The sequence below is a fragment of the Syngnathus scovelli genome, chromosome 3 (genome assembly GCF_024217435.2).
Source record: "Syngnathus scovelli strain Florida chromosome 3, RoL_Ssco_1.2, whole genome shotgun sequence".
Lineage (NCBI taxonomy): Eukaryota > Metazoa > Chordata > Actinopteri > Syngnathiformes > Syngnathidae > Syngnathus > Syngnathus scovelli.
In genome coordinates, this window is record NC_090849.1 from 14,828,171 (window position 1) to 15,073,932 (window position 245,762).

At 41.1% G+C, this 245,762-nt stretch overlaps 23 protein-coding genes across 39 annotated transcripts; 12 read left to right on the forward strand and 11 right to left on the reverse strand.

The window, feature by feature from the left end:
• Positions 1 to 25,587: 25,587 nt before the first annotated feature.
• aplnra (apelin receptor a) lies at positions 25,588 to 27,558 on the forward strand. The gene has a single exon (XM_049763821.2). It carries the CDS (start codon positions 25,786 to 25,788, stop codon positions 26,863 to 26,865), a length of 1,080 nt encoding a protein of 359 aa, XP_049619778.1. The 5' UTR covers positions 25,588 to 25,785; the 3' UTR covers positions 26,866 to 27,558.
• An 8,057-nt stretch (positions 27,559 to 35,615) lies between these two features.
• hpdb (4-hydroxyphenylpyruvate dioxygenase b) lies at positions 35,616 to 40,431 on the forward strand. The gene is made up of 14 exons (XM_049763647.2): positions 35,616 to 35,892; positions 36,111 to 36,137; positions 36,204 to 36,266; positions 36,816 to 36,920; positions 37,092 to 37,134; positions 37,709 to 37,791; positions 37,857 to 37,946; positions 38,026 to 38,129; positions 38,221 to 38,298; positions 38,780 to 38,942; positions 39,041 to 39,112; positions 39,389 to 39,511; positions 39,588 to 39,704; positions 40,027 to 40,431. The coding sequence occupies exons 1-14, from the start codon at positions 35,890 to 35,892 to the stop codon at positions 40,135 to 40,137; spliced, it is 1,182 nt and encodes a 393-aa protein (XP_049619604.1). The 5' UTR covers positions 35,616 to 35,889; the 3' UTR covers positions 40,138 to 40,431.
• A 123-nt stretch (positions 40,432 to 40,554) lies between these two features.
• LOC125994346 (histone-lysine N-methyltransferase SETD1B-A-like) lies at positions 40,555 to 48,940 on the reverse strand. Its single transcript, XM_049763646.2, has 18 exons — positions 48,773 to 48,940; positions 48,443 to 48,595; positions 48,258 to 48,362; positions 47,910 to 48,180; positions 47,697 to 47,809; positions 46,268 to 47,245; positions 45,654 to 46,166; positions 45,476 to 45,574; positions 45,377 to 45,413; positions 45,107 to 45,303; positions 44,068 to 44,194; positions 43,626 to 43,982; positions 42,608 to 43,546; positions 42,295 to 42,455; positions 42,100 to 42,216; positions 41,756 to 41,875; positions 41,430 to 41,567; positions 40,555 to 41,362 (listed from the first exon to the last, which is right to left on the reverse strand). Exons 2-18 carry the CDS (start codon positions 48,578 to 48,580, stop codon positions 41,189 to 41,191), a joined length of 4,584 nt encoding a protein of 1,527 aa, XP_049619603.1. The 5' UTR covers positions 48,581 to 48,595; positions 48,773 to 48,940; the 3' UTR covers positions 40,555 to 41,188.
• A 990-nt stretch (positions 48,941 to 49,930) lies between these two features.
• On the reverse strand, positions 49,931 to 53,459 carry LOC125994349 (calcium release-activated calcium channel protein 1). The gene is made up of 2 exons (XM_049763648.2): positions 53,145 to 53,459; positions 49,931 to 52,066 (listed from the first exon to the last, which is right to left on the reverse strand). The coding sequence occupies exons 1-2, from the start codon at positions 53,256 to 53,258 to the stop codon at positions 51,518 to 51,520; spliced, it is 663 nt and encodes a 220-aa protein (XP_049619605.1). The 5' UTR covers positions 53,259 to 53,459; the 3' UTR covers positions 49,931 to 51,517.
• Positions 53,460 to 55,449: 1,990 nt separating this feature from the next.
• Positions 55,450 to 64,456, forward strand: kdm2ba (lysine (K)-specific demethylase 2Ba). Of its 4 annotated transcripts, none has more exons than XM_049762092.1 (10): positions 55,450 to 55,615; positions 58,793 to 59,017; positions 59,190 to 59,333; positions 59,988 to 60,074; positions 60,316 to 60,657; positions 60,763 to 61,571; positions 61,794 to 61,957; positions 62,037 to 62,198; positions 62,691 to 62,909; positions 63,294 to 64,456. In XM_049762092.1, exons 1-10 carry the CDS (start codon positions 55,562 to 55,564, stop codon positions 63,473 to 63,475), a joined length of 2,388 nt encoding a protein of 795 aa, XP_049618049.1. In that variant the 5' UTR covers positions 55,450 to 55,561; the 3' UTR covers positions 63,476 to 64,456. The 4 variants fall into 4 exon arrangements, with proteins under 4 accessions (XP_049618049.1, XP_049618052.1, XP_049618051.1 ...); XM_049762095.1 differs by having other exon boundaries at positions 60,316 to 60,603; XM_049762094.1 differs by having other exon boundaries at positions 60,325 to 60,657.
• A 1,266-nt stretch (positions 64,457 to 65,722) lies between these two features.
• rnf34a (ring finger protein 34a) lies at positions 65,723 to 70,227 on the reverse strand. Of its 3 annotated transcripts, XM_049762099.2 has the most exons (8): positions 70,062 to 70,227; positions 69,448 to 69,666; positions 67,498 to 67,893; positions 67,128 to 67,190; positions 66,826 to 67,027; positions 66,694 to 66,723; positions 66,517 to 66,558; positions 65,723 to 65,983 (listed from the first exon to the last, which is right to left on the reverse strand). In XM_049762099.2, exons 1-8 carry the CDS (start codon positions 70,065 to 70,067, stop codon positions 65,796 to 65,798), a joined length of 1,146 nt encoding a protein of 381 aa, XP_049618056.1. In that variant the 5' UTR covers positions 70,068 to 70,227; the 3' UTR covers positions 65,723 to 65,795. The 3 variants fall into 3 exon arrangements, with proteins under 3 accessions (XP_049618056.1, XP_049618058.1, XP_049618057.1); XM_049762101.2 differs by lacking the exon at positions 67,128 to 67,190; XM_049762100.2 differs by lacking the exon at positions 66,517 to 66,558.
• Positions 70,228 to 70,713: 486 nt separating this feature from the next.
• Positions 70,714 to 73,620, forward strand: c3h5orf34 (chromosome 3 C5orf34 homolog). 2 transcript variants are annotated; one of them, XM_049762097.1, is made up of 11 exons: positions 70,714 to 71,009; positions 71,102 to 71,191; positions 71,269 to 71,622; positions 71,714 to 71,973; positions 72,052 to 72,147; positions 72,498 to 72,624; positions 72,730 to 72,821; positions 72,901 to 72,964; positions 73,041 to 73,117; positions 73,209 to 73,255; positions 73,375 to 73,620. In XM_049762097.1, exons 1-11 carry the CDS (start codon positions 70,803 to 70,805, stop codon positions 73,533 to 73,535), a joined length of 1,575 nt encoding a protein of 524 aa, XP_049618054.1. In that variant the 5' UTR covers positions 70,714 to 70,802; the 3' UTR covers positions 73,536 to 73,620. The 2 variants fall into 2 exon arrangements, with proteins under 2 accessions (XP_049618054.1, XP_049618053.1); XM_049762096.1 differs by having other exon boundaries at positions 72,498 to 72,821.
• A 355-nt stretch (positions 73,621 to 73,975) lies between these two features.
• LOC125993512 (rapamycin-insensitive companion of mTOR) lies at positions 73,976 to 94,253 on the forward strand. 2 transcript variants are annotated; one of them, XM_049762090.1, is made up of 38 exons: positions 73,976 to 74,074; positions 74,201 to 74,248; positions 76,102 to 76,199; positions 78,526 to 78,590; positions 78,816 to 78,947; positions 79,024 to 79,087; positions 80,292 to 80,418; positions 80,544 to 80,713; positions 81,089 to 81,156; positions 81,529 to 81,596; positions 81,679 to 81,761; positions 82,082 to 82,169; positions 82,319 to 82,409; positions 82,507 to 82,573; positions 83,062 to 83,142; positions 83,691 to 83,791; positions 83,884 to 84,049; positions 84,269 to 84,370; positions 84,571 to 84,617; positions 84,707 to 84,842; positions 84,934 to 85,133; positions 85,225 to 85,351; positions 86,101 to 86,265; positions 86,523 to 86,599; positions 86,686 to 86,764; positions 86,884 to 86,993; positions 87,073 to 87,160; positions 87,252 to 87,344; positions 87,638 to 87,744; positions 88,065 to 88,294; positions 88,375 to 89,464; positions 89,866 to 89,946; positions 90,741 to 91,000; positions 91,091 to 91,297; positions 91,425 to 91,577; positions 91,686 to 91,809; positions 92,372 to 92,510; positions 92,595 to 94,253. In XM_049762090.1, exons 1-38 carry the CDS (start codon positions 74,026 to 74,028, stop codon positions 92,673 to 92,675), a joined length of 5,262 nt encoding a protein of 1,753 aa, XP_049618047.1. In that variant the 5' UTR covers positions 73,976 to 74,025; the 3' UTR covers positions 92,676 to 94,253. The 2 variants fall into 2 exon arrangements, with proteins under 2 accessions (XP_049618047.1, XP_049618045.1); XM_049762088.1 differs by lacking the exon at positions 89,866 to 89,946.
• Positions 94,248 to 103,528, reverse strand: npc1l1 (NPC1-like 1). The gene is made up of 20 exons (XM_049762091.2): positions 103,275 to 103,528; positions 102,236 to 102,406; positions 101,249 to 102,154; positions 100,856 to 101,149; positions 100,565 to 100,788; positions 100,388 to 100,488; positions 99,976 to 100,148; positions 99,775 to 99,903; positions 99,511 to 99,693; positions 99,310 to 99,424; positions 98,699 to 98,964; positions 98,523 to 98,612; positions 98,242 to 98,432; positions 97,381 to 97,508; positions 97,142 to 97,271; positions 96,767 to 97,057; positions 95,899 to 96,130; positions 95,643 to 95,756; positions 95,403 to 95,565; positions 94,248 to 95,206 (listed from the first exon to the last, which is right to left on the reverse strand). Exons 1-20 carry the CDS (start codon positions 103,314 to 103,316, stop codon positions 94,989 to 94,991), a joined length of 4,161 nt encoding a protein of 1,386 aa, XP_049618048.1. The 5' UTR covers positions 103,317 to 103,528; the 3' UTR covers positions 94,248 to 94,988.
• A 1,879-nt stretch (positions 103,529 to 105,407) lies between these two features.
• nono (non-POU domain containing, octamer-binding) lies at positions 105,408 to 107,801 on the reverse strand. The gene has a single exon (XM_049762640.2). It carries the CDS (start codon positions 107,685 to 107,687, stop codon positions 106,419 to 106,421), a length of 1,269 nt encoding a protein of 422 aa, XP_049618597.1. The 5' UTR covers positions 107,688 to 107,801; the 3' UTR covers positions 105,408 to 106,418.
• A 124-nt stretch (positions 107,802 to 107,925) lies between these two features.
• Positions 107,926 to 113,647, forward strand: pold2 (polymerase (DNA directed), delta 2, regulatory subunit). The gene is made up of 11 exons (XM_049762639.2): positions 107,926 to 108,380; positions 108,491 to 108,723; positions 109,034 to 109,155; positions 109,491 to 109,614; positions 109,690 to 109,804; positions 110,070 to 110,268; positions 110,529 to 110,609; positions 110,699 to 110,856; positions 112,754 to 112,881; positions 112,954 to 113,055; positions 113,294 to 113,647. Exons 2-11 carry the CDS (start codon positions 108,501 to 108,503, stop codon positions 113,452 to 113,454), a joined length of 1,413 nt encoding a protein of 470 aa, XP_049618596.1. The 5' UTR covers positions 107,926 to 108,380; positions 108,491 to 108,500; the 3' UTR covers positions 113,455 to 113,647.
• On the reverse strand, positions 113,588 to 132,451 carry aebp1b (AE binding protein 1b). 2 transcript variants are annotated; one of them, XM_049762637.2, is made up of 22 exons: positions 131,786 to 132,451; positions 129,676 to 129,846; positions 129,534 to 129,602; positions 128,648 to 129,268; positions 127,713 to 127,787; positions 127,164 to 127,229; positions 126,871 to 126,954; positions 118,346 to 118,417; positions 118,131 to 118,240; positions 117,832 to 117,971; positions 117,661 to 117,745; positions 117,429 to 117,573; positions 117,269 to 117,357; positions 116,936 to 117,059; positions 116,600 to 116,796; positions 116,353 to 116,529; positions 116,068 to 116,228; positions 115,501 to 115,994; positions 115,257 to 115,396; positions 114,847 to 114,946; positions 114,599 to 114,765; positions 113,588 to 114,524 (listed from the first exon to the last, which is right to left on the reverse strand). In XM_049762637.2, the coding sequence occupies exons 1-22, from the start codon at positions 131,988 to 131,990 to the stop codon at positions 114,141 to 114,143; spliced, it is 3,876 nt and encodes a 1,291-aa protein (XP_049618594.1). In that variant the 5' UTR covers positions 131,991 to 132,451; the 3' UTR covers positions 113,588 to 114,140. The 2 variants fall into 2 exon arrangements, with proteins under 2 accessions (XP_049618594.1, XP_049618595.1); XM_049762638.2 differs by having other exon boundaries at positions 129,534 to 129,596; positions 131,786 to 132,450.
• A 2,542-nt stretch (positions 132,452 to 134,993) lies between these two features.
• Positions 134,994 to 143,501, reverse strand: elmod3 (ELMO/CED-12 domain containing 3). The gene is made up of 13 exons (XM_049763649.1): positions 143,407 to 143,501; positions 141,699 to 142,379; positions 141,159 to 141,230; positions 141,009 to 141,083; positions 140,714 to 140,783; positions 140,422 to 140,484; positions 140,244 to 140,332; positions 139,605 to 139,728; positions 139,400 to 139,522; positions 139,180 to 139,310; positions 138,964 to 139,040; positions 138,744 to 138,871; positions 134,994 to 138,530 (listed from the first exon to the last, which is right to left on the reverse strand). The coding sequence occupies exons 2-13, from the start codon at positions 141,732 to 141,734 to the stop codon at positions 138,280 to 138,282; spliced, it is 1,239 nt and encodes a 412-aa protein (XP_049619606.1). The 5' UTR covers positions 141,735 to 142,379; positions 143,407 to 143,501; the 3' UTR covers positions 134,994 to 138,279.
• A 737-nt stretch (positions 143,502 to 144,238) lies between these two features.
• On the reverse strand, positions 144,239 to 146,453 carry star (steroidogenic acute regulatory protein). Its single transcript, XM_049763872.2, has 7 exons — positions 146,267 to 146,453; positions 146,033 to 146,140; positions 145,775 to 145,905; positions 145,411 to 145,569; positions 145,148 to 145,332; positions 144,981 to 145,074; positions 144,239 to 144,881 (listed from the first exon to the last, which is right to left on the reverse strand). Exons 1-7 carry the CDS (start codon positions 146,328 to 146,330, stop codon positions 144,762 to 144,764), a joined length of 861 nt encoding a protein of 286 aa, XP_049619829.1. The 5' UTR covers positions 146,331 to 146,453; the 3' UTR covers positions 144,239 to 144,761.
• Positions 146,454 to 148,343: 1,890 nt separating this feature from the next.
• grk5l (G protein-coupled receptor kinase 5 like) lies at positions 148,344 to 170,363 on the reverse strand. Of its 5 annotated transcripts, none has more exons than XM_049764063.2 (16): positions 169,860 to 170,363; positions 159,675 to 159,740; positions 159,430 to 159,542; positions 156,225 to 156,302; positions 155,987 to 156,084; positions 155,727 to 155,819; positions 154,592 to 154,655; positions 154,046 to 154,186; positions 153,776 to 153,966; positions 153,372 to 153,409; positions 153,090 to 153,179; positions 152,805 to 153,013; positions 152,583 to 152,720; positions 151,514 to 151,651; positions 151,185 to 151,316; positions 148,344 to 151,107 (listed from the first exon to the last, which is right to left on the reverse strand). In XM_049764063.2, exons 1-16 carry the CDS (start codon positions 169,909 to 169,911, stop codon positions 151,024 to 151,026), a joined length of 1,725 nt encoding a protein of 574 aa, XP_049620020.1. In that variant the 5' UTR covers positions 169,912 to 170,363; the 3' UTR covers positions 148,344 to 151,023. The 5 variants fall into 5 exon arrangements, 4 of the variants coding, with proteins under 4 accessions (XP_049620020.1, XP_049620021.1, XP_049620019.1 ...); XM_049764064.2 differs by having other exon boundaries at positions 151,189 to 151,316; positions 159,645 to 159,740; XM_049764062.2 differs by having other exon boundaries at positions 159,645 to 159,740; positions 169,860 to 170,362.
• Positions 170,364 to 171,220: 857 nt separating this feature from the next.
• On the reverse strand, positions 171,221 to 173,104 carry lsm1 (LSM1, U6 small nuclear RNA associated). The gene is made up of 4 exons (XM_049764081.1): positions 172,941 to 173,104; positions 172,730 to 172,798; positions 172,498 to 172,613; positions 171,221 to 171,704 (listed from the first exon to the last, which is right to left on the reverse strand). Exons 1-4 carry the CDS (start codon positions 172,984 to 172,986, stop codon positions 171,534 to 171,536), a joined length of 402 nt encoding a protein of 133 aa, XP_049620038.1. The 5' UTR covers positions 172,987 to 173,104; the 3' UTR covers positions 171,221 to 171,533.
• Positions 173,105 to 173,212: 108 nt separating this feature from the next.
• bag4 (BCL2 associated athanogene 4) lies at positions 173,213 to 178,481 on the forward strand. The gene is made up of 5 exons (XM_049764075.2): positions 173,213 to 174,117; positions 174,508 to 174,627; positions 175,190 to 175,414; positions 175,493 to 175,762; positions 176,921 to 178,481. The coding sequence occupies exons 1-5, from the start codon at positions 174,115 to 174,117 to the stop codon at positions 177,383 to 177,385; spliced, it is 1,083 nt and encodes a 360-aa protein (XP_049620032.1). The 5' UTR covers positions 173,213 to 174,114; the 3' UTR covers positions 177,386 to 178,481.
• Positions 178,482 to 178,609: 128 nt separating this feature from the next.
• Positions 178,610 to 181,055, forward strand: LOC125994670 (dual specificity protein phosphatase 26). The gene is made up of 3 exons (XM_049764078.2): positions 178,610 to 179,073; positions 179,979 to 180,190; positions 180,271 to 181,055. Exons 1-3 carry the CDS (start codon positions 178,895 to 178,897, stop codon positions 180,465 to 180,467), a joined length of 588 nt encoding a protein of 195 aa, XP_049620035.1. The 5' UTR covers positions 178,610 to 178,894; the 3' UTR covers positions 180,468 to 181,055.
• Positions 181,056 to 181,202: 147 nt separating this feature from the next.
• On the forward strand, positions 181,203 to 183,501 carry LOC125994667 (alpha-1-antitrypsin-like). The gene is made up of 6 exons (XM_049764074.1): positions 181,203 to 181,331; positions 181,877 to 182,477; positions 182,587 to 182,657; positions 182,736 to 182,929; positions 183,021 to 183,168; positions 183,242 to 183,501. The coding sequence occupies exons 2-6, from the start codon at positions 181,883 to 181,885 to the stop codon at positions 183,434 to 183,436; spliced, it is 1,203 nt and encodes a 400-aa protein (XP_049620031.1). The 5' UTR covers positions 181,203 to 181,331; positions 181,877 to 181,882; the 3' UTR covers positions 183,437 to 183,501.
• A 1,116-nt stretch (positions 183,502 to 184,617) lies between these two features.
• carnmt1 (carnosine N-methyltransferase 1) lies at positions 184,618 to 188,841 on the forward strand. 2 transcript variants are annotated; one of them, XM_049764070.1, is made up of 8 exons: positions 184,618 to 184,786; positions 185,152 to 185,347; positions 185,596 to 185,762; positions 185,930 to 186,070; positions 186,150 to 186,328; positions 186,821 to 186,934; positions 187,292 to 187,395; positions 187,932 to 188,841. In XM_049764070.1, the coding sequence occupies exons 1-8, from the start codon at positions 184,650 to 184,652 to the stop codon at positions 188,124 to 188,126; spliced, it is 1,233 nt and encodes a 410-aa protein (XP_049620027.1). In that variant the 5' UTR covers positions 184,618 to 184,649; the 3' UTR covers positions 188,127 to 188,841. The 2 variants fall into 2 exon arrangements, with proteins under 2 accessions (XP_049620027.1, XP_049620028.1); XM_049764071.2 differs by having other exon boundaries at positions 184,620 to 184,777.
• Positions 188,842 to 189,455: 614 nt separating this feature from the next.
• On the forward strand, positions 189,456 to 190,951 carry wu:fa19b12 (uncharacterized protein LOC560551 homolog). The gene is made up of 2 exons (XM_049764079.2): positions 189,456 to 189,941; positions 190,135 to 190,951. Exons 1-2 carry the CDS (start codon positions 189,570 to 189,572, stop codon positions 190,291 to 190,293), a joined length of 531 nt encoding a protein of 176 aa, XP_049620036.1. The 5' UTR covers positions 189,456 to 189,569; the 3' UTR covers positions 190,294 to 190,951.
• A 735-nt stretch (positions 190,952 to 191,686) lies between these two features.
• On the forward strand, positions 191,687 to 210,440 carry trpm6 (transient receptor potential cation channel, subfamily M, member 6). 3 transcript variants are annotated; one of them, XM_049764060.2, is made up of 41 exons: positions 191,714 to 191,921; positions 192,776 to 192,855; positions 193,171 to 193,209; positions 193,446 to 193,632; positions 194,753 to 194,966; positions 195,508 to 195,632; positions 195,718 to 195,889; positions 196,130 to 196,304; positions 196,404 to 196,527; positions 196,612 to 196,684; positions 196,844 to 196,944; positions 197,276 to 197,410; positions 198,270 to 198,323; positions 198,413 to 198,547; positions 198,652 to 198,777; positions 199,126 to 199,397; positions 199,633 to 199,861; positions 199,989 to 200,138; positions 200,200 to 200,355; positions 200,522 to 200,650; positions 200,722 to 200,973; positions 201,062 to 201,236; positions 201,319 to 201,433; positions 201,522 to 201,718; positions 201,830 to 201,962; positions 202,279 to 202,696; positions 202,765 to 203,070; positions 203,179 to 203,425; positions 203,639 to 203,733; positions 203,893 to 203,995; positions 204,188 to 204,231; positions 204,301 to 204,365; positions 204,450 to 204,475; positions 204,726 to 204,773; positions 204,898 to 204,963; positions 205,095 to 205,393; positions 205,568 to 205,650; positions 205,724 to 205,929; positions 206,397 to 206,448; positions 206,540 to 206,652; positions 207,306 to 210,440. In XM_049764060.2, the coding sequence occupies exons 1-41, from the start codon at positions 191,919 to 191,921 to the stop codon at positions 207,401 to 207,403; spliced, it is 5,820 nt and encodes a 1,939-aa protein (XP_049620017.1). In that variant the 5' UTR covers positions 191,714 to 191,918; the 3' UTR covers positions 207,404 to 210,440. The 3 variants fall into 3 exon arrangements, with proteins under 3 accessions (XP_049620018.1, XP_068506275.1, XP_049620017.1); XM_068650174.1 differs by lacking the exons at positions 203,639 to 203,733; positions 203,893 to 203,995; positions 204,188 to 204,231; ... (8 more) ...; positions 206,540 to 206,652; positions 207,306 to 210,440 and having other exon boundaries at positions 191,711 to 191,921; positions 202,765 to 203,097; positions 203,179 to 203,326; XM_049764061.2 differs by lacking the exons at positions 196,612 to 196,684; positions 196,844 to 196,944; positions 197,276 to 197,410; ... (27 more) ...; positions 206,540 to 206,652; positions 207,306 to 210,440 and having other exon boundaries at positions 191,687 to 191,921; positions 196,408 to 196,520.
• Positions 207,567 to 228,267, reverse strand: rorb (RAR-related orphan receptor B). 2 transcript variants are annotated; one of them, XM_049764067.2, is made up of 10 exons: positions 227,927 to 228,267; positions 215,177 to 215,262; positions 214,928 to 215,069; positions 214,351 to 214,782; positions 214,060 to 214,181; positions 213,703 to 213,835; positions 213,502 to 213,609; positions 213,234 to 213,344; positions 212,264 to 212,376; positions 207,567 to 211,850 (listed from the first exon to the last, which is right to left on the reverse strand). In XM_049764067.2, the coding sequence occupies exons 1-10, from the start codon at positions 227,931 to 227,933 to the stop codon at positions 211,686 to 211,688; spliced, it is 1,419 nt and encodes a 472-aa protein (XP_049620024.1). In that variant the 5' UTR covers positions 227,934 to 228,267; the 3' UTR covers positions 207,567 to 211,685. The 2 variants fall into 2 exon arrangements, with proteins under 2 accessions (XP_049620024.1, XP_049620023.1); XM_049764066.2 differs by lacking the exon at positions 227,927 to 228,267 and adding an exon at positions 215,747 to 216,089.
• Positions 228,268 to 245,762: the final 17,495 nt, after the last annotated feature.

Below are 245,762 nucleotides of genomic sequence, written 5' to 3' on the forward strand. Positions count from 1 at the left end.
TACAAGGTGTTCTTCTCTCCCGTATGAGTTTACCCGTATGAGGCACAGCAACAGTTAACGGTGGAGGTCCCGGAGGAATGCATGCACCGTCACGCTTTGCCTCTTTGCTTGGGACACCTGGCCCTCTTTCAGTGCCACCGTTGCATTTACATGTCAAAGGAGATCGAGCAAGAAGGCTCGCTCTGTGCTCTGCTCCTCACTCCAGAGATGATCTGATTTATCTCTTCTTCAACGGAAATATACGCTTCGAGTGGGCCATCCCGCCTCCCGTCCCCGGCTTAAAGGAGAAGCTTGTAATTCTCTGTGTGATCCCAACGGACCCCCGTCACAATGCTTGATTCATGTGGGGCGGGTGAGGTGAATTTCTCCCAGCTTCTAAGATCAATGTGTTAAAACACTGGGATGGGGGTACAAAGCAAAAGGCGCCCGTGTTCCTCAGGTATCCGATTCCCACGTTTGACGGAGCATAACAGGTTGACTCAGGTTGAGTTAACAGGCCCGAGTAGCAAATGTGAGGGCGGACGAGGTGGCCGCTGTGGTGCGGGTGAGCGTCGGCGAGCTGAGGGAATCAAAAATATTTATTGCTTTACAAGGGAAATCATTTGTCTTTGTGAAAGAGGCATGAAGAGGGATTCCCAGTGCGAGAGCCAAAGTGGATAATTGAATAATACCATTTGTGGTTGTATGGACCTTGTGTTTATTTGCCAAAGGAAACGTCAGAATTTTTATTTTCCTCCTCTGGGTTTTGGAGTTGCTACGATTTTCATGATCGTATAATTGTTGTTATTGTGCACAATTAAACAGCCCTCAGAAAAGTACAAACCTCAAAGCTGCTTAATCATCGAATGTGTAATAGACCACAAGTAACGTGACTAAAAGAATAATAAATCAAGGACAAAGAAGGAAACATTTTTATATCTGTCACAGCTGAATTCGTGTTTGGATCCAGACCAAAATGTATAAAATGTAGTTATATTCCCTGAGCTGCCCTGAAAATACAAACCTTGTCTCACTATATGCCAAAATAAAAGTGATGAAAAGCTTGTTAATCTGTACCTTTATCTAAATCGACATGAAATTCTTCTGTAACCACTAGCATTTATAAAGAATGTCATCATTTTGATTTGTTTTTTCAACACATTTCCTCAAACTTGTGTGGCAATGTGGGCAAATTCACAAAAACACTTCTGTTCTTGAGTTTTGTGAACGTTCAAACATCCCCATCTTTAGACCCAGTTTTCGGTCTAGTAGACCACTACTGCTTTTATAAATGTATTTCCAATGCACCACGAATGCCGTTTCTCACTCTCTACACTTTGGCTGTCATATATGCAAAAGATGGCAGCTGGCCTCATAAATATTCATAGGCTATACCTGTCCATCTTAAGCAGCAATTGTATTGCGACATAGTTTTTTTTCTTTTCGTAATGGTTAATGTTTAAGTCTTGAGCAGCGCTTCCCAATGGAATCTTTGAAATTGTGTTTTAGCACCTGTAATGTTTTCACTGTGTCGCTTCAGTTCCATTTATGGTCCGCAAATGGCTGCACATATGGCTGTTAGATGGTAAATTTAACGTAGGATAACAACCCCAAGAATCTCTTGGGTGCATTTAGCAAAGTACTTAAAATATCATCATGGCTCTCGTTCCACAAATTCCCACGGGCCTGCTTGGATTAGGGAGCGTATGAATGTTGTGTGGTGCCTATCAATGGCGCTTGATTTCTAATCTTTGCTTTTGATTTGTAGCGATAGCAGAACTCTTGAATTTGCCCAATTTGACATTACATCAAGTGAAATGTGTGGATGTTAGTGCACAGTATAAAGTTAAATGAGGCAGAGTAAATGTGTCTGCTAATTAGCCGCTTGACTCAGTGCCCACAGGATATTTTCACCCCAAACGATGGGCGTGTAGGGGTTATGTAGGGGTAAGTACTCCACACCTGTGCTGCACCTTGAGGACTTATAGGCAATTCATTTAATCTCCATCATTGCACTTCTCCCCCACCACGTCTCTTCTTCTCATCCTCCTGACCTCTTAGCTCTCCACACCTCTTGCCTGAGCAGTGCCAGAGGCATACGCAACTCTGACAGGAGGTCTCGTCAAGTAAATGAAGCATGAAAGGGACACCTATTTCCCAACACTTGCGAAGGTTTGTGCTGATTTATCTGACATGTTTTTTTTCCAAAACATGAGGCAATCTGAAGCAGCCAAATTTACCAATTGCGTTGCTCACGGTCAGAAAATCAGTGACGCCGACAAGATCTATACAGCTGCAGTTGTAACTCATTACATCATGGTTTACTTTTTGCAGCTTTACTGCATTGCAAACGTTTATTTATATATCGCAGATTATTTTGATTAGTTTTCCACACTGATTGTATTCCACACGTAGCAATAAACACAGCCAGGACGAAAGAGCCTGGTCCTAAAGCTGCTTCGTATACAAAGTGCCTTATCAGAACTTTTTCCTCATTTGTCTCCATAGCAATTTAACTACAGTATCTACACACACTTCCAGTAGTCGCCTTTCTTATTGACAAGCACTGATACGAGCTTAATAACATGTGTCCAGGTAGAGAATTAGCTTCTAAGTGATTCTCTCAGGGTGTTTGTTTACTCATTTGTGAGCCAGCAGAGGCTCCTGGCCGGCCCGGTAGGTGATGAGTAACAGGCACAGATGGTGGGCATCAGCAGGCAGCCCGGCTGGCGGTAGATTAGCCAGCTCCCGTGTCTTTGCCGTAGCCCCCTTCCACCAAGCCCACTCCTACTGAGCCCCAGAGGAGTAGCTGTTTGTAACTCTATACTCGCTTTGGCAAGCCCCCTGTGTTGATGGAGCACAACCGTGGGCTTATCTCGTCTCATTCCAACACCGCTGGGCCGAATTAACTCAGGAGCAATGTCTTTCAATCTGAAAATGGATTTCTTTAGCGATACTTGTTCTATCATAAATATTTTTAAACTTCCTGTGTGACTTCACGATTCATGATCCTTTAACCCTCAGTGAGTTGGAAATGGTGTGTACCACATCCACGTATGGGGATGTTGGTAATCTCCTCTTCCGATGCATGGAAAATGCTTACATAGCAGATTTGGCCATGATGCCATATCGGTGCCGGCCGCACTGGACAGGAAACATAGTACAAACGGTAGAGGTCATAGGTCATCCAGATGCAATGTGAGGGTTCAGGCAGGAGGGAGACCGGGCAGCATGTAGGTTAGGGGGTGTTCAGGGGGCTGTTTATTTTATAAACATTGGGAGAAGATTAGTAGTGGAGCCAGACTCACCCCCCACCTCCCACCATATGGGGAGGATGTCCTCTGTGTGAGGAGGCGCTTAACTAACCATTGTGTTCATTCACTTGGCATCATCACTAATGATGAGATAATGTACATGTGGACTACGGGATGTGTACGGGTCTCCACTGCTTCCATTGTGGGCATGATTGTGTATTGAATGATTTTGAGAGTGCCTCCTTTTGAGTCATTAGTGGTGCTGGCACACGCAGGCCCTCGTCACCACTCACCCGGGAGGTAAAAACAGGAAATAGAACGGCCCACCACGCTCTCCCCCAACCTCAGCGCCTGTCGAGTGAATTGTACTTGAAGATGTTTGTGTGTGGCTCATCTCCTGAAGACTTACAGTCCCCTTCCTGCCATTGTTTGGGGCTTTTGTGAGATACGTTGGCAGCAAAGTCTCTTTGATGACTCCCGCTGTCGACGCCCGGCTGGACCGACCGGTCTCTCTCCACACATGCGGATTTACGTAAAAACGTGCATGTTTGCTGCTTTTTGTGCTTTCATCCACGGCTCATTGCTGTAGCAGCAATACATATTTTTGGAAGACAGGCTCCAAGCCAACAGTTCCACAAGCATAACCGACAAAATGATGATGCTTCAAGTCATTTATTGTCTCCTGCTAGTATTTTTTTTTTAGACTCATGCTGTTTTTTTAGGTACGCAACAACATGCCAACCTTGTCCCGGTGTACAAAAATTTTGCCTCCTGCAATGTTTGTAGATTGTATTGTTTATTTTTGTCATGGGGTATTTCATGTTGATATATATGACACTGGGGAGCACAATGGTATCGTGGTGAGCACGTCTGCCTCATAATTCTGAGGTTTGATTTTAACCTTGCAGTGTGAAGTTTGCACGTTCTCCCCATGTTTGCTAGAATTTTTCGTCCAAAAACATACAGCATACATTTATTCATGACTCTAAATTTCCTATAAGTCTCCATGTATCTCTAGTTGAATGAGGACAAGCAATACATAATATGGATGGTACCATATTTGTTGAAAAAACTGTGTAACATGTAGCATGTATTGAGTGTGTGATTCATGGAGGTTGAACTGTCACTATAAAACTATATTATTGGGAGTCACACAGTCCTAAAATACATCATGAAGAAGAAAAACACTTGTCACTCAAGAATAAGTATAAGTCACTTTTTGAGGGGGACATTTATTTTATTTTAATGTATATATAATTTATTGTATTTTATTTATTTTTACAAAAATAAAAAAAAACGAGACCAAGAACATTAGAGCTTTGACTCACACACCACATCCCCATCCCTAATCATGGGTGCGTTCAGAAATATGGTCCAACTGCCTTACTCCAACCATTCGGAGACTTCAAATATATCATTCAGTTATTCACAGTTGCTTATTATTCCATATCCCTTACATAACACACAACGTTATGAGTAAACAAATCAAAATATAAACCCAAAATCATTATCTGAAGAGCTTTAACGATTGCTGAAATTTGGTCTTTAGTTACCCTCATACCAAACTGGACTTTAGCTTTCCAAATGAAATAACAATCTAATGTATAAGCACAGAGCCTGTTTGTCTTGATAGCATGAACGAGGACTCTTTATCTCTAGGCTGAGGTGTGAGTCGTGGAGATCAGAATATGTTAAGTCTCCTGTTAAAGCCGCAGGCTAGATTGGGTTTCAAAACATGTCTGATCCAGTCAGGATTATGAGTCACAAGGATTGATTGTTCAATAATTCTAATAATTCCATTAGCTATATGCACACATCGGCACATTTCATTAGCACTCTTTAAATCGTTCCTGCCAAATTTATGAAATAGACTTTGTATGCACTCTAAATGCAAGCAGTGATCCTTTGCGTTGGATCAAGAGTGTTGTGGTTTATAGAAGGATTAGACTGTAGAGCTACAGCTACATTAATGTCGGAGAGTAAATCCCCCAAACTGCCCTTTTTATCAGAATGTTATGAATTCATCACACATTGTGATCTATTGTGTCAACACTACAAACCCCTTAATTCTTACAGGAGACTCCTACGTTGTAGTAAACGCCACATTAAGTTTTTTTGTGAGTAGACTTGGACATTCCAGATGGCTTTTCAATTTTTATAGTTGATGTTTTTGACCTTTTTGGACATGCATTGTGAAAAGAAACAGCTTCCTCATAGGACCTAATAACATAAATCCAGCCAGAGACATACAACCAAAGGACATTATGATGTGTAGAACTCATTTTCCCACATTATAAATCTTACTGAAGACATGATTGCACTGTTTTCACCTAAATGCAACCCTACTCTTACAGCTGCGAGTTTGACAAATGGAAGACTTTTTTCTGAAGTTATATTCAGCCTGACATACGATATGATCGTATCTGACATATGATGCAGTCAGATGCAAATTATTTTGTTGTGCATAGTTTCACTTCTTATATTTCTACACTAGATGGTTCTGATCTGTTTTGCATTTTTCCCCCAATTGAAAATAATGAAAATAGAAATAGCCTTCTCCATGTTCATTTTTTTGCAATCATAAAAGCTTTAATAACAATACAGACAGGCAGCATTTTAAGATTCTGACGGCCCCTTATGTATAAAATCAAATTAATTTCTTGTTATCAAAAAATCCAAACAATCTGTCTTGAAAGGGAACATACAGTGGTGTCTAGATAAGTTAATTTGTTCTGTGAGTACACTCGTAATTAGAAAGACTTGTATCTCAAATCATCTTTCCTTATTGAAATGAATGGAAATGCCATCAATACATTCCAGCCCTCCCCTCCAAACAAAAAATATTTGTAATGTTTTTATAATAAATGAAATAACACACAACATTATTGCACTTTGTTTAAAAAGAAGAGAAATAACGATTATCAGAATGCAAATAGTCAAAATGCCAGAACGAGGCAGTCAGTTTCTTACAGCTGCGAGTTTGACAAATGGAAGACTTTTTTCTGAAGTTATATTCAGCCTGACATACGATATGATCGTATCTGACATATGATGCAGTCAGATGCAAATTATTTTGTTGTGCATAGTTTCACTTCTTATATTTCTACACTAGATGGTTCTGATCTGTTTTGCATTTTTCCCCCAATTGAAAATAATGAAAATAGAAATAGCCTTCTCCATGTTCATTTTTTTGCAATCATAAAAGCTTTAATAACAATACAGACAGGCAGCATTTTAAGATTCTGACGGCCCCTTATGTATAAAATCAAATTAATTTCTTGTTATCAAAAAATCCAAACAATCTGTCTTGAAAGGGAACATACAGTGGTGTCTAGATAAGTTAATTTGTTCTGTGAGTACACTCGTAATTAGAAAGACTTGTATCTCAAATCATCTTTCCTTATTGAAATGAATGGAAATGCCATCAATACATTCCAGCCCTCCCCTCCAAACAAAAAATATTTGTAATGTTTTTATAATAAATGAAATAACACACAACATTATTGCACTTTGTTTAAAAAGAAGAGAAATAACGATTATCAGAATGCAAATAGTCAAAATGCCAGAACGAGGCAGTCAGTTCCTGCCAGAGGCAAGTTATGTTGGGATGGCGTGCTAACGGCGCCGGACATGCAGATTAGAAACGAGAGAAGAGAGCAAGGTGGTGCTGCCAGTGATAACACCGGGAAAGATAATACAGGAGAGGGTTTCTGCTGAGTGTTCTCTCCGGAGAAATTATTTTCTCTTCACGCTTTTGGATTTATTGCAGCCTATGTGCAGGCTTAAAGCTTATTTTCCATCTTGAACTGATTTACCATAAGCTATCAAATCAAACAAAGCATTTGTGATCTTTGCTAATCACAGGAAAGAGATGTATAGTTCCAGAATGGTGTACAGTAAATGCATACAGAGGGATTTACAGTGTTCACTGAGATCCTGTTATTTTTGGTTTCACATCCAGCCAAGACTGACAATGAGTCAATGGGTCCTTGTCCTCATCCTGGCGATATTCACTGTTGTCTTCATGTTCCGCTTCTGAAAGATGAGCTCATGCGTTATTCATCTTCAGCCCATCCAGATGTCACAGGTGCTTCCAAAATGGGATGCACTGAGTTGCCGTGCATAGAAGAAAGTTTGTTTGCCTCTCCTGTGTTGTCAGGCTGTTAGTTCCAGGTGACAGAAAAGGCACAGTCCAGATGACTTTTAATCACACTCACCAAGTCAGTGGTTTGCTCACTTGTTTGGAGGCCTGTAATTAAATGACAATGGGGCCCCCCAGTTGGTGCACATATTGATGGCTTGAAGGGTTAGCATGGAATTATTGATCAAAGAAGCAGAACCAGAGTGTGGTTCAACAGTTTCAGTAGTGAGGGTTGGTGTGTGAACAACAGGTGGCAGACATCCTGAAGGAGCTTCTGTGGGTGATTAAACCATAAAAGGAGAAATACCACCCAAGAAAAGTGCCGTGGGCAGTTAAAGTTGTTTTAGGATTAAATAAAAAAATTATAGCGGGTTCTTTCCCAATAGAAGTGGGGGCACACTGTGAATAAAGATTACAGGAAATAAGATGTTGATAGAAATCATTTAACAAGTATACCCTCAGTAAACCACATTCAGCAGCTTTTGTAGCCAGATGGTGTCCATTTACATTAAAAACAATCTTATAGTCTTTGTGAGTTTCAACTCCCACACAAGCTTTAATAACTGCACGTTCACATACATAGGTTCCCTATACAGCTGTAATGTTTACAGAAAGACCTGGCAACATGATGATTAAAAGTTGGCAAAGTTTTGCAGGAAGAATGTGGGTAGAATCTTATGAACTTGCAAACGCACATAAGTCTTGTTTGATTAATGCAAGCAGCCAGTAAAGATTTGAACCTCCTCTGACAGGGGCACTCAGACAAAAATCAGTGCAACCTCAAAGGTTGAAACACAATTTGCTCTGGAATTTTTTTTTTTTTTTTAATGTGGAAAACAAACACATTTTAAACACTTTTGCTGTTGCAGTTCCTTATTGGGAGATCTTAGTGAGCTACAGAAGCTAATGAAGCAGAGACCAAGCCAAAGGTCATGACATGCTCTCTGTGACTATCAGTGTCACATTTCCCTCTTGCAAAACATTTGTTCGTGACAGACAAAGAGAAGAGGACAAGGCTTCCCTAATGGGATAGAATCATTATTCTAAAGCTGTTCTGTGGATTGGGGGGTTCTTTATCAAAATATTGACTAACATTGTTGGTACATACACAAAACAATTCACTATTATTAAACTGTTTTACTCTAGAATAAACTTGGTATAACTGTAGGGAAAATATTCATCTTCTACCAAGGTTCCATCAGCACTTAATTGACTCAGATGTATAGGTTACAGTGGCTCATTTTAGTAGTGTGACTAATCCAGTGTTGGTTGTATAGATGTGGGCGCATCTGCAGCACTCATGTGAGTGCTTGGCAAGGTGGCCCGGATCTAAATGGTATAGTGACGTATAGTACTCTATTTGAGGTCCTGATTTCTTTAGATATCCCTTGAATCCAACATGAGAAGTCAGGCTGGTACGATCTGTGCTGAGATGTGAAAAGGTCATGAAACAGGTCAAATATTTTAACATTTTTAACTGTTGGTAAAAGCATAAAAATAAATTTAGCTCAGTGACAGCTTTTCTGAGCATTTACACGCTATTTTGGAGAGAATGGCAATACAGTTCAATATGAGTTTGTTACATGTAATGAAATATATGGAAGCTGATACCGCATAACTGGCAGGCAAGCTTCAACTTCTGGTAATTCCGGTTTGCATGACATCACTTTGTTGGCTTGGTTTAGCGCACAACATCCAACAAAGAAAACAGTAGTAACCTCTGTCATAGTTCACATCACTGTTGTGTGATACTCCTGTGATGCTGAAATTGAGCCCCCCGGTCTGCACGCCTCATGCGTGTAGATGAAAGCTTGTAGGTTCTTCATCTCTTGATGCTTTCAAGTGGGTGAGCCATGTGTGCTGAACATCACACATTTGGCTCAAACCTGTGTCACTTTATGACGTCATTTGCTAAGTACAAATGTTGAACAGATTCCTAGCAAGCTCAACACCAATTAAGTCAACAGGAAAATCACATTATTATTTGCAATTATTATTTGCTGGCGATTCAATTACAAAGATTCTCCATGTATTACAATAAGACAAGGTTCCCAAAACGTGTCTCGTGTCGCTGTTCTCACTCTCCCCATTCTCATTTGCTATGAAAATCAGGATTCTCACTGGTCCAGCAAACTAGTCTGTTTTTAGCTGCGATGGACCATCCATTACGACAACCATCCTTCAACAAGGCACCATAAACCACAACAGTTGCCTGAGTCGCTACATACATCATTCTGCTCCAGTTACTAACAATGTGTTCATTGCTGTGAGGGGTTAAATGCAGAGACAACATACTGTCTGCATTATGTTCATGAACTCTAAAAAAAATATTCATTTGGGGATTTTGTATAGACAATTACTTGTGTACTTGTACTCATTGGCCTGTCTTCTCAAAGAGAGAACCATTTTTTTTTTCTAAATCTAAATAAATCCAGCAACCCCAAGATTTGACATATAATTTATTTATTTTAATTTGGTGTCATTTTTAAACTAAGTCGGATTATTTATTTTATTTTATTAATTTACATAAGTATGGGGACTTATTCTACAGTGCGGTCTGAGTACTTTAGCCACCTCTGGTGAGTATAGTTTGGTATTTGTACTTAACTGGTGGAAAATTAGGCAGCAGTCTAGACTTAGCTAAGAGTTGGTCTGCTGCGGTGTGCAAAAATAGTAATTTGCCCGAACAGCTAGTCTCCTTCCTGAGAACTGTCCAATGCCATTGAATCTGACATGACGGCCGTCTGTATGCCTGCCTTTTTCTGAATTGGTTCTTTGTGTAGAGTCATGCGTGCAACACAAGTACGTACTGTATGTATATATTTAGCAATTGGAATTGCTCCCCGCTGGAGTTAAGAACTGCACAAAGTATGATAAAATATTTCTCTTCTCCCAAGAGGCCAAAGCCACCACAGTCCAGGATTGGATGATTATATCTAATAGCATTCCTAAGAATTAAGTGGCCAAACATGCCTAATGCACCTTGCAGTGCTGTGACACCACAGTTTCACCTTCACCCTTTTCTTCTCCATGGCTGCTCCCATTCCCTCCTTGTGAAAACAGGAAGAGGGCGTGTTTGGAGAAGCAGAGCATTAGGAGTCGAGCCGTCCACCATTCACTAACCGTGCGTACGTGTGTGTGTGTATGCGTGTGCGTGCATAACAGTATAATTGCTTTGAGGGCACGCTGCAGCCCTCCAGCAACACTTCTTGCTGTGGGCATTGTGTCCCTTGACAACATTTTGAGCCTAATGGGTTTGACATGCTACCTGCAACATGCTCAGGCATGTGGGCCTTGAACCGATTAACTCACATGCAAGGTGTGTGCGGACCAACCGATTGCCAACATGAAGGTTTTTCTTTTAACTCATTTAGCACACCATCATGTCTTTCGTCGAGTAGCTCCATTGGAGGTCTTCCTCTCGTCTATCAGGCTTGCGAACAGTTGCGGGAATGTGTAGAATTGCAGGCTGCTATCAGCCGGGTGAGGCCAATTCTCCTCCCAGTGGGTGCTGTCATGTCAACTGTGGCATCTTGCAGATGAGCTTGCGTCCCATTGGGTGGCAGTCAGGGGCCAGCGTCAGGTCACGCTGCTGGCTCGCTGCTGCAGTTTACACCAAGCTTGGGCCACAGCCAGTAGACATGCGATACGACAACCCACGCCTGGTCAACAATAGAAGAGACCCGGCTGTAAGATGAGAACATTCTCTATGTTCACCGGTGTTGGATCGTATTAATGAGACTAGATGGTTGTCATTTGTAATTCCAACAGTGTTGAGCAGTCTTTGTTGTCCGCCAATAGAAACGCAGCTCTATTTTATTATGTTTTTATCAATTTTATTTAGTTAGCTTCGAAACACTTGAATACAACTAACAGTCAACATTTTTGTTGATGTCCTATTCATAGATGCATTTTGAATCTGAACTGCGAGAACTCACAGTTGGGTACAATTATTGTAGCATTTAAGATTTCTATAATCACGACATGATAAAGAGGTGAATCAAGTTGACTAAATTTCCACTAAGTCCCAGCTATTAAATGCAGCGTCCATGTGACTTGGCTGCAGATATGCCATCAAAATTGCACACTATTCCCATTAGGATTGGAATGTGCGTAAATGGTTTTATCACAGCAAATTAACTTTGTACTACTGCATTTTTGTGAGTAAATGACCGAGCTTGCAAGCTAATTGCATGCTGTTGGCATTTTGTGTGATAAGATGTTCCTCTGTGAAAACTCAGTGGGCGTACCTCCCTTTCTGCCCCATGGTGCTTGTTAGCTGTGGAATTTGGTGCGACTGTTGGTGCAAAATCCAGGTCAAAGAGAGGTTGAACTGCAATGAGAAACGTGTGGACATTATTTTTTTTTTTGCTGTGGAGTTGTTGTGCACAAATTATATTCCCATGTACCTCCAACACTAGGTGTGACGTGTCAAGCTGTAGAGACAGCTACGTATGGAGCTGATCTGCAGCAACAGCTGCTTGAAACCTCAGCGGCCCTCATAAATGGCAGACAACAGCTGGATGGAAGAAAGGAAATCTCAACATCTGCTTTAGTGGATGAGATCTAAAGGCACGTCTGCCTGCTGGAGCATCCCCTGAACAATACCAGCAGCAGTGGCCAAGCTATTAACAGAACCATCCCACCACCTCCTCCACTATATCCACACTTACCATGACGTGCTGTAATCCTTCCTGTGAAATTTATTATGAAGACAATAAATCTTTCCAAACTTACCTCTTATTTCCCCCCCCTTCTGCTGTGCAGCTGGGAAAAAGGCAGTTCTTATGTCTCTTTGTTAGATAAGACCTTTTTTTTTAATTGACCTCTGACAGTTTTGACACTTAATAGCTCAAGGAGCTTGAGTTGTTTGCTGGGAAACTTTGTCAACTTAATTCTTGTATTCATCACAGGCTTATCTGTGTATAGGATAGGAGTAAGTAGAGGTTGACATTTGTACTATTTTAACAAAAAAGAAATCCTATTATTTACAGTGAATGTAAAGTCAATTGCTATACAGTGAAGTTCTATCTGGTCAAGTTCAGCAATCAGGAATTTGCCTCTTGACAGATTTTTGGGAGGGGGGCTAATCGTCATTATTGCCTAAAAACATTCTTCTACTTGCTGTTTTTTTGCCGAGGCTAGCTCTTGGGATTGCTTTGTCAAGGAATAGTGCTTTGATACCATGTTGTGGCATCTATTGGTCTATTTTCCCCCCAACCAGCAGATCTTCTGTTGATTCAGTCTCAACTCGTGAAGACGACGATGACATCAGCGAAAGCTTGTCAAACCAACATTATTAATCAACTCATTGACTGATAATTTTCCCTATTGTTGATTAAGAGAAGTGAGTCCAATAACATCACTATTCCATACCAACACATGCATTCCAAATGAACTTTAAGATAAAATTGTATGTTAATAACTTTGAGTTTCTTTTCAAAGTTACATTGGCAACGACAGGCTACTTAAGCATGACAGTGTTTTCAGCAGTGTCTTTAGATTTGTGTTAACATGGATTTTAGTGACATCACTGCTGTCTGTACCTGAATGTTGAAAGCTGAAAAGAAAAAAGGAAAAGTTTTCCTGCCTAGATGATATGTAGCCACCCTCAGGGGACCCATTTATAGCCGTATCCCACTTCCCCAATACTCTTTGTCGTGAGACTAATGTTTTGACACTTTTCACCTTTTCTAATTGCCTTACTCAGGCATTCCCTAAAAGGCAAGAGGTCATAACTAAGGAATGGAAACATTGGCCTGTAGTGATTGTGATGACGCCCCCCTGACCTGAGCATTGTCTAAAGTTAGCCTCAGGTTTAATAGGCTGACAGGTTGGGGTAAATGGTCAGCGCTGCTCCATCACTTTGAGCTGCTCCTGGTATGTACATCCATAAGAACATGCCCCGAAGGGACGCTTTAAACACAAGAGTCTATTTTCAACATTAAGCGCCTAGAAATTAATAAATTGATTAGAGGTAATCATGCTTACTAGAGTAACAACATAGACATAATATACATACATCCCTAGGTCGATGTTCAATGTACAATTCATTCATAAGTGTGAAAAGCTATTTAGAAATGATTGCTTCATATTTGCGACAGCTGGGTACTGTATTCAGCTTCAAAATAGCAAGCATAGTGTATTTGTCTACATGACAGCCCAATTCATCAGCTCTGAAGTTTTGGAAGGGAAGCTCCTCTTGTTCTGAGACAAAAGTTAAATTACAATGAGAGCAAGACCGGCTTTGTTATTGAATTAGAATGAGAGTTGCTGTATATCCTGTTTATGTCTTGATGCCGAACTTGATATCCACTGGGGTCTTTTCCTTTTCATTTTTAATGGAACAACACCTGTGCCAGCAGCAGAGGAGCAAAGTTGAATGCTAATGTAGAGTCACGCCCTTTTTAACATCTACTCACAACTAACATCCAAGTGGCACAATAAACCCAGTAGGCCGTGACATACTTTCTCAGAAGGCATCGTTCACAGTTTGGTCTTCCATTTGACACTTGTGAGTTTAGTCTCCAGACATTGTGTGATTTCTGCCGCCAGCTCAAGGAGGATGCCTCGCAACTTCCTGTTTATACTGAATCTCAAATAAAGTTTGGGGCACTGAGGAGAAACTTCGCTAACACAAACTTGAGGTGTCTGTTCTATTCAGTAGTGATTTGGGTCCTGCAACTCTCAAACATTCCATTTTACTACAGCCATGCCTGCAGGTTGGCGATGACAAAGGACCATGACGTGTCTGTTAAAAACCCTCTGACCTCTGTGAGGCTTCTGATGCTTGTAAAAAAAAAATAAAAATCAGTGCACGTCTCGCACATTTCATTTATAACCATATATATGTATGTGTATATATATATATATATATATATATATATATATATATATATATATATATATATATATATAAATGATTATTATAATTAATAATTATAATTATTATATATGTATCCTTTTTTATATTAATTAATTAATGAATTTATTTATTTATTTATGAATACAATTTGGGGGTTCACTTCCCTACTTCCCTTTTAAATTTGCTTTTTGTAAATTTGTAACGCCCCGTGGGAGTTGAAGCCATGTTGTCCATTGCAAAAGGGGCAGGGTGCAGACTTTGTCTCTGCGGGTTGGCTTCTGTGGAGAGGCAGGCAAATTTGACCAATGCTCACCTCTCTGCTCTGAGGAGGTCCGGCTGATGGATTGCCTCTAATCAGCAGCAGACAGACCTGCCACAGGAAGCATCTCCCCATCACGTTTACGGAAACCAGCCCTTCTCTAGAGACATGCTGATAGCTGCGGACGGTCAGGGTGAGTGGGAGCACAAACAGTTGGAGTCTCTCTGATTTTCTATATTGAAAATCAACAAACTCTCATTCCCCCAAATTAAATTGCACCTCTATTCCGAAATAGAGCGTTTAACAATACAGTGGTTGAAAGACAAACTGATAAACAAATGTGCTGTTTTGACGTTCTCCATTTGGGAGGAAAAAAAAATCAACATTTTGCAAAAGATGCACGTTTGCACAGACTATGAGCTTTTATTTAAAGCAAGAACCTTGTTTCCTACAGTACAACTGAGAGAATTAAACAATAAAAATGAGCAAAGAAATCAGGCCACAGTATTAATATAGTAATGTAGTGTCACTAGTTTTTACTCTCTTGTAATTAAAAGGTGGAAAAAAGATTACAGACTTCAACACTACAAATTTTGTTACATTTGACTGCATCAAAAAATGCAATATTTCTGTGTATTGGCAAAAGGCAGAGGTTTTATTACAGCTTATGCTTTATTGGCTGTCAGTAAGTCTTACTCTTACTGTGCAGCATTGATAATCAACTCTCGGCCCCCGGGCCAAATCCAGCCTGCCAAACCATCCAATCCGGCCCCCCACTTGATTCCACAACTCCGAGAATCTGAGAAAATATCTGTTTAAAGAAAAGCCTGACTCATTACGTCTAAAAATGCCTACAGTTTTGTAATGATATGGAAAAAAATATACCAATAATAAACTTCAAATAATAACATGTCAAAAATAGATTTCTATTTGAGGGTCCGGCCCCCAAGGTGACTGTCCGGTAAAATTCTAACCCTAATTCTAAGTATATGGTAAGGTTTTGTTTTTTTATTCCAAGTACAACATTTGCAGCCGTGTATGTACATACATACTATTTGTCATTTTTTGTTCTTTAGCCTCCAAGCTCCACCCTGTCACGAATCTGTCCTTTCAGATTTAGATGCTTCATGTCTGTGCCCTCTGGCTTTTTTAACCTGACAGGTGAGGCTTCTTTTTGGCCCCCCCTCCCTGGCCAAATGTCGGGACAAGCGAGGCGATGAGTCGCCAGTCACTCGGCTTATGAATAGACAAGTCTGCCTGTCATGTTGGAATGCTGAAAGCTGTTTGCCTATTTGGACCCGTGAAAGCATGTCACTCCTTAGTGTGGAAGCTGGAGATTATCTCTGAAAGGAACCAAGGTGTCGTCCTTGCTTCCCCAACATGGTCATCGTCCCCACCCCAGCCAGCCCACCTTGTCAACCTTTGAGGCCTTGATCTTGCTGCTGGTGTCATTTGCACACAAGGTTTCACTTGGATGTATAACGGGACGATATAAGTTAGCGATTACTGAGGTCACATAGTGTCTACACGTGATGAAATAAAATTGTCAAATAACTTTCGCTTCAGATTTGTAGTACTTTCTGCAGCGTTGTGTGTGTATATTAGTGTTGGCTCGTGAGTGAACGATTCGTGCGGCTAGGACTAGAGCTTGACACCTGTGACCTTTGACCATGATATTTCCCTAATAAAGTGGCCTGTTATTAGGTACACTTGAAAATGGCGGTGTACCTAATGGAGTGTCTAAGTGGCGTCACAGATCAAAGAGCCAATCAACTTAGGGGCGGGGCCACCTTATGTCTTTACACATAAATATTTGTATTTGTTTGCAACGAGGCCAATCGTTGAACGATTCGTTTGAACGAATCTTTTGAGTGAACTCATTCTAAAGATTCAGTTTACTTAAAAGAACTGGAATGCACATCACTAGTGCATAAGTCTGTGAGTGCGTCTTTGCAGGCTCATGAACAGGAGCCAAGAGATCAGGTTTAGACTCGCCCCCTAAGCCTGAATTCTAAAAAGCCCTCAGGGTTGTAACCTGTTCAACCTTTTGTTGAGAAAGCTGTCAGTTTCCATGCTACTCAAGAAAATAACCTCTTCCAGGTTCTGTTCAATTTACAATTGAAATGAGCTGATATTACAATGTATTGTAAAAGGCTGAACATTCTGGAGGAACCTGCGAAGCAAGGGTCACGCAGGCGGCCTCCCATGGTTGATGAAGATGTACCACCCTAAACAATGTCCAACAAAGACAGGAAGGGCTGAGCCGCTGAACCTTATATTACCCAGGCCAAAACCTCCCAACCACAGTTAGCTGGTGTCAATAGTGTGCGATGGGCAAAGGAAGATTGTTTTTCCTGTTTGGGAATTTATTCTCGGAGGATTAGCCATGCGAAAGCAGAGGCTCCATGAGAGTCTGCACGGCAACGTAAACACCCTGACTCAACACTCGGGTCAAAATGGACACACAGTTTAATGCTTCTTGGGCAAAGGAGGCCATTCTTAGATGTTTTACTGTTCGTGAGAGATAGCTTGGATAAAATAGGACGGGCGTAGCTTTTAACATGGAAAAGCTTCACTTTTATTGATGTTTGATTTAGTGCCAGCAGCAGGTCAAAGTTTTATGTTGTTGGACACTTCAGTGCATTAGTCTCAGTGGACCTTTGTGGTTTGTGCAGGAAAACTTTTGGCACTGAAAGTAATGTCAAACCATATATGGACAGTCCCAGATTCTGAACTAGAACACATGGGTCAACATTCCTGACAAAGTCAAAGAGATATTTTTTTGTGATGAATTTGGAGTTTGCACGCCTCCACTAACGGAAGGAGTTAGGTTTAATATCTATGAACAATGTTTGCACCACGCATGTAGACCTTAAAGCACTGCAGTTTCTGTCACGTCTCGTCCCCAACCGCTCCATTATGTGTCTGTTGTCTTGGTTTCTGTCTGTGTGCTCGCCCCTCCCCTCCTGTGTGCCCATGATCAGTGTGATTATTCCCACCTGCCTCTCGTTACCTGTCGTGTATATAAGTCCTGTCTGCCCCTCACTCGCTGTAAGATCATTGGTTGTGGTTGTTCGGTGTTGGATTTATGTTGTGCGTTCATGTCATGGTGTCTTTTTGGTTCCTGTTCCTGTCATCGGTAATGTCACCCTGTCTTTTTGTTTCACGTCTTTTTGGTCAGTCTCGTTGTTAGGTTTTGTTAGGTCATGTCAGTTGCCGAGTCTGTTAGTTTGCCTTTTTTGAGTTCACCAGTAAACCCTGGTCCAAGCTGCACTTGGTCGTCCTGCTCCATTTCCAGTCCGATCCTGACAGTTTCTAGTTTCTATTGTTATTCAATCAACAACATTAATTTGTTCTGCAACACATGCAAACGTGAACATATAACCGAAACAAGCTGGCAGGTTGTCCTCTTCATCTTGTGAAAAATTCGTATGTGTGTTCTTTCAAAGCACAGCGAGAATGGCTGAAGGCCATATAGCCCCGACAGACTAAATCCAGGTCTTAGTATTAAGTTCAAACCAAGCACATTTTGTTACAGATAAAAGCAAAAGGTAAAATGGAAGTGTTCAGCTGCAGTGAATGTGCCTCCTCACAGCTGGATTTTGAGATCATCTTTCAAAATAGTTTTTCCAGATCAGCTGAGATCAGCTAGTCTCACTCATACTATACCGGCCATATGGACGGTATAGTATGAGTGAGACATGAGACACAATAATTCATATCTCGGGTAGCCACAGATATTATAGCACAGTATATGCAGTGCAAACAGCAAGTAGGGCATCACACACACACAGTAGATTCAGTAGTGATATTGGACTGGGATCTTTTCCAGCTAAATCACATCTGGATGATTTGAGGTAGGCTTAATAGGAGATGGTGAAAGACAGCCAGCCAGCACATGCTGGTCTGAGGCAAGGCCAACAAACAAGAAGTCATTCAACATTCCAGTAGCTGAAGTATTAGACTAAATTAGTGTGTGGTCATACTCAAATCTTCTCATAAGGTAAAAAATGCTGTCTGTATTTTCTATTAATGTAAGACTTCTTAGCAAACTCCTCAGTTGCCCTCAGTTCCAAAAAGAAAAAGTGCAACAACATATGCCGAGTGCCGATGACGTGGATAAGCCCATTTCAAGGGCCGAAATAGCATAGGGCTTTATGCAAATATTTTCTTAGAGTCCCAGTTTCGTTTTGGAGGCAGCCGGCCTACCCGGCCGAGGCTCACAAGAGTGACACATGGCTTTGACATTGACTCCGAGCCTGTTTTGGGATCGTTAAAAGCCAATTTGTCAGTATTCGCCACATGGGAGACGGTGAGAAGTGGTTCAAGGGGCCTCGTATCTGGACCTTTTTGTGTTTTAACAGTGTCCCGCTTCCTTTTTTTAGAAACCTGAAATACTGCTCTAATGGAAAGGCCACATTCCCCACCCGCTTGCTGTAATTTCATTAACATCCCATGATGGGGGGCCTAGAGGCACTCCTAGCTTGCATGCAAGCTTCATCTTCAGCATCAATTGGTCATATCTTTATCTTTAATGCTCCCCAGGTCTAATGTCAATATCAGCTATCTGATAATGGGGGCCTGTCTTGTAAGCTGCTCAAGATGAGTTGCACTATAAGAAGACCAAAGTCGCATGAAGCAATTATTGTATGGCAATTTATCACTAAAAAGACAGATTGATTCAAGGAAATAGACTACATGGAAACTTTTTTTCTCCGTTTTCAGTCTTGGTTATAGCAACAGCAAAACAACTGCCAAAACAATTAGAGGCACTCAGAGGATGTTTTCACTTCCATACTGCACCACCATCCCACACACACGCACACACGTCTTGTGATTGCACATCAAAGTTGTCAACAGAGTGTAAAAGTTGATTTTATTGTTTGCTCTGTTAATGCAGTCAGCAGAGGCCTGAGTCTTGGAGTCTCTATCGAGGCTTTATACAGTGCCAGTACTGTTGCAATGTATTCTATGTAATAAGTTAACTAACATTTCATGTTTTAGTCCGTGCAAGTATTTGCTATCTAAGATAAAATATGTTATGCAAATGCAGAAATTTGGCTCCACATGTTGCAGCATGGCACCACTTGACAGGTAAAAGCTGGTGAACAACACTGTTGGGAAGAATACACACACACACACACACACACACACACGCACACAATCACACTCGGTTTGTTTGCTCGAGCAAGGAGAGGGCCGGCCGGCCTGGAGTCGGAGGTGGCCGTTTTACAGTTTGTTGGTGTCTGTCAAAGAGCTGACAGATGGGAAACAGTGCAAACTTTGACGCTGCGAGATGCTTTGAGGTTCCCTCACTGGCAACAACACTGAGCTGTTCCTTTTCTAGGGGAGCTGTTGGCTGTGTATCTTTTGGGCCATTTTTCCAATTGAGCAATCTCTGTTTGTTCCAGTTAATGTCAAATTTATTTTATTGCTTGGTTTGGAGCTTTCAAATTCTTCTGCAGCAAACTTATTCAAGCATGACCTTGCTTTATACACTGGGGTCTTTCCCAAACTGTTGTCACATTGTTGAAAGCGTCGAATGGTCCAAAAGATTAATTAATATTCCCGATGGAATATGAGTTTGAACTCTTGTTTTTATTATTGGGTTATGATTTCGTATTCCTGAATGATTAATTTATTAAGATACGTATCTTCATACTTGCATCCATAGAGGTTCTCAAATGTCACCCTGGGACCCACATTTTACCTCTGACACCCATTTTCATAGAAACCAAGCAATAGTTTTTATCAAAAAATAGTCTTCGAAAATATATCTTTTGCATATCTAAATATGTAAAGTGTGTTTCAGAGTTTATATATGAACAAATTCACAAGACAAGTTTACACAATTGAAAAAGAAACAAGGCCACTTGTCTATACTTGGTAATAACGTTAGCAGCATATATACTGTCAGTAAAGTCAATACAGTATAATAAAAAATCAACAACTAGACAAAATAAACAGGGCACAAAATAAAACATTTGACTTTTCTACGTTTCATCATCCTGAGCGCAAACTGAACTCCATGTCACATACCAGGCTTTCTGATCCTTTTTATCATCAGTAAGCAATAATCCAAACTTTACCAATAACTGTCTACAGGTAATGCTTCACAGTTGCATGTTGCTTCAGATTTTTACATACATTATAAACGCACGTATATTTGTTTTAGCTGTATTTTTGACCCAAGACACATCAGATGCAAATCACATCCCTTGAACAAAAACAAGAGGTCCACATCATTCCTTATCTTGGGGGTAATATTAATAGTCCGCAGTATTCCTGGTGGGCCCATATTGAGGGACACAATTTATTCCTCATTTTAGCAGCTTTCAAAAATAATCCTTTGTGTTTTCCTTGGTAGGCGTACAAAAGCCATCTGTGCTTTGTAGTCTGCTGCAATCTTAAAATGGCATTTGTGAGTGAAAGGTTTTCAAGTGTGCTTAAAATTCATATTTGTGGTTTGGCACACTGATTATTTTGTTCAGGTGCTGGCTTCTGGGCTTTCTCGCTGCCAGTCAGCTCGGTGACGGCTCTTCCATTCTCGCACGGGAACAAATTATTGTATTTCCAGAGGAAAAGTGCGGTCAGGCGTTGTGAAAGGAGTTTTTTTTCGGGGGGTTGGAAAGTCTGAACAGCACCTGGTTTTCACATGGCCGACAGTTTCACCTTGACTTCTCTTAACAGGGGACAGGTTTGGGGTGTTAGGGTGCATTTTTACAAAAAGCAGAAAGAATCACACCTGGGGCACTGAGGTTTTAATAATCATGAAAACCAGATGCTTCCTTTGCCAGTAGAATGAGAATCCACCTTTACGCAACATTATGTAGCCCAGTTTTGATTTAGTGTGATATTGAAGCTTTCGAGTAACATTGTTCATGTAAAAGGAGAGCAAATTCCCCCCTAATTGAGCCACAGGGCGTTTGTTTTGTCAAGAGATTTAAGACCAAATGGAGTCAGATTCTGGCAGGTCTCCTGGGGTGGGAGGTCCCGGCCAGAGCGGAGCAGAGCCTTGAGATCCCAGCAGTCCCCGGCCTCTAATCCCTGTCATTAACTGGGCCGCCCTGGCAGCCACTGCCCTCTCATCAACGTCAACACTGTCCCTTTGTCCCTGTATTTCTTCCCCGACATCCTCTGTCATTTGGCTCATCTCCCGCTTCTTTCTTTTCTCCCGTGTTATTGTTTCCTATGCATCTTCTACACCGTTTCCTTCCCGGTCTTCCCCTTGACCCCAGGCGTCTCCTGTGTGGCACCTCAACCAAATGTGTCCTGTTGGCATTACTTTTCTGAATGTGTCATGTGTCTAGTCAGTCGGGAACGGAAATAAAGGAAATGGCCTCGCTGTTTCAATACTTTTGGAGGGGAGTGTCACCCATCACTTTTTTTTTTAACGCATTTGCTCTCATACACGCATGGGCATATAAATTGAGGAAATAATGGTTGCGGGGGTGGTCTGGGCCCCTGAATAGTGAGAAGGGAAACACCTTGTGACCCCCTCGCTCCCGACTGAGCTACTATGGGTGCAGAACAACATAAATGGGAGAATGCTGCAGAGTTGATGCAGCGCATAAGAGAAAGTGCAAAGTTTGACCTGATCCGAGCTGAAAGGTCGCAAGGGGAATGCCACAAACATGAAAGGAACACAGGCGCTGGCAAAACAGTCGAGATTTTTGTTTTGCATAGCAACGAAAACAATCAACAGACAAACTCTGCAGTAGTTTAATTTTGGCTTTATGTGGATTTGAAGGCCAGGTGTCTCCCAGGGTGCATGACGTCTTTTGGATTCTTTCTGTGCTCTGTTTGATACACACTACACTGTCAGCCTACGAGGACTCTTTGAATACTTAAATATTATTTGTTTCTGTTAACAAAAAATGTTCCCATGGAATTTAACCAAGATATTCTCTGGTCCAAAACTACAGTATTTTGTAATCTGATAGAATGATGGAAAGAATGTTTTGTTTGCATTTGTCATTCCCTGCAGGTGGATAATTTGGCTTTGATTTATGAATACAACAAGCACTCAAATAGACATTGACAATTTTATTTGTTAAATGATATGTGCACTTTTATCCTGATTTTAGATGTCGTAATGATTTGTGGCTTTTTTTTTTTTTTTCCTTTCCTCTTGGAGATTGCCCAAATGGGTCGTTGTGTATTTAAGGTTAAATAATTTGGGAAATAGTATTTAATATTGTAATACAACATGCACATCAATGTTTTAATGGCTTCCCCCCCCCCCCCCCACATTATTTAAAGGAAGTAATTTCAATAATATTTCAAACCTCAAAGATTAATCTTTGAACAATAACAACACCTACAACACAGTACTGGAAAAATAAATTTGATATTCAATTGGTATTTACAAAAGATGACATGAATTATGTTTGACCTTGCATAGAAAATGCTATTCAAACACAACATGCATTTCCTAATTAAGGACTTTAGTTAATATAAAAGAACAATGGACAACATGGAGTTCAGTGTTGATGGAGATCAAGAATTGCCAGATGTGAGGAAAATATTTAGTGTCACACCCTCACGTTCAAGAGTTGAATTGGGGGCATTCGTCATAAAAGCTGCTTCAAGTTTACAGAACCAGTTGTGGTTTTGTTAGTAGGTGATGCCTAATTATCAATGCCCTGAATATTGAAGCACACAAGACAGAAACTTAAGATGTTCTGCTAATCAGCAAACTCCTCAGCAGGAGGAGTGCCCTCACACATTTGGGGGTGTGCCACTGGCTCCACGACACAAGTGTGTGACTTTGTCTGACACAGAGGAGCCGGCACTTAACAGGCCTGTGCAAAGGTTCTGGAATCAGAACTAAACTAGGTGGAATCACCCATCAGACGGCGGCATGAATTATTGTTATTTTTGTGCAATATAAAGTGGCCAGCAGGGATGACTCGCCCTTTGTGTCTGACCTTGTTGTTACCAGATTGATTCAAATGACGCTGCACCGTGACCCTTCAGCCCTATGCGACCCTCGACCTTTCTAAATGCCGCTGCCTGATTTGTGGGGTCTTGCTGGCCGCAAATCATGTAAAGGGGAGCACGTGTACCAGCAACAATTTTCACTTCAAACAATCCTGGCAGCTATCTGCTCCTCTGATCACACCGTGGCTGACACGCAGCTATAAAAAACGATTCCCATGTCTCCTTTTGCTTACTTAATATAGTCGAATATCACAGACCTTTTGCCTGCGCACTAAAAATGTCATAACGCCCACAACAGTTGTCAAATTCCATGCAGCTGTAGAAAAGACCTTTCTTTAAACCTTTTAATTTAGAAACAAAAGCGAGTAACTTTTCATTCGGAAAAAAACATCCTCCCACTGCCATAAAACTGACTTGAGGATCAGCATCAGGTCTTTATCTGTCCACTATCACGGCTATGATTAACAAGTAAGGAGGTCTTCAGAAGATATCCAAGCCCACGCTCTAATCCGGCCATCTGTTTCTTATCTTTTCGCTTTTATTTTTTAAATCTATACATTTATTTGTCCAAGAGATGCAAGCGGCAGGGCGCCAATCCTCTCCCTGGGGAGTGAGGTGGAGGTGGGCCCCACCTGGTGTGTGTGTTTGACTGCTTGCGACAGATATTCCATGGTGGGTGAGGATAAAGTATAGGTGGAAGCATTTATTTGTACTAAAATTACTTCAAAGAGAAAAATGCTTTTTTTTTTCTATTTTGCATAATAATGAAAATGAAGGTAGCGAAGGACACTGAAATACCTACTTTAGGCTCCATCCGTCCGTCACTGATACATGAAAAACGGTAAATAAAATACTGTAACTGCAAATACAGTCTGTTGGACTCCACATATGTGGATTTTGAGTGCTGCAAATACAGTGTAGTTTGTGTTAGGGGGGGGGGGGGGGGGCTGGGGGGGGGGTCACATCTGGATCTGCAACTCTTGCAATCATAACTTGTGGATTCTATTTGACGTTCATCCATTTTTAATTCCACTTTTGCTGTTTCGGGTCATAGACTATCCCAGCTGACTTTTGGCAAAAGATAGATGACACCCTGAAATGGTCACTATGCACTGACTCACAGGGCATATCTAGAAACGAACAACTATTTGCATTCACACCCGTATACCGAGTGGGAAGTGAAACAATCCTGTATTTACTGAAGTAAGGCAAATGAACCACTGCACCATCAGTCAAACTAATTTCCCCAAAAGTTATTTTAAAATTGCTCAGATATTTTTTTGATTTTATAATGCTCAAGATACAGAATTGACTGCATGACCTTCTCTATTTGTGACTGTACAAAAATAAAAATTAAAATTAAAAACTTATGCAGTGAAAAGTTGTTTAGATACAGTACCTCACTTCAGTAGTATTAAATGCAGCTCACTTTTACACTTATTACATATCAGAGTAAATAAATTCAACATCAATGAGATTAATTTGTTTGTTTTTAAATGTAAACAAGAAACGCAATGGCAATGTGAAGTTTTCTTTTGTTTTTGTTTTAAAGTGGTGTGTTTGTGTTGCGTTCTCATGGAAATGAATCTCCAGACTTGAGAATTGAATTGTCACTTGCTGCCATTTAATCTAATCTTCAAATGCTTTGACATTCATGAGCCTTACAATCACGGTGACGTGGATTTATATTTGCTATAATTGAGATTTGGTCGATCAAGCGGAGAAGGGGGTTCCGTGTGTGTGTGTGTGTGTGTGTGGGTGACTAAATGTCTGACACTTAACACTTTTAACGAGCATCAAAATGGACTAATTGTAATGTAAAAAACGTGATGACTCAAGTCAAGCTCAAGTCAAGACATGTCCTGTCCAAGTGCAGAATCCTTGTTGGACCCACACAGGTCAAATGTAGAAAATAAAGCTGCCTAAGTCACAATGCCAAATATTTGAGGTTGTTTTAGGTTATTAAAATGCAGATGACCGTTACAGTCATTTGCAACCAAAAACAAATCCAGATCAGGTTTGACCTGTCTGAACAAGAAAAACATATTCTTCAGAAGAGGGGGAGGGCTCAGAGATGTTTGTGGGAGGGGGGAGGAGAGGAGGGGAAAGGTGGGGTCATCCTGGGGGGCTTGGAGGGGCTGAGTTTAAAAAGGCATTCAGCCGGCAAGAGTCACTCACACGCTTGGCGTCCCTCTCCTCCATTTGCCAGCAGCAGGACGTCCAGTTCCCATTGCGTTTGTTTAATCTCAGAGGCCTCTTGGACCACTGCAGGACTTTCATTTTCTCCTTTTTAGTTTGACGCTTTGATTTTCCCGGAGGATTTTTTTTTTTTGTGCCCTGCACCATGGAGCCCAGCACGGTGGATTATATGTACGTGGACTATGACGACAACGAGACGGCATGCGACTTCTCCGAATGGGAGCCCTCCTACTCCCTCATCCCGGTCCTCTACATGCTCATTTTCATCCTCGGCCTGTCTGGTAACGGCGTGGTCATCTTCACCGTCTGGAGGTCCAAATCCAAGCGCCGGGCTGCAGACGTCTACATCGGCAACCTGGCGCTGGCTGACCTCACCTTCGTGGTGACCCTTCCGCTGTGGGCCGTGTACACGGCTCTGGGCTACCACTGGCCCTTTGGCGTGGCTCTGTGCAAGATCAGCAGCTACGTGGTTCTGGTCAACATGTACGCCAGTGTCTTCTGCCTCACCTGCCTCAGCTTTGACCGCTACCTGGCCATCGTCCACTCTCTGTCCAGCAGCAGGTTAAGGTCAAGGGCCACCATGCTGGCGTCCCTCGGTGCCATATGGCTGCTGTCCGGACTGCTGGCTCTCCCCACGCTGCTCTTCCGCACCACGGTCAGCGACCAGAACAGCAACCGGACCACTTGCGCCATGGACTTCAGCCTGGTGACCCTCAACCAGAAGCACGAGTACTTCTGGATCGCCGGGCTCAGTTTGTCCTCCTCGGCTCTGGGCTTCCTCCTTCCTTTCCTGGCCATGACCATCTTCTACTGCTTCATTGGCTGTACCGTCACACGCCACTTCAACAACCTGCGCAAAGAGGACCAGAAGAAGAAAAGGCTGCTGAAGATCATCACCACCCTGGTAGTCGTCTTCGCCATCTGCTGGACTCCCTTCCACGTCTTGAAGAGCATGGATGCCCTGTCCTACCTGAACTTGGCCCCGAACTCCTGCGGCTTCCTGCGCTTCCTGCTTCTGGCTCACCCGTATGCGACTTGCTTGGCCTACGTCAACAGCTGCCTCAACCCGTTCCTGTACGCTTTCTTTGACCTGCGCTTTCGCTCACAGTGCCTGTGCCTGTTCAACCTGAAGAAGGCCATGCACGGCCACATGAGTTCCATGTCATCCACGCTGAGTGCTCAGACTCAGAAGTCCGAGATTCAATCTCTAGCCACCAAAGTGTAGAGAGGATGGCCAAATGTGGAGCAAAGAGGGAGCCGTGGAACAGTCCCAGCTCCAGCTACTGGAACACTTGTAAAAAAAAAAAAAAACAACATAATAATACAGAGTTTACATGTCCGTCTGCTCTGATAAGATGAGAAGATGAACTTTGACGTGCTCCCACTCATTGTTTTCCATCATTTCAAGTGGACTTGGAAGGCAGGAGCCAGCTGGCTGAGCTCCTTTGCTGCTTCATTCTTCCTCCTTTTCTTTGAATTGTGAATCAATTCACGGGGTAAAAAAAAGATGAATGACACTGGATGAATTTTAAAGGTGTACAGTTATTTTCATACCATGACATTGTTTTGTTTTAGAAGCACTTGTACTGAATGTGTATACTGTATATAGCCTCCTTTAAAATGTGTTTTCAAGCTACAGGAGAGATGAGATCATGAGAGAAACGCAAAGGTGTCGCAGCTTAATGATAATAGATTTTGCCGTGGAGACAGGGAGGTGGGAGGTGGTGGGGGGGGTGGCAGATGGCAGATGACAAATGTTGTTGTTGGGGGGGCAGGAATCGGGTGTTGGGCTGGGTGGAAGGGTGCAGCGTGGCCTCAACACTAAAGGGGCTCTATGTAACTGATGAATTTCGATGTGTTATATTTTTGCCATCACTGTTACTAACTACTGTATTAAAGATGTGTTCTATGAAACCAAGATGTCGCCTCTTGATTGCGTGTGAATGCTACCGTTGCACCACAAAAATTTTAAATGAAAAGAAAAGGCAGAACAAAAGACGCCCTTTAAAAGTGTCTTTCAACATGCAGTTAGTTTCATTGCCCCGTCCTGTTTTTTTGGCTGATATATATCTCCAGCTTTGTTATGAATGTCTTGCAGTTGGTTTACACTTTCAGACTAATACGTAGATCTCTAATCTCTATTGATTCACAGTCAGTATCCAGACTGTAACCAAATTATGCAAAGCTGAAAGTGTGTATTCAGTGCTCACCTGTGACTGATGGGCTTTTTTCTTGTGGCGCACGATATTTAAATACATTTACTATATTGTCCATATCCACTTAAATGCAAACTTTCTTTTCCTTTAATGCAAAACGATCTGAATGATTTTAATTAATTAATTGTTGTGTATGCTTCTTTCTTTTTTGAAAATTAATTGAAGAAATCATACAATTTGGAGGAATCTGCTTTTAATTGCACGGTGACAATATGTAAGTGTGCATAAAAATTCAGAGCAAGTCCAATAAAAACCTGATTTCGAAACAATACGTTTTTATCAAGCCTGAGACTCTTCAGAGGAGTGCTTTGATTTGCAGAGACATAATGACTGTTTAGAGATGGTGGAGGGAGGAAATGGGGCTCTAATCCTGGCAGAAGCTGAGCCAGTGAACAAGTCAATATTTGTCTGTGGTGACAAGAGATTGCAGTTAGAGCGCTTGTCGGGCTGCAAAGGGGGGCTGGTGTGGGGATGGGGGGGCAGGTCGAGGAGGATGGAGGTCTTCTCGCATGAGGGAAATATAATGCAGTGCAGAATTTGGAAGAAACTACAGCGTCACACTTGTGTCTTTTGCCTCGCACATGAAAGCAGCAATATGTGTGAAACTCTGAAGGCCGATCATGTAGTATCTGGTCTTTGTTGCGTGACTGCTTGCATGTTACATGTGTGTTCTGTGCAGAGCCTCGCATTGTCCAATCACATGAATGCCTTTTGGTTGGGATTTATGAGTGCACTTCTCTATCCTGAGTTTAAAGGCAAACCGTCTTTTGCGGCATCCTAAAACAATTTTACTATGAGAAAGGCCCAAAGCCCTCATCCACTTCATATTTGCAGACCATTGATAATATCACATCGGAATGAGACGGCGCCAATAATACATGCAGGGCTGTCTGAATGTTATTATTAGTGAGATGAGCTGGGCTCACAACTTGTCTGATGCGGTTAGCGCCACCACTTCAATACTGGATAAGTCAGCCAGAAGACCAGCTGACCCAAGCATCGCATAGGGAAGAGGTGGGAGGCGAGGGAAGGGGGCGGCGTGTCTATAGGAAATGGCTCTGCTCGGAAAAACAACAGTTGTATGCTTCAGAAAACACTTGAACATTGTCCGTGCTTGTGTGTGGCCTGTGAGAACAATTGCAAAATGAGAGTTCATCTGGTGATGATGATTTATTATTATCTATGGAGGTTACTGGAAAAAAAATGACTTTGATCAACTGTTTCACAAATACTGTAGGAATGTATGGAAGGCACATTTTGATTATCAACTCCATCTTAGGTGTTAATGTTTTAATACTGTACATGTTTGTCACTTAGCAAGGTTGTCTTTGGAGCTTAACCTATTTCCGTAAGACATAGAAAAATAACACATCAAATGTACGAACTGATCTGAAAAAAGAAGCATTTTGAAGTTTTAAGTTATTTTCTTATTTGCTGATATAATTTAATAATCAGATGTAAAATTGTTTACACCACATGGTAATCATAATCAAAACGTGTCATCATTCTGAGAATTTACCCCTCAATTACGAACTTGATAACTAATTAAATCCGACAGTAAAAATCAAAGTAGGTTACATTAGTAAAGCATAAAGCCGTGACATGAGCGAAAATTTATTCTTGTACTATCGATTCCAACATTGCTGTAGTTTGAAAACATGCAAAATGAAAAATTATCTGCACTGTACAAACGTATTCAGTGGTGGTCATGTAAAGACATTTCTTAATATATAAATAAATAAATAGATAAATAGATAAATAGATAAATAGATAAATGGATAAATAGATAAATAATTTGTACAAAAACCAAAGAAATTCTTGAACATTCAATTCAATTTTGCATCCTCAAGGTTTAATATATAAAGACTACCATTCTTGAAATTATGACAATGTTTTGGGGGGAATTGAGAGCAGCATAAGTGTTGTTGTCAGTGAGAAGTGGACTAAACAAACCGACACAGGTGTGTGTTATCGGCATGTGAGCTGAGCTGTCATGCCCAAATGGGCCTTGCGAACAGCGCCACCAAAACACAAGTGTTTGCCACTCCTCAGATCTCCCTGCTGTTCTATCCCACCCAAGCAGCACCAAATGTACTGTGTGTGTCTGTGTGTGTGTGTGTGTGTGTGTGTGTGTGCGTACGTGTGCGTGTGTGTGCGTGTGTGTGTGTGTGTTAATATGCACACGGATACACTGTAGACTGTCAACGCTTACCCGACTTTCTCTGTAGCGTTGTCCACCTGTTGCCAAAGGGACCCACTCATACACACACACACACACACACACACACACACACACACACACACACACACACACACACTATATGCCCCTCTTTTCTATGTGATAGGCCCCAGAATTAACATAATTTACCATAACAAAGGTCAAATAACAGAAGTGTCATGAAGTTTCATAAAAGATAACATGAATACAGTACATACGTACAAATGACATGACATTCTGTTTTGTTGTCCTCTTTCTCTAAGGTGCTGTCTTGTCACATTAGAGCATTATAAAGGCCGTTGCTGGTCAGTCAGGGATTGACGCCTTGTGATGAGTAACTGTCCAAAGGATTAAGGATAACAATGTAGCGTTAATAACGTTAATAAGTGTCTCAGTCGGGGGGACTGCGAGGGGGCCCAGTGTCAGTCTAGACAGCATAGCCTCTGATGTGCCAAAACAAGACCCCCACAAAGGCAGGTTTTATTTCTGTTATACCACATCTTCCTTCAATGCTACTATGTTTGCTCGTCTCAGTTTTCTTTCTTCAAGGCAACTCTACGTGATAAAATCATTTTCATCATCTGATGCACGTAAACACACGTATACACACGTGACATTTCATACCTCTTCTAGAAATACATTCCAATCATGTGTTTGCTTTATGAAGCTAATTAATAACCCACTCCTAAGTATTATTCATTGTGCTAACAATAAATATGTAAAAATACTTGAATAAAAGAATACGTAGAAGGGGTATAACAACTCATTCCACTACATTTCAATTTAAGCCAGCTCACAGTACACTGTAATTCAAACAGTGATAGACTGCAAAAGTGGCTTTTGCATGAATTTTCTGCATTAGACACTGTTTGGCCTTTGTTTATTATGAGACCATTTAAATAATAATAACTTCATAAAATGTAAGACCAACTTTAGGCTGATGAAGTACCATGTGCAGCAGAACATGACATCAGGGCAAGTGTGAGTCATGTAACCAAAGGTAGCAACTAGGCAGATTATTACATTACATTTTTTTATGATTTAAACATTGGGGGAAACAACTGACCACAATAGCACCTTGGGCAGCCAGGGATGTCCAATGCCAGTTGAAACGGCAATTTTTGTGACCTTTAAAACAGCCGCAAAAACATAGCCAGCCAGTCGCAGGTCAACATTTAAATATTATTGTAATCGTCATTCAAATCTTTGTTTGAGCCTCAAATTGTTTTCTTTCTTTGACTGTGATGAATTTCCTTTTTCCTGATAGGGTCCAAATAAATGACAAATAAAAAAGGTTAGAGTAAACCATAAACATCAAACATGTGCGAGAAAAAAAACAAAACAGAAAATTCACCAGGGGAAAAAAGAAATGGCACATGAGATGCTGGACAGTGACATTTTGTGTAAGATTTATTTTTGTTACCAAATAAATGTATTTTTTTTCAGACATACTAGCGCTACACACAAGTGACATAACAAGTGACATCTTACTTTTCCTCCCCATTCCAGCAAAAAAAGCTGCATGAATGAGAGCTCTGTTAGAAAACATCCTTTTATAGTACATGTTCAAACATCATAATGAACTTGTAGTTCTTTGATTGTATTGTTACGCTAAGTGATTAGCCATCCATTTGAAGAAGAGACCAGAGAGCCTCTTAATGCATAGTAATGATTAGTGTCGCCGGTTATAATTTAAGCTCGAGATGCTGCTTCCGAAGACAGCGGCGCCTTGGCCAGACCTGAATGTACTGGCCATGCGTCGCCTCCGGATGCGCTTGCTCTGGGCTCATCATCCCTTAGGACACAAAGATCCTCTTCACACGCTTCTCTATCCAGTCCATTGTGAAGCCCTCTTGCTCCAGGCCTAAATGCAGCTTCTGTTACCGCGGCTGGCCGCAGAAGCTACTTCAGCTGCTTGGGGCACTCAGGTGCTCATGTCCCCATTCTAAGTCACCAAAGGTTAATAAGGCTGGATTAACTTTTCTGCAGCTGAACCTTAATGGGGCTTTCATCCATTGTATTTTCTGATAAATGTACACTGGGCACAGCTGTATCCTCACCAGACAGCGTACAAACAGACATCAACAGCTTCAAAATGGCACAATACCATTTTTTTACAATATCTCGACGTGCTTATGAAGTTAAATAAGTAAGAAAGCAACATTTGTGTTTCAATGTCCACGAGCAAAGGGTAAAGCTCACCTCCTTGGATGTTGAATCCATGCCAGTGACCTGCTGCCACCTGTCGGACAAATGGTAAAAGTACAATAACGTCTCCAGGATGCCCTCTACAGGAAAGGGTGAGTGATGCGGTTGTACCAATGTACTGTAGGATTGGAGGCAATAATTTGCTGATACAGGTGAATAAATTTGTGAAAGTCAGGATTAGGAGGTAAGACATTTGTCCGTACACAGAACATTTCATTGAGTACATTTGCCACCAAATGAAAAGACTATATTTGGTCCCAGTCTAAAGAGAGTAAATTTTACATTTATTTTTTACGTAGTCATATTTACTTTCTTCTAATTGAGTTGAATGTAAACAGAGCGGGAGTGAATCAGAGTACATACATGAGGCTCTCATCAGTGTAACATGATCGTAGGAGTTCAGTTAAGTTAAAAAGCTAAGCTAAGTTGTCTGGGGCTTTATGCCCCTGGCAGAGTCACGCATAGACCCCTTATGATGATCACTAGCATTGGCTCACGTTTTCCCTTGCCCGGTGGTGAGTCCCCGCGGCCCCTCTTTGGAGCAAGACCTGAATGTGGGGTTCGATGTGGCCAGGCCTGCACCCATGGGGCCTAGCCCAGCACAGCCCAAAATGACAACGTGGGACCACTTCCCATGGGCTCACCACCTGTACGAGTGGCCAAAGGGTTCGGTTGCCCTGTGAGCTGGTCGGCGGCCAAAGGGACCTGGCAGTCCCATCCTCGGCTACAGAAGCTGGCCCTTGGGACATGAAATGTTACCAATCTTGTAGGGAAGGAGCCTGGGCTTATGTTCTTACTAGATCTAGTCAGATTTGGCCCCACACACAGTTTTGGCTCTGGTACCAGTCCTCTTGAGAGGGGTTGGACTCTCTTCCACTTTAAAGTTGCCCCCTTCAATTTCACTGATAGGCCTTTCCATAAGGAAGAAGATTCTATGCATTCTGAGGTAGGCTCTCATCGCTGAGCTAGAACTCACTGAGATGTTTAAAAAGATCCTTAGTGGGAAAAGCTCCTCGCTAAAGTCTATTCAGGAGTACTGGAGGAGATGGTCACTCGGCTATGGTCATGACGAAAAGAAAAAGATTCCGGATATAAGCAGCTGAAATTAATTTCCTCTGCAGGGTATCTGGCAAAGGTGCTATAAGGTGAGAAGTTTTGTTGGAAGAAGCAGAGGAAGATGAGATCATTTAGCATCACTCTTTAATATCACAACATTGCTGACCACATAATCTACGCACCAATTACAGTTACATGTTTACAACAATATCAGGTCATTGTTTATATTTGTTTTTGTAGTGACCCTAACTTCAATAAATGGTCAGCCAATAGCTTTCAGTTGAATCACTTTCCTACTTTTGATTTTGGCCCAACAGTTTTTTTGCCCTTGTGCAATGGGGGCAAACTGGAGGGAAAGGCTTGCGAATCTGGTAGGACTTGCTGCCCGTTGAAGAGACCCCCGACTGTCTCAGCACAATTCGAGAGTTTTCCACCTTTGAGGAGCTCAGAGTCTCTGATCTTGCACGTGGGCCCACAATGACGGGCGGGGAAGTCTTGGGAATGATGGTGGTCATGGTCCGGGTCAAGGCTCGCCCTCTCTTAGACAAAGTAGGCGCTGAAGGCTTCTGTTTCTTGTCTTGTCCTTTGCTCTCTTGTTGGTCTTTGAGGGGTGCCCTTTGAATCTTAAGTTCCAAGTCTTTTAAGGACTGCTCAGTATAGGCCCGCATCTCAATGCGCACTTGTGAAAGCTGCTCTTCAAACTCATTCCTTAGAGCCTTTTTAGTGTCTTCGAGCTTCTTCTCAAAAACAGCACACAATGCTTCGTCTCTCAGATTTGCGTCACCCTCGCTCTCACCTGTAACGTGTTCTTCCTTCGCCTGACACATGCTCTGCTCCGAAGACTGTTTGTCTTTGAGTTGGTTCACCAATTCAGTTATGCTCCCCTTCGAGGCCTTCACCGCCACTTGTGATCTGATCTGGCTTCGTACCTGCTGGAAAACAGACTGCACCTTTGACTGCGTCGTCTTGTCTGCAGCGTCACCACATTCATCCACGCTTTCACCATCCGGACCATCCATGTTGAGCCACTCCTCGGGTTCTTGGACACTGATCTGTATCTGAGGGTTCATCTTTGCTGATGGTTCACTCATGTCTATCGTTGCCGCTTTGACATGTTCTCTTTTACGACTATGTGAGTAGTGCTGGCAAGGGAGGGGTCTAAGTGTCTCTGTTTTTCCTGAGAGAGGCTAGATACTCTGGGGATTGGCACTGCCGTTTTGTCTAAAACAGTATGATACATTAAAATATCAAGACAAATCAAACGAACAACCACTAAGAATTTGGTTAGCGCTTTCCTTTACTAAAATATAGATCATATGCTATTAAACAAGTGACCCTTTTGGACATGTAATGACTCCATCCATTGTGTAGTGTTTGCATCCCATGACAGCAGATGGCCTCCAGGTAACAATGGGGAAAACAAAGATCCCCGGGGGCGGGGGGTGCTGTAAAGGGAACACTGGGCTCGATTGTGGTGGTTTTATTTGAGGTATATGATATCACATATATGGTGTTTTGTCAGTGGAATCAACAACACAAAAATACTGGTCTCATCGTCACTTGTCACGGTTCTAAATGGACATGCCTGAGTGTATGTTACGTAGAGTGCTAAGTTGAAGTAAATGCCAACAACAGACTTTAAATATAATCATTTTTATGAGGGTAATGCAACAATCAGACTGGAGTTTCTCTGCATTCTTCTAATTTGATGATTACTTTGCAGGATTTAGGTTGGGTTACAGGTAGTAATAGTGCCATGACAACATTAATGGAGAGAAAAGATAAAGATGCGACATAAATCATAGATGGATTGGTATTAATGAGCATTAATGAGATATTATTTACTTAGTAATCACTGCAATAACATACTGAGTGTGAATTATTTTTGCTTTTAATAATTTATGATAACATCTAACCCTAAAAGCTCATCTTATGTCTTAAATTTGAGATGTTTTTTTTTTTTTTTAATCAACAATTATAATTTTTTTGTTGATTTTCAATTTAGATTAGGAGCACAGTGGGCTTTTGAACAGAGGAGTGAGCTCCCAGCGAGCCAATGAGAGCCCTGAACAAGTGAACCTCCTCTTGCCACTAAACACTAACACATGGACATAAGTTTCTAAAAATCTTAGCTGGAACTCTAAACCTGTATGTACATTTTCCTGTTACCTCTGGAGCCAGTTGTTATTATTATAACGAATGTAAATTAATTCAATGTAAATTAATTCCATCGCCACATTTCTGTTTAATCGTTGTAACATTTTTTTCTGACAATTGTTTGTTTGTTTGTTTGATTGATTGTTTATTGTTTGTTTTTTTGTTTGTTTTGTTTACTGGTTTGGATTGAGTGTAGTGTATGTCAACATGATTTTTGTCATCATTGTATAACATAGCGGGTACCCCCAAACATCTGTACTTGGCCTTATCTCCACCTCCTCCTCCTCCCCTTCTTAAACCTCCTCCTCACCGTATGCGAATGTCCTTGGAGCCATTTTTGTCAGTTTTTCAATTCAGAGATTAATTCTGATGTGAAAAGATCAGCAGGGACAACATGGTGAGTTATTTTAGATACCTTATTAAAAAACAAAGTAAAATGCATGAATGAAAAATCTTTCATTTTCACACAAATGGGACCTTTTAATATTCTTAATTTGCTATTGTGTATTATAGTCATTTTCATTTTTTATAATAATTTTCACACAAGTGTGACTTTTTAGTATGACTCAATTTGCTATTGTTTTTATAATAATTTGTTTTTTTTTCTGTTTGCAGACAACATATACCGACAAAGGCGAGAAGGTAGGAAAATGAATTTGACTACGCATTTCAAATTCACTATTTATTCTTCTGTTTTCTTGTCTATAGCATGAGCAAGGACAGTTCCTTTGCTTTGACCACGTGACATTCTGGGTTGGGAATGCAAAACAGGTATGCTATGTCAGAACTTCTTTCACCCAATGTAGCCTAAATAAAAATTAGAAGTAGCAGTGACCAGTAAATGTTTTTTGTAATTTGGTTTCAAATAATTCTTAGATTTTTTGTGTGTGTGTGTTATCGGTCGATAAAATAACAGATGGACAGGAAAACATTTTATTTCGAGAGTGCATGGGTCTCTATCATTTTTATTATAATTATTAAAGTAAAATTAAGATGACATATATTTTCTGGGCAAATAGTAGTACACTATGAATGTGAATATTTATGTTGATGTGAATTTAACAAGGTTTTGAGGATTTTCTTTTGAGTAAACTCAAATTGGGGCCAATTTTTCACACATTTGGTTTTGGTCAATATAGCTTGCAACACGATTGGTTCTCTTAAGGGGTGGGACCCGGGGCACCCCGAAGATAAAGTCACAAATCAAAATGCATTCCTTCACCTAACCTCACCTACTGCCAGCAGATGGCGCAACCTGTCAATTTCGAAACACATTTGTTGCCTTTCCCTCAAATCAACGACAAATGCTCCTTTCAATAGGCTGCGTCATATTACTGCAACAAACTGGGATTCGAACCATTTGCTTACCAAGGCTTGGAGACAGGCCGTCGAGATGTCGTATCCCATGCAGTCAAACAAGGAAAGGTAAGGAGATTTTGAAGTACAAGATACATCATCAGCCCTGAAATAATGACAAGAAATGCAATCAATAAAACAGGATCCACAATAAATTAAAAAGCAATTAATTACACACAATATTAGTCATGGTTGAAAAAGCTTATTTGTGCCCTGATGATTGTTTTGTGTTTCTCACAGATCATATATGTTTTCTCATCTGCTCTCAATCCTGGAAACCAAGGTATATAACCGACAAAAAAAAAAAAAAAAATCACTCCGTCGTACTGAAGTCCACTGAGCAGTGACGATTACCGAAGGTTGCACAGGCCTGAATGTTGATTTTGCATCAGGGTTCGGTCAAGGCCGCTAACAGTCGCAAACACGTTCGCCAGGTATTTGCAAAAGGTTTTAATAGTCGACAACAGTAGATAATGTTCAAAATGTCTTTGCAACAAGAAAAATTGTTTGCAACTGTTTGCAACCTTTTAGCACCCTTGACAAAATTCCAACATTTGCAGCATACACAAACCAGCTCAGTGAGATACTGACGAACAATTGCAAGTGTTTTTGAACGCAGCGAATTTTGCTTTATTTTACTCATTTTCATTAAATTTGCATAAATCACATTTACTCCCTCAAGTGGCACAGATTTTTTATGAGCTAACATGTTTTCATCAAAACAAATATGTGGCTATGAATGCAATGACATTTTATTGTTTTGCACCTTTACACTCAGCAAAAGTTCATTATAACTTGATTCACCAAATTCAAAGTTTAATATTGTCCTTTTGATTTTTATTTGTACTATTTCTCAGAGATTGGAGCTCATTTAGTAAAGCATGGGGATGGTGTGAAAGATGTTGCATTTGCGGTGGAGAACTGTGACTTCTTGGTGCAGGTAACACAACAATCTTACCAGGGAATGGCTTGACTTTAAACTGAATAAAAACTGATATTAAACAGAAAGCCAAAGAGCGAGGAGCTACGATTGTAAAAGAGCCCTACACCCTGGAGGACAAGCATGGTAAAGTCAGACTTGCTGTGCTGCAAACAGTAAGTGAACAAACCATTCTCGAAGTGAAATAATATAAAATCATTAGGTAGCCTAACAAATTTGCTTTTTATGCAACAGTACGGTGACACCACTCACACATTTGTGGAGAGAGCAGGATATAGGGGGCTGTTTCTGCCAGGCTTCCACCCACCTCTATTTAAGGACCCCTTGTTACCCACCTTGTGAGTATTCCTCATTTGTCATGCTGCGTAAAACATTTGTTCAAATGTGTTGAAATATTTAAATGACCTCACTTTTGACCTTCTACTACAGACCAGAGGGAAAACTGAGCTTCATTGATCACGTTGTGGGAAACCAACCAGAAGAGGAGATGGTTTCAGTGGTGGAATGGTGACTATTGTTTATTTTAAAGAATGCTGTGTTTAGAGGTTCTGTCACGGTAGAAGAATTATACCTTGAGAACTATAAGTGTTACCACAGTCTGTCTGAAACTTGCACAACTGGTTCTTTTGGCGCACATGAGGGATCAGCATGACTTAGCATTTTTCTCTCATGGGCCCTCCAATGGATCACCACATCTGGACCGCATTTTAGTCTGTAACGACCAAGGCCGTTCTCTAAATGAAGCTGGTGATTGGTAGACTGCTAGTCGGGGAGGAGAGGCGGCTGCATATTTTGAAGGCATGAACCTCATGACATGACTGCTTGCTGTCATTTGGGTCATCATGGTTGTACGAGGAGAGAATTTTACAGATGATGCATATGCCTAACTGTGCAAATTCTAGGCGGAAAGCAAAACAAACTCGTTAATACATTATGTTGGGGCTGACCTAGCAATGTGCTCTTTTGATACTGATTCATCATCCAAAAGGTACCGAAAGAACCTTCTTTTTCACCGCTTCTGGTCAGTGGACGACAAGCAGTTGCAAACAGAGTTCAGTGCCCTGCGCTCCATTGTGGTGGCCAACTATGAAGAGACTGTAAAGATGCCCATCAATGAGCCTGCCATAGGCAAGAGGAAGTCTCAAATTCAGGTTTGTTGTGTAATCTGAACCAGTCAAATTAATTATTGTATATGATTACATTGACTTCTGTCTATTATATGATTATGTACTATATCTCACCATTACAGGAGTATGTGGAGTACTACGGAGGTGCTGGCGTGCAGCACATTGCCATGAACACATCAGATATTATAACAGCAGTAGGTCTTTGAAAACAAGAGTGGGTGCATTCCAGAATTGGAGAAAAAAAATCTGTCCCCCTCATGAAATTATTATAGTTTATAAATGAATGACTGAATGCATAAATTTATGAATGAATGGCTAAATTAATAAAAGATAAAATTAGCTATACAGAAATCACACAACAGCTACTGTTGCCTACATTTTTCTGTAATTCTAGAATGATCTCAGGCTTTTAGCAATGTTGCATTGTAAAGGGTGCAAAAATAAAACCTAAATGATTTAAATCTTTGCAGATCCGCAACCTAAAACAGCGTGGAGCAGAGTTTATGTCGGTGCCCGACACATACTACAACCAACTGAGGGAAAACTTAAAACACTCCAAGGTGAAAATTGCAGAAGACCTGGATGTCCTGCAGGTAGCTTCACATATTACATTTGCAGGACCATTTTGGAGAATGTGCCAACACAATTGCCACTTAACACACTATGCAGGAGCTGAAGATCCTGGTGGACTATGATGACAATGGCTACTTACTTCAGATCTTTACCAAGCCAGTTCAGGACCGGCCCACTGTCTTCTTGGAAGTCATTCAAAGACATAATCACCAGGTTAGGACACTTATGGGTAGATGACTCGATAGCGCTGGCGTCAGATGGAATCCTCATATTTCCGAAATCATTACGTTTCAGGAGACCCCAAGAATGGCATGATGCGATTAGCATTGCAAAAAGAGCAAGCCATTTTCAGCACTTTAGACTGTACAATAATTTGTAAAAATAATAATAATAACAGTAACACCTATAGTGTGGACCGGTGTACATTTCTGAGAAAATATTAAATTCACCAAAATGTGACTGTTTTGGTCCGACGTCAGCAATGTGTATGAATGACAGTACCATGTACTTAAATTTGTATATGTTCATTCCTCAGGGCTTTGGTGCGGGAAACTTCAAATCTCTTTTTGAAGCCATCGAAGCGGACCAACATGCCAGAGGAAATCTGACCGTTCTCATACCCAATGGTGTGTCCAAGAGTATGTGAGCCTAGATGTATATTTGTGGGCCTTCAAACAATCGAATGTAAAATCTACGACCAATTCTGGCTGTTTAATATATTGTGCAAGTTAGGTAGAGAACCTCAGTACAAACACACATGCAGTTGACTCTTTCAAGCCTATTGTTTGATTACAATTTCGTGTTTACTAATTTGTAATGTTTCATTTTTTAACAAATTTACACGAAGCTCAAGTCAAGGAAAACAAATTTCAATTTGAAGTTCTCATAACTGAAAATGAGTGCTATAATTTGCATAATAAAGCCCTATTGATAATTCATAGTACAAGATGTGATATTTGTATGACTGCAACTGTTAAACAGCAGTTGTCATTTACCAGGGGTTTTCAACTGGTTTTGTCCAAGGGACCACCATAATAACCAAGAAGCAACTCGGGGACCACTGTTTTGGCGGAATATTATTTTATTTTGCAACGAAGTAAGATAGACCTATGCAGGCTATTTATTTGCGTCTGTATGTCTAGTTTGGGAATCTCAGCTACATTTGACATAATTTGAATGGGTAAATAATTCACAAAATTAGCTGTAAAATGAATAAAGTCTAAATAATGAATCCATTTTATTTTAAAAATGTTACAATTATTTTCTATTTTGTGGACCACCTCCAATACCAAGACGAACCACTAGAGGGCCGCGGACCACCGGTTTACAATCCCTGCCATATACTGTCCATGTTACCGTGATGTAAAACCAAAGATAACCTCTCATAACATGCATTTATAAAGTTTTTCCAATGAGACTGTACACCATGTACATTAAATATAAAGGCAGTCAATTTACATTTCCATAAAAGTTTAGCGTTCTCTTCCCTCATACTTCATCATACAATAGCTTACGTGCTGGATAGGAAAGTTCACTTGGTCTGCTTAGTGCATCTCAGGTTATTTTTAACCTTCAAGAGAGCAGCTGGAAATTCCTAATAGTTATTTATGAGGCACATCTTCAGTGTCTGTTTGTACAGTACCTGAGGCAGTGTGGGCTCTTATATAAGCTATAAGACAGGGGCTCTCCAAATGGAATCAGTTCAAAGAGCCTCGACAGCTTTCAGAGCCACACAAACAAGGAATTTTTGTGTCCTCAATGGGAAACTTGTAGTCGTACGTGATTTCTTCATTGATGCTGATTGGCTGCCGCGAGTATATCACTATCTTCTTTTGAGACTCCACAGTGATGATCTTCGCATAACAGTTTGGCTGTAAGACCATCACAATTTGATTTTTAAATGAAATGACAAACCCAGCAGAAGCAAGTCATACTCACACTGCAGCTATGGTTGATGAATCTGGATAAATTCCCGCATTTTGTGGCATCGATGATGGTGTTCTGATCAACCCGGAACAAATAGCTGCTTCCGATGCCTGCTTCCTCATATCTACGCTCTCTCATGTCAGCAATATTCTGAGTGAAACAACATACAAATGAATTCATTTAACAAGAGCAATGTTCACAATCATTCTGTGTTTCCTTCTTAGAGATGCTTTGCCAGTCCTTTACTATAGTAACCTTCATTAAGTTAAAAGCATGCTCTAAATTGCCGTGGTCACAAGAACAGAAAGGGTTGGTTGCACATAATTTTTTTTCCTCACCTGTCTGATAATTTGGCCGACATACTCAATCACCATCTCATCTGCTGCTATGGCCTCCATGGCGAACAGACCCCAATCATGGATGGCACTTGGACTGAAACGAATCCTCTTCTTTCGGAACTGAAGGATGATAATATATTTTTTTTAAATCTGACATAAAATTTGTAATGGTTTATTTGATTAAAACCAAAATCCTAAATCTTGAATTACCATATCGTACTATAATTAACAGATAATGTGTGATGTAAAAATAATGTACAAATATATTTTTTATTAGACTAGTGTGAGCCCCGCTTTATTCAACGTCGTGAGTGGTTAGTGTAACTGTGATTCACTTCACAAACCTTGAGTTGGTTGAACTTGACGAGGTCACTATCGCAGCTAAAAGATGACAGCAGACGGCGCTGTTCTGACCTGAAGTCTGATCCGGCCCGAAGTGCAGTAGGCTGTATCTGAAGTTCCTGCAAAGACACAGTAAGCTTATGTTATACACTGTGATGAACGACATCCAAAGACTCACACTTTACTGTGTTGAATACCTGAGCGCTTGCTGATGAAAGCTCAATGGTTCTTTCTTGTTTGAGGTATTCAAGTTTATCCCTCCAGTTGATTTTGTAGAAACCCTCACTGCGGGCTGAGCCTGTAATGTGCTTCTGTTGCCATGACTGGTGTCCTACATTCTCTTCTATAACTTTAGTCAGTGAGCATCAGTTAAGAACTTGAAACACAAACTGAGCCATGAGTAATTTCATAACGCGGAACCAAATACATACAGCACACGGAAAAGCATACAAAATCTTGACTTGCTATATGACTGCATGCTCACAACAAATTTGGGAGTGAAAAGGATATGAGGATGAGGTATCCAAAGGGCATCACTAAGCCAGCTACACTCATCTTCCTGCTCTTGCAGCCTTTCGTAAGTACACTTGAGCAGTCTCTCATCCTCTTGATCCAGACCGTCCCTCCATATACTGTGAAGTATCCTCCTTTCCTCGCACTCTGAACGCCACTTGGGAGGACTGGGACGAGAGAAGTAGTGGCTCCTCCAACGCCTTTTTGTTCTCTTCCACCATTTACGCCTCATTTTTGTTTCTCTCCTACTTCCCTTGTAGAGGAGACCAGGCATGTTCTCCAGTCTTTGCAGAGGTATCACTCTCACATCTGACCCTGTTCTCACTCCTCCGCCATCAGATGAAGACTCAGAAAGGTCACATGGAGATGACATTCCAAGGAATTTGTCACATTGTGAGATGTTCGCAATGTCAGTCTTTCTTCTGTGGATGAAGGATCTTCGTGGTAGAAAGATATCTCTTCCAGGGGTATTTGGTGGTAATATAAATGGACTACTAAACAGCGATGAATGAGCCGATGGTTTTCTAAAATGCGAGTATGTTTCCCCAGTATCTTCCGGTATAATGCTCCCATACCCTGGACTTGTTGAGACCCTCACGCCACTGTTAGGACTCCAAGCACTTGTGTCTTCTCTACCAGGAGTTTTGGGTGTTTCCTGGAATAACAAAGCCGTGTCTGATGGTGGATGTAACTCACTGATCGTTAGAGAGAGATTGTCATCTTCTGATTCTTCACTTCCTAATTGAGAGGCTATCTCTTTGCCTGGGGTCTGTGGTCGTCCCACCTCCATCACAACTGGAGATGTTGGTTTGCTTCTGATAAAAAGTTCAGGGTCACTGTCCAAAAAGCAGCCAGTAGGAGTGAGAGGCCTCAAGGTGTACTCCGGAGATCCCGAGTTCCATTTACGCCTCTCCATGTCAAGTTCAAGAGCCACTGCTGCACAGACAAGACAAAAGCATCACAGAATTTTATGTTGTCTATTCAGATACTTATTTCAATGTTCGGAGATCATTACCTTGAAGTCCAGTATGTGATGAAGGCTGTAGCGCCATCATTGCATGTTCTTGGTGCATGTACTCATTTTCCTCTGCTTTCTCCCTATTAGATGGATCTGACAAGTCATGGAGTTCTAGCTGAGCACCAGGCGTGAGTGGGGCTGAGGGTGTCACAGGGGGCTCAACCTCCACCGACTCCTCATCTGATGATATTACTACACACTTCAAACCTTCACCATTCTTTTTGTTGTCTTCTAAATCAACATTATCATCATCTTCAGAGCTGAAGTCGCAGTAGGATGAGTTCTCTGAGCTCTCTGAAGTAAAAGAGTCCGGGCAGTCCCAGTCGGTTGAGCAAACCTCCGAGGAGCTGCACTCTGAATATTAGTCAACAAAAGCGTAGTAAAATGTGGTAAGCATTCTGAAAGGTAGCAGTAACACATGCAAAACCTTTTTACATACCACTGCTGAAGGAGAGAACGTCACCAAGAACTGGACAGGTGTCTTCAGCCTCCCTGTGTTTTTCAGACACCTTCTCTTTTTCTTTATGATTGTCATCAACATTGCTGGCATGATCATTTCCGTCACACTGAGATACAGAAATGTTATTCTCCTTAATGTGTGTTACGTTTGTCAAATTTCAATTTAGTAGGGCTATAAGTCAAATCCCTGTAATTTTTGTTTGTGACTTTTTCATAATTGTTGTTTCAAACTGAGAGATGGCTTCGCTTTATAGTATACAAAATCTACTAATTTTATGAGCTGCTTGTGGAAGGCTATTTTTATAAATCAAAAATGCCATATTATTAGTGAAACCTTTTAAATTTATGAAAATCTACATACATGTCAGTTTTCATTTATTTCAACCCCATTGTAGTGGTGCGTAAACAAAATCTTAACATCTCAATATATTATTTTCATTTTTCTTTTATCCCTTTGTATAAAACGTTTCTACAAAATCAATATGTGTTTTACCAGTACATGTGCACCTTTACTGTATGCTTTTGGAAATACACTAGGGAAAAAAAACAATTGAAGGATTCATTAATGATTGCTTTTCTGTCACGTCTCGTCCCCAACCGCTCCACTATGTGTCTGTTGTCTTGGTTTCTGTCTGTGTGCTCGCCCCTCCCCTCCTGTGTGCCCATGATCAGTGTGATTATTCCCACCTGCCTCTCGTTACCTGTCGTATATATAGGTCCTGTCTGCCCCTCACTCCCTGTAGGATCATTGGTTGTGGTTGTTCGGTATTGGATTTATGTTGTGCGGTCATGTCATGATGTCTTTTTGGTTCCTGTTCCTGTCATCGGTAATGTCACCCTGTCTTTTTGTTTCACGTCTTTTTGGTCGGTCTCGTTGTTAGGTTTTGTTAGGTCATGTCAGTTGCCGAGTCTGTTAGTTTGCCTTTTTTGAGTTCACCAATAAACCCTGGTCCAAGCTGCACTTGGTCGTCCTGCTCCATGATCCACCCGACTGTGACATTTTCATGTGACTTATTTACCAAAATGTGTACTTCATCTTCTATAGGCCCAGTCTGTTCCTCTTTGGCTGTTGCAATTTCCCTTTGCGTGGCGGCTTGATCTATCTTGTATTCTTCCGTTCTGTCATCATCATCACTATCAAGATCAAGTGGTCTTGCATGTCTCCGTTTACGTCTTTCAAATGTTGGCTTCAACATATCGTCCTCGTGGGTTCCGTCTAAAAGTAACACATGAAAATGGTACTGCCACTCCAACAGTCGTCGAATTAATTTATTTGAAACCAATCTTACCTTTCAGTGTAGGATTGTCCTCTTTTTTCTTCTTAATCTGCAGTGCAAAACATTTTCTTCAATGTTCAATCTTGGTGTTTTATTACAACACTTGCTTACCTTGAAGGTGGGAAGGGGAGGCTTCTTGTGCTCGCCAGCGATGTGATTCAGAGGATTTATACAATTGGTCTTCTTATCATTTAAGGGCACAACTGATTGCTTTGGTAGATAAAATAGAATATTGAGTTAAAAGAAGTGTACTGTATATGGTGTTACATTCAAACTATGAAACATTTACCTTTTTCTTCTCTTGATTGTCCCACCAGACTTCAAACACCTTGAATGCCACTCCCTCAATCATTCTGCGAGTGAGGTCTCTCTTAATAATCGACTTCAGTTCATCCATGACCACATCTAAAACTTTTTCCACTGTGAGTTTATGAGGGTTTTCCCTCATCAGTGAGTAGTCTGGTGGTGGAACTAGAGGGTTGGTACGAGGAAAAGGTGAAGTGGGCCAGGGTGGTGCAGGAGTCGGCAAAGAAGGTTGGGGTACAGGGAAGTTAGAAGGTGGTGCAATGTGGATGTTGTTGTGATGGCCTGGAGGGAGGCTCCAGCCTGGAGGTGGAACGGGAATGGTGCCATTTGGGAGGCGAGGTGGGACAGGGGGAAATGAAGGAATGGGGAAACACAAAGGGATAAATGGTAGATGATGGCCTGCGGATGTGATGGCAAGTGGATGTTTGGACTGATGAGTAAAGGATGGTGTCAATGTTTCACCGTTTATTTCATCTACATTGGATAAGTGGACCTCCTGAAAGAGACAAGAAGAGATCTAAGCGACCTGATGAATGAAAAGCTCACAAAAATTATAATTTCTTTTATAAATGCTTTTGTGATTAAGAACATAATTACCTTTTGGCTTGGTGCCTTTTCAGCATTTGTCTTAATGTTTCCATCTTGGCTTTCACCAGCTTTTATGAAATCAAATGGAGAGGGACTCTCTTTATCTCTTTGGGATGTAAGAAAAAGAACAGCTTGGGAGGTTTCATCCTCTTCAAGGCATGGCGTAGGATTAACCTCTTCCAAAGTCTTGTTTGGGTCATTTGAGGGTGGGGAGTTCTGCGGTGGATATGGTGAGGTTGGGCTGTCCTGACCGAACACATCAGCTATTGAAGAATTCCCATGAAAAGTATCTGAACTCTGGCTGTTTGTCAGCAAATGTTGTATTCGGGCATCCAATGTCTCTGATTCTGGCTGAGGGTTTCTTGGAATAAAGTTCACCAGTGGTGACTGAGGTAACTCTTCAATGCATGCATGACTGTCAGGTGGGAAAGTCACATCTAAATGCTTGTTGGCTTCCAAGTTGATGCTCAAAGAGGTTATAGGTAACGCTTTTGAGCTAGTTGCGATCACATTCCTTGACTCTGGACCAGGGGATAAGAGTTCGAAAGAATGCTTTGCATGTTTCTGAGCAAATGTGATTTTGGTTTTCCTCCATGGCGCAAGCTTCTGCTTGCTATTCAGGGTAAATGGTCGGAGGGAATTTTGAGGTTGGCCGTTCTTTAAATGTACGTTTCCCTCAGAGACTTCAGTGGTTCCCCAGTGAAACCTTGCCAATTTATGACAGCAAAACTCTCTTCTGAATGGTTTGGGAACACTGTAAGTCGGGTGCTCCCCCTGGAGGATTGGAGTGCCTTGAAGACTGGAGTAGCATGAGTCAAGGGAGAGAGGAGTTGCAGAAAAACAAGGAGTGTGCGGGGTTCCCTGTGAATAAGGAGTCAGCCCAGAGCTACAAGGTGTATCCCGACTAATACTGGAATATGCTGTGTCGAGAGAGACTGGAGTAGTGAGGCTGCTTGGGCTTCCTTCTCCCTGCGGGGCTGAATTGCACTGCAAGAAATAGGTAAAGAAATTTTATCTTGTGTCACAATGCTATAATAATAGCTTAAGTCTTTTTTTTTCTTTTCAGAAAACACTAAAAACCGAAACAAAAACTGAATGTTATATTCATTAGTACAATTAATAATTGTGGGTATAGGCAATTTTAGCAGAGGAGGGCAGCATCATAAGAAAACGACTTAGGCAAAAAAATAAAAATGATTATTATAATTAATTATTAAATTATCATTCTTATAATTATCAGTCAAGAATTTGGGATACATTTTGCATCTGATGTTTTCATTTGACAAAGTTGTCTTTTTTTCGTTGTAGTAGCCACAATACTTTCCCTCATTGGTTAGTTGATTTCAAACCTGTATAGAGCGCTTGCTATTTACTAAAAAAATCAAAAAACAAAAAAAAGTAAAACCAAACACTGGATGTTAGCAAATACTGCACATACCAGTAAATTGTCGATTAAGTTTTGGAGACTTTGGTCACTGCTTCCTACTGGTAAGCTGCATGGTGTGTAGATGCCATTAAAGACCAGTTTGAGGTAGCGCACTCTGTTTTTACCTGTTGAATGACACCCGACATAGTATAAAGCTTTACAATATCTCATATTTATACCCTTTAACATATAGGCAACAACAACAAAGTGAAAAAGCCTTCTTACCTTTTGGATCGATTTCCACGTGGATAATATTACCCATCACTGATGTTTGATTAAGGTGATGAACAGTGTCCTTAGCAGCCCTCACAGTATCAAAAACAACTTTGGCAACCCCTGAATGCTTTTTGTTCTTTGGATTGTAGAAAATTTCCACTTCTTCAGTGTGGCCATATTTCTTACACATATTAGTTAGGAAGGCCTTGTTTACATTGTCATTCAGCCTGCAAAATGTCACTTCTTTGGGAGGAATGGTCCCAATGTAAAACTCATCTATCTGAAAGGACACAAACAACGAATAACACGTGAATAGACTTGTTATTAACACGGTAATTATCGTGCCGTAAAGACTACCTTAAATCTGGGAACCGAAAGGTCACTCTTGACGCATTTGCTCCACATGCGGCAGATGCGTGGATCTTTCACTGAATCCACTGGAAACAAACCTAAGTCATCAACCTGATGTTGGAAAACAATGCACTTGTGATGGGTTTGTTCGTGGCGTGCGAGTACGATGCTGAATATTTTGAAACGCTCACGGGAATGTTGAAGTCGTGCCCATCATAGCGGTACACTTTGTAGAGTCCTTTTGTTAAAGCGGGATCAATCATCAATTTGAAACTTCTCCAGGGTTGACGCGATGATTTTCTCCCTAAAACGTGTTTTTCGCTTTCCATTACATTCGTCCAAACCTGTAATTATGAGAAATAGACATCGGGGATCGTAAAATTGCAACTGTCGTATACTGTACACGCCCCGACAGGTGATGCGGTGATGGAGACAGCATCAGATGCTTGTCTCTACTCACACGAATCGTACTTGAAATAAGCGTTCACATCAAACCCAAATAAATTATATTAACATCTTACCTATGCTTGCAATCTTTGATGGAGCAACATTCTCTGCTTGTGTGTTTTTTTTTTCAACCAGGTGTAGACTGCGTTCAGTGAGTTGTCCAGGTTGGCGTACAGATCCATCCGCCATTAGTAAAATAGGTCCAGGCGGAGGAGCACATTGAGGAACCAACAAGCAAGTGACTGCCTAGACCAGTGATTCCCAACATTGTCTTTTTTTTTCTAGTTTTTCTTTGAGACGTATCAAAACGTCTGTCACTGACACTGTCAAAGTGGTATACAATAATCCTCTGTGTATAACAGTAGTTTGCAGTGATATTTAACTGCACTGCATCATACTGAGCTAATCAATTCAGTATTTATATTACAAATTATATTTGTAGACTGAATATATCCTAAAATAAATTATGTATGGATTATGAATGCAATGTAAATACAACAGACCCTTATATAATAATACTAATAATAATAACAATACAAATAAAAGTATTCTTATACTTATTAATTGGTGTAATGCTGAGTCAGTTGGTGAGATACCAAATTAATTTGTGTTGATCAGATTTGAACACTGCTGGGTCAAAAAATGCACCATGAAAATAAACAACCCAGATATTTTTTAAACAAATTGTTTATGTGACCGCCACCGTCCCCCTTGATGTGGTGAAAAAAATGGCTAAACTTACTGTCACACTTCAAAGTGTCTTTAGTTTTCTGTCTCTCTTTCTCTTTCTCTCTCTCTCTCTGTCTCTCTGAGTTGTTACATAATATACACTGGCAGGATCACTTAAAGCACAGACCAGCGTACCTGTCTTTTCTCAAAACACAAGACAGAAAGAATCTGAAGTTTAAAACACAACACATCAACCAGCAAGTAAACATGAAGGTTGCTTTTGTATGACCAGCCCACTAAACCTAAGGTCTTCAATTGTTTTCCAACATGGCTGACAAAACCTTGTCCAAAAAAGGTAACCTGCTATGGCACTAAAGGTGTTACCACAGTATGGAACTTTCACATCAAATCATAAGGCGTGTGATCGCATCCTCTCCAAAAGGTCATCATGATAATCTGCAAGAATATAATTAATGTTTGGACAGTGCATGATGTGATTCTTAAACACAGTCCTGTTCTTGAATTTTAACACCATATAAGGAATTAGTGGTAGTATAAAGTGGTCAAGTAACATAAAATGCTTTATTTTTAAATTGGCAACAAACCCCACCTTGATACAGCTCACAGGATATGCTGCAGTGTCACCTTACATAGTAAAACACGTTCATGGATACTTTGTATATACAATACCGTCAGTTGAATAAAGAAACCCCAAAAGAGCAGTTATCTATTATAAACAAGGCACAATAGGTGAGCTGCGAGGCTCTTTGATTGTCACATGACCCAGTAAGTGGTATTTATATTTGCATACTCGCATGCATGTAACATATGTCTCATTTTAGCATAACCATTGGCTTTGGGCCCCCACACCCTGCCCCCCAAAAATATTTTGGGGATTCAAAACAAAATGAAAAACACTAACATAATTCAACATGTGCCACAGGACAATAATACTAATAATAAGATTTGCAACATGTGAGCATGCTAAAGCATGTAAACTATCAACATTTCCAACATGCGAGCAAAAGCATGTAAACTATCAACTAAGACGCATTCACCAAATATTTCCAACAACATGCATAACTATATGGAAAAAAAATGAAAAGCATGTTTACAGTTTTTTTGGTTTGTTTTGTTTACAAATGCTGCAACAGATTTTTTTCTCATTTTAGCACATGGGTGGAGGAATTCTATTCCTTTATTCATGTTAATTGCTCCACATCTTTACTTGTGGTGTTAATAGTTAATAGTTTACAGTGCTCAACGTAACAAACCACAAAGGTTCTCAGTTTTGCTATTTAATCTGTTTTGTTGAGGTGCAAAATGCAAATTTTGACTCACAAACTTCTATGCTAAACCGACTATTCTGAGCCTTGATCACATTATGTCGAGTAGATCCATCCACAAGATAGCAACTTGCTACATAATGTAACTGTTCACTCTTTTGGGTTGAAAGTAAATTTTATAATCTGTTTGTAATAAAATTTAAAATATTTGTATTGACAATTGAGTACCAATATCTGATCACAAAAATAACACAAACTCCACAACACCATGGGATACAAAAAGACATATTGCTAAATCATTGACAATAATGCATAAACTTCAACACAAAATAATCTTGCATGCAGTTAAACCCAAAGCTCCAGTGTGGTCAACTAAAAGATGCATCATTATGACAGGTATTTTTTTTTTTCTTCTGTTGCACGTGAGCAGGATTATGCAAACACTTTGTCACAAATGTCCGTTAGGTGATATGTGTGCATATGCGATTTCATGCAACTATGTGAATTCAGAGATTTGCTTTAAACCGTTCTTTTCTAACAGAGATGGCAGCAAATTATAACGGTGAATTTTTGGTAGTATAAAATTGGCAATATTTCCTTTGTATCACAAAAAAATATTATGTTGAACCATATGAATTCCTCCATACGAGTTTGGCATACGTTGGTAGGTGCTAGAGAAATAATGCAACACGAGTCATGTTTTCATGCTGAAAAATAGGCAAGAAAACGTCAACAGGAAATCATTAAACCTTCAGTGCCAGAAAGATAAAAATGACTATATTAGCACTGTCCACAAAAAAATAATTTCACAGCAAAAGCACTGCTGAATGTCCTCAGCTATTGCAAGTAAGCAAAGCAGATGAATCAAGCAAAATGGTCAACAGCCTTCAAGTCCTCATTTTCCATCCTGTGGTCCAGTTGGTTCTGCAGCCGAATAACTTGCTCGAGTTCTCGGATCTGCCGGTCCGTTTTGTGACTGACGAGTGTGCGATAAAAGTGAACGGCGAACACAATAAAAACCAACCCAAAAGGCACCATGATGGAAGTGGAAGCGATGGCTGCAGCTCGGCCAGAACTAATGGTGGTGTCATTTTGTCCCGTGTTCGTCTTCAGGGGTAAAAACTTGACCCAGCAGAGGAGCATCACCTCTGTGAGGAAGAGAAGTGTGCCGATGACAGTGGAAAAAGCCCAAGCCAGTTCAATGTGACGGTGCATGCGCTCATGGGGAGACTCGTTCACCGAATTGAGGTTGTGAACATTGCTGACTGCCTCGAGATTAGGGAGGATGCAGGTGCTAATCATGAGTGCAAAAAGGTGCACTGCAACTAGCACTGTTGTGCACGCACTAAAGGCTATCAGCAACCCTGGAGGATAATCAAAGTCATTTTCCAGCTGCACCTCCACCATGGCAACCTAGGAAAATTGACATATAGCAAATAAATAATCATATTCATCATCATCACAATGCAGTTCACAGATAGCATTCAGGACTATGATTAACCAGTTCAGTAACAGTTTTGGATGTGCATCAATGTGCTTTAAATAAAACGCTACTCAATCAGCTTCCTAAGTCTTGCACATTTTAGATGAGCAAAGTTGAGCGAATAGAGAATGGATGAGCATTTAATACACCAGACAGGTACTATACAATAAACTCAATTGATTGTATTTGTAAACATACATGTTGTTTTGAATACAAAACTATTTTAAAACGATTTAACTCGGCCAGTATAGATTGTTATGACACTATGATGTGACAGAGCAAATTGGTTTTGCGTTAGGGTACTACAGTAAAAGTGTGCTAGTTTTTTCGTGGTCCAAAAAAAAAAAAGGATAAGACCAGAGAAAAACTGCTGACACAAAAACATTCAGACTCAAGCATTGGTATTGAAAATAAAATGGGTAATGGGACAAAGTTCAGATGTTCTCGTCATCCTGATGTTTCTGGTCCACACCACAGAGAGCTTGGTACTAAGCTGGAGAAGGGAGTGTTTGAATTGAAACCATTAATAGCCAACATTAAAAAAACAAAAAAAATGAATTATTTTAGAGCTGCAATAATAATAATAATTCATGGAGGGACAAAGTCTCATTTCATTGTTTACAAGCAACAATTTTGCAGCTTTCAGCATCACAATCCGGCCAAATACCCTATCCATACATCTGTGTTTGTTTTTAACATTTTATGCCATGTTTTCCTTACACCTAACATCTGTTTATTGTCCATTTACTCCGGCGTATATGTGAAACCAAGTTACTTGACGATGCAGGTTGCATGAGTTGTTTTGTTTCCTGCTAGTAATTACAGTCCATACACACAAAGACGAACGAGGTCATTGTGGAAACGTGTTTAGGCAGAGAGCGGGCCTGCACAGGGACAAGACCTTGAAAACACCCGTGCCCGTCTGTCTTGGTGCAGTGGAACCATGTTACTCTTCCAGGAAGCAAAGACGCTATTTAAACAAAACAAACAAACAAATGAAAAACTTACCATTGCAAACCCCGACAAAAGAGCTGAAGTGCGGCTGGCAGCTTTCAGCTTGGCGCGGCTCAGGTACAATTTTCTCCATGAGAGAGCCTGCATGGAATGTTCGTTCAAACTCATTCCGAAGTTCCGAAGTTTAAGTCTGGATCAGAATTAGACTTGACGAGCAGGCTTTCCTGTGCGTTAAAAACTGCAGTAACACAAAAGACGGAAGCAAAGCGAGTGATGTCGCAGAAGAGAGTGCAAGAACAGGAACAGAGAGAGAGCGCTATCCGACCATGGTAAAACTTCCCTTAACAGCTGACTGTCAGAAACATGAGCTACTGTACCCACAATTCAATGCAGTGCAGAGCTGGACAAGAAGGACCCCTAGCGTCCGCACAATGAAAAATTAAAGGCAATGTTTGAAAAGTGACTGCAGGATCAAAACATATTTGCAAATCAATCACTGTTCAATCTGATTGGCACTGCGGAATTAATTTCGAGACATTCATAATTTGTTTGTGGTTGAAATTTAAACCATGTTGATAAGTTTTCTTTGCATTTGATACATTTGCTTTGAATTTAGTGACCAAAATACTGTATCTGCAAACCTTCAATAACACAAAAACACATACTGTAATACCTGTCATAGACAGTAGAAATCAATGTTATCAATCTTCAGGCACAATTTTTGATACAGCGTTTATTAGAACGCATTTTATTTTATAAGTACTTCTAATGAAAATCGAACATATAATCCACACATTAAATTAAAATGTTAGGATAATGTAAACTTGGAAAACAACAGATGCTAAGATTTCACAATTACATTATTCCTCTTCCAAGTTCCCGTTTTTCTGTTTTCTCGTAAAAAGATGACGAAGACATCTGTATTCCTTCTGAAAAAAAAAAGCAACTATAATTTTGAAAGACTCTTTATTGAGATCGCCAAACACACGTAATTATGTTACACTCTGCAATCTTATTATAAAACATCCTAGTGGTCCACATGTCTACCTCACAGTTGAAAGAGTCTGGGCTCACATTTAAGATCACCAAAAAAAGGACTGATCTCTCATCTTGGATAAAACATGCACCTTTGAGTCAAAGTCAAAGTCAAAGTCTCCTTTATTGTCAATTCCTCCGCATGTCAAGACACACAAAGAGATCGAAATTACGTTTCTCACTATCCCAGGGTGACAAGACAGAGTTCACAACGCACATACAAGTAAACAACACAGGAAAAGTAAAACAAGAAGATGAACAATAAGAGTGATAGCACGCTAGCCGCCCCCGATGCACAGCAGAGTCCGGAAAGATGACAGTCAACCAGGCCACTTTGATACTTTATCTTTGTTTTACTCTGATGAACCGAAATGACAACTTGAAGATTTAGCTCAGAAAATGACAAACAGAGTGATTGTTTTGACCTCAGCTGAATCTTGGGCCAGATATACTTCAAAATAGTTCAGGGGCATTCCTGAGACTTTGAAGATTAGCCTATTATCTGGCTGGACAAGCTCCCAAAGAAAAATGTTTTGACCTTAACCTTGGCTACCTAGTTTCAGATATTGCTTAAAATCAACAGGAAACTTTTTATGCCAATCCTTGACGTTTTGGAAGATGATGGTGACCTGAAGAGTTTAATCATCAGGAAACCTATTTATACACAAATGACCTAAAAAAAAATGTCATCAAGTATTTAATCTTAGACACTTTTTATTTGATGAAAACATGTGGTGGAGATTTTCATGACTGAGTCGTTTGGATATCGATGAAAATGTTTACATTTTCAAATGATCAAATAAAAATTCCTAGGTAATCACATAGGCTACCATCAATGGTGAACTATTTATAGAACACTCCGGTTGGTTACTCATGTCCTCTGGGTGCTACCTGGTGCCCGCGGGCAGATCAGTGACGGATCACTGATCAGTGAGTCGTCAAGGGTGGCGGTTGAACAAATGACAGCACATCAAAACTACAAACTGACGTGTTTACGATTAAGTGTCTTTTGTTAATGACATCCTAATTTCCGGGTGCTTTAATGCTACATTCATTAATCCTCGGTAACGAAACTTACCACATGTAGTCGCGGGATTATTTCAGAATTGCTAGCAAGATAGTTTGATTTATGATTATATTTCAACAAGAAATAGACACCCATGCAACACGTGTGATTTTGTTACGTAAGCCGTGGTAATTCAATTTATTTTTCATTTTATTTTTTAAATTCGAGGGTGGACTTGTAAAGAGCGAAAGAGTATTACTATTTCCTACGTCTTTTGGCTACATTGAACTCAACTTTGTGCACTCTGCCAGCTGGCTGCTTGTCGGTGTGATAGGAAGGAGGAGGGGCTGGGGGAGTGCGCTGTGTTCTCTCGAGTCTTGTTCAGCCATGTTAGATTTTTCTGCTTTTCACCAACGATGAGCGCGGAGCCATGGCCTTGTCATTGAGTGGAGACGATGAGGAATATGATTCAGAGTCCGAACAGGTCAGATCTGATTTCTTAATTCCAGTGCGTCCTTAACACGTATCTATGTGATTTAAATGTAAATTTAAGCATTAGATTAAAAGAGTATTGTTCAGAGCTGTTTTTCTCCCAATTACCTGAGCACACTGTTGTACCGTAAGCTTTACCTCGCTGTCCTGGCGAATTGAAAGGACAAATATGTGCTCGAAACCTTTATTCAGGGATGAGATTTATTCGTATATCCAAAAGCCAACATTTACTTTGAGTAATTCTAGCTCAACGAACCCGTTCTGTTGCTCAAGCTTTAAACTCCCAGCGTCAAAACACAGTGTCCTCTCTGGTCACCCTGATCTGCTACCACAACTGACCCATTTTGTACTGTCCACCTCTGAACGCAACCACAAGTTTCACACGGTGGTGACATTTCGACTCGCATGTCACTGGAATTACAACTGCTCGCTGCTCCGTATCTGTAGCTTTTCTTTAAAAAAAAAATGGCTTGCCGCGTTTTCCTCCTGCAAAACCGTACATTTCACCCACTTCCTTAAGTTACACTGCCTTTAAGAAGGCTCCAGGCCAAATGTTCTCAAAGCAGGGGCCATGGAAGGGGGATGGGGAGAGGGAACAATGAAGTGTGTCTCCTTCTGTTGCATGAAGAACACTGGTCCAAATAGAACCAAGTGACCCCTTGGCTTCCCGAACACGTTGTAACGCTGAAGCCCTTTTTTAGACTGGATGGCATAAAGCTGTTGAGGTGTTACCGCTGCAAATGTACTGTCGTGTGAGGGCATAAACCTGTTCTAAAAACGTGACAAAGTACCTAAGCAAGGCTTTTATTTAACTTTTCAACTTCCTCAACCTTAAAGCAGGTGACGTGCGTTTACTGATCTAAATGAGATTTTGTTACAAAATGCATAGTGCACCCTAATGGCAGGGATGGGTATGCTTACATCCGGATTCCATACTACACGTTGCTGTGGTTTGACATAAACAAACAGCGTGCACATCACTCTTCTTATTGAAATATACACTATTGAATAAATCCAAACTTGAACCGATTTATAAACTATTATCTACTCATGCGAGTGGTGGGAACAACTTCAAAGTGCTCAGTGAGTACAAAAAGACAGTTCTTCTAGAAATGTTATTCATGTGGAGGGCATTGTACAAATCCTCAAATATGCGTTTGCTAAAATAAACTAGTTATTGTATCGTAACATATCAGAGTAATAATCTGATTTGAACTCTATGTCCACAGCATAACGCTATCAGTCTGATCGGACTTTTAGTGGTTGACCGTGGAAATGCCATTACATCATATCCACATCATAAAGTCTTTGGTCTAAGAAAAACTAGTTCACATTTTGTTGTTGTAGATTGACATTAAGCATGGATGCTCAACTCAGTAAAAGGCACAGTATTTTTTTTTTTTTTCAAGCATAGTCAGGTATGTTCTGCAATATTTGTGTGAAGCAAATTTCACTCTGTTCCTTTACAGCACCTCTTTACTGTACCATTATACAGCAAATAGGTGAAATAATGTATAGCATACTACTGCTGAACTTTTGTAAAGATAGCTGGATTCCTGCTTTAAGGATCAGAATCTTCAACCTCATCAATTATGATACAACAAATCAGCTGAAATGTGGAAATGTGCACAACCTTTCTAAAGCGTCCATTCATTAAAAGGTGTGCGGTCATCTGAGATTTTCGCAGGTTTAAAGCCGATTCTGATAATAGGTTTAAACATATTGAAGCGTTTTTATATTTGAATACAATGTACGACCCAAACCCAGTGCACACCACACCCACTATGATTTCACCCTCATTAATAAACACAAAAATACAATTACCATAAGTGTGTAAAAACAAATATATCGCAAGAAAAGTTAGCTGTGTTGTGGGAGGGCTTGTTTTATCAGGTGTACATAGTTTTTGTTAAAGATAGAGTAACATATTTTCACTTAATAATCAGGGCAGCGTAATTGCCCTGGTTTAACACCTTTGTTACAGTCAACTGACGTGGCTTTGCGCTTGTTTAAAATTGCCTGCTAAACAATGCTTGGTTGTCTTTAACTAGGAATGTCTTGATGGTCAGCTGATGAGACACCTTTTGGCTTTACGCCAGTTTCTCACTGTTGGGACATTGGCTCATTTTTGTCCATGGATAACATTTTGAAAAGACCCATCTAGGGATAACCTGCTGAAGCAGTTTAACGTCTCGTTTTTTTTTCCCACTAGAGCGTTGATCAACTGGTAGCTTGTGGGGTGAATTGAGCCTGTTGAAACTGTCCAATCCAGCCCGTGACTTGATTCCGTAATTATGAGGATCAAAGAGTAAATACACTAAAGCAACTAAAAATAGCAACGACAGACGAAGGCTAAAAATGCCTTCAGTTTTGTAATGAATTGGAAAAAAAAAAAAAACATCCTATAATAATGAGACGGCAATATTTGATTTTCATTTTTATTTGAGGGACTGGTCCCCAAGTTTGCTAAAAGTCTGCTAAAATTCCATCCCTCTGACAAATATAATTTGTGACCCCTGCAGTAGAGTCTTTAATTAATAAGATTCGCTGAGTGACGGTGATCAGTAAAATACAGTTGTATAGATGACAAGATGGTTTCCCAGGCTTTTAAATGTCACTCCTTTCAAAGAGCTATAATTACATTCGTAAGAGTAATAATAAGGTATGACAATTGAATGCACCACATGAAACATAAATCTCTGCAATATCATTTTTCATGCATCCCCTGCAGTCCTTAAGAATCATATCCACCAGCAGAAAGGCAAGCGTGTTGCCTAGGTAACGTCTCCCGTTGGAAAAGGAGTCTGTGTAATGGCCCGTGATTTGTCTTTTTTCCCCCATTGATTTACCATCTTTCCATAGCAACCCGGGAGGTATTAAAAGCGATGATAGAAATCCACATAGCAATGATATTTGACTAAATGATGCCTGTCACTTGTTTTAGTTACAGCTGTGCCCCTTTTTTTTTTTTTTACTCTTTATTTGTTTTGCTGAGTCACTCAATCTGTATGTAATTCATCCTGCTGAGAGTATAATGACAGGCTCCTATGTTGACTCATTTACAAGTAAAAATCCTGAATAGTGCTAACAATAGTATTGTGTGGTTTTAATTCTAATGTTCAATCAAAATGCGGTATTTATAATCCCACATTGTTTGTCATTTTTGCAGCAGCGTGCAGCCAATCGTCCGAAGCCCAAGATGGCAACACCTTCGGCTGTTAAACTACCATCCAGTCGTAGCTCGTCGGGAGCCAGACGGAGAAGAACACGTTGCCGAAAGTGCGAGGCGTGCATGCGAACAGAGTGTGGAGAGTGTCATTTTTGCAAGGACATGAAGAAGTTTGGTGGTCCAGGCCGCATGAAACAGTCCTGCATTATGAGACAGTGCATAGCAGTGAGTCAGCTCTTTGATTTTTTTTCATTGGAAGTTCCTTTTATTTGGAACCATCATGCGCCTCCACTAATAAGTCACAAAGAACTATGTGAAAATAAGACATACAAAATATCTGAATGACAAATCGGTCTTCATTTCAATAATTTTTTTCTGGTTTGTTTCCCCATTGCAGCCTGTTTTGCCCCACACAGCAGTATGCGTGGTCTGTAAGGAGGCCGGGAAGGAGGATACACTGGAGGAAGAGGAAGACAAATTCAATTTCATGTTAATGGAATGTTCTATCTGCAATGAAATTGTCCATCCCAACTGCCTCAAGGTACGGAGTAGCAGCCTGTGAACGCACACTCCCACCCAGTCAGATCACTCCTCTGGTGATTCATGAGTTGAGTCTTATGCCAAGAATGCCAGGTCATCATAAACTCACAGGAGTGACTCAGTGGTTTTGACTGACGGTGCTTGAACATCAACATGTTCCTATTTGATGTCTTGTGCGTTTGGCATCGTCGCATGGTTCGACACCCAAGAGAAACCTGTATCGCAGTTTGTCACAATGTTGAAATGGCTTGTGAAAATGTTGCAGCTCAGTATTTAGGGACATCAAGGCAAAAGTATGTCAAGCAACCAAAACACTATTAGTCATTTATACAGTGAACACAAATTTTATTGCCAGCATGTCCTTGCCCAAACCAGGTTAAGAAAGAGTGCAGACTTTTTTCAACAGTGCGCTCCCGCTTTGGTGTTGTGCATCATTGTCAATTGTTTGCAATTGTAACACTTGAGACAACACACACCTGCTTTCCTTTTACAAAATCTTCACGGTCAAATTCTGCACTTTAGAGTAGAGTTGAGGTTTAACCGCTAAACAGACTCACACTCACTTTCACTTCCTTTGTGATCCTCGTGTCAAACTACAGCCGGACACTATTAAAACTATTGTCGTTTTAACGTGGTTTTCTTGCTGACCTATTAGGTGAGCGATGCCTCTGGCGTGGTGAACGACGAGCTCCCAAATTGCTGGGAATGCCCTAAGTGCAACCATGCTGGAAAGAGTGGAAAAGTGAGTACAGAGATGCTGGGAGGAGGCTTCAGTGTTTGATGAATCTTAGTTCAGCATGTATTTTCACTGGAAAAATAGTTACACAATCGTAAAGAGCAGTTGCTTTGTATACTTTTTGAGTTGCGTTTATATATGCTAATCAGATACCTTTCTTAATACTGTTCAATATTTATGACTCTTGAATGTATGAGGACCAATAGGCTAAAGGTATAAAGTTGTCTCGCACATTTCGCCCCTTTTGGTATTAAAGCAAAAAAGGGGTCCAGGGTTCAAGTACGCCTCCAACCTCCCTGGCTCTCTGCTGAGGGAACAGAAACCTATGAAGGAGGAGGGGGACATGTCGTCTTCACTCAAGAGAAGACCTGACAGAGAGGAGACACCCAGGCATCGACCTGAGGAGCCTCTACACCGGCAGCCGCCCCTGTTGTCCCTGAACAGCGTTCCCCGCCCTCGACTCGAGGATAAGCTGAGGAAGAAGAGGAAGCTCTTTGATGAAGAGGAGGAAGATGATTTCAGAGGAAGGATGAAGGTTGGTGTCAGAGAGTCCCTACTTCCGATACAGGGAATGTTGGGCCTTGCCAGTGTAAGTGCCAACAAAAACATTACAGTAATGTATCACTGTTTCATTGTGCTCATGTTGTAATTTAGTGGCAGATAGATTTAAAATGTAATGTTCTTTTTCTTGTAGGAGAGGTCAGAAGACCCTTGTTTCTCAAAAATCCTGCAGCAAATTAAGATGGAAGAAGAAGATGCGTTTGAGGACGACGATGAAGATGGAAGGGAACTTTTCCGGGGTTTTGTAGAGCGAAATGGGCGTTTGGGCGGTGCTGAGGACTTGACAGATGACAGAGACTATAAAAATGATCTTTTGAATTCTTCCCTCAAATTGCCCACCGTGGACAGTGACCACTCCCACTGCAGCTCTCCACAAGCTGGCCCAAGCAGCGAAGGCGGGAGCGAGACCCAGGAAAAAGGCCCTCGTCCCAAAGCTCGGCGCAAAAGGCGTTTACCCAACAGGGAGTTGAGCAGAGAACTGAGCAAAGCACTAAACCAGGAAATTCAGAAGACCGAAGACTGCCTGGCCAATGAGAACCGCCAGCCTCTGAAGGTGGAGCCGGAGTCTGAAAATGAAGAACCCAAGAGGTTGTTCCGGAATAGCAATGACCTCGGCGAGCAGAGGTCCCACCTTAAGACCAAGGAGATGAATGGCACCCCCTGGGAACTGCGCCACTTCTACCCGAGTCAGATCACGCCGCTGGGCTTCAACCGGAGCACGCCGACCACCCGACCGGTGCCTCCGCGCTCGCCACCCAAGTGTGTCCAAATGGAACGCCACGTTATCCGGCCCCCGCCAATAAGCCCGCCTCCTGATAGACTGCCTCTGAAAGATGGCAAAATGCACGTCCTCCAGCGTGAGGTCTGGATGACCATATTCAACAACCTCACACATCAGGAGCTCTGCTGTTGCATGAGAGTGTCCAAGACATGGAACAGATGGTAAATGTTAACATATAGCTCAACTTGCAGTCTAGTACACTTGAACCCTTGCTTTATCTGTTCTAATTTAACCAGTTTACTTACCCAAGGTGTTTAGCACACACACGCACCAAAACCAGTTATTTGTAAGCAAATATATGTGCTCAGTGTTGGGGGGGGTCTACCACATGCACATGATCCACAAAACAGAAGCAAACCCAACTGTCTGTCTCTCGTATCCAGGTGCTGCGATAAAAGACTGTGGACAAAGATCGATCTGAACCGCTGCACGTCCATCACGCCACTCATGCTTAGCGGGATCATTCGGCGACAGCCACTCTCCCTGGATCTCAGCTGGACCAACATTTCCAAGAAACAATTAAGCTGGCTGATTAACAGATTGCCAGGTACTGTATCAGCGGGCAATGCTGTTATGTCAAGATGCGCCTTTGCCTCAGTGCGCTAATGTGCTACTGTGTCTATCAGGTCTGCGGGTGTTGAAGTTATCCGGGTGTTCGTGGGCTGCTGTATCCGCGCTCTGCACCTCCAGCTGCCCATTACTCCGAACACTGGACGTGCAGTGGGTGGAGGGGCTCAAGGACGCACAGATGAGGGATCTCCTCTCACCTCCCACAGACAACAGGCCAGGTGACTTTTTAAGTGGACAAAAATTACTTGGTATCAGTTGTGGTTTCTAGTATCTACTTTGATTGTTATAATTGAATGAAAAGCAATTCTGCGTTTCTGTACAACTGCAAATTATCTGTCCTCGATTTCTTAACGGTTGTCTTGTATAACAGAACAAAGCATAGAATTGTCTTCATGGCTATGACAGACGGGTGGAGGGTGTACAGACCTCAAACTGACGTTGCTAATTTTAGTACTTTGTGTTCATGAAATTCAACTGGACTTCATATATTAAATAATAGTACATTAGACACATTGGTTTTGCCTTGTTGATTTTCAACATTTGCAATTTCCTGTTTTTTGTTTTTGTTTTTTTTTCTGACAGAAGAGGATATTGTGTATGAAACTTAAAGTTTGGGACTTACTTTCGACTTGCATACGCATGACAAACCTGTGCTAACTTGTAACTGAAGCACCCAAGTAGGGCTGAATTAATGTGTCTTGTGTGTGCAGGTCAGCTAGATAACCGCTGCAAATTGCGGAATGTGGAGGATTTGCGTCTGGCAGGCCTGGACATCACCGATGCATCTCTCCGCCTCATCATTCGCCAGATGCCTCAGCTTTCCCGGCTGGACCTGAGCTACTGTAACCACGTCAACGACCAGTCAGTCAACCTGCTGACAGCAGCCGGGACCACCACTAGAGACTCACTCACAGAAATCAACCTGTCAGGTAAGGACGGCAGCCAAGGGACCACACATCTTGGTCGTTGAATTAAGGTCCAGTCGCATGGAGCTGTACAATGAAGTGAATATTGCCATGTTTATAACAGGAAGGCCTTGCAATAGACCTTTTAGTTAGGTCATCCAATTTAGAATATTTTACAACAGACCAACCAGTATGTCATTGCACATACTGCGGAAAATTATTGATAATTATCTATGCAACATAGATAAATTACAGTAACAGGGAATAAATATAATGCTCTTCCACTACAAGGTGTAAAAATACTTGGGTTCATTCATCAAGATTAGTACAAATTGACCAGTCAAAGAATTTTGTTTTGGCTTTCCTGACTACAAATTCACTCATTAGCTTACTTTCTTCCCCGTCTAGTTTGTAACCGGGTCACAGATCATTCCCTGAACTTTTTCAAGCGTTGTGGAAGCATCTGCCAGATTGACCTTCGCTTCTGCAAGCAGGTGACCAAGGTGGGCTGCGAGAGGTTCATCGCCGAAATGTCCGTGAGTGTCCCGTTTAGACTGAAGGAGGATAAACTGCTGCAGAAGACCAGCTAGTTCACAATAATCAAATGGATCGAATGACAATTTGCACTTACTGGCACGTTATTCTTTTTATACTTGGCCTGCAGTAGATCTCTGAAATTATATCACAATTAGAGGAATCAACAAGATTGAGATGGATCAGTGCAAGACGGAAAGAACTAGCATGCATTTGTGTTGAGATTGTATTTCTATATATAAAAAAAATGTGCTTGTAACTGACTGTTCAGTTGTTTTGATTTTCTTCCTTAAATATTTGAAAGCAGTATTTTTATACAAACGCAAGTTTACTATACGTCCACTCTTGCTTGGGCGCTCATTTTCTGAGAAAGGCAACCTATGTCAAGCCAGCCTAGTGCCATTCAAGTTTTCGTCGTACTCGGGCCCAAAAATTTATTTGACATGGGGACATGTATAAATCACTTGTAACATAACATGCACCGTATATACTTAAAAACAAAACATTACGTTATGGTATAGTTCCAGGACATCTAGGATGTATTTCAATAATGGAGTTAACAAATGTCACACTTCACGAGTCTCATTTTTATTTTTTTTTCCCAAACAGTTTGATTGTTGTGGTTTACGGGGTACCCTGGCATTTAAGCATTTATTTATTTTTACTATAGTTTGTATTTATTTGTGTGCTTAGCAACTAGTCTTTGGCATAGCTATCGGACCCAGCTAGGTCAAATGACATTTGCAAATATTTTATACAAAAGTAGTTGATCTGGTTTAACGGTCAAGCCAGTAGGAGGAAGCTGACATTTAGCACTGATTTCACGGATGCAATGAAAGCTACATATCTGGTTCAAATGATCAATTTATCTGCATTACCTGTGTAAATAACTCCATGCAGTCGGTGTTGTGTGTGTACAGTATTTTGGGATGTATTGTGCTGTGATTAACCTGCTATCACCTGAGGTGAATGTGATGTTTATATTTGTAAATTCAAAAGCTCAGTGCTAATATGCATTAAAAAGACTTCCATTTGTACCATCAAGTTTTCTATGATATACCATAGGATTTGCATTTGTAGTATACATTTATAACTCATGCCACCTCCCCATCATTAGCACATGATAAAGGTAACATTTTTTTTAAAATAACTTTATTAAAATAAAACATTCAATAGTCAAAACCTTTCAGGCAATACTTGCCCCTCTAACGGAAAAAAAATGTCTGGCTCTGATGCAGTTCATGAAAGGAAAGCCTAGTCTTCACACTAACAGCAGCAATCTTGACTTTTGTGCAGGTAAGGTTCAGAAATGGAAATGATGGTTAAACAATTGAGGGAAAAAAAGTAGGAATGATTACACTGAGGGACAAACCAAATTGACCTTAATGAAAAAAAAATATTGTGTTCAGTTTCAATCCAAGGTACATTTAAAATATTGTACTTTACACAAGTTAAACCAATATGCATCTCATACGCATTTATGCAAATGTACACTAGCAAGTCATTTTTATACACTTATATTCATTGACACGTACATAGCTCATCACTGAATAGTTGATTAATTCTACTTAAGAAAATAAAAAAATAAGACTTTATTTCACTTAAGACAGTAAACACCAAAGTGAACATTCAGTTACATCCACAGTTTGACTAAAAAATAGTGAAAATGGTAAGATGACTAGCACCGATTTGTCTCAAGTGTTGAGACAGAGGAGACGGTGAAGACCAACTATTGCTGTTATGACAGACATTGTTAGAATCTCAAACTTACGCATTTTAATTAAAGTGTGTACTAGACCACCGGCTGGACCAATTCAAAAACAAATCCTCATTGTCAGTCACCAACATTGATTTCTCATCATCTTATTTAACAGACATCTGGTGAGGGAGCTACACGACAAAGATTTAAAGAATTGCTAAACATCCCCTCTGCTGCTCATAAACTGATGAGTAAGCACATTAGCGGCTAAATAGCCATAAATTCACTAAGCGTGAAAGAATTTGATGGGTGAGTCTCACTTGTTATTTGGCACCATTTGCGTACCGTCCTGTCAAGATGGGCATCCTTGGTATTACTAAGTTACGAAGTCACTTGCAGCAGTTGTGTAAGGAGGTGCTCTGTCTACACAAAACTGAGTGAGAGTGGCGTGCACCCATTGTTAACAATCTTTATGTAGTAGCACACAGATACGGGAGATATGTTGACATCAGGAATGATTCTTGCTGGAAAAGCACAATCTTATTTCCAAATTTGCAAATCATGTGAAAATGGGCCAGTACAAACTTGAAACATGCACAATTGGTGATTGAGAGGATGTGATCTGCATGGTTTATTTAAGGTACCGTCTGAGTCTAAGCTGAAGTGTTGATGTTGCATTAGGACTTGAAGACGTGGACAGCCCTCACGACGTACTGCCTGCAGATGGGGCACTCGTTCATCCTCTTGCCGCACTTGGTGCAAGTCACCATGTGGCCGCACTCGAGCAGAACGCAGTCGATAGCGGCGTCCATGCATATCCTGCACAGGTTCTCGTCGAGAAACATCAGCGGGTTCTTCTCCCCATCTAAAAGGGGGAAAAAAAAAAGGAACAAAAGGAAAAATGTTAGAATGTTTTATTTGTCTTGTTTAATTATAAGTTGGGGGAGTAATTTGGTGGGTGGTAACAAATTGAAAAAGAACACATTACAATGATGAGATTACAGTCGTCGAATTGCCCTCTACTGGCTATGTTGAAGAATGCAGTTTGGAGTTGAAAGCCTCTGCTTTCAGCGATACAGGACGTACCGGACATTAAATAATTAGCTTTGCAAAAGCTAACAATATGACTTTTAGGTTTTACTGTGGATTTAATGTGGCTAGACCATCAAGAGGACGTTTTCAACATTTGCATTTTCTTTCTTGTGTGGGGATAAAAGCAAAACAAAATGCAAACCGTAACCCAAGTAGATAAGAGACTGCCACGTTAAATTTGAATTACATGCAGGAATTTCACAAGAAGGGGTGACGTGAGAATACACAACCGAGGGTTTGGTAATGATGATGAACACAATTTATGCTGTTACAAGATGACTGAGCACAATAAGAAGACTACCTTACCTCCAATGGCCCCATTGCAGAGAGGAGGGGGAAAGGGCACCACTTTAGTGTGGAAGAATTAAAGTTAGAAAAAAAGAAAAACACCTGGAGCAGGTGTACAGGTTTGAACAATACAACACAGCATGCGTGGTTAAAACCTGGAGGTGAATATAAAAGACAACGCACACAAGTGCATACCTTTGGTTGTAGTACAGCTCACATTTTCCACTGCAAAGGAAGAAATAGTCAGATATCTAACATTGGCTCAATACAACAGACATATGCATGCATTATGTCCATATTGTGCGTAACCACTGAATCAATACCCACATGATTTCCTGTTCTCCTCCGTCTCTCTGTAGAGTCTGCTGACACGCTCCACCAGTTCCCATTTCTCACAGCACCCTGAATAGTTGACAAAGTTCCTGGCCAGGATCACCTTCAACTGCCTGACAGAGAGGTCCTCGATGTCACTCACGCTGGAGATGTCCGAGAGCGACGCCCGCAGCAGACGCCGTTTCGGAGGGCTCGTCTAAAGCAGCACAATTGCTCGAGTCAAAAAACAATAACCCTTCTGTTCAGAAACCTGGAACTGCACGTAACTAGGCATGCAAGATCAACACTCGCATAACCTCAGGTGAGTGTTCACTGGGGTCCAAGTTGAGAAGTGACACTGATGTGGCATCACCTATGTCCTGCATCAAAACAAGACGACATTCCTCATCACTATGTACAGGAGGACCGGCTGGATTTGTCAGTCTTTCGGCAGGGCAATATTGCTCGGTGTGTGGCGGGCATTCACAGAGGCTGTAGCTGTGTTCAGAATCACATGCTAGTCTCAATATTGTGCACGATATAGGGAATTTGCTATTTGATACGATAGATTTCTATACAGATTGCCTACACAGATTAGGGAATAGACAATGAGTGAATGGTTCCCAATGGAGCCTTTGTCTCCCAGTCGTCAAAGGTGGACGTTAAAAAAGGGATTCATGCACTGACCTGGTTGCTGTCAGAACTATCGCTCCTGCTAAGAGGTTCCTCTTGAGAGGCAGCGAGTTGGGACAGCTCTGAGGCAGACTGCGTGCTCGAAGGTGGTGGAGTATACATGGAACGTGAGTGGAGACTACTTGTGTCAGGCTCCTCTTCTTCTTCCTCCTCCTCACTGCCTTGATGACAGAGCACCAGATCCACCAGGTCTACTTTTTCCCTGCAAGTGTCGGTGGGGACATTGTGGAGCGACAAGTACTGTCGCAGCTCCCTGACCCTTAGCCGCATGAGCCCTGGCCGACGGAAGGCTGTTGCCTTCAGCAAATGGCATATGAGACATACGCGTACATTCTCCAGAGGCACGGAACAGAGAGAGCAGAAGCTCTTCTTGCAGTCGCTGCAAATGTGCTGAGGGGGGGAAACAGAGCAGAGGACAAAGGTACTGAAAATTAGGAATGTGAGGCATTTACACGATGCTGCATAGAAAGACTGGACCAAAAACTAGAAACTAAAATGAAAGTGATATTTAATGAGCCCCTCAGAAGCAGAGCATCTGCTCAAGGCCTTGCAGAAACAGCAGGTTGCAAGATTTCTTGTTAAAGTGACAAAGATCAAAAAGTAATCCATGCATGGATTGGGATTCCACTGGCACTGAAAGTGAGACAAGCTCGAGGTCTTGACAGAAGGAGACCCTCTGCCATACATGAACATGAGCACTGATTTGGGTGAAGGGGACGGGACCTGTTTCAGCATCTGTCTCAGGAATCAGCTGGGACCACACTGTACTTCCAATCAAAACAAATACTGCTTTCGAATGTACATACATGAAATGGACTTCAGCTGATTTAACCTCCAACTCAAAAGGAAACACGAGGAATTGCAAGCATAATGATTTATTGACACCGAACACTTTAAAAGACAGTTCAGCCATCCATTTTTCAAAACAAGCTCAGTTTTTTTGTGTGTTTTTTTTAATGAAAACAGTTTGCATTTTCTATTTTATCCAATCATTTTTTAAGAAATAATAACTAATGCCTTGAAAGACACCTACAGAATACGTCCATGTACCCTCCCTTCATATCTTGGTTGGAGTCACAGATCACAATTTGTCCATTGAAAATTATTGGAATTAAGTCAAAAATAACTGAACAACCAACTTCAAAATCTAGGTTGACATCTGTACTTAGAACGTGCTGTTACGTCCATTTTGTTTCATAAAGAACTGTGCGGCTAAGTACCATTACGTGCTGTTACGTCCGTTTTGTTTTATAAGTCACACCAAGTCACGTAAACACATTGTGTTCTGAGAGGCTTTTTTTAAGATGAATGAGTCATAAGTTGTTGGATACTAAAATGAAATCAAAGGGTTTCATTTGATCTAATTTACATAAGTACATCCAGAATCTTTCGTATAACGCTTTAAAATATTTACTGGTTGAATTAAACATTACAGAGCAGGAATTGTGCATAAGAATTTTGGTGGCAATTAATCACTATTTGATACACTAGGTGACAACAGAACATGTCAAACCAACCCCTGAGACGATACTTTTACATAAACACATTATGTAAGTGCCAATGTTCCACTCACTAGAATGTTCCTTTAAATTCCTTCACTTACACAACTATGAGCATTCTTAAGCCGAAAAACGATTCCGAAAAATAAAGGTGCCAAAATTGGTTATTGTACCAATTTCCATCACATATCTCTCTAAGGATCAGCCATTCGCTTCAGAAAAAAATTAAAATGGAGTTGCACATCAAAGGAACATCAAAGTTTTGCAAAATCAATATCAATACTGAAAAATGTAAACGGGAAAAAAGACATGATCCAGCTATTTGATCCAGTCTGAGGTGTTAAATTCTGTTCTATGGCCAATGTACAGATAATGTGTGCTTTGAACTTCACAACCAGACAATGAATAAACAAGCAATGAGTTTGCACCAGAATCAAGCACCTACCTTCCTCCTGAAGACGGAGAACGCCAGACCACAGGACTTGCACACAAGGCTAGGACTTGCTGAACTAGTGGGAGGGTATGTGGAGTACCCCGCACTGGGGGCGAACCTGAATCGTCCAGCACCCGCTCCAAAGCCTGACTGATGACCTCTGACGGCTCCAGTACCCATAACTTCATTCAGCAGACCACAGCATGAAGCCCACACGGACGAAGCCCCTGCCTAATATTTGAAAGCAATCACCATCAGTTCAACTTTCGTTTATTTTCTCAACGACGAAACAATGCGTGTCTGTGAATATAGAAATAAATCATGTCTTCTCAAAGAGGAAAAGATGATGCAGTTAGCCTTACAAGCTTAGCCTGACAAGCAAAACAACAGCAATTAAAGATTTAGATAAGAAACGAGACGTTTCTGACAGTGAGAATACACCCTGTAGTGTCACTGACAAGATAATCATCCTGTAACCAACACTACATTCGCACAGAATAACCTCAGGATAATGTTGCCACCGATACGAGAATCTCGGGTTACATCGCTAATGTTAGCTGGATACTAGCAAACTTCTAAGGATGAAACGAAGCTGAGAATCAAACGAGAATTAAATGGAAAGGCACCTTCATTGCAATTCCGGTGTGTTTGCTGAGAATGGGCAGGTTGACAGCGTAGACATTGCAAGGTGGACGGCTGGGTAAACTGCTGAACTATTCAACAGCGGTGTCTTGGTGTGACGTGCGATGAAGAGGCAAAGAACCAACGTCACGGATTCTTCTTCTTTTGTTATGATGTGACGCAAAAACATTCTTTGCCGCCACCAACTGGTGAGTTTGAAATGATCATTTTCATCCATCCATTCTCAGCTAAGAGTCGAGTAAAGAAAGTCGCTGATGGCGTACGCCGACATGCAAATAAAAATCTTGAAAGACCTCAAATGTCAAAACATAGATGGAAATAAAAAGAAATAATTTATTCAAAAATAATTACCAAAGTGAACCAATATTATTTTCAACCTTAAAACGTTTCATATAATTATTTTTATTTCGTATACACTGTTATATTTTTCAAAATTCAAGATCAACAAATGCATCGCAGTTTTGAGTTACTTTTTTCAAGTGAAACACCTTTGTCCCAAATCTAATTTCATAAATGTGGTACACTCGAGTTAAAATAAATAAATAAATAAATAAATAAATAAATAAATAAATAAATAAATAAATAAATAAATAAATAAATAAATAAATAAATAAATAAATAAACGCGAGCGTCCGTTTTTGATGACGTCACCCAGTGACTGGTTTGAGTTTTCGCGCGCGTCTGCTCTTCAATCACGGTGAACCTAGCGTCGGTAGACAGTAACAATGGAAGCAGGAAGCTCCCTCGTGAGTTCGATGATTGTGTATGAGGATGAGTCTGTGGATATTCGCTATGAAAACGGGGCACAGTTACTGCTTTCACCGTGTGGCACCGAGTTCATGCTGGTGAGAGGTTCAGTCTCCTCTGAACATCCGCTTCAAACTCCCGGAAGAGTTCGACAGAGGACGCGCTTCGTCACTAGCGCTTATAAAGTACAGTAAAAAAAAAAAAAATACTAGCCCATTTTCAAAACGTCAACTAATGTATAGTGTATTGGTGATTAAAACTATCATTCTCATTTCAGGAGTTGATAATAGCTGCACTATCATTCAGGAATAAGTATGCCAGTCTACCATATTTGCCAGAGGAACTCACCACTCCTGATAACAAACAGGTACCAGTTGCTTTCGTGTCTTTTAATACAGTATATAGTATCCTATGAATCCAATACAACACCTATTTTGCTCACAGCTTTTGTTTAGCCAGAATCTGGTAGTGCGATGGCCAGAGTCGTCCTTCTGTGAGGCAGAGTTTTTACCTGGAGGGGAGACAATTATCAAATCAGAGGACAAACACACTCTTCTGACGCTGTCACCATCGGGTCAAGAGTTCTTTGTGGAGTATCCATGCAGGTTCAGCCAACAACAACAAGAAGATTTAAACAGAACCCCTGAAACCATCCCAGATGTTTATCAGCAGCTGGGAAGCAGCTTGACGCATTCGACTGTGGATTGCCTGCATAGAACCACCGATGACATGCAAGAGGTTCAACAGGAGGGAGGGAAAAGGTCATGTTCTCCTCAAATGATCATTGATTACACGAAGGTAAGGCTTAATGTTGAAGGCTCAATGTTAGTGCGCACTTTGTGATATTGTGGGGGAACATTGACCACGTATGCTGGGCTTATCTTTTCAGCCAGAAAAGAAGTACCAGTCCATCACAGTCATCCAGCATCACTCCTGTCATGCAGTCGCACCACATTGGTGCTACCCTCTTTCCTTAGCGCGCCGTCACTGGACAACTCGTGTCTCCAACATTGATGATGATAGAGAAGAGCAAACCGAACATTCAAAGGCTGACCAAATTCTCAATACACCAGACTCAGGTGTTGCAGCGAGGCGGTTTCTCCTCCCTGAAGCCCTGCCTCTCATCTGCCCATCTCCTCATTTCCACAGGTTCCTGCAAAGATCACTTTAACTTTGCATGCCACGATTTGTCGGTAACTGTTTGACATCTATTCTTTTTCTTGAAAGCTGGAAGTTTCGAGACCCGCTATCAAACAAACAAGCAAATCAGGACTTTCCAACAGAAATGGTGAAAGTGATGTGGCACCAAGGGGTGACATACAGGTGTGCAAAAAATCATTGTTAACGTGTATGAAATGCAGATATGATGGTATTCTCAACTTCATTTTTATCAAGGTCTTTAAATTGTAGTTGACTAACAATAATTTCTTTTGTCATGAATTAGTCTCATAGAAGTTTAACTTATGAATGCTGGCCACTAATGACCCTCTGTCAGTGATAGTTTTCAGGGCGAATCATCTTCAAGCATGACATTTACATTCCTAATTGTCACACACACACACACACTGTATTATCGGTGCGGAAACACAACTTTTGAATTGTAATTTTATTTACATGAGGACTTCCCAAACAACATATCAGCTATGACAACTGTTCAAATGTCTTTTCTGTAGGATACTGGAACAAGAGGTCCCAGTCATTGAAGTTTCTCCCGGGGATGGGTCTGTCATCCGATCTAAAGGAGTCCTCAACTTGTACTTTATTCATTATAAGCCTGAGTTCACATCAGTGGAGGCAAAAGTCAGCCTTTCATCTTTTTATCCATCTCAAATTACATTATTCACCTTTATGGGCTCCCTTCCTGGAATGCTTAAACCTACAGTGATTTACTTGTCATTATCACAGGTTAAAGAAATAACATACCACGTGGATGGCCTTCCACCCGATACACCTGGACAGTTGTACTCGATTTGCTTTGTTGTTCGTTTTGCAAGCAGGTAAGATGCAAGAGTCCAGTAAACCTGTTCACTTTTGTCCACGTACATCTCATCTATGATCTCATTATTGTTTTTGTAGACTTCTCGTCATATACAATGAGGTCAGAAAACGGAGGCTGCCTACTCCCAGCTGCTTGCTACAGGTTTAGGTCAACTTTAATATGAATTCGGGTTGCTAGATACGGTACACGGCCTGAACCCATTTTTCTTTGTTTATAGCAAAATGCGGCCTTTAAACCAACACTGGTTGATGGAAACCTCTCCAATTCACCTCTGGAACAGCATGAGAATGATGGGTGAGGGTTTTATTTATATATTTTTAAATTGTTTTCTTGATGTATTTCCTGAATCATGAGTTAGTTATTTTGTTTATTAATTAAATCTCAGGTTAGACCTGGTTGCTGCGGAGCTTGCAAAGATACAGCGGTTCATCTGTATCCTTCATCATTTAAATTACAATTACATACTGTACATCAATATCACTATAAGGTGTGTGAGCGCAGCTATAAAGCCTTCAACTTGGTGAAATGTTTCTTTAACATTGCGTGCGCAGTTCCTGACTTGTTGGGAAGGGAGAAAGGATGTGCACCAAACTGTTTGGCTGAAACTGCTCATGAGACAGTGAGTGAAACAGTCATTGCAGAAGCTCTTCAGAGGACATCCAAAGCCATACAGGATATTGATGCCTTCTTAACTGCAGCTAAGCAAAACTGAAAAAGTATGCTACAGTTTGATTGCTCGGGATTATTATTATTTTTTTTTTCCGCGTGACTCAAATAAATAAATTACTCACTCTGCATACCAGAATTGTGTTTTTGTATTCATCTGCCATTTACAAGGCACCCATATTTTGCAGACAGGGGTTTTATTGAAATCATATATAATACAATGTGAGGCTGCCCCAAATAAAAAATAAAATTAAAAAAAACCCCTGTCATGACTTTGTTCTAACTAAACACTGCTATGCTCAACCAAGTTATTTAAAGTGAATAACTTACTCTAACTGCTCCTTTTTGTTCCCATCGCAACCTTTAACTGGCACTAGGTCAGATTCACTCTGCTCTTTCTTTAATGTTTCAATTCGGAATAAGGTGATTCATCTGATCTCAAATCAGTGAAATGTCCTGTTGTGATATACAGCCCCGTTGTTTGTTTTCTCGCGAGAAACTACGAAGTTTCCGGTGTTGTGGATGTTCCTGGAAACATGGCGGCCAGCTTCCGCGGCCGTCCTATCCGGAGTCTTCGGATGCGAGGTAAACATGAAAAACCCGACTCAATGCTACGTTTACTGTTGGAATTTTGCAAATGTAGAGTTTCCGAGGCAGCTGATGACCTGGGCGTCTTCACCCTCATTGATCGCTATGTGTTTTTTTTGACAGGTCGGAATGACAGCGGAGAAGAGAACGTCCCGCTGGATCTGACTAGAGGTAAGCAAAGGCTTGTTCACATCACACTGAAAGCGATTATTGTTCATTATGGATGGGGATATTCCTTTCTAAACACAAGCCAAGAAAGGAGAAAGCCTATATCTGGTAGTTGGCATTTCTTTGTTAATGCCACCCGCTTTGCTTTCATTTCTATTTTGATTAACAACATTTACAGCCACATCTTAATAAACAGACGTTTTCGAGCTAACTAACTAGCTGAGTTAGCGGTAGCTAGCTGCTATAGCTAACCACCCATGACGACACAATGTTGTTTTGATTTGGCGAGCGGCTAGGATAGGCTGTTATTAGGCTAAACATTCACAATTGTTGTTGCCACGCATTCGCCTACCATATGAAATCGGGCTTTAAGGATGACAGATGAGTAGCATTCAAACAGCACATGATGGTGTGCAGGAGGGATCTGGTGCTGCACTGGCTGTTAAGATTGCATGCCATCATTGCGGTATTACCTCTCTGGTTGTTCACATTATACACATTAGCTCGGCGGTGTTCTCATTTTAAATTAGGGAGACAGCCACTGGCATTGAAAGATACTGAATGCGTATAGCATGCAATTATTTCTGACAGTGTTGATAGCATGGCTGGAATCTGTATTGATTGACATGAGTTATTTCATACTGGATGGGGAAATCAACTGTATGTCTGGTGAAGAAGGCCTACTGGACACTCATTTGATCATTATGTTGGAATCCTCAACCACAAAATATAAATTAGACTCAAGAGCGTTTCAGTTCTTTGCCTTGACACACATTTTACTGAGTGTTTGTAAATCTACATACAATCATTAATGTCATTCGTTCATTAACAGAAAAAAAAGGTCTGTTGCACTGTTCTTAATCTCTCTAATGGCATTTAATAATTGCGTTATTATTTTTCACGTACTTAAGAATTGGGTGTCAATCATGTGTATGTTGCGATAATATACCTTGAGAACACGAATGACAAAACCGTTATGAGACATCAAATTATGCTTACAAAATGGATGAGAAACTAGTTATGCCACAGAGCCGCAAGCACCCACCAAGGGAGGCGTTTCGCCTCATTGCCTGAGCCGCTCTTTATGCACAGTGTGGTTGCAGATTTTTGATGGTCATATTTGAGAATTTCACATTCCATTGTAAAACACAAAGAGGTTGTTCATATGCTGCTTGTATTTTACTTTGTAATGTGTTCATAATAGCTTTTGTTGGTGATGAGCCCAAACTGTGATCTGTGTTGCCTTTAAAGTAACATTTTGTTGACCGAAACACAATCTTTCCTCTTTGACTTAAATTTGTAGTTGTTTGTTTGTAATCAATGTTGGCTGGCTGTCAGTACATTTGCAGTTGTTGTTTTTTACACTAAAAATCAGCCAACGCCTGTGAGAATGGTGTCCAGGTACCCTTTTTAAATTAAGATGAATGTTTATTCCTTTCTGTAAAGTAATTGATGAGACTTGGATTTTTTTTTTAACATAGCTCATTACTCAAAATGTTTCTGTTTCAATTAATTTCTCCTCATGGAAATGACATTACTCTTTTTCTGCCTCTCCAAAAAGTCATCATTAATGAGTATTTTTTTTTTTTTTTTTTTTTTTAGCCCTGATAAATATTTCATTTTATCTATAGTAACGCAACAACTCACCAATTAACATGATACTAAGCAGAGAATAGTCATCAGCTAAAACCAAAACGCACTTCCTCGCTCAGGCTTATGTTTTACCGTCTGCGTATTTACTGCACACACCAAGTTAATTTGACCAGATAAACCAACTTCCTGCCACATATCATTGATGCTTCCCTGACTGATGACTTGTATTATATACATTGTATTTCCTTTTCTTTATTCTGCAGAACCACCAGAAAACTTCAGGGAAATCCTTCAAAATGTGGCCAAACCACATGGAGTCAGTAACATGCGAAAACTTGGCCACCTAAACAACTTTGTCAAGGTAATATTGTTAAATTGTGCAATTTTCCATCATTTGTTGACATAATGTTGACACCACTGACAATGCGTTATTAAAACCACAGTTTGGCCACCCTGAGCCTATGAAGATACTACTTGCACTCAACCAGTTATTAAAGCTAACTAGCAATGTTACAAAAACCTTTTTTGGTTTTAAATAAATAAAAAAAAAAAACATCTTTACGTCAACAATAAAACAAATATTGCATTTTATTCTAATAGTGCAGCTCTATCAGTTGATCATGTTTCAAGTTCCTTTTCAAGTAGTTATCAATTGTATGCAGCTATATTAGGTGATGAATCAGATGGCCCACATTTTTTGTTCACTTTTTAAAACAAAACGCTTGGATATCCTCCAGTTTTTTGAGAAAATGTTTTGGGTTTGTCTGTTTTCATTTGTTACTAAATATTTTAGCAGCTAATCAAACATATCCTCAAATCAAACATATTCTCTGTTACTGTCTTTCTCTTAAGATAAACAAATTGACAGTCACAGAAGGACCCATTTGAAGATGATAATTGGAATGTTTTGTTGAATTCATAGAACAGAAAAATTAATCAACTAAGGCAAATAGTTGCAAATTTTCAGGAATGGTGACGCACTGGTTAGCACATCCACCTCAAAGTTCAGAGCTTGTGGGTTTGATTCCACCTTTGACCCTCCCCATGTGGATGGTACATGGTAGGCCGATTGAGCACTCCAAATTGCCCTTAGATACGAGTGCTGATGCTTGTTCGTGTCTCTGTGTCCCCTGCGATTGGCTGGCAACCGGTTCAGGTGTCCCTCACCTAACACCCGATGACTTCTGGGATAGGCCCCAGCACGCCCGTGACCCCTGTGGGGACACGCGGTACGAAAAATGGATGGATAGCCATTTTCAGATATCTGTTGCATAAGTTTCTCCTTTTAAGTCATTTAGGTGTCAGTTCAAAATATATGACTGACTATGCAGCCCGTGGCAACGTTAATGGCTTGAAGGCCAAGTGAGAATCTGACTTGTGTGACTGCAATGCATTAAACCTTATTTATTCTCCTGTTTACCTTAAGACAGAGATCTATGCAAGTGCTGCTGTTGCTACTGTTTCCTTAAAAGGCATCTTGGACGTTGAGGGTGACCTAATCCCCCGGAGAATGTCACATGCCCCTTTTGAAGTCTCTTCTCCTCTCCCCTTGCTTGCTTGGGTTCTGACATCAGAGAACACCCTCCTCATCACCTCTCAATGGATCTGCTACAGCTTTCTTCCTGTTTCTCTCATAATCTGCCTCGCTGCTTCTGCTTTAGGAGATTCATGTTGAGAGCCAAAGATAAATTTCACTACCTGTCATACTCTCGTACAGCTTCCTTGTTTGCTGCCCCATAATGAAGACTGTAGATGGTAGATATTGATGGATGTCTCGTAGTCTACTGTAGTATGTCCAGTTGGCTGCCTTCTTTATCTAATGCACTGCAGTCAGTACGATCTACTCGATGAATTTTCATCTGTATTGTTGACTTTGTACCGTAATTTTCGGACTATAAGCCGCACCGGAGTATAAGTCGCACCAGCCATAAAATGCACAATACAGTGAAAAAAAACATATATAGTAAGTCGCACCGGAGTATAAGTCGCACTTTTGGGGCAAATTTATTTGTCAAAATCCAACACCAAGAACAGACATGAACCAGCAACAACAGGCTAAACGATACGGTATGCTAACGTGACATATACACAAACGAGGAGCTGAGAACGGGCCTGAGTATAACTATATTGTAGCGTTAACAAAGTACCAGGAAACACGTGGGTTTGGTAAACGACTCTTACCTTATAGTCCGAAAATTACGGTAATTTTAAAAAAATATGCTTTCAAAATTGTCTATTTTAAATGATTTCAGAAATTAGGACTTACTGTTGTTGACCTCATGAAAGGGATATATTTAGGATTCTTAGGCCCACCATGTTACAGTATGTACATTGTACAGTCTCTATAATGTGTTTACAAAAATACTAAACAATATCTATAATTTCATATTTACCTGTGGCTAGTAGAAGCCAATCAAGAAGTGTGTCTGTCTCTGAAACACACACTGCTATGCCACTTCCAATAAGCCGAGTGCATTTGAAGTACAAGATGATACATGCTTCGAGTAAGTTGCATGTTGCTGCTACATTTTGGAATTAGAGCTTTCATGATCCATCAGCAGTGAAAGCGAAAGCGGTTTCAGTTCAGTGTTCATTTCTGTTTTGTGGAATGTGATTAAGAAGTGAACTTTTTAAGTCAATGTCTTAAACAGAGTCATTGTAATAAATAAACATTTTTTGTGTTGCAGCTGCTATGCAGTGTTAGGCATCATGAGGAAATCTTTGGGTTTACATACGAAGAAATCATTGTTTGGTAAGTGCTTTTCCTGTAATTTAATCATTCAAAGATACTGCAGCTAAAAGACATTAGTTAGACACTCTATATGATTACATTGGAAGGATTACTTTATTTAGAAATGTGATGAAATTGTAGATGTTTCTCTATAGACTGTAGATATGCAATGTGTATGAAATAATTTTCCCTACTGTTTCTATTCTCCCCCATTTTGGACTCATCTGAATGCATTGTTACTCCTAGTCTGCGACTAGCTTTACTAAATGAGGCTAAGGAAGTGCGTGCTGCTGGGTTGCGGGCACTCCGCTACCTCATTCGTGACACCATTGTGCTGCAGAAAGTCCTCAAACTACAAGTGGATTATTTGATAGCCAGGTAAAAAGTTGATTTTAATTGAACGAAAAAAAGCTAGCAAAATAAATGTAAAATGTATCATGTACTGTATATTTAGGTGCATTGACATCCAGCAGAGCAACGAAGGGGAAAGGACTCAGGCGCTGAGACTTGTTCGAAAGGTATACAGACATATTTTTTTTCCTGCACTTTCAGAACCATCCTGTGTCTAATTATTTTCTAAGCTTGCTGTCACGTTGCCGGAGGAATGTGCCTCTTGCAATCACTATAAATTCCTCCGCCATATTACCATCTCAAAGATCATTGGGTTCGCAGCAATGTCAGTGTGTGGATGGTCTGCCCAACTCTGCAGTCAAGGCTATTTATAGCTTTGTCAGTCCTTTTCTGTAAACTTTCTCCACACTTGCACACAAACACACAGAGGGAGGCTCTGTACTTAGGAAAGAATTATCGACCTAAGGCGACAGCTTGGGTTCATGATGTACACTCCCTGCCAAAAGTATTAGAACAATGAGGCCAGTTGTATTAATTTGCTGTCGACTGAAAACATTTGGGTTACATCAAAAGTTGAGTATGAGACGACAGACAAGGACTGAAAGAGGCTGTGCTGAAAGCCAGGAAAAGCATCGCAAGAGAATACAAAGGTTTGGTGATGTCAGAGGGTCACTGGCTTAATGCTGTCATTGTAAGCAAAGTATTTACAAATGTTCTAAAAATAGTTCAATAATGGGACATTGGGATTCCCTAAGAATGTTAACAACATATTCATTTATTTTAACTCAGTATATTACATGTTCGTTAGTGAGAAAAAAAAGTTTCATTTACATAAATATTTCAAAATAATAAGTTTTAGAGCTGTAATTTCAATTCAGTGCCCACCCAGTTATTGTCCCGTCAGAATCCGATACCAGGCATTGCCCACTTCTAAATTATGTATAAGATGCTGATGCATCTCATATTCATCTCATAATGTCAAACTAGAACTGCTCAATTAATTGAATTTTAATCATGATTAGGGTTCAAAAACAGAATCGTGTGAATAATTGTGATTTCAATATTGAACAAAAATAATTGTGGTTATGATTTTATCCATAATCTAGCAGCCCTATCTATGTCAAACACAAATGATTTCAGTCTACAGCACTAATCAAGGTATTATTGAACTGTTCTAATAATGCAACACAAATCAAGGTATTATTGAACTGTTGTAATACTTTTGTGGGGTAGAGGTATACCCTGACTTCTCACAAAACACAAACACAATTTTGGTGTATATAAAACAACCCAAAACATTCTACACTATCATGAAAATAGATTTTTGTTCAATTTATTGGATTGACCGCCATTCTTTCTTGCCCTCTGTAGATCATCACTGTCAATGCAATGCTCTTCCCCACTTCTGTTGCAAACTCTCTTATCGCTGTGGGGACTGATGGACTACAAGAGAGGGACCGAATGGTCCGTGCCGCCATTGCTATTGTCTGTGAGCTAGGTGAGAATGGACTCACTAATCAATAATAGTTCAAACTAGTAGCTGTTAGCAGACAAACCTTGTATGTTATAGTTGAAAGGAAACATCATATGTGTGCAATCCCTCCTTTTTCTTGTTCCCCGTAGCCCTGAAAAACCCAGAGGTGGTTGCTAAACGGGGAGGCCTAAGCACTATCTTGAAGAGTGTGATTGACTGTCAGCTCAGCCGCATCAATGAAGCTCTGATCACAACCATCCTCCATCTTCTCAACCACCCACGTACCCGTCAGTACGTGCGCATCGATGTAGAGTTAGAGGTACGTACGCACACGTGCAGATGCACAAATTAGTAAATGAATGAGCCACAGTAGTGGGTGTCAGTATTAGCAGCCATAGCTTGGCCCGTCCCTTCCCATGTTGCTTTCATTAGTTTCTGACAGTGTTTGTTTCTCACAGTCATAGCCTCATTGTTTAAACAGACAGCTTGAATGCAAAACATCCCGCCAACAGTCACTCTACCCACATGGATGTCATATGACATTAGTCAAACTGCCAGAGGATTTATATGAACTTTTCAGTGGGATTCCACTTAATGTCTGAGAACAAGTAAATTATTATTAGTTGGTCGAATCTAAGCAAATGTGCTTGTCTTTTCACACTTGTTTTGTGTGTGTATCCGTTCTGTCCTCCAGCAAATCCTCGCGCCTTTCACAGATTTTCACTACCGTCACAATGCAGACACGGCTGAAGGGCAACTGAAGTGAGTGTGTTTGTGTGGAGTGTGATAAAGAAACAAAAACTTAATATTGTGACATTCGGACTATTTATTCTTTTTTTGTGGTGACCACTGAGAACATTGAGGGTTTGTCAGATATCTTTGTGACAACCCTTATTGTTCACTCCTCAGTGTCTCACGAGGTTGTCAATTGCACTTAATCGTGATAACTCCTCAGTCGCTCTGAGCGATTATCTTTCAAAAAAATAAATTATAATGTTGGTATTTGTGCAAGTTTGTTCTTGTATGAAAAGTTTTCATTACATTCTTTGAAAAGCCTCTATGGTCAATTTACAATGATGTTTTGTGTGAGGGACACAGTGTTCTTTTTTTTAATGTGTGTTTTCACTTTCACAGAGACGACAAAGAGGCCCGTTTCTTATCAAGTAGAATGGCCATAGTGGCCGCTTTCCGCTCTTGGTCTGGTAAGACCTCTAGTGGACTCAAAACTGAATTTGCCTGCTTTAAATGTACTGTTTTAAAATATTCTGCTTTTTTTCCTGATAGGGATTATAAATCTATGCAAGTCTGGAAATTCTGGAATCCAATCTTTAATTGGTTTACTTTGCATACCAAATGTGGAAGTTAGGGTGAGTGTTATTGCAAACATTACAATTGTTGCAAATAAAAGGCGGGGGCTTAGTGCCATACATCTCATTAACATATAATATTCAATGTGAGGTTTGATGTTGGATGACATTTCCAGATCAAGGGAGATAAGCAGATGTTGTTTATTGATATTCCATTTCCTGTCTCATTGACTGAAACGAACTGGACATTCTTTGGCTTTTTTGCTTGCCTCTCGTCTTTAGAACAATTGATTATGCCGCTGTAAATATTTTAAAGCATTTAAATGTTGTTTATCTATTTCAACATTTTTTTTTTTTTTTTTTTTTTTTTTTTTTTGCAGAAAGGCTTGTTGGAGGTTTTATATGAGATATTCAGACTTCCTGTGCCCATCATAACCCAAGACTTCACAGAAGCTCTTTTGAGTGTTGGTGAGTAATATATTGTTTTTCTTAGAGCTTTTAAACCTACCATTGCTAGGTATTTAGTAGGAGGTGGGAAATCACATTTTTGCCCCCTTAAGATGAAATATAAATCCATATTCTACACAGAGTACAAAACATTTTTTTTTTTCAATCAGACCCAGCAAGATTCCAGGACACATGGAGACTTTCTGATGGGTTTGTTGCTGCAGAGGCCAAAGTTGTTCTTCCCCATAGGGCTCGCTCGCGGTGAGACATGATATAACTGTCGAAATGCAAAAAGCTCAAATATTTTCACTCTGCATTACTCATGTTTTTTTTTTTTTTTGTCTTTTCCACTGATCAGACCTGATTTGATGGATAACTACCTGGCATTTGTGCTCTCTGCCTTCGTCTCTAGTGGGCTGCTCGAGGTGAGTGCCTTGGGAGGCTGCACAGTATATAAATAAATATTGATATTGCAATATTGGACCATTGAATTTGTGTGCTGCACAGACAAGCAATAATTTCTTTTATTATGTACTGAAGACACCATAGTCATACTTGATCATGTTCAATTTAGTTTTTTGTCAAAAGTAGAGATTGACTTTTCCTCCTTCATAGGTCCTGTGGCAAGTTAACCGTTTTATATGAGCCAACACTATTATTGGATGATTCAGATTTATTGTTGTTGTTACACACACATATTGTCAGTGATTGTCGGGTGCCAAGTGATTGTGTTTATCCTCAATCATGCGTTTCTTGTTTTTGTGGTCACTCATTCCAGCTTGTGTTTTATTTTATTTTACAGGATAGATTTTGTTTGGTTGAAATTTAATTGTAATTTAGCGCACATGTTCATAGTATTTTTGAAAAGCTTTTGCGTATTGCCATTAAAATCACATTGCTTAATTCTCTTTAGGGTCTTGTTGAAGTGGTAACAAGCAACGATGATCCGCTTGCTATCAGGGCCACCATCATCTTGGGCGAGCTTTTACATATGGTAAGGCAGTGTCTGTGACTAATTCTGAAGATGTCAAAAGCTGTTTTTTGGAGAAAATACTTTCTTCAATAAACATGAATAGTAGTGGCGCTCTGATCAATAAGCAACCAACCGTGATTGATCAATTAATGCCAAAAAAAGAAAAACATCACCAGCAGCCGTACTTTGGTGCCTGCATCCAACTAGAGACTGCAATGTGGCATCCTTCCCCTTTCTTCAACACTACACATTACATACCAAACCAGTAAATAAATCATCTTTGTGCATTTTATGCACTGTCAAGTTTAAATAATGCACAGTTTTTCCATTGCAAAAAGATCTTTTAAAATGTTCATGCAATGTTCTTTTAATCTGATTCATCAATTAGGTGAAAAAATAATTTAGAGATTGATCGATTCTAAAAATAATAAGGTTCTTTAAAATTGGTGCAGCTAATCCGTGAGTTCATTATTAAAATTGACTGATGTCACTGATGAATGATTCGTATCAGCAGGATAAAACGCTGATCGGGATACCTCTAATGCATAGCGTATGTAATCCATGTTTAGGCAAACACCATCCTTCCACACACCCACAGTCACCACCTGCACTGCCTTCCCACCCTTATCAACATGGCAGCTTCCTTCGACATTCCACAGGAAAAGCGACTGTGAGTACATTAATTCTTAAATGTTCTTTTATCACAGTGAGCTGAACTCGAACCCTGATCCCATTATGGATTTGTTTTTAATTTTGATTCAGTCGGGCTAGTGCAGCTGTCAACAATCTCAAGCGTTTCCATGAGAGAAAGAAGAAAGGTTCTAAACCACACAGCCTCTATCTAGACCACATCATCCGCAACTCTGTGTCCTCACATAGCCGCAGAGAGTCACACTCACGGGCCCAAAGGGACATCTACGTGATTAAGGTAACCTGCTCCTTTCATTTGGACATCTGTACTGTACGAGGTTATTGAAAATTAAGAGCAAATGTACTGTTTGGCACTGTGTGTTATCGCAGTGATGATTCTACCCTAAATCTGTCTCTTATAAGCTTCTTATAATTGTGATGATTAGTTAAATAAAGCTCATAAAAAGCTACTGCCAACATGAAAGTGCTGTTGTTAATTCTTTGTTTTTCTCTTCAGGACACAGAGGAAGCATTGATGATGAACTTGAGAGACAGTCACATTCTCAACCATAAGCAAAACCTAGAGTGGAACTGGTTGCTCATTGCCACCATCCTTAAGGTCAGGCAACCATCATGTTGCACCTCGCTCTCTCGCTCTGTCTGTTGATTATTTATTTCTCTCTCTCTTGTACTCATTTCCTTTTGTTATTCTTTTTTTTTTGCTCTCTGTCTATCACTCCCAACACACACCCGCCTTCTTTTGCCGTTTTGGATCAATACTGTATTTAAATACCCTTTTCCCCCGCCCTTTCATCCTAGTGGCCAAATGTAAATCTCAGGAACAACAAAGATGAACAGATGCACAAGTGAGACCCATTGACGAACTCTTGATATATAAATGAATGTGATTCTGATTGTTGCACTCATTGCACTTTTGTCATTGGATGTGACGCAGGTTTGTGCGGAGGCTGCTGTACTTCTATAAGCCCAGCAGTAAATTGTATGCAGGGCTGGCATTAGATCACGTTAAGGCGAGACAACTCACTGTGGTTGGCTGTCAGTTTGTTGAGTTCCTCATGGACTCAGATGAGGTGAGAAAACTCTAGAAACCCATTATTTCAATTTCTATGTCCTTGTGTACTTTTGTTTTTAACTTGCTTGTCTCTCTTCCCTTCATTCTAGGATGGACAGGGCTACCTGGAGGACCTTGTGAGGGATATGGTATCATGGCTGTCTTTATCTGCAGGCTTGAAATCTGAGCGCTGCTTGCAAAGTAACGGCCTCCTCACCACACTTAGCCAACACTACTTTCTGTTCTTGGGAACACTCTCTGCACACTCTCAGGGAGTTAAACTTCTGGAGAAATGTGGCCTGTTTCAGTGGTGAGTGTATAGGAAACAATACACTCTTTCTGTGTATTCTCATCCACACATATTTGCATGACTTAATTTGATCTGCCTTCTGCTTTTGCAGCCTGCTGAATCTGTGCTCTGTGAAGAACCAGGATGCTGTGCTAAAACTTGCTGTAGCCACATTAGACTACAGCAGAGACGGGCTGGCGAGGGTGATCCTCTCCAAGATTCTTACCGCTGCTACTGATGTAGGTCGACAACATAAACACACAAGTATAGACGTTCAAGATGTAGGAAACATGTTAAATAATAAAATAGTACCCGGGCGCACAAGTTTTTCAAGTTACGAGCTGGAGCTTGTCCGATTTTCTTATATTATAATTTCTTTTGAGAACAAGTTTCACGTATGCCATTGATAAAGTGAAGTGAAACAAAATATTGACCAATGAAGTCATTGTAATGCCCCCACATGGCTGCATGAAGATGCACAGTTGCTGGCACTCTTTCAACCGTTTATTGAATGGTATATACAGAAAGAGAAAACTTGCAAGGATCTGCTGTTAAGCCACAATTCACAACCTGTTACTCACCCAGACTTACCCCACCAACTAAGCTAAACCGACTTTACTCCGAATGTCACTAACTTGGCCACACTCTTTAAAGTCCATTACACGAATCCTCCTTTTGGATGAAGGTTACACGTTATATAACCATTTTTTCTGTAGCCTTTTATTTCTCATACAATACAGTCCAATATATTTTGGCGGAGCTAGAATCGATTGTTTATGCAATTTCAGTTAATTTCAATGACAAAATTTGATTTGATATATGAGTAAATTGAGTTATGAGCTTGCTCACAGAAAAAAAATGAAACCCTTAAGTCAAGGTACCACTGTAACCAACAATGTTTACATATATCAATTTAGAATGTATCTTTATTGGTCTCTATTGGTAATCCTGTGTTGTTCTTCTCTCATTTTACGCATCTTGTGAGTAGCCTTGCAGACTGTATGCCACCAAGCACCTTCGTGTGTTGCTGCGAGCAGGTGTAGAGTTTTTTAGCAGCTGGGGCATGGAGCTGCTGGTCACACAGCTTCACGACCATAGCAAGGCCGTGTCGATGGAGGCCCTCGATATTCTGGACGAAGCCTGTGAGGACAAGGTGATCATGGATAGACATGCACTTACGTACCCACAATCATTTATATACATTCATATTCCTACACATCCCTACAAAATGTTTCCCGCTTAAAGCCTCAGATGGCTGAAATGTATTTTTGGGACTTTTCCACACCACAACAAGAGGTGCTACTCAATGAACAGTTATTTTGCCAATATTTCGTGACCATGTGATCAAAGATTGAAATGGTGAAGAAGCAACTTCTGTTGTCTGACTAGATATTTTTGTTCATTTGTCAGGCCAATCTTCATGCGCTCATCCATCTGAAACCAGCTTTGTCTCACCTCGGAGACAAAGGCCTTCTTCTGCTCCTCAGGTAAAGGATTACCTAATTTCTGCGAGAGTGTCATTTTATACTCGCACCATTTGTACAATCCATGCTATATTTTGTCGCTACTGCAGGTTCTTGTCCATACCTAAAGGGTTTTCCTACCTCAATGAGAGGGGTTATGTCAGCAAACAGCTCGATAAATGGCAGAAGGTACGTACAGGAGCCTCGTGGATTGATTTATTTTGCCGGTCTACTATTTTGAAATATGAACCTGTCATTTAAAAAGTGCGTCGTTTTATTTCAACAAGTGATTGTCAATTGAATTGCAGGAATACAACCTAAAATACGTAGACCTGATAGAGGAGCAACTCAACGAAGCACTAACAACCTATCGCAAACCTGTTGATGGCGATAACTATGTGAGACGCAGCAACCAAAGGTAGGAAGCTGATTTTGCTGCTTTACATTCGAATTACCAGCCAAACCTGCTTCTGTTTAATTTCATTGCTCTTCTCCAGGTTACAAAGACCAAATGTCTATCTCCCTGTGCACTTGTATGGTCAGCTAGTCCATGATAAGACAGGCTGCCATCTATTGGAGACTCAGGTAATTATGTTGCACTGAAACTTAGTTTCTCTGTTGCTTTTTCCTTCTCTGTTGAATAATACCGATTTATTTGGAATCTGTCTGTTTCCAGAGCATAGTTCCTGACCTCAGCTATACGGTTCGCTCCCCGATGCTGGACACCTGGGAGGGCATCAAACACCTTAAAGCTGCTCTCTGGGCTCTGGTTAGCAACACTTAATATAAATGTATCTTTCTAAGGAATGAATGACACTCAATTTTATAATGCTTATTGATCCTAATACTGAAAGTTTTGGATTAAAAATGTAAATGCTTACTGGTGAGGTGAGTACCCTTACAAGAGTACAAGGCCTGCTTTTATTTTTCAACCTTTTATCGCTGATTTAAAACAATATTAGACAACATCCATTTTGGTTGATACCTCTGTTCTAATTTATCTGATCAATGATGCTTGACAGTAATACATTTGTGATGGATTTTTGTTTCACTTTCATTCAGGGTAACATTGGCTCTTCAAACTGGGGCCTGAATCTCCTCCATGAGGAGAACGTCATCCCTGACATGCTTGCATTAGCTCAGCACTGCGAAGTGTTGTCAGTACGAGGGTAAGGCCTTTTTTATGCTATACGGTGCTCACTAAAAGTGCAAAGTTTCTCACTTTTAACTCTTACAGTTTGAATACATTTGTTCAAGACCTCGTGTCTCTTAACAATGAAAAGGAAAAAGAGATGCTTGTATTTGGTTTTTATTAAACTACAAATAACTTACGATAGTGTCGCAAAAAAAGTCCAATGTTAATTATCGAAAGTTGAACAGTATTCCTTATTTAGATTTGAACTTTATTCAAGAGTAACATTGTTGTATGGTGTACTAACAAATGGTTAGGTTAGTCTTTGCTAACTGATGAATCTGTTGATGTCCGCAGTACGTGTGTTTATGTGCTGGGAGTGATCTCCAAGACAAGGCAGGGGTGTGAGTTGTTGAAGCAGTATGGTTGGGATGCAGTCAGACACAGTCGCAGGACGCTGTGGCCAGTCACTCCAGATGAGGTTGAAACCCAGTTGACCTCTGAACTATCGTCCGTGCCAAGCACGCTTAGTCTCAACTCTGAATCCACCAGCTCCCGTCATAACAGTGAGAGCGAGTCTCAACCAAGTATGTATAGCTGATCCATTCCTATTTGCACTGTTCAATGTTGGAGAACATTATAGTTATCTTTTCCTTTGTGGTTTCAGACATGTACATCCTGGACGATGACAAATGTGATGTTCTGGACCAGTCAGATGAGGCTCCTTTGTATATACACTCCAAACCAATCAAGGACCGCAGCCCCTTCACTATCCTGGCCTCCACACGCTTTGTTCGTGCACGTTTCCTCAACTCCCTGTCCCTCCCCACTAAGAAACTGCGCTCTACAAGTGACCCCAAGACCCCGACGGGCTCGCGCACACCGACTGAATTTAAGATGAGACGTAACCGGACCGTGACAGAGCCTTCTGTCTACGTCCCAACCCAGGGGGACGTCTTCACCACTGTGTTAAATGGCAGAGCAATGCCAAAGAGTCCCACTGTCAGCCTGGAGACATCGTTTGTCGGGACCAGAGGGGGCTCTGAGGAGCATCTTGTAGACGGAAAGCTGGGTAGGGGAGGAGGCTCAGGCCTGGCACTCAGTGGTCTGGGAGGGCACGTGGAGCATCCCTCTCGAGAACGGGAGCAGAGCAGCCGAGAGCGTCTGACCGGAGGAGATGGAGGTTCTTCATCGAGTGGGGGTAATGTGGGAGGGGGAGGAAGCGCGGGAGGTACTCAATTCAAAAGCCGCAGTCAGAGTTTTAACACGGACACCACAACCAGCGGCATCAGCTCCATGAGCTCTAGTCCATCAAGGGAAACCGTCGGAAACCCGGAGCATTCCGAACCTGAACCGGACTCTTCTGACTGCGTTAGCCTCAACACAGTCGTCTCAGCCAAGACTGTCAAAACGCTGTCCCCTCTCACCCCCCAGGCACAGACAAACCACATGTCTGCATCCAAGTCCTCCACTGTCTCTTTGGTACCACCCGGCTCCTCGCACACACTCCCCCGTCGAGCTCAATCTCTTAAGTCCCCCTCAGTGACCACCATCAAGAGCCTGGCTGACTGCAGCTTCATGTACACCAGCCCAAGAGACGCGCTGGGCTATGCCACACTGAAGAGGTTGCAGCAACAACGGATACACCCGTCTTTGTCCCATAGTGAAGCGCTGGCTTCACCTGCAAAAGATGTGCTCTTCACAGATACCATCACGATGAAGACTGGCAGCTTGGACTCTCGACTCACACCTCGCAGGTAAGACTATGGAAACTACAGTCATCAAAAGCACTCTGATTATTCTTTTTTTTTTCTCTCTCTCAATGGTTCATTTTCACTGTTTGCTGGTAATGGTGCTAATTGCAATGCATGCGACCTTTGGGATGTACTAGAAATGGTCTTCCGGCAGAATGGACATTCCCACAAATACATTCCCGCTTCCAATCGCGTGGAAGCTGAATTGAAAAAAATACATAAATCAGGGACAAGCAGCTCCATGTTTTCTTCCATTTTCACATTTTTAAGCAATGTATTGATAGACATGCGTCCTAATTTTGTTTAAAAGAGCATCAGTCCGTAGGGGGAGTGTCTGAGTTTCTGTCTACATCAGCACTCGTCACAGGTTTGTTGTTGCGTGGACATTCTGTTGTGTTTGTCAGGATATCAGACAGGAGAAGTACCTGCCCAGAGTCCAATGTCTTAAGTCCATACCACAGACTGTCCAGAACCCTGGTGCCGCGGTGGGTGGAACTTGCCGAGTGTCCTTGTTAGTTAGATTCTAGTGCGAGTCTTCTTTTACTCTCCTTTATTGCTTATTTGCCCACAGGGGTCGTCACCAGTGCTTTGAGCCCTGTAGAACTTATCAGCAAGTTCCTTCTAGATTGGTTGCTAGCATTAGTTGCAATCCCGCACATCTGACTTGTAACCACTGATCATATTTACACATTTATGATTATGTCCGACGAACCAACACTTTTGAACCTTGTATTTTTCTTTCGTGATGTGGCATCATCATGACCAGCCACTTAGACGGAAATGACAGGTGGTGCTGGTGGTAGCAAAGTTGGTAGGGAGGAACGCTATTGTTTCACAACGTACAGTTTGAGGAAACAAGAGCCTTTGACCCCCCCCAAAAAAACACACAAGCATAAGGATATTTTTTTTTATGGGGATCACTTAGTGTAAGTGCCAAAAATACAAGTAAAGACCTCCCCCAAAAAAGGCTCTTCCCCTAATGCATATCCAGTACTCCATGCAGTTCAGTCCCAAAACATTCAGGCCACTTTATGAAGAAATACAATTACCATTACCATATTTGTTGATTTATATTGTCTACGCCGTGATTCAACACTTGACTGGGCTGTAGCTTCTGATGTGCTGTAGCCCTTCTTTCCATCTTCCTTCTCAATCTCTCCTCACATCACCAAATCTTCCTCTCCTTCTATCCACCATGTTTTGCTGTTACTTCCCCATTTTCCCTTCCCAGTCTCTCCCCCCGAATCCTCTCACGTACCTCTCCTCTCGGCCTCCCTAGGTTTTTGAAGGCTCTAAGTTTTGCCTCCCTGGATAAAGAAGAGCTCCTAAGCCCAATCAACCAGAGCACCTTGCAACGCTGCTCCTCTGTGCGCTCCATGGTCTCCAGCGCCACCTATGGGTGCAGCGATGACTACATTGGTCTTGCACTGCCTGTGGACATTAACGACATGTTCCACATCAGAGACATGGCATACTTTCAGCAGAGGATAAGCCCGCCTTCAGAGGAGAGGAAACGCTTTCTGTTTGGTGACGATAATGGTGAGGATTTGAATTGACACTGTCTGCAAAAGGGAGATGTTTCACTGATACTTAAAGATTATGCAAATGTCTGCATTATTAATCCTGTAGGTGATCGTCCTGCCCTCCCAATATTGAAGCAGCAGTTCAGTATCTCTGAGCTGATCGCAAATAGAGGCGACTGCCCAAACCAATTTGTGGACTCGGATGAGACGGGACTGCAGGATCACACAGACGAGAACTGCCTCTACTGTGTAGGATCCATCGTCCTTGGATACCCCGCACAGCCACCAAGCAACAGCACACGGGCTCGGACAGGTGAATTTTACACAACACGCGCACATACATTTGATTTGTGGGTAGAAATTATTTCATTTGTGATGTAAAAATGACAAACCGGTAAGAATCAATGTGAGCTGGAACTCAGCATTTGTTGTTCTTCCAGATTATGTAGACTTCCCATCCTGGGGAGGCCAGAGTGGCCATCGTCTGGAGGTGATGCCTCAGTCCAAGTTCTCTGGCGTGTCAGGCTGCAGCGATGCCGCCGTTTCACAAGGCTCTGTCTGTGGCACGCCCACGCCTAGCGACATTGTCATTGGTGATTAATACCCGCCCCCCTTCCTTCTTCCTCAATATTGTATACAGACACGAGCAGTAATTGACACCATAGCTATATTTTCAATCCTGTTATGTCATCTCTTTGTAGGTGGCAAGGCAATATCAGAGGACGGCCCTGCCCCCCGAGTGCTGCTAAGAAAAGAAGTGCTTCGCCTCATTATCAACCTCAGCTCGTCTGTAGGGACCAAAGGCCACGAAACAGGACTTCTCACGTAATTGCCATGTTTCTTTTACTCTATGCTCTGTATTATTTGTCACATTTTTATTTCCCATGGTTAGACCGGTCCTGTGACTTATACTCAGGTGCGACTTGAAAATCTATAAAAAGAAACATAGAATACAAATATATAATATATAGAAACATAGACTATAGAAATGAAACTTTTCAGAAATTAATTCACTGCGAGTGTTTTGAGAGGCAGAGCATGTTGCCCGCCCATTAATTTCTGAACGCAGCCTATGTTCTAAACCAATCAGTAGCTCACGCTTGAACTGTTTCCTTCCGTACTCCCTGATGCACTTCTATCTAATCAGAATCTAACTGTAACTTGTTCGCTGCCGTCCACATGATTAAGGAAAGGCAATTTTTGATGCGAGTCCAAGCACTTCTTGGTCCTGATTTTTGTCAAATAAATTTCTTAAGGGAAAAAAGTCACTTTTTTTCCCCCTTTCTTTTTGCATTTTGTTTTTAACTGGTGCGACTTACAATCTGAAAAATAGTGAACTTTTTTTTCTGACATATTTTGTGTCCTGCTTCACACTATTTCTCTTTAGAATAAAGGAGAAGTTTCCATATGCGTTTGATGACATCTGCCTGTACTCTGAGGTGTCTCACCTCTTAGCGCACTGTATGTTTCGCCTGACCTCCAGACGTTTCATACAGGAGCTTTTCCAGGATGTGCAGTTCATGCCAGTAAGTCTAACTCTCTTTACTCACCCCATTCAAGTCAACGTAGATGTAATATTTATCGGGTAATGTTTGTCTTGATTACTTTAGATGTATGAGGAAGCTGAGGCAATCTTGACAAAACTGCCAAAACCTGGTGAAAAGGAAGAGGACCCTTCTGCAGAATCCTGATCCTCCTCCTCCCCGCCTGTGTATTGCCTACCAGTCCCTGAGCACGCCACCCAATAATGAACCACGAAAGACTGACAAACAGATATGGCTCCAAGGGTGGGTGCAGGTTTGGCGTGTCTCGGTCGCTGAAAACAAGAGTACAAGTAGGCAAGGAAGAAGTGAAGGAGAAAGAGAGGGTTGCGTCACTCGCTCTTCTTCAAATAAAGAACAGCTGGAAATGAAGAACATCAGTAACTGCAAACAAAGTTTTACCGCCTAATGCTGTTTCAAATTTTTTAACGGGCGAAAAAGAGGAGCATCTTAACCAAATACTGTTTTCAGAGGGTTGGCAAAGTTTAGCAACACTCAATAATGCATCACAAAATCAAACTGGATCAAAAGGACAAATGACTCACGCTGTTTCAAAAGGAAAAAAAAAAATCTATTGACTGTCACCTTCCAGAGGTTGTCTTCTGTCATGACAGAAATTTTTCACCCTGTGAGTCCACACATCCTGTGTGCTTTCTATCCCTCAGAAACAAAACACTAAAAAAAGGGTCCTGCTGTTTAATTTTTTTAGGATCTGGAGTCTTTGTGATTCACATTCACCCACCTGTGATCTGTACAAGCCACGTGTGTTTATGCTTCTCTTTTCCTTACTTTCCCGCAACTTGTAGCCTCCCGTCAGGAGAGAGAGCAGTTTCTTTTCCTTTCTGATTTCTTGTATCTGAGACAATCAAACATCTGTAGTATTGTCATCTTAAGCGCTATACAGTATAAGCCACCTTTACCAAGTACATGAGAAGAATAGCATGTAGTTTTATGCTAGATATCATCCTTTTTGCATCATGTCCTCCTTCAGCCATTGCATTTTTTGGTAAGCTTCTGTTTCTTTAGTCAGGAAGTGCGATGATATAGAGCTAAGTGCGCTGTATCTGCTATTCATTGTGTAGAATGAGTTAATAGAAGGTTTGCACCAAAACCCGCATCTTCCCAGCATCTCCCCAACATTATGCCTTCTTACCTCCGTGCTCCACTTCCACTGCATGTGTAACGCGCATGGGCCAAGTTACTTTGTTTCCTTCTTGTAACACTTTTTTTTAAGGTCGCCATTACAGTGTAGGGGTAGAAATACCCTCGATCCCCTCCCACACACACACACACACACACACACACACCATGCAATATCACTGTCAGCGGCTAAAATGGCAGGGGGTGACTAAATAATCTGTACAAGGATGCCAGGGAGATGGGATTAGATTGATCTCTGCTTCCACTGGCTTGTTTTTTGCTCTAATGCTGCTACACAAATGGACTCATAGAGAGATGATTCATAGATCAGCTGAGTGATGTCAGATCTGATCTATTTATTATATGTCTGTACCATAGTGAGCTCAACCAGAGAAGAAAAAAGTTATTTATATTTTCCTCAAGACTGTATTATAATTTAATAAGTTCTTTTTTTTTTTTTGTTGCCTGAATTGTGGTTTCCCCTGTATATTGTGTACAGTATGTTTTGGGGCATTAATGACCTAAAGAAACATACAATCCTATCAAAGGGATGCATTGTTAATTAAAAAAAGATGGAAATACCCTTTTTATTTGTTTCCGTTTTTTGTAGCTTGTTTCGAGTTGAAGGCAAACAAAATGTATTCACAATTCTGATGTAGAACAGTTTTGTATCGACCGTATTTAAGAAAATAGAAGTTTGATCAGTATCGTAACTAACAGGTTGTATCTGGACCTGCTATCACTTTTGTACGACCGAACCAAACCTTGCTAGAGTGCATTGTGTACAGTTTGGGTGCGAAAGTATATTTATTTTCTGCCACACTAAGAAAATACAATAAAGTCTGTAAGTGACAATACATATTAGAAAGCTCCTGCAAAACAGGCACCAAAGTGCAAATTGTTTTTGAACTGCATTTTGAGAAAACGTTGGAGTGTGTTCCTTTAATTCAGTGCTAATGTAAAGTACATCCACAAAATAATTACATTTCATAAAAAGTATAAAATCCAAGAACATCTGTCCACTTCTTGTCCTAACATAAATGAAAACATGAAAGAACAACAGTGCAATGCTTGTGAGGAGGTATGTGCTCACTCTCTTCCCATATTAGTGTAAAGAGAGTCCAATACACAATTGTGAGTTGTTGTGATCAGGGCTTCAGGCCACTTCTGATGGAGGTATGTAGTCAGGTTAATGATTTCCATATGGAGCTAAATACACCCTGGCATCCCCTCTATTTGCTTGTCCATGTCCAGTTTTGTTTGGTATAGAGGTATTTATTTACTCATCAGAGCTTTATAATAGTCTGTTTAGTTGTTTTGAGCTCAAAAACGGTCATTTTTCACTTCTTCCTGTTCGTGTTTCATACTCTGTGGTGGGCCATTAGTGTAAACAGCAGCCTTTGTAGCGTTAGAGTGAGGCTCCGACTTTCTCTCGTTGTCTTCGTAGCTCATGTTATCTCGACTTGTCAGCTCCAATCGCTGGCAGGTCTTTGCTTGTGCCTGCTGGATCTGCAGCAGCACGGCTTTATTCACTCCAGGTCCTGGTTAAAGCACAAATGGAGATTAAGTGTTTGTATGACACACCACTCAAAGTTTGGGTAAGCAAAAAATTAAAAGAGATCAAATTGAGTGTACTGGCAAAAGTGACGGAACTGTTGATCAGGTCATAAAACCCCAAATGAGAATACCCCTAACTTTTCATGAGTCGCGTAGACGATGTTTAAAAAAAAAACGTACCGAAATAGCTCAGCGCCACAGGGAGGAAGATGAGTCCGTGAGCCAACCCCAGAAGTGTGATCACCAGGTTGAGGCGGAAGAAGAAGATCTGGATAAGTTGCGCTTTGGCAAAGGCCAAAACAAGGATGCCGGGCAGGTTGGTCATAGCAACACCAGCAAACACCTTCAAAGTTCAAAGCAAATACTCTAAGATTACAACTTGGAAACGTCTTCATATCAATAGTAGACTTTGTAACTTACTGCACTGCCCATGTTGGCGGTGGCTTCTTTTGCTCGCTCCACATGTGTGGGTTTTGTGCTGAGAGCAAACGATCTTGTCATGTGAGACACAAATTCCACAGAAATGCCCACTGCCTGTAAACAATGGCAACCAAGAGAAGATCAACACAGAAAACAAAAAACAACATAAAGAAACAGACAAATTGATGGAGTCTTACTGCACCAGACTGCTTTGATTGTTCGATTGAATAACTGACCATCAAATCTGTTTACTTACTGTAACCAAGTTAATGAGGGCCACTGCGTTGTAATGGATTCCCCAGAGTGTCATGACCCCAACAGTGTCCACAATGATCATGATGATGGTAATGAGGTTGAGCAGGCCGGAGCGCAGGTCCAAGCCCAGGAGCAGACAGCACACGATGAATGTTGGCAGTAGACACAGTGAGATGTTGAAGAGGCCCTCCGGTACGATAGTCAGGTATTGCTCGTAGAAAACGTTGGTCACCCTGGGAGGGGAAGCGTTTCAAATCATCAACAGATCCAGTAGATGTCGCTTCCCATGATCCATAGTCTTTTTGATTCATGATTCATAGTCTTCAGCGGGCCACGTATGATTGATTTTATGAAGCAATGCTTCGGGCCAGTTTAAATTTAGACCGGAATTTGGTCCATATATAAGGCGCACCTGACTATAAGGCGCACTGTCGGCTTTTGAGAAAATTTGAGGTTTTTAGGAGCGCCTAGTCCGGAAAATACGGTATATAACTATGTACTGTGGAATAAATATTCAAATTTAGGTTGCTAATCTGATAATGTGTAGGCCCACCACCCGTTTTACACAAACCGACATCTTGATGTCTTGTATCGGGCGTTTCAGTGTTTGCAATTGATTTTGCTAAAAATAAAAAAAAAACTGAAAACGGAGGGGAAATGGCAACAAACCCCCTAAAAAATAATTTAAAATATTTAAAATCTTGATGGAAAAAAACTGTCAATATGTAAACAATATGCTTGTTTGTGTCTGCTTTAGTGCACTGAGTTTGGAACACATTTGAAGATCAACTGTTTGGTGCTGCATCAGACATGGCAGATAGATGAAACGATGAAAACAAAGAATGATGTCAACAGCAAGAACTTCTTACGTGTAAGGGAAGACCTCAAAGTCCGGAGAGGTTCCCTCTATCTTCCGCATGCCCTCAGTGATCTTGGCGGCCAGCTCTCTGGCCCTCAATAGTGCTGCAGTGAACTCTTGAGAGTTGGTCAGAGGTGTGTGGTAAGCCATGAAGCGAGAGGCTGTGTGCACAGACAAAAGCGCCGCCATATATAAGGTCTCCCTTTGTGAAAACCGTTTGGATTGTGATTTTTGAGATGTCTCACCAATAATTTCTCCACTGTCGTCTCTCACCACAGCCGTGTCATAGGCTCCAAGTCCTCTTCACGATGAAATCACAGCCAAGTGAGTATGCAGTTTGTCGGTCACGATAACTTTGTGTGTGTACTTTACGAACAATACACACCCTTTGGGACACTGCAGGTCAGGCCTGTTAGCCAAGAAGTTAGGAAGAAAGCGGTTGAACTCTTCCACCGTGGGCCGCAGGACGCCATCTGCGGGGATCGCCATACACTTTCGTCCACAGAGAAGAGGAGCTATGATGATATGAGGGCATGGTGGGTTTATTATTTAGAAAGCCGTAAAAGCACATCATTTGGTAGACTTGTAGTGAACGTGCATTGCATCATCAACAGCCATGCTCACATTTGTCTGCAGAACAGAACTTTCCAGCATTTGGACCAAAGCTGTAAAGTCGACAACATCTGGATCCCGGGTTCAGCCAGTCGATGAAATCATCAACCCAGGAGTTTGCAGGGATGCCAATGTAAGATCTACAGACCAAATAATAACATGATATAAATTAACTGGAGTAAACGTGAATAATATTGTCACTGTTCTTTTAAAAGCTGGTGTTGTAAAAACTGTGAAGTGTTTTTTCGAAAAAAAATCATTCAAATCATTCATGGTAGATGTGTTTTTAATTGGACAGTGCCAATATGAGATACCTCAGTTAAGAATCCTCACAAATATAATATTTTGTTATTTAAAGGCTTCTTTGTACCACAAAGTAAATAGCATTGTAAATTTGCATCCAGCCTCTTGGTAAAAGAGACTAACCCAGATTTTAACAGCAATATTAGTCCAGTTTTACATTACAAAAGGCGATAACAGTGCATTATACAGTATACAGGTATTCAAAATGTCGTGCGCATAGATGGAAATAAATTGTTGGCCTTCACATTGATTTCAATTTTAAAATATCTAGCACCCACTTTGTACGAGGATACTGGATAGTCACTTTTAAGTTCTGTCAAATTTGCTTTGTATCACGTATCAAAGGTATAATCGTTTTCTAATCTTGGCACACTCGGTGACAAGTGACCTTTATCAGCCCAGAGCGGATCATGTAACTGACATTTTAACTATCAGATCTGATTGTGAAGATATAAACGTTGCTACTAAGATATCAGTTGGTTCAAGGTCAATATAATATGCTTTTTGCTGTGTCGCATTGAATGACAGCGTCAAATCTGAGCGGCAAGATTTTGAATGCAAAGGACTCACAGTTCAGGGTGATTGGCGGCATATTGAATCTTCTGGATCATTGAGTACTGGTCGCAGCCAACACTGGAACACACGCCGTTCATACCCTCCACTGTGGCAAAATTGAAGCCTCTTTTTGTTACAAAATAAACTGGGACGCCAACTTCCAAGTATTTGTATAAATACTGGAAATAATCCAGCATATATGAGCCCTGCAAACGAGAAAAATACTTTTGTGAGGCATCATAAAAAGAGCAAAAACAATGATTATGTGCAGTCTGCAAATACTGTATCGCACTGACCTTGGGCATCGCCAGTTCCTGATCCAAACCCACTGTCACGTTGAACATGAGGTACAGAGAAGCACTGAACATGAAGAGGAACACCAACATCTGATGAGAAAGTGGGGGTGGAACACCTTTTGAACATGGCAGTAGTATGATGTCAGAATAATGAAAGTAACTCTTAGAGGTTATACCACAATGAATCTCATGTAACGGTTCAGCAGCACGGGAGCGTAATAGTTCCTCATGAGGGGCAACAGGAAGCCCTCGTTGGGCTTGTCGGGTTTCTGGGTCTTTACGGTGACGCAGCAGAGCAGCTCGCAGCGGTTTTTGTCTTGGCGCCGGGCGTCCAGAGAGAGCAGTGCCACAAACGCTGTCATCTGGAGGACAAAGTCCATAAGCACAGCCAAAGCTGCGTACAAAGCGAAGGTCTTCACTGCAGGCATGGTGGACAGGGCACCTTGAAGGAAAAACAAACACGGCACATTGTACAGAAATTGCAAAAAAAATTATTTTTATTTTGTTCAATGTTTTACCAGGTAAGTCAATTGAGAACGCTTTCTCATTTACAATGACACCCTGGAGGCAAGGTGTGTAAAGTGTCTTGCCCAAGGACACAACAACACAGAGCTGGGTTCTTCCTTCCGGTTTCTGAACGACCCGCTCTACTGCCTGAGCCATGGCCGCCAACATATTAAATTGCCAATCATGACATTGTACAACGCCATAGTATCCTTTTAGAACTGAGGAATATGTTATGTATTGATAAAACTGTCTAGAATGGCAGAAGAATATTTTTCCTTACCCAAAAAGAAGCAAACAGACTCAGAGAGACTGCACAGGAGCATGCTGGGAGCAACGTTTCCAAGCACGCGGCCAATCTGCTGCTCTCTTTTCTCTCCAGGCTGCCGCACATCTCTCTGCCAAAACGTTAGACCAAATAGTCATGATAAACACACTCAGAAAAATGTTACACAGTAAAGTCACGGTCTAGAAAAATAAACACCTGATATTCCAGAACAAAGATGAAAATGTTGTCAGCTCCGACAGCAAGTACCAGGAACGGTACGACCTGCAGGATGACCAACGAGGAGGGAATTCCGATCCAAAAGTAGAAACCCATGGAGGCCAGCACCGAGCAGCCAACCACCATAATCCCACCGAGACCCACAAGAAACTTTGAATCCACCTAGAATAAATGCAGACAATTGGAAAATTCCTTCGGAACTACGATTGTCTATAGACCATGCCATGTGTAAGTAAGTCTTACCAGTATGCGTCTCCAAGAAGAATACTCTCCCAGAGCAACAGCGATGTAAACAAAGATGACGGCGTAGCTGATCATGAAGATGGGAATGTCTTCTGCTGTAGTTCGATTGATCTCATCCTCCAGAGACCTCTGTGGACAGAAACGGATCCATACTTTTCTGCTGGAAAACATCATTTGTGACTTTCCAGATTTTTACCACACCTCTGCCATGTATGCAAACGTAAAATTGGCGGTCGGGTTTCTCTGGTAGTCTTGGACAATTTTCAGAAACTCTTTCTCCCACTGCATGGCTACGTTGTATTTTACGTCGGTCCTCGGATAGTTGTTGAGGGAGAAGGTTAAAATGAAGGCCTCTGCGTTGGTGTACTCGTCACCTGGAAGGGCAAATATGTTTGAAAGCACGATGTTTATTTATTTTTAAATAAGTACTAATGTGGATGCAAAATCTACAGTCAAATAGCAGTTTGTTGTTTGTCTTGGGAGAGGAATCCTGGTGGACTCCTTGATCTGATAGACACCTTAGTCTAATTCCCATTTTAATACAACCCCCTTTTAAAACCGATCACTTGAGAATCACTTGTTCAAACTGAGGTTGGTGCTACAAGCCGCTCACCCTGATAGCCGCCGACAGCCAGGAAGGGAAAGACGGGACCTCCATAGTCAGCCATGCAGCTCAGTCCTAGATCAGTGATGTCTTTGAATGATAGAGGTGAACTTGAGAAGACACAGAGAGAAAAAGGTCTCTGAGTGAACGCTGTGGCAGTTTGCATGCATCTTCAGGAGTGCTTACTTGAGGCAGTAGATGAGGTGATCTCTCCAATCCACTTCTTTGGTCTCCCCCAGCTCAGTCATGTTCACCTTGGCATTGATGTTGTCCAGGCTGTTCTGAAAATATTGTGGCAGACTGTTGACGGCACAGTCGGTCAGGGCGGGGTTGTTGGGGTTCAGTGGTGCAAAACACACGTCCTTCAGACTTGCTGTGCGATTTAGGTCATCTGACCAGAACTCAATATCCTAAGAAAAATCAAAGAAGTAGTTAATCATCTTGATTAGCCTCTAAATCGGTTCCTGTGACGTTAACCTGTATTTTTTTCTGGAGATGCAGCATTTCAATGATGAGCTCTTTGGAGACAAGCCCACTGAAGTTCTGTGGCCCAAAGAGCAAAGAGTCATAAATGTGGCCTTTTCTGCCTGGTGCCGTCAAAATCAGCTGGTTGGTCCTGAAGAACGGGCCAAAATGTTTGTCGTGAAAATCTTTCTCCTGACGAGCTCGGCTGTTGGGAGCCGACCAGAGCTCCACTGGGTCAGTTGTGAGCTCCATGAACATGAGGCCGGTGGCGAACGCAGCGACGACGACAGCCGACACCAGGAGCACCTTAGATGGCGAGGACAGATGACCGAGTCAGACAATTTTGTGTGACAACCAGCATTTTGATACAGAAAGAAAGTGATCTTCTGTGAACCAGAAACTAACCATGAGGGGATAAGTAGCCATGAATGTTCCCCATTTCTGAAACAGAGAGCTAAGGAAGGCCTGAGCGGCCATGCTGTTCTTGTCAGCACACGTCACCTCTGACGGATGAATGGCCCGCTGACTCACATTGTTACAGTTCTGATCTTTGCCTTTCCTCTTCTTTTTCTCTTCATCCTGCTTATTCTTCATCTTGACCAAATAAGAAACCACAAGGAAGAAGATGAAGGAAAAGATCAGGAGGCAGAATAAGATGATGGCAATGACAAGGAAGCCATCCGTGCCCAAAAGTCTGAAGGGTCCCGGTGGCAGTTGGGGAGGTGGAAAGACAGGGCACGAGCCTTTGCAGTCCTGACACGAGCACGCCTGACCTCCGGACGGCGTGGTCTCATTGCACTTCAAGGCTCGCCCATTGTAGGGAATCATACCCTTCGGTACTCCCTCCGTTTCTCCCGGCTTTATGAGTCTGAAATCAATGTCCAGTGGCGCCAGACCGTTGCCCGTATCTCCCTGGAAATCGTACCAGCGCTGGGGGGTGCACAACTTGGCGCCGTAGCGGCCGCACATAGTGGCGATGGCGAAGCCTCCCGTGGCAGGGATCCGTACATTTTGACACGACTGGAAGGCGGCGTCTGCAAAGGTGGTGGAGATGTATGCCTGGTACGCCACCACAGCCTCTCTGGTCTTTCCGAGGTGAGTGACATTCGCGACCTTTGTGACTTTGACTGTCTGGCTCTGGTTTGGGCTGCAGGTGTTGATACAGTGCAGGTGGGCAAAGTTTTCAGCACAAGAAGGGCAGCGCACCAGCAGGGCCTTAGATAGGGTCAAACTCATTTCCAAGGATGACAACTGCTTTATGGAGCAACATGCAAATGTGTTGCCAACTCCCTTGTCCAACATGGGACACACCTGCATTTGAGGAACATGTTTAACAAGAGGGTTAGTTGTTTTGTTTGATATGAGTTTCATTTTCTCGCCATCACTACAGACCTGTTGAAGTTTGCGGTAGTGTTCTCCCGTCAGTTCTCGGGCCTGGCTATAATTTCGGCAGGGGACAATGGGAGGGATGAGGGTCCCTCCCACTGTAGGATTTCTGCCACATTCTTCGTAGAACTCACAGTAGCCGGGTTGATGCTCAGTCTGTGAAAGAACCTGCACAGTCTGAAACACAATCGGAATGAGAATGACCATCAAGAAATAATGACAGTTGAAACAATTTTAATATATTCATTCCTAATTGTAACCTAATTTATGCTACACATAAGAAAGATATCAAACAATTTCCCCCATTAGGATACTACATGATCATCTGCAACTGTTCTACTTCTACGACACTTTCTGTCTTAACTTACACCATTTTTGTATATTTTTAATGAAAGTGAAAAAAAATGTTAACATTTGCAAATACAAACAAGATCTGATTTATCATGACTTATACAGCTTTAAGCTTCCAAAGATGTCAGCAGTTAACCCCATAAAGTTTATCATCCTGGCTTCGGGCCTGTACTGTGCACTGCACCGACCTAATCAACATCAACGGAAATGATAAACAGCAACATTTCAAGGTTGATTAATTTGACATTTATGATGTCATTAACATCCACACACTACCGGCTTTTAAAAGTATGCTCATAACTAAAATGTGGTATTAAAACAAGCAGCTGAAAAACACATCCTTAATGTTTGTATTATTATTAAATTGTACAAATTACACTTTTTATCATCCATTTAAAAGCATTTTATCGAGCAGTTTTCTTTTGTCAGCAAAAAAATTTAACACGTATTTACGTAAATAGATTTACATTACAATTGATTAAAAAGTCAACAAAATCCAGAATAAAGTGTATTAGAATAACTCACATAGTCACAATATAAACACAATAGAAATAAGAGGAGGAAGTATTATACTAATTTACATCACATTTCAATTATACTGTTGTACTAAACTTTTTTTTTGTCTGTATGATTCACAGGAAGCAGAGTACTGCTAAAAAAAAAAAAGTCCATATACTGATAAAGACATTCTCACCGTGCATGTCAGAAAAATGATCAGACTTGCGACAAGACGCATGACTTTTGCTGTTTCAACCACAAAAGGATCCTCAGTCACAATCGAAGCGTATCACTCACTGCCGTCCCTGCATTTGATCATCCGCTTGAAGGGAAATCCGAGTCGTCTTGCTTGCCCGTCGCACCTCTGCCAGTCTAACTGTTCACTGCTGGGATTGCACAAACATTCTGACATGTTCAGTTTTAGCACTCCAATGATGTCACGGTCTTATCTGGTCCGATGGCAGATTTGGTCAGAGGCGGTTATAGATGATCAATATCTGCCTGATGATTAACCTGAGCGACGTTGATAGGGTTGCCTGGAGATGCGGACCAACTGTAAGAAACTAGAATATCAACCACACCCTGCTTTCTGCAATTATGCGGAACTCAAATATAATGTGAATGAATTTGAATCATATTACGATGACGTGTTTTGCTCACGCCACTGCCAGGGATATAAATTAAGTCTGTATACTCAGACCTTTAGACCAGTGATTCCCAACAAAGGTGCCATACACACGAGTGTGGTGTGAGAGATCATCATGTTTCTTGTGAGAAATTCAATCCAATTTCAATGAATTTGTTCAAGAATTGTGGATTAATTCTATCTATCTATAATATCTTTGTTTCTTTTATGCCAGGTGTCTTTCGAGACAGGCAAAACAATTAAACAGTCGGTTTGTATGTATACGGAGATGAAAGTGTTACTATTTTGGTATTCATCATTTTTTGGTGGTGTGCCGTGAGTTTTTTCCAATGTAAAATGCCTTGGCTCAGTAAGGGTTGTAAAACTGCTTAAAGCCATCATTTCTTTATTTCTGATGGTTGCAGCATTTTGTCGTTCATCGACAATTTTGGACAAAAATGACGGTAGAAGGCAGGGGCGGCCGTGTCACGTCGATATTATCGCTCCCTTGATCAAATCCTAAACCTGTAATTGACATTGTTATCGTATGTCAAGGTCAAAGCTTTGATAAAAGTGAGCTGCGTGTTGCATGTGTGTGAAGAGCAAAGGTGCGCAAGCATTTGGAAGAATGATAAAACTTAACGGTAGAAAAAGACAAGAAGAAACGGGTCAGATAGGGACTCCCTTGCTCAAACGCTGGCTGAACAATCACCACACAATGTACAGTTTTGCCACTTTATTCAACTGTGCAGCATCATTTACAAAAGTGTTTCCTCCACTTCTACAATTAAATAACATTATGAAATATAAGGAATACTTCACAATCTTATTTTGCGTTCGACAAAATCATGTTAAAGTCATAAAATGACTTTATTTTTAATAACAATTTACAATGATGTGTCACTTTGTGTTTCTGTGGCAACCTTACACTTATACTGTACATTCTGTACAATCATTTCAACTCCATGTGTAACAAAATGACATAATAAAAAGAACCTGATTAATTTATATCAGTATTCACCAAATTGCTCTTAATATTTTCAACATACAACTATATCATTACTGTGTTTACAAGTGATTTATGTGGTAATGCAAGAAAAATAAGGTGAAAAGTCACAATAGTCTTTGCTGTTTTAATGGTGTTGATTTTAAACTAATCATATATTTTCTCTTTTTTTTTAACAATCCATTAATCATTCCCTATGTTGCTCAGCAAGATTTGAACCATCACCTGTTTAATTGTCTGAAAAGATTTTACGCAGTAAAGATAAGAAGCCCCTCAACTATCTGCAATTCAGACATGTTTGTAAAAAAGCCACTCACACGTCCCAACATGCAAATCTGAGTTACTCATCTTTAGTGGGTACTTGGTAGATGAGCCTCCGATAAGATTATCAATATACAAAAAAAAAGAGAAAAATTTAACTGACTGAGCAAAATACCTGCTGAAACATCAACACTTAACCTTTGACCCCATAAGGTCTGCACGCTTGTCTGTATACAGCCCCTTTTACTGCTCTCCAATAAAACATCGCCAAAATATCACAGGTGATATTTTTCAGAGACAGATGTTTCTTTTGATTGGAAGGGGTTTATATACAATGCCATAAATCTGTTTTATAATACAGAATATTTCAGCATGTGAATACACACAATAGGTTAAGTGGAGGCTCAAAATGATAGATGGAAACCTCTTCAGAAGAGTTGTTCAAAAACCTTGAGTTTATTTAAGCATTAATATTTTCTATGGCATGGTATACTGCCACAAAATCGGGTCATTGAAAAGAACATTTGTCAATTTGCACACAAAAACACTTGACAAATTCATTTAATGTTGCAAAAATTAGTACACATTAATGAAGGGCAAGCAGAGCTATATTTTAGAATTAAAACATAACAACCAGACATGACTAATTGGGATTATGTAAAAGATAAGGTAAAAAAGGGTTGTGTGGGTTTGTCTGATTGAAAACATTGATAAGACATCTCTTTGTTAGCAGGAAATTAAGTTTATTGACGCACATAGTCTGCAGACTGACACACCTTTGGTGATACAGGAAAGGGGATTCCTTTCCTGCAATAATGACTCATGATAAGTTGGCATGTTCTGATCAATAGTGCTTTTAGTTAATAACTTACTCTTCACAAATTAGAAACAAAATAAAACACCTTGTCATGGCTTGTTGGTCCACTATTTGACATTTGACCATCTCATCTGTAATTACCTCAAAGATTTAGTGTTATATCTACAACATACAATATTGGGTTAGTTTGCATACAGTATTGGCGCCATCTTGTGAATCATCGAAGGGATTGTTGAAGATGAATTAGTTCCTCAATGACTACGTATTGTCAGGACTATAATGCGTATCAGGCTAACTACAGTGATAAACTTGGTTGATTTAGCTATCCCAAAAATTGCGTGTTTGTGCTTGTCTTTTTCAAAAGGAACTGTCTTAACTCTCAGAGGTTTTCATATAGAATTTAATTACAGAAAACAACAAATTCAGAACAAATATCTTTTTATATCCATACGAAAACAAATAAAACATGGCTCGATTGAGAAGTTAAAAAAAAAAAAAAAGCTAATGCAAAAGTACTATGTAAGGGAAAATAAACATGCATGCCACTTTAAAAAAAAAAAAAAAAGACAAAAGTAAATCTCTGAACTATCATGTCTTTGAAAAAACAAACAGTTGAGTATGCAAACAGGATTTAAAATCTGCGTTGCTTGTTTGGTACATAGTCCCCTGGTCCGGGGAGGCCTCTGGGGAAGCCCCCCTGACCTCCAGGCATGCTGGCATTGCCCGGGCCCACCATGAGAGGAGCGCTGTCTGCCGGCATGCCAGTGGGGCCCATGTGCATCCTCATGTCTTGCTCACGGCTCTCTCCCTGAAAGCTGCCCCTGAAGCCCTCCTGCTGACGTTTCATCATCTCCTCATTGCGCAGGCGCATCTCCTCCTCCCTCCGTCGGCGTTCCTCCTCTTGCCGGAGCTCGGCCTGCTTTCGCTTCTGCACTTCTTGGCTGTGGAGCTCCTCCATCCTGCGCAACTCCTCTTGCCGCCTCAGCAGGTCTTGTCTCATCAGCATCACCTGATGCTCATGTCGTGCTGCCTCCATCTCAGCCTCCAGCTTCTCCTGAGCCTCTTTCATGTTACGGTCCACCATCTCGTACTGTTGCTTCTCCATCTCCATCAGCGCCTTCCAGCGCATAGCGTACTCATACTCAAAGGAACCCGGCTGAGCGAATCGTGGCGGCTGCTCGCGTTCTTTATGGTACTGCTGGTTCTTGTTTATGAGTTTCTCGGACAGACCCTCTTCATCATCTAGCTGCTCCATAGGCTCCACAGTGATGGGGCGAGGGAAGGCTGTAAGGAGATAGGCGCCATCATTGCATTTGTCCAGAGCCTTTCTTGCAGCTGGTTTGGAAGTGTACTCCACGATGCCTTTTCCAGTGGGTCTCCCTCGGTCGTCCACAATGATCACAGCTCGCTCAATTTGCCCAAAAACGGAGAAGGCCTCCTCCAGCAGCTCATTGGACACAAAGTCTGGCAGATTTTTTACAGACAGAGCAGCACCGTGTGTTGCAAACCTAACGCGGATGGGTCTACCTCTGAACGGGGCATCATCCAGCTCAGCTCTGGCGATCTCGGCGATAATTCTAGTCTCCAGGCGGATGAAGCCGAAGCCTCGGTCCTTGTTGACAAAAACCTCAGTGGCCTTGCCATACTTTGCAAACAACTTTTCAATGTCTTCCTCCGTGACCCCGGCAGGCAGGTTTCCGACAAACAGCCTGCTGCGCTGGGTGAAGGTTTTCTCACCAGGCTTCCTGAAGCTGTGCAGGTCCAGTGTGAGGGCCTCGTTCGGGCGGGTTGTGTCACTCGGTTCCTGGCCGTTCGCATTTCCTCCAGGTTTCTTCTGGTCTCCCTGGCCAGAGTGACGGTTTGGACCATGGTTCTGTTGAGGGCCTCGGTTTCCTTGCATTTTTTTTGCAACTCACTAAGAAACCGAGTCGATAAATCGCCCGAATCTCTTTGCAATCGCGGGGTACAGAGACGAGTAAAAATGGCGTGTCTGTATGTTGCGGCGACCCTATTGTGACGTCAAACTAACGCGACGAATACGTTTGAATTTTTTTTAAGTCACACACTGACACACTTTAAAACCATTTTGTTTGATAATAATTATTTTACGTTCACACTATATCACACTATCAAGGCGTTGGTTTAATTTTTAGCAAATGCCGACGTTCTAATGGGAGTTTATTTTTTTTCTTGCTCATTAACGCGTCTCGCGAGAATATACAAGTGACCGGAAAGACGCCAAACAGAAATGTTCCTAAGGAAAGACTCTCTACTTAGTCTACAACTCCTTCCAAAAACACAATTCACTTATTCAATAATTATGTATACTGACATTTGTTTTGGTGTAGAAATACACTGCATCCTAACTTTAAGCGCTACATTTTTCAGGTTTTCTTTTTACCAGAAGAAATTGTGTTGTACAAGGCCTATTTGAATAGTTAGCCATCGGCGGTTACGTGAGATTAATCTCTATAGTTACAAAACATCTCTAGTGGAGCGGGCATTTCGCGGCAAACTTGCGCAGCAATAACAAACGTCTCTACAGAATTTAACGCGATTTGGTTTTTAAGTCTTATATTACAAGACGACTAAGGTAAGAGATGCCAAGTTACATACTTGAAAATAGTCACATTCGAAAGCGTTCTGTTATTTTTTTCGTTTGCAAACCTCATTGCTTTGCTAACACCGATTTAACTTCATTAGGACAACCGTCATGTTCTCCGACCTGAGCGCGCGGAAAGACGGCTCCTCTCTTCTGTGCCATCCTGCCGAAGACCTGGCACCCGTGTTTGAGAGAGCTTCCACGGCCTACAGTCCATGCTCGGAGCGCTTTGGAGTCGGAGAACGGAGTTTCAGTCGTCAGTATGCTCATATTTATTCAGCGCGACTCTTGCAGATGAGACCTTTACTCACGGCAAAAGCTCAACAAAAGTGGGGTATGTGTTACATGACTGAATGCACTAGCACATACACTGCAATGTTTCTCAATATATGTTCAGCCAATTTAATTAGTTTACATTAGAACATAATCTTACGACATACCAAACAAAAATATTACAAAAACTGGATGCACAGTTAATTAAGTACCATTTGTCATGAAGCAGAAGAGTATTTAAATGATTGATGAACCAAGATACATTACTTGCACAATATCTCAGAGCACACTAGTGGATAATCACATCTATGATGCATGCAGTGTGATTAGTGTAATAAGTGCCCTTTTTTTTTTTTTTTTTTTTTTGGTAGGATCAAATGTGCTTTCCCGGAAACTCTGTGATCTTCAGACAGGTGAACAGTGTTGCATTGTGGGAACTTTGTTCAAGCGTATGGACTTGCAGCCATCCATCCTAAAAGAGATAAGTGAGGAGGTTAGCACTACCGTACATCAAATCACCACTAGCTACATCTGGGTAGTATTCCTAGCACCTCACATTTTATGTTATGCACTTATTTCAAAATTGATTGAATTATTTCTCCCTGATAATTATGGACACAGCACCCCAACAATAACAGCCAAAAAAGTTCATTTGAGGTTTATTTTCATGCCCAAGAAAAGATTAATTAAACAATCCCATTTTGTAGCAAGGCAAATATCAAAATGAATGAATACTCTCTGGATGAAATGTATAAACCAGATGCAGATCTAAAGAGCTTCAAGTCGTTGTTTGTCATGACTCATTTTTCTCTATCTTGTTGTCTCCAGCACAACCTATTGCCCCAGCCTCCACGAGTCAAATACATCAGTGACAATGATGAGCTGATTCTGGAGGATGAGCTGCAGAGGATCAAACTGGAGGGCAAAATTGACAGAGATAGGTGTGTCACAGGTGAGGGATTTTGTTTCACTTTGCTCGATGTCATACAAACGAATCAAGTACCTCATCCATTGCTCTTTTCTGCAGGCAGTGTTATCGCTGTCTATGGAGCTGAGAGGAATGACGGGAAGTTCACAGTGGAGGACTTCTGCACAGGTGATCTCCCTGCACAGACTCTGAGACCTGCGCTTAATGCTGATAGGTAAACACTCAAAAAAATACTCAAATCCAGTTTTAAGCCTTCTGTACAAAGATAAACGTGAAATGCTACTCAGCAATTCAGCCGTGTTGATCAGTGTGCGGGATTCTGCATTTACTTTTTGTGTGTTGCCTGCAGCATGCAACTGGTGTAGCTTTGACTCCAAACATTGACTTGCATTGCAACAACACTGACGTCGTTTGGCTTGCCTTAGATGATACTGCTTTGGTCTGTAAATGTCCATTGATGTGTTTGTTTTTCTTTTCAGATTTTTGCTGCTCGTCTCAGGGCTGGGTCTCGGTAGTAGTCATGCAGACAGCATGCTGGGCCTACAACTGCTGGTTGACATGGTAACAGGTCAGCTCGGTGACCAGGGGGAGCAGAGCGGAGCGGCGACAATATCGAGGGTCTTGATGGCGGGAAACCTCCTCAGTCCAAACACACAGGACAAGGATGCCGCAACCAAGGTGAGTCATGCATGAGTCGCAGCTGCACACCACGTAGCCCGCATGTGGCAAAGGCATACGCTAACATCTTTGTTCTGTAGGTGGCGATATATACGTATATATTTATTTTACACTGTTTTCTAAGTGTTAAGTGATAAAAGGCTCGGTCCGCTCTCTGTGTCACGAGACGGTTATAATGTTTTCCTCTGTCAGTCTTAATACATAACGGTTTAAGTCAAGCAATTGCTGTTTTAAATATAACTTCCTGTTTGTGTGTTTAGGCAAAGTACCTGACCAAAAAGACTCAAGCTGGCAGCGTGGAGGCCATTCGCTTGTTGGATGAGCTGCTTCTGCAGTTGGTGGTGAGATTCCCTACAGCCCCCTCGTGCCCTCTTTTACTTAGAGCTGCTTGTTGACTACTGAAAAACTTGTTACTCTCCTCTCCTTCAAGGCTTCTGTTCCAGTGGATGTGATGCCCGGCCAGTATGACCCCACCAACTACACACTGCCTCAGCAGCCTCTGCACCGCTGTATGTTCCCCTTGTCCTCTGTCTACCCCACACTGCAGTTGGCATCCAACCCATACCAGGCCACTGTGGATGGAGTGAGGTGAGGAACAACAGCATGCATATACACACACTTTCAATTTTGGTTGACAGAATGATTCAACTTCTAATAGCTCTTTGAAAAGTACAAAAAATATCATTTTCAGAAAGCTATATTGCAAGAAAGCCCAGCTATATACCGATGAATGTGAACCAAAAAAGGTATATGGTGTCCCTCGCCACTTCACACTTCACCTTTCACAAATGTGCTACTTCGTGGGTTTATAAGTGACGGGAGAACAGCCTTTAAATACACGTTGATCACGCGGGGCGTGTCTCTGAGCAATGTGCGTCACTGGGGACAAGCGTGGGAAGCGCGGCAGCCAGCCTGTCACGAGCGAGGCAGGACACCCACGCGCAACACGGACTGTTAGGAAAAAAGCACTACCCAGGAGTCGGTACAGCGGCCATAAACTTATAATACACCTATGCCCTCTAGCGGCCAACAAGAAACACTACGTGTTGGAAATTTCAACACTATCATCCATCCATTTTCTGAACCGCTTAGTCCCCACGGGGGTCGCGGGTGTGCTGGAGCCTATCCCAGCCGTCAACGGGCAGTAGGCGGGGGGACACCCTGAACCGGTTGCCAGCCAATTGCAGGGCACACAGAGACAAACAACCATTTGCACTCGCACTCACACCGAGGGACAATTTGGAGTGCTCAATCGGCCTACCAAGCATGTTTTTGGGATGTGGGAGGAAATCGGAGTGCCCGGAGGAAACCCACGCGGGCCCGGGGAGAACATGCAAACGCCACACAGGTAGGGCAAGAGGTGGAATTGAACCCGCACCCTCCTAACTGTGAGGCGGATGTGCTACCCAGTGTCCCACTGAGCCACCCTATTTCAACACTATGGTGTTTAAATTTCCAAATAATGTACATACCGTTTGTACTTTGCGGAATTTCGTTTATCGCTGGTGGTTCTGGTACGCATCTCCTGTGAAAAACGAGGGATCTCTAATGTATAAATATATAAAACATTTTAACTCAAATAATGGAACCTACCAACTAGATATAGTATGTACTTGAATTTGCAACTTGAAACTTGCGTCATGATCTTGTTCGAGTGCCATTAAAACTCTGCTGATCTTGGCAAGTTGTATGGATTCCTCTTGCCTTGAACTCACGATGAACTCTTGTGTCATGGCTGAGAAAGTTAACCAGCTTGCCCATCTCCGTCTTCGTCATGCTCAGCTCATTCTACTTACTTCTGCAGCCTGATAGATGTAAGTGGCATGCGACTTTGACTAGACTTTGAATCAAGGAGTTGTTGTGCACGCAGCGGTTTTGGGGTCAGGGGAATCGGAACTTGCCGACCACGTTTTTCTGATAAGGATCCTTGAAGCATCTGCATGTTTGTCCTCCAAATCCAAGAACGCTCAGTCTACGTCCTTCCCTGGACCAGTCATATCTCTTCCTAAAAATGCTGATAATGAAGCCTCATCCACCTGTTTTCAGCCATTCAAGGAGGCTGTCATGATATGCATCACTGCCTCCTACTCTTGAATTGACATCTCATACCCTAATCCAGAAAAAAAAAAACACTTGAATTTAGAGAAGTTGATTGATGGTGTATCTCACTTGTACAAGCCTAGAATGTATGCTATAATGTTATATTATTATTAAAAAAAATGAAGGAAGATATAGGTGCAAAAAATAAATCTAGTTGTGATTAAAAAATGTACTAAAAATGTGTTGATCTCTAGAATGGGTGCTTACCTTGCCTATCATTCTTCACTCTTTCCAAAAGTCTGAGTTGTATTAGCTGGCATACTCTGCCAATGAAAAGCATCTTTGAAAAGGTTTGGGCGTTGCTTAATCAACCACATTTAGTAAGGCTGTGTGCTGCAAGAAGTCCCTATGAATTTTCTGAAAGTTACCTTTTTCTTCCATTCAGGTTCCTGGGCACCTCAGGTCAGAATATCAGTGACATTGAGCGCTACAGCAGCATGAATAGTCATCTGGAGATTCTGGAAGAAACACTCCGATTGCGACACCTTGCTCCTACAGCTCCCGATACCCTTGGTACGACAGGCTTTTTGCACTTTGTAGAATAATCTCGACTGATTGATGCAATATCTGTGGATTGTCCGTTAGGTTGTTACCCGTTTTACACGAAAGATCCGTTCATCTTGGAAGAGTGCCCACATGTTTACTTCAGCGGGAACGCTCCAACGTTTGGGTCAAAGCGCCTAACAGGTTTGGGTGAATTTACCTACCCAATGTATTAAAATTATTTAATGTATTATATTGATTACTTTGACCTTTGTAGGGCTGGAACCAATACATTACATTTTCATTCATTTTAATGGTAATTTGTTTTCAAGAAAAGTAAGTTACCATTCGTCACGCAGCAAACGTAGCGCTACAATAAGTATTTTTCCCCTTCTTCTTTGCATTGCTTTAGAAATTCAGATTAATGCTTTCACTTCACCAGGTGCTGATGGCCAGGAAATCCTTTTGGTGACTGTGCCAACATTTCACAGCACCCAAACAGCATGTCTTGTCAACTTACGTACTCTTGAATGCGAGCCAATCAGCTTCTCGGCCTTTTCTGCGGGTGACGACGACGACAGTGAGTTGAACATCAGCCACTGAGGGTAGTGAAGTCAGCTCACACGTATTCAGTGGGACACTATTGTGAGGTTTGCCTGAGTTGAACTGCATTCATCTATTGTAAAGTGTGTGTTTTTTTCACAGAGGATGATTCTGTAAATAATTACATCTTGAGTTTAAAAAAAGTTGTTTTTAATGTGCAACTGCAATAAAAAAAAAAGAATAACAGACTGAATATAGTGTCAGAAAGATGCATCATAAACAGAAAAGATCATTTGTCAATGAAGAATCATATTTTCAAGTTTTATACAGTTATTGAAGATTTTAAAATGCAGACGTGAACGTTGATTACTCAAAGGTTTGTTTCCACCAAGCAGTACAGTTTGTCAGTTCTGTTCAGTTTCATTTCCTTTGTAAAAATACAAAAACACATTCATACAATACCAATTGGTGTTCTGCAATATTGTGTTTGTGATGAACTACATACTGTACATTTAATTGGCACTTTTACATGTGAATTTTTAGAACCATTTTTTTCTCATCTATGATGCATGGCACACTATTGAAGTCATCGCCGTGTTGCTGTGATGTCAAGCTATTAATGTGACAGACATATTTCCAGCATATAGTTCACTAACATTCAACCATCATAAACTGAACTGTAAAGCTTGGTTGAGCGGAGGATTTCCGGATTGATGTAACTCAGGTGTGAAAGCAGTGAATTTGCTTTAATAAGCATCAATCTTGTACTCATAATTGTAGTCCAGGGAGTCAGTGAAGGCACCGGGTGTCGATGATTGTCCCTCCTCTATTAACCATGAGTCGTACCAGGGTGTGGTGGTCCCAAGCGTTGTGGGAATTGTGGTAGTTGTTGGTGGCAGGGTAGTGGTTGTCGTCGTCGTCGATTGCAACCGCATTAACCTCTGCTGCCGGAGGCGTCTAATACGAGCTATTCTGACTCTCCTCAACTGTTCCTTGCTGAGTCGGGAATTTTGTAAGACCCCAACATTGCCATTAACCACACGGCCATTGCTGTTGATAACAGGGGGCTGGACGATAGTGTTGCCATGGCTGACCAGGCGGATTGGCTTGTTGCCATTGAGAGCCAAAATCTGTGGGCAAATGGAAAAATACATTATTTCCATTTGATGCCAAAGTACCATACTGTTGTCGCATGCTGACTTGCCTGTTTGATTCGGTCCCAGTTGGACTTGACCAAGTTGAAGCTGCATGTGGTCGCTCCTGACTGGTATCCCACCACACAAAGTTTGGTCAAGGAGGAGAAGCCCTCAGCTTTGGCCGTTACACGGTACTCGCCAGGATTTAGCAGCCGCCAATAATCTCCGGTTGAAGCTACAGTGAGACAATGGGGAAAAAATGTTGGCTTCAACCACAAATGTGGCCCTCATATGTGATTTGTGAATGTGATCTGACTTGTGGTGATGTCGTGGTTGATCCCGTCTACAGACACGGTGGCGTTTGCAAGTGGGTTGCCCTGCTCATCCTTCACTATACCTCGAATGCCACGATGAACCTATGCACAAAAACAGTTCAATTAGCCTCACATAAAGACATGACTATATACTAGTTTAAGTAAGGCCTTGGACATCTTATGACCTTTGCAACACATACTAGTTGGTGAACTCTGATTCGGTGGAAAAAACATCTAACATCCACATACATCTAATAGAAGCATTGCAGCCAAGAAAAATCTTACAAAATTAAAATCTTTCAGATGTAGAGCTGTGCTTTTAACAAAAGAGAATAACTCACTGGCCCTGACCACAGTTAACTTAAGAAATTAATTTCTTCCAAATAGTTTGTTGACAGTGTATATGTCCAACCTGCTCCATGAAGATGAGCATGGCCTCTCGGTTCTTCTCCCACTCTCGCTGCAGCTCGCTCTCATGAGGGAACTTATCACAGCCCAGGAAAATGGACAGCTCCAAGCAGTTGGTGTGCAGATAGCTAAAGTCATTCATGCCTGAGGAGGGAGAAAGAGACATTATTAGAATTTGGATCTTGTGTGCTTGCACAATAAGTTAAAGGTGGAGACAGCAGCCATCGAAGCTGCTGGTCTCTACTTACTTCCTGTGATCGGCTTCCATTTGGCTCGATTGATGATCCCGTGCACCCCTGCGGTGACGTCCCCGTGGCAGGACCCATGATAATTCCGTGTCATAGTCAGATGTGTGGATGAGTAGGACACGGCTAACCACCTAAAGAGGGATTCATCCGCGATCTCTCGCAGATCTTCCCCAGACTCTGCATAATGGTAGCCGCCACTTCTCTCCCTGTCATCCTCCTCCTCCCTGTGGTCGTAACCATGGTGGTAGCTGGGATCGTAGCCATGGTCATAGCCTTCGCCATGGTCATATCCTTGGCCATGATAACCTTGGTTGTGGTCATAGCCTTGACCGTACCCGTGGTCATAACCGTGTCCCTGGTCGTAGCCATGACCTTGGTCATAGCCATGCCCTCTCCACTCATGATCTGGATAGCCTCCATTTCCCCGGTCTTGATCTGGCTCCTCCCGGTATCCGTGTCCCCACTCGGTCACATCAAAGCCCTCTTCTTCATACCTGTGTGAAAAAAAAATTGAATGAAGAGGATGTTTACAAAAATGATGCCCAACCATGAGTCGTAAGGTCGTACTGTCTCTTCTTGCGGCTGTGGGGCACGTCCTCAGCAGGCTTTTTGGTATATAAGCTGTCGTATGGGTAGGCCACAAATGACTCACCACCCTGAAAGTTTGCCCCCAACACAAATGGGTGGCTCTCCATCCAAGAGATGATGGCCCTGGTTTCAACAGCAATCTGGGATCATAAATGTAGGTCAGTACTTCTGATAGTGTTTAGTCCACCAGAGAAAGACCTATTGGATCTAACGGACCACCCACCGATACATTACTTCAATTTTGAAGAAAACCATGACACTTACCGTGCTGTTTTGTAGAAGGTTGTCGGGTATGGCAACGTGGTGGTTGGGAAATAGTTTGGGCACCATGCCTCTTTCTTCTGCATCCCACAGAATGCTGTTTAGATCTGGAAAGTTCTGGAAAATGTCAAAGCCATCATTGGTAAAGTGGCCGGTGGTCCATCCACTCAGCTCTGAGCCCTGCAGCAAGGAGAAAATTCCCATCATTCACCATTCCCAGGCATCTCCTAGAGTCATTTTTTTAACTCACTGCTTGAAAAGCTTCTTCATGTCCGTCGGGGTTGAGTGAGGGCACCAAGTGAATGCGTATCCCGTCCACGAGCCGTTGAGCTCGGGGGTTTCGGTCTCTGTATTCCTTGCACAAGTATTGCATGAGAAGCAGGATCATTTCCCGGCCCACTGCCTCGTTACCATGGAGACCTGCTGTGTAGCGTATCTCCGGCTCTCCTGCACAGAATGCCAGAGATTTAAAGTTGTCCATCAATGACACAATCTGGTGTTAAATCCCAAATCAATTCCATTTAAACTACTGGAAACCTCAATTTGAACTTTTAACATCAGACTGTTTTCTCCAAGCCATGTTTACCTATTTCATGCTCCGTTGGATTGCCTGAGATCACCATGGCCATGATGTCCAGTCCCTTGGAGCTACGGCCCAGGCTGTAGATGTTGGTAATTTGGGGGCACTCATCATTCACTGACTTCATAAGCTGAAAAACAGATAGAAAGGCACACTACTGTTTTTTTTCTCAACACACAACTCATTAAACCAGCCATAGAATCTCCACACAATTTGTCCTGTTCACGGGCCAGCGGACTTTGGGCCAAAGGTGGCCTGCACCCTGGTTAGGATTAGGTGATCATTAAATCACAAGTTTCAAATAGTGAAAAAGATGCTTTGATTTAACAAGATACTCACTGAAACCATTTCTGAGTAGCTGTGATGCTTAAACTTCAGATAATCTACTGGAGTCACTTCATTTTGCCTGTACTGGGCAGTATCTGGGTCTGAGTGAGCAGGAGAGAATGAAATGAATGCAATGTATGTACATATGTGCATGTGTGTGTGTTATGCCCACCAGGCACTGGGCAGCCCAGAATCTCCAGTCTCATACACAGTGTGCCATTCCAGCTTTGAGGGATGATTCGAATGTAGCGGGCCACTACAGGCTCCGCCAGCTGGTTTAAGACTGGAGTGTCTTTATCACTATTTCCAAAAAAGAGCTGGAGTGAGGAAAAGGAAAATGAGATTAAAGAAGTGGAATAATACATAAAATGGTAGGATTTGGGAAAGTTGTCAGGTGAGCTCACCCAGTCAGCATATCCATCATGGATGGGTGTCCAATCTCTGCTGTCATTGCTGAAAGCCAGGAAGTATGATGTCACAAAGTCACTCCTGCAATGGCATAAGGGATATCCATGAAGTGAAGGAGGCCCGTGGGGAGAGAGTGGCAAGTGTTTTCACATGTTTTTGTGTCTCACTCATTCTGCGAGTCTCGACCCTGAGTTATGACTCCTGTGAACTCAGTATCAATCCGAGCGTCAATCTCGAACCAGTGGACTTTGTCTTCTGAGTTTGCGCACCATGCTCCGCCTCGAGAGTTATATTCATCATCTGAGCCCTGGAGCCGGTGAGACGGGGACAAGGTTGCTGCAAAGTCTTTGTTGAGTTATTCATTGAACAAGTCCTTTTTCTGCACTTAATTGTCTAAAGTGTGTTTCCAGACCTGAGTGGAGGTAACTGATGCCTGTGCTGTGTGCACACGCTGACTGATGTGTACCTGCATGTTGAGGCGTGCCCTCTGCGGTGCAAAATCATACTGAGACGTCGAGGAGGCGGAAAGCTGGTCTGGCTCAATCCGATGGGACTCCATCCCCAGGGGAGGACATTCTGTCATAGGCGCGCACACAGCATAGAATGAATAGTCATAACAGTATGTGGAAAAAAAGAAAGCTCACATGATGTTTTGCAGACTGTGGACAGCATTTGACTTACTCTTTGGTTCTTTGAAGACACGTGGTCTGTTCCTGGCTCGCTCCTCGGCCTCCTTCAGTTTCTGTGCTCTCTCTGGCAGGGGTCAGAAAAACAGTCTCAAAAAAACAAATTCCACAGAATTGGTCCCAAACCTCCCCTTTCTACTCCGACCAACAAGTCATCAGGGGAATCATCACTGTTTTTGGAAATTACTTGAGCCAAAAGTCTTCATGAGGAGAAAAGAGCAGTTGTTTTGCTGGTCAAACTAAATCTAAAATTAGAATTGCATTTTAAACTGAGATTTTTCAGATCCCTCTATTTTGGTAAGTCTTACTGATTTTAACTTGTCTTTCCTTTTTATTTTATTTTATTTTTTTATTGTTTTTAAAGAAACACATTCTGTCACAACTCATCTCTGGTTGCTTTACACTGCGTGCTAAAAGTCCCTATGATCGTGAGCAGCAGGGGGGGGGGGGCCCCATTTCAACCCCTTACACTGAGTGCCAAGCAGGGAAGAAATGGGTATCATTGTTATAGTCACTGGTATGACTCGGCAGGGGTTTGAACCCACAACCTCCCAATCTCAGGGCGGACACTCTCCTCTTAGGCCACTGAGCTGGTAAACACTTGTATCGTAGTATAACACTTATAGTCGTTTTTAAATAACGTGTATACCTATATACGCCTAAATATTGTTATCCAATATATCTACTGCAATTTCACATTAGATTGCTGGTTTGAAATTTGCTTTTAATATTATTTTTAATAAACATTTATGTTAAAACTTGTCCGGTGTTTTATTCCTTGTTTCTTTATTCGCCAATTAAAACATAAAAATCAGCTTAATCATGCTTTATATGACAATATGTGTAGGTACACCTTCAATAGGTACACTACACAAGGTTTAAAATAAATAAATGAATAAATAATCTTACCGAGCAAGAGCTCGAGTCACTAGTCGGCTATTCCGCTCGTGCAACCATAAAAGCAGATATGTTCCATGCACTGAGAGTAAGGCTTCCATAGGGTAGTGGTCAGTACTCTGGGCTTCCCCCCCCCACCCAGCGACCCAGGTTCGAATCTCAGTGGGAAACAAAAAAATTTTATCGTTGAAAATTTGCAACACAGTTGCTCGTGTAACCATAAAACCATATATGTCCCATGCACTGAGAGCAAGGCTTCCATAGGGTAGTGGTTAGTGCTCTGGGCTTTCACCCCAGCGACCCAGGTTCGAATCTCAGTGAGACCTAAAAAATTTTATCATAGAAAATTTGCAACACAGTTGCTCGTGTAACCATAAAACCATACATGTTCCATGCATTGAGAGCAAGGCTTCCATAGGGTAGTGGTTAGTGCTCTGGGCTTTCACCCCAGCGACCCAGGTTCGAATCTTAGAGCTAGGGTTAGGGTTAGAGCTAGAGTTGGGGCTAGGGTTAGAGCTAGGGTTAGGGTTTGAGCTAGGGCAATGGTTAGAGCTAGGCTTAGGGTAAGAGTTAGAGCTAGGGTCAGGGTTTGAGCTAGGGTTAGAGCTAGGGCAAGGGTTAGGGTTAGACCTTGGGTTAAGGTTAGAGCTGGGGTTAGAGCTAGGGTTAGAATTAGAGTGAGGGTTAGATCTTGGGTCAGGGTTAGAGCTTGGGTTAGGGTTAGAACTAGGGTAAGACCTAGGGTTAGGGTTAGAGCTTGGGTTAGGGTTAGAACTAGGGTAAGGTTAGAGCTTGGGTTGGGGCTAGGGTTAGAGCTAGGGTTAGGGTTTGGGCTAGGGTTAGGGTTTGAGCTTGGGTTAGGGTTAGAGCTAGGGTTAGAGCTAGGGTTAGAGCTTGGGTTAGGGTTAGAGCTAGGGTAGGGTTAGGGTTAGAGCTAGGGTTGGGGCTAGGGTTAGAGCTAGGGTTAGGGTTTGAGCTAGGGTTAGGGTTCGAGCTAGGGCTTGAGCTAGGGCTAGGGTTAGTGCTAGGGTTAGGGTTAGAGCTAGGGTCAGGGTTTGAGCTAGGGTTAGGGTTAGAGCTAGGGTTAGAGAAAGGATTAGGGTTAGGGCTAAGGTTAGAGCTAGGGTTAGAGCTAGGGTTAGAGCTAGGGTTAGGGTTAGAGCTTGGGTTAGGGTTAGAGCTAGGGTTAGAGTTAGGGTTGGGGTTAGGGTTAGAGCTAGGGTAGGGTTAGGGTTAGAGCTTGGGTTAGAGCTAGGGTTGGGGCTAGGGTTAGAGCTAGGGTTAGGGTTTGAGCTAGGGTTAGGGTTCGAGCTAGGGCTTGAGCTAGGGCTAGGGTTAGTGCTAGGCTTAGGGTTAGAGTTAGAGCTTGGGTTAGGGTTAGAGCTAGGGTCAGAGTTTGAGCTAGGGTTAGGGTTAGAGCTAGGGTTAGGGTTAGAGAAAGGGTTAGAGCTAGGGTTGGGGCTAGGGTTAGAGCTAGGGTTAGGGTTTGAGCTAGGGTTAGGGTTCGAGCTAGGGCTTGAGCTAGGGCTAGGGTTAGTGCTAGGGTTAGGGTTAGAGCTAGGGTCAGGGTTTGAGCTAGGGTTAGGGTTAGAGCTAGGGTTAGAGAAAGGATTAGGGTTAGGGCTAAGGTTAGAGCTAGGGTTAGAGCTAGGGTTAGAGCTAGGGTTAGGGTTAGAGCTTGGGTTAGGGTTAGAGCTAGGGTTAGAGTTAGGGTTGGGGTTAGGGTTAGAGCTAGGGTAGGGTTAGGGTTAGAGCTTGGGTTAGAGCTAGGGTTGGGGCTAGGGTTAGAGCTAGGGTTAGGGTTTGAGCTAGGGTTAGGGTTCGAGCTAGGGCTTGAGCTAGGGCTAGGGTTAGTGCTAGGCTTAGGGTTAGAGTTAGAGCTTGGGTTAGGGTTAGAGCTAGGGTCAGAGTTTGAGCTAGGGTTAGGGTTAGAGCTAGGGTTAGGGTTAGAGAAAGGATTAGGGTTAGGGCTAGGGTTAGAGCTAGGGTTAGAGCTAGGGTTAGGGTTAGAGCTAGGGTTAGGGTTAGAGCTTGGGTTAGGGTTAGAGCTAGGGTTAGAGTTAGGGTTGGGGTTAGGGTTAGAGCTAGGGTTAGGGTTAGAATTAGAGTGAGGGTTAGGGTTAGAGCTAGGGTTAGAGCTAGGCTTGGGGTTAGAGCTAGGGTTAGAGTTAGAGCTTGGGTTAGGGTTAGAGCTAGGGTCAGGGTTTGAGCTAGGGTTAGGGTTAGAGCTAGGGTTAGGGTTAGAGCTTGGGTTAGGGTTAGAGCTAGGGTTACAGTTAGGGTTGGGGTTAGGGTTAGAGCCAGGGTTAGGGTTAGAATTAGAGTGAGGGTTAGGGTTAGAGCTAGGCTTGGGGTTAGAGCTAGGGTTAGAGTTAGAGCTTGGGTTAGGATTAGAGCTAGGGTCAGGGTTTGAGCTAGGGTTAGGGTTAGAGCTAGGGTTAGGGTTAGAGCTAGGGTTAGAGCTAGGGTTAGGGTTAGAGAAAGGATTAGGGTTAGAGCTAGGGTTAGAGCTAGGGTTAGAGCTAGGGTTAGGGTTAGAGCTAGGGTTAGGGTTTGAGCTAGGGTTAGGGTTAGAGCTAGGGCTAGGGTTGGGGTTAGAGCTAGGGTTAGGGTTAGAGCTTGGGTTAGTGTTAGGGCTAGGGTTAGAGCTTGGGTTAGGGTTTGAGCTAGGGTTAGGGTTTGAGCTAGGGTTAGGGTTTGAGCTAGGGTTAGAGCTAGTGTTAGGGTTAGAGCTGCGGTTAGGGTTAGAGCTAGGTTTAGGTTTAAAGCTGGGGTTAGGGTTAGAACTAGGGTTAGGTGGTGTTCGTTTTTTTTCAAAAAAAACTACCATGTATGGTAGTTTTTTTTTTAAATGGTAACGCTTTTTAAAAAAAAATGGTAGTTTTTTTTTTAAACTACCATGTATGGTGGGTTTTTTTTTTGAAAAAAACTACCATGTATGATAGTAATTTAAAAAAAAGTGGTAACGCTTTTTTTTTTTAAATGAAAACGCTTTATTTTTGAAAAAAAAAAAAGAATCTACCATACATGGTAGTTAAAAAAAACTACCATGTATGGTAGTTTTTTTGTTAAAATAGTGGTAACGCTTTTTTTCGTTTTTTTTAAACTACCATGTATGGTAGTTGTTTTTTTGGGGGAAAAAAAACTACAATGTATGGTAGTTTTTTTTTTTTTGAAAAAAAATGAAAACGCTTTATTTTTGAAAAAAAAAGAAACTACCATACATAGTTTAAAAAAAAGCGTTACCATTAATAAAAAAAAACTACCATAAATGGTAGTTTAAAAAAAACTACCGTGTATGGTAGGTTTTTTTTTTGAAAAAAAAAAAAAAAAAAAAAAAAACAGCTTTAACCCTAGCTCTAACCCTAAGCCTAGCTCGAACCCTAACCCTAGCTCTAACCCTCACTCTAATTCTAACCCTAGCTCTAACCCTAGCTCTACCCCTAACCCTCGCTCTAACTCTAACCCTCGCACTAACTCTAACCCTAAGCCTAACTCTAACCCTAAGCCTAACTCTAACCCTAACCCTAGCTCTAACCCTAACCCTCACTCTAATTCTAACCCTAACCCTAGCTCTAACGCTAACCCTAGCTCTAACCCTAACCCTCGCACTAAATCTAACCCTAACCCTAGCTCTAACTCTAACCCTAAGCCTAGCTCTAACCCTAACCCTAGCTCTAACCCTAACCCTCACACTAACTCTAACCCTAACCCTAGCTCTAACTCTAACCCCAACCCTAACCCTAACCCTAGTTCTAACCCTAGCTCTAACCCTAACCCTAGCTCTAACCCTAACCCTAGCTCTAACCCTAACCCTAACCCTAACCCTAGCTCTAACCCTAACCTTAATCCTACCTCTAACCCTAGCCCTAACCTTAGCTCTAACCCTAACCCTAGCTCTAACCCTAACTCTAACCCTAGCTCTAACCCCAACCATAACCCTAGCTCAAGCTCTAACCCTAATCCTACCTCTAACCCTAACCCTAGCTCTTACCCTAACCCTAGCTCTAACCCTAACCCTAGCTCTAACCCTAACCCTCACTCTAATTCTAACCCTAACCCTAGCTCTAACCCTAACCCTAGCTCTAACCCTAACCCTCACACTAACTCTAACCCTAACCCTAGCTCTAACTCTAACCCTAACCCTAGCTCTAACCCTAACCCTCACTCTAATTCTAACCCTAACCCTAGCTCTAACGCTAACCCTAGCTCTAACCCTAACCCTCGCACTAACTCTAACCCCAACCCTAACCCCAACCCTAACCCTAACCCTAGCTCTAACCCTAACCTTAGCGCTAACCCTAGCTCTAACCCTAAACCTAGCTCTAACCCTAGCTCTAACCCTAGCTCTAACCCTAACCCTAACTCAAGCTCTAACCCTAACCCTACCCTAACTCAAGCTCTAACCCTAACCCTACCCTAACCCTAGCCCTAACCCCAACCCTCGCTCTAACCCTAACCCTAGCTCTAACCCTAACCCTAACTCAAGCTCTAACCCTACCCTAACCCTAGCTCTAACCCTAACCCTAGCTCTAACCCTAGCTCTAACCCTAACACTAACTCTAACTCTAACCATAGCTCTTACCCTAACCCTAGCGCTAACCCTAGCTCTAACCCTAAACCTAACTCAAGCTCTAACCCTAACCCTACCCTAACCCTAGCTCTAACCCTAATCCTAGCTCTAACCCTAACCCTAGCTCTAACCCTAACCCTAGCTCTAGCTCTAACCCTAGCTCTAACCCTAGCTCTAACCCTACCCTACCCCTAGCTCTAACCCTAAGCCTAGCCCTAACCCCAACCCTAGCTCTAACCCTAACCCTAACTCAAGCTCTAACCCTAACCCTACCCTAACCCTAGCCCTAACCCCAACCCTCGCTCTAACCCTAACCCTAGCTCTAACCCTAACCCTAACTCAAGCTCTAACCCTACCCTAACCCTAGCTCTAACCCTAACCCTAGCCCTAACCCTAGCTCTAACCCTAACCCTACCCTAACCCTAGCCCTAACCCTAGCCCTAACCCTAGCCCTAGCCCTAACTCCAACCTTAGCTCTAACCCTAACCCTAACCCTAACTCAAGCTCTAACCCTACCCTAACCCTAGCTCTAACCCTAACCCTAGCTCTAACCCTAGCTCTAACCCTAACACTAACTCTAACTCTAACCATAGCTCTTACCCTAACCCTAGCGCTAACCCTAGCTCTAACCCTAAACCTAACTCAAGCTCTAACCCTAACCCTACCCTAACCCTAGCTCTAACCCTAATCCTAGCTCTAACCCTAACCCTAGCTCTAACCCTAACCCTAGCTCTAGCTCTAACCCTAGCTCTAACCCTAGCTCTAACCCTACCCTACCCCTAGCTCTAACCTAAGCCTAGCCCTAACCCCAACCCTAGCTCTAACCCTAACCCTAACTCAAGCTCTAACCCTAACCCTACCCTAACCCTAGCCCTAACCCCAACCCTCGCTCTAACCCTAACCCTAGCTCTAACCCTAACCCTAACTCAAGCTCTAACCCTACCCTAACCCTAGCTCTAACCCTAACCCTAGCCCTAACCCTAGCTCTAACCCTAACCCTACCCTAACCCTAGCCCTAACCCTAGCCCTAACCCTAGCCCTAACTCCAACCTTAGCTCTAACCCTAACCCTAGCTCTAAACCTAACCCTAACCCCTAACCCCTAAACCTAGCTCTAAGCCTAGCTCTAAACCTAACCCTAGCTCAAACCCTAACCCTAGCTCTAACCCTAACCCTAATCCTAACTCTCAACCTAATTCTAGCTCTAATCATAACTTAAAACCTAACCCTAGTTCTAAGGAAGTGTATGGTTATATGGTTACACGAGCAACTGTGTTGCAAATTTTCTATGATAAAATACTTTTGGTACCACTGAGATTCGAACCCGGGTCGCTGGGTTGGAAGCCCAGAGCACTAACCACTACCCTATGGAAGCCTTGCTCTCAATGTATGGAACATGTATGGTTTTATGGAGCAGCTCACAAGCGACTAGATGCCATCACAACACGTTGTGTACACGAACACCTAGCAAAGTACAATTTAAAATGACACTTTCGAAGTACCCAAAGTTAAACTTACAAAAGAAAACCCATAACAAATAAAACTTACACAAGAAGAGCCCTAACGTGGTACTTGACAGCTGTCAGTGTCAAATGTAAAATGTAAACAAGGACCATGTGAAAATTAAGTCAATGCAATCTCCGGTTAGAATATGTTATTTTGTAGGTATTAACAAGTAGAATAGTTTTAAATTAGTCACAATTATTTAGGCAGATAATTATGGGCTATTTTGGTACACTACACGAGGTAAAAAAAATTATAAAATAAATAAATAAGAAAGTAGCGATTCACAATGGTGAACAAATATTTTGAGTGAACCGTCGATTCAGTTCACTTAAAAGAACTGGAATACACATCGCTCGTACAAAACAGTGCAAGTCGAAATAGCCCACTGGTTAGTGACTCAGGCTCTTGCTCGGCAAGTGCTTGGTTCGATCCCAGGTGCGAGGAAATGTTTTTGTTGTGCAATTATCCCTTTATTTATTCTCTTTTTTTTTATAACCTCGTGTAGTGTACCTACACACATTGTCATATAAAGCAGTTAACCAAAAGCCTGATTTTTATGTTTTAATTGGCGAATATAAAAACAAGGAATAAGACGCCAGACAAGTTTTAACATAAATGTTTATTAAAAATAATAATATTAAAAGCAAATTTCAAACCAGCAATCTAATGTGAAATTGCAGTAGATATATTGGATAACAATATTTAGGCGTATATACACACGTTATTTAAAAACGACTATAAGTGTTATACTACGATACCAGTGTTTACCAGCTCAGTGGCCTAAGAGGAGAGTGTCCGCCCTGAGATTGGGAGGTAGTGGGTTCAAACCCCTGCCGAGTCATACCAGTGACTATAACAATGGTACCCATTTCTTCCCTGCTTGGCACTCAGTGTAAGGGGTTGAAATGGGGCCCCCCCCCCTGCTGCTCACGATCATAGGGACTTTTAGCACTCAGTGTAAAGCAACCAGAGACGAGTCGTGACAGAATGTGTTTCTTTAAAAAGAATAAAAAAATCAAATCAAATAAAAAGGAAAGACTGTTTATGTGAGAGCTGACTGTATTGCTCAAGGTTCAAGGTCAGTGTTCCATTCAGCTACATTATAATAAACTTTTTCCACTTTAAAATGCCTCGTAGAAATTATTACCAATTACCAATCTAAACTTGCAGTGACCCCCACTCTGGAGTCATTTCAAATATGATAAGCAGCGACTTTACCAATTTTGACGCCTTTATCACCAAATGAACAATATTTTAGCAATGCCATCGCTACTAAGCTCGATCCACTGAAGTCATGTAACAAATTATGGGGGAAAACCTTTTTGGTTAAATGCAAAAAAGTCCATCTACATAGTGGCAAATCACATCTGTATTCGCTTATGAGGGGAACGTGATCTAGTGGGAGGGACCATGCTGTTATCTGCTATTACTTTTGCACTTGGGTCACAGGCCATGTTCACTCTGGCAAGCACAGTATCATATGTCAAATCGTCTGGCATGATGCTGTTAAATAAATAACAAAAAGAAGAAAAGTTGGAGTCCTACCTCTCTCTTCTCTCTCCCTTTCTTTTCGTGCTCGCTCTCTTTCCTTCTCCATCCATTTGTCATCAGTTTCACCTTCCTTTTTCCCTGCAAAAAAATTGAAAATGGAGGATAATTGAGCTTTATTGAACCATTGCATCTCTGTGTATGCCATTAGGATTCACCAATTGGAGAAAAAGCTTATGTTTAAGCCAAGAGTTATTTGGAAAGTCACTGTCCAGACAGTGCTTCGTATGAAGCACTTATTGGTCATGGAAAGTCAGTGTGTGTGTGTGTGGGGGGGGGGGGGGACGTACTCATTCCGTATTCGTCGTATTCATCGTACCAATTCTCCTCAAAGGGTGGAGTATTTGTCGTCTCTTCTACAGAAAAGATAAACAAACATGAAATTGTTTCACATTTCTTGGGATGACTCCATTTCTGTGATTTATAGAACGTCTCAACCCGTCAACCACAACAACTGTTCTCAATTTGGATGAATATAAACACTGTCGTTTAATAGTTCAATCTTCCCTTTAAATTTATAGGAATGATAACAAAGTTTTGATCAGACCTCAAGATTGAAAAAAAAACCACTATGGAAAATTTGGTCTGTGAGGCATGCAACCACGAACCACCCCCTCCTGTCTGAAAAGTAGGACAGCCTCACTTTAATGTTATTCTCATGTGTTGAATTAGTCATTATTACTCAAAGTTTTCAACCCTACAACTCAGACAGAGGCAATATCGACTCTATCTCCACGGCCAGTCCAGAGTCGAGGGCCTCGACTCCTTGAGTGTTCATCCCATGCTGATCGACAAGTGGTCGTTTCACCTCTTTGGAATGTTTGAGTGTCAGCAGCTACCTGGGAGAGTTTCGACTTTGATCTCGGGGCTGACTTCTTCACCATCTGGGAGTGGAGCTTTTTCTGGCACCGCGACTGCAGCAAGAAAAGATGAAATCAGAAATCCAACAACTAAAAAAAGCCTAATGACAAAGTCCTTGATTCCTCCTTGTTTACTTTACTTGCGCTATTAAATCTGTGAGGGATTTAATAGCATTACTACCATTTTTTCCCCAAATACTTTAGCATATTTGAGTTACCATCCTATACAGTGCACTTGGTCATAGTAAGAGCTCAGTTTTATATATGGAAAAAGTCCTGCTGAAGTTTTAACTTACTCTTAAATCATTTATCGCAGTTAATAGCGTAACAGTTATATAAAAAGAACTGAACTTATAAGGGGCACACATGCATCACACATAACCTACTCGCACATAGACACTCTTTCGATCCTTGTCGTCACACTCGAGATTACAAAAGACTGAGCCAAAACAGGTTTAACTTTAACCGAGACAACTTTTTTACCTCAGCCCCACTTAAAAGACTTGCTTCATCAAAGTTCTCTTCTTTTGGGGCTCACTGTCAAGGATGATGAATGTCACGAGTTTGACCAGGTGTAACCTTTCACATTCATCTCCTTGTCACTGGGTGCATCGTCAAAATAAACTTGCATGTGCAAGATGCTTCTGTTTCTCTGTAAATAGTTTGGCAGTCAGTCAGTTTTCACGTGTGGAAACCAGTCAGGCAAAATCTCCATCTATTTCCTATTATAGTGTTGTTGAAGATGGTCTTAAATAAACTGACATGCCCCTTATATCCGATTCTACCCTAACATGCCCAAAGCATTGGCCTGAATTTGAAGGTTTTTTTCTTCCACCATTTTGTTTACTCTCCGTCCACACACACTATATTCCTTGGAAGTGACGAATAAAGAAGAAAGAAAGAAGCAGACATACATGTGGAATCCCAGTAATCAATGTCATCTGTCCTAGTCTTCTCATCCACCTTTGGGCCGGCGGGTGTTGGGTCCACCTCTTTCCAGAAGATTTCATAGTCATCGGTCTCAGTCGGAGATGGATCGTTTTCATCTGGTTTCCAGTAGTCTTCATCTGTGCCCGTTACTGGAGGTTCTTTCTCTTCTGGTTTCCAGTATTCTTCTTCAGGGTCCGTCACTGGTGGAGAGGGGTCTTTCTCTTCTGGTTTCCAATATTCTTCTTCTGGGTCCGTCACTGGTGGGGAGGGGACTTTTTCTTCTTGTTTCCAGTATTCTTTGTCTGTGTCTGTCACTGGGGGAGGCGGGTCTTTCTTCACTGGTTCCCAGTCAAAATCATCCTCTGTCACTGGAGCAGGCGGGTCTTTCTTCACTGGTTCCCAGTCAAAATCATCCTCTGTCACTGGAGCAGGCGGGTCTTTCTTCACTGGTTCCCAGTCAAAATCATCCTCTGTCACTGGAGCCTCTGGATCTTCCTCTTCTGGTTTCCAGTAATCGTATGGAAAATCGGTGACCTCCGAGGCTGGCCTGGATGGAGTGGGATCAGCCTCCCAGTAGTCATCTTCTGGCTTCCAGTAGTCATTGTCTGACAGGAACAAAACACAAAGAGACCCAATCATTTTACAGATCCCTTTATTTTATGCTACTTTTTAATAACATGCTGATAGATTACATTAATTTGAATGGTTAAACTACTAATTGGTTTGGAATATGTAGTAAAAAAAAAGTTAGACTTTAGCCGAATTTAGGGATGGGTGAGTACCCATATCGGTGCCGATGCCACCCTTAGTTGAAAGTTTGAAAATAAGTGTTGAGGGATGTCATTGCTGATGATGAAATGAGCAATTTACCAATGTCAGGGTAGGCGTAGTCGGTGTAAGGCTCAGGTTCTGTGGGCGGTTCTGTTGGGATAGCTGAAGGTGGGACATAGACACAAAGTCAACAACTTCTCATTTACATACGTCTCGGTACAAACCTGGCTCCGAGCCTGACCTGTTGTGGTGGGTGGAAGCGTTGTTGTTGTTGTTTGTCTGTCCTTCTTCCTCCCTTTCTTCTCTTTGGGTTTCTTGGTGGCATTGGGATCTTTTGGCTCTTTGTTCTTTTTCTTGTCCTTTTTCTTCTTTTTGCCCTCCTGCGGTGCTCTTCTCACTCTGCCAAAATTACCTGAAGATATGAATGTATGAAAATTTAGGGATTTAAAAATAATCTGGTATTGCCCAACAATAAATGTAAACCTTTAAATGCCCTCTTTAGCTAATTATTTGTGAGCTTATGCATTGAGTGATTTATTTTCTGCATCTTATAAAATTTCTGTGAGGGGGTGTCTTGGTGCAGTATTTGCCAACCTTTATTAATTTATTTGACATCAAGTGGATGTAAAATGTCTAAATATCTTTGTTCAGATGTCAGATTTTTGTTGTAATAAATTACATAAATATTTTAAAACGTGCCCTTTCTCTCTCCAAGAGGGGAAAAACATATATAACTCAAATCATTTGCACAAGTATGCACACCCGATAATACATGGGATCACTTTGTATTCTAAATGAACCAACAACATTCAAACTCGTGTTAAGGGACTCAGCACACCCACCTGCCACCGTTTAAAGTGCTTTTGGTATAATCCCAAATCAATTTCAGATGTTCTTGTAGGATTATCCTCACACGACACTTCCCCTAACCAAAAGAATACCATTCCGATAGTGAAGCATGGTGTTTTGTTTTTTGCAATGGGAACTCGGGCATTAGACAAGGTGGAGGGAATTTTGAACGGTTTCAAAAAAAGAGTCAGTGTTAGCAGAAAACTGTTAGGCTTCTGGTAGATGGGGTGGGGATAATGACAGGAAAAGCCTACTGTGTGTGAATGTGTGTGTGTGTGTGTGTGTGGGGGGTAATCTGTGGCACATTTAAAGGTGGGAGGTATATTCTTACGAACGTTTGGAAAATTTGAAAACAGCAACCATATGTTATAGGTCACAGTAATGGTGAAAAAAAAGTTTTGAAATAATTAATAAACATAATCTCGTTCAAAAATCTGGCATTTTATATATATATATATATTATACATCCATTTTATAGTGACAGGCATTAATATTAAATGACTGCAGAATCTGAATAAATTAAGACCAAATCACTATTATTTCAGAATTACTTTTTTGGAGGGGATTATGCTGTGAGAATTTTGAAATGTATGTGCCTCGTCTCAATCAAGGTTGGAAAACCATAGTCTAGACAGCTAAACTAATTCAGAGCTCAGCAGAAGTTCATCAGTATTTCCTTCAGGCCAGAGACTACATGCTGCTCTCAGACACTTCCATGGAAAAACTTTCTTTCCATGAGCCACACAGTTTCAGTCACACAAATCCCACCAGTTTAACAATAAATACATCACCAGCACCTCTGCGACATCTTCCCCACTGAAAGGTACAGCCATTAGTGGGAGGCATTAAGCAGCTACTTGGGCCTGATGTGTATTACATGTGAGGCTCGTCTCTTCTTTGACTCATATGTCCTGAGTGTTTAAACATGCTGAGTAAAAAGCAGCAGAAGCATTGGAATGCATTGCTCTTACTTGTCTTTGTGCTTCAAAGTAGTCAAAGCAGTAGTGATAATGTTTTTATAAATAATCAGGATGAAATTTCGATTAATCTGTTCAAGTTTTAGTTTAATGAAAACAAATACTCTATTTTATGAAGCGTGCAATTCATGACACTTTTTATACACAGCATCGTAGATCAATATAATTGCTCAGGGTAGTCCCTCAGGTATTTTTTGCTGGTCATGTCATACTTTTGAGTCAGTACTTGTTGCTGGGCAGAATTCCAATTGCTCACTTTTCAAGTAATGCCAAAATTGGCATATGTCAGCCACGCGCATATGTCAGCCACGCCCACTAGATTGTTTGAATGGCAAAGTGGAGGAAAGTCAGTTTGACACATGCAAGACAAACGTTACACATAAATTTTGCAAAGGGATCATAAAAGTGAGGGAATTATAAAATACACATTCAATGAAAATGAATGCCATCTGCTGGATCTGGTGGGGCACTGCCCCTACTGCCCCTTGTGCAGTACCACTGGATCTACTTTCAAATGTTACTGACCTGCCTCTACTGTGGCCTCGCTGCTGATGCTCTCCACTTGCCCTTCACTATTTTGAGGCTCATCCTGAAGAAGATCCCCTTCTTGCTTGTCTCCTTCAGGGTGCATCAGGGACACAATCCCCCCAGCGCTCTCCCCTTGTCTGGGGGTCAGCAGGCAACAGAGGGCCAGCAGCGCCGCAGACAGGAGCACAGTCTGGCTTTTCATGCCTGCAGCTCTTCCTATTGGAGAATCCTTTTAATTTTCTTTGGAGCTTCTTTAATCCGCAGCTTTATCTTTAGCAGTTTATCCAGCAAGTTTTATATTTGAGCCTTCCTTCCTGTGTGGAGCCCCAGAGTCAACCAGACTCAGACTGGGCTTGACAGAAGTGGAGTGGGATGGGGGTAGGGATAGCGGGGAGGGAAGGAGGTGGCTTAAACAGAGACACCCGAGAGATAGACAGCAAAGCGGACATTCAGTCAAATGAAAAGCTTCGTTTCAAAACTGCCCTGCTCCGGTCAGCTGGAAAAAAAAACAGCGAGAGGGAGGAGGATCGCCGTAACCTGCTGGACGTGTCGCAACAGGTGCGAGGCTCACCCGCGCAGAAGGTGGTTGAGGGAGGCCAGGTAAAATAAAAGCTTACTGCACACTGGTGCATTTAGCACAGAAAGTAGCAGGATGAACGTCTTGTTTCACTCCAGTGGAGAGCCATCAGCAAGTGCAGATGAGACTCCCCGTCACTGAATTCCTTTTTTTTTGGGTGGGGGGTGGGGGGGGGGTATTAGTGGGACTACAGGGATTGCGTGTGTATTTTCACAAAACCATAAATTACCAAACATCAGAGCAGGGATTTATAGTAAATGAAAACAGACACAGGGTTGAATTATTTTTTCACTACATTTGGAAATGGATGTCTGGTCTCTGTCACTCTCTCCCACCCAAGAGGCCATGTCGACTCTTACCACACTTGGGAGGTGTTGCAGCCCAAAAAAGGATTAGAACATTTGAAATGGTGTTGCTTTCTTTGCCTACATTCTCCAGCTCATCTCACTACTCAAATTCTGTCTGTCACACCCGCCAATGAGACTTGACTGTATGTGGCAATTCTCAGTGAAGAAAATTAATTGGAACTTATATGTAGGAAGTGAAGATGGACGCAAAAAATGCTCATGCGTGCGACCCGTGAGCTACAACAGATAGAGTGATTTTAAAAAAAGTCACATTTAAAAGACTAATTAAAGAAAACCATGTTCTTGTGCCCTGCTGCAGGAAATGGGAAGAAAATAAGCATCTGCCAATGAATGTTAATTCAAAAAGTATGACTTCTAAATGATTTCAGCTTGACTGAGTCACTCTGAGTGTTAAACAGCTGTGCTTGTTTAAAAAATTGGAACTTGGACAGAGACAAATGTACAAAAATACTCTGTTCATACTATTCGATATTGTGATGAAAGATAAGGTATTTTGGAGTTATGACTTTGGCCGAGAAGAATGAGGCAGATAGTAGTACATACTATATTGTGCTATTTATCTTGAAAATGTTTTCCTTTTTGTAGAAATAGAGACTTAAAAAAATATAGCTGCACATAATATTTCTAAAACATATTTTATCTCCTTTAGCTCCAATTTAGTCTCAAGTGTGGGTTTAAGATACTGTAGACACTCTATATTGGAACAGATTACAGAAAATAGCAGTTTGCTCTCGCCGAGCTAAACAATGAGCTGCGGCCAGCGATAAAATGAAAACTAGCACGAATGTAGACCAAGCAAATCATCATCCAAGTATTTCAAATTGGGCATTAACACTCCTTGAATAACAACCGTCCTTACTTTGAAAGGACTGAACTCAAACAATCTAAATACGTGAACGAGCGACGCTGCTAGCGTTCTGATGTCCTATTTTCACTTTTAATACGTTTATTTGTGGTCATGTGCATAGAGCTGTTGGCTTGGTGTCGTGAGTGGAGTCTCAGCATCTAGCAGGCAGGAAACAATGACATCAGGAAGAGAGCAGGAGGGAGAACGGAGGAGGGGGTGTATGAGTGAGAGAAAAGTATAGTAATCCAGCAGGCTCACTAGGTGCAAATGGAAACAGGTTTAGAAATCTCCATCTTGTAATATGTGTTCATTCCCTCTAGATACAAAGATGTACTCTAGCAGATACGTACCTGAAGCATGAATCCTCTCTATTAGATTGTTGAATTTTGAGTTTCTCAGGAATACAAATCCCCCTAAATACACTGTATGAACTCAAGATTGAAAAAACTCATTAAAGTGCAGGAATTGTAGCGTAGAAGTAGCAATAACAATATGTTATGGAAGTGATTTGGACTGGGATGAAGATGAATGCCTGAAATATTTTTTCCATGCTGTGTGTGCAATGATTCAGCAGGTCAACCACAGCTCAGTCATCTGGTTCTGGTGTTTGATTAAGCACAGATGTAGAAGCATACAACACTCAGATTCCTATGGAAGCACACTAACTTCATGACCCAGCACCAAAATCCCCCTTCCTTAGACTGCAAAATATTATATTGCAATGGGGGAGGGGTCTGTAAAAATGCATAGGAAGCACTATTGAGCGCATACTTATAGTGAGTCTGAGTCATTTGTTTCCTCAGTGAGAATCTGACAAACCTTGAACTGTTACTGATACTTTAAACTGTGTTCAAACAGCATCAGTGGAGCAACGTGATTAGCTTCACAGGAACTTCCATGGATCAATTCAGTCCATAGTCAAAGGAGAAATCAATGATGTCTCTTTCAAAGAGCAGACAAATGTTACATGGAAACTTTAAAAAAACACTCAAATCAATACAGTACATTAAGTAGCTTTGTAGACAGTAATATGTATTGCCAAACATATTATAGATATATATATTAAAAAAATTGTGATTTGATTATATTTGACTTATACTTGACTAAAATTGTTCTCAGCTTTGCTTCAGTTGTGGTTGTATCAAACATTGCCCTCTAGCGGTTAAACTAAAGCACATCAAGAAAGCCTTGTCCGTAGATTAAATTTAGTTGTGATTACGCCTCACAAAAAAAAAACTGTAACCATAGGTGCTGTTTTAAAGGTCTAAATATTGCTTTTTCAGTCAAATCTAGCTCATTTTCTCTGAAAATATTGTTTAGTCAGAACTGAGAACAACGGTGAGTGTGTCTGAGTGTGGCAATGTGCCATTTGATAAAATACAGTGCGCTAAAAGTTACACAGAAAACTGGTAGTTCTTAGTTTTCAACAGCATTTATTTAGCTTTCTCCATACAATACATTTAATGTACAACAGCACATAGTGTATTCTCAAATAACTCTCAGTATAAAATAGGGCATCTACAATCAAGGTACAGTCATAAAATTCTCTGAGGGACATGACAAAGACCATGACAGCAAAACAGCTTCAAAAAGTATAAAGCGCAGGGTGTTGTCGAGAGATGTGATTGTATTTGCCGAGTCACTGCTGGTTTGCAAGCAGAACTTCAAACGGCACCTCTCATGGGTCTGGCATCCTGCAAAAACCCGTTTGTTTCTCATTTCTCTCTTGGCAAGAGTCATGCAACTTGGGGATGTTTAAAAGCGAAAATATAACTGCTGATGAACAGTAAAGTTTGGCGGTAATGAGAAGATGAATTAGAACTTGTCTGGGTACTTGAAAGCATAATGACCACAGCCTTACAATCATGTGCTGACTGAACAATTTGTTTGTAGCTCTTAAGACTGCATTGTTTCTCAGTGTTTTCCTGACACCCAACACTTAAATCACAGCAAATGATACTCGACCGTCATCAAAGCCACAAGACAAAACCAGCGCATTCCAACATGGCCAATTCAAAGTTTAGAAGAAAGTGCGTTTCATTTGCAGATGTCTATGGGCCTATATAGTAATGACATAATACACACTTGGGTCATGGACTTGCTTCTGTTATTATAGTAGTATGTCGTGCTTGAGCGGTTTAATATCCTCTGTACATTATATAATGTGTCCAGTGGGTGAAAGAGAAGTATAAGCAAATATAGAATGATGTAATGAAATGCCAAATAAATATCAGGAGAGAAAGGAGAGATTTGTCTTAAGTCTTGAGGTAAGCAATGTATTTTTGTATAATGCCCTACAGACAATCATTCATCTTACAATCATTAATTCTCTATGTACAAACTTCCTGATTTACAGACACTGTACTGCTCCTTAGCTTCAAAAAGAAGAAAACCAAGCGCGGGATCAGTGTGGTGCAATGTTAGGGACAAGGGAGGTGGGCGGGAGGGTTAAGGTGACCTGACTCGATGAGGTGGCCGCAAATGAACATTATGGCTCCAGAAGGTGGCCCTTTTGCATACGTCACACATACAGTTTTATCTACAACAGTGCAAAGTTCCTCATCGGTCGCACAACGCCTTAAAATAATTGGCCTAACCGTGTCATTTGTGACAAGATGAAGAATGCAAACGGTACAACAGACCTGTTTGAGGTCAGCTAGCCGTCTACTGCCTTTCAACAACACAGGTTACTGTGGCACTGAGGCGAACAGCGCAAATTCCAAAAAACAAAAAAGGGAGGAAGCGAACACACGACCATACAGGATTCTATGGGATGGAGGCACCCTTTCAACTGTTACCTTCTCAGAAGACAAAGTTGAACTCAATCAAATGTCCAGCCAATTTCCACAAGCTGCGCTGCCTCAAATGTTTCTACTTGGGAGGGTTCATGAAAGATGAATGTGCTATAGTAGTAAAGGTCTGCGCACTCATTGACACGACAGACCGACGTCAACGTGACATCAACAAGCTTCACGAAGGAGGCGGCTATAGGATGCTACAGTACTAGTGCTACCTGAACATGCTACAGACTGAGACTACAAACATGGGAGACAGTTTCACGCGAGCACAAAGCACGAACCAGCTTTGCCGAGGAGCCTGAACCCGTGCTTGGCCAGCTGTTTTCTTGATTTGACTTTTCCAATTGGACTTTTTTTCTTCATTTTTCATTCCAAGTACCATTTTAAAATGACTCAAGTACCAGCAGCTGGACGGGTCAAGTACTTAGTAAAGCTGGATTTTTGTGTGCAGAGGAAAGTACCCCATTTGTAGTCAATTCCTGTCAAAAAAAGACACACCGTCTCACATGTACACTTTCTAACTTATTGACGACATTCGTACTGCCTTACATAAAAAGCTTAACCAGACAAGTCAAACTGCCCTTTGAATGGTGACAACAACTTAAAATGTCATCACTTTTTCTTTAAATGTCTTCACTAAGACGCATTTTCTCCCCACACACACACACACACACACACACAAAAGTACACAAACACACCTGGATGTTCACTTGAACACACAAGCCCTGAAGTTAGGAACAATGTCTATGGTCACACAGCACTGACACTTTGATTATCATTGAGTGTGAGCTGGAATTGCATACTGTACCATAGTATTTAGGGGAGGCACCCTTCAACGTCAGCTCAATCATTTTGCCATTCATACATACAAATCCAACCCCCCTTAAAAAAAATATATACAATCACATGCTTACTAATGGAAAAAAAGCTTATATTAGACCTTCAGAGTAAGCCTTATCAAACGTTTATGATCGGCTGAGAATGTGTAGGATTTCCCTGTGTTCTGTTAAAACCATTCTTATTATTATATATCCTCTGGAAAAAAAAAAAAAGCATTTTCAACTGAAGCAGCTAAAATATAGGGTTTTTTTTGGGTCGATCATAACTATCAAGTGAATGGACGACTGGACCAATTCTGTGACACCAACAGTGTCAACCCCATTTTCTCCCCTTACATTACATTTTCAACCAACTGATAGGGAATCCAAAGGGGTCACAACGTCAAGGCAAGCTAACATGAAACCCGCTCCGTGCTCAAAGGCCTGTGACCTGATCAAGTGTTGTGCTGCTGGTTATGACCCTGTGGTGATGAGCATTGATAACATGACTGATGGTGGTGCCCTTCCGCCGGATTGCGGTTGCGTAGTCGCTCGAACAAAAGTGAGCCTCAGGCAACCTGCGACGCCAACATAAGAAGGCTGAGAGGCCCAAACGCCACATGGACTAAGTTGTGACCATGATAACTTCATTTCAATTTCAACTGAGCACTCAATTATAAGAAAAGTGCAAATGTTCACGTTCTTGTTTTGTGACATCCTGTATCATCTTCATTTGTTTGACTGTTCTGTGTTGGAATAAATAATTCAAACAATGGGGGCTATATGACTAACTACAAAATATTAACACAAAAAAAATAAACCTTAGCAAAGTGCAGCACCCCATCTTCAAAGGGTTGGGGAACGTGTTGGATAGTGTGTTCTTCATCTAGCTCTCCATAAGACACAGACAGACAGACAGACAGACAGACAGACAGACAGACAGACAGACAGACAGACAGACAGACAGACAGACAGACAGACAGACAGACAGACAGACAGACAGACAGACAGACAGACAGACAGACAGACAGACAGACAGACAGACAGACAGACAGACAGACAGATAGATGCACGCACACAAGCTTAAATGAGTCTGGCATCACCCTCCATGTCAGATGGTAGCTCACACACCCCTGTGAAGTGCATCTCTTTAGCTTTGCTTCCCTGCCCACTCGCCGCTCTGGCTGCTCGTTCCTCCACGCTGGGAGAAGGTTGCTGAGCCGGTGGCTCTGGCGACGTCCCACGGGGGACTCCACCTGCCCGTCTCTCTTTCAGGAAGACCTCTAGTCGTCGAAGCATCTGCTTTGGGTTCTTTTTGGCGAACAGCTCCACTTCTGAAGAAAGTACATCAACAGTGAGTGTATTTGTAGTCTGATGTCATGCCTAGATATTGCTCTCTGTTTAAGATGGAAATTCTGGATAATGTTGAAGTACTTGTCATGCCAGTAACTGATAATGTAATGTAATACAGTATACCAAAATTAAACACTTCAGTATATTATTTTTCTTTTTGCATGTACATGGTCTGCGTGCAACAATTCACCAACCTTTTATCACAAAGCCAGAGTCAGCAATGGTTTTCTGTTGCGTCTTCCACAGTTGGTACAGGTGCAGGTACGTGGCCACGTAAAATTCATTCAGCACACCAACAACTTGCTGTCGACGATTGCACTCCCTGGTGAGGCCAAAAGTAGAGAAGAGGTTTTTGCACGACTCATGCACTACGGAAGGATGGGACAAAGGGAGAGGATGATAAAAAAGACTGACTTTGACAAGGCCTCTTCTCTGAGCACCTGCAGAGCGATGCGTGTCATGTTGATTGACATCACACTGAAAGGAAAGTTCTGGGAATAAACAGTCACAACAGCAACATTAGAACACAATTTACAAAATGTAAATGTAAAATCCAACAAAAGAGCTGTATCAAATATTTGTCTTTGCAAAAACAATGAGAAATATGGACTAAGATGACTAAAAAAATACCTGTGTAGGGTGTTGGGACAACTTGTAGATGTCTCGAGCCAAGGGCAGAGTTTCTGGGTCCATCACAAAATACAATGTGTGCATGAGTCCCAGGAAACCAGTACCACGCAGGTCTGTAGCTGGGTCCATACCTAAAAAGCAAATCATAAGTCACTTTCAGATCTTTATTATAAAGTCGCTTGATGGATGTTGAATGTATTGTGATGATGGAGCATTTTACCCTGAAAGCCAATGTTTTCCCAGTGTGTCCCATAACGAGGACAGTCCAGTCTGCAGCCAATGAGCCTTTTATAAATGGTCTGGAGAACGCGCATGTGGACTATCTGGCTGTTGTCCACATGGCCTATGGAAATCATATGCACAAGTCAGCATTTAAATAAACCCACGGATGACTGCACAAACAGGCATGGCGAACGCATGCTCACATTGCGCAATGGCAAAGACAAGATCCCGCTCCTCTGCGAGTTCCCTGTTCAGTCGAGGGGGCCCAAAAAGGAAGTGTGTGATGGCAGCGAGACCTGTCCTGCGAATAGTTGGCTGGATGTTCTTCTGAAAATTTGTGTGTGGACAAAACACAAGATTAGAAACAAGATTATATGCTCTTATCTGACATAATGTCATTGAAATATTATTTCAGATTTAGTAAATTTAGATTTAATATTGAATAAAAACCACATTTTACTTTTTTTGGGGAAGTTCACAGAAGCACCTCATCCGAACAGTCACTCCAAGAGAGGACACAGTATTAGAATAAGTGGCTGCTTTATTGAATAGGTGGCTGATATTGTCATCTGCATATTGCTTCTCTTTTAATAAAATGTCAATACACTTCGATGTGTGTGGAGAACGGTGACGGGCAGCAAACGAACCCCTTCAGCTGCCCAACAACATGCCTGACCTAAATTGCAAAAGACCCATTTGGCTGGCTAAAAAAAATACCTTTCTAAAAAACCATGACTTACTATACAATGCACTTTTGGGGTTAACGCGATTCCCAGATTCTGGACCCCAAAGCCCGCGTAAAATTGAGATTTAGGTGTACAATGACAATCATAGTTGCTTACAAGCAAGTCCCCGAGATCTGTAGTCTGGAAGTACTGAAGAGCTTCATTGAAAGAGATGAGCGGTGTAGGGTTTGAGTCATCAGTGAGAGCTGGGGGATTCAAAACAAACAAAAGCAAATCTAATTTAGCTAGGTAAATTCTTGACAACATAGACGTGAAATAGTTTGACAGCTCTGACCTGGTTGGATATTTTCTAGAGCCTCCCACTCCTGTCTGGCCTTTTCCAACTCCTCATCTCCTTCTGTGGAGACACACAAGAGCAAGTTAAGAAAATACTATCAATCGGTAGATAGTTTCATTCACATCTTCCCTATTCTGGGGTACTGCATCATTCCTTCAGCACCAAGCCAACAACCTGAATCCCAAAGGAAGGTTCTATGCATACAGCAACCCAGTGTCTAGGATACAGTACTAAATTCTATTGGGAATAGGATGAGAGACCAAAGTGACTTTGTGTGAGAGTGTGCTACCTGCAGGTTTAGTCTGGTCCCCTCCTGCTGCAAGAGTCTGCAGGAGACCATTCTGCTTCAGTGCTGAAATCTGAAAACAAGTTTAACACAATCACCTTTCATAATGTCCCCACAATTTAGCAACACAGCATCAAGTCGACTTGGGCCGTCATGCAAATTAGTCACATGGTACATCATTCAGAATGCTCGAGTTTAGAGAACTGTACATATATTGCAACACAAAAGTCAGTATTTCTTGCATTATAGTACGAGCAAAAGAAATGGAAGAGAAAATAGACGTAGCGGAGGTAATTACCGGCAGGGATGTGAGGGGTGCACAGTCATTGGTGTGATCTCTGACACTGTGGCTGATAATTAGTCCATTCATAACCTGGAAAGAAAAAGTTTCAGCCATTTTGAGGAAGCAGGACTTCTTGAATCGAGGGGGTCATCTGAGTTTACTCACAGGCTTTTGGTTCGAGTGTCCATTGGTGGTCTCCTCTGATGAGTTACATTCAGGAGACAAACCATTTTGTCCCTAAGAGCAGGGACAGGGCACCACATGTGCAGATGGTTATAAAACGGACATAATAAAAGTGTAGAGGAAAACAGAAGTTATTTTTTAACTCACCAAGAAAACAGTTGTCTTGAATAATAATAAAAAGTCATATGCAGGAGAGTTAGGGGGGAAAAAGTTTAGAGAGCGAAACCGAGCTGAAGTTAAGAGAAATGCCCTGCCAGCTGCCGCCATGGTAACATGGCAAGCGAGCCAGAGCAGAGATTACAGCTAAAGCGGTGGAGCGAGCTGTTGACTTTAGGTCTTAAATTAAACATATGTGGAAAAGCAAATGAGCTCTTAATTGTTTAACAATGTGGCGTAGGAAGAGAAGATGTCTCCGTATAATTGCGGGTATTAACATGGGTATGAGCTAATATGGACACAACAACCTCGGCTTTGTTCTAATAGGCCAAATGAAATGATGTCGCGGGAGGCCGAATGCATTACCTCACGGTAGAAAGTGACATCAGTGTCTTCTTCCATTGCATATGATTGTGTTGGCTGGCAAGGGTCTTCCCGATTGGAGCCTCTAAAGGCTTTTGAAATCCTGGACTGAGATGGGCTGACAAGTTGCTACAAGGACTACCATGGTTTCTTGAGCACACCTGTGTAGTGACTGCAAAGATTGATGCTTCATATAGATGAAAATGTCCACGGTCATAAGTTAAGACTTCACCCCGCTGGTAACAGACACCCACATCGTCCACATCTCGGGTTTTCCCTCGGTGATAGCGGCAGCCTCCTCCTCCTATATTCTAACCTTGAGTGTGCACACAGAGTGGAATGTGCAGATATCAGTCTAGCGGCGAGAGGAAATGGCAAATTTCCCGGAATCCTCCCTCTTTCCTCCCCTCCACAGATCCCCTTGGCCAGTAGCTTCGCTCCTCATCGCCGTCAGAGGTGCCCAGAAGCTGGATAATAACATCGCTTTTCAGGCTTGAGCTCTCCTCATAGCAGACACTTCATTACTTTGGCTCTCAAGACAAATCCAATAAGCGCACGGAGATATTAGTCCACTTTAAATGACTGCGTTATCTTCAGCCTCATGTGAAACAAGAAGGGCAGGTGTCCAGATGTGGATCATGAGCTGTCTTCTTTCTTGGGAGGGGGTCTCACATGCATTAGAATCTGCAATGTGAAGTAAAACAAATCATCAGAAAGGTATCCTACATACACAAGATATAAAATATACTAAATGCAAAAATGGTGTGTGTAAAAAGTATGCAACCACCCTGGGACCCACCACCTCAATACAATTTTCAAGGGTCACATATATAATACATCTAATAAATTTCACAGAGAATCAAATCCATAATGTAATGATTGAACGGTGAACTTGGTGGACATAGTGCCTTGACCACTGTGTATTAAAAATATTCCCACCGCTACATCATTACATTGCATTGTGTATAACTTTGTAAATAAAGATGTACTGTTTTGTAGTGTCTGACATCAGAGATGCGTGATTTAAAAAAAAACTGCACACATGTAAGACAATATCATTTTCAGGACGTTCATGTATTTCCAGCAAAACAAACAACAAAAATAAATACAGTACTCTACTCCCAACACATCTGCTAAAATGAAAGTTACAAAGGAGAATGCACACACAGCAACATGTCATTCAAATTGTCTGGTAAGCAACACATTTTCTGATTTAAAAAAATTAAACAAAAAGAATGACGCTAGCTTTTTTTTTTTTTTTCAATCCTAAATTTGCAGGCTGCCAGCTCTAAAGTCGCCACAGTACAGAAGCTGTCAGCCAGCTAGCGAGCAGCAGGCTAGCAATATGTCAGCTAACAACCCCGCAGGCACAAACACCCAGATACTGCTTCTTCTCAAACAACCGATGTATTTATTGCAATGTGTGCAAAAAGGACGGTCTATTTTCGCAGTGCACGGTTGAGGGATCGCCTGTCATGAAAAGTGTGTGCAATTGAGTGAATAACAGCGCCTCTTTCTTACAAAAAAGCCAGCTGTCAGAGCTAACTAACGGGCTAACTGTAGAGCTCTATTCAACTGTAACAGGGATGAAGTCTGAGTCCAAAATCTAAAGCAAGTAAAATGCATTTTCACTTCGGAAAACACAGCAAATTAAAGCAATGCCCTACTGTCCGAGCATATAATTATTTGAAAAAAAAGGGATTTAAAATACCTCCGTTTCTGATTGTTTCTCCCTCCAATCTCAGCTTCCCTTCCCCCGTCCAGCGGCCACTGTAGTGCAGTTGCATCATGGGAATTGTCGTTTCCTGCCCCGATCTAGATTCATTACGTCATTGTTCTATGGCTCAGAGGTACTGATGGCGTGTTATTTAGCATCTTATTTACCCACATCATAGTTACAATACCATTTCCCGAAGCATATATATGACAATATGATTGATAACATACATATGTGCATAACTCTGACCAATAAAATTGACTACAAAAATGCATCCACAATACTTAAGAGCAACAGAGAAATGTTTTCACATCTAACTAATGCCCTCCGGAATTGTTTAAAGGCATGTAAAGAAGGGTTTCAATGTGGATCATAGAAATACACTCTTAAAGTTTCAGCAAAGTGTATAAACAAAATAACTAAAAGATCTGAACATCTCATCTGAATCCAGTGAGTCAAATGAGGGTGGGGGTTATAATGCAGCACAAGATCATAATAAATACTGTGTAACTTTGTTAAAAACCTGATTAAAATGCAGCATAAATACTGTTAAATGATGCTGAAAACGTGAAACTTCGTTTTTGGAGTTGCTATTCGACCAAATGCCAAATGATGGACACAAATGGAGCATTGCTTTTTTATAAATTTTCAATCTGACTTCCCTACTAAGGGTACACCCTGGACTGGTCATCAGGTCACATATAAAACACCCATTCATTCTCAATTTTGAACACATGGGCACTTTAGACTCTTCAATTACCTTTACCTGGAATGTGACTATTACCTGTCCCGATCATAATAATGCAACTGTAGTCAGACAAGATGATGGGTTGTCAGCTTAGCATTTATTTGAGTTTTCAGGTATCAGCAAAAAAATCTCCTAGGTACCTTTTTGCATACACTCATAAATATCAATGGCATGGAGATCGTTTATTCACATAGCAGCTATTGCAATGGCACAAAATCAATAAATAAAGCACAGCAATAAAATGTGCAATTCACAGTGGAGCGACATGATACCCAAGGTATTATCACTCTGAAACAATGTGCAGTTCATTAAGTGTTTGACTCCTCAGACCGGCTCAAGGCGGAATGGTTCAATCTGAATGAACATGTTAATCAACAATATGATTGGTGTCTCATTCAAAGATTGCCTATTAATGTGTGACAGAAACACGAGTGTGCTCAGGTTTTCCCCACTTTAAGCCAAGCAATGTATTAATTTAATTTCCCTATTAGCAATTTTTTTTCTTTGCTGATCATAGCGTGTTTGTGTTGTTTGATGGCACATTAGTCTCTCCTCTGCCACTACTGAGCGTATAATGTCGAAGCACAGGAGGCATGTTGTGTCAGCAAGTGTGAGCCATCTCCACGGAAACCTGATTGGCCATCCTTTGCCTGAGGTGGTTGGCAAAGTCCACCTGTGTCTGGGAGAGCACTTTGTTGATGATTGTCTTTGGGATCCAACCCTGCAAACGATAAAGGCAAAGTTTGTTTTCAAATGCGCTCACTGAAATGGAATCCATTGCCATGGAAAAGGGATAGCAGAGAAGACTCTGGTAGTGTACCTTTAAATCTATATTTAGTAACCAAGTGAACTTGGTCTTATTGGGGTCTTCACTGCTGGGCTTCATAACTATACAAGTGGGCCCATTCTCTGCCCTGTCAAACAAAAGAATCACTTTTAACAATGTATAGTCATGCAACTCATTTGTTCATCAGAGTCATCCCTCACCTGACCACACCCCTCTGCTCAGGCATCTTTGGGTGTTGAGTGGACGTTCCAGCCAGGAAGCAGGTGGAGCCGCGGCGCTTTGCACAGCGAACACTGACAAAATCCCGAGGCCCCACGACATTGCCCGGTGTGTCTCCTGATACCTCATGGGTCACCAACGTGTCCTTGCCGATCTTTTGAAGAATCTGTAGGATTTGAAATTTTCCCTTTCTCGGTGAGAGGTATTTTACCATATTAACTGCATGCACATGATGCTGCCTCACCTTGACCTGCTTCACGTTTGGATTCCACTCAGCCATCTGCTCCATGTTTCCCACCAGCTCTCCATAAAGGCTATCAGGATGTTGGTCTAACAGAACCTCTAACCTGAACACCTTTCCGATGCCAGGCAACACCTTACTCAAGACTTTGTCTCCGTTTGCCTGAGGAGCATCACAAACATACAATTGCAAATATTCAGTAAGATTTATATGAAGGGTTAAGTTGAAATGTCCATCACACCCCTCACTACATAATGGTATGATGTGGTGCTCTGTGATTTCTCATGGTCGTGGAAGAAAAAAATGTTACTGGTAATTGCAGAGAATCCTTATTTATCAGCTCAGTGTTTCCCGTCTTGATACTCACAGCGACAGTCTCAACAGTCCAGCCCTCCTGCTCACTGAGGATGCCAATAGCTTTCTGCAGCGCATCTTCACCTTGTTTCACATAGGACATTTCTTCCTCACTGTATCCATTCTCCTCCTTAATCGGAGAACCTTTCAACAAACAGGTGGGTAAAGTATTTAAAATGTTGGGTTACTTTTAAAACGCATGTGTTGGGCTTGCAACCAAAACGGTATTAAATTGTTATCTGTGTTAGAGGGAAACAATTTCATAACTTACTGAGGAAAGAACTTCTTCTCCGGACTTGGCTGATCCAGTTACTGGGGCCTGGACCTGCAAGTCGGTCCAGCTCATGGTGTATAGCCACAATTGCATTCTTTCTTAAACCTTGGTGATGGAGACACAAAATGGGCAACAATCGTTCGGTTAAGGCACAAGATACAGCGCAAGCAATTTTTGGCGTTACTGGAGATTATTGAATCACTAAATATTAATCTTTCATTTTTGACTCACCTCTCATGTTCCTCATATGGCGGTAGGAGATGCCAGCGCACAGTTTGAAAGTTGCAGGAAGCATTTTGTTCTCACAGAATTTCTTTGCCTTAAGAGAACAAAAACTCAGTCACGGTATTAAGAAACAGTTTGGGTGCCAGTGCTGTCGAAATGACTTTCAATTCTGACTGTGGATGTCTGAGTGAGCCTGTGTATATATACAGCATGCCCACAAGGCCATCGTGCTATCTCTGCGTAGATAAACACACACATACACACAAAGCACACACACACGCACGCATGCACACACACCGCCTCCCTCTTCCGAGGTCCATGTCGCCAAGGTTGCTTTATGAACAAGATGAGCATTTCTCTGACTTTCACATGTTGTCCAGTGCCCAAAGTATTGCTCCGAGAGGTCAATATGAGAGCGATTGGAGTCATTTATCCCTTCATAGTTTGAAAATGTTCAGACCTTTGGCTAAAAAAAGTCTCTGTTTGGTTTGTCTTCTTTCCGGGTAACCTTCAATATAACTGATATGTTGCCACGGGCTTACAGCGCATGACATTTGTAATTGATGGTGGGCCATTAACCCTGATGTTCTGTTTGGGTGGTCTGCAGACTGGGTCTTATCTATCTTGATTTACCTTGAAAGACTATCTGGACAAAAGTCTTAGGACTTGGCTCAAATTATTCAAACAACCAATAAGTCTGAATTTAGGCCATTTATGCTTATTTGTTTTCAATCTTTCTGGGCAATTCTATCCAACAGGAGAAGTTTGCAGAAAATCCTATTTTGCTCCCCCCTTGACACTCCTTCAAAAAAATTGGAACACTTTCACCAATTTGAATTTCCGTTTAATTTTTTTTTCAGATAGAGATTGGTGTAAATATTTGAGGGTGACATCTAACAATGTATATGAGACAGAAGACCAACATTCCAGTTTTTATTTCCGGGAATTTACTTCTGTAATGAATATGTAATTTAGTAGACACTCTTTTGTCTGACACTACAGAGTCTACAACTTCCAATAAAAAGAAAGCTGCATTTGATAGACACCATCAACCTTCTGTGACATGAACAGACTGTAAGTAACAATTTTTTGGGTGTCATTCTCCCATTACTATATTTTACCAATACTGTATAAAATGTCATTCACTTGAAAATATTTTTTTTCTCTCCAGTTTATGTGTTCCAATACTTTTGCTCATCTAAAAATATGTTTCGTCCTTACAAAGAATTGATTCATTTAGTACGCCGTAAAAAAAACTGTGAACTCTAAATGCGTGCTGCAGTAGGCCATCATGGAAATAATAGTCATGATCGCCCAAATTTCGTGTTGCTGAAGTCCTATTCACTCTTGTCACGTCCCGTTACCAACATCATCGTCATGATTCTGTTTTGGCCTCCACATCACTAAAAAGGCTGAATCACGCCGCGGAATGATGATGTCCAAAGGGACTCTGTGTTTTGTCAAGCATCTCACATGTTTTGACAACCTTGTTCAGCCCTCCAAGCAAAAGCAAAGCTATCTAACAGTAATATTGCCTCAACGCTTGGCTTGTCAAGCTAACAGTGTCAACGTTGCATGGAAAGCTTTTCCGCTTAGTGTACAAGGATTTGCGTCATTAAAAACAGGATTCTAGCGCTAAATCCCGTTAAAATACTGGAATCCCCATGACCTATAACTTGGCATGCCTCCAACGGGATTTTAGGGATTACTCATTAGCGTCTGTGGCCTTCTGCGGGGTGAGAAAAAAAAGAGGGCAAAGCCGTCATTCAGTCAAAATATTAAATTCATTAATGGAATAAAGGACAATGAATCACATTTGACGTTTTTTAAAATTACAAATCCAGATGCACAAAAATACTTCCCCAACACTTCTCATGACGATAGCGTGATCGAATTAAATTTCCCCCTACGTATTACATGCCCTCAGAACTGTACGATATACATTAAGTGATCAATCATTTATCCAATAAAAAACTGACGGATATTAAATGATCCTGCGAATAAGCATACAGTACCGATCAAACATGCACGTTTTATTCTGAAGTAATAAGAAAGAGCATTGAATAAAGAGACGAGCATACTGTGGAGTACTCAAACTAAAGCACAAAGTTTATTTGGATTTGAAAGACATAGTGGGTTTGGTTTTCACATGCACCCAGCACACTTCTCACAGCAACTTCCTCTCTTGTGTAGTTGTAATGATTAGTATTCCCAGTGACACAAACATGAGTATGACAGCCATTCAGAGAACACACAAGTGTGCATGTCTGCACCGGCATCGTCTGGGAGAACATGAACACAGGGAGGCACTTCAGTCTGATTGAGATTTTTTTTTCTTTTTTCATAACAAATACACAGAGATAGCGAGTTGGGATCAGACTTGGGTGACAGAATAGGTGAATTAAATTACTTAATCTCTGAAATAAGCAAAACAACATGCACTTAAAAACAGGAAGACGAGGTGATGCTCTCTCTTTTTAATTGGCTGTGCTGCTGCAACAAGGTCACTTTATCTCTGTGTTAATTTTCACTTTCTCCAGGCATCTTCCTCTTCCAGACATAAATGAAGTGAACCAGATAAATAAAATGGAGATAAGATTAACCATTCATGGTTAACGTCCTTATTGAGTCTCAGAAACACAAGACGAAGAGCTTTTAGACAAGATTAAACTTTCGGAACATGTGAAGAAAAAAACAGTACATGTAAAAATGAGGCAGCAATATTATTGAAACGCAAAAGGCATTAAGGGAGCAAGAACACTTAAAAATTCAGGAGCTGTAACTAAACTGTAGAAAAGACGAATGTGCCTTAAGAGGTAAAACATATTCATTTTGGTGGGAAAAAAAAAAAAACAGCATGACATTATTCTAAATTGTGCAACTTCAAAGTCAGGCTGAGTGCATGTGTTCCTCTACACTTCACAGGGACTGTGCAGAAAAAAATCCTCAACAAAATAATCTATCCGATCCTGTACAGCATTTTCATCATCTTTTTTTAATTTTTTTTAAATCAGCTCTAAAGTGACACTGTAAACCGAGGAAGATACTGTGCTGTATGGGATACAATAACATCAGTGGAATGAGGTATGCAGAAGCAAAGGAATACAGCTGTCCATACATACACGTGTCCATGCAATGACCACACATCACAATCCTCACAATGCTGTTAATGTGTATCTATCTGATAAATGTGTCGCTATGCAAGCTATATGATATGCCCCCAGGCTCACCTTATCGTTTACCTTTCTAAAATAATGGCCTGCGTCATTTTTCGACATACTGCAAATTCTTTAATGTTCTCAAAAATCAACAATGCACAAAGTAATTCGGTCCGCTTATATACGGATGGATGTGAGCTTTTCGCGTTGTAGTCTTTAATTCAACTTCCTTCCTATTACATTGGCATACTCATCAGCATCTAATCACTACCGGAAGTAGAACTAGTTGTCCTACTAGCCCAATGCTCCGGTCAGACCAAATGTGAGCTAAGTGTTTCTGGTGCCGTGTTTCCAACGTTACAATATGGCACAGTTACATTTCTTCCTATTAAATGGGAACACTTAATTTACAAGATTATGAACATACACTTAGCTTTATTAATTATTACATTATTTTAGTTATTCAAAATGACTTCTCGTAACACAACGTGATTTATATGATTGCGTGAAGATATGCCATTATCCACTTGCATGAAGTTATTTGGTGAAATGAATGAGAGGCTGTTAAGATACAATATTCTTTTATTTATATAAATTAAGGAAACTATTTAACACACAATGCCTCACAGAGATAATACATTTTATAATCCGGTGCAGCTTATGTATGACAATGTTTTTAAAATAGACCCATCGTTGATATTGTGCCTAATATTACGATACACCGAATGGTCCAAAAAATAATAATTTTTTGTCTTAAACATGCTGGTAACCTCTGTTAAAAATCATCTAGATCTTCAGTTGAACATCTCATGCAAAATTATATGATCAATTAATTTATACATTTAGTCTTTGGTTCAGTTTTAGTGTTTTCTGGGCGACAAATTGACTTAAGCCATTATTTTAGGAATGTGACGACAGAGAATGTGTGTAGTATACTGAGCAAACAGCTTACATACTGATCTCACGCAATTCTAAATGACATCTTCAGACCACTCCATCAACATCACACATCTGATTTGTTATATTTGGCCTGAGTGTACATGAGGCGACACTAATAATGAGCTGAGGTTGTGGACATAATTGTCTGTTCTGAATGTTAAGGAGTAATATGAGGTAAAACTGAGAAAGTATGACGAGTGATACACAGATGGCGGCACTAGTATAGATACGTAGATGGTTAGCTGTTGGGTACAGGCCAGGAAATAAAAAAACTTTTTTGATTTTGGGGGAAAAAAAAGAAACATCACCAGGGCCCACTTTTCTATTCCTATAGTGGGTCTTTATATTAAAATGGTTCCCCTGAAGAAAAAAAAAAAAAGCTTAGTTTGTATCCTTTTAACTCTTTCATCAACACGAGTGTCTCTGCTCTGTTGTCCAACAATCCTGAGGGTAAGAGGGTTTGTCCAAACATTTCAAGACATCTCTGACCACCCTAGAAACAAAATGGCCCGAGTACCTGGGTCTGGGTACCCCCTCTTATGGGCTGACCCATGAGACCTTAAACAGAAAGTCTCAGGACCCGACTGTCAACTAATTAGCAGTGGGTGAACCCTCAGAGTTCCCTTCCTTTGGGTACTATATGGCTCCCACGCTGTAACTGCACCACTAGGGGGCAGAGTTGGACATAGAGTCCACAGAGTTTACACTGGAAGACTGCACGCGGCTGTGGGAAATTGGCACCTCCGGGTGCTAAAGCAGACAAGAAAAGATTGGCGTTAGAATTCCAGTTTGTATGATGAGATGCATGACCGATTGTTTCTACGTACGTGCCTCCTGAAGATCCTGTCCAGCAGGCTGCGTCGGGGAGGCTCTGGAGGTTGATTCCAGTCAAGGTCTGGAGGTCTCATCCCTTGAGGGCCAAACACATTCAAATCTCTGAAACACTCCGTTTCTATCATCTGGGAAGAGAGGACACCTTTGGCCTATTACAAACATTGGCTCCATTGTTGATGAACACACAGTCAAATCATTTTATGTGTACACCACAAACTAAGAGTTATAGACAAAATAAATGAAAATTTACCGAGAGACATCGTCCCTTACTGCAAAAAAATTGTTGTATTTATCATTAGTCCGTCAAGGAACACACGCTCACCTCATTCTGCCATGGGATGGAAACACTGCCTGTAGCAAATTTGGAGTAGAAGTCATTGTCAGTTTGGTCCAAATTGACTCCCTTGACTGTGGAGAACTGCTCAATGTCCAACACATCCTTACAGTAGACTGCCCTGGGCTGCAAGAGGCCAATAAAACAAGTTTTTTTTTTCTTGACCTCAAAAAGAATGTTGAAAATTAAGGCATGTTTAATGCACACATACATCCATGATCGGCCAAAATGATTTGGCATCAGATTTTCATGTCAGGGTATAAACACACATTTAAATTTATAGCCCTCTGACAATGTCAAAAATGTGAAAATCCGCAATAAGAGTCCCCATATACAAACCTTTTCTATAGTTTTACCCCCTCCCACATGCTTTAAACACAACATCGTAGTGTCTGTGGACATGAGACTGGTCCTGGTGGGCTGGCATGTAAAACCAGTCAGTCTGTGCTGATTGTTTCACTGTTCTACCAGCATTAACGGCTGAAAAGTGTGTTGCCGACTGTGGCTCTCCTTTCCCATATGGATGGACATTACATAAGTAGGTCAATCAAATTCCTTGCAAGGAGAGCTTGTTTTTCAAATGAGTCAAGCCTTCACATCCTGGCAAGGTCACTAATTTAAAGCCACTTTGATTAGGCTGCCATCTCCTGGTACACCGGTAATACACACATTTTGAAGAGTAAACTGAAGACAGTTCAAAATAAAATCACTATGGTTGTCCTAAAAAAAAAAAAAAAAAAAATCCCCCTCAAATACATCTGGACTCTGAGCACAAGTAGAGAAAAATCAGTATTTACATGAAAATGTTGCTCAATTCTAAAACCATTTCAAATAAATTTCCAAAATACCTGCAAAAAATATTTTCCCTTGTCAGTAAAAGTCACCTGTACTCTACTCGACATCGGTAAAAACACAAAACAGTTTCTTGTACAGCACAGCAGTGCACTAAAAAAAAAGCCCTTTAACCATGACTAAAACAATAGTCAAATACACAAACGAAGTTTTCCTGTTCCTGTAATGATCTAATTTATATATTACACTATATCAGATTACTCACATCAGGTACAAAAGGAGGCTCCACTATTCCAGCTTCTAGCCTCTTGAAGTTGATGTTTTTGAAGAAGGAGTGGGCCTTGACCCCTGCCGCTTCGTCCCCCATGCACCCTAGCCTCTGCTTTGGGTCTTTGGTGAGCAGCTGTTAGTTTGGAGGAGAGATAAACCACAACATGATTCACTGTCTACCAGTCTGCACGAAAACCTCTTTCTGTCGAATCCTCACCCTTCTACAGATTTCCTTGGTGTCCTCTGTAAACTTGTCATTGTACTCCTCTTCTTCCTCTTGCACCCTTCTCTCCACCTCCTCCCTCTTCACTCGTTCTTTGCGGGCACGGAAGGGCGATCGCCCAGCGGTCATCTCGTATATGAGGCAACCCAGCCCCCACCAATCAGGACTCATTCCGTACTTTTCGTTGTTGATCACTTCGGGAGCTAAACATGACCAAACAGGCTGTCAGATGAACAACTTGCATGTGTAAATTGAGATGTTAATTAGATTAAGATTTACCCATGTAGCCAACTGTCCCCACCCTTCCTCTGATCAACTCCCCTTCCGGCACTTTAATAGCAAGGCCCAAGTCAGAAATACGGATGTGTCCTGAAGTGCAAAAATAACAATGCTAATGCTGTAATTATACAATGGACATGGTTACAAAAACAACAATTTTTAAAATAAAAGTCTAAAGAAGCATTTATCCATTTTTTACACTATGCTTTTACATACATAGGAAAATGTATACAATACTTGTGATGAAATATATCAGGCTCCTGATTGTGCTTTACAACCCACCGTTGTCATCAAGTAGGATGTTCTCTGGTTTTAAATCTCTGCAAGAAAAAACAATGAAAAGGAAAATAATATAGACAACCCTTAACTCATCTGTTCTGTTAAATTAAATCAGTCACAGTTGTGATCAGAAGTTACTCATCATCAAATTAGGTTTTTTGATCGATGATTTGTTTGAAGCGTTCTCTTTCCTTTGCGGAATAAATATGCACATATGATGGCATGTTTGGGATTTTTTTCTTCAAACATGGTTAAAAATATACATAAGGGATGATATTTATGCAGACACTACTAAACAATGTCCTTTTGCAAATTTCATCGTGACTAGTTGCTTTTGCTTTAATTCTGGATGGATATTTCTTTTAAACTTCTAACCACAACTCGAAATCTAGTCTTAAGATTGCTACCTGTAGACGATGGATTCCCTGTGGAGATGCTTGAGACCACAACCGATCTGAGCAGCATAAAACTGGACCCTGTCTTTGTCAAAGCCCGGTGTGCCCATGTTGTAAATATGAAACTTCAGGTCGCCACCATTCATTATGGTCAGCACCAGACAAAGAGCGTCTTTGGTCTCGTACGCGTACGCTAAACTCACCTAGAGGCCAGAGGAACTTGTTAAGTGGTTTAATGTGACCAGCACACAACAAGAACTATATTTTGTAATGTTTACCCACCACAAATCTACTATTAACTTTCTCCAAAATCTGCTTTTCATTGAGCGCCATCGACTCTCCTTTTCTCTTCTTTATCCTCTTCTTCTCCAGCTTCTTACAGGCGTACATCTTTCCCGTAGCTCGAACTTGACAGGCACACACCTGAGACAAACCAAAGCGCATCACACATTATTCACATTGTAATAAATAAAGACGGCATCACTTCATTTTATTTCATTGAGACACAGCTATGAAAACCTAGAGTGGATTAAATCCCTTCGTCACATTTTCAGCAATTCTCTGCGGCCAACTTTGTGGGGACAGTTTTGGGAAAATCTCAGCATGACACTGTTGAGTGCACAAAGCAACATTCATAAACGCCTCTTTGGAACAATCTCATCATAACCATGAAACATCTTTGGGACTACTACTATAGTGATTTTGAGACAGGTCTTATCGTCCTTCATCAGTGAAGTCTTACGAATCTAGTAGAAATTATTTCTTGGAAAATGCCGAGTTAGCATATTGGTAAAGTCTCATTACTTTTGCCAAACTGGTATCTCTCACCTCTCCAAATCCTCCCTTCCCAAGCACTCGGTATTGTCTGAAAGTGTCTTTAGTGATTGGTTGCCTGACAAAACACAGACAGAGGAAAAGCCATTAATACATGTTCATGCACTGTATTATTGATTAGGACACAGATATTATCTGCAGAACTCAATACCATCCTGAGTCTGTTTCCTGTGCACAGGATGGGGCCTCTTGCGTGCAATTTTACTTTCCAGACAACGGATATGATCAAGGATGCTCTGAGAGCCTGCTGTTTACTTGAGGCTGCATCTGATATGGCGCTCGCTCTGCATCAAAGATGTTCCTGCCAAGAGTGATCAACTCCTATTAGGAGCGTCCACAAGTCAGCTGTCTCCTTCTAAAACCTTTACACTTTTGGGGTTGGGTTCCTTTTACTTTCATCACACTGAAGGTCTATTGAGGTTATTGAGTTTTTAATGCTCAATTGACGTTTTGGGGTCAACGTGAGTAGCATCCATTTCAGTTTCAAAACGTCTGTAGAGTAGACCAAATAAATGAACGCACAACGCACGAAGAGTGTGAGTGATATATTGTAAAAGAACAATTAGAGTGGATCGTATATGGAAAAAAATTGAGTAGTATTTCCTTTTTGTTGTATGTAGAGCTCGGTTACTGGAATGGGACAAAAAAAAAAATATTTTTTGTTAATTATTATTTCATGTATTCATATTATGATTTTTATTGTGTTGTTACATTTCAGACTGGTAGTCTGTTGCAGCTGCCAAGCTCATGGCAACACAAAATCTAAACCAGTAGAATTTGTACCATTAACACAGCGACGTATCACTAAACCTATCTGAGACCGGTCACTAGATGGATCCAGCAGTTTTGGGTCAGAAAAAACTGCTCACCATTTTAACGCTAACTGCAACATAGGTCATTTTACACTGGGCTCCAACAATACAGTAAGTCTTCATCATCAAAATTGTTGATATGTACGTAATGACACTCCATAAAATGACACTGCTCTCTTATGATACATTTATGGTTTATGGCAATCCACTTTTAGGAGACCGTCAATCATTTACAGAATTTTGCTATATCTATCGAGATCGCGCATTATAGCCCACAATTAGTGAAGGCCCACTGCATACACCTTAAAGGAACTGACCTCTCCAGCATCTTCCACTGCAGGAAGCGGTCAAAGTACATGCTGTTCTCAAAATCTGCAAATGGAGCCCCGCTCAGGTAGTCGTGTACAGCTCTGGTTCCAAACACAAAGGTGGGGGGCTCAGTCATCACAGTAAAATGTAAGCCACTGCTTTATACACCGTACATGTGAAATGGGGATGTGTGAAGGCAAGGAAGAAAAAAAAAACAAGTGACTACAGCAAGCAGGTGAGTGGATGTAAAGATGGAGAGGTGACTCACTTGCGGCAGTTGCTGAAGATCTCCTTACATGGACTGAGCTCAAGGTTCTCTCGGCACTGATCTGCAAAGACCTCTGCAATGTCCACACGCTGAGGTGACTACATCAACACATGCATATACAATTCTCTTTGTCAATAGACACACTCCTCCAAACAGGATCATGTTAGTCTAAACAATTATTAGGTATATCAAAGGAGAACACTGTAACTGTAATAAGAAACTCGAGAAGTTAACTCACTTGTTTGGAAAGAAACGTCTTGACAATCTGGTCCCCTCTGCTTTTTCTTTTTTCGTCAGGCGTCACCTCGTAATCTTCCTGTACGAGCAAATGACTCATCATTAACAACACCCAGAAGATCTGTCATCCTAAGTTTCCATTGTGTTGGTGAAGTTGTAGTTGGCAGAAAATATATTATAATTAAATATATATAATTAAATGAGACAGCCTTGACTATTGCCAAGACCTAAATGTAATGTGGAAATTTGTGGGTTTTGTCATTTTGAAACAAATGACTTTATCCATCCATTTTTTTAATATTGGGTATCCACGCTCACTCGGGTCGCAGGTGAGCTGGAGCATAAACTAGCCAACCTTGGGTGAGAGATGGTGTAAACCCTGGGCTGGTTGCAAGCCATTGTCATGGTGAACAGTATCGGGCTGTAAACAAACAACCAAATCGCACTCACATTCACACCTTTGAGCAATTTATATATTTTTGGAATGTGGGAGGAAGCCAGAGTACGCCGAAGGAAACCAAAGCAAGCACAAGGAGAACATGCAAACTCCACACTGCAACATTATCTTTTTTTTTTTTTTTTTTTTGAGTGGAGCAAATAGTATGCTCCAAATGACATTCACCAGTCTTAGGAAAAATACATGTTACAATATTTCCACACCGCCGATGATGTCAGTTAATCATGCTAGTTTGATGTTTCCACTTTCATTTAAAGCTTATGCGGGTGTGTCAGAAGTCCAGACGGGAGAAACCGTGTAGATGAAAGGTGTACAAGTCCAAGCGCTTAAAAAAAAAAAAGTCTTACGCACGAACGGGAGAATATGGCCCTAAATGCGTGTGTTGCTGTCACTCTCACAAACATATGGTGCACTTGGCTGTGTGTCTATACATATGCTGCCATTCACACAGAGAGCCATGACTGTTAAAGGCTGCTCATATTGGACGTGTCAGAGACATGAAAAGAACTCTGACGCATTTCCGAGCGAGCACTTTTAACTTTCAATGTGAAAAAAGATGGGTGGAGGGCTGCACACTAGCCTGACACTGTCTATCAGTGGCTTTTTCCCCCCAACAAGGCCCTGTGTTGCCTGGCAACCACACAGAAAACACGGCAGGATTCCTCGAGGTCCTGGAGTGTCACAGTGTGTCACACCAGCGTCACCATCTTTCCACTATAAAACACACACACACATATATACATACAGTACATACACACATAAGCCTGGAGATTTAGGCTTTAAAAAGCAGCAGCGTCACTGACACTTCGGGACAAGGCAGAAAGGACATACAACTTGAATACACTGCCATGAGCAGAAATACACCTGTAATGTGCAGACAAACTGATGCCGAGCCATTTAATATTAATGAGATGTACAACATATTAAGAAGACTTCACAGTATGATGGCACAACATAAAAATGAAGGTCAATTGGTTGGAAGACTTTATTTCATTACTTTCCATTTGTCCACCTAATAAATTGGCAAACATACAAACTCACTCACTTGACGAGATTGTACCTCCACCTTAAATGTAGTCATTGACATTGTAGGAGCTCAGCCTAATGGACAAGGTGCCCCTTTAACCTTTTGGAAGCAAGAGGGGGAATCCAGCACGCACGCACAAAATGTGCACGCCCTTTCTAGTGGAACCCCAGAGCACATTCCTTCCTCAGTCACACAAACTCTTTAAAAGCTCTCTCTCTCTCTTCCAAATGGCCACACTCACTGTTTTCCAGCTTTACAAAAAGAAACATAAATAACCACGTTTCTCATGTCTCACAAGTATCCCTCCTCAGATGAGATCAACAACTTTTTACCCAAAGTAATACATAGGGTGGGAATTAAGCAACATAATGAAATAGTTTTACACTAAAAAAAACTCTGACCGCACTAGTCTCGTCTTGTTTCACTCATTCACTTGAGGCCAAACACCTGCATGATTGTAGTGAGCAGGGCCACAACTAACAATTTTTTTTATACTTGATTAATCTGAAAAGTATTTTGTTGATGAATCCATAAATTGGGTAAAAACAACATATTTGATTTAAAAGCATAATATTTAAAATGGCATAAATGAATTCCGATTCAGTCAAAAAATTGGCCCAAAATGTTCATAATAGATTCCCAAAGTAAAAGAAAATGCTTTATTTTAATTTAACACAAACAATCAGGCTGTTGACATGTTGGACAACAGAAATGATAGAATATTTATTTTTAGGCATATATTTAGGCATTTATACTGCACCTAAACACTCAAATTTTTTTATTAAAATTTTCAACCGCTCGCGTGACCTGTAAATTTGCTCTTTTTTAAAAATTTTATCATGAAATATTGTTTGTTGCTGTCAAGCTGAATTGCCACTGTTAACACTGGCGACATGGTGATGAACAAAGAGGAGCAAGTTTACTAAAAAACAATGAACAATGTAAAAGAGTGCTTTCTTTTTCTCCAGTAGGTGTAACGTGTCAGAAGAGACAATCCGATAATGACTCCACATTGTTTTGTGAAGCAACTGTCATGGTGAACAAACGCAAGAAATTCAGTTTGGATCAGTATTACCAGTAAAAAAAAAAAAAACTTTCTAGTGTGCGCCCCAAATTTTGAGTTCGGGGCGATTGTGCTCCTATATAAAAAACAAAAAAGTTAGTCTGGAACCTCGGCAGTGGGTCACTTTTATGGCAGTTTGACAGTGACAGAAAGAGGGGGAGGGATATGTGTTTTTATGTGCAGGGGGTGTATTGGAGAAGGGTATGCTGGAATTGGAAAGAGTGGTGTGAGAAACAATGCTGCCCTTTTTGTGTGGTCACATACCCGCAGAGATATTCTCGGCATAGACAAAGATTTAAACGTGTCAAGTGGGAGGTATTCCGTCTAGACATGAACAGAAAGCGACATGGGATGCGCACACGATAGTGGGGTGCGTTTTGGGGGGAAGGGGGTCATCTGAATAATTATCACCACTCAGTTATTGGTCTGCTCTTTGCTGCATCAGCCAATGCCAGCACAGTGTCAGGCGGCAATGTAATTGAATGCATGCATTGCAAAAAGTGAATTCTTGTGAAACGTGTTAGAAAAAAAGCTTAACTCTACCAGGCCAATAAAAGTATTGCAATTGTTTCCACTGTAAATAATGCAACTGCTGGGTTGATTTTGTTGTTGTTGTTGCACACAGGTGTGTTTGGGTATATGTTTGTGTATGTGCCTACCATTGCATCCAGTAGTTGAATGCAGCGTTGCAGTTTTGGTCTGGTCTCACAGTAAAGACGGAAGAGTTGCCTTCCAATAGGCTGTTTCTCACAGATACTGACATAGTCCTTTTCTACAGAGAGAGACAAACACAATCCTATAAAACACCAACCAAACACACTTTTGCCAAACTCAAGTCAGCATACGCACACACACACACGAACACAAACCATACCAACGCTGTTGCCCAGCTCAGTGCACTGACTTATGTGGGGGAAACGAAGGATCTCCTTCCATTTTTTGCTCCTCCCTTTCCGCTTGCCTCCTCCACCTGCAAAAGAAGAGATTTTCTTAGTAGAGTGCAAGTGAAGGCCTACTGACAGCAAAGAGAGGACAAGAGTGAGCGAGGGACGGGGTGGGGTTGTTGCAGACTCTCCGCTGAATGAAATCATAGTCTCAGCTTGTCTATTTAATTCATAGATTACGTTGGACTTCCTCTCTAATTCTCTCAACTCTCTCACCACTTTTCCTCTGAGTGGAAGTGTGTGCATCTACACAAAAAGAAGCCTCTTCTGACCCTCTCATCATAGGCCAGAACGTGAATGCCAGATTGGATTGCACTGCTGTGGATAATCTAGCATCGACTTCCTTTTGCATCATCAACATCTTAAATCATTCAATCCAAATAGATTTGCTCTTTAAGGACAATTTAGCCATTTATTCTTGCAATATTGGTAATTAATTCACAGATTAATTTAGTCTTAATTTCCCCTATTAATTTAATTTCCCGAAAGGATGCAAATACAATTCCTTTTATTTATATTTTTTTAAATCATCAATTCCAGCTGTTTTGTCCAGCATCTTGTTTGTCTGCTTTATTGATTTACAGTATATCCTGTCTCCCAAACTGGCTGAGAATTCATTAAATTGTTAAGCGCAGCGGAAAACGACTGTGAGTGACTCGGCTGCAATATTGCGAGCATGAGAACGGGAAAAGCAATGACAAGCAGACATCTTTAAGTAATAAGCCTGGAATGTGAGCGGCACCACGTCATGCTGGAGCCTCCGAGGGAAAGCTTCAGCACTTTTGTCTTCTCGTTACCGCCTCATCCTCCCCTCCTCTGTTGTTCCACTTCATCACTAAGTCTTCTGTTACGGACGTAATGCTTTTATTAGGTTTAATGGGGTTTTTTTTTGTGCTGTTTGCATGCAAGCAGTCATTTTTCATACTGGTTGGTCGTCATTTTTTATACTGAGGTCGAAAGATGGTTCCTTCAATCTGTGTCCAGTAACAATTTGGTTCGGTTCCATTTAACATGGCTAAGACCGAAGACTCTAAGTGGCAATAAATCTTGTGAGACCTGATAGAGGACGTATTGCCTTTAGTTGAGCAGACATTACAGAATCCTGCTCACCTCGTAATTTGTGGAATGGTACCATCACTCAACCTGTTTGTTGATCACAGCCAAATGGTCTATTCTTCTTTGACATCTTACAGTGTCATCTGACCTCACAGATGATTCAGACTGAATGAACAGACACTGCTAACATTTTGGAGAAAGTGGAGTCTTGTGGAAAAATTGAGTAGGAGAAACAAAAAGAGGCTGCAGGTTTGATGACAGCAAACGTTTTTCTATCTAGTGTCAACATAAACAAAAGCATTTTGAATAATTTAAATACAAGGTTTACTTTTAGAAGAGATACTCTCCCTGAGGAGTGAGTAAGCCACATACGATGATGACAACAATTGGATAAACAGTTTTTATACAACATGTGATCAAGATGTTCTTTCATCACAGTTGAGAAGAGGTCATATGTCCCCAGACAAACACCAAGCTTGAATTTATTAATAACTCAAGCCAATATATCCCCTAAGAGAATCATTAACTCACAGCACCTGCTACTCATCAACATTGTTTTAGGCTTCATAAGCTATAAGCAGCCACACTGGCTGATTTAAGCTCCTGGAAAACACTTAATACAGTATACGTAGTTATGTTCCACATCTGTGTTGCCCTACTGCTTCCAATCATTTGATTTCCTTCCGTGAAACTATGACGTCTGTACTGAGAGTTCAACCCCACTCACTGCTGCCTCTTGTGTAAAAAGAAGTCCCTGGAGGGGAGAGTGTTTTTGGAATTTGTCTCAACTAAATGACTTCTTGTTTCAACCGTTTCAAATAATTGAAATAAACATAGGTCACCCACACTGTCATTCAACTTTTGGGTCCATCCAATTTCTAATCATTCAATCCCAGGGATGTATTTTAATGACATCATCAACACCACAGCCTGTTACTGAATCGGTTTCTTTCCAATACATATAAATTCAAATGTATGTCTTATTTTAATAAATGTTTTGCTTGACAAAGCCACACTATTAAAACAATGGAAAGCTCTCATGTCCAATGTGAACCATTTTGCCCTTGCTCCCGGGCTTTATGTATTTAGTTAGTTAGTTTATGAAACAGAGCTCATGCTCTCAGGGTCCGTCACTTACACGGAAGCAGAAATACACCCTGGACTGAGGCGTTGCTGTGCACAGGTCCATGTCAGTTTAATTTATTCCATGCGGGCTGTGTGGTCACTACACTTTATTTATGTTTCCCCTTAACAGCTCTGACATCATCAAGGCATGTCACGTCGAGTAAAAATAAAGTTAAAGACGGAAGGACGTCCTCCTGGCACTAGACTTGCAGGTTGCTGTATGTGTGTGACTATGAGTGTGTGCTTGTTGTACCTCTGGCGGCACGGAGTAACACCATGATTAAAGTTTTTCTCCATCTGCTAGTTCTTCTTCTGCTTCTATTTCTTCTACCTTTTCTATTGTCTTTTTGCAGTTGACACATACTTTTGGTGTATTTCCGCCGGTGGAAAAAAGGTGGCACTAAAACACGGAATGTCAACATGATTAAGAAAAGGGAATGTGGGGTGACAGTTTGAGTTCTAATTTATATAGACCAGCCAAACAATGAAAAACGTGCAAGTTGAATATGGTTAAATGTGAAAAATACCGTACTAGAATAAAAAAAAAGAATGATCATAATAATGTGAATAATGAATATATGGAGTTCCATCAATAGAAAAATGGGGCTTGTTTTTCTCAAGATAAGCAGTGCTCAGTTTTTTGCACCACAGAGTCAACATAGACATATTTTGACAGACCGGCATAGAAACAAATTCTGAAACACACAATTGACCATTACGCTATAATGCTGGCATCACAATATGATTTCTGAGTATTCACCTTGTCAGTACACTAACCTCAAAGCGAGTTCACAAACAACAAATGAGCTAACGCTTATTATCTCCTCACAGATTCTCACATCACCTCCTTCGTCTAAACCGTTAAATGTCGGTATCACAGTTGAGTCACAGCCGGGTGGTCGGGAAAGGTACAAACACAGTGATGCACCATGATACAAACGCCTTTGTTCTCAGAAAGTATTCCTTTTCCTGCATCTCCACAAAGTCCAACTGTTCACGAGATGGAAACCATTGGCATTGGAGCTGTAGGATATTTAGCCAAAAGATAAATAACCTAGCAAGCCTATTTGCAAATGGACAGTTTGTATCTGCTTTAAATTGTCTATTATCTAATACAGTATTGTCATGAAAAATGCATTTGGGCAGACTGTAAAAGCTGTGCATTAGCAGGGGGAAGAAGCAATAACTGATATGGACAAGAATAAAAAGATAATCAATAGACAAAACGATGCAATCTAGTACCTGCAATAAAACCCCGCACAAGCTTCAAAGCTTTGTTACAGAAAGAAGACCAGTCCGAGGGCTTCCTGTAGTTATGCTTCACTGCGTTTGTTTGCTTCAGGAAGCGGAGGGAAACTGCCCAGACCTGAGCACAAGGAGAAGACTATGGCCGGAAGACGCTTTTGCCTGGTCCGCAATGATGTCATGATAGTCTCTCTGCTCTGTAGCCTCATTAATATCTCTGAACTAGTCTCTCCAATCATGAACTTTATTTCATCAGCACTCGCAGCAAACAATGTACATTTTTCACTTGGCAATTATGATGTATTCTCGTAGTGTAGTAAATGCTAAACTGCATAATGTGAGGCCATAAAATATAACCATGACAACTACAATTAAAGGCAGACCTTGTTCTCAGCATGTAGTACAATTCCAATCTGCATTCAATCATTGTCACGATTTACCTTCATGTCCTTGTAATCACTACTGCTAAAAATAGAAACCAACCCAAGGGCAGAGTGAGTTCATATACTCTGAAGTAGTCAAACCGGTCCATGACCTCACAGCAGTTATTGTTGGAGTGATTTTCTGCCGATGTATGTATATGCCCGTATAAATTGCATGAAAGGACTGAATCCTCACAAGAGCAGACAAGGCAGGGTACCTTTCCTGTTTAGGAAGAGTCAGGTGCAGCGAGTTTCCTGTTCTAATAATACATTAACTATGGAATGCGGAATGGAAAAAGTATAAGCGCAGCTCATGCGTTAAACTTCAACAAATTACGTTATCTAGCTTCCTGTTTGATTACAGTGGAACAATGTAGGGCATCGCGGGAAATTAAGCTTACAGTTGGACCTTGGTTTTCATGATTCATCTGTTCTAAATCGCAATCGTATGAAAAACAAGGCAATATTTCCTGTAGGAAATAATTTCCAATTATTAGCCAAAAGCCTACAAATTATGTGCATACATGTGGCATTAGACGATTTTTACTGCCAGTGGGCCCTCTTAATGCAACCCACCAATTTGTATTGGCTATTGATTGATGATCAAACCTGCAGCATCTGTATGAAATTTAGCCGTATGTACCAGTGTTTGTACTTTGAGTTCTTTTCTAAATTGTACCCTGTTTCTCACATTCTTCATCCAAGGGAAAACTGGCACTTTCTTTTGCTCCATTCTGGCTCATTTAGTAGTCACAATTAACATCCATCCATCCATCAATTTTCAGTATCATTCATCCTGTTCAGAATCACAGGGGGGTGCTGGACCTTATCCTAGATGACTTCACGTAAAAGGCAGACTTACACCCTGGACTAGTCACCAACCAGTCAAATCCACATTCACACTGCCGCTGACTGGGAAATTGTGGGATCAATTTGTGACTTATAAATCCATCCATCCATCCATCCATCCATCCATCCATCCATCCATCCATCCATCCATCCATCCATCCATCCATCCATCCATCCATCCATCCATCCATCCATCCATCCATCCATTTTCTGTACCGCTTTATCCCCGCAGGGGTCGCGGGCGTGCTGGAGCCTATCCCAGCAGTCATCGGGCAGTAGGCAGGGGACACCCTGAACCGGTTGCCAGCCAATCGCAGGGCACACAGAGACAACCGTCCAAACTCGCACTCACACCTAGGGGGAACTTGGAGAGCTTAACCGGCCTACCAAGCATGTTTTTGGAATGTGGGAGGAAACCGGACTGCCCGGAGAAAACCCAGACGGACACGGGGAGAACATAAAAACTCCACACAGGGAGGGTCAGAGGTGGAAACGAACCGGCACCCTCCTAACTGTGAGGCGGTCGTGCTAACTAGTGCGCCACTGAGTCACCCTTGACTTATAAATGACAAGGGAAAAAAATACTTTGCATGATGAACGTGTATCTGTGCACGAAATCTCATGTTGCCGCTTGATTCCAGGAAATGGCCTAGTGATGCGATTTTGGTTAAAAAAAAACTGCAACAAATTTCAACAAAAAATATCGAAAATCAAACCATACAAAAACTAGGCATGTGAAAATTGCAGCTTAGTCTGAATGCCACCATAATAAAACACTCCTCGGCAGTGACGCTGACCTTTGTGTTGGCAGGATCCATAAATATTTTGATAAGGCAATTAAGGCAAGGGCTATATAATCTTTATTTGTATGAGCAATGATTTCAGTTCACGTCGGGGCGAAGCTTTGGCGTTAACTGTACTGTACGACCTACCCTGGTGCAATGTATGTTGCTAACTAAACGCATGTGACCCTGAAATAGGGTTAACATGATTGATTACACAGCCTTCCGTGGCTGTTTAATTTTTCTAAAATTGCTCTCACCGTTGCACAAACACACACGCACATATTGTCCACATTGAAGTGGAAGTGTTTGTTCTATATTTTACACAATCTTTTAATTCCAAATTGTTTTGCCCATGTTATAACAACAATTCAGAAAAGAATAACAAAGAAAAGACCTGCACAAGATTCTGTTGTAGACTTTGGCTTCTAACATAAACCTGCTGTTTATTGCTTATCTTGCCTTTGACATCTGAACATGTAGTTTAGAACTGCAAGTTCAGGTTCTTCTTACCCTTGTTGTTTTTATTCTAGACTTCCTTGAAAATGATTGATGATTTTCCTATACACAGTTAGCTCTGATTTTTGTTTACTCTTAAAGCCATTTAAAAATATTTATACCGGTGAGTAACTCTCAACTGTCAACTCCCATTGACACAGTAAAAACAATTACATTATCGTACATGGTTTGCAGCAGTTTGAAGAACTTGCAAGTCATAGTGCCAGAGCAAAATGCGAATGCACGTCATAAAGAAACAATGTTTCATGCAGCTGCTGACTAAGGGTGGGAGCTTTAAAACATGCTGGAGATATTGATTATTCCCCTGACTAATGCACATGAAATATTAAATGGATGTGCCATTAAAAATATGGCAACAACACATGCTTAAGACAGAATAAATGCTACTTAAGCATTTCAGGTATATGGGGAGGAAAAACCATGATGCGCTGTTCTTCTCAGGACATTCCTGGAGTTTTATACTGAAATAATTGATTTTTTTTTTTTTAGCCATTTCCATTACACCCGTGGTTCTCTCCTCTATTTCCCAGAGTTCCATTCAACAACCCCCAAAGAACAGATGTGAACTCGGAGCATCCAGAGTTACATTATACTGCATGTGTGGGCAGAGGCGGCAATAACAATAGAGATGCAAGTGCCACAGAGCTGAATATTTCCACTCAAGAAAAAAAGTGAGTCACACTCCCACTCAAAACACACAGCCTTGTGGTGCCAATGTAGAAATGTGCATCTCTACTTCTTCTTTTCTTGATGCCTTTATGTACTACTGCATGTACAGCCAACAAATCTGTTTAGACTCAGATTTAGACTTGTATGGATGACATTCAAGAATGTAGCACAGCTCTTTTTCACAAAAATTTGCCAGCTGGCTGTAACTTGTTGTGGTATCGCATCAGCCTTCACTCCAGCTCCCTGATGATGAGGCTTGACATCATGGCTGTTACATTGTTTTCATATTTTATTCTTTAGGCAGCTCTGCTGGTTGTAGCAAAGTAGTGCACTCCATTTTGCAGCAAGTGCATACTTGGGCGTCAGTTAATTTTCTATTTATTCATATTTAGAGAGCACATGTACAGATAATCTACAGAGACAATTATTGGCTTGACAACTACGTACTAACTAGCTGATGCGATATTAAGCATTTATTCAGTGTCGCGTCAACAAGGAATATTTCAGAAGCTGTGTGTATATTCAGAACTTTTCAAAAACGGAAAGAAACAAAAATTCCCTGTCGTTCTTGCGTAAACGTGGCCACGAATCATTTCCCATGAAGACTGACATATTTTTCAAAGGAAAGGAGATGAACTGGCTTGCTACTAGTATTGTCCTTCCTCCATCAATGGCGAATAACACTAACTACTGTATTACGGTTGTGTGAGACGCCAAACATCGAAAACAAGAAAACAGACTGAGAATGTCAGCAGGCAGCAGGAGAGTGGAATTTACTGTAGTGAGTTGCAGCCCAAACTAAATACTCCCGCTATGTTACCATAATTTAGTGAGGCCATCTGGCTGCAGCGCTCCAGTTTTTCCCCCTGTACGCTCATTCATTTCAACTGCCAATGACGTTTGCCGGTTTGGGACTCTACAAGCGGTGCCGGGAGTTGTGAATGGGGAGGCAACACACACACACACACACACACACACACACACAGTCGCGGTCGACTTCACTGACACACTGGAGTGCGGTTACATTTAAACAAAAGAATTCACCCTAGGAAATTAACCATACAGGCTGCTATTAAATGTAAGCTACTGTTAAATAAGCATGCTCAAGCACATCACAGTCACACACTCAGCCAAGCCTGGCCTGAATACGTTTCTTTCTGTTGATCAGCTGTCACACCAGCGGATTTTGTCCGATAATGCATATTAGCTAACAGACAGTGACAGCATTGTCAGAGCATTGAGAGTGGCAGTCAACTGATACATGGATGACCATGCTGAAAGATCAGGGTGTTATGTTTCACCGCACGCACTCATCATCCATAAAGTATCTTCCACAGAGACCGGAGAGCGGCTCCACAGGAAGATGGAGATCGGATGGCAGTTGCCCACTCAGTTTGTTATGTAACAATCAATCTGATTAGATCGCTGATAGGCTACTTCTAACTGATGGAGCAAAATACCATTCTTTATGTAAGACAGTGGTCGTGATTGCTTTGTTTTTCTGCGAGTGAGTGGGCCACTGGAAATAGAAGATGACTCATATTTTCTTCATTGGGAATGACATGAAACTGATCAGAAATTTGTGCTGAACATTTCTACAATGTATTTGTATCTTTAAGAGTCACACTGCGGATAGAGGTCCCATTTGGCCAACATCAACATAATTGTATTTCTAAACTTCACTGTTTATTTCTGATTTTGAGCCAGAGAGCATTTGGATGGAGGATGGAAGCCGCAAAGCTCTGCACTGGCTCTCTCATAAGCAAACGTACAACACAAACCGGTAGATACTTTTGATTCATTCTCCCACCATGCGACATTAAAAACTCTGCCATACATTCTGGGCCTTGTAAGATGAAACCAAATCTCAAAACATGTTTGGAACGTTTAAAGGACATGAAGCAAAATGACTTCTAACAATCAGTGGCAGGTTTCGCTGAGTGGTGTGAGAGCGCAAGTGATAGTTACGGCACACAAGCCACTGAGAATATTATACTTGAGCAACTCAAAGGGCCATCTCATCCCTTCATGTGGTACTGGCTTTCCTTTCCCACACACAGCCAGAGACTGGAAAAAAGACCAATGGAGCAGCTGGGACAAGCAAGTTCTGTCATGGGTCAGTAACTGCTCTTATTAATTTGCTAAGCTTGATTTCCCCCTCTGGCCCAGTCATGCTCTGCTTCCGTAACACAAATGTCCAATCTGACGTGTAGGCGAATGCATCCGTTGGTTGGGGTTTTCATAGCAAGGGAGCTTCCCGTTGCACTTTATTATGCCATTAATTCCCACCAACGCCACTCACGCAGGCTGCCCTCCTTTTTCCAAAGTATGTCGTCACGGTGAGCTACTAAATGGACTGTCATAAAATCAGACTCGACTCCTGCGTCATGGCGCATTTGGCTTTTGATACAAGAACCCTTGTGCTGGCACATTTGTGTTTGTGACACAAGGGTGCGTTTGATACACTTAGAACAGATTAAAGTTGTCAATAAGGAATCATTTGATTTCTTAAGGGGGGGGGCATGAATACAGCAAAAATACACACACTGGCCACAACAATAAATACACCTGTATGAGCTAAGTCAAAGGCCAATCTGTTAAAAAGGTGTTAATGACAAGTACTGCTGTGGTTTACGTTTGCAATGGTGTGAAACCATTTCAACTAAAAAGTATTTCTAATCGTCAATAGAGGACACAAGGGTGCCGAAGGAGTGGTTGTGCCCTGCCATTTTTTTTTTTATCTCTATTTGCCCCTGGTGAAATAATACAATCAGAGTAGTTGCCCATCACTTCAAACCATTAATTGTGTTTTATTGTATTCATGCCTGGCAGTATTAATTCAAAGTTATTATAAAGACACTTTTGATTCAACTATTTCACTAAATAAAGCAGGTGTACCTAATGAGATGTCCAGTGAGTTTATCAAGTTGATCAAGAAAATACATTTACATAAGGAAACGTTATAGTTCCGCTGCATGAGGATAATCTCATACTATTGCAATAGTGGGCAATGAATTACATTTGAATACATTATCCTATTTCATTTGACTTGCATGTACTGTAATTAATCAGATCTGATCACCATTACGATTTCTTTTCCACTCCCTACGAGCTGACGGCGCATCTGTTTGGCTACATTTTTTTCTGTGCATTTTAAACGAAAATACTTATTGATTGCATCAGTTTATACGAGTGTGTTTATGTGTCTGTCCTGCAAAAGGCGCTCATTCATTTTCGCAGAACCTGAAAGCGGATGTGGGGAGCAGGTTTGCTCGGACATATGAGAGAAAAAACGCGTACTGTATCCAAAATGATGAGGACACAATGTGTTGAACTGATTTCGTTGAATCGTTTCAAATGTTGGCAGTAACCTTGCACAAGGTGTGGGAATCCTCTAGCGAGGTTTACCTGCAGTCATGACCAGCTCCGTTTCATTTCACTGAGAAAGAACCATGGACACTTGCATCTTGAAACTTACCTTCTCTGGCTTTAAGCAGTACAGTGTTGGCCACGATGTTCTCCAGCTCCATCAAAACAACAACAACAAAAAAAACAAAAACAAAAAAAAATCCCGAATGCAGAGGTTCACGGCACACAAACGTCTGCAGCGGAACCACCGTCCTTTGGGCTCGCACGGCTCGCGTAAAAGCGTCTTCACTCCTTGTTGGCTGCCCAGGAGATTTCACTCATGACAAAGTCGTATGAGATGAAAAAGGGTGTCATAGGTCTGCTTGCTGTGCAACACGGACATCGTTGTGGTGGTGGGATGAAAGTGCTCTGCTGCATTTCTACTACCGCAAAGCCGTCCCATGCGTGATGTGCCTCGAGGATATCCCCAGGGCATAGAAAAACCACACTGGAGAAACTGTTATCAGCAAAGCGACTCCCCACGGTGGATTCTTCACTGCAGCGCACCAGCGGGATACCGACAGCTTCACGTTTCGGCGGCAGGGGTTGGCTGAGTGCAGCAAAGCGGACGTCAGTGTGCCCCTCTCCTACGTCATCGAAAGTGGGATGGACCCCCGGCCCCCAATTGTGTCAAGCCCATTTCACTTACCGGAAGTGTACGCATTTTGTGAGTCCTCAAAGTAAAAGAGATTCTATTTCCGACATTCGCAAACATTTCACGTTTATTGAGCCAAGGCACATAAAAAATATACAACAAAAGTAAAAAACAAAGGAAAAAAAAACATGGCCAGCGCTAGGCAGTCAAGGCCAGGAAGGACATTTAAAACGTCAATTCTTATATCTATTCTACTTATCAATTATTCCTTCATTTGGGACAACCAAAGGAATATTTTATATTAGTTCCACGAAATTGTGTTAATTTACCTCATATATTAATGTCATTGTCTTCTGATTCTAGTGGTGCTTGCTTATTTTAGTTTGCTTTCAAACTGCATAATCTATGCCAGGGTTCACAAACAAGGGCGAGAACAACACGAGAAGCCGTGGGTATGTTCTAAAAATAGCTCCCCAGTGATGGCACTTTGTGATTTTCTAGGAATGTTGTGGATATGATCATTTAAAAATGCAAACACTGACAGAGATTACTGCACTTGTCAAGGTAATTTGTTAGCTTCTTCAGCCAACCTGATTTCATATCCATCCTCAAAGGGCCTAGTAGATTGAAATTTTTGTCTCCTTGAAAACAAATCTTTCAAAACTACATTTTGGATTTACCTTGGCTGTGTTTGCAAGATACATTTTGCTTGTTATTATAGTTAAACTAAAACATGCCACACCCAAGACAACCGCAAAACAGTGCTTGATGCTTCTTGCAGAAAGCTTCATTGACATTTGTATTTAGAATGGGGAGGAAACGAAGAGAGCCATGAATAAAAAATAATATTTTAATGGAGCATAGCCATTACCTTTGTGTCACTTGCAGGCCTTTATATCTCCAAATACAAACACATGATTGAGTAACACAAAGTGCTGCTGTAAAATAATTGCTATCATAATGAGCCACAACCAATAGTTTTGCCACCTTCGACACCGAAAAACTGAAAGAGCTTCATTCAAATTAAATGTATACAGTACACTACAGTAAGGAGGCAAAGCAAAATGTTGCCTTATGCTCATAAAATCATGTTTTGAAATTCAACCAAGATTCCAGTCTGATACAAACTGAAGCAGCTCATGGGCTGTGTTAATATTCATCCAGGTTATCAGCTTTGGGGATGGAGAGGCCTCTGTCTTTCAGGACTTGCATCTTCACTTTCTCCATCTCTTGCTTAGTTTGTTGCTTCAACCGCTGCTCCTCCAGAATCTCCTCAATGGAGACCTGCTGCAGGACTGTGTCACAAGGTTTATCCACATCCTGCAATGAAATATGCATTCATAAGGGACATGTGCTTGAAGTAAAATAATCTTAAACGTGAATGATACAAGTACAAGCTTTACAAAAGAACAACCAGAAATACAAAAGCATTTCAATCATTTTATCTTATAGGAATTTGCCTTATGCACCCAAAGTTGCTGCAGGTCTTAAGCTACTTTATTCATATATTGTTTTTTATTTGTCAAATATAAGGAAGACTTAGAATAAAAGAAACTAGTTTGCATTTTGGAGGAATTTGTTAATTGCATAAACATATACATAATAAAAATGCTTAACTCTACTTAAGAGGGATCTGTAGGGCTACTCAATACGTTGATGTTTAATATCACAACAAACTCTCCAAAAGCGGTTTGGGGTGTGACAATTTTTTTTTAGTTAGATGCTCCTAAAAGGGCGAACAAATCTGAGTTCATCATGCATAACGCCATGCAGAAGAGATGATACATTGCCAACCTTCCAATTTCAGAAATACCAATAATACATCACTAACATTTTGTTGTCCTGTCAGTCAGGCATCTTCCAAAGTAGCTTTACTAATAGTTTGACTGTTTTGTTACTTAGGGGGATAAACTATGTGTTTTTTTTTAGGCATTTGAGCCTGGGTCATAATATTCCTTTCATTTTCTCTGGCAAATATTGCATTGGATTTATGACAAGACCTTGCAAGTCATGAAAGTCAGTGTGTACATACTCAACTGTTCAAAACTTAGTTACCGGATGAATTAAAATGACTCATGATGATGGGTGAAACAGAAAGAAAATGCACACGTACTATTTCGCCAAGCAGCACCACATTTTCTCCTCGCACAATGAAGATTCCTCTGGGGATGTCACCAAATTTCTTGCCCACGTGGATACGTTCAACTGTCTGATGGAAAACTAAATTAGCTGGAAAAAACAAGACAAACAAATTGAGTTTGGGAATTTTACACAGCGGTAGTGGTATCATGCGAAATTCTATGAATCTTTATAGAGCGCCGATTAGAAAACCAACATGAACGTACCGAATTGGTCAATGCTTCTGAGGTATCCGATGAGTGTTCGACCATCTCGGAGGAGAACCAGATGTTTTTCTGCAAAGCACAGGTGAGATAGGACATTATACAACAGCGTTGACCGGGCTAATGTGACTGGACCGTGTTAGACCAAGACATAAAGCCAACTCCTCATTATGATCTAACTTTCTACGAGATTCGATTCTCCTCTCAAACTTACTGTCGATCTCGTCTATGAGACTAGCTGTCCCGGGTACGTAGTTCATCTTGGAAGCCTGATTATTGCCTTCTTATATACCAAAGCGTCACGCCATGAATATTTCTAAAGGTTTCTTATGCGGAAGATAACCGGAAATGCTTTTGTAGGCATCTGATTAAACTTCCGGGTGATGTTTAACTCTTGCACGAGATAGGACAGGTCCTTTTTTAGCTGCATAAAATACGTCGACGCAAAGATCGGAGGCGTAAATGCATCATCGTGTGTGGGCGACAAGAAAAAAATAGAGGAAGCCGGCCTAATCTTATGCAGGGAACTCAGAATAACATTTTTCACATAGGACATTTTGTTAAAATACTTTTTGGTATTGACAAAAATGCAAACCCCGTAAAAGAAAAAAAAACGAAGTTGAGAACTGAGCAAGTTGTGACTGATTTTTAATATCAATACATTGCCTTCAATGGGAACGGTGTCTCTTTCAACATGGCCGCCTTGTTGGCACTTTAGTTACTAAAACGCGTCGGTATAACTAGTTTTTCCATCTTTGTTGTTTGGCGCCGAAATCAATGGAATATTCAATAACTATGACGAGTACGCGGATGCAGATTTAGTTTAACCAAAACTTAGTCTGGGGGGGAAAAATACAACTACGTTTCAAGTCGCATTTTTTTTTTTAAACAATTCTTCGTGTAACAAAGATTGTAAATACCGCATGAAGGATTACTTGTCCGTTTTTATATATGGGAGACAATTTGTTTTAAGTTTTAATAAAGCATTGGCTAGATATTATTTATAAAATACTACAGATATACCGTTAGTTATCATGGTTTCATTTTTGACAACGTGACAGTCTTTTTGGTCAAATTTCAGAGTGGGTCCTTGTTCACATGATTCGCCATCCTCATTTTGGGTAAACAAGCTGACGTGAGTTCACCGTGTCGTCATCCATTCAATTATTTCCTGATTTTAATCAAGTCGTCTGCTCTCATTAAGCCCCTTGTCTACCACACCAGTAATTGGATCTTTTCTAGAATAGAGCGCAGGGATTTGTCTTCAACATTATTCTTGCCTAGCCGTGGTGTGCTGGACAGCTGATGCGTACAATCAAGTGAAGCGATAACTGCCTGGCCCTCGAGTTACAACTTCGATAATAACCTTGCAAACTACCGAAAGAAATATGGTGAGTCAGACTCAAGCATCTGTTTCGTATAAATGTTGTATTTGAGATGCTTTGTGGTATTGCTTGAGGCAAACAGTAGCTCTCCAGCGTAAAGCTCATCCACATGCTAACTACGCAGCTATCGGGCTAACTGCTGTTATATAATAGCTAGCGCTCTCTTGCTAGCCCAGCTAAGTTTGTTGCTCATCACGTTTAGTTTTACGTGACAGGATCACAGTACTGGTTGATACTAGAATGCATCTCTCCGTGGTCAAGATGCGCGGTACCGCGTGCATTTGTTTAACCTGATAGAATGAATGAGTTGGTGCCAGTATCAAGTCTACGAGTCTGCAATAGATGTGCGGGTGCAAAGGTGGAATATGTTGAGATTGTGTGGTTGTGCTTTCTCAGGACACCCCACAGTATCCAGGATATCCATCACACTACTGGTACCCTCAGTCTCATCCCACGGGGCACTATGCAAATACCTATCCCCCTGGATCAGATGGCCAGCCACAGTATAACCCACAGGTGAGTTTAGTGTTTGAACATAACTTGAGGCAAAAGGTGTAGAGTTAAAGGAATCACTCTGCCTTTGTTTACAGTATCTTACTACAATCTTATTATTTATTATTGTGTCATGCATACAAGCCCGCCTGGGTTTATAAGGCACTGAACGATCAGAATTACCCCTCATGTTCTCCAGATTCCTGCGCATGTTTCCTCTAGGTCCCCCGGTTTCCTCCCACATTCCAAAAACATGCATAGTAGGCCGACTGTCTACTCCAAAATTGTCTGTAGGTGTGAGTGTGATTGGTTGTTTCTTTATCTGTGCTCTGCGATTGGCTGGCGAACAGTTCGGGGTGTACATCGCCTACCGCTCAAAGTCAACTGAAATAGGCTTCCAGCTCACTTGCAACCCTAGTGAGGATAAGCATTTGATGGATGGATATTACCTAGGGGAAGAATTGTTTTGAAAGCCCAAACATTTAGCGACCCATATCAAATTACGTGACCTTGGATCGCTCACATAATAGGAATCCTACATTACACAAAACTGTAATAACTCAATTCTCAAAATCTACCTTTGTAGGTAATTTCAGGAGGTTATCCAAATGGCCATGGTGTCTACAACCCAGCCCAGGGTCAATATTCAACAAGTGGGTTCCACCCATCCAACCCTTTCTACTGTGCTGACCCTCAGAGAACGCCTCCAGTTTCTTATCCTAGTCAAAGCTGTCCTGCAGAACAAAGCAGTGGGCAAGCTGGTCAGCCACATTCACAAAACCATCACTATCCTGGTATACACTGTCAAGGGGTAAGAACATTTAAACACACAAATGGTATCATTCCTTCTCACTGAATTTATTTCATTGTGTCACCTCTCTGTTCCCAGGGTCCTGGATATCCTCAAGCACCATATTCTCACTACGGCGAAAGTGGTCATGCTATGCCTCCAAACACGCTATATCCCACGGGCCAGTCTCTGCACTCCAACTCCCAGGCTGAAGCTTGGGCCCACCCTGGGACATACGCACCCTCACAGCAACAATGGCAGCCAGGCCAACAGCTACCCACAAATCATTATGGAAATCCCGTACGTCCGCTACACCCTCCAGCTTGGCCAGGGACTGGAACTGGTGCACCACCTCCTTATCAACCCAAGGTAGTATTTATGCAAATGAACAACAATCATTTAGAGCTAAGCTCATGGGAAGTGCGGGGTTTGAGTTTTTCAAGGTACCAATTGTAACCTTGTATGTATTTCTCAAAGTCAGGTGTTGTGTCATGATGTGTTGTCACTCGTTAATGTGCTGTGCAGATGAGCGCAACGCAGTGTCAGTGCAGCACAGTGTGGGAAGGGAACAGAAAAGAGATGGTTAATTATGTAACAATCAGGTCACGTGACATTATGTCATATTATGTCGTAAGTACAACAATCAGTGAGTGCGTCCTAAAAATTTCAACGCCGCTCTCACAAAGGAGCAGGATAGATAGATAGATAGATAGATAGATAGATAGATAGATAGATAGATAGATAGATAGATAGATAGATAGATAGATAGATAGATAGATAGATAGATAGATAGATAGATACTTTATTGATCCCAGGGGGAAATTCAGTGTTCAGCAGTATCCATACCCAAGAGTGGATAACAGATATGCAGTACATTCTTATGAAAGTGTCATTCACCCACCAGTAATATGTAAATAAATAAACATTAATCATATTAAACATGACAAACATCAATCCAAGATCATATCCATGATCGTACCCCTGCCCCCGTGTTGAGTTAGAAAGTCTCACAGCATGGGGGAGAAATGAGCCTCACCCTTTCCGCGGAGCGGGACAGTGTCAGCAGCTTGTCACTGAAGCTACTCCTCCGCTTGGAGATGGTGCTGTGCAGTGGGTGGATGGGCTTATCCTTAATGGACAGCAGCCTGGCCAACACCCGTTCTGCCACAGACATCAGACCAGGCAGCTCTATGCCAACAACGGAACCTGCCTTCCTCTACCAGTTTGTCTAGGCGGGAGGCATCCCTCTTCTTGATGCTGCCTCCCCAGCACGCCATTGCAAAGAAGATAAATATCATAAATATCTGTTTTTAAATGTAAGTAGTAAAAGTAAAAAAGACATCGGACAAAAATATGTACGTATAGATACTTGAGAAATCTACTTAAGTACAGTAACAAAGTTGGTAAGTTACTTCCCACCACTGTAGATTTTAAAATCTCGCAGAAGGTTTCAAATCGCATTTGAGGCCAAGTGCCGTGATGTGCTTTCATTTTGGAAATGGAAAATAGTTCCGTGTTTCATTCCAGGACCAACAGCTCCAGCGCGCCCCACAAGTGGGACCGAAGCCCAGGCTGACCACATCCCCAAATCGCTCCAATGGAAAAGCTGCAGAAATTAGTTCACCACCTCAAATCTACAACATAGCAAGGCAAATTGATCAAAATCACTCACAAGGTGAGCCCCCACCCTCTGCTCCCACCCAATCCCCAGCTCCAGGCAATGCTGGACCTCAGTTCGTCAGCGACAACCCCAGTTTAGCTCGTGTCCAGCAAATCATGGCAAGAGTGCTGCTGCTTCAGGAAGATGTTGATGAATTTGTGGGAAAAAAAACAGACAAGACTTATAGATACCTGGAGGAACTTCTTACCAAAGAGCTGCTTGAGCTGGACTCTGTAGAGACTCTGGGACTTGAAAATGTCCGTCAAGCACGGAAGGAGGCTGTGCAAAGGATCCAGGCCATTCTTGACCAGCTGGAAAGAAAGGCTTTCTAAAGCAGGTCATGAACCAAATTGATGGGCCTCAGACCCTCCCAGCTTCTTCCAGATCTTTGAACTAGAGCGTCTAAATACATTTTTCAATGACCCAGTAGGCTGTTGGTTACATGTGACGCAGTGCCAATGCAGTAGATCAAGAAGCTGTTTTTTTTTTTTGTACATATCATAAGAAACTGTCAAATCAGTCAATGACTGAATTTGGATTTTTGGTAGTCTGACTGATACAGGAAGAGGGAATTATCATTGCCGCTCCCAAACTCTTGCTCATCTCCAACAAGTGATCAGAATCAAGTGATCACCCAGCTGTCCTTGCGTGTGTGTGTCAGTTTTAATGTGGTTCTTTGCTCCTCACAACATGCACACTGCCTTAACTGCCCATGAGTGTTTGTCACAGTTCTCTTGCATGATCACCTCGTCATCGATATCCGTCATCAAAGCAATCACAGGACTGTAGTTCAGTGTATTTTGTTTCCGCTGTGCTCTGCCCTGCATGAATAATACTTTTGCAACCTCTGTGAACCCATAATTGGACCTTAAAGAAAGAACGATAAAAAAAAAAAAATCTGAAAATTATTGTCATCTTTGTTTTTGGGTTTATGCTGCAATTTCCAACTCGAATGTTTAAATTAAATTTATATATTGAAACTATCCTCATACCTTCATGCATTGAGCGCATTTTCCCAAATATCCATTAAAATTGTGAAGAACTAATTTAATGTCAAAATCTGTTCTATCATTGTTGCCACCATACTTGCAATGTCACACAATCCTTCCAAGTATAGTGCAAGACATATGTCCCACTTAAACATTGCAGCAGTGGTGACAAAATACCCTATATCAGATGTTTAATATATTTAGAAAATGTATTGCATGGGAAATTTATCATTTGTCTTATCTACGTATTCATTTTGTTTGTGTGTACTGTTACATGAAGCCCAACTGTAAAATGTCAGGTGTAATGCATGTTTCCAACACAAAATGGAAATATATGGTTGACTATAAAAAGAATAAATAAATCTGTAAAAAAAAACAAAAAACAGCATTTATCACAGTTGAAAATTCTGAGAAATAATAAAAAGGCTTATATTTTTAACTCATGGAGAAATGTGTCTTTCTTGCAAACTAATGTAATGAATTGCCATGTATTTTGTAGGTAAATTAAGGATTTTTTTTAAGCTATCTCATATTTTAAAAAAACAAACAAACTGTTGTTATATTTGTGTAAACTGTTGCATGGAGCCACTGCGTTGCTAGCGAGCAGTCTGGTCTATAAATAGGCAGCTATTTTGATGCAAAAGCACAACAGTAGAACCCCAAACGTTGGGACCAGGAATGAATACAAGGGGGCAATAGTCTCACAACGCCTTGGACATCCCGACGATAGTGTTGTGCTACTCTATCAAAGTTGTGCTGATTGCACACTTGCATGGAAATAACCCCCAGGGAATCATCCGAAACTTGTTTTGTTGCCTCAGAGGAGTGCTTAAATCCAGCACTGGAAAGGAGATGTCTTTCACATCCAAACTTCCTTCATCCTGGAATGACAGACTTCCTCCCAGGAAGGTGGAAATTGACCTAAGCTCCCCTGGTTTAGCTGTGTGTGAGTTGGAAAGACTCTTGTTTACTGGCAAAGCCATCATCAGCCATGCAGACGAAGTATGGCCAAGGCTCTACATTGGTGATCAGTAAGTAGCTTGATTGCATTTCTTCATTCTGAAAATAACACTAGCTGGTCCAAATATTCTTTTAAATAACCCAAGATGAATATTGTCAACTTTCTCTAAGTTTAATTGAGTCCACACTCATCCAAAGAAATAAATCAAATAGCTGTACACAAGTAATTCTAGACCCCTCAAGTTACATTCCTCATGGTGACAGCTGGGCTATTTGAGTTTCCATCAATAACCTGGCCATTAAGTCTACTACACATTTCCCATTAACTCAACTTCCTTTATAGAAAACTTTTAAAACAACCACCACAGCATACAAAGTGGAGCATAGTTAATTCATACAACAACAAACACAGTTAAAACAATAAATAAGTCAAAAGTCAGAGACTACAAATGTGTTTTAAGATGAGTTTTCAAGATGGACAGTCAGAGGGCTTACCTAATATTTAGCTGAAGGTCATTCCAAAGAGCGGGACAGGCTTGATCCCCGCTGAGCCTTTGCGTAATCCTCGGTACCTTTAATGCTGACCTAAGGCACCGAGCATGTGCAAGGCGCTCAGAGAGGTAAGGTGGGGCGAGGCCATTTAGAGATTTGAAAATTTTTTTGCAGAATCTTAAAAAAACTAAAAAATGTAGAGGGAGCCGATTTAGGCATACATCCTAGGAGTTATGTGTTTGAAGTCAAGAGGCGAGCAGCCAACTCGACACCTGATGGAGGACTTTCTAACTCCAAATAAAGTGCATTACAGTAATCCAAGGCATGAATCACTCTTGGGAAAGGAGATGCTTTATCAGTTCAAACTAAAATGTCTTCAGTAAATAAGCCACTCTGATGGACTGGTTGATTAAATGTTTCATTTCTTCATAAAACACTACTTTTGAGACAAATCACATGCTAAAGTATTTTTTCATCCCCACAGACACAGTGCCGAGAACAAGAATGATTTATCCAAGCATGGAATCACTCATATCCTTAATGCAGCTCACAGTAAACGTCGAGGGTGTCCCAACATCTACCAGGGAATGAAGATAAGTTATATGGGAGTAGAGGCAAACGACTCATGTACCTATGACATGAGTGTCAACTTCCAGGCAGCTGCGGATTTTATTCACATGGCTCTTAGCAGGGGAGGTGAGAAATGAAAAGAAGTCATCTGGTATTAAAATGAGCAATTAAAAGCAACTTTTATTTTGTGTATTGGGTTTCTTTAGGTCACGTTCTGGTGCATTGCCAGGTAGGAGTGAGCCGTTCTGCCACCTTGGTCCTGGCGTACTTGATGCTGAAGCAGAGACTCACCCTGGTGGAGGCTATATGTGCCGTCAAAGAGAACAGGGGGGTCATTCCTAACCGAGGTTTCCTCCGACAACTTATCCGTCTGGATAGGCAACTTTTTGGCACACATAAGTGAAGGTGTGCAGCTGGGAATTTTGGTCTTCTAGAGGAAAAAAAAGAGCACCATTAACATCACTTTAAGGCGCATAACTTCAATGATGCAAATTGAAAAACAATTTTTTATGGCCACTGACACTGCAAAATGCTGATTTCACTTATCACGATAAATGAGGGATTACTTTTTATATATTTTACAATGCAATGCCTTCCAGATTTCTTTTCACCATTTTAAGAAGCTTAGCGTGAAAAGTACCATTTTGGGATGGATGCATGTGAATTTCAGATCTTTATTTTGTAACTGTAATCCCCCCCCCCTCTCCATTATTGCATACGTATATATTTAGACGAAGAACTATATGCACTTACTGGATTTGCAGGTTTTTGTACACATTGCTTCAGTCTTTATGTGGACTGTGCAAACTGTGTTGTCACAGTCGAGCAGCAAACATTACTGGAACCACCGAGAGTCGAAGAGGCTAAGCACATAGAAGAGTACACTAATCCAAAGTTCAGTCGATTGGCCTCATTGGTGGGATGAAAGTCGAGATCACATTTTGGTGATGTAATTTATTATTGAATCGAAATAAAAGTAATGCAAAAAACATTTTGCCGTTGAATTGCATGAAATGGCATGAGGGAAATTAATGTTTGCTTGAATATCCTTGGATGTTAAGTTTACAAAGTCAAAATCAAGGTGAAAGTGCTTTGCATGATCATCTCAGCCACCACCGCTTCCTCACAAAATGGGAGGAGACATGAGACGACATCATGCGGAAAGTGGGCTCATCCCACTCATTCAAGGTGTATAAAGAAGACAGCAGAAGAAGACCTCACTGTCCTGTCTGTTTGGTTTTGAGGCTAGAGAGGCAGTCAGCAATTGGTAAGTTATTCAATATCCAAATCTCTTTACCTTTTCCACTTTCATAACGTATAAAATGATCAATAATAAATTCCAATAAAGTATGTTTTTTTATTCACCAATGTTGAACAGGCTGCTTTACCAAAGTAACAGAGACAAATGAAGTATATTAAAACAAGGCGTCTTCAACAAAAATGAAATAACAGACTACAAATATTTGTTACGCTTAGCCTTAAAGAAATCCAGATCCTTACTTTGCAAAAGAATAGGAAGCTGTCAAATGTTTAGGTGAGAAAATCATTACCTCCATCATCATGTTACTTACAGTAGAAGGCATACTTTTTCCAAAACCACGTTGAACCATCATGCAATATGGTCGAAGGTAAAAAAGATGCCGACTTTTTGGCCATGGATATTCTGCATTAGCGTACTGTTTGCCTTGAGGGAACACTGTACACGAGTCTGACAGTATATACTTTGCTTGTTGAACTTTGAGATGTCCAAAGGATTGTTGGTCTAATGTGTAATCAGAAGATCAATTCTACATGTTTGAACTTTCGCCATAGTCCACAATGATGCATGCGGCCCTGGGTGTCTGGATCTTATCAGCAGTGGTCTGTCTGGGAAGAGGCCACCACCATGAAGGACACACTGATGGGACCCTCTCACACGTGAGCACGGGAAACAAAGAGTTTGCCTTCCGGCTGTACAGGCAGTTGGCGGCTCATTCTAAGAACCAGGACAAGAACATCTTTTACTCACCAAGCAGTGTGTCCGTTGCCTTTGCTGCCTTGTCTGTCGGAGCCCGGGAGGAAACCCTCCAACAGCTTTTGAGTGGTCTTGGTTACAACAGTTCCCAAGTTACACAGAATGATATAAACCGAGCCTTTAGTATGATCCTCAAAAGGCAAGAGAATTCATCAGACATCAATGAAGGGACTGCTGTGTTCCTGGATAACACCATCCAGCCAAAACCCGAGTTCCTGAAAGATTTGAAAGAATCCTTTTATACAGATGTGTCGAATGTCAACTTCCAGCAAACAACAGAAAGTGCTGACACGATCAATAAATATGTAGCGGATAAGACTCATGGGAAGATCGATAAATTGGTGAAGAAACTGGATGCCGGCACCATCATGTATCTCATAAGCTACATCTACTTCAAAGGTACTTGAGGATAACAATTACTGCTGAAGTTTGTGTCTTTTTCGAGATCTGACATAAAATGTGGTGTTCTCTGTAAAATGACTCATTTCTGTTCATTCTTATCATACAGGAATGTGGGACAATCCTTTTGATGCCAAACTCACAAAAGAAGCCGAGTTTACCGTTGATGAGAATACCAAGGTTTGAAACTACATCTTGAAAAAAAGAATACCGATGCCGGAATGAAAATCTCCAACTTCACTCTGAATTGTTTTCCAGGTTGCTGTCCAGATGATGAACAAGGAGGATCATTTTGATGTCTATCATGACCTGGCAATTAACACGACGATCTTGCGCCTTCCCTTCAACAGCTCTTATTCCATGCTCCTTCTGTTGCCTGATAGCATGGAAGGACTAGAAAAGGAAATATGCCCAGAACATGTCACCAAATGGTCAAAGTGGATGAAAAAGAGGTTGGTTTGTTCACATTTTTGGTGGAGGACCTTGCTAGATTGCTCCTGGTGTGATCATTTTAATCACTGTACGCTTGCCTGTTTCTTTTAGGTTGTATGATATATCTATTCCAAAGCTCTCTATTAAGACTGACTACGCTCTGAAGGAAGTGCTGATTGAAATGGGAATGACTCACATGTTTGATAATCGAGCAGATTTGAGTGGCATTTTGGAGGGGAAGAATCTGTTGGTCTCCGACGTAAGGATGCGGTCAACTTTTTCTACTCTTCTTTCCGTCAACGCTTCATCTCACGCCGCCTATTTCATTTCAGGCTGTGCACCAAGCCACCCTTGATATTGACGAGACTGGAGCCACCGCTGCAGCCGCCACAGGCGTTGAGATCACTCTGATGTCCTTCCAATACGTCCCTGTGCTGAGGTTCAATCGTCCATTCATGCTTCTTGTCACTGAAAACACCACAGATGACATTCTCTTCTTGGGCAAGATAATCAATCCCACCATTTGATCAACAGCAGTTGGTGTATCCTCATCATTGTCACCATAATAATAAAATAATACTGCAGTCTTTGAGATCGTTATTTTACTTTTCTTGTTAAGTAAAATCTTGCCATCCATCCATCCATCCATCCATCCATCCATCCATCCATCCATCCATCCATCCATCCATCCATCCATCCATCCATCCATCCATCCATCCATCCATCCATCCATCCATCCATCCATCCGCTTGGATGCATTTCTTTTGTAAATTGCTAAATGTATTGCTAAATACAAAATGGTTTTTTAGACTTCGTAATTCATTCTGCTTCTACCATCATGAGTTACTTCATCATTAAAGTCTAGTGAGCTTGTCAAAGAAGCAAACCCAAGGCATGACATCACCTACACCAAGCCTCACAGATTAACTTGTGTGTTTCAGATCATAAGTAGATTTACTGATCTGTTCTTTTGCCATACATTTGCCTTTCCATCACTTTGGTAAAGGTTATTCTTGGTTTTAATTGTTCATAATACTTTGTTAAAAAGCTTTTGTAGCTAATCTCTGTACTTTGCAAATTCCAATCTGGCCTTCTGATTCTTTTTGGTGATGAGTGATTTGCATCTTGTGGTACGGCATGTATATTTCTTTTTTCAAAGTCTTTATTGACAATGTAACTCATGATGGAGGCCTGAAGAATGAATATACATAAATTAATATAACTAGAATAATAAGCTTTAAGTATTTCTTCCCAATTACATTTTCTCTTCCCTTTATTAACCAGAGATGCAAGTAAACTTTTCTAGATTATTTTTTACTTCTACTCCTCCTCCTTCTACTACCACTACTATTATACATATTATTATTATTAATAATAATAATAATAATAATAATAATAATAATAATAATAATAATAATAATAATAATAATAATAATAATAATATGTAATAGTGATATATTTACAAATGCAGCAAGAAGGGGGATTTTATTTTCTGAAACGTCATAGTTATAACTAGTGAATACATTTTTTAATTTAAAAAATCAGCGTCAAAATACGTTTAGGACACACAAAACTATGTCGTATTAATAGTTGCTCTTGACGAGATTAGCGTTATTATTTAGGGAAATTAGTATGCATGCCTGGGAAATACTCAGTAGATGGCGGTAATGCATCTAAACGTTTTGCGCCAACCCCGATAAAACACCAACGAAGAAGAAGGCTTTCCAATTTAAGGCAAACATGGCGGAAACAATAGAGCAGGCGACGCTAACCGGCGAATATTTTCCCAAGGAAAGAAAAAAGTTAACCCCCGAGGAAGAAGCCAAGCTAGAAAGGCAACATTTTTGGAGGATAATCGACGCCTTTAGGTTTTACAGGTGTTGTTATATGTCAAAATATTAAGAGTAAAAAATTATAGCTTTAAGTTCTTTAATAGCAAGTGTTAATTTCTTTTTGTCCATTCATTTTCCAACTGTACTTATTTACGCATTGGTCTGCTTTTTAATCCCTCAATTTGTGTCAGGATGTCTCTTCTAGTGCTCTTAAATGATTTTTCTGAAAGGTTGTAATCCATCCTTATCCATAGAAGAATAACGTTTTAGACAGTTGGAATTGATATGACGTTTTTAGATGTTTCACAACTACCTGGATGTATAAATCACCGTATTAAAGTTGGACTCACCATAGCAACAACGTTTGCGTTTACCTACAAATGTGTAACCTATTTATTCATTTTCTTTAGGGTTCATGTACAAGAGCATGTCAATCGAGCCGAGCGTCACTTTCGTAGTCTACCTCAGCGCCACCAGAATTTATTGCCGTCTGTCCTGCCCAACCTGGTCCGCATCCGTCAATGTGCAGACCACAACCATGAAGTCCTACAGGCCATTGTCGAGCACAGCATTCACATGTTTGAGAACATTGAGTATGGGGAACGGGTGAGTCATGAGTTTTTGCTTATATGCCGCTTTTGTACTTGTGTGGGACCTTTGTCTACGATGGCTTGGTTCGATTGTCCAAAATGACGTATACTAATTTGGTTGGAGGCTTTCTGATAGGCCTAAATGGTTACTTGTATGTGTTAGCAGTGCATTTGACTGGTGATCTATCCACGTTTTGCTTCAGCTTGTATGAGCCTCTGTCTCGTAGAGACTGGTGGATGGATATGGTTTTATTCTTTATTCAGGAGGATCAGAGGAAGGTGTGCCCATCCTCAACATTTGACATGGACAAACTCAAGTCCACCATAAAGCAGTTTGTCCGAGACTGGAGCGAGGCGGGTCAGGGGGAGCGGGACTCCTGTTATCAACCCATCATCCGGGAGATCCAAAGACACTTCCCAAGTGATATATAGTAGGAAGGATACACCATACACACATGCAGAAGGATACTAAGAGTATTTTGCTCAGATTTGTATCGCACGCAACGTAAATGTGTCTTGACATGATGATACATCATCAGTTGTGGTCTTGTAAACTCGTGAGTCTTTTACATGTGATATGTGTGTTTTATTCTGTCAGTGATGTATCTAAGGTCAGCGTGCTGGTCCCCGGGGCTGGACTTGGTCGTCTAGCCTGGGAAATTGCTCGTTTGGGCTACATTTGCCAGGGCAATGAATGGAGCTTCTTTATGCTTTTCGCTTCCAACTTTGTTCTTAATAGGTACATTGTGCACAAACATGAGTCCTCCATTATATGATGATTACTTTCCTGTGAAGATATGTTTTTCTGTTTCACTCAGGTGTGAAAAAGTGAATTGTCTGACACTGTACCCCTGGATTCACCAGTTTAGCAACAATAAGAAGTCTTCCGACCAGACACGGCTTATCAGATTTCCCGATGTCAATCCTCAGAGTTTACCGCAAGATTCAGACTTCTCCATGGTAGCAGGGGACTTCCTGGAAGTCTATTCCGATGCAGGTCAGTAAACTGAAACCTTATTGGGGAAGGTATGCCTCACTATGTGAGGCGAAAAAATGTCTGTGCTGTTTAACAGATGCACACTCGAAAAAGTTGTTGGTAGCCTTTGTTAAAGAAGGAAAACCCTACAATCGTTACTGACGAGACTGCATTTTGCCAGAATGCATCATGAAAAGTTTCCGTGAGAATGTCCTTTGGACAGATGAGACAAAACTGGAGATTTGTGCAAGCCACAGTAGATCACAAATGCAGCATTGTAAGAAAATAACACTATATACACTACTGTTCAAAGGTTTGTGGTCGCTTAGAAATGTCCTTATTTTTAAAATAAAAACGTTATTTTTTTTCCAATGAGGATAACATTAAACTAATCAGGAATACACGCTATACATTGTTAATGTGATGAATGACTATTCTACTAGATACTAGTACTGCACTATTCTACTAATTCAGACGTTATGTATTTATTAATAAATGGCATGCATCTATTAGATTCTTGGGACTGTGTGGCAACGTGTTTTTTTATCGACACGGCTCATAACGTCATACAGTATGTGGAAACCATCTGGAAGATTCTTAAACCCGGAGGAGTGTGGATCAATCTGGGTGAGTCCCCATCACAGTCCCCATCTAACAATGATCTTAAAAAAAAAAGTTTGTTACGTTGTTGGATTTATACGCAGTTTCGATTCCATTTTAATACTTTTTATTTTGTACAGGGCTAAAATCCCAATGAGTAGGTGTTTAGCTGCATTTCAGAAAATCATTATATGCTTGTATTCTGTATTCTGTCTATGAATTAGAAATTACAATGCAGTTGACGAAAACATGATTAAGAAGATTCTCCAAAATGTAGTAGCCACATATCATTTGTGGGTTTTTTTCTGGTAATATTTTAGAGAGGTTGAGGCTCTATTTTTTTCTGGGAGAAATTACATAGTTTAATGTCTTTGTTCCCCTCAGGTCCGCTGTTGTACCATTTTGAGAACATGGCCAATGAGCTCTCAGTGGAACTCAGCTATGAAGACATCAGGGCAGCTATGGTGAAATTAGGCTTCCACATAGTGGTAAACACAAAAGTTTTATACAATAACAATTACAAAATTACAATAACATTTTTTTAGAACAATATTGTTTTCCCATAAATTTCCACAACAAATGATAGTATTTAATTTTTATGTGATATTAGGGCATAGTAATTTTAAAAAATCCTTTTTAAGAGCAATTCACTTTTAAGGCTCAAGAATGTTTAACGCAGACATTGTAATGTCGAACACAAAATAAAATATTTTAGGTAAAAAATATAAAGCCAGTCTCATCCATGTTTTTTTTTATCTTCAGAATGTTTCCTTTCACCTGCTTATATAAAGCTTGAATGGCCTTGTGGGTTTTTTTTTTTTTAAAGGTAATTTGTATTCTGTATCGAAAGTCTACAGCATTTCTTTGTTTCTCAACAGAGATAGATAGCTGCATCTCTTTTACTATGGAGTGATCTGTGAGGCGTTATATAGAAACGTTGTCAGGAAATGCACGTCCCTGCTCTATTTTGTGTTTGTAGACTGAAATCAGTTTGCTGTTTGAAATAACACCTGTTGTCCTACAGGTGGAGAATGAGTCTCTACATACCACCTACACAGAGAACGAGCGTTCCATGTTGCGATACATTTACGACTGCGTCCTCTTTGTGGCACGGAAACCGGAAAATCTGTACTCTAACTGTCAGGCAGAGGATGATCCACAGAATTCACCGCCAGCTGCCAAATCGCCACGACAAGATAACTCAAAGTCTCATACGTGAGTGGATTTTTTTTAGCCAAGGACGGTAAACTTTGTTTCACTTGAAAAGAATGACCAAGGAAGGATGGAAACTGACCCCAATTATTATTTTGTTACATTGTGTTTCTAAGATGCCAAAAATGTAATCAACTCAGGAGGGGGAGACACTTGGCAGAAACTAAGGATGATTTCATATTTAAGACAATTTGTGATTTGGACATTGCATTAACAGGGAATAACATCAAGAAGTGGCTTTTCCAAGCACCTTGTGGTAAAACGCAAGTTTACTAACAGGTTTCTGTTGAGCAGATTTTTTGAATGCTGGATGGAATTAGTCAACTGCAAAAAGTGTAGAAAGTACCGTAGACATAGACTACACACTTGTTCAAATGGCAGTTTTTTGTTATATACAGTGTATAAAAAAATCAAGCTAAATAATTTCAGATTTTTGCACCTGCTCTTATCAATGGGGGATGTGGCAGTGTTCAGAATTAACTACTCATTTTGAACATTAAGTGGAAACCAGCTTGGGATGGAAATGACGCTTTTTTGAAGCACTCTGTTGAATCGCTTGGAAACTGGGTTCAGTTCAATTCTTCAAGCTTTGGTTATAGTGACCTCTCCTGGAGAAAATCAAGGCTGCAGTGCATTTGAAACATCTTTGCTTTGAAATCTTAATATACACAAACAGACTGAATATCACATTTCTACTAATAAAATATATTTTTATAAATAAAGCTGATGAATTTGTGTATTGTGATAGCTATTGGAGAGTGCTGTGGAAACATGTCATAGTTTGGATGTGCTTGTGTAGCTGGCCATTACGTGGTATGGGGAATACACAAATAAGGCGCATTATTTTTTTTTCTACATTTCTGAATTAAGCTGTGTTTTTCTTTTTTTAAACCTCACAGCTTCTCCACTTTTGTAAAATAATTGCTCACAAAAACAGATGATACTGGAGTGCATAAAAATGGCTGATACTTGGAACACAATAGTATAGGGTTAGGATTTTCCTAACCTTGTTAAAGGTCCTATCAGCCAGGATGTTGAACAATGCGGTTTCAGATATGCAAAATATTGTCAAATTTAAACACAGGTTAAAATGTTTGCATTGTTTGACTAATTTGGGGATTTTTTGAAATTTATAATAACACATTTTCTGTAGTAATGTATCCTGTCCCTTTTTTTCTCTGAAATTCTTTAGTTCAATTGCTCCCGAATCATGCCAAATAATAAATGTATACCGTTCCAATATGGCGGCCTGAAATACGCATCTCAAGAAGCATAGCCGGAAAAGACGTAATTATCCCCGCCCCCCTAAGGCTGGGCCATACCGTGATTGGTCAGTTATAACTGCGCCGCAACAAGCTACTTCCGCAGATAAAGCGTTTGGTGAGTTTTTGTCAGAAAGTAGCTCCTGTAAAATATTGCGCATTTTTGCAATCTTGTGATTTGCTCTTTGATGGCAAAAAGGCTCACCGACGACACTTTGATTTCCCAGTTACCCATTAAGAGAAAATTCCTGTCTCCTTGCCGTGTTGCTGACCTGCAGCTCGGGAGCATGGCTGTGTACGGAGGCGTGAGCACACGAGATTTGTTGAATGATCACTGCAGAAAGAGGAGACGTAGCGTAGAAATTCCAGATGTGCCACAGGAAGAAGCGCCTCTGGATCTCACGGCGACAACCCCTGACGCGCGCAAGGAAAGTATTAGTATGTCACATGCACAGACATGCGGACGCTATAATGAATCTCTCAACTCCACTACGGCCAGAAAACGACGCCGAGAAGAATATGTGGAATCGGGGACTATCGCTTCTGAGGTTTGCACTAAAGTAAGTCAACTAAAAATGTAAAATTAAAACACAGAAGAAATGTACGTACGTGTACAATAAAAATCGATTAGCTGGCGTTGCCTGGCTAGCAACTACCACTAGATGTCACCCTTTGCCCATTGTTTGTTTTATATTACGCACTGAACAAGTGCGTGTTTGTCACCTTCTTTTTCCTCGACTTTTTTTTTTCCAGACAGACATCGATTCTGAAGATTGCACTTACAATTCTTTTCAGTACTGGAGGGTCCCTTTGCCTCAACTTGACCTTTCGCTGCTGGAAGAAACCACAGAACATTGCCAAGTAAAACACAATTCAAATGTCAGAAACGCTTTGGATGCAATGGAGACCTGAAAATGTCAGACTTTATTTAGCAAGCAACCTAAAATATATGTAGAACTGTCAATGTCAATGACTTGAAACGCAAAAGGGATATGTACAGTTGTTTGTTGACCGAGTGACCAGCGCATTTTCCAAAGCTTTCTTTTAAATTGAAAGCTGTTAATATGACATGTTTATATACTGCACTGTAGTAACCTATTAATTTCAGTATGCTAGTAGAATTTCACAATGTCACTAGTAATGTAAAACAACAACAACAATTTAGCCTTTAGAAATAACACAATCACAAGTTGGCCCTCAGGTTCCTCTACCATCATTGAAACATGAAGCCTACATGAATGAGAGAAACTCCCAAATCAACCAGCATGGTCCAATTGTGACAAAAGAAGACAAAGACTTGGACAAATGAGAATTTTCAGTAGCGATTTCACTGGTATATATTCTACAAGTGAGGACAAAGCCCTTAGGACAAAGCCCGCACTAGTAAGTACATTGTTTTTGGCCATCATGTTATTGAGCCGTATCCTAGTTTTGGACATGTAGTGGTTTTGTACATGGTTTTGTGGGTGAATTGAGACTCAGTGCACCTATTAAGGAGTTTTATAATTTTCTTATTGTCATCTGATGATGAGCTAATCCAATAAATCACTTTTTTACCAGCCTGATCAAATTGTTAAATCTGTTTTGCTTGATAATATCAAATGTCTTTGGTAGTTGAAGTGTATTGAACTTGATTAATTTGTTTGTGGAAAAAACACATTGACCAATGGTAAGTTCACATGGTAATTAAGTTGCTTTGAATTTGAATGTTTGTGTAACCATACCACATTTGCTAACAATTAATTATGCTCCGCCTCACAGCTAAAAATACTTGGAAATAAGTGTGTCTCCTAAAAGGTTCGATTAGGCCACTTTGACGTTCACTTTCAGCACACAGTATTAATGTTATCACGATTCCAGAATTATGACATCGATACTATACCTGCATAAATTAATATATATATATATATATATATATATATATATATATATATATATATATATTCTATATATATATATATATATATATATTCTACATATATACGTAGTTATATATATGTATGTATGTATGTATGTATGTAGGCATACATGTATGTATGTATGCATTCAATGTACTTGATTTTTGGCGAATATATTTGTCAAGTTATGCCTCCTATCATGACTTATTTTTCCATAACGACACATCCTCACATTTCAGCACAGTCGCATATTAACGACTGCATTAAGGATAATTAAAACTATAAATCTTTTTTGATTAAGGGTGACTCGTTGACTGTACACACAGATGCAGCCTGGATTGACTGAAATCACAGAAGCTGCACTTTTTGTGTAAAACAACATCGACATAAGTTAGGACAGGATTTTTTTATATTGAAGCGAGTGTTGTGGGAAATCAAAACTATGGGGGAAAAGAGGTAGGGTGCTAAGTGCGTGCAGGCGGAGACCGTGACCGTCTCAAGTCTACTGTAAAAGACTCGCTCATTACCCTTTGGACTTATAATTTCTGATAACAGTGCCACTTTTGACGGCTACCAATGACAAATGACGTTCGAACATTAATATATTTATACGTCTGAAACTACCGCATTCCTCCAGCTATGGTGAGTTGCTGAGTAGCCTGCTACATTGTAATAAGTTTAATACGTCATATTAAATTGCATTGAAGTTTAATACCGCAGTTGTTGCACATTCACCGAGCGTGAATTCACTCTTGCTGTTTATTTGTAGCGCCCCCGAGCTAATATTAATGAATTAAGAATCTATGAGGGAGTTGACGTGCATGGGGAAACTATTTTAACGACAGTGCTTACAGTCCTAAGAACTACTCTCCGCATATGTTCTTAATTAAATCAAACTTGAGAGTCTCCTAGTACTTGTTTACTCAAACTTTCGTGTTGGTGACAAACGAATAGTGGCGTTGTTACTGAGCACGATTGAGATGCTCAAACGCGCAAGTCATTAGGATACCTCTGATGTCCCTGTAAGATATTTTTTTATTATTATTATTTTCTAAATTCCTTTTTAGCACCAAGATCGGCTTTCCCAATTTGTTACATTTACCGTAAAGTCAGAACAAAACACATTTCAAAGTTGGCATTGTGTCTCAGGGAGGGAGGGCGCCGACTGCAAATTTACACAAATCACAGGAAAAAGATGTGACGTGTATTTCCTTCCCTCAATACATAACGTCGGGCCTTTTTTTTTTTTTTTTTTAAATGTTGCTTGAATTGCTGGACTCGGGAGACGAAGAGACCTTGAGTAAGAATAAGCGGTATGAAGAAAATGCTGCTCTGAGGTTTACGTTCAGCCCCAGTGTCAAATTGGGAACCTTAAAAGAAATCTTGGCAGGAAAAATGCAATTTAGAAGGTCTCCTCTGACTGTTCTCTGCTTCACTGTTTCAAATTGTATCAACCGGGCTTAAACCCCCAAATATTTTTTTTTCTCATATTCCAGTCATATAAATCCTGGATTGAGGAAACTTTCTCCAAGAGAGAATGTGTGAAGTTTATCCCCTCCTCTCGAGATCTACACAGGTATAATTGTATTTCCTTTAGTATCAAGGAATTATTTTCTTCACCTCGCCAATATTCACAGTGACCTTACACTAGAAGAAGTGAGTTTTAAATTCCAAGATTTCACAATTTTCTGCAAATGTAAAACCTTGTGCAACCGATGTGGCTGTCACCTTAAAAACAACAACAACAACAGTCATTTTTTTCCCAGAAAGCACAAAGGACAAACCCAAATACTGATTATAAAATAAAAATATTGGATTTGGCACGCAAAATTTACAGAAATGGGAACCACGTGGTCTGCTTGCTAAAAATGTAATTTCCTACCTTTTCCAGATGCATTCCAGTATGTCAAGTATGTCAAAACTTGATCAGGTATGATTATACGAATTGCATGTGTATGTAACTACAATGTCTTGCTGCAACTCACTATTGGGAAACTCTCAATTCCAGCAGTAATAATGTTATTGCCTTTAAACCCTTAACGTCACATTTTCAACACCTTAATTTATTCTTTCGAATGTCAAATTCTTTGATATGTTACAAACATCTTACGTTTAACTCCACCATCACTTATGCTCCTTTAAAAAAAAAAAAAAAAAAATTTATAGGTGTTGCTGCGGTCGTCTTATCGTAGAACACTCCTGGCAAGAGGCACCTCCCCCGACATTCTTTACTGGTCCTGAACAAGATGTGTCAGAGGAGTGGTCCTTGGAGCTACACACCAGAGCCAGTCCCACCAATGCCTATGGGACCATAGCATTTCAGGACAGTGCAGCACGTGTGTGTCGGGCCAAGGTTAGTGATTACATGGTGCAGTCTGTTGGTCCTGGACCCACAAGGGTCCCCCATTAAAGTTCAAAGTGTGGCAGCATATGCCAATTGACTAAAAGCCAAGATCATCATTATCTTATAGTTCCTATTTAAAAGAAATACCTAATGAACCTCCTTCTTCACGCTCTATAAACTACTCCCAATTGTCTTAAGAACTGTAACATGTTTAATAAACTACAAAGAAGATGGACTATGCCCCCAAATCACAGACTGACGATGGGGATGATAGCGGAGGAGCTCAGCCTGAATAGGGAGTCAGTGCGGACTATGTTGATGTGGGTGCAAGGCATGTTAGGCATGCGCCAAGATGGTGTCCAAGCTTTTCTCAGGTGACTAAGTTGTAGGAGCATTTTGCCAGTGTGTCGTGACTTGCTGGAGAAATTACTGACTTAACATGACTTTCCAATTGGTCCTTTGCTTCCATGATTGTGTCACAATGGAACAGCAGTCCGCAACACAATATCCATCCATTTTCTGAACCGCTTAGTCCCCACGGGGGTCGCGGGCGTGCTGGAGCCTATCCCAGCCGTCATCGGGCAGTAGGCGGGGGACACCCTGAATTGGTTGCCAGCCAATCGCAGGGCACACAGAGACAGACAACCAATCGCACTCACACTCACACCTAGGGACAATTTGGAGTCTTCAATCGGCCTACCAAGCATGTTTTTGGAATGTGGGAGGAAACCGGAGTGCCCGGAGAAAACCCACGCGGGCCCGGGGAGAACATGCAAACTCCACACAGGGAGGGCCGGAGGTGGAATTGAACCCACACCCTCCTAACTGTGAGGCGGACGTGCTACCCAGTGCGCCACCGAGCCGCCCCGCAACACAATAGTTAAAAAAAAATAATAATACCATTACAATAGCAGTTATCATTGATTCATGAAAGAATGGCTGACTTCCACAGCCTTGTTTCTGCTTGGACCAGAGTGAACAGAGAGGTTTGGACTTTCATCACAAATTAAGCAAATGTGACTTGCCAACCGGGAAAATGAAATGGCATCTTAAATGTTAGTGATGATGGTAAGCAAATAGCTTTGTCTGTATGTCTGTCAGTCATATTTTCATATGTTTCTCTTAATAGTTTGTGCGTGTGGCGGTGGACTCAAAGCCAGAGGCGCTCCTCCAACTGATGCTGAGGGAATGGCAGATGGATAGACCCAAGCTCCTACTGACTATTCATGGAGGATCTGAGAACTTCAGCCTTCCTCCCAAAGTCAAGCAAGCCTTCACTAAAGGCCTGATCACTGCAGCTCGCAGCACCGGCGCTTGGATACTTACTGATGGCATTAATACTGGTAAGTGTTTTTTTTTTTTTTGACAGTATGATCCATATTCCAAATGAATGTTTTCATGGCAACATCATGGTCATTTAAAAAGTTGAATGACTAAGAGTCATTCTGCTTTTGTTTGTTTTCTACACCTGAGATTCCCAACCACCAGATGTGCACTTGTCAATAATCCAATTTCCCTTAATTGGTCCAAAAATATTCATTTGCAATATAGATTTATTTACACGTTTGCCAGAGATAGTCTGTCTCCACGTTTTGTGACATTTTTGTTTGGTAGAGTGTAAACATTTATATTTCTAATCTAAAACTGACAGAGCACAACAAAATCACTTTTATTGTCTTTTATCATCTTTTAACCAGGTTTTCACTTAACAAATTATTTTAAATGCTTTGTGTAAATATGTACATTTCCACAGTTTTACTGTATTTTACAGAAATGTATTACTGTAAGAACCCTGTATAAAATATGCATTGTTTCGATGTGACTTGGTTAAATTCCTTAATAAGTACATTTTGAATGGTATGTTTGCTGTGCCATCTTGTTTAGGTGTGTCCAAGTATGTGGGTGAGGCAGTGAAAAGCTTTGGTGGCCACAACCTGAGGAAGAGGAACACAATTGGGATCACATCTTGGGGAGTCATAGATAACAACACAGACCTTATAGGAAGAGATGTGTGTATTCAAATTAGGTTCTTTGTTAATATCCTTTTAATGCTATACCGCACAATACGCTCATCTTTGTCCCCTCCTCTTTCAGGTCTTCAGGCTTTACCAGCCACTGGGAAACCCTTTAAGCAAGAGGTCCTACCTCAATAGTTTCCACTCCCACTTTCTTCTGGTGGATGACGGAACGTTAGGAAAATTCGGTTGCCAAGAAGGCCTCAGGAAGAAACTGGAGAAACACATTCAACTGCTGAAGATCCACACTCGTGAGTTCTCAGGACTTTTGTTTAAATCAGGGCTCTGTCCTTCCTGTGTGGAGTTTGCATGTTCTCCCCGTGGCTGTGTGGAATTTCTCTGTGTACTTTGTAATCCTACCACATTCCAAAAACTGCTTTTGTCGCTGATGTAAACTAGCTGTTGCTTTTGGCCAACTGCATCAGAAATACAAGCCAACATCAACATTCACCACTTTGCGGCAACAGCGTTTTCCTATCTGCACTCCATAGGATTGAATCAAAGAGTGCCAATTGCGTGTGTGGTCGTAGAAGGAGGCCCGGCCATTGTGTCCACAGTGCTTGACTACGTGAGCAGTAACCCACCTGTACCAGTCTTTGTGTTTGAGGGATCTGGAAGGGCTGCGGACCTGTTTGCTTTTTTACATAAGCACACTGATACCGACAGGTATGTACTGTTCTTCTACTGTATCTCATGGGACATCTAGTCCTTGAGATGGATCAAAAGTATTGTAATTCTCATAAAATAACATTAATATTGTTTCAGGCAGTTAGCTGCAGACATTAGAGAGGGCTTCCTTGTAAGAATTGGGGAGGTTTTTGGAGTTGATAGGAAGGAAGCATCTCGCCTCTGCAGTCTCCTTCTGGAATGTATGGATCACAGACAATCTGTAAGTGAAAGAACAAGTCCACTTGATTTGTTATGATCAGTCACATATTCGAAATGCTTGCTTTTATTTCACTGTGTGTTTCAGATAACTATCTTTGATTCAGAGTCAGAAGACCAGATGGCCCCAGATGCTGCTATTTTGAACACTATCCTCAAGGGTACTCACTTTCAATTGTTTGTTTGTAACTGGCATCTGGAGTACCTTGAAAGAAGTAGTGAAATAGCTATCATTTTGTTTTTCTCAGACATTAAATTCGATGTAAAATATCTGTCCAAATGAACAGTCCAACTTTCTTCTATTCATCTGTTATGCACAGGTACAAAGGCCAGCGCTGCAGAGCAGCTGAGTATGACTCTGGCCTGGGACAGGGCTGACATTGCACAGAAAAATGTTCTGGTTTATGGACAGCAGTGGCAGGTAAAACTAAGCCAACAGTTAAAAAATCCAGCTTTTGAGTTACAGTTTTAGCTTCATCAAGTATCTTAACTTTCTGCTAGTAATGTTTTTTTTATGCATTGATTCACGAGACGGTAATCATATTGGAAAAATAGCTCCTGGAATTAAATTAAATTAAATTAAATTAAATTAAATTAAATTAAATTAAATTAAATTAAATTAAATTAAATTAAATTACATTAAATTACATTAAATTAAATTAAATTAAATTAAATTAAATTGTGAAGGCACTTCTAATCACTAATGACAATGAAGATTTAACCCATTCATTTCTGCTGTTGTGAAATCATAGGTGGGTTCATTGGAACAGGCCATGCTGGATGCTTTGATGATGGACCGTGTCAGTTTTGTCAAACTCCTGATTGACAACGGAATGACTATGAGTCATTTCCTCACTGTGGATCGCCTGGAGGAACTTTATAACATGGTTATTATAAAATATTAACTCGTCTACAAGTAGGCCTATTTGTTGTCCTCGATCACAACAGAATACTTTCTTCCCCTTGTTTTCCTTGGGTTGTTATTTTTACTCTTTCCTTTGAATGTGGTCTACCCTTGCTGCACAAACAGAGGAAATCCACTTCATTTCTTTGTCTCTTTTGAAGCACAAATTGTAAACAGTGGTTGTGATTGAAATCACAACAGCAGCAAACCCAGGCCCAAGAGATTCTTTGCGCTTTTTGGTCATTTACATTCATTTCAATTGTTTGGAATGCAGTTAAGACCGTAGGACTCTTTATCATGTATACACTTGATTCTCCTCCCCTTCATCTTTTGTGTGTTAAAGTGTTTACTTATTTATAATGCTAGTATAATAAGTCCCCCAAAGAAACAAACTAGAGCCAGCGCCACTGCTGAATATACAATATTTAGACTTCTTTATCTGGCTGCTACATCATTAAAAAGTAACCATTATAATTAGGGGTGTGCATCTCTCCAACAAAGACAATTCAATGCGAATCTCACCAAACGAAGAGCAATACGATTCAAGGATGGTTCAGTTTTAAAATTGAATATTTCGATTCAATTTCAATTTTATACAAGCTCACTTTTATGATTGCATGATGCAATGCGTTTGATACGATTTGATGTGTATCTCAAAATATTTCTAAGTGGATCAATTCAGTTCAGTTTGATTCGTTGCACTCGCACCTTTTAAACCAAAACTGATTTTCCGACCGAAATTGGTTTTGTTTCACCCCTAGTTAGAATTCTGTTCTCCTCTTAAATAGTGAACTATATGTTGTTTATTATTAATAATAATCATGTAAATTTTTGCTCTCCAGCCTCAGGTGCAGGCTGACCAATTTCTTCATCACCTTGTTGAGGATGTGAAACAGGTAACTGTTAAAGTGATAAAAAAAAATTTGGGGCATTATATGTACAGTATGATGTTAACTTAGTGTGATATGCGTACGTGTGTGTGCAGACCTCTCTCCCTCTTGGTTATCGGCTGTCTATCATTGACATGGGCTTGGTCATAGAGTACCTCATAGGAGGTGCGTACCGCAGCACCTATACACGCAAACACTTCAGAACTGCCTACAACAGATTGCAGAACAAGGTGAACAAAATTGTTTATTTACTCTTTGATTCCTCATTCTAGTTCCGTTCTCCTGTTTAGTTTTGTGTTTTGTGTGTGTGTGTGTGTGTGTGTGGTGATTACAGGAAGGTAGACGTGTCAGTACCTCATTCTTGTCCGAACAAAAAATGGGAATAAGATCAAAATCTCAATGGAGTGGAAGTCCACAAGACCCCCATTTCTTTAGAACTGCTCAACCTTACAAATGCAAGGTGGGTGGGTGGGGAAACCACATGTCAAATCATGCATGCTTATCTGGAAGTAATGAAACAGCTGTTTCAGAGGAGTAGAAGAGAAATGCTCTTATTTCACAAAATACTGCAATTTGCAGGATTAACGTGATCCTAGAATAATCGACTAATGAAGAGATTGACAGCAATTTAGTTTGTAGTCTCATTTAGTAAGTATTATTATGTTATGGTCATTTGAAGTAGCCTGCACACAATGTAACTTGCACAGTACTTTTTATCACATCAAAAGACTTATAATATTTCCATAATTTTTTTTCTCTGTTGTCATTTTGAATTTGCTATTTAATTACGTCCTAAATTTTAATCCAGGACCAGAATGTGCTACGTGGTACCAGTGAAAAGGCTGTATGGAATCCGGGCCTTTGTGAAGCGCCACTGGTTTTTTCTTTCAACTTTAATGACGTCTTCGTGTGGGCCGTGCTTCAGCAACGCCAGCAGATGGCGCTGTTCCTATGGCAGCATGGGGAAGAGGCTCTTGCTCGAGCCGCTGTGGCCTGCAAGCTTTACCGCTCCATGGCCTTTAAGGCACGGCAAAGCAGCATGGATGACCACATTGCAGAACGATTCAAAGCCTATTCACTGTGAGTGAGAATGAGGGTGTTGAGTCAAACAGTTATGATTCATAACAATGTTGACTTGTGGTGTTTGCTCACCCATGCTTCTTATTTCCTGACACATTTCTAAGATCATTTATTAACATGGGAATCGTTTTTTCCCCCCTATTGCTTTTATTTCTAGTTGTAGTGCTGCTGGGTTTTTTTTTTTTTGTCATCTAAAATTACAGTGATATTATTTTTATTCTGTAATGTGTCCTAGTGAGTTTGGGCAGCTGGCGGTGAATGTCTTGGACTGTGCATTTCGTCAGAATGAGAAGATGGCCATGAAGCTGCTCACTTCTGAGATGGAGGCATGGAGCCACTTTACCTGCCTGCAAATAGCAGTTTCTTCATGTCACCGACCTTTTGTTTCACACTCTTGTACGCAAACCCTCCTCACTGATCTCTGGACTGGTCCACTCAACATGAGAAAAAACTCATATTTAAAGGTAATCTGAGCACAGTCATGTTTGTATGTGACCTTGGGAAAATTCTGTTTAGATTTATGCAAGATTAAGACTTGTTGAGACTTGTCATGCTTATGCATATGTTTTAGACTTGGTTGCTGTTTTTCAGATCATTTTGAGCCTTCTTTTACCTCCTGCCATTCTGCTGCTGGAATTCAAAAGTAAAGCTGAGATGTGTCATGTTCCCCAGTCTCATGAGGCAATTATTTTTGGCCGTGACACTCTTAAGTCAGGAGAAACACATGATAAAACTCACATGGTACGTGCTGATAAAAGCATACTTGGAATGCCTCAATTGCCATACAATTTTAAAATGACAGGCCAAGAAGGATGCAGAGCATGGACTGCCATCCCAGGACCGACGTCTTGGTTCTCGGTGGGAAGGTCTTTTCCCAAACCTTTTGCATATAGTGTCCTGGATGACAAGACTCTATGAATTCTACACAGCTCCTGTCGTTAAGTTCTGGTTCCATACAGTAGGTGACACGCATGCTGTCAGGAATAAGTACATTTTAATATTAATTTGCTCATTTTCTGATACATTCAAGCACTCTTAAGCATTTTGAATGGAAATGCCTTGTATAGCTTTTTTACTTTGTTGTTTTAATCTCTTCATCTTTCTCGTGACTGTGTCCATCATAGATATCATACTTAGCCTTCCTGATGTTATTCTCCTACACCATCTTAGTGAAGATGGACGATGAACCAGGTGTTCAAGAGTGGTTGGTCATTTTATACATATTGACTACAGCAGTGGAGAAAACCAGAGAGGTAAAACCAAAGTGTAAAATGATCAAATGTGCTACTTTGATTATTAATAGTTGTCACTTACCCCTTATCAGGTGTTAATGTCAGAACCAAGGAAGCTGAGTCAGAAACTGAAGATTTGGTTCTCAGAGTACTGGAACTTCTCTGACTTCCTTGCCATCATACTCTTCCTGTTTGCTTTGGTGATGCGTTGGCACGCTGAACCATATCGGACAGTTGGACGGTTAGCCTACTGTCTGGACATTATATTTTGGTTTGTCAGGGTGATGGATCTCCTGGCTGTCAATCAACATGCTGGTCCTTACCTCACAATGATCACCAAAATGGTATGTATGAGGATAATGTACATTCATTTCAAAAGTACAATATTTTGATAATCACAATTTGTCTGTTTCTTTCTCTCTTTCCATCCAGACCTCGAACATGTTCTTCATTGTGGTGATGATGGCAATTGTTCTGCTGAGCTTTGGGGTATCCAGGAAGGCTATCTTGTCACCAGATGAGGATCCATCATGGAGTTTAGCCCGTGACGTTGTGTTCCAGCCCTACTGGATGATCTATGGAGAGGTCTACGCATCAGAGATAGATCGTTAGTGGTTCAGTTTGTGTGTGTGTGTGTGTGTTGGGCGTCGATCATGGGATGGTTTTAATGTGTGTGTTTGTGTTAACAGCTTGTGATGGTGGTCAACCATGTGCTCCTGCCTCCTTTCTCACGGCATTCCTTCAAGCTGTCTATATGTTTTTTCAGTACATAATCATGGTCAACATTCTCATTGCATTTTTCAAGTGAGTGCCTCAACAAAAAATATGTCCAACTTAAAGTTTGAGTATCGAGAGATACTTTTTAACCTTTAGAATGACTTTTTGTTGTCAGCAACGTCTACTTTGATATGGCATCGACATCCAATAAGTTGTGGAAATACAACCGCTATCGCTACATAATGACCTATCAGGACAGACCGTGGCTGCCTCCTCCCCTAATTTTCCTCAGTCATGTGACTTTTGGTTTGCGAGCCATTTACAAGCGACTTAATGGAAGTACTGAGGGAGATGAAAGAAGCTCTGGACTTAGTGAGTTTGTCTTTTCATTCATTTTAAATGTAGTAGATACATTTTATTATAGATTATGAAGTGTGTAGTACATACTACAGTGTCTTTTCTGGTTGGACATGGTTTTGCCAGAGCTCTATTTAGCCCGTGATGACCGCAAGAAGCTCCATGAATTTGAGGAGAAATGTGTACAGGCCTACCTCTATGAGAAGAATCAAGATCTCCACAGCAGTCAGATGAACAGAATCAGAGTCACAGCAGACAGGTTGTATTGCTACTCTGAATTGTTTTGACTCGCGTAAATCATTGCTTGTGCCATATTTGATTTTGACAATTTGTATCGTATTCTATGTTGCTTTAGTGCTCATTTGTGAAACTTGAGGCCCACGAAAGCTTGTCACAAATTTCAAGATAATGTATTCCTTTCTTTGCAACAACAGGAACTTCTGTTTTTTTGAATAGATTTTTAAAACTAGCCATTTAAGCTACATTTACTCTTTTTTTTTTTTTCCCAATTTAGAAAAACATTGATGTACTGCTATAGCGCAAGAGACTTATTTTTATAGTATGTGTTCAAATAGAGCCGAAGAGATGTGCACAATGGTGGGGGAAATCTCAGAGAAGGTCAACATCATTCAGGACAATCTCACGAAACTGGACTCTCAGCTGGGTCAACTTCAGGACCTATCAGCACTGGCTGTGGACACACTGACCCTGCTCTCTGCCTCTGACAATCTACATCAAGAGGAGGCTCGCCTGGCTCAGTCCCAACTAATCCAAACATCCCAACACGTTCTTCCTCACAGCTGGACTCTGCACAGAGATGGCTCGGAGTATGATGTGTCAAATATGAGACGACCGATGTGCAAGTCTTGTAAAAGTACTCCTCCCTCATTGATCAAAGGCTACATTCTTAGACATGCGCCACATGAGTCCCATCTGGGAATCAGAGGGAGTAGGGGAGAAGGGGAAGGACAAACGGAAGAGGGAGAAAAAGAGGTATCTTGTAATCTTTCTGCAACTCTCAACTCTGCAACTGATTTTTTTTTTTTTCTTATGAATTACAGTTGCCTGATGCTCACCATCCTCGTGAGTTGTGTGTGGGTGTCCCTCGAAGTGCATCCCTCTCTACAGTTTTGCACCTTCATGGAGTTGGAAACCATCTGAGTGTTTTCACTGATCAGACACCTTATGAGTCACGTGGAACATCCCCCTGTGGGTCTCCTCTTTCTTTCAAGATTGCTGACGGAGGACTGGAGTCACCACATTATAAGCTGTGGAGCTGTGATCCACACCTGTACCCGAATCGTGAGGAAATTGACATGGAAGAGGAGGAAGGCAGTGAAGATGAACAGATAGTGGATGAGTCCAGAGTGCGTGATCATCTTTCCAATTTATAAGTATTGAGAACTGGTACTACCAATGTTCTTTCTGACCCTGGAAAAGTCACTTAAGATTTTGAAAATTGTATCTTCTGTCAGGATGACACCCAGCTGCCGTCCATGAGCAGACCTTTTGTTAAGTCTCCAAGGTCGGGCTATCTGTCAAGAGACCACCCTTATGGCTACTGCAGATCCTTGTCATCCAGTGTGGAGAATATGACTTTCTTTGGAAGATCCCAGATTCCACGGGGGGAATCGTTTCCTTTTCTTAACAAAGTACTGAACAAGCAAGGTGGTAAAAGAAATTTCAGAGATGACACATCGTTACAGTGGAGCAGGAGCAGAGGTACTATTGTCACTATTGTCGTTTAAAATGTTTGAACTAATGTTCCAAGACATTTGACTGTAAGATGTGACACGTCTCATTTAACATTTTAGTCTGCTCATTTTTTCTTCTGTTTCTGGACCAGCAGTAATCCCAATTCAGTGCATTTTATTAATTATTTGAAATCCTTTTTGAATAATTTGGTCTGAGTGTCTGTAATAATTTGTTCTGCAGAGTGGTCTAAGTCATTTGACTTCCCCCAAGCCTTGAACAGAAGAAAAACCCCAAATAGAAAGATTGTCAAAATACAAGAAAGCAGCCCAACCAATGTAAGTGTTTTTTTTTGTGTAATATTACAATATTGTAATATTTAATTATTAACTACAGTATTATTGGTGCGTCTTTTCGTAATACATGCACTTAAAACAATTCCCATATATTTGCTGCAGTATCTTATGTTATTTTTCTTTTTTTTCTTTTTTCAATAGGGAACCATGCATATGTTTTTGTCTGATGCTTGCTGGAAAAGATGGCAAAAATTGAAAGGAGAACCTGCATGCTGGTCAGCTTCGACTAGCCTCAGTCAGCTTAGTAAGCACCGATTGGGCTTTTTAAATGAATACATTGAGTGCATACTTAATTTTAGCTCTCAGCCAGCAAATGTTTGCCACAGTGTAGCACATAAACTGGTGAAGAGAGAGTATCAAAATGCAATTTTATTCAATAATTATTTGTCATATGTTATTGTTTAAAATGTTTTGTTGTTGTTACATTTTTTTAAAGATTTTGAACCCGTGGATTTGCAGAAGCAAGTGTGTTCTCATCAGGTACCGTAAATCTAACCAAACGTATCAGTAGACATTATTTTATACTTTTGGGGAATATATATCATTCAGGATGCTTTGAGCCCCACTCATTCAGCATGGAGCAGCTGGACAAAATCAATGAGTCGCAGATCTTCGTAAGTCTGACTGTCCTTTTTTGGCTGACCACAGTATATATGGATCATTAAACCAACAAACCTAAATTTGTATGCCTATTCTAGACTGCAGAGTGCTATTGCTGTGGAAGGTAATTGTAAAATAAGTTTATTATATTGTATTGTATTATATTGTATTATATTATGTCATATTATTATATTATATTATATTATATTATATTATATTATATTATATTATATTATATTATATTATATTATATCATATCATATCATATATCATATTATATTATATTATATTATATTATATTATATTATATGGATATAGTGTGTGTGTGTAAAATAGTTGTACAGCATGAGATTACTGTCCTGACATTGTTTCAGGTAGTTCCTCATTCCAGTCCACGGATTTGTTGTATTCACATTATTCAGGTATTAATGAAATGAATTTACTATAATATACGATATTTTACGTATCCTGTCTTCTCCACCCATAATACAGCTATTGTTAGTATAGTTATGTCCTTATTAAATTTGTTTTTGTGTATGTGAACAGCCATGGAAAGGAACAATCTGATGCGACTGGCTCACACAATCCCATTTACTCCTGTTTCCATTCTAGGTACCCATTTTGATGCAATCTACATCAAATCATTTCTGTTTTTTAATTTTAGATGCTCAAACAGATAAATTATGATACATTATCTTAATATTTATTCCCTCCACTTACATTTACTCTCTAATTTCTTGTAGGTGGTGAAGAGGTGAGCATTTACTCCCTGGAGGAAGTTCACTCGCAGGCTGACCCTGAATCCAGCACAGTCTCATCATGGTCCTCACGGGGCCTGTCTGCAATGCTTCAGCCCCTCCCGAGTGAAGAGGGATCACTGGATGGGGGCCTGCGGCAGGGCTGCAGGGTGCTATGCACGTGGGCCGAACAGGATGTGCTTATTCCTGGGATGGTGTATGTGGTGAAAGCCTTCAGACCAGAAGTGGTGTCTGCATGGCAGAAGTACTTTTCCGGTAGCACGGCGCTGCATCTTTGTTTGAGGGTGAGTTCATAATGTCTGAAAGGTACAAAATAATTTAGACTACCAATTGGAGGCAAATTGGGCCATTTACATTCCTTTCTGGTTTGTTGACCACGACATACTACTTTCAGCTAGTAATCACCTGCGATTGTCCATTGCCATTTTTACCGGGACATTCTGTATCTGTATTTAAAGGAGATTCAGCAGCAGAGGGCAGCACACAGGATGATGCAAGTGTTTAACCAGATCAAGCCTCCTAACATTAAACATTCACCAAAGTATGTGTAGCAGTGGAATTTTACTTGCACTTTTACAGACCATTAATTCTGTATTAATTTGTAATGTTGCCAGATTTCTGGACGTATCATTGGTCCTTTGGCATACAAATGGCCAGTGGCTGACTATTGAAAGAAACATGTCCGGGAACTTCCAAAAGTACAACAACAACACAGGAGAGGAGATCACACCTTCCTGTTCACTGGAAGAGCTACTCCTCGCCTTCTCACACTGGACCTATGAGTACTCATGCAGAGAAATGCTGGTGCTTGATGTACAAGGTGGGTGGGTCTCACTAACCTATAACTGTTTGTCACATATACTAATGTAATAATAGCTATAGCTGAATGCACTATAACTTTCACAACTTGCTGTTCTCTAAAATGAGGCTGAATAAATTTAAAGTAAACTTCCCAGTTCAATTAAAGTATTCTGAGTTTAAGATGCCACTGAACAATTGAACAAAAGTATCTTGCCGTCAGGAGGCTTCTATCACGATGTTCTCAGAGGAAAGTAGCCACTGAGCTTTAAATGTCACCATTAGTTTGAGGAAAAGATACAGGGAGACTGGCGGGGGTACAGAAAGTCATGGTGATGTTTACCAGGTGGACACGTGGATTCAAAAGTTTAGAGAAGGTCAAATTAAGTTCATTTGAAAAGGTTATAGTCCATTCAGGTTCATCCAGAAAGTTCAGCCAAAAGGCAGCACCCTTAACTTTTTGCGAATTGTGTATATTTCTTATGACAGGAGTCGGTGAGGAGCTGACAGATCCAACAGTCATTATGGCAGATGTGCACAGGTATTACAACAACTTCTGTGGAGGTTGTCTCACGCAAGTTTTACTTAAAACATAATTGTCATCTTTACTGCTGTCTCTGTTCCTTGCACAGTAGCAGCATGGGCGAGATGTTATTTGGCCCGGACAACCTTGGAGAATCTGCCATCAATGCTTTTCTGCAAAAGCACTCATGTGGTGCTTGCTGCCACACATTGGGCCTCTCAGGTTAGAGCTTTTGGATTTAAAATCAGAGAAGGAGACAATGTGTGATAAAATAAGAGTTGCATGTATTAATGCACTGTCACCTCAATGTTGTCACTCAGGAGGCCAAAGTTGGCTCTGAGATAAATCCCCAACAACTTCAAATGAAGACAACACATATCAACAGCCAACTAATTAAGCTGCGAGCGTTCGTTTATTTCTATAACAACTGTGGTGTTCGAGGCGGGGTGGCTGGGGGTGGCTTCTGCTTTGTGCGTTTGCGCTGCATCGCCTTTGATTACGTATTAATCATGTCTTTGTGCTGGCAATGTGCTGCTGAGACATTAGCTTTGATTAGCTATTAATTAATGTCTCTGGGTAGACACGAGACCAGCATCTAGAGGATAACTTGCTCGGAAAGGAACTGTGCTCAAAAACAAACAAGTGCAGCAAACAAACACACAAACATACAGTCACAGTTGTTTTGATATTTCAAAGGTACGTTGTGTTTCCTCTTCCTCCTCTTATGTCCTCTCCAAGATTTCTATAACAAATCAAACCAAATTATTCATGATGGAAGCATGGACTTCCTCTAAGCCCTGTCAGTATTCTCTTTCTTGTGCTAATGACTATGATATTGAAGCGACATGTCGCTTATTGATGTATCTCTTGTTCAGCTTTAAGGAGGCATCTGGACACATGCAAGAACAGCGGTGAGGCAGAACCTACACCAGGGGAAACAGAACAAGAGGATGAGGGAGAAAATAACGTCTAGGCTAAAAGCACCATGTTACTTTTATCCCTTGAAGTAGGGGGAAAAAAATGACGTGCTGATATTGCAGCTTTTGCACAGACAACTCTGGTAAAATATTTGTGCGTTATACAAGTGCTCAAATAGGCAATCATGTGCATGTGTACGAAAGAAAAACGAGGCAGAATTTCACCCATAAAATTTATTGTATTTTTTTTCTTCCCACAACAAAATGTCTACAAAAGCGATAAAATATAGAATTTAACAAAATCACTTCAGACCTTCACATTATATATACACATATCAAAGGAGGACTCAGTAAAGGGCCCTGCATAGCTCTGAACTTCAACCCATTCTAATCCGTAACGTGGGTGTCTACGACACAATTAAATGCAAATTTATACATGCATTCACGCATACGCATAATATCATTCTGATGTGAAAAAGAAAATGTTTGTACAGAGGCGCTCATGGATTGATAGTCAGAGCTCAGAGTCCTGCAGAGTCCTAGATGACCAAATGAAGAAAGCATCAAATGTAAAAACTGTTTGCCAGTGTATTCAAATGCACATTTTCCTTGAGTTTACTCTTTTTATGATTGGTTTCTCAAGTGAACTCAAGACAGTAAAGCATCCACGGCTCACTTCCAATCATTCCTCTTCTCACTAGCTATGGCACTTTGAAAACAAAAGGAAAGATTTCCTTTTGTATGTAGAATTTTTTTTAAATTTTGTTTTGTTAGTCCTGTGTAAAAGAGATTCTGTAAGGCCAAATACCTTTTTTTATAGGTATTGTTTACAGATTGCTACATTTGATTTGATTTGCTCTTGCTTGCGCGCAGACATTCTAAAAAATAAATTAACAATTTTCAACACTATTTGAATTGCACGCATGTGTAATGCATCGAGAAAGTTTAAAAAGCATCGGTAGACAAAACATTGTCTCAGTCTCACTGTATCTCCCTCTGTCTCTCTCACACACACACTCGGGTTCTTTTTAAGAAAGGTAAGGACGGTTTCATGGGTGTAGTTAGTGTCTTGGACAACGTGTAGGAAATGCAATTTAAAAAACAAGTGTATTAAAATGTCCGTGCATTTTGTCAGAGCCATCATGTTGACTAGTTTTATTGTGCGTTTTCAAATGTACTGTTTTTGTCTGTGTTGATGGAGTGGTAAAGGCGTATTGAGTTCAGTCCCTCACACTGAACAAACAGACTCCATAACATTCAGAAAAGTTTCCCTCCCCCCACAGCATGCGCGTAAGAGTCTCTGATCCGGTTCAATAAGGCCAGTACAGAATGGGCCGTTCACTGACTGGTGATAGCAACTCACACATTCAAAGGTTCCAAAAAGAAGAAAAAAAAAAAAAGAATTTTCACCCAGTTGAACAGTATTTCTTAAATTCCTTGTGTATAAATAATAATATTTTATTTCGAAGTCCTTCATATTGTTGGAAAATCACTTAGAGCTGACTTAATTCTGGATCCCGTTTTAAACCCACCCTGCCATTTATCCCTCCCAGAAGGGTGACAAAACACCAATATGCCCAAAATGTTTCATTGCAATGAAACGTCATGCAAATAGAACAGAACAACAATAGGCTAATAGTAATAGAGAATAGTAGACATAATAAGAACAATAATAACAGTAAATAGTAATAAAATAAAAAATAATCTTACAATGCAAACATGGCAGTAGTAAATGCCTCCAGTTCTTATTGCTACAGTGTCTTACTTACAGTGTTATGTTACCACTCGTTTTTGCCAGCACGTCCTCTCACAACCCCATCCCACCTCTCTGATTCACAGTCTAACAAGGGAAAATAAAAACATCTCACACAAAAACTTCAGAGTTGGAATTCACTGTCCAGCGTTGTGATGTTGCATGATTCACAGTTTGCCAGTGAACTTCCCACATGGTCCCATAAGCAGCAAAATAAGCAGTAAACATAAGTGTACGCAAGTGATGACAAGAGCACACTGATATGGAGCAATTAGAGCTCTCCTTGTGCTATACGTCACCATGCTTATCATAAAATCTGGACATAAGATTTGGACAGTGAATTCATGCCCTGTGCACGCACGCTCACACTAATCAAAGCCTTGTCTGGGCAGATTCCATTGCTAGCATATGCTGCTTTTTATCGCAAAAAGTATTCCTATTTTCATTAAAAACTTTTGTTCTCATAAATTTGCAAAAATATTAAACCCTCTTCTAATGCAAAGTCAGAAAAGACTTGCTCCCTGAGAGATGCTATGTAGTGCATCAAGCCTTAATGAGCAAGTGATTGATTGTCTTACAGAGTCACTGGCCACTGACCTGGGTTGTGGGGTGAGAGGTTGAATTAACTAAATCCATATTTATTGATTAATTTAACAAATATCAATGTCCATGCATACAGCAAGCATTACATTTGGCCACTGTGTAAGAAACGACAGTGTTGAAATTTCAGCAATTTTTTTGTGTGCACATAACGTAATTGAAACACTTGTACAATAATTAATTGAAATGCTTTCCTAAATTGGTGCCAATACTAACAATTAATTTAGGTGAAGCCTTGTCATTCCTGACCAAAAATAATGCATACGGAGCATCTAGTGGCTAAAAGCAGGACTGCACAGACCTTTCAAGCCGACTCTGTACTTTTCATGCAAGTGTCCTTGCCTTGGAAAATTCAGTGTGCATTTGTTACTCAGCGGCCAAATTGAAGTTAAACCAATATTAAGGCAGAACAATTCAAACCAAAACGTCCATTTGTAAGTGCTAATAAATATGTAACTGCTAACAAAAAGCAAAGCTGATTGATTGTCTATCACGTTTTTCTGTGTACGTTTTTATTTACGAAGTGATCATTGGTATTTAGAATGATTTTTGTTCATATCTGGCAACCAGTGCTCTGTGTATATTCTAACCACAGCCCATATTGTGTCTTGCTAAAACACTAAAAACAGCCTGTGATGGAATTTAGTACCTTCTAATATAGTGCATTTTAGTAGAAATTGCTACCCTGTTCCAAACAACAGAAAAGGAAATCTTAAAGATTAAAAAAAAAAAAAAAAGAAGGCAGGATAAAAGTTATTGCTCACTGGGTTCCTTCAAATTCACAGCCCGGAGTGGCCCAGGATGTCCAGGGACTCGATTGTGCAAATAGTGATGGGAGGGATGAGGAGATACAGCAGTAATTCAGGTCTTTGAAGATTAGAATGTTACCTTAAATTAAGATTAAGTTTCATTTCTCATCTTGCTCTCCAGTGGTAAAAAATTCCCACCACCCTGAAGTCAGTGCCCTGTCATACAAGGAACACTATATGGGGCACGGTTATGGGAATTTTCTTGACAAAGACATGAGTTTGATTTTGAAATTGCATTTTCATATTGGTTGTTTCTCCGTGATTGTTAAAAAGCAATCCAGCTTTTTGGATTCAGTTATTGCAGCAACAATATAGAATATTACCGTATCCATCTTGAAAAGTAGCTCTTTTTTTTTTTCGTTAATCCATCATATGTTCTTCTTTACATCTCTACATGTTTGCATCAGAAGGATGCTGTTCCTTCTATACATATGAACAAAATCCAGACAAGGCTTCTATATATAAACAAATGAAAATCGACTCCCAGTTTTACCCAGTATACCTTTACAAGTCTTAACTTTACAAATTCTGTACACAAGAAAGTATCCGTTAAAATTAAAACACTTAGACAAGGAATAATCAGCCACGGTGGACTGTTGTATATTTAAATTAGGACTAACTTATTTTAACAGAAGTAATACTGGAATCTGCTCTGTACTAGGAGAATATCTACAATAGCTTTTCTAATTCCTTAGTTCCCTCCCCCATTCAGCCTTTTAAAACTATTTCTTCATTTCGGAGAAAAAATCTAAACAAAAAGGTTTTTCTTTTTCAAATGTAAAATAAATTTGATGTACCGATATTTTAAGACGAACAGTATATAAATTGTTCTTAGATTTTTTTTTTTTTTTTTTAAAGTCTGTACATTTCTGGTCAGAAGACAAGAAGTAACCCCTGCTCAGGTTGTGGCTTGGGGCATGTTTCATTTCTATATACATTCTTCAGACTGTATCGGTGAACAGGATGGGACAAGTGCTGGACATTCCTAGTACGTATTGTTGGCGCTAAGTGTAAGTTTCTGTCGGATGACCACTCACCTCCCCAGTCTCAAATGAAACAAGAGGAGCTGTGAACTTGGTAGATATTACCAAAGTCGTCTTGTCAGACATAGTTGTCCTTGTATTCTTTTGTTCCTCCACTGAAATTGTTTGTTGCAATGGCGCAATAGGCAGTCAGTCACTTGGGCATGGACATGGCAGAGTTCGGGTCTGGATTGAACAGTTCTTTATAGAGTGGCGGGAAGAGAACGTTGACTGTTTCTGGATGAAGCTGCTGGAAAGCTTGAAGCTCCTCCGTGTGGAGCGTACACAGAGCAGACAGTGTTGGGATACGACTGATCAGCTGACAGGGAAGAGGATAAAAGAAAAATAGTTAGATCAATGCACTATACAGGGCATCGGATAGGAAGCGCACTCAAAGTGACTGAGATCACACTGGTTGTTCAAATCCCATTTGACATACAGGCAAGCATGCGGCACATTGACCTTTGCGTTAAACATGACAACCGCGAAAATAGACAAATGCACATTCTGCGTTTAAGAAAAATGATCCACTTGTTAAATTCTCAATTAAATGGAAAAAAATGAATGCATTGATGAAAATTATTTCATCATGTAGTTTTTCTAACGATAACATCAACAGGTTTTCAGGTGTTTTCATTTCCCATACATTTAAAAAGTTACATTTTTTTTAAAACAATACATATTAACTGAGTAAAAAGACAAACAATTTGCGGATATGATGGGTTGTCTTACCTTAGCCAATGCATCTTCGTCCATGTGGTTCTTCTGCATAATGTGCTGCAGAGAAAAGTAGATCTTCTCCTGGAGTTTCTGAACTTTGCGGGGCTCCATCAACCATGGCCGATCTGAAAAGAGATTTGTTCATTATTTGTGCGCAACACTATTCCATAGTTGTTTACAGAGTAACCAGACAGGTGCATATTGCGGGCTCTGTATTCATAGACAGCACAGCTGCGATCCTGGCATAAAACAGACGTTCTTGATTTTCCTTCTTTTGCAAGCTTCATTTTATCTGTTTGGGATTATGGCAGGTGCCCCCTGGCGCACCTGACAATTTGGTGGCTTTACGTTTGCTGGAACTACATCTAAGTTTTGATGCAAGATTGCATAGGGTGATTTTGTTACATTTGACAGACACCACGAGCAATCAGGGTGGATTGCGGCCCACTTCACAGCAGTGATCTGTGCCTGGCCAACTTTAAATCAGTCCCGTGGAAATCTGCTTGCACTTCCTCATATAAACAATCTTTGTGGGCTTTGATCCCCTGCACGGACACCAACAAATCAGTTTCTGCTTCCGACAAGTGAAACTGCGTCACTTGCGTGAGCAATTTAAAGGGGATTCGCTTCCATTGGCTGCAAAGTAAGTTGACTGTTTTCACACCCATTATGGCACAAAATACACATTTCCAGCCGCGTACATCTGCAAAACTACCAAGAGCCCAGGCGCTGATTTACACTGTGTTGGGTACAAATACATTAAAAAGCCACTGAGTGTAATGCCAATTTATACCACGTGAAATCATACATCTGTAGCGTGAAAGAATATTATAATTGTTACATCTTACTGCATGTCTGTTTGAATTCATTTTTGGTAGACAGACACTGTATATTCTTGTGAATGATTTGCACTACGATGACAATTTGTTGAAATTTGAATGCGCTACTTTCATTCTAATACAATCAGTGATTGTTCACTGACCTGTGGAAATGAGGACAGCTGCCGAGAAGAGAGCGATCTCCTCCTCCGTCAGCTGCAGTGAGCACAAACTCTTGGCAAAGTCAAACACTGCGCTCACTAAGTCATCACAACCTTGAAAGCAAGCACAGAGGAGAGAAATAAAGTCATTACTCTTACTGTAGTCCTTCATGCTCAGAGGAATTCGACTATTTCAGAGGACATTTTTCCTTCAATTGGCCCTGACTGTCATTCATACCCGACAAAAATGTACAGCTAATCTAAGTCTTACCCAGAGCTTTGAACATCTGCATGCCTCCATATTTCCCCTCAAAAAGCACGGTGTTGTTGAGAGGGTTGAATGCCCTGGACATCCTCACCAGGACGACCTCTAAACAACCTGAGAGAGACGGACAACAGAGCTAGCGTTGAAGCCTGACATTCTTCTTGGTGCATACAGGTGGAGTAAGAGACCAAACATAAGTGGACTCACCTGATTTCAGCAGGAGGATCTGGTCATTTTGACACAGCTCCATAAACCCTGAGATGCGCTTGGCAAACTCTACCACGTACTGGATCGCATGTGTGATCTGAATGGCACACTGCTGCCACAACACGTCCCGAGGCTAAACCGGACCACATGAAAGTTGGGTATGTTATCTCTATCTTGTAATTGCATTTAATACACACTAAGCATGCCATCGTTCATGAAGAATATGAATTAAGTGACATCTCAAATCAGAGTACAATGCATGACTAGGAGGGGAGCGATGGGAAAACTCCACAGGAAACCCTAAATCTAAATTGTTCACATCAAACAAGGAGAATAGTGTCATAAAAGGAAACTCACCTTGCTCTGGTACATTTTGACTTCCTCATAGGAGTGTGTTTGCCAGGCCAACTGTTGCAACTCCTCAGAGGTGTACTGACACGTCTCCAGATGAGACTTGATGATATTCTGAGCAATGCGGTCTGGGCGAGAGGAGGTAAGTCAATTCAGTATCTGCTATCTGTTATGTGTGTACACTCGTTCTGTATGTATTTGTTATTGTGTTTCTATACAATCTAAGAGTGATTAGAGCATTTGTGAATTTGTCACCTATTTTGTCACTTGGGTTTGTGTGTTTGACGTGATCTTTACCTAGTTCTCCCATGCTGACGTTGTTGTGTCCCAGTTGACTGTCCTGGTAGCCAGCATAGCTGAACAGGTTGGGCACTGGCGTCAAGTCGTAGACTGGCTCCTGTTTTATGTGCTTCATGCCCGACATGTCCAAACCTGACTGGTCTGGAGACGGCTGGGTGGAATCCATCCCATAGTAGCCCCCTGGAAGTCCAGCACCATTAGCGTGGCCACCCTTGGGCAGGTCAATGACGTGACCATTGGCATAAGTGCCCCCAATCTCATGGTTGAGGGTTGACAGTCCATTGGTTAGGCTAGATGAGTAAACCCGTGCCAAAGCTTCCGCTTCCCCCGTCTGCTGTTGCCGCTGCTCCTGTAGTCGGGCCTGATGCTTTTGGACCTCTGCATACAGACTGTCACGTTGTTTCTTTGACATGCGTCCAAACTTCACCGCTAACAAAGAAGAGGGGCAGAGAGATACCAGATGCAGGATTAGAATTGTGGCGTGATTTAGCTTTTGTTTTACTCATGCATTTATGTCAGCATTGTTCATTTCCCGTACAAGATACTTGTCAATTGTAGACCAAAAGGTCCTCACCATCTCTGGACATTCCTAGGGCTAGACACTTCTGAAGGCGGCAGTGTTGGCATCGGTTGCGGTTTGTTCTGTCGATGAGGCAGTTCCTCTGGCGGGGGCAGGAGTAGGATGCGTTGTTCTGCTGACTCCTTCGGAAGAATCCCTGTTTGCACGTCAACACAATGCATTAATACTGACTCGGGGTATCTGAACAAAACATACAAACTCCTTTTGTGATGTTGTGTTGTCTTCCACTTTGTGAAATCTTACCTTACAACCCTCACATGTGATGACTCCGTAGTGGATGCCTGATGATTTGTCTCCGCAAATTTTGCACGGTATTACTTCGATTTGAGCTGCAAGCAGAGAGAGGTGCAAAAAGAAACATTTTCAAATGTGAGGGTGAAGTAAAGCACAGTGAGAGGACTTAAATGACAATTGGCTGTAAAGCCCCGAAGAGTTATAAAAAGACCTTCACAAGGGCAGTGTGACATGTAGACCTTGTGTACGTCTTTGCAAGAGTTTCCCTAATGACTGCAACATCGCGGAGCGTATGCTTGCTCCCAAGTACACACTCAAACACCTTGGTGACAAGGCAGCATTAATTGTGGGTCTCTTCTTTGTGCTCCACTTGAAGGAAACACCCCTGCGGGTTCATAATGTCACCCGTTATGAAAAAAAAGATGTTACATCACTACCTGCCACTTTTCACTCACTCGATCAAAATGTCACATTTCAGCCTTTCCTTTACAATCCACGCACTTAGTTATTTAACGACGTTTTTTTTCTGTTTAAAGTCTAGATTTACGGTATTTGTTTCCCTTTTAAAATATTACTCACTGTGTATAGGCAGCTCCATGTGCAGCCAAAACCAAAGGCACAGTATAAAAACAACAGAAGATGTTTCACTGTATCACACAAGCGCACCTGTTGCGAGTGTAGTTCAGCCTATCTTCCATAGTCAATGGAAAGCAAAAGCTGCAGCTCCTGCTAAGTGATGCGCACATGTATGCAGTGATAGGCAGGTCTGTCTGCTGAGATGGCACACTCTCTAAAGAGATTACACAGCCTATCTAATCCTAAATTATTTCCCAACAAGATGGTGGTAGTGCTGAACACTGTTTTAAAATATCCATCCATTTACCAGTAAGATCTATGCATTGTTCAGCAAGTTACGTCATTTTTTCAAGAAATTAATCTGGAGTCCGAAAGGATCGTGCTGCTTTCCCACCCATGTGCCATTTGCGTGGGTTCCCACAAAAATGGGCAAAACCTCTGCTGTCAAACTACTGTATACTCGTGATGCAACACAACATTGTAAAGTACAATGAGTATAGTAAAATAATATTCCTCAGACAGTGTTAATGTTACCTTACTGTACGATTTTAACTGTAGGTTGTTAAGATGTATCAAATAAAAAAGTGACTCCATGCGTCATACGTATATTTATCCAGAGCCAATATTTAAATAGTACGTTACATTTCATATGTGCTCACGAATAAAATAATTGTGTGTAGGAACGAGTGTTCAGTGTGTATAATTGGATAATCCCACATGCGGATCAATGGAGACACTTCTGTCTAATACGACTGAGTAATTATGGACGGGGACTGCTGCACCTTAAGTGGTCTTTCTACTCCAACTCTTCGTATGCAGATGAGTAATTCCACAATGTGGTGCACAACAATAGTTTTCAGTTGACTAACATTTGTGTCCACTGGGAAACCAAATGTCATTTTTCTCTAAATAATCCAAGTGCTTTTTAGGACAAGAGGCAAAAAATGAATCATTTTGTTGCTTTGGACTTGTTAGTCTTTTGGTGAAGCAATGATGGAGGGCTGCACACTTTTTTTAAAATTAAATCTAGTACCACGCATGCTGTGAGTTGTGGTGCAGCTCAAGACCTGACCCATTTCCACCCATTCCTGCCCAACTGGCTTTAAAATGGGTCAGAGCAGACGACGCACAGTTGACACATGGATGGGCTAGGAAATGAACATGGCCTGTAAGGCACTTCGAAATGTCTCAGTTGTGTCTGGGACCATCCAGACTTGTTATGTCTCATTCACATTAATGTCTGCTGTTTTCAATCCTCTTACCTGATCTTATGATTCGGTTTATTTTGTCTACATTTGCTTGCTGTGACGTGGATACATGTACTGTAAATTTACATTGATTTCCTGCAAAGGTTTGTGTCTGTATGAGCATGTGTTGACAACTCTGCTCCAGTGATTACAATACATCTATATTCACCGCATGTCTTCTGGGAGATTGTACTCCTTTTTGTACTCGTACATATGCCCAAAGGAGCACAAGCGTGTGGGCATGAGCATTGTTTCAGTGAGCGTTTGTGTTCCAGTGACTTTTTCCACAAATAAAGAGACAAGAACAGTGAAGTATGTGCATGGCACGTGTGCGTGTTTGCAAATGTGTGTGTGGGTGTGCGTATTGTGGACCGTGCGCATGTGATGTGCTCATTGCCAGCGGGGACTGTCAGGTAGGATATGGGGATACGGTCATGACAGCATTGCTGTTGCCAGGGTGACCACCCACTCGCTGCACTCGTCTAGCTGTCGCAGCAATGATGTGCTAAGCTGTCACACTCTTAAAGGAAGTGATGTCACCGAGCGTCCTGTTTGCACCCCCCCTTCCCGTCTCGTTCTATCACGGCTGCTGAGGATTTAGGAATTGCTAAAGCAAAGGACTCCCACTTCTTCCTTTTAGTAGACAATCCTTGCTTTTTTATACCTCGGCTGCACGGAAGGATTAAAGCAGAATTAAGATTTATGCGTGCTCAAACCGTGGTTTGTATTTATTTGAAAAGTTATACTGATCTTTACACAAACTTGGTGATTTTCTACAATGAAGTACTTGAGGCAAAAAGTTGTACCAGGCTACTAGTGTATGATTCAAAAACTCTTTTGCTATTTGTGTCTACATAGTTAGCTCATCTCGGCCTACTACCCTTCTCTGTGTAGAATCTCAGTCCTGATAAGGCTCTAAATCGATGGAATCTTGTTATTTGAAGGTGTTTCTCCTCTAATTCCAAACGTTGTAAAATTTAGGTGTGGAGTCCCTAGTTCTTGCTTATGAGGTGTCTGGCATGGAGCAAGGAAGCTTTGTTGTGGAATTCAGGAAGTTATACAGAGCAGTATCACAGTTGGAAGATACGTTGCTGCTAGGGAGTGGGGAGGACGCCTGAACTCAGTGACTGACAGCCCTGTTGACCACTGGGAGTGTGAATGTTTATCTTGAGGTTCTTATGTAAGAGCAGGACTGCAACGCTGGCGATTCCTCAGCTAAGAGGAGGATCAGTCTCAAGCTCATGAGAGAGAAAGAGAAAGACAACTTCAGAAATAACAAGGCCAGATAGCTGTGCTGTTAACGCAGCGTGCGTGTGTGTGTGTGTGTATAGCTGATTGTGGCCATGAGGTCTATATTACACCAGCACGTGCATTATCATAATTGATTTTTAATGAAGTGAGGTTCTCCTGTGTATTTCCTGGGCTGCCCCTCTTTAAATAGAGTCCTAATTATCTACTAGGGGGAATGTGCTACTAGGGGGAAAAAAAAAGCAGGCCGCCGCTTTCTTTACAATGTTTCATCTTAAAACACACGCTTATAAGGGATTCTGAACAGAAATGCATGTACATAAACGAAGTGACATGAATCAAGATTCCATATTCATCATGTAACTACAAATGCAGTCCACTAGATGTTGCTGTGCATGTAAAGCATGTGTGTGCGTGTGTGTGTGTGTTGTTGAGAAGAGCCAGACTGGACATGCATGTTTCATTTTTTCAGCCTGCGGGATGGCTCCAAAAGAGAAAAGCTCCCAGAGCAACTCATAGCGCACAAATGGAGTGAATTGGGTGCTGCAGTTTCCCCGTTTAATGGAACAGTTGATATCACTTTCTATCCTAACTTTTGCCAACGTGAGGCACTTCAGTAAGGCAAACAAAACTCCGGAGGTCCCAGGGGGTGACTTGTACGGAGAGGATGGCTGTGGGTGGTGTTTCTACGTTATTAAAAATATGAATTGTTTCTTTCCAAGTTAACGAGATTCTATCTTGTGGCAGAATGAAGGAGATCGACATTTTCTCCTTCCCTCCCCTGAAGCCTGCTTGTTAAATGTGAACAAGTCTGCCGCTGGTCTTAGATGTCTCACGCACTCGGAATTATCTTATCACTATTCGCCATCCCTTCCGCACTTCATTCTGTTTGACATTGCCGCACGTCTCCGAGTGTTCCTCCACGCCGTAAGTGGCTGTGTGACTTGGAAATCATCTCAGTTTCTGTATTTCATGATCTATTTCCATCTCACGGAAGAACTCCTTGTCGTATAAAGCCAAGAGAGGAACGAGCTTTTTCTTCCCATCCGCTGATGATGAAAAACACTGCAAAAACTTCTGGTGCTGTGATTGCCAAGTGAATTAAGTCACACTTCTGGGAATAGCGCATAAGAATACTGCTTGGGTTATCTCCCCTGTGTCTCCTCTCATGTTTGCACATCTTACTGTCCCATTAAAATCAATGAAACGCTCCTCTCCCGATGGATTCAAATGGACTTGAGCAGCACGTCGGCTCACTTGCTGAGTGAAACATCTAAAACTTTGGACTTTGTGCTCTTCTTGACAAACTCATTTTCAATCATTTTTTTTTCAATCATCCATACTACTTGTGTTCTTTGCCTCGCAGACGTCTGTGTTTTTCTGCGGGTGTCTGTCATTGTGTTTGAACACCGTGCATTTATAAATGTATACTGTATCGGAATTTTAACTTTGCGGCACGCCTGCTAGACCTCACAACTCTTTCATTTTACTTTAATTCCCAGTCATTTATAATAAATGAGTGTATGTATTGAAAACAATACTACACTGATCATCTAAACACATCCAAACACGTGCAATATGCTATGGACAGCTCTGAATCCAATGCAAAAATTGTGATTCGTTTGTTTTGAACAGCTGATTCTCAATTCAATTCGAGTCACCTTCGATTTGTGCACAGCACTAAGTAAATAGTCTGACATGATACTAATGCAACAGAGTATAACTTGTTTTAAAAAGAACTGGCTGTCTAATCCAGAAATAAACATTTGATTTGAATAAGAAAAGTAACATTTTGTGTTTACCAGTCATTTAACTGCAACGTTTCCAGCTCCCCATTTTGGTTTCATTACGAGAGTGGTTGATACACTAAGTAGAAGTGAGGCAAAAAGCAGCTTCCAGTTTTTTTAGTGCACCTCACAACTTTACAATTTGGTCAGATTGCTTCCATTCTACGTATTTAGTGACAGATATTGACTCACGGAGAACACCTGCTTCCACACTAACATGAGGTTTGAAACATCCTTGAGTGAGTGTACAGGCTGCTGTTTTTTAAAATAATAATCATAATGCCACACAGCAGCAATAACTTGCCTTCGTCTTGCGCCGGGTCCCTCCAAACATGTCTTTGTCACACTATTACAGCATGTACGGTGACTGAACACATTTATTAGACCCACCACCATGGATTTGTCTCAGAGACCCTCCAGCATTTTGCTTCTCCCAACCCCGTGAAATCCATCGTCACCAAAGCCTCCCGGCACAACGGTCTGTGCACACATATGTAAAAAAAAAAAAAAAACACTCACTTGCCCTAACCCCCCATGCTGTGTGTCAGAGGGCATGAGCTTGTCCAGCTTGCCATACAGCCACAAAGCACTCTGGGTAATTGCTCAGATAGCAGGTCTGGGATCAGCTGCAGTTTGCTCAAAGAATATTGTGCTGCAGCATGATTGGATACCACAGAGAGGGAACAGAAGGGGGCCACTGGCTGTTATCCAGTGCATCGATTCGCTCTCACACACACACGTGCACGCGCACAAAATTTGCAACACATTCGGATATGCTCGAATGCATAAATTACTGTGAGCTCATTTTGGGGAAAAAAACAGACATTACTGTATGACATTCTATGCTTAACCCCCTCTCTCCCCTCTCCCTCCCCCCCCCCCCCCCCCACACACACACACACACACACGCACGCACACACACACACACACACACACGCACTCAGTCTCCCACCCAATGCAGCATGTGTCCTCAGATGGATAAGAGGAGAAGGAGGCGTGGGAAAAAATCCACAGGGTAAACCCAACCCCTACCCCAAAACATATACACACGCACACACACACATGCACAAAGTCTGCCCATCTGCCTTCTCTGATCTGCCTCTCATGGCCACTGTACACACTCACACACAGACGTACACTCACGCCCTTCAATCCCCTGGGTGACCCCGTAGGACCCCGACAGCCTTTGACCTTTCCTTAAGGACCGAGTGAACGCATCAGGGTGGAACAGGTCCGAGTGTGAGAGGTCTGCATCTGGTCATTAGGATCCTGAAATCAGCCATGAAAATGAACACGCAGCACACGCACATGGCTTTCTGTCTTGTATCGCTCACTGTCATGATTTGCTCTTCACATCAGCACACATGCGTGTGTGTGCACCGATGGGGTGGCTGTGTCCATATTTTGCTTGGATTGAGGCAATGAACGTGCAGCAGAAGATGTTTGCACACGCTGAGTGAGGTCGTTCCCTCCTGGGGTGGGAAAATAATGTTTGTTGGCGCTAGCCATGTCCTCATCCTCCTTCAATGCTCCTCCTATGGTGTTTCTCTTGAGTCTAATTGTAGTTGACAGTGTGTGTGTCTGTGTGTGTTTCTTTGAGGGGGGAAGGGAGAGAAAAAGGTGGCTATCCCAGAGAGCCAAAGAAAGGTTAGAGATACTAATATGAGCGAAGGAAGCGACATGCATGCAAAGACAAAGAGAAAAGTCTTAATTTTTTGCATAAATTGGAAGGACTGACTAAACTGGTAAATGCAACTGAAGCAAGAAGTTTTCTGATTAAGACCTACCGGGTGCAAAAAATAAATTGTGTATCAAATGCAAAACAGCGTAGGAGGCTGCGATTCGCTAGAGAAATATGAAATTTTAAGATGAAGAGGAAGAAGAAAATAAATTGGACTTAATTATGCCTGAACACTTTCGGTCAAATAGAGCACCTCATAAGGCTCGTATTTAATAATAATAATAATAATAATAATAAATTTGAATTGTATAGCACTTTGAAAGGGCCACATATCTGAAAAACAGCAGAAAATCTTATGGTAAAAATTATTTCATTTAATGAAACCGCTGCCCCAACCGTCCCCTCCGATCCTCCAATACTTCACGTCTGACAGTCCCAAAATCTAAACTCCAATCCTTCGGTGACAGAGCCTTCTCCTGCACATCACCCCGACTCTGGAACTCTCTCCCTCAGTCTGTCTGTGACTCACCCACACTCCCCATATTTAAGTCCCGTCTAAAAACTTACCTCTTCTCTCAAGCCTATGACCTCCCCTACCCATAACTGGTTTCCTCTTCTTAATTTTATCCCATTGTCTCTTCCCCGTCCCCCTCCCCTCCTGTATGTCTTTGCCTTGTTCCCTGTAAGCGTCTTTGGGTTTTTGAAAAGCGCTATACAAATTTAATGAATTATTATTATTATTATTAAATTCATTTTCATTGATTGGTGACCATAAGATGATTTTATCACGCACAAATTACTGCATATTAAGGCACCCATTGAAATACAAATAAAGTGTCTGTCAGTCTATTTTATGTACTACGTATCTCTTACAGTCATGTCAAATTGTGTTTTCAGTCTCATTTTGTTTGTTAAAACTGGCTGAGTGACATCCCACTACTCTAATAGTGGTGCTGGTGGTATCCATTTCAAACTCGTACCTTGAACCAAATATTGTATCCAAGGGTGTCAAAATACTCTAATCTGTAAAAAGTTTACTTGATTGGGAGAAACTTGTCGGCTTCCTTAGAGACACGACAAAAAAAGACCATAATGATTGCACAGTTAAATGGGCTGAAATTGCACACAGCCCACATAATCCTTAAGTGATTTAGCCAAGGTATTTGTCGTACTTTGGTTGAACTAGCTGATTTTTTTTTCACACTTGTGACTGTGAAAGCCATTTTTTCCAGTAACTGAATCTTTTGACACTTTACTGCCTCAAGTTAGGATTCTTCCACGCTGCTTGTGTGTTTATGTATTCCTGCGAGTGAAGCCAGAGTGAACACGGGCATATGAATGAGAGAGGCCATTGGAGCTGCAGTGTGCGTTTGAATGCACGCGTGTGCCTTTCTGTTTAAGTGCGAGAGCATGCGATATATGTGTGTGTCCTCTCTCAGGGATGGCCACTAATAGCTCGCCTCGGGCAACAATTTAACTCAGCCTAACAAGGTTCTCCCCAAAGTGGCCCCAGGGGCATCTCTGGCAGAGGCAAATTGATCACAAAGACTCACACACAGCCTGCTCTGCTCTTCACCTGCTTTCTCTCCATTTCTCGATCTCTCTCTAGTGGCATGATTTAACAGAATACATTATCAACGTTAAATTGGAGTTGAGTGAGTAAAAGTAGCAGCGGTCTCGGTTTCATAATTTCATTCCCTTTACGAAGGAATGATAAGAGACCTCACGTCAACTGTGTGTGTTCTCACACACGCACACATATGAACTTGGGCTGAGTGAGGTTGCTCAAGAGAGAGCGATAGAGAGAGAGGAGAGGATGAAGAGAAGGAAAGATAGTCCTAATAAGAATCTCTTCAATGGGATTACAAGCACTAAAACAGGCTAATCTTTGTCATTAAGAAAAGATGCACTTGGCTAAATCACAGGCTTATTGTTGCGACGTGCAAGATTTACACCTGCCAACACAACAGTTAGCAGAAACATTCAGAGGTATGATTTTAAATACAGAGGCCTGATTTTAAATTACACGTAGCAACTAATTGTATTTAACTTGTGGCGGATAAATTCCTCTAAACAAATGACTTTTTGTGCATGATAATATGTTTGATCCCCAATGTGTAGGCAGCTATGCATATTCATAAAAGGAGGTAGAAGTGTAACAGTGACACAAACCTACAGTCAATGGAGTAATCTGATTTTGTGTTGGATAAGCAGCAGTTTCCAAGTGTGGACTTTGGATGCCACCGTTATGGGTGCAGGCAGGCGTTGGTTGTTCACTGCTGAGCGCAACTACCGTTTGCGAATGTAATCTAATCACAGTATCTATAGCAGTATGCGTGTGTATGTCTAGCATTTAGACACAATGTGTATTTGACGCAAATTAACTAAACATCCTCTTCTTTAAGCACACATGCATGCACGCTTACTTTATTATGTAACCCTTAAGACTTTTAATTGCTCTCCTTTCTTATCTCAGTCTCATTCTCCTGCCCTTCCTTTTATTTCCACCTACAGATTTGAAACGTCTGCTTTAGCATTTCGTCACCTCAAATCTGCTCATCTACAAGTGCAGATAATGAAATAATTTCACACAAAATTGAGTTGAAATGAAGAAGAAAACAATAATTGCCGTAACACTCCATACCCTCCTTTTCCTTTTTCTACTATATTTGGGCTCTCATAAATTTCTTTCTACACAAAGTTATGGACAAACAATAATATCATTTCCTGTTCAGCTACTCTGCAGGTGTTTTTACCCGTCCAAAGCTTTTCTTCTAGTAAAACATTGGTGATTAAGAATAAACAAACTTTTGTCTACATCTGAGAAAAATGCCAATATTGAATATTGCTGTAGACATTGTTCCTTCACTAAAATCAGTAAAATTGGCATAAGAGGACTTATGACTTCAAGGCAGATTTAGTTTCGGAGTGGTTCAGTGCTGAAAATCCCTTATGGTGTAGTTATAAAGTGGCTACACAAACTCAAGTGTGCCATATAGCCCACGCTTTATGTGTATTAAGATTTCAAGAGAAAAGAGAGAGACTATGGAAAGAAGGGGGACAGCGTTCGCCTCATTTCCCCGAGATAGCGACGGCGGGATAAAACCAACATGAAGTCTATGCTGAGCTCAAGCTAAACAAACATGAGCTATGATAGCGGCTCAGTGGGACTACAGGAGTGCCATCGGGCCACACACACACACACACACGCGCGCACACGCACGCACACACACGCACACACACAAAACGCGGTTGAGCGGTGTAGATGAAGGTATGTGTTGGCTATTGGGACATGAGTCCCACATGTGTGTTGCAACAGCATCCAAGCCGTAGCTCAGTCAGTAGGGCTGCGTTGAGGGATTAACAATGTGGCCTTGCATGGGCTTGGGGTAATCTCTCCTCTCTTCTTACATAACACTCGCCATTAGTCAGCACAAACGCACAATAAACAACACAATCGTCACTAACTGAGTCAGACAACAGACCACTCGGGCCTCCAATAATAGTGCACATTGAATATTTCACAGCATGAAATAAAGTAGCAGATTATTTGATGTCTCCGGAGTGAGATTCCGACAATCTCGATTCAGCCCTGTTTTCGTTTGCGCTCTTTTTGTCTGTTTGGATTCAGTATGGTCTATACATCTCACTTTGTATGAAAATATGGAAAAAAACATCTTAAATTACAGGATTGAGCTATGGTTGAAGTAATGTCATCTGAGTGATGCACTATAGATTTATCTGAACAGACTGCTTCCGTTGGATTTGATGAAAAATCGATCCCGGGGTGCTTCGGAATCGGACGGATCAATGCACAAGCCTCCACAGTAAAACAGGATGAAACTAATTCTATTGGCATGAAGCCGTCATGCGTAGTATTTGACCGTCTGTGTGTGTGTTGAATGATGCTATCTATCTGTGCGTATGAGCACTTTGGGAACAAAAGCAATGAATAGCATCTTTTGCAATATGTATTTTACAGCATCACCACACCTGTTGTGGCACTTTTTGACCTTATCCCGACTTCACCTTACGAGTGTTCCTCTCTTTGCATCATCCTATCGTTTCCCAAGTGTGGGAGATTCTGATTGACATATCGCCAGACACTGCAGATCAAATGGCGCTTTGACCGTCCCTCTCCCGCCTTATAGACCCCCACCGCTTCGGCTACTTCATGGCGAACTCTTTGACCAGGGTGCATCCAAGTGGCACAAAGACTTTGTCTGACGTTGCAGCAAATGCAAACATGTCCCACACAAGATGAATAAAACTAATTGTATTACTAGTATAACTATATTGTTTGGGTATATGAATAGGATGGAAAATGTAAATTTGGTTAGGTTTTAGATCAAAATGAAAAAAGTCAAGCATCAAGTTGATGTTAAATAATTTTTTTTCATTTTTATATCATTTTGTGAAGGCACAATGTAAAACACGCATTGTTTGAAGCGCAAAAAGGCTCCAATTTTATTCCTGGATCCGTGTGCAGTTTTTGTTTTCCTTGGCCGGCAAAAGAGTGACATCATAGTCAGTCGGAACTTCAGATGTTGTGGCTACTGTTAAATGAGAATTACCACAGCACATGAGAGACCTCTATTTTTTATAGCCTTGTGGTTGTGAGCACATTTCTATGTAAGGGCAGCTGAGAGACACTCACACACAGGTTGAGAGTGGGGGGCGCTCAGCCCACACTGATTTAATTCTATCTGACAAAACCCTTTCGGGCGTGCAGAGGGAGAGAGGAAGCTGGAGAGAGATAGAGATGGAGAAAGAGGGGTGAGAGAGACGCTTCAGGGGCCTCCTCTGCTAACCGCGGCTGTAAAGTGAAAGCTGGAGCTTCCCGTAGAACCCCCCCTTGAAGCCTCCCATGCACAACAGTGGTCGCTAGAATGTGAACAAAAACAAATGCAAGGAGCATGACAGAGGAGTTTGGTCAAAGATGACAGAAAAGGAGGTGGGCTATGTTTGTCTGTTTTTTTCTTTCGTTGTTGTTTTTTCCGGCTCAAGGATGTGGTGGCATTAAGCAGCAGTAGCAGCAGCAGAAAATGTTAAATGACATCCAAATACATAAATCATGACAGTGAGCAGAACATACATCCTATAGATGCGGTGCTTGAGGGCTATTTATAATTTTGTATCAATTTGGATAATGTTTGCAATGGATTTCACTGCTGCTGTTCAGATTTATTGTTTATTTTTCAATTAAAATACATAAACTATAGTTTATGTATTTTAATTGAAAAATAAACAATAAATCTGATATTATATTATATAGATATATAGTATTTTTGCATAGCAAACCAATTTCCTGAATCTTTCAACTGAATAATTCAGTGTCGTTTTTTTAAGAATTATAGTAAATATTCACTACACCAATAACGATCACATTTATTGGCTATGTCCACACAACACATGTGCATAGTATAGTTGACACCGTAAAAATGATGTTTTTACCAATGAGGTTTGATATAATTCTTTTGCAGTAACGCATTTTCATAAAGTTCAACTTCGTCTCAGCCTGAATTGCGCGAAAAGTCCCTATAAAACTAAATCCGCAAAGGGATATTAACATTCCAAATAGGCCCCACTGCAACTGTGCTACAACTGCAAACAATATACAATGTTGTTTTATGTCGAACACTGTACATGGAGAAAAAAAAAAAAAGGAAAGTAGCGGTCCGCAGGCTTGTGAGTGTCTTTGTAAGTGCATGCGCGCGTGTAGAGAGAGTGAGAAAGACGCGGAATGAGAGAGAACCAACTTGACTTTGACGTTGAAATTGAACATGACGGCCAACTTGCAGAGAAATGGGTTAGTGGACCTCAGGACAAGTGGCCCTGGAACATCCAATAAACTTTGTACCCAACTCCGAATCAACAAGGCAAACCAAAGGCGAATAAAAATTGTATTTCCATTATGCGGCAATTTCCGGTTGGCGAGCTGATATGGATTGACTAAAGTGATTGACAAAAGTGATTAACCGGGCGCCACTTTTAATTTCTCCTCATGCGTGGACTTGCTCACCTGCTCATTTGACGCGCGGAAATAAACTTTTATATACTTGCGTAGCTGTGTATCGTAGTGAAATCGACTAGAGAGCTAAAACATACAAATAAACAATCATACCAAAAACTCCCACAATAAACTTTCAAGAACATGTAACGATCCCGCCACACCGCGTGCATGCACGCATGCATGCATGCGTGGAGTTGGTGCTCTTACCTCGCATGGTGTTGCTGTTGCGCCTCACTTCCCAAAGCAGCAGTCATGAAGAAATAAACATAAACACTAAAACGAAAAAGGGGCGTCTCGGCAGGCAAGATCCTCTGTTAAATAATAAAACAACTAACAACTAAAAGAATGTCGACGAGCTGCGTCGATGACCGCTGCCCTGATTGGAGGCGGCTTGTGCGCTAAAAGCATCCCAGACGGAGGTGCAGGGAGGCGGACTGAGGTCGGTCGGCGTGTCGGTGGTTGCGCTCTGGTCTTGCGGTCGCTTTCATGACATCTGCGCTCTCACCTCTACGGGAGGGTTCCACTGTTTTCTGCCGGCTGAGGGAGGGGAGAGCGTGTTGGAGAGGCTTTGCCCGCCAGCTCGGATTGGACCCAAGCACTTTCCGCTCCTCCCACTCTCTCCTGCAGCCTACACACACGCGCGCGCGTACATGCCCGCACGCCCGCAGCCTGAGCGCACTCTGGCGCTAATACTTCGCCCTCCACATTTAATCAGCCCAGTGCAATATACGGTTGGTTGTTTTCAAACATCTAAAATGAAGTGTGTCAACCCTTTATCCTGCTCAGATTTTCTGACTCCATGATTTAAAAAAAAAAATTAAAAATAGACTCATGTTGACGAGGCAAATCAGGTAATCTGATCACTTTTAGATTATTATATATTTAGATAATTCCAACAGATGAACTGTATCAAGCATTTGTGCATAATATTAACTATTCAATATTCATTCATCTGAGTGATCAGATTTTCACTCTTAACGATTTGCCTATGAGCACAAAATTGCCGTGCATCATTGTGGTAGCAAAATCCAAAAAAATCCACCCATAGAGGAGACCAAAGTGGTCGACACACTTTGCAGTCATATACATAACTCATACATTAGCTAACAATTGTCTTGCACTTGCAAGGCTGTACAATTACAGTTGTTTTATGAGCAAAAGTCAATTATTGCTGATTGTCAATTTGAATTACAGTTGCGCCACTGTAAAGGTATGTAAGGCAAGAACATCTTGTTCTTATCTACTGTATATAGAGGTTACCTATCTTACTGTATGTCACAGAAAGAAGAGCAGCTCCAATGACATTACTTGTCTCAGGTATCCTTAGGGATGACTTTCAGGGTGGGGTCTTCTACTTCCTCTGAGAAATACGCAAATACTGAACTAGCAAATGGACGCTTCAGGTGATTCTAATCGTACATGTTGCGTTATGCATGACCAAGGTGTTTGGCTTATTATACTTTTAATTGATAAATACCATACTTATCAATGATTATCCCAGTGGGGAGCATTAAAGCCTTGACCGAAATGTCTGAAATTTTGCATTATAGCAAATACATTTCATGTGTTAAATACAAGTGTAAATACAAATGTGTTATATATTTTATGTGTTAAATACAAGTTTGCAATGTAATTCTTTACAATAAAGGGGAGATAATACAGCATAGATGAGAAGCCCCAATATGTGTTTCCATGTGAGTGGATTCGGTAACCTCTGCCACCAGGTCCTTGACCCCCAACTTGGACTCCTGGTGACTTGCATGCGGTGTGAAGTACATCCGCAAACTTAAAAAGTAATTATATCAAGAAGTTGCAGAAATGAGCGTGTGTCCTGTCTGTCGGAAGGTCTCCCCCTGTCGCACTGGGTTACCGTCACCCCTGGTGCTCAACGTCTGCCATTGAAGTAGTTGTCTGAGAGCTGTGGATGCTTCAGTCAGTCTGCGTGAGGTAGCAAAGAGGCAGGTGTGGGTTGGAGGCACTTTCACCCCCAGTCTCTTAGCCTCTTTAGCTGTGGCCCACGGAAAGAGCGAGACAACCATGGAGAGAGAGAGAAATTGCCCCGAGCGCATCTCCACTGACCTACATTTTATCTGTCGCTTTTTTCCACTCCTCCTTTTTTCATCCCTTATTTCTCCCATACCAACAGCTCCATAATTGTGATGTAATGACCAAAGCAAGCGTGATAAAATCCCAGACTGGTCAGGATGAAACGCTTCTTGAAGACAGGCAGACAGAGGGAAGATAGTAAAAGACAGCAATGGGGAGGGGCTTAGAATCATCTCATTTTGCCAAAGTGACCAAAATTTGTTTGCATACAGTATATGTGCAATGTGCGGACTTCAAATAATGTAAGGATTGGTGAGTCCATTGAGACGGTTCACCGTCTTTGTTAAACTATTCTTCCAGAGCCATAAGAGACAACTGGTAATTTATGTGTCCAAGATTGTAGCTTGTGTGGTGAAAGTGAACATGGAGGCAGGACGTCATAAGGTCTGAAGTGTCCATATGGTGGTAAGAGGGAGGAAGGGAGCAGGAGAAGCAGACTGGGCCATGCCTAAGGGCCCAACTTGGAGGAGGAGAAACTGCATTCTGCATAGAGATGCAATCTCTGAGCCGATTGCTCTGCCTTTATATTCTTCTGTCTGCTTCTCTTTCTGCTCCACCTCCATCTCAATGGTCCACAAAATTGTTTCAACTGAAAAGTAACCAATTAAATAAAGTGGTCTTTACTCCAGTTTCCAAGGTTGGACCCACACAGAAAGTGTCTCCCAGGGATCCTCCTGTATAATGCTTCTTAAATCTGAGTCAAAGAAAAACATTTGTATGGTACGAATCTTGCCTTCCATCTGTCCAATATGGGGATCCACTCTTATTTGATGCAAACAAGCAAATGTTTGCATGACCCCAGGTTTAAGAAGCAATATGGGATATACAGTGGACTTTGTGTTTACTGAACAGCCACACAATTATGACCACTTGCGCAATATCATGAACTCTAGTTTACAAAAAAAGGTAATATTGTTCAATTCTGATTGCAATTGTAAGAGAGGTATTTCCTCAACGATATCATTGCTTTTGCAGTTTGTAGTAGTACAGCAGAATGAGTTTGTGGTACTTCAGGTAGTTACATAGGAAAGTCAAACCTATTGCTATGATGCAGAAAAGTTCCACACTCCAACCACAAAAATTGCTGGGTGTTGTATATATGAGAGAAGGCAAAATGAATATTTTTTTGTTTCGGAAAAAAAAAAGCTCCTTTTTTTATATCAATCAGTGCTGCCCTTGAATCGACCACCAGGAAGTTAACTTAAATATAATTAGATAAGTTTCCTCTTGAAAATAAGAAATTAGGCCATAGGTCTCAGAGGAATCATCGTCTCCAATCTGACAAGTTCTGCTCAGCCTCTCCTTCTCCCACTGAAACAAGCAGGTGCTTTTCTCTGCAAAGATGCGCTAAAAACACGTTTGTGAGCAGCAGAGTGACAGCACATTAGTTTTTGTTATTATTGTTATTGTTTGCCCAGATCCGCTCAAGTGCCTCCGTATTAATGTCAATACGTGACCTTATTGATTTTATCACAAGGGTGTTTTGCAGGTGTCAAATACAAAGGTCTCATATAATATGACATTGACATGTTGACATGTAAAGTGAGAGCTCAGGGATAAAAAATGAGAACCAAAGCGGGAGAGGCAAGAGACGCAGCAAAGGAGAGATAGATATTGAAAATACACTTGAGAAATTTGAGATACCACAAGTGACATAGGCAATTTCTGTGGAAAAATTACTTCATCATAATTTCAATCCCGAGAAGAATTGAAAGGAAAGCCCTGAAGGAGGAGAGCCAAGTCACCTTGAAAGGTGTTAGGAGAAATGCTGCCCCCCCAACCCCCACACACTACTCAGTTTTATGCATTAATACAAAATGATACATAATGACCCCTATGTCTTCCACTGATGATGTTATTCTACTTCATTGCTATGTGTGATTCACAGATAAAATAAACAGTACTGTGCTGAAGTTATATAGGCCAGAGAAAGCTTTGTTTAATGAATTATAATTAATGAATTATTATTAATTATTATTAATTAATGGTATGAACATGGATAAAGTTAATGGTGGGATGTATAAAGGAGCTGTGAATACAATTTATTTTCATCTTTGAATCACTGGGGTTGTGGTATTTTCAAATTGGTAAAACATCCACATCATCTCAAAAAATGTTTGCACCAAAGTGAACGATATCGGTTTGTCTGCTGCTATTAGCATCACCTAATCAAAGACTTAAAAAAACGTTTCATGTTTTTACCTTCCCAGTGTCAATCGTCAGATTTTAATTGGATTTTTTCTATTTTCTGCTTTTTTTTCATTCTTTGCCATTAGGAAATTGGATCTAGTTTTACTTTGAGTCATTTTCCTCTTCTTGTTCTTCTTAATATACAGTATACAGTAAATTTCTTCCTCAGTAGGCAGGCATGTCGAAAAATGAGTCTTTTGCCTGAGGCACTTTCTCAAAATAATTTAGTCGTCGTTATTTCTTAGCGAGAGCTTAATAAATGTTGGCGTGCAAATGGGGAGGAAATTGCAAACTGTGTGCAGCTTTCATGTTCAGGGCTACTTGATAGTTCTGTTGATTTTCTGATGGGGTTTGTAATTGTAGAAAGTCGCAGAGAATAGAGCAATGGCTTTTCAAATCACTCCCTTGATTTATTTAATGGTGGACGGTCCTTATTGAACAGGACCAGTATATGTGTGTGGGCGTGCGTGTGACTATTGCTTGTCCTCATTTCTTTGAGGTACAATTAAATGCCTTTTGAAATTTCACACACATTGTGGGTTTGGGTTATTATATATTTTTTTTTACTAATCACATTTTAGTTAGTGAAATTGAGATGTTTGTGGCCTTATTCTCTTCAGCAATCAATCAGTCGATGGACAATAATCCCCCTTTATCAAAACAAACAGATCTATCTTTTAAAACTTCATAGCCCTCTTACATACAGCCCTTGACCTTTAACCTCGGTCTATCTGTAGGTGTTCAGTTCAGGGGGAGGGGGGCTTTTCGAGAAGACCAATAACGGAGCCCAGGAGGACGCCACCCAGAGATCCTCTTACTGTCTGCCATACAGGAGCAACACTAAGCACTATAATCTGAAAGGAGGGGATGGTAGGATGGAGATGATTGTGTGTGTGTGTGTGTGTGTGTGCGTGTGTGTGTGTGTACGCAATGATGATGATGATGATGATGGTGTGGGGGTGGGTCTGGACGGCATGTTTTTAACCCCTCCCTCATCTCCATCCCCTCTGGTTAATCTGGAGTCTAGCATGTGGATTAGTACAGCACCACTGTTTGACTCAACGCTACATTTCCTACAGTGCCTATAAGATTACGTCTTTAAGCAGTTTACGTTCACAGCTCAGTGAGAATATTGGAGTTAGCACATTGGCTAATGACATATATGCAGAGTGCTTGTGCTTGATTATCATCATTCATGTTCACGCATGTAAGGTTGTGTGCTTTTTGGCACAGAGTGGCATGACAAGTGTTTCCCAACAGATGCCCCTGTTGTTTTTGATTCCTCGTCTTGGAGTCGATGCCAGATAGACCGCCAGCACCACTTAGCAATGCACCGCCCCACAAGCACACACCGTCTCATCATGTTAATGCGATCATCACCTTTAGCATTGGATGGATGATTTGACATCTCTCTTTGTTTGGGCTGAGGTAAAATGAGTCTGTTAGTCTGTTAATCCACCGGGATTAAGAAACAACAACAATCTCCCATGGAGTGTGTGAGTTTCTGTTTTGCGTGAGTGAGTGAAAGAGTGAGTCTGTGCACGTGCGTTTTACAGCGTGCATCTTTGGATTTTTGACTTCAGTTCCTCATGGGCTCACATGTGAACGCAAACCACCACCAACACGAGATGTGGAGGGTGCTGATGTTGATGGTGCTGATTGCTGATGATGATGTTGAGAAGAATGAATGATGGGGGGGGTTAAAGGGTAGAAGAGTGTAGGGATTAGTTGATATTTCCCTGGCATTACGTACGCTTTGGCGAACATCTACTTAAGTCCTGCCTTATGCGCCGCTGTCTGGAACACACACACAAAAAGCCCTCTGTCCCATTCACACACACAAAGACTATTAGTACAGTCCAGCTCATCCTCTCAATGCGCAGAAGAAAAGAGAGAAAAACATGTTAAGTCTTTGTCCTCTTCTGTCTGGGCTCATTCATTCTCTCATCCATGGGAGGAAGAGTAATAGGGTGAAGAGAAAGGAAAAAATTGGAAAGACATAGATGATTTGTTCATTGAGGTTGTGGTCAAGTTACTTGAGAGTAACTCCAGCGGATGCGTGTGTAAACCTTAACAAAAGGCATACAGTAAATTGTTATAAAATTATAGTAAATAACCTCATATTTGCTTGAAATTATTATTACTAGACGCCATTACAAGGGAAATACACCAGGTTCAATAGCAATTTTTTGTGTGTTCATTTTGTGTTATTAACATTACACTTTGTATTTTTGTAACTTTAGTAACTTTTTTACATCATTAGAAAAAGCATCAGAAAATCACACTTGCTGTTTTTAGTTGAAGGTGTTAAGGCAAATAGTTTTGTTTTGGGTTTTTTTAAGTTTTGGGGTGGCCGGTGGCTTTTCATCCCACTATAATTGATCCGGACCACAACTGAGCAGCAGCTGAAGGCCAGCTCCACAGTCAAACCTAAACAAAGAGCAATCTGAAGTGAAATGAACATACTTGAGGATCATTAATGTGATTTGAGTAGGAAGAGGAAGAAACTGTCTATCTTCATAGAAATTCAATTACAATTATAGCTGTAAATTATTTTTTGTCTTTGCATATCTAGGAACGCCTCATTAATAGTAGTCGTGGTACTCCCCATCACTCACTTTTTCGACAGTGCCCACAACTTCCCATGCAAACTCCAAATGGCCCCAGGGCCGTAGGTTGGGCACCACTGTATTACAGGTCGAACACAACTCCGGGATTTTACTCTAAAAATAAGCCCATTATGGCCGCACTTGAAGTGCGCCACTCGTGAAGTTGTGATATTTAAGGATATGGAAAGGGAGGATTACAGTTTACTTTATGCCTGATGCGTCGCAGCAAATAAAAGTGTTAACCTTTGAGAACTATGAAAAACAACAAATATTTGACCGACCAGCAAAACGCACTTAAGGCATCTTATGCGATGCATGGTGGCGATTCAAAGAGATTTGGATGTAATTAATCATGACAATATTGCCAGACTGCAAAAAGTTTACCAACAGCCATGATTCATTTACAGAGACAATTTGAAAGGAGAAATGCAGACGGTCTGCACATGTAGCCGAGTTTAAAAGTTCATAAATTGTTAATTGATGACTGTTCTCCTTACCGGGGAAATCATCTTTAAAGAATGTGAAATATGCAACAATGAATATCCTAATGAGGTCTGGGTAATAATAATGCATCGGGATGTATGTTCTCAGTGCAGGCCTACGATACTTCAACGATAATGGAACGTGTCTGCTATCTGCCACCTGGGATGTTTTTTCAACAGTCTCTCCTGAGTTTCTTTTCCGATTCCTACTGTACTTAGCCATCGCTCTCCTCACTTTGCTTCACTGGCTGCCACTTTCAATATCTCCTCCCATCCCTTCCCCCTTTTAACTCATCCTGAATTATCCATAGCTGCATTGCTGCCTCGCTTTCCCTCAACAGCCCCCCCATTCCCCGTCTGCACGTTTGCTCCCTCCGTCTCCCCTTCTATCGTTTTGCCATCTCTCAATTTATTCTCGTGCTCCGTGCAGCCTTTCACTCTCTGCACTCTCATCTCTCGTGTCTTCCCCCCCTATCTTTCTCTCCATTCCCTTGCTCGTTCCCTCTCTCCCTGTTTCCCCGCGTCTCTCGCTTAGTGTAACTGTAGGATATAGGTCAGCGGGACGGCTTGGCTGACTCGTGTCTAGACTCAGCTTCAGTCTTGGGGGCATGCAGTCACACAGTGGAGCACATTGACCAACGCAATCAGCGCACCACTCTGAAGCTCCATTGACTGCCTTGCAGTGCACGTGTATGTATGCGTGTGTGGGCGCTCGGAGGCGCGCGCACACTTAGGCTGAGGGGCAAAGTTCTTTCAAGGAGCCTTTGCTGCACGCCAGGCATTACCAAAGACATTAACACCATCTGTGAAGGAAAACAGTGGTAGAAATGTCAATGCAAATGTCATTCAGTGGCGTGTTGATATTTCAACATGGACAAAGATAACCAGAGGCTTTAAAACATGTACAAAAGTCAACGCGGAGGTAAAACATTTTCATGTGCCGTTATTTGAGTGCATTTGTTAACTGTGGAGGAGGTGAAATGAAAATTTGATACGGCATGCGTGCGGCTGCCCGAGTTGAGTACGTGGTAACCGCTGTAAAAGGGGGGTGGGGTTGGCAGCTGTATGGCGCTGGCTGCTGCAGGGTGCGACATGCTGTGGGGAAGGGTACATGGGATGACGGTTTGTGTGTTAGGCCAATGATTCATTCAAGTGAGTATGTTATGGCCCGCCCCTCTCACTCTGGCTGTGGTCCAGATGTGATCCCCGTCTTTCTCCCTGGATACTGAGTCAGTGCCCCCACCTAAGCAGAAAGTTCTCTGTCTGCGTACCCATTAAGGTTAGGGTTGCAGCACAAAATTTTTTCCATCCATCCATCCATCCATCCGTCCCGTCCGTCCATCCATCCATCCATCCATCCATCCATCCATCCATCCATCCATCCATCCATCCATCCATCCATCCATCCATCCATCCATCCATCCATCCATCCATCCATCCATCCATCCATCCATCCATCCATCCATCCATCCATCCATCCATCCATCCATCCATCCATCCATCCATCCATCCACCCATCCATTTTCTGAACTTTTCATTCACAAACCATAATCCAAGTCTGAAAGTCAAGTTGTTTGTTTTTCCAGCAAGAGTGGGTATCTGTGATTGATTTTATCAAACACAACGTGCTTCAGCTCCACCATTACTGTGAGTGTGTGCCAAGGCAATATTATTGTGTAATCTTAACCACATCCATCATTGTTTCTGCCTAATAATGCCTTGTAATGAGATTCCCTGCCTGTCAGCACCCTCTCAGTCAGAACACAATGAAATTGGTTTTGACACCGACACTTACTTGGCTCAACAGAGAAAAGAAAAGAGACAATGGACTGATGTTTGGAAAGGCTTTAAAGAATGACCGAGCCAGCCGGATGATGTAACCAGGTGCGACTACACATTCTGTGTGTAGTAAATGCACAGCCATCTATATACTGTTTGTGTGGATGTCTGGCCAAGCATCCGTTCACATCATGTGTCAGAATACTATTTGGGGATGCCGTTGGATGATATGGCAAGCTTGGAAAACTCACAAGCGCGTCAGTATTGGGTCAAAAATGGATTTAATTAGTGGGTTGAACATTATTAAAGGTCAGGTCAGTTTTTATATGATTCACGAAAAAAAATTGCTCACATTACATCATCCTTTCATTTGTTTATTGTTCTTTATCCTCTTCAGCAATAGTTCTGATCAATAATAAACTTAGAAACAGTCTTTAAAAAACAAAACAACATATTATTGACTGGTTGAATAACAATTCTGCACAATTGCAACAAAGGTCCCAGTGCACATATCATGTATAGGCTTTGAGTAAGGTAAAATAATGCAGCTGCATCCAATGTCCAGCGACAACTCTCGCCTTTTCTCATGTTCTTCTCATTTGAAGACATGGACGACATCAAGATGTCCCGCAATGATGAAGCTGCGGAGGATCCTGGAAGAATCCTTCCAGGAGTGCATGAAAGCATGGCAGAGAAGGCTAGGGAAGCGTGCTGGACTCCAAAGGGAATAGTTTGAAGCATTTGAAATAGATCCTTTGTGTTGCCACTCCTAGATCTTTTCTGACATACCATGTATGTATGTATGTACACTATACGGGTATGTGCATTGCAACATGAAATTGACAAATGTAACAGTACAGATCATCCTCTACTTCCCAATCACTTTTCCATCTCTACCTCCTCCTCTCATGTTGCCCCAGGCGCTAATGCCATTTCCCATCATGCCCTGCTCAAGCAATAAACATGACGACGACATGTCAGCGTGGTCGATCATGGATGTTTCACTCCCTGACTAGGTTATCATCTTTACATGGTTTATATTCATATTAATGATTTTGTTCTTGTTAAAAATTGCATTATTGTATTCAATATGCTCCACACTTTTTTTCAATCGGCATGGTAATTTTCTCTATGTGTTCTGCATATAACCAACATTATTGAATGTAAAAGAGATACAATGTGATATTTTTAACTTATACCAAAGCAAATTGATCAGTTCATTCATGAGCAGGCATGGGCTCATGGGAAAGCCACAGCTGCACACAATCAATGGTGGTCGATTTACAAGCCAACCATGGGCATTATCCATCCTACCATAGAAGCAAGAATCACTTCTCTTGTCAGTGCGCCTAATTATTCATCTGTATCATGTACCTAATAGATCATAACAATTCATTTGTTTCACCACGATGTAGCTGCATCCTTAGCAGTGACACTCCTTTTAAAACACTGTTGATGACGATTATGTGATTTAATTAGTGCTGTGGTCCATTTGCTGCAGGGTCGCACAGATAGATTGAGAAAAATAAATAAGCAAATAATGTATGTCCTTATTGGGAATATACTCTGCAGGCTGCATGGGTTCAATTCTCACTTAGTGGCATTGTGAGCCGTTGTCTGTCTCTATGTGCCATGGGCCTGACTGGAGACAAATACGAGTGTAGTTTGCTTTTCACCTAAAACCAGCTGGGTTAGGCTCCAACTTACCTTTGACCCTGAACAGATAAGATACATTGGAAAAAAAAAAGATGATGAATGAGGTTGTATTATTTTGTTCTATGATTGAGAATATTCTATATACTACAGTGTTTTGTCATTTGCACCCCTACTGAATCAGATTTTTAACACGAGGTCTACTGGAAAATGTGCTCCGTAATCAAGCGCAAGAACAAAAGACAGAAATGTGAGTGGTGTTTTTTGTTCGGTTTGTATGTGTTGCTGTGCTCTGTGCTAAAGTAGCAAGTTTTTGACAGCTTAAAAATACTGTAGCATCTAGAATAATTCACCATCTATGGCATTTCATAATATTTGGTCGCACGAAGCTATTGCATTTTCATTAGATGAATTAATAAGGATTGTTTGAACATTTAGCTTGTTGAAATATACAATGTTTAATTCTCTTTTGTTTTATTGTAATTTTCATCATGAACTTCAACTGCAAAGGGCAAACAGCTTAAAGCAAGCACACTTGGCCTTTATTTGAAGAACTGTGCAAGCAAGAGAGTGACAAGAGATGCTAAGAAATACTTAAAAAGTACGTTTCAATAAGTTTAAGTGTGTTTAAAGAGTGTGGGGGTAAAATAATTGAAAAATATATATTCTTATACGGTCTTATTGCTTTTAGTCCATCCATCTCTTCATCCATCCTTCCTGCTCCCACAATCACGGTTGTATGAAACATTAAAGTCAAACTCAGACCATCTATATTTCATATAGCATTTTGCAAACATCAGATGAATAAATTATACCGTGAAAGTGGGCATAACCTCTGCATCAGCATATCACGGAGCTGTGGCCTATTTCTATGCTTTTCTCAATGGCCAGTGTGACAGTACGTTTGCGCATGGGAGCGATATCTGTACGAGAGTGTGCATTCTCACCTCGTGTATTTCATTGTGCCTGCGTGGAGCATGCGCACTCAATGTGAGCAGGTTTAGGTGTGTACTCTTGAAGAGTTCATGAAAGCTCAGCTGTGCCCCCGGTGTGAAAAAGATGTTATGTTCACCAGCTCACCATCACCTCTGTCCCCGACCATTATTACCCCCATAAAGACTCTCTTATATAATATGTCCGACCATTAATGGAAAATAACACTCCTCTCCAACAAAGAACAGACCTATAATTACCAATGTGAATGGCACTGCTGCTCCTTATTCTTCCTCAGCAAGAGAACATGAGAGTGCCACGGAAGGACAGAAAAAGCGAGCAAGGATTGAGAAAATTGATAAGCATTTAGAGAAAGAGGATGTTTGAACCATATGACGGGAGTGAGGTTAATAAGAACACATAAGCTGTCGTAATGGAGTGTTCATTCCAATGAGGAAAACTGCATTTAGCCAATCAGAATTTTTACACAAATGGAATACGATACCACAGACAATTAGGGAGTCTCTTTAATATTATAATGACGAGAAATGATGTGTGGTGGCAGACAATGTGAATTAGCCATTTGGGCCTCTCCACTTCATTTACAATATTATGACTCCTTAATAATGGACACTCTCCCTGTTTGCAATTAATAAATTGAAAAAAAATCTTTGTTTCGCTTTTTCTGAGGTGATCAACGTGAGTCACCGAGGTAGTACTGAATGGATAAAGGCTCTTTAGGGTCATAATGGCTTGCACTGGTAATAGCCAGACAGAGATACACACTGTGCTCCAAATTACAATGCATGTGCACTTATTCTTCCTTTTCCTTAGGCTGTTATCTCACTGAGCGGTGAATGCGTGCAAATGTAACAAATTTGGAGTTATTTTTGTCATCAAGGTTTGTAAAAGGTTGCACAGAGTTGATACATTGTGAAATATATTGTATATTTCCAAAATAATGCATCGCTCAGAGAAGCAAAACATGCATGCAGGCAGAATCGTCATCACGACCTCGTATCTTGGTCTGGAGCCTTCCTTTCCCTTAAACTATATATGATTGTCTCTCGTGCTGAGAGAACACGGTTCCCCTTCTCACCGCACAAAATAGCCGAAACACAATCATTCCTCTCCCTCTCAAGAGAGGGGTTTAAAAAAACACACACACGTATATTGGACAGAAAACAACATGTTTTGGACACAAATTAACTGCTTGTCTGTTACTCGGTGACATTTTCTGCCAGAGTTTTATTGAGTGCATGCGTGAGTGAGTGAGTAAACATGCCATTGGCAAAGGCACAGCCATTCAAACATATTGCTCATATCCAGAAGATGGACTAAAAACAATTGAACTCACAGTGGGGGGCAGGTGTGTTTCTACATGTGTGTATACATTAGTGTGTGCGCATGTACTGTATGTGCAGGCATTTACATAATAGTCATCCTGTCCGCCTGTGTTTCTTCATTGCTATGCATCCAAATGCTTATTATGCTGAAGAGTAGCGTGCATGGCTGCATTATGACTCATTTGTGTGTTACAAATCCCCTCCTGAACACATCTAACCTTCATGGATCAACATCTGGGTGAGTTCATGTGTTAGTCATCACATGGACATGGGTTACTAGCCCCCACTGTGTAAGCGGCTGGAGAGGTGCTACTCGATAGGTGATCGTAACAGTTCCTATGTGCTGTCTTTTCAACGTGATCTTTTCTCGCAGTATCAGCAGAGTCACCGGGAAAGAATAGGAGAATATTCTGTTTCTTACGTGAAGCTGTCGGACATCATTAAGCGGAGAGACAGAAAAGTCATCTCAATTGGGAGTCTACTGAATTAACATCACTACCGCATTTAATTAACGTCAACAAAATATTTGACTTCCCTCTTTTGGACCCTTTGTCCTCCCATTTCTTCATAACTTATTTGGATGAAGAAACACTGGTGATTAAAAATTGAAACATCATTTCCTGAATAATTTATCGGCGAGTGGCATATGTTAAATACGTGTTGAAAGCATGCATTAGATTTGTTTTGTATACAGATCAGCTGCAGGCGTTCACCCTTAGGGGGGAAATCGCAGCCTGGGAGAATTGCCATATACTGATGCTTGTATTATTTAGATTGCGTAGAGAATATTCTTTTGTAGCATCTGTTTATACCGTGTGTTCGCTGTTCAAGCTGTAAAGTCAGTTGAAATACTGCATGGTTAACTGCGGTGAGATTTGTATGTAGGAAATACGTGATGTAAATTGGGTAGGAAATTTTGAAATATTTGATAGGGTGCAACATCTTTAATCCCAGTTGTAATTTGGGATTTATCGTTCTTTGGTGCTTGTATACTTCTTCCATCTGTGTATTGACTTAATTTCACATGAATTGTGCCTGTGTGGATTTTCTCTGGGTACTTCGGTTTGCTCCCACATTCTAAAAAAACATGCATGGTAGGTGAATTGAGCACTCTAAATTGTCCTTTAGGTGTGATTGTGAATGTGTCTATATATGCCTTACAAATGACTGGCAACCCAAAGACCTCCAAAGGCTCCAGCCCACCCACGACCATTGAAGGGATAAAGCGGATCACATAATGGATAGATGGATTTAGAGTAAGATGAGGCTGTTGGATAAAAAGTCAAACGTGAAATCATAAAATGTAATTAGTCTGAATGGGATGGACATGCAGATAAAAATAAGACACCAAATGAGTTTGTAATTTATTGGTTCTATCAAAGGATCCAGAGTATAAATGATGCATAAATGGTATTAGTGACATATGAAATGTGGCATGTGGAGCATATACAGTGCACAGCTGAGGCTTTATCACTTTAATCACAAATGTTGCCAATGTCAAATTTGGCAATCTGAACTCCTGCCAACACTTTGTACCATCTGTGCCTACTTTAGCGGGAGTGACGGATAGCAAATGGCAGAGACATTATGAACCTTAGCAAAATGTTCATCATGAGCAACAAAGTGTTGAATTTTGAGTGAAAGTGAATATGGTGGGAAGTAAAAGAAATAAGAATTGCTGTGAGGTTTGAAAGTGTGTGTGTGTTGGGATGGGGGGGGGGCTTCTCGCACTAACACAGATCATGATCATCATGTTGGCAGGATCTGAAAGATTACACACATCAATAGTTGATGAATCTCCACAGAGTTGTGCTCAATTCCCTCTTCTATAAATTACTAAATAAGGGCATTTACATCACAGTGCCACTGCAAACTTTTTCCTTTTCCCCACTCTTTCTTTTCATCTTTGCTCATTTTAACTTGGACGCAGCCCATTTGACCCTTGTGAACTCATGAGTGAGAAGAGAGATGAACAGAAAGAAGATTGCAGAAAACATTTTCAGTGTTCTTTTAATTTGTGAGTGAAGAGAGACAGAAAGTGAAGAAGAACGAGTGAACGGAGAAGGAGACATGGTAGACACAAACACCTAAAAGACTGACATAATTAATAGATGTGGCCCGCCGATACACATTAATTATGCAACTTTTATATTCAAGAAAATTACAAACACAACCCATCGGGAAAGAATGGAAAGGAATCGTTATCTGTAGACTTCAACCTTTGTACATTGCACCAAATTTTGAATAATGAATCCACATAAACAAATAACACATTAATAAGGAACATTGTACAAGCCACCAAAGCCACGAGAGTTGCGCAAACTTCTTCTGTAACTTTCTTTATGCCCTGAGAGGATCTTGATGATGAACATCCGGAGTGATCATAATGATATGATTATAATATTTAGTGAATTACGACGTCATTTATTGAGCAAAAAGTGCAGATCAAGCTGCAAAACTTTCACACTGATGTTTACTAATCATTTAGTCACAGGCAAAAATGTGATTTATGTTTAATCATACATTTATTTCTTTTTTGTAACTATAACTATGGACATTTTGATGACAATCTTTCAACAAATGCCTGCGAAACAAGCTCACACACGCACACACAGACGCGCACACAGCCATCAGACCCATGAGAGCAGGACAGTGAATATGTCAGACAAGGTTAGAGTAGCCGTAGCTGAAGCGAGTGGAGGACGGGAGGACGCCCTGCAGTGACCACACAGCATTGCCCTTCGGGGCTCTGACTGGAAATGAGCAACAACACATACACACACCTCCCTGTGTGCATAGACTATAGTCACCTTCAACACAGCATATGTTTCACATTGAGAATACAAGGAAAAAAGGAGACGCTAATTCACTTGCCTGCTATCCATGCTGGCAGCATGGTTGTGAGTGTGAATGGTTGTCTTCTTCTATATGTCCCGGTGATGGAGTGGCAATCACCCCGGGGTTGAGTCCGGCTGGGATGGATTGCAACTCCCTGCAAACCTGAGCAGAATAAATCGGCGGTACTATATAGACAACAGTGATTAACAATCCATACGTAGTGATACTTTATAAAAAGTACATCAGTTTTCCATCAGTTAATGAGTCAAACAAAATGTGTTTGTAATAAATGTGATGAAGGTCGCACCATAATCTCATTATCCAAGCTACAGTTTAACTGTAAAATTTATCGATTCCACTGAATTAATATTCATTCCCATGAGACAAAGGTTTTGAAATTTGAGCTTCCTGTATTATATTTGACTCATGGTTCCACTGTATTTGTCTTCCTTGGTGATTCGTGAAGCCAGCCAAGGTTCAGTCAGCATGGCTTAGTAGGCGGGGCGAGTCCAGCTTTTGTCTCGATGGAGAGCAGCCGTTGTGTGCTTCCTAATTGCTGTGGGCCAAAGAGACTCGGGAAGCCAATCAAAATGGTCAATCTCTAAAGATGAGCCCAAACTAATTTGTTAGCAATATACTTTGCTCCTCCAACTCTCTCTCCTCACGTCCTCTCAGTCTCATGGTGCTAGTCAAAGGTTCATTTCAGTGCTGCTGTGGTCATGACCTCACTATTTCTCTGGAGCCTCACGCTGAGTTCATCTCGCGTGTCGTTTTGGTCACGACCTGGCTCTTAGAAATATCATGAGGAGATCAGAAAGTCTGCTGAAACATCAGGAATAACAACATTTTCTGTATACCAAATTCTGGCTTTCTTAATGGTACTTCAACTGCTCCCTGTGTGTGTGTTTGTGTATATTCGTGGGCGTGTGTGTGTTTGTTCGTGTATGACATTTTCTCCATCAGCATTTTGAAGTTACGGACAAAAAGTAAAGGAGACTATGTGTATACCACGATAAAGTCGTGATCATTGGTGTGAATGCACGCAATGTTATGCACACATGCGCACACCCCACACACTCCCAGCTGAACAAGGAAACCTAAAGCTAATGTGTGTTCTCTCTGGCTGCAGCTGCTCTACTCTCACACCCCTCAGGTGTCCTACACGCACACACAAAAACACACACACACGATACGGAAACATATCATTCCTCAAAATCGTTTTTTTTTTTTTTTTACTGTCAACTATAGACATACTTTGCAGAATTCTGGTTTTGATAACTTGACACAATGAAAAAAAAATCCACACAATACAGTATTCCCTCTTACAAGCTGGTACAATATTGTTCGATAGTGCCCTGTAGTGTTGTAACCCCCAAACCTTAGTGTCCTATGTAGGGCTTCTGCTATTGAGTTCACTGCTTGTCCATTCAAATCCGGAAGTAGATAATTGCAATTAAAATTGTATTGACATTGATGAGAGTGATATTTTTAAAGTACTGCAAGAACAGCATTTGATTTGAAAGTGATAGTGTAATGAAAAGAATAAGATGAGGCATGTTTTAAGTGATCATTTCAAAGTGCCAATCTATTTTAATCTATTGTCACCTTGGGAGATCAGCTCTGTGTGGACTAATTGGATTTCAAGATTTATATTGAAAAAAAAGTCTAATTAGAAATCCATTACATGGGGAACTCCAGAGTGAGCATCTCCCCTCCATGAAGGTAGCATTCCTTCAGCGACACCCTCGTTCGTCTCTCTTGTGCCTCTGGTGTCGCCACTGTGTTTTTCAATTATAAAGAAGGGCTTGACCATTTTGTCACGTTCAACTAACCCCAGTGTTTTGAAAAGATTACCAGCCATTTAAAGACTAGTTTCCACCTCATCACTGTCACTTGATCACTTCTGTCTCGGCCCTGAGGTAGAGTCTCTATTGTTAGGTGGTCAAGGGTCCTCACAGGGGTCGCCAGAGGTCGACACAGACATGGTTGACCTTGGTTCAGGTCAGCAACCCGGGGGATCATCATAAAATAGACTTTACCATGCAAGGAGAGTTTTAGAAGAAGATGCAATTGAGATTTGTGTCGCATTCCCTTGTTGCATCACAAG

Bases quoted from the DNA above. Each gene is read 5' to 3' on its own strand.
- aplnra (XM_049763821.2), top strand. From the start codon at position 25,786: ATGGAGCCCAGCACGGTGGATTATATGTACGTGGACTATGACGACAAC.
- hpdb (XM_049763647.2), top strand. The intron at 38,130-38,220 runs GTGAGTATTCCT...CTTCTACTACAG, and splicing joins GACCCCTTGTTACCCACCTT to ACCAGAGGGAAAACTGAGCT. The intron at 38,943-39,040 runs GTTTGTTGTGTA...TCACCATTACAG, and splicing joins AGAGGAAGTCTCAAATTCAG to GAGTATGTGGAGTACTACGG.
- LOC125994346 (XM_049763646.2), bottom strand. From the start codon at position 48,580: ATGGAAAGCGAAAAACACGTTTTAGGGAGAAAATCATCGCGTCAACCC. The intron at 48,363-48,442 runs GTGAGCGTTTCA...TTCCAACATCAG, and splicing joins GGCACGACTTCAACATTCCC to GTTGATGACTTAGGTTTGTT. The intron at 46,167-46,267 runs GTAATTATGTTC...TGTCTCTTTCAG, and splicing joins AAAAGGCACCAAGCCAAAAG to GAGGTCCACTTATCCAATGT.
- LOC125994349 (XM_049763648.2), bottom strand. From the start codon at position 53,258: ATGAGTTTGAACGAACATTCCATGCAGGCTCTCTCATGGAGAAAATTG. The intron at 52,067-53,144 runs GTAAGTTTTTCA...CAATTTTCCTAG, and splicing joins TTTTGTCGGGGTTTGCAATG to GTTGCCATGGTGGAGGTGCA.
- kdm2ba (XM_049762092.1), top strand. From the start codon at position 55,562: ATGGCCTTGTCATTGAGTGGAGACGATGAGGAATATGATTCAGAGTCC. The intron at 60,075-60,315 runs GTGAGTACAGAG...TCGCCCCTTTTG, and splicing joins ATGCTGGAAAGAGTGGAAAA to GTATTAAAGCAAAAAAGGGG. The intron at 61,572-61,793 runs GTAAATGTTAAC...TCTCGTATCCAG, and splicing joins TCCAAGACATGGAACAGATG to GTGCTGCGATAAAAGACTGT.
- rnf34a (XM_049762099.2), bottom strand. The intron at 67,191-67,497 runs GTCAGTGCATGA...GTTTTGATGCAG, and splicing joins ATAGTTCTGACAGCAACCAG to GACATAGGTGATGCCACATC. The intron at 67,028-67,127 runs GTTATGCGAGTG...GTGCTGCTTTAG, and splicing joins CCAGTGAACACTCACCTGAG to ACGAGCCCTCCGAAACGGCG.
- c3h5orf34 (XM_049762096.1), top strand. From the start codon at position 70,803: ATGGAAGCAGGAAGCTCCCTCGTGAGTTCGATGATTGTGTATGAGGAT. The intron at 72,148-72,497 runs GTGTGCAAAAAA...TCTTTTCTGTAG, and splicing joins CACCAAGGGGTGACATACAG to GATACTGGAACAAGAGGTCC. The intron at 73,256-73,374 runs GTATCCTTCATC...TTGCGTGCGCAG, and splicing joins AAAGATACAGCGGTTCATCT to TTCCTGACTTGTTGGGAAGG.
- LOC125993512 (XM_049762090.1), top strand. From the start codon at position 74,026: ATGGCGGCCAGCTTCCGCGGCCGTCCTATCCGGAGTCTTCGGATGCGA. The intron at 76,200-78,525 runs GTAATATTGTTA...TTTGTGTTGCAG, and splicing joins ACCTAAACAACTTTGTCAAG to CTGCTATGCAGTGTTAGGCA. The intron at 91,578-91,685 runs GTGATTAATACC...ATCTCTTTGTAG, and splicing joins GCCTAGCGACATTGTCATTG to GTGGCAAGGCAATATCAGAG.
- npc1l1 (XM_049762091.2), bottom strand. From the start codon at position 103,316: ATGCGTCTTGTCGCAAGTCTGATCATTTTTCTGACATGCACG. The intron at 100,789-100,855 runs GTTAACGTCACA...GATTTTTCTTAG, and splicing joins ATCTCCAGAAAAAAATACAG to GATATTGAGTTCTGGTCAGA. The intron at 95,207-95,402 runs GTACGTTTTTTT...TGCTTTAACCAG, and splicing joins TGTGGCGCTGAGCTATTTCG to GACCTGGAGTGAATAAAGCC.
- nono (XM_049762640.2), bottom strand. From the start codon at position 107,687: ATGCAAGGAAACCGAGGCCCTCAACAGAACCATGGTCCAAACCGTCAC.
- pold2 (XM_049762639.2), top strand. From the start codon at position 108,501: ATGTTCTCCGACCTGAGCGCGCGGAAAGACGGCTCCTCTCTTCTGTGC. The intron at 112,882-112,953 runs GTACGACAGGCT...ATTGTCCGTTAG, and splicing joins TACAGCTCCCGATACCCTTG to GTTGTTACCCGTTTTACACG. The intron at 113,056-113,293 runs GTTTGGGTGAAT...TCACTTCACCAG, and splicing joins TGGGTCAAAGCGCCTAACAG to GTGCTGATGGCCAGGAAATC.
- aebp1b (XM_049762637.2), bottom strand. From the start codon at position 131,990: ATGAAAAGCCAGACTGTGCTCCTGTCTGCGGCGCTGCTGGCCCTCTGT. The intron at 129,269-129,533 runs GTAAATTGCTCA...TGTTCCTGTCAG, and splicing joins CTACGCCTACCCTGACATTG to ACAATGACTACTGGAAGCCA. The intron at 117,746-117,831 runs GTGAGACACAAA...ATGCCATTGCAG, and splicing joins GGTCGAGACTCGCAGAATGA to GAGTGACTTTGTGACATCAT.
- elmod3 (XM_049763649.1), bottom strand. From the start codon at position 141,734: ATGGAAGAAGACACTGATGTCACTTTCTACCGTGAG. The intron at 139,523-139,604 runs GTGAGCATGCGT...TGATTTCCATAG, and splicing joins TGTCTTTGCCATTGCGCAAT to GCCATGTGGACAACAGCCAG. The intron at 139,311-139,399 runs GTAAAATGCTCC...TTTGCTTTTTAG, and splicing joins GGAAAACATTGGCTTTCAGG to GTATGGACCCAGCTACAGAC.
- star (XM_049763872.2), bottom strand. From the start codon at position 146,330: ATGCTTCCTGCAACTTTCAAACTGTGCGCTGGCATCTCCTACCGCCAT. The intron at 145,906-146,032 runs GTAAGTTATGAA...GTTTGTTGAAAG, and splicing joins GAGAAGAAGTTCTTTCCTCA to GTTCTCCGATTAAGGAGGAG. The intron at 145,075-145,147 runs GTGAGGGATGAC...TTTGTTTGACAG, and splicing joins GAGCAGAGGGGTGTGGTCAG to GGCAGAGAATGGGCCCACTT.
- grk5l (XM_049764062.2), bottom strand. From the start codon at position 169,911: ATGGAGCTGGAGAACATCGTGGCCAACACTGTACTGCTTAAAGCCAGA. The intron at 156,303-159,429 runs GTAGGCACATAC...TTGCTCGTACAG, and splicing joins TTCAACTACTGGATGCAATG to GAAGATTACGAGGTGACGCC. The intron at 154,656-155,726 runs GTCAGTTCCTTT...GTGTTTTGTCAG, and splicing joins CAGTGGAAGATGCTGGAGAG to GCAACCAATCACTAAAGACA.
- lsm1 (XM_049764081.1), bottom strand. From the start codon at position 172,986: ATGAACTACGTACCCGGGACAGCTAGTCTCATAGACGAGATCGACA. The intron at 172,614-172,729 runs GTACGTTCATGT...TGTTTTTTCCAG, and splicing joins CAGAAGCATTGACCAATTCG to CTAATTTAGTTTTCCATCAG. The intron at 171,705-172,497 runs GTACGTGTGCAT...ATTTCATTGCAG, and splicing joins TGGTGCTGCTTGGCGAAATA to GATGTGGATAAACCTTGTGA.
- bag4 (XM_049764075.2), top strand. The intron at 174,628-175,189 runs GTGAGTTTAGTG...CTACCTTTGTAG, and splicing joins AGCCACAGTATAACCCACAG to GTAATTTCAGGAGGTTATCC. The intron at 175,415-175,492 runs GTAAGAACATTT...CTCTGTTCCCAG, and splicing joins CTGGTATACACTGTCAAGGG to GGTCCTGGATATCCTCAAGC.
- LOC125994670 (XM_049764078.2), top strand. From the start codon at position 178,895: ATGTCTTTCACATCCAAACTTCCTTCATCCTGGAATGACAGACTTCCT. The intron at 179,074-179,978 runs GTAAGTAGCTTG...TCATCCCCACAG, and splicing joins AGGCTCTACATTGGTGATCA to ACACAGTGCCGAGAACAAGA. The intron at 180,191-180,270 runs GTGAGAAATGAA...GGGTTTCTTTAG, and splicing joins CATGGCTCTTAGCAGGGGAG to GTCACGTTCTGGTGCATTGC.
- LOC125994667 (XM_049764074.1), top strand. From the start codon at position 181,883: ATGATGCATGCGGCCCTGGGTGTCTGGATCTTATCAGCAGTGGTCTGT. The intron at 182,658-182,735 runs GTTTGAAACTAC...ATTGTTTTCCAG, and splicing joins CCGTTGATGAGAATACCAAG to GTTGCTGTCCAGATGATGAA. The intron at 182,930-183,020 runs GTTGGTTTGTTC...TGTTTCTTTTAG, and splicing joins TCAAAGTGGATGAAAAAGAG to GTTGTATGATATATCTATTC.
- carnmt1 (XM_049764070.1), top strand. From the start codon at position 184,650: ATGGCGGAAACAATAGAGCAGGCGACGCTAACCGGCGAATATTTTCCC. The intron at 186,935-187,291 runs GTGAGTCCCCAT...TGTTCCCCTCAG, and splicing joins AGGAGTGTGGATCAATCTGG to GTCCGCTGTTGTACCATTTT. The intron at 187,396-187,931 runs GTAAACACAAAA...GTTGTCCTACAG, and splicing joins AATTAGGCTTCCACATAGTG to GTGGAGAATGAGTCTCTACA.
- wu:fa19b12 (XM_049764079.2), top strand. From the start codon at position 189,570: ATGGCAAAAAGGCTCACCGACGACACTTTGATTTCCCAGTTACCCATT. The intron at 189,942-190,134 runs GTAAGTCAACTA...TTTTTTTTCCAG, and splicing joins CTTCTGAGGTTTGCACTAAA to ACAGACATCGATTCTGAAGA.
- trpm6 (XM_049764060.2), top strand. The intron at 193,633-194,752 runs GTTAGTGATTAC...TTCTCTTAATAG, and splicing joins CACGTGTGTGTCGGGCCAAG to TTTGTGCGTGTGGCGGTGGA. The intron at 203,426-203,638 runs GTACTATTGTCA...TTTGTTCTGCAG, and splicing joins ACAGTGGAGCAGGAGCAGAG to AGTGGTCTAAGTCATTTGAC.
- rorb (XM_049764066.2), bottom strand. The intron at 214,182-214,350 runs GTAAAGATCACG...CCTCTCGCCCAG, and splicing joins CGTCAGCATGGGAGAACTAG to ACCGCATTGCTCAGAATATC. The intron at 213,345-213,501 runs GTAAGACTTAGA...CTTGCTTTCAAG, and splicing joins GCAGATGTTCAAAGCTCTGG to GTTGTGATGACTTAGTGAGC.